General features: G+C 33.1%; 1 protein-coding gene and 1 long non-coding RNA gene across 2 annotated transcripts; one reads left to right on the top strand and one right to left on the bottom strand.

The window, feature by feature from the left end:
• Positions 1-12,396: 12,396 nt before the first annotated feature.
• LOC118194582 (uncharacterized) lies at positions 12,397-19,285 on the top strand. The gene is made up of 3 exons (XR_015041643.1): positions 12,397-12,933; positions 18,238-18,322; positions 19,038-19,285. It is a non-coding gene; the product is annotated as an uncharacterized LOC118194582 (long non-coding RNA).
• A 1,839-nt stretch (positions 19,286-21,124) lies between these two features.
• LOC118194581 (ephrin-B1-like) lies at positions 21,125-202,716 on the bottom strand. Its single transcript, XM_085818344.1, has 6 exons — positions 202,428-202,716; positions 35,529-35,670; positions 33,399-33,567; positions 32,855-32,959; positions 29,167-29,376; positions 21,125-23,247 (listed from the first exon to the last, which is right to left on the bottom strand). Exons 1-6 carry the CDS (start codon positions 202,535-202,537, stop codon positions 23,102-23,104), a joined length of 882 nt encoding a protein of 293 aa, XP_085674470.1. The 5' UTR covers positions 202,538-202,716; the 3' UTR covers positions 21,125-23,101.
• Positions 202,717-218,614: the final 15,898 nt, after the last annotated feature.

Genomic DNA, 218,614 nt, shown 5'->3' with positions numbered 1-218,614 from the left:
TTGAGAACATTTAAGCATTTTTGTTGTGATAATAATAAATTTTTGTTCATTTTTCATCGGACTTGTGCATTCATTTCATAACGAACCCGTACGCACGCAACAATTTTTGGTGTCAGGAGTGGGGTATTGAATGCCAATCACAAGAGCGATGGAAGAACAGTTAAAAAAATTCATGGCAGCCTTTGCTACATTTAAAGAAGAGATGAAAGACTCTGTTAAAGAAGAAATGAAGTTAGGCAGGAATCCGTTAAAGGAGAAATGAAATTGGGCCAGGAATCCCTTAAGGAAGAAATGAAAACGGCACAGGAACAGATGAAATTGGGCCAGGAATCCGTTAAGGAAGAAATGAAAGAAAAGACGGAAGCTAGTCAGAAAAAAATGGAAGAATCCGTTAAAAGAGAGATGAAATCTATTAAGGAGGAAATGAAAGTAGGTCAAGAGGAATTGAAGAGAGAAATTACTTGCATAATAGAAAACAAGTTCCAAGCTATGGAAGGAAGAATGGATACAGTTGAAGACAAAGTTGCAGATATTCAAGAAAGAGTTTCTGCGGTAGAGCAACAAATTGAAAAAAGAGTTTCTGCCGTCCAACAACAAATTGAGGAAAGGGTTTCTGCTGCTGTTGCCAAAGAAGTTCACGCTTTAAAGAAGAGCATAGCGATAGAAGGAAGCAATTCTGAGGGTTTTAAATTCTTGCCGATGTTTGCTCGTCCATCTCTGAAGTTATCCACGTATGATGCGAAGACATCCTGGCAAGTGTATAAAACACAATTTTCTATCGTTTCGGATGCGAATGGATGGGATTCCAAAACTAAGGTCTGTCATCTCGCCGCTTCTCTGAGAGCAGACGCAGCGGATATCCTGCAGACGCTTCCAGAAAACCAAAGACTTGACTTCGAAGCTCTAACCGGCGCATTGGAGCTGCGCTTTGGCGAGAAGTGTTTGAAAGACTACAGCAGGCTTCAATTAAAATCCCGTCAACAGAAGCCCACCGAATCACTCCAGGAACTCGCCACGGATGTTGAAAGGCTGTCCCACCTCGCCTTTACGGGGTGCCCGAGAGAAACGAGGGAAATCCTGTCGCTGCAATATTTCATCGATGGCATCCGGGATACTGAAATACAGAAAGCTCTGCGAATGGCAGATGTGAAGGACATAAAAAGCGCTCTGTTGTACGCCGTAAAAGTCGAGGCAGCCCAGCAAGCAACTCGTAGAGATCGCTACCCAGTCAGAGCTGTGCGAGTCCACGAGCCAGTGGATCAATTGATGGCTCATTTAGATGATTTATCCAGACAAGTCGATGCTTTGATACGGAGTAGCAGTGAGAACAAAGTGGCTGTAAGGTGTTGGTGATGTGGTTCTGAAGGTGACCTACGACGGCATTGCAGAACACCCCAGGGCACGGATAATAAAACGAATGAGTTGACAAGACCAGTGAATGCTTTAAGACGGAATAGTGGTGAAAAGAAACCGACCCTAAAGTGCTGGAATTGCGGTGTTGAAGGACACATACGAAGAAACTGCAGAACACCTCGAGGTACGGAAAATAAGACCATTTCCCAGCAACGACGCAGTAAACAAATTAGTGACCATATCGAGGAACGGAGGTTGCCAGATAATAAAAAAACCTTGTTTTAAAGCGCTTAAAATTTATACAGCGAGTGACAACAGTAACGGACTGTCCATTAATGGGAATATCGATGGAGTTCCTTGCAGTATGATCATTGACACAGGAGCTAATGTTACCATCATTAGGAAAGATTTAGCTGAACAGTTTAAAGATAAACTTATTTGGACGCAATCCTGTGTTACCCTTCAGACTGCGTCTGGTAACAAGATCGAGATAGCTGGGAAGTTAAACGTGAAAATCACATTTGGAAGTGCCGCCTACCATCACACGGCATATGTGGCGGATATTACAGATCCATGCATACTCGGATTGGACTTTTAAGGAAACACAATTTTTCCTTAGATTTCAAAAAGAATAAGCTGTTCTCAGCATCGGAAGACATGACGGTCCATCTTCAAAAGGAATCATCGTCTGGAAACGCCGACGTCTCATGTGAAAGACCCTATTCAGAAAGCTGCCGAAATCCTACTAGGGTCGGAGAGAAACACCAGACTACCGGGTATTCACCATCACAGATGCTCTCCGGTCGAGACCTTCGTCTGCCTTGTGACCGCCTGTTTGATCGCCATACGGATGCGCCTTCATCGCCTGAGGAACACATCCAAGATGTCCAGGCTCGTTTTGAAGTGATGCACCGTTCCGCACGAAAGCGAGTGAACTTGGCGACGGAGAAAGTGAAGTCCAGGTACGACACAAGAGCTACTGAACATCAATTCCACGAAGGAGATAAGGTGTGGTTGTGGAATCCGACTCGACGAAAAGGACTGTCCGAAATTACAGTCACCTTGGGATGGCCCGTACACAGTCCTAAACAGGCTAAATAACGTCGTGGTTCGGATTCGTAAGTCTTCGAACTCTAAACCTAAAGTCGTTCATTACGATAGGTTAGCTCATTACTATGGCCATAGTACGCAATGTAAATAATTGTAAATAGTATAAGACCATGGTCCTTTTTGTTTTTAAATGTGTATTTGATTTGATTTGTATTTAGTATTTGATTTGCATTTAGTATCTGATTTGTATTTGATAGCATTTGATTTGTTTTATTTATTGCATTTATTGTTCATGTTGTTTATTATTGTAATGTAATACTTATTAATGCATTTACTCCACAGTTGTAAGTTTAGCTTCCTGTCCAGGGATTGTACTGCCCGGGACGTGCAGTCCTTGGGAAGGGGGCAGTGTTACGAATTTGGTATTTAAAAAAAAGCTAATGTTAGTTCAATTATAAATTAAATGGGTTTATTTCTCGCGCAGTGCAGCGCGTGACGAATATTAAAAGAAAGCTAAGCCGGAAAATTGAAAATACAAGAGCGCGTGCATTAAATAAATAAATATCTCTTTTTGATTTCCAGAAAGTACTAGAAAATTCTAGCGCGTGATTTTAAAATCTCATAAAAGGAGGAAAACATCTCAGTTTGTAGTAGTTGCTTAGTTTGTTGTTGTTTAGAAAACTGCTCTTGTTGATTGTAGCGAATTCGCGGATTAGCGTTCTTTAGCTGTTTTGAATTACGTTCTATTGGACATTTGAGTAGTTAAAAGATAACTACTGTGAGCTATTGTAATACTACATGATAATTTGAGAAAATTTAAGCATTTTTGTTGTGATAATAATAAATTTTTGTTCATTTTTCATCGGACTTGTGCATTCATTTCATAACGAACCCGTACGCACGCAACAATATGTATCAATGGGTTTTGCAGACACAACGCAATCTTAGTTGACGATTTAGAATTTTGATATTTTACCTTTAACGCCTTATCTCGTTCATTTGCGCTTTTGCAGCTGACAATGGTGGTTCGGTAAAACCATCGAAACTAATCCTGTGAAAATTTGAAAATATAACGCGGATTTTTGTTGTTTGACTTCTGAATTAGCAAGTTATTTTTTACTTAAGATAGCAGAACCAAGAAGAAGGTACGCAGAGGGGAAAAAAAAGATAAGCAATTTTGAACCATTTTATTTGAATCCGAATATCTGGGAATTATTTAAAAATAATAGAGCTTGCATGACATTAAATTAGATGAGGCTGTGTAGTAATAAAGGTGTTTAAATAGGGAATTATTATGCAACACGAATTTCATACTCTGTATAACAGAGACTCTGCAACAGCAATGTAACTCTGCGAACGTCAACGTACAATTTCTAATAGGAAAGCGTCCTTTTATTTTCTCTGAAGTAACCACTGGCTATTCATTTGCAGGTATGTTAGACAACTGTTAGTTAAACCTACTGAATACAAACTGTGGCACTCTACGAAATAAATGGAATCTTCCCCTCTTTTTCACAGGAATGTACCAGTGCTTTTCAGCTGCGTTCTTCCGCACTGTTGAATCGAACTTTTTGCGGATGGAGATAATGACATTCCTTCGTCTACTGGTGTGTAGGATCCTGCACCATGCGAAATGTTTTCTTTGCATGTCTGTTAAAGAAAATTTTTATGTACCACCATTGCCTACATCCATCGAAGAATTTTGTGAGCGGATGGTGCATGAATTTCAAACGATTTCAGAGGACATGACACGTTAAAAGTTTGCCATGAATTTGATTGCCGCCAGGTTGTGTGTGATGCGACAACATCACACACACATATTGAAGTTTAACATTTCAATAAGTTTCACATATTGAAAGATTGTAATCGACATGCGAAAAACATGGACAACGTCTTGGTAATGGTATACATTGTTCCTCTCTAAGGGGAGAATTAAGATTTTTATGAACTTTCGACAATGCACTATTCTTTTATGCATGCCTCTATAGAAAAGTAACGATTCCTTTTGCTTTTTTATCTTCCAATTCAGATTATTTCCTGTCTCTGAAAACTCGAAAAATAGTACTATAAAATAACTTACAGTAATCTTGATCAATGAGGAAAGATAGTTCCGTTAGTTAATAATTTAAAAACTTCTTCTAGATCTTTAATTTGTTGTTCAAATGTACTACTCGTTATAATTATATCATCTAGATAGATTAAAGTTGATTTTCCTAGGACAGGTTTTAGAACAATGTCCATAGCTCTCTGGAATGTTGATGGGGCCCACACAACCCAAAGGGCCTGCGTAAAAATGCATAAGTGCCCGATTTTGTTATAAACGCGGTTTTATGTATGTCTTCGGGTCTCATAGCTATTTGAAAGTAGCCAGACGTTAAGTCCAAAGTAGACATGTATCTTGTAGATTTGATCTTTCTAATAATTTCCTCTATAACCGGCAGAGGGTAAACTGGGAATTTAGTAATACTATTTAGTTTTCTGTAATCGATAGCAAACCTCCAAGCCCTTTTATCCGAAGGAGGAAACTCGTTCTTTTTCCTACATAGTACGACTGGACTCGCGTATTCACTATTTATGGGCGTTATTATTTTATTCTTTAACATCTCCTGAATATGTTCTTCGATGATTACGTCTTTTTGTTTGTCATAACGATATGGTTTAGTCCTACAAGGTTTTTCGGCAGTTAATTGTATCTGATGCGTAACTATTTGACAACTACCAGGCTTTTCTGAAAACAAGTTAGAAAATTACTCACCACTTGCTGGATGGCTTGACTTTCATGGTCATTCAGATGGCTAAGGTCAACTTGCGGTTGCTCCACAGGTTCCACCACCCTCTGGTCCATCTCCAGCACAACTGAACTGTCTTGAAAATTCAATTTGGACCTCGCGGCCCTTAAAAACTCCATACCTAAAATAAGAGGATTTTGCAGATTCTTCACTACAAAAATTAATACTTTGAGGCTTTCCTCTTTATTTACTTATTTTTATTTATTTATTTATTTATTTTATTTTTTTTGAATGTTTTTATGTATGAATAATATAATAATATTTAATCATATAATTAATTGATACTTAGTATTAACCTTTTGCATTTTAACTGTACACGCACCAGCATTATGTTTTAATAATCCTGTTTGATTATATACTGTATCATGTATATGTAGGATATTGTATTTTTTTTTTTTTTAAAGTTTCTTTTTTTTTTTTTTTTTATTTTATTTTTTTAAGGTTTTTATGCATGAATAATATAATATTATTTAGTCATATAATTTAAATCGATACTTAGTATTTTACATCTTAACTTTTGCATTTTAACTGTATACGCACCAGCATTATGCTTTAATAGTCCTGTTTGATTATATACTGTATCATGCATATGCAGGAAATTGTATGGTTTATTTATATTGTACGATATCGGAAGTACTGTAAAGTATGACCTGTAGTCCCACTAGTCTCTAGATAAGGGTGGACGTGGTGCTATTACCAATTAACCATAACGGTAAAGGGATGGTGCCCACGTCCTCCGTCACTAAACTAAACTAAACTACCTGTATGTTTAATGATAATTTCCCGATGCAATGACAGGTTTTTCCTTGCGCCGCTATAATTTCCGTATTTTTGGTTTTAAATAATCGTACCCTATAAAAATTCTTTTTGAAGAATGTTTCGCTCATAAAATTTCCTTCTGCTCCTGTATCGATGAGAGCTTTTACTGGTACATCGCCAACCAGGACTTGTATAATTGGTAGATGTGAGTTTTTTACGATGACCGTATTTAAATGTCTTTTTGAGGGTTTTTTAAAAACTTCCGGGGTCTGGACCCTCGCTTTCACGGGCCCCTCTACTCGTTTAAAGCTTTCCTTTCAAGTTCTGCCTTCTGGGTACGCGGATGTTTGTTTTCGAATTTTCTTTTTGGGCCTTGACCTTCGAGGTTCGATGAGTTAGCTTGATAGCTCTTTCCCCCATAAGAGCGGTTTGCATTTCTGGTTTGCTCATTTGAAGATTTCCTTCGAGTACTTTGAGAATACGATGCCCCTCTAGCTTTTTCCGCTATTCTGCGATTTTGAAACTTCACCGCCAATTCGAAGAGCTCCTGCAATGTGCTTGGGTTTCTAATTTCGAAGTAGTCTTGAACAGCAGGTAACAATCTTGGTAAGATTATTTCAATAATCTCTGCGTCGGGTTTCTTCCCATATAGCATATCCGTCAGCTTAATTTTTCGCAAAATAAAGTCCGTCAACTCTTCTATATCCCGTTGATAGAAACTATATAGTTCGGATTCTAGCTTTGCTCGATCTTTCACTATGGGAGGGCCTTTACTAACGATTTTTTGAAATTTTCAAATGTATATGTCTGGCTTCCGAATTCCCCTAATAAAAATTTGCCTATATTCTTCCACCATAGCGCGGCCTGTCCTCTTAGTGCAGATGTGGCGATGGCAACTTTTTGTCTTTCAGGCCCAGGGTAGAGCTGAAAGTGATTTTCTAGGCCTTCTAGAAATATCGCCACCGAATTTTTTCCGTCGAAATTGACGTTTGGCTTGATTGACGCTCTCAAAGTCTGGACCAGGTATCCAAATCCTTCCAATTGGCTTGCCATTTCTTGGTGTTGTCCCGCGGCTTCCATCCGATTTTCGGCCATTTCAGTTCGATAAGTGTTCGGGCGCCAATGTAGAGTTGCGCGCCTCCAACTTGCACGCAACCAAGAGGTGACTGTTGAAACTGGAAAATAGACAGAGTCTTGCTAAGGGTTTAAGTCCCTTTTTATTCAACTTAAGAAATTACAACTGCGTGCTCTTGACGCTCACAAACTACGCCGACCCGGCAGTAAAATAAAAATAAGAACCTGAAAAGAAATAATAACAAGACTCTAACTACGGGGCTCTCTAAAAGTAACTAACCTTACCGCGTTTTACAATACCGCTGCTAATTCAGCAAACTTTGGATATCACGTTGAACGATTAACAATTCTCCGAGGCAAGCACACAGGCCGAAACGCGGGGTTCTTCAATTTCTGGCTAACTACCTCCGCGTTCGTGAAGTAAGAACAGCACATCTCGAACTCGTTTCCTTTCTATTTAACTCAGAATACTTCCGCTGATAATTTGAATCCTTGTGCGTTCTACTAAAATTTACATACTCTGGCATTGGCAGTTCCAGGGGAAAGTAAGGCTTGACAGGAAAGATAGTTTAAACTTAAAATAAATGTTAGTTAAAATAAATATAAACCCTAGAAGGTAAAGCAAAACAGGAGGCAAGGTGAGAAATGTAAAAATTCTCTCCAGAGTCGCACAACGGACAAAAAGGATCCGGAACCAAGTTAATTGTATGAACAAACTTTAAATTAACCTGAACAAAAAAATTTTGAGCAATATTGTTTATAAGGTGGCTTGGCAAATGCGGTCAAGAGCAGGAGACGACGTTAATTACGGAAGGGGAAGTAAACGGCTGTGCCAGGGATCATAAGGGGAGATATATTTAAAAACAAAAGTGTTTTTAGGTCTCATTCAGTATCAGTAGATCAGGAATAAAATCTTGAATGGAGCTCTCCTCTGTTTTTCACTGTAAGTCAGTAACGCGTACAAGGATGCACACGGTACCGGAATGGAGACAAATTACATAGGATATGAAAAGTTTTGAAGTGCTCTTTTATGTATTTATTAAACAGCTTAATAATATTAGTATGCACTTTTTTGGTTTATTAATAAATAAATAATTAATATTATTAAATTATAATAAATTTATTAATACATTAATAAATACGTTTTTAATAAAATAGTACATAAACATATCAGTAATAAAGTATTTACAACTATTTTAGTAATAGTAATAATTAGTAAATATCCATATCATTAATGTAATTAATGAAAGGCATTTGAAAGCAAAATAGGATTTGCATTAATAAATTATAGTTAAGAATAGTGGCCCCCATTGTTCTGATTATTATTGGAATAATTTAAAGATAAATCCGATAGTAGTTTAAGATGGTTTTGCAGTTGGAAAAACAAGAATATAGTTCATTTTGCTTCAGCTTTCTTTTCTTTATGATTGACGAATATCCGTTTGCCATACACGTGATCAAATAGGGAGTAAGTGTTTAATCCATAAGATAATAAGTATTGATTAACATTTCCTATAACTACTTCTAATTAAGGCTTCTTAAGAGCAACCCCCTTAATTTTGACTCGCAGCTTTTAATTGTAGACTAGGATATGAGCATAGGATCTACCTTTAAACAATGGGATTTTTTTTAAACACTGTGCAATGACAATGCCTAGTAATAATAGTTTTAGAGTCACTAAGAATCATTTTCTGGATTCCCATGCTGATTTTTTTTCCAAGAGATATTAAAAGTTGCAATTGACGAGTATGAGCAATACATAATACATACATATATAACGTAAGAATACCATAAAGAAAAATGAACCCCAACAAAAGCTGATCGACTGTTATTGAACTCTAAAGAGGGGTTTATCAGAGGGAAAATGGTAATTAAAATTCCATTTAATTGATTTTAATTATTTATTTACTATATCGCTTTATTACTAATTGTAATGGATTGGAGTATTTGAATATGAATTAGCTGAATATTTAAGAAAAATATTATGACTGCGAGAATAGAAAAAACATTTTTTAAATATCTGCTTTCTTATAGAATGCAGATGAATTCATTTTTACTCAACGAAAATCAAAATTTAGTAGCTGATTAATCTGTCCTGTATCGAGTTAGATCCGTATTAATGTGCCTTTTTTTAAAAAAAATTAAATGCTTCAAGAATAATTAGAAAAGGACATAATTCTCTTCTTACCCTTAAATTCTTCAATAAAAAAACTGCATTTTCACCTATAACCAGGTGAAATAATTCTCTAAATATAATTCAAAGCATAAAAGATAAGGTACATAAACGGCTTGGAAATGGAACTAGCACTTATGGTGAAGCTTACAAAAAGTCTACGAAGTGAAGTAATTCCTTAGAATATTTTCTAACTCTTTATGATTAAATTGCATTCAATTATACTTAATAAACGACATGTAAATATAATTTAATGTATATGTGTGGATGTGCGTGTGAGGCTTACTAGCGGCTGAGCGGTAAAGTCGTTGAACTCTGGCAGGTCGATCCTGGGTTCGAATCCCGGTGAACGGGATGGCTGTATTGGCGTTTTCGTGGTTTTCCCCACGTGTAACGTGTGTAAGAGTCAGTTTTGCTTAGAAATTTCTCCGCGAGGCACCCTTACCCTTAGGCAAATAGCCGTCGAATGCTTTGCTATAATGAAACAAACCAGACCAAGCAATAGATATATAAATAAGTAGCTTAAAAAACTGCTATATTTTATGTATACTTATAAAGTAGTATTTAAATATATATAATGATTAAAAGAAAGGAAAAGTCGGATATTAACTGATTGCATATAATGTAATCCCTATAAATGCCCTAACAATTCTTTCTCACTTAAAGTCGTAACCCAAAAAAAGAACAAGTAAAATTAAACTTCAGATATGTATAACACAAAAAATACAAAATATAAAAATAAATTATATGTTTACGAAACCTAACTACCCATTTATATTGATATTACGTAAACATACGTATGGTAATGAACATTGTATAATAAAGATATTTTTCTTTGATATTTTATACCTTGTTCTATATTTTGTTCCGTTTATATATACCTATACGTAGATATATATATAATTTAAGGATTCCATATTAACTACTACATATAAAACCTAAAAGTGCACCAATAATGTATTTTTAGGTATTATTTATCTTCATTCTGAAGAATTTTTTGAAGTCTAGTTTGCGTTATTTTATTCATAAGTCTCAAATAAAAAAAAAATTATTGTTTATATGTCATTAGAAAACTAACTAAAAACCAGCGACCACAATGTAATTGAAAAACAGTCCTTTAGACGTGAAAAAATTGAAGGCCATTTGAATGAAGACTATTTTTTCAGATACTCAGCTACTTCGCATACATGTAACATAGCATTCGAAATGAAAAACTCAATATTTACTACAAATTCATTCGTGTAACAAACATCTGTCTTTCTACTCCTATGGCTTAAAAAAAAGATGTTATTTGCCTTACAGTTTATCGTTCAATAATAAATTTTCAATGTACAAAATTCCATTCATTAGAAAAATTCAATTTGTATTTTCCTCTGTATAAAACTGAATGTAGAGAAGTAACATGTTTAAACGGCCCCCCACATTTTCTCAAGACCCCGAGCAAGATTATCCCCTCCTCGTCAGCTCTCCCCCTGAAAAAAGGGATGGTAAATTTACGACCTGACCGCATATGAGGTGATTTCGTTTATAATGCTAGGGGTTATCTTCTTTCAAATAGCAACTATTTTTTTCTTTTGGTATTGTTGTCATTAGATTTGTTCTTATGTATGATTTTCCGGGAAATAATAATATTTTTAAAAAGTTATAAACGCTTAAAAACAAAACTCTTCATAACTTTGTTGAATGCCTCTAAGTTTTCACTGACGGTTTAATTGAAGAAATCTGAAGATCTCGTGTATTAAATTATTAACGAACTTCACATGAAATTGTATGATAATGCAGTTGTAACTGATGAGGTTAATTACTGTGAAAACTTTGTGAATTTTTGAATGTCGATTATTCCCTTAGGCCATTGATATTCAAACTTTCGGAGCTAGATGGCTTCTTCGATTTTTCTTGTTAATATTTGGATTTCATAAATATTTATATAGATTTGCTATGATTGCTAGATTTGCAGATTTTATACACTTCGCATCTTAATTTCTATCTACGATTTGGACTTATCTCATTCTCTTGGGCAATCAAATGTCATAAAGCGGTAACTATCTCCCTATTTTTCTCTCTCACCCTTCTTTCAGTTTGGCAACATTGTGATGTAGTATTAAGGTTATTGGACATAAACTTTATGTCCAGAGTCACCATAGGATTTGCATCTAATACTTAGCACTTGTGTATTAAAACTTTATATTTGACTGGAACCTGCAACAGCAAGCAGTATTGATTTAAAAACGTATGATTGTGGGCTATTGCTCGAATAAACAGTACTGATGTGCAGTGGCTGTTTTCTACATATATTAGAATCAGCTGTTGGACGTGCCGTTAGAAAACGGAAGGCTTGTGGTATCACTAGAATACAATCTGTCGTTTGCATAGATTATAGGATCGCGGCAACATATGTTTACCAGTGAAGCTAGGCTAAGGCTGGATAACCATTAAGCTGTATAAGCACGTGCCTGGGGCAAAGAAAGGAGGCCCCACAAAAAGATCCTTAGGTAATCAGGAAAGACGGCACTAAAATTTTTCCACTGTCGGTTTTATCATGAAATGCATATTGCAGCAACCCAGAACTGAAAGAGAGAAAGAATGAAGAGAAACCTAGCGTAAACGAATGTGGGCATCCAAATCTTTTAAGTGCTTAGGGTTTCTAAAGGCCCTGGTCATGGCTTCAGAATTAATGCAGTTCGTACAGTTCATCGGGAAGTATATGACATCAAGTATCATAACACACTGACTGCACACAAAACCTTACTCCGTTATATTTTATTTAATATTTAAAAATGAGTTGTAGTCATAAGGAAACAACGAATAGCCGTAAGGAAATAATGAATATTACCCCTCCCAAAAAAAAAAAACTGGTGAACTCCAGACGTTTGAAAACTGTCATAAATGCTGCATGATATCCTACATAATACTGACAGAAATACTGCAATATTTACTAAAGTGCATAGATTTTTTTAAAGTGTACGGAGTAAATACTTTTTTATGAGGTAATTTTTCTATTACTTTTTTATTATTGGTTTTCCTAAAAGAAGTTTTATTATTTTCATGAAGTAATTTATGGTAAAAGAAATTTCTAGACATTATAAAAAAATTCTCACTCTCAAACATTAATTTGTATTAACGAACAAAGCAATATTTCACCGAAATTGTAGGTAAGTGTACGAACACTTTTGGGAGCCACTGTATATAATTCTAATTTTTAAACTGAAGCATCAACTATAAAAAATTAAATTGTTACGTATATACGCAATGATATCAGTAGAAGTGACCAAATGCGTCAGATTCTGGCAACTATGTGCATCTTTAATTTTAACAAGCAACGCAACCATTCGTATGTGTTTTTTGTTGTATTGTAACTTTCAGCGGTTCTTATGGATAAATGTCATATTTTTGTTTTAAACTCAATTTTAGAGAAAGTGCATGCAAGGACAAAATGGAAGCAAAATTTCTGCAGGATCACAATACTTGCAAAGCTTTGATTCTATTCTCAAAGTGATCGCTACAAAATTCCCACTAGAAAAAACCAAAGTTAGAATAGAAGGAAGCAAGGTTCAACTCAAACCGTGGATAATATTGACGGCCATGTTAGTGCTTTCGCTGTAACTTGTGCAAGGAAGTCAGTGATTGCAACATTTTTTCTTTTTTTGTTTTTTCTTTTTGAAGCAAGTCATCTTGTATTGCATCTGGATGCACAAATCCATTATCAAAAAAGATTCCTGGGATTACTTTTCAAGCGTAAGTATTGATTTTTTTTATGAAATTTGATAAATATGTTGATTTCTTTCCAGATGTGAGAAAAAGGACTTAATAATAATCAACATATGTTAAACACATTTTAATGTTTCTGTTTATAGCTAGTATCTTCCTTCCTTAACATAGAATGATATATGTTGGGATTTAACCTGTATAATTTGAACGTTTTGGGTAATTTGTTTTATAATTTTCATGAAAAGTAAAACATCAATTGTTACTATTTTTATGATTTTTTTGTTCATGCGTTTAAATTGTTTACATAAACTTACAAATTTCTGAGCAGTATAGCGATAAAAGTAAATAAAATATTTACACAATTGGAACATGTGGAAAGACGTGTCCAAAAATTTACATACGTATATTTCTGTAATTAAGCTTAATTCAAGGCAATTTCTTTGAAATTTATAAATTTGAAACATGCATAAATTGAAATCATAAAATTCACATAAATCTGTTTTATTTTATTAATTTCTTGTTGTTATAAGGTTGTTGGTTCTGAAAAGAATCTATTTAAAAAAAAATTCAACCTTTGACCATTTCTTTAAATAATTATCAGCTAAATATGTTAATTTCTATTTTAGTGTATTACAACTTAAAGCTGAAGTTTTTAAGTGTACTAAAATAAAATAACTTTCTTTCCAATCTCTTAAACTTTGTATATGAAATGATTCTTTAATAAATTATGATAATATTCTTAATAAATCAGAAATATCACTTCTTAAAGGAAAAATTGGAAAGTACACCCAACAGGTTGCTAATAAAACCTAAACAAATCCTTGAAATATGCAGAAACATAGGCAGTTTTCAATGTTATAAACATGAATTTAAATTTCGAACTATTTCTTAATAATTTTCTGTATATAATAAATTATGGATATCATCTTTACTACTTTAAAACAAAAAATTAACAATAGCGAAACATTTCGTTATAAATTTAACATATTTTTACTGGAGAATACATGCACGGAACAGCTTAGAAACACCTACGTTTCACTGCGGTAATGCAACGTATTGACAGAACAAACGTGGACGCCGCTTGTTAGGTAAGGTTTCATTCCCGATAGTGGAGGAAACTGCGAGCCCTCCCTCCTTCTATTCTAACCTCCTTGGAAAAAACAGGAAAGGGGACCGTTTGAAAGTACATATAACGAACTGATTTTGGGGGGAAATACATAGCTAAAACAAAATATATATGTAATAATAAATATCCTTATGAATGCACTTTAATGCTCTAAAAGATTCATCCCGCTCAAATCAAATGAAATTATTTGAAGCAACATGACTGCTTTGTATGTGGATGCTCTGCACTAGGCTGTGAGTAGTAGAAACAATAGGAATTGTGCAGTTTCACAAAAAGGTTTTTCACTTACATAGCTTAGAAGATAAACTGTTCATAATATACTTTATACACTTCGAATTTCAAAATTAGACAAAGAGAGGGAAAAAATACTGTGAAAACAACTTTTATTTGTTCGAAGAAATACAAACGTACAATTCTTCCACACTTTCAGTAAATCACAAATATGGCAGAAAATAATAGACAATTTCAATTGTCATTGCTTAAGTTATAGAAACAAATTGAAAATATGTACAACTAAAAATATACACATATGGACGAAACTTGCCTAGCTCTGAAACTTCATAATAATCCCTTTTCTGTACAGAAATAGTGACTGAGCTTATACATTTCTTCCACCAATGTAAACAAACAGAAAATTTTAAGCATCATTTTACTCTTGCAATTTTAAAGTAATTTAAGAAAAAAACGTGACCTGTATAAAACTAAATTGTATTACCTATTTAATGAGTAAATTAGATTCATTTGGAAATTGAGTATTTTAATAAATAATTATTCAGAGAAACGATTTGATTCCTTTCATAAGGGCAATGTTTCATATACTTACATTAAAAATTTTAATGTTCAAAAATGGATAAAATTTGGAATACTTCATCTTACAACTTATCTTATCTTTTACAACAGAAGAGAATTTGATTTAATATTAAAAAAGTGTATAGTTTTCATAAAATGTTCATATTACACACTGTGATCTAAATATATTCCTTGTTTAAAATAATACAAAGAATAAATGGGGTTTATAATTATGACTGAAATTACATATTTAAATATAAAATACCATTACACAATAAACAACAAGAGTTCTTGTACTAGTCTATTTCCTACTGATACTTAACTATAAAAAATGGGAGTTAAATACAATAAATTAAATTGAGAAATTGCAATTGAAATAAGTATGATTCAAATTGTAATAAAAAATACTTGCTGATAAAATATGGTATTTTAAAATTGGTATTTCTTCAAATTATGAAAACTGGTTATCTCAAAAAGCTATCTATACAGCTGTGATTTAAATTACAAATGTAAAATAAATGCTCTTTTCAAACATTTGCATATTAAAGAAAACTGTCTAAGAACTAAAATGTTTAGCAAAATAAAAATTTTCTAACTATTTAATTGATAATACAGTAATGTTTCCGTATACACAAACATTCTTAACACGTTTCAAGATTTAGGGATAGGAAGATAAAGAAAGAAGAAGAAAAAAAAAAAAACTAATACCTAAATAATTACTTTTAAATACTTTCTAAAGTCATAATTTAGCAGTAAGATTTTTAGAAAGACTGCTTTGGAAAGTCATATTCATGATTGTTTCTTTATTTGAAAAAGAACTTCTGTTTAATAATGCATCCATTTCTGAATATTCTAATCATGAAACATAACTACTGTATATAAGAGTCAATGATGTCAGTATTCTTGATACATTGTTAATATCCATAAGAAATTTTGGTAAAAGTTTACGTTTGGGTGCCCCTTGTTTTTTGGCGATTCTTTTTGACGCCAAGAAGGCACAATTTCAGTATGACTGCTACACAAAACAAAAATAAGAAGTCAAAGAACTGTACAAACTCTGTGTCCATGTATGCATCGATCTGTTTTCACTTAAAAAAACATCCTAGAATTGCACAAACTAGGCATTGCGCACTGCCTTAAATTTGTCCATGTACACATCAATCTATTTTCATTTCAATAAAATCAGGAAACCAAAACAAAGTTAAAACTATCATGGTAACCAAAAGTGAGGTTTCACTGCCAAAATAATAAAAAAAAAAAAAGATAATAATAATTGTCACTAATTGAAGGGGCACCCAATTCTACACAAGAGCCGAAATTTTGATACAGTATGAAGAATTATCAGAAATGAAAACTATAATGAAATTACAGAAAGTCTGCATTGTTATTAGACAAAAAGGGTTATTAGTCTCAAAACACAATAAACGGGGTTTGTGTTGTTTCATTTTCTTTGGCGACCATTGCCATTTGGCAAAATGTAAGAAATTCACCTTTCAAAATTTAATCTGTCTGTTACTGCTTCAACAAACTATTAAAAATCAATAGATGCAGTTAAAGAAATTTTTCACTAATAATAATATTTTTCATAATATAATAATTTCATAATATAATATTTTTCACTAATAAGAATATTTTTTCACTTGTAATCTGATTGATTTAAATAAAAATGCATTTAGTTCATGATATATCTAATTAAAAACATTCACTATTTTATACAATGATGTTATATATATATATTTTTACTTTTCAAATATACAGAAGTTACAGTGTTCCCATGTTAGTCTAAATGTAGTCTAGAATACTATAAATGTTTTACGAGTCCACCTGGTCCATCTGTATTGATAATCTCTACTAATAAACCATATTAAACTTTAAAAGAACTCCTTTGGCAGCCATTAAATTTTGAGTTTTAATATTTTGTTGTTGTTGTTTACTCTTAGTTTTTCTATCTAATAAAATAATAGCAACTTCTAAATGAGTATCTTTAGCTTAGTCTTCTATCAGAGATCAGGCAAATTTGATCATTAAATATGATAAGCTAATAATAGTCAATAAAAATATTCACAAGAAAAGGAAGGAAAAGAAGTATTTTGAGAATATGTTTATACAAAATACAATTAGGGTTAATTCCACTCAACCTTTGGCAGTTTAACTGTCATACAATTGTACATACTTTCCTATCTAAAATGTCTTTCTTCTTTTGTTTAAAATAAATATATATGTCAAAACTACATAGCAAAATGATACAATTGACTTTGTGAAACATCATACCCTGCATATCATAGAAATAGCCTAAAATCATGGCAAATTTATCCATATTTCATTTCACATCTAAAGGACTATCAGCAAGATCTTAAGCAAAATTACTCATATGCATATTTTCAATAACTTTCAGTTACACATTTAACACTAGGAATACTTTTAACTTTTAGTCTGCTTTTATTCAAAGATACAGATTTTTCAAAAATTCTTAAAACATGCATTTTGTAACATACACAGATACATTTCAGAAAAATTGAGTTTTCAAAAACTAATAAAGAAAATTCTTATATTAATTCAGACTTTCGAGAGAAACATCTTATAAATTTTTAAATATCCATATATGCATGCAAGTTCAGGCATTAGTATATTTTATGACGCATTATATTTTTTAAAATGAGTCCACAACCTGCTATGTGGATAATACCACAGTTGTTTGGTCAAACTCAAATTCTGGTACTTAACAGGTTATCTATTAAGTATTATATAAAACCAAGTATGACCAAAGATGCAACATGAATAAGTGAAAGTTCTCTGTGAATATGCACTTCTAAACACATAGCCATGATGTATTTCACTATAAATTTATTTCCACCTGAATATCGAATAATTATAGAAAATCATAGATTACTGCTTTAAATCTCTTTGTGTAAATTACTAGGAAATTATTTATATTTAGTTTGAACTAGTTTATTCTCTAATTTTCCTCCTCCTTCAATATTTGCTGCCATATTTAATTTATTCATCAACAAATAACAAATACACCATTTACATAATTTTTCACAAACAAAACAGCTATTTTCCTCATTATTTTGTAGTATTTATTTTTTAATTATTGCTTCACGCTGTTTATAATTATCTCATATCTGTCTACAAAAAACATCAGATTTTCATTTTGTGTTTTTTAAAAGCTATCCTTTCCTTATGAAGCCATATATTCTTATAAAGCAGTGCTTTTGGCAATTTCTAAATAGCAACTACACATTTTCAAACATAAAGTCATATATTAAAGGACCTTCACAGTCCATTAAAATCAAGTACGATACAAAGTTTAAGATCCAAAATTCCTAGGACAGCTTCAGATTTTAGATCATCAGTTTAAATCTAGTAAGATGACATATCGAGCTGGCATCATTGGGGTTTCACTTTTTGTTTAGGTCAGACAGGAAAATGCTGAAACTCCTCCACAACTTAAGGACCAAAAGTGTGATCCTGGCCAACATCAATATTTCCTTTTGTTGAGTATGTATTTACATTCTTTATTCCTAGACTTTGTAAGGAAGGGGGTATATTATTTTATTTATATATTTATTTTGTTGCTGGTGGTCTGGAAATTAGATCATTCCATATATTCTATATATATGGATATTCAGACTTTGAACTTCATACTGTATTGATATGATAATCAGTAACAAAAAAATCAAAACTTTAGTACACTTGGTGGGAACCACCATGAAATTACATCCAGAAGTATAGAAATCGGAAATTTATTACTTTAAAAAAATGGAACTTCATTGTTCCATGTGTAAAATAAAATCTCACAGAAACTGAAAAATATAAAAAAGAAATTAATTTACTTGTGTAAAAATACATTTAAAAAATCAATAAATTACTTGCTTATATTACTTCAAGGGATATAAAACTGTTTATTTATGTAAAAGAATATGTTGCCAAATAAAAATAGATTAAGTAGCAATTTATCATTTCTGCTAATTTTAATATTTCCTTTCTAAAACATTACTTGGGTTGGGACATTTCCAGTGCATTAGAGGGCTGAACTGACTACATTTATATTATTGACCACCAATTGTTACTTTACGTTGAAATATGAAATGTATCCAGATGATCATTTCATTTAATAAACAGATAAAAACTGTTTCCTTTATTAAAGGCATATTTTGAAAATTACTTTTTAATGATTTCATTAGTTTGATCCATTATTTTTTAATGATTTCAGTGCCCAAATGGATAAAGCCGGACAATACCAGTAGTTCATCCACTGTTTGAATTTGACTCCTACGTTTCCCTTCCTCTTGGTAGTAAAGAACAGATTTATAGATTTGAATTACAAAGGATATATTATTTATATGAAAACCCATTTTTGTTTAATTTCTATTAATTCTTCTTTATTCTATCCTAAATATGTCACAGCAAAAAATAAGTATTAGAAAATTTACGACAACTGTCATAAATCAAAATGCTACCTTACAATTGTTGTCTCAAATTTTTTACTTTAATTACTATGAACATTAGAATGTAAGAATATTTAATAACCAAGATATTTATTATAGGCATAAGGATTCTTGAATATTTATTATGGGCATAATTGAAGAAATTTAAGAAAAAGCACAGTGAAAATTTGCTTGGAAACAGATATAATAGTTAAATGATTGTTAAATATAACACAAATATGGATCATTAAAAAGTAAATCAAATATATATCAGGGGATTTAATTTCATTAATAAACTCAAAAATACTTCATTAATAAAGTTATAATTAGTAAAAATGTGTGAAAATATTTATATAGAGATCACATTTGATTAGATTAAATAGGAGCAAGCTATTAAATCTCTGCTGCTTTTCAGCATTCGTTAGGAGCAAATATAAAAAATTTGTTCATGGTGTTAAAATTTATACACAGTAGTTATGCTTTCATCAATCATTATAATAAAATAAAAGCAAAATATAAATATGCCCATCAATTCTGTATGTGATTCTCGCTTTACCGTATTTAAATCATGCCTTTACCACACTTAGATGTTTAAAAAAAATCTGTGACTTTTAAATTGGATTTTAGAATTAGGATATATTAAAACTTCAACTACCTTGACTACTTTTTTCATCAAAATTGAATGATATTTTTAAAAAGTCCAGAATCACAGAATGTAGGCGGAACACAATTTTTAAGTGAGCAGACTCTTAAATTGTATTTCCTAAGAATAAGAACATGAACATTTACGAAAAATGGGTATAAGGACATATATGGTATAATTATAAATAATTGATTTAAAAAGGATCATTCATTGCATTTAAATACATTTAATCGAAGCAAAAAATAAGCTTAATCTCCTTGTGTAATTAACCAAATTTAGTTCTTTCTGCTGTGCTGAAAGCTGAAGTGGAAATTTTTCACTTCCATTTATGACAATTAAATACACTTTGCTCAGGGATAAATACAATATACTTTGTTCAATCACTTCCACACTTAAATATGACAAGTTTTGAACTTGGTTTCATACATATTAACAACAGCTTTGACAACAACCACACTGATGGTTCTACATCTATAAATCTTCTTAATACACACTATACATTTATTTTCTCATAAGATAGAACAGGCAAGAATCATAGTAAGTAGGAACAATGTTTATAAAAGACAATTTTTAACATTGGATCTTCTTTCTTCTTCCCATATAAATTTATTAACCTAACAAACATCATGTCTATGAAAATCATTATGCAACTTTTATTTTGACAGCCACTAGGTCATAAACATATGTTTTCACTCACAAAAATGCTTTAAGTAGGGAAAATATTCATGTTGTAGTAGTCAATTTTGAAGAAATAATTAAATTTAATTTTCTATACAATCCTCCAGTCACACTTCTTAAAAATTCATTCTTTTTCTAAATAAAGCAGTAAAAAATAATTGACTCCCATAGAACAAAAATAATTTTAAAGTATGAGATACTGAAAAGCAATATATTTGCAGACTGAAGTATATGTTCATGATCAATGATTGCAAAAATAAAAAGTTGCATAAGAACTTTAATGGGCATAATGCATAATTAGTATAATTTGGACAAAAGGAAATTTGGTTTAGTGTACACCAAAGGCTGTTAAAATGATTATATCATAATTGTTTTCAGTCTGAGATAAAAAAAAAATGTAGCCTTACACTTTCAGCTTCTAATCTGGTTATTAACTTTCTGCTTTTTGCAGCAAATGTAAATATAAATAATTGCCACAGATACCATAAAAATGTATCATGTACTTTTAAATAAATGCATAATATTGAAGAAGAAAACATGATCTGACAACTATTAACAAAGCATCAGACTTATTTTATTTGCTTTATACAATTATGTACAAAATTCACTTCCAAAACAAAGAATATGCACAATATGAAATATAGCATCAACATAAGTATGCATTGGACACAAAGTAACAACCTCAAAAGATTTTACAAAAAATTTGTTTGAAAATCATACTTTTTTTTTTACATACATTGAGCTAGAGTACTGAAAAAGACTTGAGTTATATATTAAGAAGCATTAATCTTCGCAGCTATTAAATCTCGCAAAAGCGCTGATACCGGAAAGAGAAAATTTGGCACTTATAAACCATGTAATTCCTACACTGTATTATTAAAAAATGTAAGCCTAAATGCTTAACAACATCTATAAATTGTTTAGAGAACAACAAAATGAATTAAAAGTATAAAAGCTAAAATATATTTATTAATTTTTCCCCCCAAGGATCTTTTTTTTTTTAAAGAGTTTCTAAAGTTTCTTCTTCCGGATGATACTATTAAGAAAAGTAAGGCACTTTCCAAATGCAAGACGGCAAAAAAATTTGGCACGCTTATTTTCCCTGCAACTCTAAAGAGCTACTGAAATATCTTGAAGTTATTCACTCAGAATATTAAGTAGATAATGCAAAAGGCAAAACTGCTTAAGCATTGGAAATGTATGTATTACGAGTAATTTATTGGAAAATCGAGTCATGAGGAAGACTCAAGTTCTAATAACTACACTATTAAACAAGACCTATTATCACTGTTTGTCCATCATTCATAAAAACTTCCTCATTTACTGGAACATTTTACACAAAATGTAGGTTTCTCAAAATGTCTTAGCATTTGAAAAGAATCATCATTTGCTATGTTTGATAGGTAATAGTGAAATTATAAAAACAAATATTACTTGCATGTTGTTGTTGTTGTTTTCCAACTGCAAAACTAAGCATAAAAATTCATACAGATAACTAAGGGAAAAGAACACCAAACAATACAATTTTTCTAAAAAGTAAAATTAACAGCATCAATATTTTGTTTTAAATATGTACATTAAAATCTGAATGAATGGTATGTTTAAAAAATTAACACATTAGTTAAATTCCTTTGTTTACAAAAAAATTTTCTGTCACATACATAAAATATGAAGTTGTCATATTCCAATAAAATATCAAAATACATTAAAATACTTTACACACTATTAAGTAAATTAAAAGGAATCTTGAATATCTCTACACATTACAGTTATAAACAAAATCCACAAGACATTCTAGAATACTTACAAACAGATCACAGTAATGCCAAACATCTTAAATCCTCCATAACTTCAGTAGTCAATATAAAGCAAAATTCCAACAGATGCTACTGCTTTACACTGAAGCATCATGTTCAATGAGTCCATCTACATATAAATGAACTTACAGACTTGAAATGTTCATTGATTGCAGTGACAAATAATCTGTGCATCAGTATTATAAATCCTATCTTTCCAGGTTTAATGACTTAGCACAAATGAAGCAGTGCCTCTTCCATAAAAATTAATTAATTTTTTCAAAAATTAGATTATGAACATTGGAATAACTTTATACATTGGTCATTTACAAAATAAATAAAAGTACAATCAAAGGAAAATATGCTGATCATTCGCCTTTCAATTCCACAGATTTTAATCACAAAATAAAAGCACACAAGAAAACAAATACCTAAAAAGATTTTTTGTTTGTTTTGTTCCAGAAGAATACAAATATAGCACTATAGGGAATAGATTCTTCTTCACTGAATTTTTAAAAGTTTTCTTTAATGACGTATTTAACTTCCCATAAGTGAATAAAAGTACCAAGATAACCAAGTTCATGACCAGATGATGATTTCACATTTAATTTTTCCTAAGATTGCTTCCTGCAGCTATCACAGCCAAGGAAAATGTGGACTCCTTTTTTTTTTTTAATCTTTTTTTTACACAATGTTACAAATTATTCTATACAGTTGATAATTCAGGTAATGTTCACCTTGCAAGAAACTGGTACAAGGTTAGCAGTAGCAATGACATTGTTGTGATACAGTTCTGCTGTGCTTTAAAAGTTACGGCAGCATTATTCACAAGTTCTTCATTTTTAGCTCTTGTTTCATTTGGCAATTTATCTCTGTCTTCTGAAAAAGAAACAGTAATAAATTAGACACTTTCCTTATTCCTAAGTTTCATTTATTTGTAAATGAAATCAATTCAATAGGTAATATTTATATTTAAATATAGGAAGTAGTATGCATATAACAGTTTTAAATCAAGTACAGTCAAATACCGAAAATCTGCCCACCTGAAATCCGCCAACTCCTGAAATCCGCGTTGCTTCTCAGAATATAAACATTCAGTTTATAGTTTCCAGAAACCTCAACATTGAGCACGAAATATCAAAGAAAAAATACTTACCGAATAATAATGAGTCAAAACAGAAATACCAAATTATTGATATAAAAAAGTTAAAAATATAAGATAAGTTTTTTTTTCCTCTAATCTGCATCGAGGTAAAAAAGCAGACTATTCGCTCAACTATTTGTTCAAGTTCACGATTCACGTTGTTGTATTTTCTGAGCTTTGTTATTTCATTTCACGAGATTGTTTAGTGCTGCCTTTTTTTTATCCGAATATTTTATGAATAAATTAAGAATATTTTTAATTTCAGCCCCTTTTAATACAATGACTGATAAGAAAGCACTTGTGATTTTACGGCTTGCAATGTTGAAAAATGTAAAGACGTTGCATTGATGGTAACGCAAAAAGTGCAAATTCTGCAAAAGATGGAAGCAGGTGCTACCTCAATTTATAGCAGAATGATATGGAATTGTGACATGATCGTGTATGATATACGAAAAAATAAAGAAAACTGTTGAAATTTTACAACAGTGATTCTAACACTGGAATCCGAAACCGGAAATCTTTGCATGAGGTGAAATCGGCAAACCTCGATGGTGTGTACATATAATACAATGAATAATATAATCAATTTATATATGTAATAATAATTTAATGCATATAATAAATTATTGCAATAATGTATATAATAATTTAATTAAGTGTATCTAATATGCCTTATTCATTTTGCACTTTTAGTCCGAATATTATGCTTTATCTTTTCTGTCCTGAAATCCTAAAATCCACACAACCTCTGGTCCCAAGCTTTGCATATTTCTGGAATTCTACTGTACTATCATGCAGTGATAACTAAAATAATCCTTAAATCACATACTCTTCATAAATTCAGAAAGTTCCAGAAAAATTTTCAGAAATAAGTCTAATATGTTTAAAAAAACATTTAACAAAGAATTAATGAAAGTTACTAAATAATCAAAAGTTGAATTAATGAAAGTTACTAATAATGCATTGGTGTCCAAGTTTAAAACACTGAATAACAGCCCTTGCACATGCTAAGCAGAACTTTATGGTTAGTTAGTTTTTATACACTTAAGTATTAACCCATCAGAGAAACTGTTCAGTTGATCTCCATGCCCAATGAGATTAAGTTTATCTTTCTTGATGCACTTTCGGGAGCCAAAACTCACTGATAATTGGTCAAGATACTAAGTTTTAATGTTGCTATTCTGATAACACTGACCATCGTTATGATTACTTTTACCATTATTAAAGGATAAAGATTGAAACATAGCTGAGCACTGAGATGGTGATCATGTAATCGGAACGGAAACTACAGACAGCATCAGAGCTATAATAGAAGGTTTAAACTTATCAAGATCTTGGTTTAAGATGCATTTGTTGGTTTTGCATGAAGGTCCACAAGCCTATGTACACTGCGAAAAAAAAGGGGGACATCTATACCTCATGTTCTACTGGGCCAATTGACAAATTTCAAATTGTGTTGTCCTTTTTCATTGTTAGATGGTTATAACTAGCTACAATGTATTAAATCGATTTGTAGATTTGTTTGATCTGATAACTGCGTTTCTAAAAGAAAAGGAAATAACCTATTCAGAATTAGATGAAGACGAGTGGTTACAAGAAATGTAATGTTTAATGTTTTTGACTGATGTCATGGAACATTTGCAAATTCCGAATTTACAATTGCAGGAGAAAGATAAAATAATGTCTGACCTCTTGCAGTATATATTTAATTTTTAAACTAAATTACAACTTTTTCAAAAGAACATTAAATCAAAACATTTTGTCATTTTCCTCGAATTAAAAAAATTTGTTCCAATATTAAACGAATAAATAAAAAAGCTAGAAAGAATATTGATGGAATTCCAAAATAGATTTCAAGACTTGAAATATTTTAAAGTGTCTCTTGATTTTTTTCTGAATCCATTTGAAATTAATATAATTCAAGGTGAGTTTTCCATTTCCAAAACACATCTGGAGAGTTAGAATTAATAGAGATGCAAGAAGATCGAGCTCTACAATTAAAATATAAGTCGACGCCGATTACTGAATTTTGAAATTTTGTACCAGAATTGAAGTAACCTGAATTAAAAAAGGCTGCTTGTCGATCAATTTCAATATTCGAAATAACATACTTATGTGAATCATTTTATTCCACTTTAAAATTTGTGAAATCCAAACACCGTCCAATATTCACTAACCAGCATCTCAAAGAATTACTGAGAGGTGATTCACCAATAATTCACCAAATTTTAAAGAATTATCAAGGGAAGTAAAATAAATGTGTTTAATTTTTAATAGTTAAATTCAATACACATACTTTGTACTTTTATTTATATGTTTTCAATAAATATAATTTCTGTAAAAAAAATTTAATACCTTTTTTGCATACCTTTTAAATGCATATTTAATTGCAGCTCGCGAAAAATTTCAAATTTTGAAAAATGGCTCGGACTATCAAGGAGCTTGGCAACCCCTGCAATATAGGAAAGCTCTGAATTTAACTACTCTACAGAGCCCTGCAATGCTAATGCTGAAGAGGGAAATTCGAACAAGAATACATTTACTGACACCAGATCACAAAAGGAGGGTGGAAGTTGAAAAAGGAACCTACGAGTTTGCAGACTGAGGATTTAGAGTAGGAGATACAGTGGCAGTAAGAAATTATCGCCAAGGTGATAGACGATGGAGATTTGGAACCGTCCAATCCAAGGATGGGCAGTTCATTACACCATAGATGTAGATGGTCAGCTTAGTCACATCGTTTCTACTTCCAAACAATTTTAGCAAAGTGTCTAAACCACATTTGATGTGTTTTATATAACAAACAAATATGCCAAATTTTAAAACGCGCCAATATATAGATTAATGTATATCTTCGGAAATTTTGAATAAGAAACCGTAATTTTTTGCAGGTATGCTGAGAAATACTTCTTTAAGATGATGGTAAAATTTTATAGATTATAATTCAAAAATTTTTTTGAAAAAATTATTTAAAAATACAAATTTTAAAAATAAATCATAAAAAATGGGTAGATTTTATTTGGAACGAATCTAAATTTTGAAATGTGAAAGGAAGAATCAATTAAGTTTAATTAAAAAAAAGAGAGATTAATAAATATATGCCAAACTCAATTAACATTGAGGAGCTAATATTTTGAGAGCTAATTTTTTAAAAACTAACTGTGCGGTTTTTAGAAAACTTGGTAGTTTGACGTAATTTAAGTCGTAGAATCGAAATATGGAAAAAAATGGTATGTTATATCAGAAAAAGTCCGATTTTGTGTCAAAAAAACCTATATTAGAATAATGCTATGTATAAAGACCTAGTGTGCTTTGCCATAATTAAATACACCACCACCACCATCACTTACAAAGAACACTTTCAAAAAACAAAGCAAAATGTCTTGGAGAAAGGAACTACACTTCCAGAAGCAGAAAGGTTTGATTTAAGTTTATGTTGATATTAGTAATGAATGATTGTTGAATGTGCTATCATAAATTTTTAGATAAAGAAAATTATAAACCATGAAAGATAGTTGGGTGTTTTGGTACAGATTCATCATTAGCATAGCAATCAAAAACACACTAATTATTTGATAATAATACAAGATCTTATCAGTGTGCAGTAATAAGAGGGCTGAATTGAAGATATCATCAGTCATCAGATTCAATCATCTTAGTCTCTGGATTAAAGTCTGTAGGAAAATGTATGGTTGTTTCCATCAACTTGACAGCAATTAGTAACATTACCTCAAAACCAGCATATCCTTAGAATTTCCGATACACAGTTCCGCGTGCTGAAGATAAAAAGGTCCCCCCGTACAGAGTTGCCATTGCTCGCTTTTAAATCATTGAGTTTGTTAATCAAAAATTCGTTAAAGTTTTACAAAATATGAAATCGATAATAAAACAAATTCCAGATTCCAATTTGGGCTTTTAGATGCCCATATTCGCAGTAGGATTATGTCATTCAAAACTGAATGGCTCTAGTATCGTTGTTTTATCACAATGTAAGAAACATACATACATTTATACAGATTCTTCATTATTTAATTTCTTCAAATATAATACATGGCAATAGTATTTGGTGGCGACGATTTGAAAAGTAATACCGCCTTTTAAAGTTTTCAGTGCAAAATCGCAAAATGAAAACTTTCAGGGTTAGTAAAATAGTCCTTCAAGGACAAAGCCCCTTTGGATTAATAACTGCCAGTTAAAAATTGCTGTGTCACGAAAGTGATGCGTTGGTGCTCAGATTACCTTGAATTATAAGGCTAAAATTAAAATCGTTTAATTACCTATTCCAGATATTTATAAAAGTTTGAAAATTGTTCTGACAATGTGATATTTCACATGCTAAAAATCTCATCAAATATTCAAAAAAATTCAAACACTTAACTTTTTAGACAGACTTTCCAGACAGATGAATGGTATAGATTATTAAATAAAAAGCATAACAATAGAATTAAATCTGAAATAATTTAATTATCTATTACACAGAAAATATTTTCAAAATATGTACTATAAAATCTCAAGAATAGTAATGCAAGTTTACATATAACACTTTTAAAGTTTTTATGAATATTTTTTTTCCCTAAATATTAAACAAAAGCCGAGAAATGTAAGGTTTATCATTAATTCCAATACATTGTCTTAATAAGGCTGATTAATTATTCCAGTATACACTGTCTTAATTATGAATTTACTTGCTTTTTAAGTTTTATGATGAAAATAATCACAAACATGTCCTTTTAAATGCAAAATGATTTTAGTATACATATAATAAAATTATAAATCGCATTTACGAAATTGTGACCAACTCTTGATGCAGTACTAAGGTAAGTCCTAAGTTCCTAAGAAGATATATAAACCCTTCTTATAAACTTAGGAAGCAAAATAAAATTTCTGAGAGTTCATTATTCTAATGTATACTTTGTGAACAAAGAAAATTTTTATTTTGGGGCTCATAGAAAGCTGTTGATGAAGTAAATAAAAGGAGTAAGTACAATATGATATTTGGAGGGAGCTGTTTTACTTGTTCAACTGACAAGAGAAATATCTGTCAAACTTACTACATGCAGTAATAATTCCAAATTAAAAAAAAAAAAAAAAAAAAAAAAAAAAATGCACCTTTTTTTTCTCCGTCCCCCAAAACTGATGAGAAAATAGTGGCAGTAAGATGGAAAGCCACAATTATTAATATGAATAATTTGAGACCTAATAGTAGAAAAATTCACATGTCACAGGTGCAAGAAATTTCTGCATGCAAGTTCCCTTTCTTGCTTTTTATAACTCGCCCACTTTTGCCAATCAACAAGTATTTTAATACATTAAGCATACTCTTATTTACTTCAGAATTTTCTTCACAATATGATCCTGCATTTATAAGCTAAAAGGACTATGAATATATATAAATAGTTTTTATGTAAACACTTCCAAATTAATACATCTAATTCACCAATTAAAAATTATCAGCTAAATATGAATTTTCCCTAACTGTAACTTCTGAAACAGATGCCAAAGAAATTTTCTGTTTCACCAGAGAAAACTAGGACTTTTTTACTGTAATTATTTTTTTTTAATCAAAATGTATGCTAATATCTGAAGTACATAATTTTCAGCTATGCCAATTTTATACTGTAACTTTTAAAAATGACTTTTTCCAATATATTTACCTGTTTTCTTAGAAGACACTTTCCCACGCTCTTCCTCTCGTGGAAAATCATATTTTGTAGGAGGAAGTTTGCTAGTATAGATACTTGGCGGAAGACGGAAAGGTGGCATTGTTGGCCGGCTGAAGCGATACATTGTTGTGGAAGCTATTGTAGATGATGACGTAGTTGAAGAAACTGTAGTACTTGAACTACTAGATGATTCTGTAGATGCTATATAAAAATAAAAGGTATTAAAAATTGCAATTTTTTAAGACTTCTATTAGTTAAAACTTTATTATTCAATTTAAGTAAGAGGATTAACAGGGAATGTACTGTCTGAACTAAGAAAAATGCAAGTTTGATTCAACCATTTTGTGCATTATAAATCTTATGTTAAAATATTAATTCAAGACATGGTTAATAATAATTAGAATTTGGAACAATAACTGGAATACTGTTAATGTTGCCTAAATCCACTCACTTTTTCTTCGTGATACTTAAAATGCCAAGCACAAAAATCCTCTAAAATGAAAAGCATGCATCCTGGCTCTTAATAAAATTAAATGTATTAAATCATCAGGGAAGGATATATATTTCTACAGAGTAAGGAATAACATAATTAAAAAGACACAAATTTACTCTGCCTATCAAAATTCCTTAATTCATTAAGCAATGAGTACACACATATATATATATATATACATATACAATTTTGGGAAATACATTCTTTTTGCCTCCAATTCTTTCAAGGCAATCTGAAAGAATGCTGTTGTCCATACACATGGATTAACATATTAACAGGTGCAGAAGGATTTCCTCTGCAAATTCAGAAAACAAGCCCCAACCAGAGCAGCTATTAAAACTTTGGTAAACAAATTCAAGTAAACTAGTAGAGTTAAAGATGAAGACCATTCTGAGAGACCTTCGATAACACCACAAGTTGAGCAAAGTGCACAAGAAACGATTATGCATAGCCCCCAGGCATCTACACAAGAACTCAGCAGAGAACTTAATATTTTGCATACTACCGTTTGGAAAACTCTATGCTGTCATTTAAACAAGAATGCCTATGACATTCAAACTGTGTATAAGTTTGAAGCCGACAACTATGCAGTTCGGCAAGCCATGTGTTATGATTTGTCAGAAGCTGTGGAAAATGAGAACTTAATGGAAAATGTTCTCTTTCGCGACGAAGCAGTCACGCATCCCAGTCCCACCTCTGCAGTCATGTTAATAGCCGTAATTGCCAAATGAGGGCTGATGAACAACCAAACGTGTTATATGAATCTCAGAAAGACACATGTAAAGTTAATGTATGGATTGGAATAACTAAGTTCTGTAGACCTTTCATGTTTGCAGAAAGGACCATCACCAGAGAAATTTATTTTGATATGTTGCAACAATACCTTGAACCACAGCTAGTATCAGATGGCATTATTAACACTGTTGTCTATTAAAAGGATGGGCCACCTCTTCATTCTGCCATTATTGTGCATAATTATCTTAATGAAACATTTCCTGATATCTGGATTGGTTGTGGCTCTCAACGGCTTTGGACTCCACAGTCACCAGACTCTTCTAGACGATTTCATATGGGGTTTTGTCGAGTCCAAAGTATTCCGAGTGAGGACTGGCAGCATTGAACAATTAAAACAGTGAATTATGGCTGCAGCAGCTGACATTACACCAATAGCTTTAGGTAAGGTGTTCGTAAGTGTAGTGGAATGGTGGCAATTGTGCCTAGACACTCAGGGGGGCCACACTGATTTGTACTAATTTAGTGTTCTATTATGTTGCATTTTCATGTAAATAACTTATATTTCAGAATAAAACCTGTTTAAGCAAAAATGTATAGAGACTTTATAAACACCCTGTATATTTAAACACCTTAAAGAGGTTAAGATAAAATAACACTCCAAACAAGTATTAATTTAGAAGTCAAACAACAAAAATCAGCGTTATATTTGCAAATTTTCACAGGACTAGTTTTGATGGTTTTACTGAACCATCATACTTAGCTGCAAAAGCGCAAATGAATGAGATAAGATATAGAGATTAGATAAGATAAGATAAGAATGGCTGGACAGGAGTTAAGTTACTGGCACTATCTATTGATGAACTAAGAACTAAAACATAATTTCCTTAAAGGCTGAAGGCAAAGACAAATTGGAATTAGAGTCATTAACTAGAACAGAAAGATTTTTTGAATGTAAAATGCCCCTAGAAAATCTATTCACCAATGGGAGTTTTTCAAAAAAAAAAAAAAAAAAATTTGGCTGCAGAAAAATTGAAAGTATGGTTTTTGGACCAACAATGCTGGGCAACAGAGGAATTCTGTGTTTCCTTTTTTCTAACATATGCTTCATGTTTCTTAATGCAAAATTTTAAGGCTCTTTTAGTTTGACCAATGTAAATTAAACCACACTGCCAAGGAATCCTGTTAATACCCCAGGAATTCATATCAGGAATAGGTTTCTTGAATATGGAACTCAGAATTTTATGGATAGGAGAATAAACAACCTGAAAGTTAAATTTCTGTAAAATATGTGTAATTTTATAGCTAATTGATGGAAAGAAAGGAATAATAACAGAATTCTTATAATCTCCTAAAACAAGAGTGTGCTTTTTGGTGTGCTGAGATGAGAATTTTTTAACTGCTTGATTAATAATGTTGGGTGAAAAGCCCCTGTCCGATTTTTAAATAATTTAGTTCTCGATCAAGAGCCAATTTGGAGGAGCAAACTTGAAATGAATGGAAAACGTAGGAATAAAAATGAAGAACTTTTGTTTAGTCAGATAACATGATTTGAAGTGTAGTGGAAGGCAAACCAATGAAGGTTTATGGTAAACTGTAGTACTGAAGTTGGATGTGTTATGTGAAACCAAAATGTTGAGGAACGGAAGAGAATTACAGGTCTCAAGTTCAGAAATGAACTGAATAGCAGGATCACTGAAATTCATTGTTGAAAGAACTTTATTTAAATCATCTTTATTACCATCAAGCAGGGTAAAAGTATTGCCTACATAGTGAAACCATACCGGGAAGTTTAAAGTTTCAAATATTTTTGATTCATAATAATGCATGTAGATATCAGCCAGGATGGGGCTGAGGAGGCTTCTCATGGCTAATCCCTCAGTTTGCTTGTAATACTTATTTTGGAAAACAAAATGTGTTTCTTTCAAACAGAGATGAGCGAGGGAAATTAGCTTATCAATTTCGATGCAAGGGAAATGAAATTAATGAAGTCTGATTTCTAGACATCTTAATGCACCCTCCACTGGAACATTAGCGAATAATAATTTTACATCGAAAGAAACCATATGTAAATTTCTAGGAGAAATGTTTTAAACTTTTTTTACAAACTTTATTGAATTTTTTATGGTGTAAATAAGGCCATACAAACAAAACTACATATTTGCTTTCGAATAACTTTCTTGCATAAATAACACAATGAAAAACTAAGAAATCAATTTCCTGAAGAAAGTACTTTCAGACTTGAAAAGTATGGGGCAGTAAAACAGCTGCAAAAAAAAAAAAAAAAAAAAAAAAAAAAAAAAAAAAAAAAAAAAACTGCATAATGAATGCCAAACTGTGATAAGAAAATTAAGAGACATCAAAATTTTCTTGATAGCCTTGTATATGTTATGTATTAAAAAATTTGAAATGTTAATTATTTAAAAAGATTAGGAAATTAAATAATACACTTACATTTTGTAGGCTCACAGCAAACTTTAAAAATAACTTTCATGTTATGTGTTGCACATCTTCCTCCTATTTTTTGGTGCAGTGATTCAGATCTGTTGCCAGACGTTGCTGAAAAAAAGTATGAAAAGAAAATAAATACACTAACAGAGAAATAAATAAACAAATAAAATTATAAGACTGCTGATAAAATGAAACATATCAAAGTTCTTTTGAATCCAGACCAAACATAACAAAAAAAAAAAAAAAAAAAAAAAACTTAAAATCTTCTAAAATAAAAAAATCACTAAAACCTATCAGTTTCAAGCTGAATGATATTTTGTGTATATTGTTGCATCATTTATAAAAATGCTTACATGTCACTTTTATACAGAAAAAAATTAACTGCCTTGAACAAATCTTATGAGGAGCTAACAAATTAAGACTCTAACTGAAAACAGTCCATGATTCAAAATTCTGTTATTTTTATAAATAGTTTCATTATATATAGTGATTACAATATTGTGAAGTTATTTCTTTGAAGACTCATGTCATGTTAAAATAAACTTACATATGAAATAGTAATCCTGGCCAGGCTTAAACTCTAAACCTCCTGGCTGTGGCGTAAATGATCGAAAAGTGATGGTGAAGTACATAAGTTGATGAGGCTTATCACAGAGAGCAATGATACGGGAACTGGGATTTGTTATGCGGCATGAATCATATTCTTCTTTTGACACCTATAAAAACATACAGTTGTATATTTTAACAAACAGAAAAATAAGATGTCCCAAAAAGTGCAGTTTCCATTAAAAAGTAATACCTTCACATAAATTGCAAAAAACATCATTAGTGAAGAATTAAAATATTGATATCATATGTAACAGTTGCTTGGTGCTAGTCTCTTGCAGAAGCATAGCTATAGCAGCTTAAATTGTTGGCCTTTATTTTTCACCTGCCACGTGTGAAGTTAGACCTGTGATAAATTTCTGAATGTAATGAAATGGTAACATGTATCAAAAGTCAGCATCAGCTATGTAAGTCTATGGGCCTGATGCAAAGCAGGATTAAGACTTCATAGGGCCTAAACACTTAAAAGATATTGGCACTCCCATATATATTTGCATGTTTTTTATCCCATTCCTTCTCTCTGTCTTGGTGCAGCTGCACCACGTATTCTATGCTAAAACAGGTAATTGAAAATTTCAAGGTGTCCCCTTTCCTTAATTTCTGTCACTGCAGAGGGTGCCAAATAACTTCAGCAATAAAATAAATAAACTTCTTCAATTAAAATATGCTATAAATATAGTATATTTTCTTTAAAAATCTTATTTCTGTATACATACAAGTTGCGCTGATTTTTCGGAAAACTGAAAATTTGTATTTAAATGTGAATTACAGATATTTGTGGATCAATTTAAATTTAAATGTGAATTACAGATATTTGTGGATCAATTTAAATTTAAATGTGAATTACGTGTATTTGTGGATTAAATAGGATTAAGTAGGAGTAAATTATTGGAATTCTACTGTAATTTGCAACAGAAAAAGAAAAATGTCACTCCTGCATGCACAAAGTGACAAACAAAATCTTATCAACAGTTAATAAACATCAATAAACTTGGTAAGAGATGTACTGATAAAAATAGAGGGAGGGGAACAAATAAATGGGAAAAGAAAAAAAACAGGGGAAAATCTGAAAGCTTTCAAATTTTACATTACACCCAAAGGGACATTTTTTTTTAAATGTTTTATTTGCTAACTTTATTAAACATCATGTTCTTTGCAATTAAACCACATAAAATTCAATTCAACAGCAACATCACAAAATATTTAAAAACAGCACATCTTTAGAATTTCTCACATCCTTACATAGAGATTTTTTCCTTGTTTTGAAATCATCGAGTTTGTTAATCAAAAAATAACCATGTAATCAATGCATGCTTTTTCTTTCTTTTGGGGGATGGCGGGCTAAACCTTTATCTTTTGGCAAAAATAGCATATAATGAACATATTTGCTAAAATATAAATATTATACTATCAGTATTAAATTTTAGCATGGTGGGGGGAGGGGGAATTACATTTATAGTATTGCTGAGAAATAATTGGATCTCCATGAGATGTGAAATATGAATAATATGAAAATCAAAAAACTAAATGCCAGTTAAATATGTACTACAATATTATAGCACATAATGAAAGTATTTTTAAAAGTTTCAATCAATAAAGTGTTCAAACTGAACAGAACAATTTGATATTAATAACCACAGGCTACAGTGATCTGTTATTAATTCCCAGTATCCTACTTTGAAAATCTCTTCAAAATATTTAATAATTTTTGCAAATCATAATATACTCATTCATCCTTTTATGTGACTCCATTTCTGCATAACTCATAACTTTCTGCATAACTCCATTTCTGCATAACTCTTCTTTCTTTAAACTCCTTTTGTAATTTTCATGTACATATTCTTAAGAATTATTTTTTACAAAAAAAATCAATGTTTAAAAAAGAAGAAGAAGATGGTAGTTATTTGAATAAACTTTTAATTGGGAAAAAATCTAAATTACCATACAGTTTAAGAACAAAATATATATCTTAAGATAGTGATATTAGACACAGTTAATAGAACATTAGAAACTGAATTTTTATTTCAAAATTACAAAAATAAATAAATAAATAAATAAAAATTATACTTACATTATAAATAATATACCTCTCAACATCTTCATCTTTAGTGCCAGGAGAATAGACAGGGCAAATGATATTGACTTGGTCATACTCAAAAGGAATGTTACCTTTATTAACATCAATTATATGATCTGTGTTGTCAATACGAAACCTGTAGAAAGGGACACAGAATATAATAACAATACAAACTCTTACAAGCAGATATTTTAGTTCATTTCAAATACAGTGCAAACATACAAAGGATAGAGCATCAGTTTCGGAAATACAAAATATGATAAACATGCTAATATGACTTTCATAAATGCAGAAATGGAGTTAAGCTTTTTGTCACCAGATAGATGCCTTTCTATATTCTAAGAATTTTGCTAGTCATAAACTATGCTGGTGCAGTGGCATTGTACAGGGCTGGGTTCACACTTGATAAGGCCTTAAGCTATTTGACATATGGTGCCCTTTATAAGTCTGTTATACTATATTTTAATTTTGCGGGAGCCTCCAACAAAGTGGGGACCCTAAGCTATAGCTTGTGCAGCTTACACATAAATCCTGCACTGGCTCTGTATGTATGCAAATTTCAATACACTTTACGAATTTTCAGACTGTAGTGAAAAACTTTAAATCTTTACCTAATTACAAATCTAAAAATCTTTTGGCAATAAATATTGTAATGTGATTTGTTTTTATATATGAATGTAAATACTGTTATTTCTAGTTAAAAGTGTAGACGGGATGCAGGCTTGATGTTGTTTAACAACACAGCAATTCTTGCTTCATCTAATACATTATATAAGCATATAGCAGCCCCTACGAAACGGAATTCAACTCACGTAATGAGAAAATAAGACACATTTTATTGAGCACATATTTTACGTTGCACTGATCTCAAAGGAAACCTAGGGGTTCAGATTTACTACCACCAGAGATAAGCTGGATTGTGATAGTTCTAGAATGAACCTGCATTTCATTTTGGACAACATCTCTACAATATATAACTCGGTATACAAAGCATTGCCTATAAATTAGATTTTGCAATCATCTTCGTTTGAAATGCTTCTCGGTCTTCTAAATTCATTAAAAAGTACGCAAGTAAATGTCAAAGAAAGCTAATTGCATTTTCAGTTTATGATAATTATAGCACTCGCACTTCAAGTGCAAGAAAAGGCTTGAAAAGTTATAGAAACAAGCTAGATTGATTATAGTTAGATTAAACAACTACAACTCGAAAAAATCATGAGCATTCGAGTCCAGCTTTCAACCTATAGATGGCGCCACATTACAAATATGAAACTTGTCATACTAAAACTTTTTACATTCATCACGCATGCGTTGATACTAAGTTTCGAGTTGAATGAAAAGAGCCAGGGAGAAGATATAAACAATTGGGTAGAAAGGAGAGAAAGAGGCGGAGTTTACACAAGTTCCGAAGGCGGTATCGAAAGTGGCTTAGCAAATGACACTGTCTGAAGGAGCCGCACTCCGCCCAAGAAAGCCATCGAACATAAAATTCTTTTTGTTTTCCAGCCAGCATTGGGGCGTGGAAACTATAATAAATGTAGCCAGTTTGAAAGTGACATTGACAGTCGAGGCGTGAAATTTTTGAGGCCACAAAACCCGATGACTCATAATTCAAAGACTAAGGAATTTCACTGCAGAATAGAAGAGGCGTGGGATAATCGCGACGCCTTGCTAACACCCGCTTATGCGTCACTATGAATCCCTGGAAAATATGACAAAAAGATTACGCAAAAAATATACCGGCTAATTTTCATACCACGTTATAACCTACTTCGCAAATTTACCACACAGAAGAAATAAATCTAAGAATTTTATTTAATATGAGTATGCTCCAAAAATAATATCAGGTACTCTTCTGTTATCGGGGGACTGGATTCAGAAATGTAGTATACGTTACGTCTTTATACATGGATATATGTGTTCATGTATGTGTGTGTATACACATACTCATATACGCACATACATACACATGTGCATAAATAAATACACTTTTTAATTCAGTCTCGATAACTAAAGCGTGGGCCGAACTTCGAGGGGAAACATATTACAATTTCAGTTATGTTTCTAAATTAAAATAAAATCTTCAATGCACTGAATAAAAGGGAAATTCTGCAACAACTATTACTTTTAAAACCATGATCTTATTATGCGAGTTAAAATTCATTAATTAACGTCTTGTTATTTACGAAGAAAACAAAAACATTGAACAGAAATCAACTTCATATTAAAGAAAATATGAATTTAAGATAGCAATTCTTTGTTTATAGGAGGTAATCATTTTTTAAAATCTTTATAACTATTTCATTTGACTAGAAAATGGACCATATGGTTGCATTTGTGAAAGCATCAAATTTAAGACTTTTAATAATGCAAAACATAACAATTGCCCAACTTTGGGGGGGGGGTCATACTTTGCAATGGAATTCTATTAATTATCTACTATACATAATCCAAATCTCACACTAAATAACGCGACATGCTAACGAATTTTTGAGAGAGCCAGTTGCTAAAATGTTACTGCATCTGACGCAGCCAGGCAGAAAATTTCAATTATAAGCAGTTGAAACAGTGATAAAAGATGGCTTTAAAGTAATTCCATCCGTAAATAATTAATATAAAAATAAATTAACCTATCTAATATACTTAATTTTCAAATACACTATTCAAAGCATTCATGGTCTAAAAAATAAGATAATTATTTAATTGAAGAATCTCAGAATACTTGATGTATTCTAAAAGACAAAGTTATTTCCGCAAATAACAATAGAAAATAAAACATTTCTGTGATAAAATAATGACATAAATTTTAGGTGGGGGGGGAGAAAGGAAACTGAAATAAATGTATTTTAAAATTCTTATAATTCATGTCAAATATAAAGCTGTAAATATAAGAAAAATGACTAAAATTCAATCTAGAGATTGTAAAACAGCCTGAACAGAATTATAATTTTATATAGAATGTTATTTTTTTTTTTTTAAGTTCTTTGAGTATAAAGCACGCAACGAGAAATTATTATTTTTATTTTATACTGTCAAAAAGCAATCTTAATTACAAAAGAGAAGACATCCGAAAAATTACAAATAAAGTACTTACAAATCATTCATTTATAACACGCTTATTAAAAATCTAAATTTATGAATTAGTTTTTGTATGCATCTGAGATGAATTTATTAATAGAAAATTTATGTATTGTTTTAATGTTTATAATAACATTAAAAAAAGGAAGAAATGAAATAATTACAGGAAAAAATAATCGGGCCATGCAATAAACAAAAAGAATTTCGCATAAAAATTTAAAACTAAACATGCGTATATTGCTTTAAATTGAACACAACTTAAATAAACCGATAAATACTAAGTGAAATTAATGTGGTGCATTTTATAGTATAATGTAATAGCATAAGAAATTAAATAAAAATTAAATTCTATAAAAATAGATCGAAACATTTAAATAGCATTTACTAACTTTATACTAGTATTAGGTAGCTATCTGGCAAAGGTATCTAGGTAGTAACTAAAGGTAGCTATCTGGGTATATAAACTTTATAAAGTATATCTCTGGGTATAATTCGTAAAATCTAACATGGTCAGATGAATATTTCTGTATTGAATTTTCGAATTTATATCATTACAGTTTTCATTCAAACAAGTTTTTTAAGAAAACAAGGGGGAAAATGTTCTTTGCATATTCGTTCAAAACCAATATTAAAGTTTTTCATTTATTGACAAAAATTCGAATGCAGCGATTTAGAATCAGGCGAATTTCAACGATCGTAAGAATGACCCACACAATGAAGATAAAATTAATGCATTTAAGTCTGTATGTTTATCCTACATTGGAATCTCGTACAAAAATCTATTCCAATACTGAAAGTATCACATACAAATGTATAAGATTTTCATTTAGGATATCCTAAAATGGATAACTCAAATCAAACAGAGGTCTCAAATATTTTCGGAAGTTCAGAGGTCTCAGTAATCTCGCACAAATTATAAAAAAGACAATGCTTTTAATCATACTTTCCTATCATTTAACAGAATCCCCGTGTGAAAAGCTACAGTATTAAACGCAGAATAATATTTTTTTAACATTTTGTTAATTGCAGCCATATTTTTTTTTATTATTTTTTTATTTTTAAGTTTTCTTTTTTATTTGAATATTCATTCGATTCATTTATTAAGTTCAACACTGACACCCAAGAGTTTAGGTAGTTATTAAACAACGTAAACTTTTTGATGCATTTATTACCGTGCAGAAGAACGTCTATTAGGTCCTTAAATAAATGGGCAATAAAGGCCTGATTGCGCATCAAATTATTAACAAATTATGTATCAGAAAAAGTGGTTCAGTCAAGACCTTGATGAGAATCAGCAAGACTCTATAGCTTGCCACCCATTTATAACATTTATCTTCCCACCTGATGACCCTTCGATGAAAACGATTGGCAGTTATCAAGTACCTTGTAAAAGGAGATAAATTTGTTGCCAGAAGGAAACTCTGGCCGGTAGTCGTTGCCAATGCAGCACCTTTGATACCACCCCCTACGTATGTTACCACCGAGGCTCTAATTAAACTAAGGCGGGCTGCGGTAGGGGGTAAGTAACTATGGGCGTTTTCCGGAATTTTTCTAGAGGCCACCAACAGAGAGTGGTGAAGAGAGCAATTCCTCTTGGAAGTCCTATGGGTGAGAAGATTTACTTAGATGGAGCACGGTTACCCCCTAACTTCACTAACTAACCTCTATTGTGGTGGAAACAAAAATATTGTGGAGCTATATTCCTAAACAATTCGCAAAAGTGAGTTAGTTACCCTTAGGCAGAAAGCTCTAGTGTTCTTCGCCACAATCAGATAATCCAGTCCAAAAGTTTTCTGTTACTATCATTTCGATTACTTGTTTCATTTTTATTTTCCAAGTTCCTTCTAAAAATCTTTGATGTTGCAGTTCTTTGACAGCATCAACATTTACTCGATTCTTTATGTCTTATTTCTGCTTAACAAGGATAATTACATTCACATTAAATATATCACATTTAAATATTCAAGTAGTAATACCTAGTTGGTGCTTTGTACTTCTAGGATTCTACTTCCCTTCTACCAACAAGAAACTTTGTACCCGTCTATTAAATTGATCTCAAAAGAAACTATGTCAAAAGAAACCATACTGTGGGTAAAAAAAGTATTTGCACACCTACATTTATGTTTGCAATTCATAAAAAGAAGCATTAATAAATAAAAAAATGGGTATTGAGAAATCAGAATAAGTTTAATCATCGAAAAAAAACAGAAAAATTACAATAATATAAATAACAATGCTTTTTTGTAACAAAATTAAAATATCTTGTATCAAAAAAGTATTTGCACACCTGCACGAATACAAAAGCAAATTTCAAATAACTAATATTTAGTATGCATTCCTTTAGCATCTATTACTGCTTGTAATCTTGTTGGCATTGATTTAATTAAATTTTTTGTAACAGTAGGGTCAGTATTCGACCACTATTCAATAAGGGCTTGTTTGCTTGAAATCTTCCTTATTTTTAAATCCAAAGAATTTAAGTCTGGTGATTGTGGTGGAGTGGCAAGTTTTCTGGGTACATTATAAAGCAACCACATATGTGTTATACCGGCAGTGTGCTTAGGATCATTGTCTTGCTGAATATAGTACGAATTACTGATACCCAATTTTATTGCACTTTGTGGCAAGTTATCTCGCAACACATCAGTATAAGTTTGAGCTGTCATATTACCATCAATGAAACACAAATTACCAACTCCTTTGCTAGCCATGCACCCCCAAATCATAACATGTTTAACTGTAGGTAACACATTTTTGGCATGAAAAGCAGTACATGGTATTCTCCAAACTAATTTCCTGCCATCTGATTTAAAGATATTGAACTTACTCTCGTCGGAGAATATGACATTTTTCCAGAAATCAATTGCCTTATTGATATATTCCTTGGCGAATTCAAGTCTCTTCAGTCTATTTCGTTCAGTTATGAGAGGTTTTTTTTTTCTTTGGAGATCTCCCATAAATGTGTGCATCGTGCAGGACATTTCGAACACTTTGGGCACAGATTTGAACTCCATCGACATAATTGGCTAAAGTAATTGCATTAAAAAATGGATTTCTTTATGCTTCTCTTATGATTTTTCGCTTCATTCGCAGTGAAAGTTTCTTTGGGCGTCCAGAGCGCAAGTTATTTTATGTAGATCGTCTTTCTTTATGACGTTTTATAACATACCGAACAGTAGAGAAGCAAACATTTACTTTTTTTACCTATTTCTCGATAACTTAGGCCATTATCACGTAGAGAAAAAATTTGTTCTCGCAACGAAATCGACAATTCAGATTTCTTAGGTGCCATTACAATTTGAAATCGACAATCAACTGATAACGTTTCGACAACACCTCCTTTTATAGTCGTCTTACGTATATTATTTACTGCTGGATTGACTGTCAAATAATAGCATAAAAATGCAAATTTGCTAAAGTTGAGTTGAGTGTGCAAATACTTTTTTGACTTAAGATATTTTAATATTGTTGCAAAAATTGTTTTTTATTAATATTATTGTATTTTTTGTAATTAATTTAAATGAATAAGCTTATTCTATTTTTTAAATGCCAATTTTTGTATTTCTTAATGCATTTTCTTATAAATTGTGAACAAAAATGTATGTGTGCAAATACTTTTTGTACCCACTGTAAATTACCGTGACTGAACTAGAAATATAATAGGAAATTCGCACAATAAACTAAGAAAGCAAAATTTTACATGTTGTATTATTTTGCAACTCAAGTACAGTGACTGCGTCGGAATGACAGATGAAAATTAAAAATGCGAAAAAGTAGCAACTGAGTTTTGAAACCGTATGTTTAATAATAATAACAATAAGAAGACGAAAGAAAGAAAATGGGGGTGAAAGGGGAAAAGACTGAAGAACGTGCGAAATCTGAATTTTAAAAATTTGGAATTTGTGGTAATTTTAGTTGAAATAAATAGTGTATCCGCAAAAGTCTCTTTGCAAATCTATCATTGAATATGACAAATATTTCGAATAATCGCTGACATCAAACTGAATAAAGAGTGAATATATTTCCTTTCTCTGCTAGCTTATAAATCATGTTTATAAAAGCAACTGAAATCTATATATGTATTACATATGCACGCAAATGCTTTATACGATATGACACTAATATTTAAAAGGATATATGTAAAATACTAAAAAATAATTTTCAAAATCACGCCAATTTTCAATGCCGCTTGAAAAAGTTTGTAAAGTTTGAAACACTGGCGAAACAAGTGATCGCCAACAATAATAAGTTGCAGCTGGCAAGCATAACTGATTGGCGAGAAACATTTTCAAGTCTAGCAATCCTGTTCACGGGCAGACTAGAAAGGCAGACCTTAGAATACCTATTAACCTCCAGGCCAGGTGACTGCATGTAATTTGTAATCATTTTTCACACCTCTGCTTTTTTGGCCACAAGCCAAGAAGAAAAACTTCGGCCAAATACAATTTTCTTTTTGCCCCCTCCCCATTTTTTCCCCTAAAGAAGTATTATTTTCTTCGTATAAATTCCTATTATTTTAGATAATCGTTGCGCCAGTCCAATCTCGCTTGCCCGAAGTACCAAGATTTCCATAAAAATCTTCCAAGATGAATGTATATTTTCAAAAATAAGTAAGCAGTCACTGCAGTTTCACTGTATAGCAAACTCACGTGGTCACGTTAATTTAGTAAAAATAGTGCATCTGCAAAAATCTCGAGCAAAGAATTCTTATACAATTTACCTTCAGCAAGTCTGCTTCCCTCACATTTCACAGTTTAAAACTCTTAAGATGAGTAAAACTTTTTATTCACTTTTGACTTTGACGATGCATTGGATAAACATTTATTCATAATTCAAGGCGAATAATAATACATCAATATCAATGATGTTATTTTAGGCTGGCAATGTATTTTTCAGAATTTTCAGGTACCTGCGGTGATTATATGAACTACTTCGAAATCGCGTTTATTGAGGATTAGTTAATGAAAGCAGATAAGATACATGGAAAGGAATGCACCAACGAAGTTTTTAAATGCAATCTCTCACACTATAAAATTACTCTGATCACTAATGATAAATATCGTAAATACGAAATTTCCTTGTACATTTATTTGACAAGCATAAAGACCTTAAAAATTAATTTAAATTACATATATTCAAATATTACCAAAATTGTTTATTAATTAATTATTTATTAACTAAAATTACTTATTCCAATGCTATTTTGTCATTTTAGAACAAAGGAAAATTATTATGCAAATGAAAGCGTTAATATTTACAAATATGATATAGAACTGTACTTTTGAGTATATATTGGAATCTCTTAAATTATTACTGATTCTCAATGTGTGTAACGAGAATATCCAATATTTTCAGTGCACTCTTTGTCATAATCAGTTAAATAAATAAATAAACAGCCAGTGAAGAAATTTTTAAGGATAACCATAGAATATATTTTAAGGATCCATCACTGAATAAATTTTTATGCCTATAATATATATTTTACGTTATAATTTAAGCAAAAAAAATTTAATGATTTATGAAATGAAATAATTACAATAAAATTGAATATGAGTAGTGCAATTAAATAGTGAAATGTTTAAAAAAAGTTATTTGAAGTTATGGTGAATGGATGCTATGTAATGCATAATTGTAGGAAATATTGGCTCAGAATTAGAGGGCTATTTTTACCTCTGAAGAGCACAGCCCTTTCATATAAAGAAAACCTGAAGGCTATTCTTTTTGACTGAGTGCAATATTTTTTTATAGAATTATTATGTTTAATTCTGAAGAACTGTGGAGAATTCACTTTGTAAATTAATGAACTGGAAGTGAAATATAATAGCAATGTAACCGTTATTTTGAGAGTACGACAACATTTATGTTATTAAATTAGAAGTTGTAATTCCGAAACTTAAGATGTTAGAAGTTTTTTAGATATGTTATAATGTATCAAGATAAGTAATGGGCGTATAAAATTTTTATATTTATGATATTCTGTGAAAAGTTTTGAAAATACTTCCCTGAAGAATTATAAATAAAAAAATCCGCATTGGCCTCGCCGGGATTCGTACTCCAGATCTTTACGCATAGTGAGTACTTTCAGTTACATCAAGAAAGCATGTAGAAAGAATAGAAGAAAATACCTCATATAAATATCTCGAGGATTAGGGGATCCAACTGCCCAATCCGGGGTGGCGATTTATTGTCTACCACCTTTTAGTTCGGAAGCCACTCATAGAGTCATTAGGTTATATCGATGCAACAGTAGCAGTGTTCTCGCCGGGATTCGAACTATTCGAACTACGCGTATTCGGAACTCCCGAATACGCGTTGGGCGTACTTCCAGTTACACCAAAAAGGTGTATGGAAAGGAGGGAGAAAATATCGTATAAAAATTATTAAGTTCATAATTTTATTATTTATGTTTTCCATATTATTTTTTCTTTACTTTTATTGTTCTAACGCTTTTTCTCAAAAAAAAAAAAAAAAAAAAAAAAAAAAAAAGATTTCTGTCGCCATGCTTACCTCTTTGATGGGAGGAGGGGGAATATATAGAATTAAAATATGTAAATCAAAATTTTCAATTCTATTTATTTATTTATTTTTGCAATAGTCTCTTAACTGTATATTTTAACATGAATATTTCCTTTCTTTCCTTCCTAAAAATGATAATTATTTATAATAAACCTCTTCAAACTTCGTCATTTCAAATGAATAACCATCATATGATCCTAACCTCAATTGACTTGCATGATGCAAATGACCCCTGACTTACATAAGGCAAATGACGCAGGCTCTGATTTCAGATTTCGAAATCAACATTTTTAACACCAGTACTGAAGCCATTTGTTAATCAATGGAAACACTGCAAACCATAATTTAATTAACACATCCACGTACTTTCTGTTTCTGCAAATGCAAAAAGTTATAGAACAGGTGTCCTTTGTCAAATATTTGTCAACGAGAATATAAAAAATTATACATAAATTCCCAAAAGGATTAAAAGCCTTTTCTTTATCCATATCCATATCCGTATTAACATTAAAAAATTTTATTACATAATATAATGTTGTATGATCTTAAATTCACTTAGTTCGAAAACAAGTTTTTCTAATACTTGCGGAATAGCTGCAAAGTAAGATAATAAGATAATAATAATTTATTTACTAAAGAAATATTGATTATAATATCTCCTAATATAAATTTAATAGAAGTATCAAAAAAGAAATATTGATTTTATTATCTCCTAATACAAATTTAGTAGAGTATCAAAAAAGAGCGAACCTATATGTAGGAAGTTTAATTCCGAAAATTGTGTTTTAAAGTAACTTGAATGTAAATTATTAAAAATGTTTTACGGGGACTTGAATTAAATCGTGAAAAAAAAATTTCAAACTTTGAAAAAGAAATTAAAATAAAAGCAAGTAATTATCGCTACTGATCGGAAATTAGTTGACTTTCCAAGGAGAACAAACCAACTCCCGTTCAATGAACAATAATTAATAAATGCGAAGTGTTTCGTCTTTTACTCAAGTAAGATGAGAATCACTTTTTAACGTCTCTCGCTTTAAACACGAAAATCAATAACGTGCATGCAAATAACGTAAAACATGCCACAAGAGAAACGGCACAGACACTTTTTTTATATCACATTTCATGCTTCTACCCCCGTACCCCAATTCGCTATCTTTTCGAGCATGTCACGTAAAAGCGATTGAAATTTATCAGCGTACGGAACTTAAATAACGATACTGCAGTTGAAACAAAGAAAATGTCTCTAAGTTGTATACTGAAGGTGAAGCTCCGTGTTGCGAGAAAAGAAAAATTTTAAGTGCTCCTTCATTTGGTTGCTTGGCAGATGGTTCGTTTGGTAAAATTCTTTTGGAAATGATGAAACAGCTTTCTTCGCTGATTCCCCTCTCCGTTGGGACTGTGGTCTAATTATAACCTATGGTACCTCCTTGCAGTTTTATAATTATTATCATCACTATCTTTCCTCTGCTTGGTAGGATGGCCTGAGTGATGAAAAATCTCGTTATTTTAAAAATGGTAATAATAATAATACTAATAATTTAAACAAAAAAACAAAACAAAAAAAAACTGCTCGTAGTCAAATAAATAGAAAGTTAACTACATAAGCAATTATCCAAACCGTTAACATCTAAAAACAGATCTGAGTTATTTTAGCTGAGACACGTAATTCAGCAAGGGAATACGTCTATCAAGAATTATCTCCCAATAATTTATTAAAGATTTATGGCCGAAAACTCTCCCTCGATTGGTTAATTCCTGTTCTTAAACCAAGAGACACTTTTAATCTAAGACACAAAAAGAAGCTGAAACTGACGGCATTGAATATTTTGAACAATCGCTCTCAAGTGAATTAATATTAAAGGTAGAAAAAGTTTGTTTGCTAAAGTATAAAATTTCAGGGAAAAAGAACTTTATATCTAAGCGTAATATATTCGCTTACAAAATAAGATTTAAAAACAGTTTAAAAAGGAGGAATGTTTTTTGATATAAATATTAATCGCATTTCAGTAAACCGATGAACAAATTCGAAACAGTCACCGGATTTCTTGAGTGTATGAAGACCTTTAAGAACTGAAATTTAGCATTACAGAAGGTTTAAAAAAAATGAGGTCAAAAATCACAGAAATTCAGCATCATAGAACGTTCAAAGAAACTGAAGTAAAAATCATGGAAGTAAGATATTGAACTGATATTGAGAATTACAGGTTGATTAAATTCCAGACATAAATTAAACGTCTTACATTTTGCCGAATGGCAACACTTTGAGATTTGGTTATGCTCAAAACATGAGAAAGATAAAAATCCCTTAAAGTGATTAATTGGAAACTTATGCCAACTATTTTGTTTTACTCTCAAAAGTAACACATACACTGATTCATTTAATACGCAATGAGACACTAAAAAGCCATTCATATACCAAAAGTTTCACTACGAGTTAACAAAAATGGAAACGTTTTCCTCCTCCGCCGCCTAGATGGTATAGTAGTTAGGGAAGCCTACTACCATACAAAAGGGACCGGGTTCAAATCCCGGTCGATGTAAATTGCCTGTCCCTTCATAACAGGTACTAACATAACAGTAATGGTGGCCACCTATTAGGTGCCTCCATAATAAAATGACCACGGCTTCCGGCCTTGGTAGTGGAGAAAACCAAAAACGCCCGTCGTAAGGTAAAACTTTTCTCGCTCTCTTTTTTTAAACTATAAAATTTAGTTAAAAACAAACCCCTACTTAACTGTTCTTCTATAATAAATAAACTTTTACATCATTTTTCAGATTTCAATATTAAAATAATAATAATAATAATTAAAATCTCAATAAAACGAATAATAATTAGTATACAAAGAAATAACTAGCTACAGTAAATATGATTTTACTACATAGCCAATCCTGTAACAACGTGATCTGTTTCCAATGTAAATTCAAAAAAATTTTCGAAGGGAGACGCCCAAAGTTGGCAGGGTAAAATACAGTTAAAAATCGCGTACATTTTCCTTTTAATTTTGCTTACCAACATATAAGAATAAAAAAAATGAGCTCAATGAGCCTAGTAACAGAGAGGGTATGTATATATATGGTGCGGCCGATCGCCACCAAAAAGGGAGGTGCACAACTTCATGCTTTAGCATTACCATATACAAAATTTCAACGTTCTGAGGCTACTCGTTTTTGAAATATGCAAGATACATACATACACACGTACATACGTACGTACAGACGCCACGAAAAAGTGTCTTCTGAATCTATTTTAAATTAGTTGTATAATTCGTTTGGGGGAAAAGGTCCTTTATTCTGTACTTACGTACAAATGTCACGCAAAAACATCGTTAAACTGCATTCGACAGCGGTCAAAATGGATATTTTCTTTGAAATATGGTACCCGGAATTTTTCCTGATTACAATACTTCCTTTATTTAGTACAAGGAAGTAAAAACCTAAAGCACTTTTAAATCTTATTCATGAAATCTATGTTGAATCGGGAATCAGAAAAAATGACACGTTATATTTAAAAGACGAATGTAATTTTCAAATGTCACTGTGAAGCAACAAGAACAAGTCTGGATTGCCTTCTCTGTTTGTAAGTGGGCGAAATTTCTGGTTTTATCATATTTATGAAAATTTTTAGCATAACTTTAATAACTTTACTGTACAGTATATCAGGCTTGAAACGTAATTTATACATCGCAATTGTACTAATCGGGGAGGGGTACAAGAGTTCAACGAAATTCCTAGTAGCAAAGCAGCAATAATCAATTTCTAGCAGCAAGCAATAAAGAAATGATTATTTTACTCACTCACTCATATCTAAAAGCGATTATTCGGACTTTAATTGTCTTGGTACAGTTGAGTTATTTACAGTATGTGAGAGGTGTTACTGTGCTAGTCATAATTGTAGAATCCATGATGTCTCTATACATCTAAGACAATTATGGCCGCTGTTTTTTAATAAAAGTTCTTAATATGTATCATTCAATGCTGGATTTTAGTGCTAGCATGGCGAGCTGAAGCTAGGAATGCTAAAAATACTCATTAATTACAAATAATTATCTAAAATAAACGGCTCGTTTTCTTTTCAGAGGCTGCTTCTCTTAAAGAACATTATACAAAGACATTTCACCATTTCTTTTATGACAGCTAGTGCTGTTACATATGATTTAGCTCAATTAAACATGACAACATTTTTTTTTCTCTAATTGTCCAAGCCAAATTCTGTTTCTGGTTACGATGACACCTTCGAAAAATGCATACCAGCGAGGTTTTTTATTTTTATTTTTATTTATTTATTTATTTATTTTTTAAACCTATTTATACATACAGAGAACGGACGCAACGGTATTAACCTCTTTTCTGTCCTGAAATGATTCAAGATCTTTCCAATAATAAGCTGATAAGCTCTCAACCAAGTTTTTAACCTAACGAAAAGAAAAGGCATGAAGTTATTATGTATATATTGCCCAGCCAAATTCATTATGCTATTTCCATGCAACTCATGAATGTCGCAACTTTCTTTTACAATCTTCCAAACTTTGGTTTTTCTTTCGCATGAAATCACTTCGTTGGTGTCTTTTTTCGTTCCGGTCTAAAATCGAAGAATCGCGTGCCCACTTTCTTAGTCTGGAAGGCCTCAAAATCGTGGGGAGGAAAAATTCTAGAACGACCCTAACACCTGCATCCTATTCAGTAAGTGCGTATTAAAGAGGACAAAGTGCACATCTTTCCTAAGGAGATTTAGGCTTCTTCAAGGAAAGTGATGTTATCAGAAACAGAATTAATAAATAGAACAACAAAAGCAGATATGCAGAAATTTAACGAATATTTATATAATATGAATGTAATGAATATTTTCAAAGGATAGTGTTCGCCGATTTCCTTCAGAAAAAAAAAATAATGTAAGTTTAATAATATTTAAAAAATGTATCTGTCTAATGTTAGGAAATTCAATTTTACGTGTATGTGACTTTACGTGTAGTTCACCGTCTGAAGAAGCTAGAAGTCATGCAATTAATTCAGCTCTTCAACAAGTTAGAAAAAATAAAATCAATTAACTTCATTCTGCAATAACATGTCTTGATTTAAAATCAGCTTTTGATTCTTTACGGTGGCCAACAGCTTTACAATCTCTGTGTTCCTTTAAGTACCTTCAAAATTTATTTCTAATTATTTAAGATTATTTCAGAAACAGGAAAAGTATGATTCTTTACAACACTGAAATTGTGCGTAATCAAGTCGGAGGGTGTCTCCCATGGGTCTTGTATAAGTGCAGATCTCAGAAATTTCAGTTCCAACAACATCATTGCCTATCTAGGGAAAACACTACAAAATTCTCGCTTTTTGCAGACGATACTGCTTTTATAACAAGCGGTCGTACCAGAGACATTTTACAGGATAATTGCAATGAAACACTTCAGATATTCAATCAATTTTGCATAATTTAAAAACTGCAAATCTCCCAAAGTAAGTCTCGAGTCTTCATAATTCATAAGCCAGGGCAAAACATAACTAAAGCCTTAGCTCTAAAAACTGAAAATCAAAAGATCAAGGTCTGTGAAAACACTCTCCCCCGATTTAATTCGTCAAATGGCCAACGACTGCCAAATACATTTGGCGCATCTTCTATGCGCTTATAGAAGAAATCGGACATGCGTGAGTGACAAATGCGTAAGATAAAGTAGGTGGAAGAGATGTAATTCTGTCGTTGTTATATTGATGCGAAGTATGCTTGGTGGGGAGCGTATTGAGAGCAATACTGGCAAATTAATGTCCGATTCATTAGTTGGATCGCATGCAGGGCCCGTCATGATCCTGTGTTCACCGTCTGCGATTTATTAAAAGTAAAATATATGAAATTTACCACATAAAAGGCTACTGTAGATTAAAATTAAAAAAAAAAAAAAAGAAGAAGAAGAAGAAGAAAAAAAAAAACTTCTGGAAAGGAGGTGTTTTCTTTTTCCTCCCCCTCTTCCATCGCGTCTTGGCAAACAAAAAGATCATTACATAAGCACCTTGACTCTGCTCTCTTGATGCACTAAAAAAATACATATATATACATATATATATATATATAGCCCTGCCTCAGGTCTAGGGAGACTGACAGTGTTTTCAGTCGATTATGGCAAAGCACATCAAGGCAATAGGTGTCTATTTAGGCAAAGGGAATGCCTTCGTAAAGAAATTTCTAAATAAGGGTGGTTGGTTGTTCACAAAAGGAATAGGTGGCCCTTAACTCAAATGCCGCTCTTCTGCATTCGTTTACGTATTTTATCCTATTTGCAATACAAATTATGAAAGTATACTCGGTTTATTGTTTGAATGCTATAGGTACTACTTGTAACATGCTTTCTTTAGGGTTTATTGATGACTATGTTACTTATGTCCTTGTATTCTTGAAGGCTTTGTATGCCACTGTAAACTTATTTTGCTTAGTGATAATAAATAGCTTCTGGAGGCAGGGGCTTTAATCCGTGTAAGGCTAATCATGTCAGCTAGGTAATGGAGCCCCTGTTCTCTGGTTAACAGTTCCTTTCGCGAATGCATAAATAAGACATAATTACAAAAAATAATAATAATAATTTTCTACAGCAAAATTTTACAATTTTGAATATTCTTCATATGGACACACAGCACTTACTTATGTTCGAGCGATAGCATATAAAAGATAACATAACATGCTTATGTATTAACTGAATTTAAATGAAACAGATATTCCAGATTTGAATGATAAAGTTCATTGGCAATTCCCTAACTAACACCACTACACTTATTTGTCGTTTAACTAGAAATGACTAAAATGTGTTCTTCTATCCCTGGTGTTTCATCTAATCCCTGATCTGCCAGAATCTAGCAAAGAAAGGGGTTATCTATTGCAAGCTATTTGTCACCTCGAATTTCGATAGCTCTTAGAAAACGATGCGAAAACTTTGATCAATTTCTTCGAAAATCAAAATATTTCCTTCCGGAAAAATATGCATTGAAGAAAACAGAACTCAATCGATTGGCTGATAGAAAAGAAGGGCTCAAAACGGAAGCTATTTTTGGAAATGTCAGCGACATGACACAGCAACAAATCCTCCGAGTAGATCTCCAGTAAAATATCCGCCGAGTTATTACTTTTCTGAACAGCAATACGACCCACCCTAACAATAGTTTCCTTCTCCCCCCCTTCATATCGTTTCACCACCGAATACGAGGATACTTTGATTTCTTTCCCCTTGTGACGCAACAATTCCCTGCTCCCCCTTGGGGTGCAACTCTCTTTTCTTTCCTTCTGATGTGCTTTTGATAGATGGGGTCGACCAAAAAAAATTCCGTTTCTTTCAAGAAGCACGCAATTCGAGCATTTGCAAGGCTACTCGAATTTATTTGGATAACACGATCGTTCAGAGAGCAGATAAGCGCTTTTGCGCAAGGAAGACAAACGTGTTATTTAATTTTGGAAGCTCTGCAAGAAGAATAAGAATGATCTTGCGGGAGTTTTGTTATTCTTTCCAAGATATGCATTTCTATCACTGGAATTAAATAATAAAGAACTTAACTGAAAAAAAAAAAAAAAAGCGATAAGCTATGTATACAAGATGTCACATAAGAATATGTTACTGCTTTTGAACGTGTTGAAAATGGCATGTAATTGATAAAAATTTTAGCTCTTACATTTACATACATAAATGCAAGTTACAATCAAATCTGAAAACCTAGTGCAAGAGCTAGAGTTCTATAACATTATGCGCAAATATAGAATCAAGAAAAAGTAAATACTCTCCTCCAGATTTTACGAACTGAAAGCTGGATTTCATCGATGTTATTAAACGAAAAATAAATAAATGAATAAATAATTTTAATAAAATAAAAAATAAATAAAAATAAAATTCTTTATCACCTCAGAATATGAGATACTTTTCACTTCTTTGATTTTGCTCGAAAAGAAATCTTTTCCAGACCTTTCAACTAATTTCTACATTTTCTTAGAACTAAAGGCATGGTGATGCAATATATATAAACACACAGTACCCCCTACATACAGCTAATCAGCAGCTGCGGTCAGAGTATTGAAAATAGTCTTTTAAGTTTTAAACATATCTAGTTGAGATATTAACTATTAATGAATAGTAATTAGAAATCAATATTTCAACGTAATAAGTGGCGCTGATTTTATTAACCAGATAATTTAATACGCGGGCGGTTACTGTATATGTATATATATATATATATAAACGTGTAAGATATAAAACATGAAAGAAAACTAATAACTTTAATTTAATTTTAATTAATTAATAATAACAAGTCTTTTGTATTCCTCATTTTAATTTTTGACAGAAATACTTACCAATACCTTTAAAATTGTTTTTTCTAACCGCAACAAAATTATCAAAAGTAATATTATCTGAAGCGTAAAATAAACTGTAATAAATTCTGTAAACAGCTTGATGATTCTTTCCTGCGCATAGACAGAATGACGACTCATTGCATTAACCCGGCAAGAACTGGCAGCGTCACAGATGCATAACGGAGAAGTAAAAATTTGGAGAAGTGGTCGCACACATTTATTTCTGCACACTTAATCTTTGCGATACATTTTCTCAATAACACATCATTTTGTGTGCGATAGGCACCCTACAACGTTGCATAGCTATTCACATCTTTAGACAACAGACGAAACACAGCGGCAAATGACACATGCGAGCCGAGCAGGAAAAAGTGTGCATTTAGCAGCAGCAATATTTATAGAATCGGTCTTTTGCTGAAATTTTTATCTGTGATTGGATAAAAAATGGCAATTCTACGTATTACATAAGATGGCATAAATTAATTTTCAGATAACGCACTTTAGATTCATTAGGGGAAGTAGCCAAATTAAAAAGATTTTTGCCAAATTGTTAGTTTTCTTTCATATTTTATATCTTAAACACACACACACATACTCGAAACATACATACAAGAAGAAGAACGGGAGGGCAACCTGCAGGATCAATACACTAATGCTCCAAATTTTTAAACTTTTGTCAATCCAACTCCGGCTCCAGTATTTTCACGTACAGAGAAAGAGCATTAAATGCGAATCTTTGAAATACTCAATCACCACTCGAATTATCAGATCCATAAAACAATCCTAAACGAAGTGACTGAAATTTAATCCTTTCGCTTATTTACCTTTAATTTAATGAACTGAATATAAAACGAAATTTGAAAAATTAATAAACAAAAATTTCCTTGAGAACAACAGCAAATATAAATCAATAAACAAGTAACAAAAATACTCATAAAAATATTAAGATTATTTCTTCAAAATTCATCTAAGAACTAAAAATCGAACAGCGGCTTTTTAGGAAAAGAACAGATACTGCTAGATCGACAGATTAAAGACCATAAATAAAAATTGAAGAATGAGAAACTAATAATCAAAGATAAAAAATACTCCGATTCAGATTTCGCAATTTTTTTTAATGCGAAAGATTAATATTCTCTTTCTGCAAACGAATGGTTCACCAGCAAATGAGTGGCTAAGAGCAATGACCTCTGGTAATTCGGTTCGGTTCGATTGGTTTGGTTTATTTAATTATGGCAAAGCAAACTAGGGCTATCTACCTAAGGGGAGGGATGCCTTCGTGGAGGACGTTCTATGGGAAACTGGCTCGTATACACGTTACACATGGGGAAAACCACGAAAACGCCGATGCAGCCAGCCTGTTCGCGGGATTCGAACCTCGGACCAAACTACCAGTGTTCAGCGACTTTACCGCTCAGCCGCTGGTCGGCTCCTCGGTTCGGTTTGAACTCCGGCGAACTCTCTGCATGAGTGTTTCCATGATTCTGCGAGTATGGCACAGATACAAACCATTTCCTAAGAATATCGTCCACGAACGTATCCGTTCTCTTAGATAGTGATCATGTTTTGTACTATTCACACAAGCAAATTATTTGCAAACGGAAACGGTTTGTGCATCTTTACATTGATGAGTTATGATCTTTAACTAATTTGACTGGCTCATTAATTAAGGCAAAGTACTCAAGCGGTATCTGCCTAGACAAACAAAGCATTAGAGCAAGTGGAGAATTTCGTAAAAGAAATAATCGAAATTTACCTTATTTACGTGGAAACAGACCGAGCCGAGTTTAAGATGGATATATATTGTTTCACGATTTCACCTATATTTAACATTTATAAATTCGAAAGAAATTTATACAAATTCAAAATTCAGAGAACCAAGAAAAACTTAAACAAGATTAAACTTTAGATCGGCGTTGATTTTTTTAAGGATTTAGGAATTTGAGCAGTTAACTAGCGCGAATCTCTCGTTTTTGTAAAAAGGTTTCGTACTTTTGAAACGCAGGACTGTTTTGTTTAAAACAATACTAAACTGTGATCAAATTACGTCTAATTTTATAAAGGAGACTGCAAATTTAAAATACCAGAGGCTTGCATAAAATTGAATACAAAATAAGACAACAATAAAAATAATACAGTTCGGTTCTTGCACACACGGAAAAAAAAAAAAAAAAAAAAAAAAATGCTGTACAGTTTTACAGCTGGGAACTATTCATATTGTAAAATTGAGCATTTATACTTCTATCAGTGGAAAACCAAACTTTTGCTATATTGAGTTATTCCATTAAAAAAAAAAAAAAAAAAAAAAAAAACCTTTTACACTTTTTTTTTAAATTTTCAAAATTACGATAAATTAAGTCCTTTTTTTAAATCTAAAATATACTCTTCTTTATCCTCATCAAATTCTTAATAGTTACGAGAGTATTTTGCTCCATCAAATTTTGTAGGACATTCTCTTTCAGTTTTACAGATTTTCCAGAAAAGTTATAGTTTTTAGCTCGTAATATCTGGAGCCACTGTTGTCACAGGCTTAGGCTTAATGTTCGATCCCCCATACACTACATTGATAATTACTATTGATTACATCCTATGGATAATTACTTAACTGGACTCACAAAGCAAAGCATGCCTGTACTTCTTTGTCACTTCATTATAACTTCGAAAACATAATTACTAAAATCAAATTACGCTCTTTAATCCTTGTACTAATTAGAACGAAGTAAAATAACTACTTGCTTTTACAACAAGGTTGATGCGGGCAGTTTATCCCGTCCCACCCTCCGAATTTTAGTTTATGCAACGAAACAATCCGCATAATTTATGGGATAACCGAACAGTATAAAGTCAAGATTTGGAGTGATATAAAACAAGAAAATGGTGTTATAACATTTACACTGTATGTAAACAAATTTTTAAGCAAAACTTATATCTATTAATCAAGTATTATGGCCTTAAACTAGTGTACAGCTTCAGGTTAACATACAGAACAGATGTAAAAATGACAAATCCCAATTCATTGACAATAAAATACATATGACTTCGTAGATATCATAAACGAAATTTTACATAATTAATATAGAATTTCCTCTAATATAGATGCAGAATACGACGAGATAAAAAATAACCTTACAAAGAAATATATATTTCAAAAGTAGGGACGAAATACAGAAGAAATTTTCTCACAAGATGGCCAAAGGATTCGTGAAATATCAACAACAGGAACAGAATATTGTCCATCAAATATGTCCTAGAAGCTCCCATTCAACAGATACGAGGAAGGTTTGGGACAATAAAAAACAGCAAAAAGATCATGACAAGATACCGAGTGCGAAAAAACGTATTGGTTTTCTGTCATCTGTCTTTCTGCGGTGATATTTATCATACACGATTTCTTTGCCATGCTACAATCCCTGTACTTACGTGCCACAAAATAGTTTCTTTCTGAAAAATGAAAATGGAAATGCATTTTATTTTTCCCTGCCTTTTTCCCGTTTCTTAAAAAGAAATTCAAGTAGTCGAGACTATCTATTTGATTCTGAAATTGCGTTTATCGTCATTCTGAGCAAAGAAAAAAATTCTACTTCAAAAATATTTAAAAACTTTCTATAGACATCAGAAGTTAAAATAAATGAGCAAATTTTCTGCCATTAATTGATATTCCCATGAGAAATAAAAGATTAAAGTCGTCCTTATAAGCCCTCAAACAAATCTTCTGGATCTTTTAAAGCGTACGTCGAATTCACTTTTAATCGGATCTAACTTCTACCGTGCCTACATAGCTCATGGAGACAATACGCTCGAGATCCTCCATTCCCACGTAATTTAAGGCTCAAGAGAATTCTTTCCTAAGCATGCATTTAAGCAAAAGGGGCCGTTAATATATTAATAAGTTAATATTTGCTAATTTAATACGCTTTTTTTATCAAACTTTTTGCTAGATGCAGGCACTGAAAGTATTTGATTAGTACTTTGTACTGTACGGACATGCAACAAACTATTAATATTATACCCAATCCAGAGTTCCTCAGTAAGCCTGATTTTCGATAGAATGTAAATTTTATTTTGAGGCAATGCCCATAGTTAAACAACTCATTCGTTTGTATCATACGATACCCAAAAACCCAGTTGCTTGCAAATGCATCTGGTTACCAGAATTCTCTTTATTCCAAGTCTCAATAACTCGGAATCCTGATAAACAGAATCTGAATCAGATTGTTCAAGTCATCAAGTATCCCTGCAAAATTAAATCTTTGATCGTGTAGCATAAAGGTATTCCATTCATACAGTCAGAGGAGATAAAAAAATTGCAGCAAAATTATTTCGCAGACTAAATCTACAATTTCGAAAACAGAAGACTAGAACAAAAAGTTGAATAACCATCAATAATCTACATGAAGGGAGAAAACGAAGATCAATGGCTGCAGCAAAGCAAATAGAATGCAGAGCTAAAAATTTCATAAAGGCCTAGTAGAGAAGATATAAACAAGGATGGTTCATTTTGTTTTGAAAAATAGTTCTCTACGCCTCCTTAAACTCTTAAATAAACCTTTTCATTCCTTGAAAGTTATTAAGAATTAATTGCATAACTAAATTATTAATTAGATTCTTTAAGTTAATGATACTTTGATACATAAATCATAACATATTCTTTAACTCTGTAATTATTTAGATCAACCAGTTATAATGGTTTGGATCTTTACTATGACGTCTCTTTTACGTTTTCCTCACCAGAATGTAAATGGGATAGCTAGTGCTTAACTGTACTTAAAGTGAGATTTTCGAATTTGAAGGCAGAGCCTGCGCGTGCACGCTTTTTACGTTTGGTTCTTGCCATCTCGAATAATTGTAATTATTTCGCTGCCGACAGATTGATTTTGACGCGAATAAATTACTGAGCCAGCTTAGAGTAAGATTTAAATTGTGTAGTCTGTAACACGTGTCCTATTTAGCTGCATCCCCTCGAGCTGTGACTGATATTGTTAGCACAAGAAAGTGCTTTTATGTTCTAGATTCTGTTTAAATAAAAAGGTTATTTAATCTTTTCATGGCGTGTATGTTACTTCAGACATACCGATAATCGGCTTCATGTCTGACGGGGTTATTAGTTGCAGATCATGTAAAACTTCATAATCTTTCCACTACCTATTTATATTTACCTTTTTTGTTTGTTTGCATGTGTACTGTACAATGTTCAAGTTCATCTATAATTAATTTAATGCATTGGTAGTAAGAGTAGCTCTTCAGGGGTAAAGTATTTTCGAATGTTTTATACATATATGTAAGCTAACCATGAATTTAATGGGATATATATGACCCACTAATAGTGACATGGTTAAAAAGAGCTCTTCAGTATAACTAGGTGGTTCATATTCCTTTCAAATATTAAAGCCAAAAATACTACAAGAAATTCCAAATTCTTAATAAATCATAATATGAATTAATCTCTTACTTAATTCATTAATTTCCTAAATTTACTAAATTAATTTCCTAAATTTAATAATATAATATAATATTTTAAAAACTAGAAACATATTGAAAAGATATTAAATTAATTTTATATCTTCAGCAATGCCATGCTTCCAGTAAGGCGTCTGTAGAAGCTCTTGAAGACAAATAATAAATCTTCATCCAATATATTCCCGCATACGCATAAATTCAAAAGAACGACAAGGTCATAAATTTAACATACCGAAGTGCATACAGATTCAATAATTAATTATTGAAATAAACCGAAACACGTAACATTCCACTTACAGATCTAAAGATTCACCTAAGGATTTCTGCTCACCCTCAGGATGTAGTTTGCCTACAGCAGGTGACTGCCCACTTTTCGTGCTATAATTAAACAAATTCTACAGGCATCCCCTCCATTTTTTAATACAAAAAGAGAACACGTACAGTTCATTAAACTCCTTTGTAATTGCAATGGTTCCACGTAGGGATTTGCAACCCACTACCGGCTGTCCCATGAAAAGCCACCCGTCGCCGCCAGAGACGGCCCCTCTCGTCACGATAATAACCACCCATCAGAAGCACGCTATTTTAACGAAAAATATGTATAATCTGTAATCGGAGTGGCCCGAATTTCGTGTTTCAGGGGATTAACATCGAAGAAAATCGAAAAGAACTTTTAAGGCGAAGTTCTGCGGACCCACTGAGAAGTTCGTCAGCGTGTATGTAATAAGACGCTATTTCTAAAAGGTTCTGTTCTCAATTGAGGATTCACTTCAGAAAAGTGCTCAGAGTAATTATTTTCCAGCGATGACTTCCTGTTTTCACTCTGTTTCTTTATTTTCCTCATGCAATGCAAGGAGAATTTTTACCCAAAAAATAATTATTCTGTCTTTTATACGCGTTATTAACTGAGGAGAAAAAGAAAACACTAGAAATATATTTAATATTTCTATGCACACACCTTCATCCACCAGTAAATTCAAGCAAGTGTTCGTGAAAGCCCTTATAAATACATAACAGATAGATTCGTTCAAGGCCTTCCAGCATAACAGTCGCAACATATTACTACATTCATTAATTGGAAAAGCATGTTATTTTGAAAAATATTAAATCGGGAATTTCCGAAGATTAGATCGAGCATTAAACGTTTCCCAGTATCGGTTATTATAGTAAAGTAAAGGGTTTTCATATTCAGTATTATTTCACGCACATGTCAGTAAATAAAAATACTTCATATCATTCCAAAAAAGGAAAGCAATTAGCATGATATTAAGCAAATTAGAGCAGAAATATTTTAATATATGACATAAAGATGTAACATAAAATTTTAATTCTTAAAATTAGTTGAGCAACTTCCTTAATTGAGTGACTATGCTTTTACTTGATCCTAAAACTGTTGCACGCGCATGACGTCCCGTTTGAGCCTTTCCCATTTTGGCTGAAAAGAAAAACAGTCAGATCTCAACCGAAAATGCTCCACACACAAAGATAGCGAAAAGGAATAGATATAAGTTAATAGCCCCTCCTCTTCTTCAACCAAGGAACCCACCAGCGGCCGAGCGGTAAAATCGCTGACACTGGTAGTTCGACTGAATTGGATTCCAGGCGAACGGGCTGGCTGCATGGACGCTTTCGTAGTTTCCAAGTGTAACGTGGATACGACCCAGTTTCCCTCCCAAAAAATCTTCTACGAAGAAATCCCTTCCCTTAAGCAGACACCCCTCCCGTGTTTTGCCATAACCAAATAAACCAAACCAATCTTCGGCCAGGACCCACCAGTGGCCAAGCGGTAAAGTCACTGAATACTTGTACTTTGGTCCGAGGTTCGAATCCCGCGAACGGGTTGGCTGCATGGGCGTTTTCGTTGTTTTCCTCATGCATAACGTGTATACCAGTCAGTTTCCTTTAGAAAGTTCTCCACGAAGGTATTCCTCCCCTTGGAAGATAGCCCTCGAGGCTTTGCGAGGCATACCCACCCTCCCTCCAAATAAGACAATCTTCAGCCAAGATTCGTCAGTTTCTTTTCAAAGAATCCAAAAGATATGTTTATTATATCTATTTATACATTACACGTCGTTATGTATATATGCTGGCTTCGTGAAAAATGTCTCGCAACTGCACAACGAAATGGTGTAATTTTCATTACAAGCTTTAGAAGCTCAGTCTAATAACTGGTCAGTTCTTATACCATAACAGTGAAGTTCGATTTATGAAAGTTGCGATGGTAAAGCTTTCGTCGCTCCCTTACCTACTATGAGGTCATGTTTGTTAGTGTACTGCTTCGATAAACACATATTATCCTAAAACCGCGACGAGCGTATAATGGAAAAATCCTCACACAAATGTGCAATGGTGGATCAATAATTGGAAAATAATGCAGCAAGAGATATTTCGAATTGCTGTTATGAAAGGCGAAGAATTACTGATGACCTAGACGAAAGGCATAGTAAATGATTTACTACTATCCCTGATTTTACTACATTGATTATTAAGGTATTAAAAAAACTGCATCCGAACATCTTGAAACATATATTAAAGAAAGAAGCGCAATATTACAACATATTAAGGAATTAAATATTCCTCAGAGGAAAAGACTAAAAACTATATGTAAAATTAGATAAAACTACAGTGAAAAATTTTGTTGTAGGAAATCACCCATTCGTATATGTTTATTCAAATTATGTTATGCGGCGTATTTGTGGAAATGTAAATATTTTGAAATTTAGTTATTTAATTATTTATTATGTAAATCTTTATAAAATATATATTTATGTGGTACCATTACCTTATAATGTGATAAGTATAAAATGTAAACAAACAAAAGATAAATTAAAAAAATTGAGAACTTAACAGACTATCTCCGGATGATATCCCAAAAATTTACTGCTGTTTACAAAATATTCCATCTCAAGCATCATTTTCACAGCATTTTCCAACCATGCGACGAAATGGTGGTCAGTATCTCTTCATGGCTGCCTAGTTTCAACTTCCACACAATAAACACGTCTTGAATTACCACTTTCATAAATATCATCCGATAATTATCTAACTATCAGCTCTGGAGGCAGACGTCTTCAGATTCCTTTTCTATATGCGAAAAGGTGCCGGAAAGGCTTCCTGCGGTTTCGGCTTGAAAAATACAGAAAGAAAAGCATAAAATTCCTGCAACGAACTCTATAAAAATAATTTCTAACCGCCTCCTGGACTCCCAAGAGCGCTAATAACTTACTCCTGGGCGGTCTCCGGCACCCCAAGGGACATACATTTCATAGTCATTTAAGTGACTATACGTTAAGAAAACGACAGCCATCTAAAAACCGGTAGCAAAGCATGGGTCTCTATTAGCGATTATAATGCTAACTAACTAAATTCATCTCATGCTCAATCCACTACGCAGTACAGAGGGAATGTAGATCATAACGATGCGAATTCGGTGCATTTATAAAAATGAATACTTTTCCTTGCATTCTTATAACAGCCAAGTTACAGAGTAACAAAATAATAACAGCAAAAATAACGCTTCTATACTCACATTACGCATTTTTTAATTAATTATATTACAAATATTAACGGTCAATAAATAAAAGGGCAAAAGTAGCTATAAGCATGAGAAAAACAGCACCACAGCGCTGTTCTAAGTATTTTGTTTTAGTTAAAGAAGTAAGATTTTAAAAACTAAATTCACATAATTTGCTACAACCAGCACAAATTTCATAATCTTCTGATACTATTCACAGAGAATACAAACTCATTCATTGCTAGCATTTCCATTTTGCTTGGATCTATCTTTGAGCCAAATCAGTATGAACTGAGTAATAAATTTTTTAATTTAATATAAACTGAATAATAATTAAAAGTACTATTAAAAATGAGACAAAAATCTGTTTAGAAATCCTCATATTTTTGTCTTGTAAACAAGTTATTATAGTGATGTTTCCATATCCTCCTGTTTTAAAACAATACGCTAATAATAAAGTTAGCATACTGTATTCTTTCTCATTCTAATGAAACAAAAATTTCCACACATTAACAGTTAATGAAAGAAATGTGTTACTTCATTACAAAAGACTTAAGCGTGTCAAACAATTAAACAAACATATCCATAATGCATAACACAAACGTCCACGACACGTAATTAAAAAGCAATTACACCCATTGGCGTCCATGCGGAACACAGTGTTAAACATAAAGTAATGATCTATAAATTGGCGAGGATTATTCATTTATTCCAGTGAGGAAGAAGTAGATATTCACATAATTGATGAATTAGCATACATCAATAAAGATTACATAAGTATTATGAATATTTACTTCTTGCAACGCCACCACCTGCATTAGAAGGCGAATTACTACTATAATCATTACTTACCAGTTACGTGGGCTGTAAGAGGATATATTAAAATAAAGTTAACGAAATTATGAAGAGTTATGGCAGTAAAAATTCGGCTGGAGATGAGCTTGAAAGTGACTGGCATTTCTTAGACTATGAATAAAATGCTATAAACTCTAAAGGCGTTTGAAGCTCATTTTAGGAATGTTCAGTTTTTTTTAGTCTGTTGTTGCCAGAAACAGAACGATAAAAGAATATTTATCAGATGATTTCATACATTTTCTCTAATATATCATGTTAACAGAACGTCGTCTACTGATGTTTCATTCCTTTATATATCACATGAATAAGAACACAGCGATTCTACGTTATCATTTTGTTTATTCGTAGAAGAATTCTTCCCCTTTCCTGGATATTGTTTCACATTATCAGTATTACAAACTGGCTTAAAATTGCAGTACTAATGCCTATAAAATGTCAAATAAAAATACACACATGTTGATTGAATTCTAAAACTAAAGTTATGCCAAAAGCAACAAATTAAATTACCGAATCCAGATTCTAAACTTGCGTTTTATGTCTCCAGCATATTTCAGTTGTTACGATCTTCGTTTACTTTTGAATTTACAATACATTCACCTCACGTTCTAGCCACTTTTTTCATTCGAAGCATTTTCATTCGAAGCGTTTTTGATTGCATTAAAAGATATGTGAAGAATAATGATTAAAAATATTCACTGCATATGTGCCGAAGGAATTGAAAATCAAATTTTAACTTTGTTGAATTCGGTTTAGCAATTCCACACCTTTGTTGGCAATATCATAAACAAGAATTTCAAATTTTATTCTTTACGTCTTCACACCTGGCAACTACAGAAGGAAATGAATAAAAATTCTCACTTCTGTTACGTGTAAGAGTATTACTGCTTTCGTGGATTTGACAAAATGAATAATTTAAGTCTTCGAGCTGAAAGATAAGTAAGTATACACGAACTGATCTTCTCCAAACGACCTCGGCTTCAGCGTATTTGGCACAGAATCATCTTTTTCGTTACGCATGGAGAAATTATTTTTGTTTTATACTTTCAAGGTCCTTTTTCTCCCAAAGCTTTCAATTTCCATTTTTATGTCACTTTTGAATACACAACGTCAGTAATTGATTTTTTCTGCGATAAATTATAATGTTTGCCATTTATTATGTGACGCAGTATTTTATTTTTAATCGAAGAAGCAGAATGAAAAACTAGCTGATACGCGCAATGAACTAACCCAATAAACAAATGAGTTACTTTACGTAAAAAATCAACAGTAACACAATCAGTACGTTGATACAAAAATATAGTACCCGGACTTACATATAAGAAGTCTCTTAGTATTGCAATGCATCCATTTACATTAATATTACTCTTATAAAATATAATCATTCATTTCGCATAAATTTAGTTATCAAATTTACAAAATGTATAACACGAAAACCCGGAACTTCAATTTCAGGTCAAGATTTAGAATTTTCAAATGTAGAAACATTTCCTTATTATATAGTTCAAGTATTAATACGATAAAATCAATTTAAATAGTAATACTAAGTACTTCGGAGAAAGGACATTTCATACATAAAAATTTTTTGTTTCATATGATATGCAAATTAAATATGATTGGGAATATAGAACGCTCTAAGGAAGGAACTTTGCTAAGATGCAAACTAGTAAATTCTTTTAATCTGTTTTTAAATAAATAAAAATAAATTTTAAATAAAAGCAATATCAATGACGTTCTTCAATTAAAACCAACTTTTTACATTGATTCAGGTCAACATTCTGTTAGCAAATAACGATAAAATAACACCAGGAAAACCACTGTTCTAATAGTAAACATCATATTAATTAATAAGTTGACTGCCAATCAAAAATATCTAAATATTACTCCTGAATATATATGCAATAAATATTTAATAGCTCACTTCGCTACAATGTTAAAAAATCTGATGTGTACACCACATGACATCCTTGTACGGAATATTAAATTGACCGCATTTTTTCTTGCATTTCATTTAAACTTATTGGATTGAAATAAATCTACTTCGTCGATAGTGCATAAACCACAACAGAATAAATGCACTCTTTAAAATACACTATATTTGTTTACCATAGCGATACTCTGGCGCTAGGTTCACCTAACAGCGTTATATTTAGTTCATATTATAACTCAGAATACACTCAATTTATATCATTTGAAAAATTATTTAATCCACGTGTTCTATTCAAATTACATCTAGAACGATGTATAACAGAAATTAAGCAAATAAAACATAAAAGAAACAGTTTTTCACAGACGATTCAGTATTTCTCATTCAGTTAATTCCGTTCTCATTTCGCGACAAGGCAAAAATACATAAAAACTTAAAATATCTATATTAAAAATTACGAAGTAAATCTTAACCACTTATTTCCTCAAATAAATTCCAGAATGGATTAAGCATGATTTAATTCGCAATAATAAAAGAAGGCGTTTTCTTTGTTGCTGCGAAGCTTAGTTTCTCTAATTTGGCAACAAATCCGTTATTTTGCCAAGTTTCAAATGTAAATAAACATGGCCGCCATCGCAAAAATAATTAGGCTTAGCCGCACTTAAACAAGACTCAATAACAATATTAATTCAGAAATGAAACCGCAAATGAAAGAAAAAAAAAAATTATTTGCAGTTTTGCAGCTGAGGATGGTGGTTCGGTAAAACCATCGAAACTAGTCCTGTGAAAATATTGAAAATATAACGCTGATTTTTGTTGTTTGACTTCTGAATTAGTAACTTTTAAATTGTTGATAACTCAAAAAATATTGCATGAAGATTTACTAAAGGCATAAAAACCTTAATCGGAAGATAAGAACAACACAATTCAACCATTTTTAAAGCAAAAAGTGCACAATTTACAAACATATAAGAGTAAAGAAACTGAGAACACTGAGCCGGGTAACAGAATGGATATATAAATATATTTATTATGCGGCCGACTGCAACCAAAATACGAGGTGCACATCTACATGTTATAGCAGTCCTATATACAAAATTTCAACGTTCTGAGGATACTCGTTTTTGAATTATGCGAGATACATTACGTACGTACAGACGCCACGAAAAATTCTCTTCAGAATTAATTTTAAAGCAGTTTTATAATTTTTTTGGAGGAAAAGAGTCTTTTATTCTGTCCTTACGTACAGATGTTACGCAAAGACATAGTTAAATTGCATTCGATAGCGGTCAAAATGGATATTTTCGTTGAAATATGCTGTCTGAAACTTTTCGCGATTACAATACTTCCTTTTTACTTCGTACAAGGAAGTACGAGTAAAAAGCGCTTGCTTTAAAATGCAAGCTAATCTAAGACTGTCGCTTAGTTTTTAAGTAATGTACCCTTATAACTTATATAAAGCTATATTAAATTTGAGATAATTAATAGACGTAAAACAAAATTAATGAAACGACATTTTTTAAAAAAACCTTTGTTAATTTTCATGCATATGTATGAATTTAATTTACATAAAAAAATGTCCTAAGAATATTGTGCTACACTACTCAGAATATTAAATTAAAATACTAGATTGTTGAAAAACTGACATCCGCATTCCTTTAATACAAAACGGTTCAGTAGATGACTGCGAATATGCAGCCTATAATTAAATTTAATTATTAAAAGAAAAATTATTAAAAATGCACTTGACTGTCTTACAATATAAAAAGAGTTACTACTTCAGCAACGCAACCAAAAACAAAAGCACAGTCCATTTCGTCATTAACTGGAACCGCATTAGAAAAATATTCTAAAATAATAACCTTCATTAGCTTAATGCGGGATTAATTAGTAGAGAATTTCCATTATTGTCGTTTTGAACAGACAACCGTATGCAAAACTGTTGTTTGTTTGCATCTGGGTGCGGGGAGGTAGAGAGAAATAATTGTTCAAAATAAAGAACCAGAAGCGCGCAATAAAGAACAGATAAACAAAATGATAAAAAGATTATTTCTTTCTCTCCCCTTTCATTCTTTCACTCCACCATTGGAGTGAACTAGTGTTCGCGTGCTGTCATTGTGTTGCCAATATAAATCACAGAAATGCCATGTACTTCAAAAGAAGGCCGGAAACATCACGCAGAGGGAGAGGGGGGACTTGTCTCTGTAAAGTTGAACGACATACCCCCCTTACTTATTCGATGAAAACCGAATATTTCTTACCGTTAAAACACGTGTTCCATTAAAAGCATTAAAAAAGTGTCATTCGATGTCAACTTTTTTAAGCTTTTGGTATGAATCATAATTTCAACTGCCTTCTTTGTCGCGATTTTTTTTCCTTCGGTGAAGAGGTGAGATATCAACAAAAATTAAAAATCTTTTTTCTCTCCTTTTTTTTCTTACCACCTGTCGAAGACAGTGCTAAAGTTCTGTCCGAAATGATTATTTGTAGACTGGCAGATGTTCTTGAAAAGGAAGTTATTGCAGAGGATAGAAGAAGATAATTTGTTTCTCAAATTTATAAATTTCATTATCGAATTTCGAATGAGGATCTAAAAAATAAATAGGTAAATAAATACAAATATGAAAAAAGACAAGCATTTTAGCGTAATCTAAAAATTTCTTCAATTATTGCTTTGGTTTAGCTACACAAAATGAGTTCTAATTCATAGATTTTTTAGATACTCCTCACAATTCTACTCTCTCTTAAAAGCCACTGTTAAATGCATTTTAAAATTTCTTCCACCCTCTCATACACAACCTTCTCTCTCTCTCTCTCTCTCTTTTTTTTTTTTTTTTTCCCGTATATAAATTTAAAATAAATTTAATGTTTTTAGTGGCATGATAAAACTTCTGTACAAATCTCACGAAGATTCAAGTTACAATTTTAGTTAGTTTACATATTTTAGTTAGTTAATTTAGTTACTCCTCCTGACAAAGTAGTACTGAGGTTCATTGAATTCCTCTTCTATTATGTTCTTTTTTCTTTAAATTTCATTGATTTTTGAATTGGGGTGTTGCTTGTTTGAAGAGTTTTGGTTTTAACATTTATTAAATTCTTTATTGAATTTATAGGATTATTTGAAATTTATGACTTACGAATTTCAATGTTTGGTCTTTGTGAAAAATTAGTTCTAAGTTTCTTACTTTATGTCTTTGCTGATAATTTTTCAGCAGCTTAATGCGCGAAAATTCTAGACATGATTATATTTTGTTTTTTAAAAAATTGTCTTGTAATTATATATATATATATATGGGCCAAATACTTAAAGCATACACATAAAAATAAACTGAAAATAAATATTAACAATAGCATTTTTGTTTGAATACAAAATTGCAGCAACAAACATGCATTTATATCTGCAAGACAATTTCAAAGAGACATTGTTAAGTTTGGCAACGCCGATCCATAATTTCTTGACAGACATTTAGCAACACTAATATCATCCTCTCAGTTCACTCTCAGAAAGGGAAAATAAACTAAATTAAAATGGGAAATAAAAAACACTATTACCTAATTAATAATTTTGAGTAACATATTTTAAAACTTACCCATAATATTACATTAAATCTAATTCTATTTTTAGAATATTTTCCTTTGATATTTTATACATTACGTTTTTGTTCGATACATATATATATATATATAGTATCACAAATTTTTCTTTTAAAACAAACGTATCCCAATGTTATTTCCGCGCAATATGCTGCTGAAAATCAATTATAAAGAAAAGGTTGGTTTGTTTATTTACATACTTATAGGGAATTTATTGGATTTGAATTTCATTTCCTTTTGGTCTTTGTGGATTTGGTTCTTTTGTCTATACACACACATATATATAAATAATAATTTACCACACATAAATAATTTGTTTAATAATAAAACATGTGACTAATATGCATTTAAGAAGAAACTGTACCAATAATTCTGGTGACCTAGTTTGTGTAATTTTATTCATAAGTCCTGATGAAAAAAATTTTATTCATAAGTCTTGATGAAAAAATTAAGTGTTTAAATGGCAATACAAAATTAAGCACAAAGTAGCGGAAGTGTTTGTAATTTGAAAAACTGAAACACAAATAATTAGATGTTTAATCGGCCCCGAAATAATTTTATTGAACCAGGTTGAAGGTGGACCTCTCAACTTTGACACCAACTGAGAAAGAGAAAGTTGACTACATGTAATATGACACCCTCTAAACAGGTGATAATCTAGTAACACGTGAGAAGTAAACTATTCCATTTTCGATTACTTTTAAAAATTTTATGTCCATTTAATCTAAGTTCAATTTTCAATTTAAGTTCTGTTCCATTAAATTACTCTGCTAGAATTTAAGTAACTGTAATTGATCAAAATCTTACAAGTTTAAAATTTATATCGCTAACACTTTTACTGAATCCCAACTTAATAAAACCAGACTTCGCTGCAAATTAATTTTTTACGATGCCAAATTCAGAGTAGCAGAAGACATGACGTGGTAAAAAGGAAAGTAAGTGGCAATAGATAGGGACTGTAGGAAACGACTGGAGTGATCCCTCTCACATTTTACCCATGCCATGACGATGAATGTCCCCCACGGCGCCATTTTTTTTTTTTTTTTTTTTTCTTCTCCATAAATGATTATGTTATGATGGATTTTTTTAAAGTAATCTCGTTCCACACCGAGAAGACACGAAACGCATCGATAATAAATACTTAAAGATCATACATTTGCCTCTTCCTCCTCGGGGAACAGACCCCTCCCTCCACAGAAAGAGAGGGCAAAGGCTGCAAGTCCACCCTAAGATGGAGGGAAAAAAATAAAGAAGTATAAATCATGTTTATGCCCACACAAGGAACAAAGCTCCCCAGACAGCGGTCATGCGTGAACCCGGCCATTTGCATCACATGGAAGTTCCTGTAATAGTTGTTATTATGGCAAGGGAAAATATCGCCAAAGAAAGTAATCGCGAAAACAAAATTCTCTGGGTATGAACCTGAGACGATCTGGTTACATTGCACGAAGGGGGACATTTTGCGGAAAGAAAAATATTAAACTCTGTTACGTACAATGTTGGGTAGTCTCCAATGCTCTCGATTCATTGCCATTCCAATGACAAAAATCTTCACTCTAACCACAAAAGATGCTACATATTAACTTACTAATTCACCACAACAGAGGAAACAAGCAATTTCTACCTTAGGACGCTTCGCATACAGCTTTTTAAAGGAAATTATAGTTTATTATCCCGTCGGAAATAAAGAGAGATACTTTCAGATACCGAATCAAAAGCTGCTAAAATTCAATCTTTGACACCTAGAATGCAATTTGAAAATAAATAAATAAAATAAAATAAGAGAAAGGAATGGTATTTTAAGAGGCATGAGATTTAGGTGAATATCGCAAAATGCGTAAGAACTATCTACCTACAAGGATGGATACTTTCGTGGAAAATGTTCTAAAGGAAACTGGCTGGTATGAATGTTACACATGGAAAAAAACCGCACGAAAATGTCCATGTAACTTATCCGTTCACCAAAATTTGAACCCGCGGCTAACTACCAATGTTCAACGGTCTTACCCACTCGGCCATTCCTGTGTAAGACACGAAGGAAGCAGTTGTTCGCCTCAAAAATTTTCAAAATCAAAAACTTTCTGCTGAAAATAAAATAAAAAGCAGAAAGGAAATTTATGAGATGGGTGCTCGATATTTCGTGAAAACAAAAGCAAAATTTAAATTGGAAAAAAGAAAATTAAAATCACAATTTTGATAACTACGATCAAATTACGACATACTTTTAACAGATTTTTATTAAAAAATTGAAGATTAGTTCTGATAATCTACAACTGCAGCACATGAATCACGTAACTTGCTCTTGCAGATATAAAAATTGTGTCCTTTCTTTCTCAAAGGATGTCACTTTTTTTAACTGAAATCCACACAAAACGAAAGCGAAATTTGATTAAGTACTTGTACGTTGAAGACAACGTGTAAATTAATGAAAGATTTTTGACGCCAACGATTTTTATGAAAAAGAAGATTCATTTTTATGTTGCACCATTAAAAAACACAAACGGAAAAGGAAATAAAAAAACGTGCAACTAGTTTCGGCAAATATTTCTTCGGAAAATGAATTAAGTTCACAAGAAGCATAAACAAAATCAGCTGTAAAGAACATAGATAGAAATGATGCACGCGAACTTCAATAGTCAATAGAAGTCAATAGATGACAATTTCAAAGAATTCAATGAATTTTGGAAGAACAAAAGATATGAGCCTGAAGGCAACTTCGTGCTGCAGATGAATATCGTTCTTACCCCCTTTTTTCAACGATAATTATTTTGACCTCTCTCCAGGTATCTTCATTGTTCAAACATCCAGTGAAGTACATTAGATATCTTTTATATTGACAACAGAAACATCGAGTTTATAAAAATATTTATTTCAGAATTATTTGGTTGTATTACTTCGACCATTACAATCATGACAGCACTTGAAGATGGTGGTTTAGTGGTTTTAGAACGTAATAACACTCATAGTGCGTGAAGATGCATGAATGCAATAAAGATAGGGATTGGAGGATAAGAAATAGATGTAGACGAAGAAATAGATTAACTTGAATTAAGTTATTAGTTAATAAAATCTTAAATTCTTAATTGATTATATTAAATTACAATAATTAAGTAAATAGAATTTTAAAATTGTTAGAAAGGACTGGATCGGAATTAAAGTCATTAACTAAACAAGATAAATCTTTGTGAATGGGAAAAGCTTCAAGAAAATCCAATTCGCCAATGGAAGAAGCTTTTTTGAATAATTTTTACAGCCCAAACTCAAAACTGTGATTAAATTTCAAATTATGATTGGCTACCGAAGACTTGTTAATTTGACCAATATGAAAACATCCTTCTTCGAATTAGAAGTTTTTTTCCCTTATAATCCGTTTTAGCCGCAAAATACACAAGACTTTGTTAATTCCATTAGGTATCTTTACTTTCCCTTCAAAATCATGGCGCCAGTTATTGAAACAGATCTATTTAGTCCAAAGCCAAAGAACTCAAGCAATATTTCTGGCAAAGCATTCCCAGATCCGTCTTTGCTAATAAATAGGGTGATCTCAATACATTTCTCGTAATGCCACAAACAAGGCGCCATCCCAAGATGCTTGAACGGTAGTTAGAAGTATTATTACTATTATACTTAGTTGCGGAACGAACAAAGAAATAACAGAAATAATAGGGGAGCCCTAAAACACAAAGCACGCAAGAAAGTGATACGTCATGTTACTCTGAGCTCAAAATGACTGAAAAGCGTGCAATTAGTTTCCCCTTTAAGTGATTCTGAAATGAATTCTGCATGTTTTAACATCTTCCGGTTTTTGTAATTGTTATAGCGTCAGAGAAAATGAAGTGAAATACTCTGTGATTGATTCTACTTAAAGTGAAACTGATAACTGTTTTCGGAAAACGATACTAAACACTATATGTATATCTTCTTTTGGGGGTGCACTTTTTTTTGGGGGGAATGCTTTGATCATATAACAGTAACAATGACAAAAATATATCAATAATATGTGGGAAAAAAGCAATTATGTAAAGCATCTAAAAAAATTTTTTCATCAAAGCAAGCTTGCATCGAAATCATGAAATTACATCATTTGAGCTATACGAATAAAAATGATTAGTTTTTAAACATAAAATAAACATTTGTACATTTGTACCATCTGCGACTTAATTCAGCTTTTAGATTGGGTTCATCACTGTACGATCAGAATTTGCGACCGCGGACTTACCGCAAAATGCGGCATTCAAAACTTTAAAAAATAAATAAAAATTAGATCAAGTAAAATAATACAAGAACTCATGACCTGCATAGAGAAATCAAAAACTAATCCTTCTACATTTAATTACATCAACTTTTGAATTGATTAACAATAATGCATATCACAACACGCTACTGTTAATTTATTATATGAAACATTAATTTTAGAAATTTGAGCGCTGTCAATAAATAACTTTCCCATATTCCTTTAAAAGTAAATAAATTACGCAGTTTTCTTACATGAATCGTGTGATAATTGTGTGATGTTTAAACTAAATTTCTCTTGAACTTTTTAATTTTTGAAATTACATCATAGACAGTTTTCAGAGAGTGAAAGTAAAGAAGAAAGTGCTTAGTTTCCCTTTATAATATGCTGCAAGTGTAGCATATTCTATTAATATTCAGTTAGTTTAATACCAACACCATATATCATAATACCTCGCAGTGTATGCATTCTAAAAAAAAAAACAGCTATAATATATAACAAACATTATGCAATAATAACAAAAGCAAATCTTAATTGGTGTGAATATTCTTAATTGTTAATCTTAACCCGACATTTCTAAATAAATCTGTGTTACATGATTCTTATATAATGCTCATTATGTAGGTACTTAGATATAAAATATCTTTCAGCCAATAATTAGATTAAATATCGCAAACTAAAACCTTAATTACCAAATATGGAACTATAACGTCACTTGCATCCATATTACATTATGCCCTTCATTCATTTCACAAATGTGCATTCATTTCAGAAATGTGTGCTGCTAAAAAATGCCGTCCGCTGCTTCGCTTCTAACGCTCTATATATAATGCTATAAATACGTTTTAAAACATGTGTCTGTAGTGCTACAGTGAAATTTAGCTTTAATAATTAATTTATTTAATTAAAATTTAGCTTCAATAATCAATAAAGCTAACCTGTGAAAGCTACAATCTACATCATTATCATCTTCAACCAATTCAAAATACTTAATTGCATATAAAAATCGATGTGCATGATGAACATCATGTATTACTTAACTCCTGCAATTAAACACAGGATATTTTTTCAGGACAGCACACGAGCACATTTCAGTGCAATTTCTATTTAATTTTTCTTTTCTCTACGATTCAGAAAGCATATAAATTATTTAAAAAAAAAACCCGTTAATTTATTATCGAAAGACGGCAGTTTTTCTTTACGTCTACCATTAAACTGGTTAAAATTAGATGGTACTGAAACATCAAAATTTTTCATCTTCATCTAACATCGCTTAAATTTCGGTATATGAATAATAAATTATTTTATTCTAATACAAGACTAAGTTACACTTTGTCTTTCAGTCGTATTATGTACTACATTAAAATTTCGTTTCTTGTCGACAGTTCTAAGAACTGCACTTCAGTTTTATCCGGCCTTATTAAATGATTAATTAGTGATGCAGAACAGAAGGGAAAAAATGAAATACGACTTCCTTTTCTGGTAAATGCAATTCTCACAACCCTTTTATCTTAGTATGTTTTCCTTCATTTAATCACTGCCAGTGCCAGCATGAGAAGTGACATCGAATTAATGGGACACACGCGTCGAGCAAACGAGTCAGCCCCCTAGCAGGAAATATCACCTTCTGCACGGCGGAAGACTCACCAGAGGTGGGGAGAGAAGCACTTCCGAAAACTTTACAAGTGCAGGAAAATTATGAGGTCTTTTTTCTGAATCACTTCTGTTCTTTAACAAACAGAGCGAGAAAGATTCAAAAAAGAAACCGAAGATTACAAAAAAAGTTATCGAAAAAATAAAAGGCTCGGGAACGATGTTTCTTGTTTGTTATTATTGCTACAAATTAATTATCAAGCAAAATTTTCCAGCGTGCTGCATTTTTACAACTCAAATGCTTCAAAAGCGGGGGGGGATGAAAACTATGAGGAGAGAGAATGTAAACGTTTATTTTTTTTTTTTTTTTAATGCAGAAAAATTATTCCAACAACACTGCATATGATTACTAATTAACTATATAGGAAACAATCCTCGTTAGCACTATGCGAAAAGACTGAAAACAATCCAATCAGCAACCCTAGATCAACACCTTCTAAGGTCTAGGTAGTGTTGACTCAATAAGGCAGACAGAAATGCGTGTTCAAGAGTTCCACGAGATCTCCCTTATTAACTGGTATAGTACTAAATATGACAAAACATAAGGAGGGCTATCTGTTTAAGGGGACGGATGACTTCGCGGATGGCTTTCTAAGGAAAACTGTCTCGCATTCAAATTCCACACGACGAAACCGAGCTATGAAGCCATCCCGCTTGCCAGGGATCAAACTCGGGTCGAATTCCCAGTATTAAGCGATCTTAACACTCGACCACTGGTGAGGAAAGTAATAAGACTTGCAAAATTTCGTTATTTTCCTAATAATTAAAACACTTATTTTCCGCTTCATGAAAACTATATTAAACAAAGAGAGAGAACATATAAATATCTGTACAGTCTTTTAAAAGTAATGTTACTAATTTTAAGAGAGAAACACTGGAACAAACCATTCGCTTCAGAGAATGCCAGGTGACACGTTAAGTCTTGTGAGTGCAGAACTCTTCATAACATAAAGGCAGAACAGGAAGAAATCAGTGGGCCAAGAGAACTTTACACCAGTGGTTCTTTACACCAGGTATAGACCCGCAGCACAATCTGTTCAGTTCCGTTCCAATCTTCATGGAGAACATAACGAAGAAGGGATCAACGTCGCTAATTACTATGCCAGATCAGGACGGAACAGCGCAAAAGCAGATGCTCGATGTCTTTCTTCACCTTATTTGTATACCGATTCATTCTAAATGACTAACGGTGGGAGAACGATTTAGCCACGAATATTGCATATCCAACTCTCAACGAAAATAAGGTCATTGAAGACATATAACGTAATTACACCTGGAGCTAAGAGTCCTTCTGAAGGGGATGCGCGGGAAGAAAGTAGCGAGATGATTGTCTCTTAGCCAAAAGTTATGAGGATGTAATGGGAAGAAAAGCAAGTCGATATTAAATTTAAAATTATGCGAAAAAGAAATCTCATATTTTGAAACCTGTTAAAAAGGTAATCTGACGTTAAGTCTCGCTGCTTTAAGAGCAAAATTTAAAATTACTTGAACGGTTTATGAAAATTATAGGGTCAAAATGAATTAAATACATCGAACATTAAAGTTTACAGTAGAGAAGCAAAATCATGTCCCACTGGTTAAACACATACAAAATACACGAAAAAAATAAGAAATTAAATACAAAAAGAATACTAATGGTGTATGCCAAAACCACGGCTATCATACGCACACAATGAAAGCGTCCTCCTTCCTACATTTGCATTGCAAAAGCCTTTGTAAGGGGAAAAAACGCTATTTCCAGCACCCAAACGATTAATCTGGAATCATGTTTTTTATCGAAAAGTGTCTCAGTGTATTATGTCACCTCTTAACGTTTGTTTCATTTATTTTGAAATACTCTGTATAAAAACGTTGCTAAATTAGCCGAATCATCCTAGAGTGTATACAGTTTCATAGAGCATATGCTTAAGTGCTTATGGTAATTGCTATCAGAAGGGTAACTACTGAAACTATAAGATAAAGAATAAATTGTTTGAAGCTAGTAAAATTCACATTAGTTTTCTATTTCATTGGGGACTTTCCTTTTTTTCCCCCCCATTTCATGTTACTCCCACAACATATCAGCAGTATTAATAGAGTAAGAATGTTCTTACAAAATAATAATGCCCGCATCAGCATAAAAATATATTCATTATGAAAACAATAAAACACTAATTAATTAATGTAATACAGATTAAAACTGTATGGATAAATCGGGCAATAACTAAAATCCGCCAGCAATATCGAGTCAAGAACTGTGTATAAAAGTATTTCGCTAACTTAGTATGATGCAGTATCATTTTACAGTAATCCTCTCTTCGCACTTTAGTGAAATTAACATTATATAAAAACACCAAAAAACAGTCCCTTGCATTTCCACTTCTTATAGTATACCGTATAGTACTCAGGGTTTTGAAAAAGAATTTAATAAAGCTGGTTTAATTAAATAAAGCTGGTTTTCAAAGTACGGCAGTTTGATCAAGTGACACATTTTAGGTCAAAAGTACACGAAATTAAAATTTTTTGAATTACCTGCCCTTTGAATGACCTTAACAAGTCCGTCCAAAAACTGCAAATAAAAGATCTGTCATTTCATGCAATGCAAAATTCAGAGATCAGCAACATTAAACGGATCTATACAATTCCTACATGAAAGAAACTAAACCATCTTTTTAAGTCCGTTAACTAGGCACCTTTGAATCAAAATTAGCTTCTATTCACTAGCATACTGCACTGCAGGAGGTATACTTCTTTTTACCCTTCAGATATACCTAATCTTTGCAAGGGGTCTACTCACACTGTGATGATATACAAAGCACCCTACAGGGTGGCCCCTGAGGAGAGGATCATCGCGCGCCACCCTACTAACGAGATTTGAGTTGCGGGAGACTTAAATGAATTCCCTATTCTTCGAAAAGTTGAAGTTTCCAATGTACAAAGACTGTCCCCATAGAACAATCATCGCTAAGGTTGAATAACAGTTTAATGTAGCTACAGCATTACGTTGAAAGTTTATAGTATATTATTTGAAAAATTAGCTACAATATGTTACGTACATTTGCTTGAGATCTCAATCGAAGAAACATACCGTGGCTTGCTGTAAAGACACTTTTAACTGTTACTCATGAAAGGCTTTTCCATTTCTTTTTAACTACCGTTAGGCTTAGTGGAATACAGTGTTTTTGATAATTTTTTCCATTCTTGCGACTATCTTTTAATTTTAACATATTGTTAAAATTCGTTGCTGACTTTAAAAAACGGTTGCATTTGTTGATGTCTTCTTCCTATGGTATGCCAGCAAGTTTCGTTGTTTAAAACAGAGGCTTGTGAAATTCCAAAAAAACTTTACTTTTTCTCTTAGAAAGTTGGAAACCATGAAAATAAACCGAGCACAGCCTAAAGACTCTACAGCTTGACAAGATTTATTTAAATAATAATAAAAAACACCTCACCAGTTTCAAACAAAAGTACTTGTGCAACTCTACGGCAGAGGACAATCAGTAGTTACCATATCAAACTACTAAAAACATTGAACACAGGGCAATGCAAATGGCACGGTGATTTCTCAAGTGAACTCAACTGAAAACTGATCCTGTCTCCGGTCTTATATAGTTTCCGCCCGTCGTTCAGAAATTTACCTCAGTGTTAAATGGGACTTATCCCTGTAACCCTCTTTACGGTTCATTTAGTATTTACACGGTTGATACATCATGATGCGGAACTTTATCGAAAAAGAAGCCCAGAAATAAGAATAAGCCAGCTTTACAATAAATTTACATGTAATATACATGTACAGTACTTTGTGGCAAATGTAAACTTCAAACCAAAAAATTCGCGTTTGCTTTAACTAAAGAGTAATAATCAACTGGGCTGCAATCAGTGGTAAGCAATGAGCACTCACTTTACCAAAAGCATGGGTAATCCCACGCGGACAAGTAAAAATTTGTCCATCTTTTCACGTTGCGGAAGGAAACGAAAGCAAAGGGTTAGCCAATTAATATATTTTACAAAACCTCGTAAAATATATTAAATGGTAAACCTTTTGCGGTAAAATGACGAGTATGGCTTTTAATCAGGTTTTTGGGCCGTACTGTATAATGACGGACCACACTCATCATGAGACTAAAATTACGGTTAAATATGCCTTTCATTTTGAAATTGAAATAGAATTTTTCCTCTCTTTTGTTTTTACTTTAGCAAACTGCTTCGTTCCAGGTCGACTTTTCTTTTATCTGAAGCCTTTCTACTCTTATAACAGATAGTAATTCAAATTGTTCTTTTTATTAGCACTCTTTTACATAAACTCAGACTATTTTATCTACATTTTTCTTTACTGTTTTTCGAGACACTCCTTTAAGTGTTCTACAGGACTGTCTCTTTAAGTTCTTTAACAGAGACTAATTTGAATTTTTCTGTTTTTGTTTTTTTGCACTGTAAACAATTTTCTATTTACTCGTATATAATTTGTAACATGGTTTTTGTATGTGTTATAGTATGCAAGTTAAATATTTCTTTTTTTGTGTAAGAAAGCTAAGACAAATAGGGCAAAGAGACAATTTGATGAGTTTTCTTTTTCTTCTAATTATTTGACAAATAAATTAAGTTTGCGTTAACAAGTCTCATTAAATTTCAGAACGAAATTTGTCTTGGCTCTTTTTTTAATCGACCAGGTATGGAACTTCAAAACACTTTTCCCTTGACAAATTCTGTTATGAAGTTCCAGAAAAGGAAGATTAAATTTTTTTTTTACATAATTGTTTTTTTACACCATTACTTCCCTTATTTACTTTCTTGTTCCATAGTTGTTTTTATATAGTTCATATATTAATTGGTAAAAATCGGGTCTTATTACTGATAGTTGGATGTTTTTATGCTTTTAAACGCTTAAATAATAAGAGATACAGTATTCCTCGAAACGAAAAATTAAAAATGATGTACGTCAGAAACTTCAATTCGAAGATTATGACAACTCCTTATTATTATCATATTCGACAGTAACTTTAGTCATATGATAAGCAGCCGATGATAAGCCAAAACCCGATGGCATGAAACCCCGATGACAAGCTATACTGGTCATGTAACTTAAGTTACTGTTGAATATGATAATTATGATAGGGACTTACCATATTCATCGAAACGAAACTTTCGAGACGAAGTTTTCAATAAAAATTAAAAAGGTTATTTCATGCAAAATGTTTCATTATTAAATCGTACCGAAAAGGGCTGACAATGTCGGTATCTGGACAGCATGCAGGGCAGAACCACAGCAGACACGAAAGCCCGCAATTAGATGGTTCTTTCCTTTCTTACTTTCTTCTTCTTCTTCTTCTTTTTTTTTTTTTTTTTTTTTTTTTTTTTTTTTTTTTAATTTCCTAATATAAACAAAATTAATGATTCAACGAAAAGCTACATATTTAAAGTAATTAATAAGGATTTTATTATACTATTGAGTTAAAAAATAATACTCCTTTTTTCACAATTCCAAATTTATAAACATGTATCAAGAAGATGCCCCTGCTAACAATAATCAGCCTAAGGCCAGCAAATCTGTAGGACTATAGTTTCGAAGGTTAATTAGACCTTCCCGAAGTTTTTGTCTATTGTTTCGCTGTTAAGCACATGTTTGCCTGTAGTAATTTTCACTTCCGTAGTTGAAGAGGAAGGTTCTCATTAACCTTCAATAATATAATCCTGCAAATTTACTCATGCTACGTTGATTTTCGTTGCTCAGTATTGGTTTTTTAACAAAAAAGTAATTTACTACTTCTGTACAATTGAATTATTCAATATCGTCGTCAGATTCAGAAAAAATATTTTAACTGTAGCAGTAAATTAGGCGGTGAAAAACTGAAAATTTCCTGTTAGCAGAATTAAAGGAATTTACATATTTAAAAATATTTTTTTAAATAATATAATATTTAAAAAAATCAAAACATAAGACAAAGTTCATTTCGATTTATTTAACCTTCTAAGCGGTCCTGAAAATCTAAATAAGATCTAAGAGTTTCTTGGTTATAATTCCAGAACAATCCTTCAATTTTATACATTGGCTTCGGTCAAAGAGAAAGAGATGGGATAACCTGAGAATAGCTGCAATGGTGTCGGTGTATTTAATTATGGCAAAGCACACTAGGGCTATCTGCCTAAGGGGAGGGATGCCTTCGTGGAGAACTTTCTAAGGGAAACTGGCTCGTATACACGTTACACATGGGGAAAACTACGAAAACACCCATGCAGCCAGCCCGTTCGCGAGATTCGAACCTCGGACCGAACTACCAGTGTTCAGCGACTTTACCGCTCGGCCGCTGGTGGGCCTGAATAGCTGCAATGTCTCTTTACGTTGTAATAGCTTTGAGAGGCTCTAGTGCGTGGTTACGTGAGATGCATAACGAAGAAAAACTAGAACTCGTGGCGAAAGATAACAAAACACAATTTATTTTTTGATTACTATTTTTTAAAACACATACTCTTCTTTACACATCAAAATTATGGATGCGCTATGCACCCGACAATACTGTATAGCTTACATTTCGAGAACAATGGAAATGTCGCTAGACAATGAACAATGTCGCTAGCAGTGGCTAAGCGACATTGCTACGCAGCAGTAGAAAAGAGGATACGAATCAGCAAAGCGCAAGATATATAGTACAATATTTCTTTAATCCACCTGGCTGAAAACTTACCACATTGCAGCAGAATTACATGAAACGGATTAATTTTGAAAGACGCGGTCCAGTAAAATTATTATGAACAATATTATAAACATTTTCTATTGTTAGGACACAGAGGAGGATAACCAAGTTAAAATGGGAAATAAAAGGGACTATTGCCAAATTAAAATTAATAATTTTGAGTCATAATTTCACCTTCCTTGCTTCGCCGAAGCAAATTTCACCAACTGCCTTCCGTTCTGATAGCATCTCAACAAAAGCGCTTACATCTTCCAGTAAATGCTATTATTTGCTTAAATTAATGCAACTCTTTCCTATCCCTACGTATGGAAACTTGGCATTACTGTTGTTTTCCCGAAGCCTCATCAAAATTCTACGTTTATACAGAATTATCGGCCTATTAGTCTTCTCAACCAATTTCCGCAGATTGCAGAAAGAAAAATTATTATTTACTATCTCAATCAGATTATACCTCAAAGTTCTTATACTCTTGAAGAATAATTAGGATTTAAGCATCTTCACAGTACTAATCATCAGCTAATCATCAGCTGCTATGTGTCATTAACTTCATCATAATGAGTTCGAGTATGAATTCCCAACCGGAGCCGTTTCCTTCATAATGCGAAAGCTTTTCATAAGGTATGGTATTTATAAGCTCATCTCGCTCAATTTCTCGGATCACTGTATAAAATTAATTGCCTCTTACTTCAACAACAGAAACTTTACTGATAAAGTAGGGAGCATAGTTTCTTCTATAAGATTCTTGTTTAGTTATACTAACAGTTATTTTAATTTTTGAACCTTTACTAAATTCTTTCATTTCCCCTCGCAATTTCTCGTCAGGCTGCAAATCAAGTAGATGAACCAGAGTATTTATTCGGTTGGAAACGAAAAGGTTACACAGAGCGTGATTTTTCTAGTGAATAGCATGTTTGCTGTTCTGTCCTCCAGCTGTTAATCTTAGTAGCGGCTAGACGTTCTGGCTTTCTAATTAGTATATCGCCGGTGTAGGTTGTTGAGTCAGCCTGTTAGGTTTAAACTTGAACTGTGTAGTCTAACACTACTCTTACCTTTAAATTTATTGTTTAATTACCTTTAAGTTCTCGCCGCAAGTACTCGGTGCTGCTGTAAGCAAAGTCCGTTCCTTTCTGTTAAAAGAGTTTCGATTAATAAAAGGGTCTTTTACACCCTTTCCCTGTTGTGTTCATCTTCATGCCTGTGCAAGAATTCGCAAAGGTTTGACACCCAGTCGCATTGTATGATAGCCAAGAAGATTAAATCTTATACTTCTACCCGAAATATCTCTGCTAGTGTGCCCCAGGAATCAGTATTTTAGCCTTATTTATACAACATCTATACATTTGACATACCTAAAGACCCACAAATCACTATAGCTCTTTTTGCTGACTACAGGGCAATTATGACCAAGTACCCAAAATTTCAATATTTCGACTACTTCTACAGTATTATCTTACTCTTCTGGAAAACTGGCTCCCACTTTGAAGGATCGCTGTCAACACTGATAAGTTCAAAACAATAATTTTCTGTAAAAAGGAACTCGAATATCATTCCAACAAGACCCATACTATTTAATCATGACATAAACTGAATTGACGAAGCTAAATATCTAGGAGTTATGCTCGATAAAATATTAATACTTCGCAAGCATCAGTACACAAACAGTACCAAAAATAAACATCACTCTTGCACCAACGAGATCTATCCTTGGCAGACGGAGTAACATGAATATTACGAACAAGTTAATTTTATATAAATCTATTCTTCGATCTGCTCTACTTTATGCTAGCCCAATTTGGGGCCACGTTAAACAAATCTAAGTTATGCAGAACAAAGCATTGAGAGACATCATCAATGCATCATGGTTTATTCCCAGTTCTTAAGAGGTTTTAATATCGTAACTATACAGAATTACATTCAGAAACTCGCGATACACTTTTTCTACTGTGTACTTACAAACAAATGTCCATTTCTACTGTGTACTTACAAACAAATGCCATTTCTACTGTGTCAAAACAAATGCATCAATTCGTTTCACTGTACACCTTCGCTGAAAAGCTAAAATACCCCTCCGACATTCTAAATTCATAGCATCGTTGACTCATATTTGCCTTTTCTTCTTCACTGACATTAACCTTTTACCAGAATTCAGTCTTTCCTTTTTGGCCTTTTTCCTCATTTCGTCGGCTGATTCTTCTTAGATCCACTCATGCTTTTATTATTTTTTCTCTTATATGGCTGGTTAACCGACGCACAGTAAAAGAGTGCTTTTCCTCCCTACAGCTGTAAAATTAACATGTGATCTTCGTCTGAACACTCTACAAACGATATGAAACATGAATATTCAGGCATATATTGAAAATAAAATTAAGGAGAGTTATTCAACTCATTCTGTAGAACTGGCGGCTATTCCCAGAACTCAATGTTGCCTCCTTACATTTTTAAAGTTAAAACTGCATTGAAAAATGTAATTACGAAAACGCCATATTTGTTATAAATGTAAATTCTAGGACATTTTCCTTATAGAAGAATATATCCTTAGAAACAAAAATCACATGAAGACGCTATTTAAATCGCGTTACGCAAAATCACATGATACGAGCGCTATTTAAATCGCGTTAGATCAAAATAAATCGTACATAAACAGAATTTTATTTCTCTCTCTCCCGAAACGTATTAAATCAAAAAGGAATCAATAAAATGAGCATAAAAAGAGAAATACTGAGTACTCTTAGAGGTGAATTCAATTATCACACTCTAAAGTATAGTACCTACGCATGTGCGTAACATATCAATCGAATCCTTCAGAGGAAAAAAAATAAATAAGTTTCTTTATAGGGTTAGCAAGTACCTCTCCCAGAATCTCATATTCCAGAGAAAAGTAGACCTGTTTGAGAATAATGGGAGTAGACTCGAATACCAGTTGTTGGAAAAGAATGTCGAAAATGGAACAAACATTACCTCACCACTACTTAATGCTTGTCCAGACAGGCGATTAGATACTGAATTAGCTTAGGAACCATTCCAGGGTTTCTAATTCCGTAGTGGCATCGCGTGCATTGCTTACAAGGTATCTCACCGTGCGAAACAAATCCCATCTTTATCTCTGCATCAGGAATCTGTAGAAGTGACAGCAGCAGTAAAATGAGCCCTGCTCTCTTCTCGAGTTCCTCTTCGTTTCGGGGAAGTATCCTCTCCCTTCTTGCGCGACACCGAATTTATCCATAAACCAAATGGCGGGGGAAAAAGTATTCAGCGTGAAAAATAAAAAGATATCAGGGAAAAGTAAGTAGTAAACTTGAAAATATAAAAGGTGGGAAAATACGCGAGATTCTGGAAAGGAATTATTTAAAGAAATCAAATGATTCTACGCAACACTTACTATCTCTATTGATAAATAATGGAGAATTTGTATATATATGAAACGTATGCATGTTCCTCGCATTGCCCAAAGAAAGCGGCACATAGAGCCACCAAACTAAGAACACACAGAGACCTCCTCCCGAATATCTGCACCTCGAAGACGAAATTTTAAATTTCGAATTTGTTTATTTATTGGGGTTTTATCTGAATTTGATGAGCCTTTATTGAGTTGTGTTGCCTTTTGGCAAAATATTTATATTTCGAATTTAATCAAAAAAGACGGCGAAATAAAAGTGTTTTGCCGCTTAGCAAAATGCCTCTCGAATTTAATTAACAAACTCAGCGATTTAAAAGAAATGTGTTGCCACTAGCCGAATTAAAATAATTTTATTTCCATGCGGCATCAACGAAGTATAAAGATACTTCATTATTCTTTCAAATTTCTTCTATTATTAATTAATTAACTAAGCGATTTTAAAGCAATAAACAATTATTTCTATTATTAATTACTAGCTCGAAATTACATTAGCTGGTTTCATTAAAATCATTATATATATATATATATATATATATATATATTCTTTTTTATAATAACTATTTTAGGTGGTTAACCGCACAAGCGGCTAATATACTGCATAATGTCTTTTTCTCTCAACAGAAAATTAGTACCTAAATGATGAGTTTTTCATCCAAAGTGTATCTAAAAATTACATGCAGTAGCAGCTAATTAACAGTAAGGCTAAATTTATAATTTTAATTGGACTACAGATCACGGCAAGGCACTCGAGGGTTAAATTTAGATTCGGGCTTGAGGATATGGACTGACAACCGACAAGAGAGCTGTATTAAGTTGAGCAGGCGTATTTTATCTTTGAAAATATTTTAGGGCTGATTACCCTAGATCAAAAATTAAAATATTAATAATAAATATAATAACAAAATAATTATAGTTTGAGTAAAAATATTTATGAATAATTTTGTTAGAAATAAATGTTTTACTAGTATAATTTTCAGTAGAATAATTAGTAATTTGATAATATAATAGTCAGAAATATCTATAACAGACTTTATTTTTTGCTCCCTACTTTTGAAAGAATTTCTGGGGAACATGTTTGAAATTCTTCTGTGCTTCGAGCAATAAAACCGCATTTTCTCATTTTCACTTAATTGATTTGAACGAATTTTAGTGAAAGCCAAAGGGCAACAAACGTAGAATTTGCCAAACAGCTTTGTCTAGATATGAAATAATTATATTGTAAACTATTTTTCAGTAATTTTAAAAGAATCTCAGCACTTCAAACAATCGAAAAATGTTATGAAAACATATCTTCACAGTACATTAAAGGCTTTTAATTACACTAAGGTGTACAATTTGCTAATATATTCAAGAATCGCTATTGTACAAGATAATTTACAAAAATCCATGAGTTGAATTTTTATTCCAATGCTTTCATAAAGATTTTTCTACGGAAAACTTGACTCGTATTTATATTATACATGGGAAAGGGAAAAAAAAAAAAAAGGGGGGGGGGACATATAGTTCTGCTTTAGTAGTCTTTTCTTCCAAACAACGTTTCGCTCAATTCCCCACCCTTGTCTCATCCCCAGTTCCACCTACTATCCTACTACAAATTGAAGAGATAGATATATCCACCTAATTCTCATTCAGTTATGATTAAAAGTAATTTGCTGAACTTAAGAAAATTCTTTCTTACATATGCGTACTTCTGTCTCTAGTGTATTTTGGAAAAACTGTACAATTAAGAATTTATGTTAAGTCTCGCGCAAACGGTTATTCTGTCACATGGTATAAAAGAAAAACGCCGTCTGACAATACAGAATGTCAGACGGTAATTTCCAGGTATTCGAATTCGGGTCGAATTATCTGTGCGTCGCTGTCTCACCTACTCTGTCATAAAATGACTCCATAATCTCAAGTACAGAAATACAGCTCTAAATTTAGACAATGTCTTCAACATACAGTTATTCAAGAGTACAAGAAGGATTTCAACAGATGCTTAATATCAGATCATCCTATAATGTTCTCTAAGGACTATAAGTAAAACATCTAAATGATACTTTAAAGTTTGTGAAAATACAAGTTCCGGTCTTATTTTTGATTTAATAGATAGCATAAACAGTTACATCGTAACGATAAATACAACTTTAAATTCTAAACACGTAAGGGACATTTGTCATTATCGCGTATAAACAAGGTATGTATGGTATGTTACATTAAATGTTCCAAAAAGATTTCTCGTTATAACAGCTAAGATAGAGAAGCAGTTTTAAGACACCTTCGATTATACTGGAAAACCTACTCTCAAAGATACTCACATAATAATTTTTGTTATTCAATTCTTTCCAATAATTGATTCAGATACAGCACAGCCAAAATAAATTTCAGCTTACATTTTGAATCAAAAATTTTATTCTAGCTAAATTCACTTTTAAAGTTTTAATAAAAATATACAGATATCTAGATTCCGATTCATAAGTGTATTAAACTGAAATAACATATCAAAAATAAGACGGAAAAGATCTGTAGATTGGCAAGGATGCATGTAGCAGGCAAATAGATAGGAACATATCTCAGCGTTTGAAATGACAATCTGTCTCACATCTCATCCTCTCCTGCTGTGCCTAAGAAAAAACACCGCTAAACCGCAATTCCGAAAGACACCAAACCACCAACAACGGTGGCATGTCCTTTCCTGGATCCGCCCACAGAGGATTGATAGAATTCCAGAAAAGGGAGGTTAAAAATCCCTTTTACAGGCGAAAGCATCGCTTCTTCGGAAGTTTTCTCCTGTCCAGCCTAATTACTGGAATCTACTAGAAAGGATAATCGAGTTTTGGGCCGCCAGCTTCCCACGATTACTCGCCGCTGAGACCGAAGCAAACCCTGTAATCAAAGAAGAACGCTCTCTCTGTCGCCTTCCACAGGACGATCTTACAATAAAGAACCAGTTGCAGGAGAAATTAAACCGATAATTGAAAGAAGCACGGTATCACTCCACAGAAAACTAAGCCGGATATATTCCATTTCATTAGCAACCAAGGCTATAAAGGCGATTTTAGTAGATAGTGGAAAGATGTAGCAGTTTCAGAATAAATCCATAATAAAGCATCTGAGATAAATGTTTCAAACTGCGTGGTTCTCGATAAGCATCTACACTAGCCCGTTCTGAGATACTAATTCAATTTGTCCTCGAATACCATCGTCCTGATTTTATTAACAATGTCGGGTCGGATTGGTATAGTTTATTTGATTAAGAGAAAACCCGTGAGAGCTACCTGCCTAGGAGGAAGGATGCCTTCGTGAAGGACTCGCTAAATGTACGGTTGGAAATTCTTCAATCAATGCGTCTACGTGAAACATTTGCCGCTATTTAGGGGAAGATGTATAGAAAAGATTAAATGATTTAAATTAGCTTTTGGGAGATGACGTTAAATTTTCTTTCAGTCTTTAGCATAATGAACCAAATTCTAAAGACGCGCAGAAAACGTATCTCTCACAAAATTGTTCTTTTAGCAGAAATTTTTGATATTTTACGGCTAAGAGACGCTTAAAAGCTGATGATCAAATAAATAAATAGTCAACTACACATCACTTAAATTTTAAGATTTCTACATTATATATATTTTTATATTACGAGGAAAGAACATCATCAACAGTATTTCGGTGCTGCAGAACCTCCAGCGCACTTCTTTTATAGTCTCTGTTTCCGAGACAGTTTAAAGCAGTCTTTCAAACTTTTCGTTTCATGGCCCAGAAATACATAATTCAGATTCGTTACGCTACAATAACATATAATTGCTTTGGGGGGGATCTGAAAGCCTTCGGATTTTATATTACTTTTTAACGTTTTTTGTGCTACCCTATTAAATAGCATGTTTTTCGCACTTAAACCACATACAATTCAATTCAACAAGTAACATCATAAGATATTTAAAAACAGCAAAACAGCATATCTTTAGAATTTTCGATACGCAATCTTGCGCACTGGAGATAATCCTCCCTTTACAGTGTTGTCATTGCTCGCTTTAAAATCGTTGAGTTTGTTAATCAAAAATTCGTTAAAGTTTTACAAAATTTGAAATAGATGATAAAACAAATTCAAAATTCGGGCTTCCTAGAGCCCATGTTCGGTTGGAGGATTACGTTATTCAAAATTTGATGGCTCTAGGTACCATTGATTTTCATACTGCGAGAAACACTCATGCATTCATGCAGATTCTTCATTATTTAGTTTCTCTAATACATGGCGATAATATTTGGTGGCAACAGTTTGAAAAGTGAATCAATGTAGAAAGTGAAACGACGCAAAATGCCGTTTTGAGACTAATAGTCATTTTGGTCTAAAGCCTATTTGGGCTAAAGAGAGAGAGAGAGAAATGATATTTTGAGGATAAAATAAGTAATGAAGTAATAATAAATCAGCATGCATATCTACTAACAATTAATTGATAATTATAAACTACACACATGTCCATAAATTAAGGATAATGCAAGATCAGGCAAAGGAAGAGTTAGAAGCAAAACAAATTTGACTTATTTGTAAAGCTTATTTATTAAACAAAAGGTAAAGAGCAAAAAAAGATGCTATATGTTTGATATTATTAAAAAAATTAGCGATTTTTTCTCCCTGGAGCAAATTACAAAAAAAAAAAAAAAAAAAAAAAAACTATTTACAAAAAAACCTATATTACATGGTTGGTATGATTGTTAATACATTGTATGTCTCCCAGACGATGCAATACAGTCCGTAAACGCCTAAGCATGCTGAGTATCAAATTATCGATCTGATCTTGGAGGATATTACACCACTCAAAACGCAATGCTCTCCGAAGTTCTGGTAGACATGTAGGAAGAGGTTGACGGGCTGCAACTCATCGGCCAAGCATATCCCACACGTGCTCTACTGGATTCAAGTCCGGTGAGAATGCTGGCCAGTCCATACGGGTGATATCCTCCGATTGAAGGCATTCGCTTACGATGTTTGCACGGTGAGGACGGGCGTTGTCATCCATAAACACAAATCGTGCGCCCATGGCGCCCCGAAACAAACATACATGTTGTTCCAGAATGACGTCCCGATAGATTTGGCTTGTCATGGTTCCAATTTGAACATGCAGGTCAGTTCTGGAACCCAGAAAAATTCCACACCAAACGAGCACTCCTGCACCACCGTAACATTGTCGTTCAGTGGTGTTTTCTTGGTGGTAACGGGCACCTGGAGCTCTCTATATGAAAGTCCGGCGAGAATCAGACTGCAAGCTAAACCTGGACTCGTCGGAAACCATCACACAAGCCCACTGTTGCGGTGTCCACAATGCATGCTCTCTACGCCAGGCTAACCGCAGGCGACAGTGAGTTGCAGTAAGTGGAACGCATCTGACAGGTCTACGAGCATATAGACCAATCTGCCCTAAGCGTCTGTACACGGTCTGCCTTGAAATTTGTCGTACCAGTGGCTGACGAGACAGGTTTGATGCTGTGCTCCGCCTGTTTCTTTTGCAGTAACTGCCAAATACCGGGCCTCATTCGGCGTTGCAACTCTGGGGCGACCTGTGCTGTAACGTCTACTCGCATTACCATCATCTTGGAATCGTTGCCAAAGCCTGGAGATGACACTCTGGGCAATTCCAAGTTCGTCTGATACTTCCAGTTGGGTACGCCCACATTCCAGACGGCCGATAAATTCTACCACGTAAAAAATCATCCAAATGCGTCCTTTATGTCATGACTATTCGGTTATTGCACTGAAATGCTTATAAAGCGCCTGCGAACAATTTTACTTCTTTGCCTGTATTCCTTATATATCACTCTCTTACACTCTCGTCATTGTGACGTACCATCGATGTCATCTGGTTACTTCCTGAAATTTGCATATGATTCTTGAAGATGTGTGTAGTGATTTTACAGGTGATATATTTATTTTAGAGTTCGATTTCCGCGTGACTCCGAATTATCCTAAATTATGGACATGAGTGTACTTTCTATTTGAAAATAACCATATAAATTGTGCAGTGTAAAAAGATCATCATCTTAAATCTTTTTAAAAGCCACCTAAAACTGCCTACCGACCCAAAGGTAGTACTTTGGGAGCAATGATTTAAAAAACAAAATGGCATATGAGGCAAATTAAGCTTTCTATAACTTCAGAATATTCATGTCTATTATAAGAAACTAATGTCTTAATGACTATAAACTAACAATACTCCTAAAATTTCTTGTTTAATTTATAAAAGTATATACTAGGAAGACAGTATATACAGGAAGTATATATACTACGAAGACAGTATATACAGAAAGTATATACTACATTAATCAGGCTAATTATGATTGGTATCGTAAGCGGCCCGTTCATCTGCTTTTTATCGATTTGGAGTTCTTAATGAGACTATGCGTTAAATACACTGTGGTTAACACATTACACTTTATTAATGATGAGTTATCTTTCTCATAATATTTTGAGATGTCTAAAGCAAAAATTTTTTGCCTTGAAAACTATATATATATCAAAATAATATGATTCAAAAGCCACTCATATCAAATTTATCTATGCCTGGAAATGATACTGGCACTATTTTAAAGCCTTTTTAAGAAATTCTGAGGTACTTTTAAAAAACACATTTCGCTAATAAAAATAACTGCAGAGCCTTGTCGTCACACCGTATCAGTTACAAAACTCCTCGAATTGCCCAGAAGTTTAATTTTCAGTCCCTTTTCTCATCTAACAAGAAAATTCGCTTCTCGTTCTTGAAACTCCATCAATGGTTTTAATTCTTGGGCATATTTTGTCACTATAGCATAGCATTGTTACGAAAACATTGTCAAAATTTTGCGTCAAGGATTACGAATCTTATGTTCCAAAAGGAGAAATAAGCATTTCCTCGATAGCTGATCATATATGAATATTTAACCACATTTTTTTTTTTTTTTTTTTTTTTTTTTTTTTTTTTTTTTTTTTTTTTTTTACTTCGGTTAAGCAAGAAGTACCAATAAAGCTTCTTCAACTGGTGAACTGGATTTTCTCGAAGCTTTTCAGGTTTACAAAAATTTACCTCCTCTGATCCAATCCAGTAGCTTAATGCTCCAGGTCTTAATGATTTCAGATTTCTAATATCTTAGTTTTCCAATGTTTTATTACTATTTTTCACGACAGGTGGCAGTATGTTGGTTTTTGCTCTTTGCAAATAATCTTTTGCTCCTAAGGAAGAGCAAATGATTTGAATCCTCCTCCTCAATATTTGTAGATGTACACCTATTCAAAATCTATGATAAGGTGTTTTTTTTTTTTTTTTTTTTTCTTCTTCTTCTTCTTCTTCCAAGATACATTCACAGTTCATATACATACTCTAATTTCTTTCCTTTCATCGTTAGATAAGTTTTCGACAAATATTTCGAGTGGCGTAAGAAATAAAACTGCTAGAGCTCGAACCACAGATAATTGGCTTCATTATAGAAGAATGCACTAACTTCCGGCTGCAGCGATTTTCTCTCACTCTGCAAGCAATATCACCGATGCCGTCAAAATAGCAGTTAAGAGTGCTATTTCATTACTGGAAGATAGGGTGTTATCATTATAGTTTGGTATTTTGGCGTGTGACCGCAACAAGCTTTCTTGTACGTGGTGGGTGTTCCTTCCATGACTTATTTTACGATTTCAAACTGTTCTGTCATAAGATTTGCGAAACGCTTATTTATGCGGTTATATATAATGAAGAACAATGCGAAAGAAAAACGTTTAGAATACATGAAATGTAAATACTAAACGTACTTTTTTAATTGCCGATCATGATGATCAGCAATTTAAGATGACATATTTCACTGGTCCAAGAATCTCCCAAGTGTGTTAAATCGTAGATAATTTCAAACTGGAAACAGTTTTATGGCACTAAAAAAGAACTCTTTATCTCTGAATCCCAGATAAAAAACATTTCCTTATACATGCCAGGCAAGCTATAATAGGTGGCAGTGAAGCTGCGAATCAAACTCCTAAACATGTTAGAACAAAATCAAGTACGAGTACTAATATTGATCTCACATTATTTATTACGACAGTATAGATTAAATTTAAATATAAAATATCCGGAAAATTATAGCGCCCATGGGGAAAAAAAGTCGGAATCGGCAATTTCTATTATTTCCAAAATTCATTTAATTCATTTATTTCCAAAATTTCTGAGAAGTAAATCTACAGTAATATAGTAGAGACATTAGTTTTTTTTTTTTTTTTTTTTTTTTTTTTTCGAAGCCAGAGAGGTGAAAAATGAACAAACGCCTTTGCAGGGAATCGAACCGCGGATTTCTGAAATACCGGCTCAGCGTGCGGAACCACTACACCAAGAAGGCACGTTAGGAAAGCGGGAGATATACCTTATGTACTTCCCTTTTTAAAAGACGACTGGGGTTTTTAAGATAACCCAATCGCCAAATCCTGGGTGTGGAGAGTCATCATCCACAACCCTTTTAGTTCGGGCGCTACTGTAGAGGTATTAGGATTTTTTTCCCGAAGGCAGAGAGATGAAAAATGAGCGAACGCCTTCGTCCGGAATCAAACCGCGGACGTCTGGAATACCGGCCCAGCGTGCAGAACCTACACCATGAAGGCAAACTAGGAAAGCGGGAGATATACCTTAAAATATTTAAAGGCTGCATCAGAATTATAAGTTTGATAGCATCACGTGGTGACAGTATAGTAAAACATCCGTTAATAGGGCTACATTAGTATTCGCTTTGTTTCGCCCATCGCTTTCGATATAATTACGGTTGTCACTTCCTCGCATCTTGCAATCTCCCTCCTCTCCTGAAGAAAAGGAACTTGTGTCTGATCACATTGGAAATCGATTGAGTCTGATTCAAAATCTGGACAATTAAGGTTACTATTTAAACTAATTTTTAATCGAAGAAGACCATTTTTTAAAATGAACCTATATTTATTAAGAAGCTATAAATGATCTGCATAATTAAAGCTCCTGAAATAGCAAAGTTAATTTTCTCAACGTAAAATATTGTTCTAAATTTTTTCAATTTTTCTAAGCCTTTTTAAATTAAAGCAAGGGGGGCATTGATCAGGAATAAACACAAACACTACTTATGAAACTCCAAATTCTGTCTAAATGCGGTGTTCAAGGCTGTCATGTGTTATTGGTGATCCAAGCACTACTAAAATAACAACCGCGATCTTTTTTTTTTTTTTTTTAAATGAACGTTTCTAAGTAAATAGCAGATTTCTAAAGCTTTAAGTTAAAATGCTTAACGGCTTTTTGTTATTGGGATTCGAGAGATTTAAATGCAGAAAAAATGGCGAAGATTCCAGGTTTCGAATCCTTTCCCAATATTAGAAGCATTCAAAGATAGGAATGTAACATTCCTAATTTTGTGTTTTGATACTGCTTATGTTTCACATTTTGCATTTTGAATACTGCAAACAGAGGGGAACACGTGAAGAGATTCGAATTTCTTTTCATGAAAGAAACGCATCCTGAAAACGTTTCCGCATCCAAACATAAATTTGACAGTAAATCCAATTTTTTGTTTCGATGTTTCATGAGAGACCATCAGTAACAGTTTTTAGATCCAGTGGATAATTTTCGGTCCATCCGAGTTTGTTGTTTTTTAAAAAAAGATAATGCTACGCAGACGACGATATTTATGACACAGCTCAGTTAAAATTTTTAAAAGGTTGTTTCAATTAACATTTTTGATAAAGAATTTCCCTAACATAAATCAAAATGCTTAAATATACATGTTATGCATATCTTTTCTGAATGCACATTTAATTCCCTATTTTTTTGTCATTCTAAAACTTTTTTAAAACTTTAAAATGCAACTAGTTTCCATGCGGTGGGGAAAAGGAAAAAAATGTCCATGCACATGATTCAAATCGTGTGAACAAATCAAAAAGCAATATATTCTTCTCACGAAATACTATGAAGGCTTCCGTAGAAAAAACGATGGAATTGGAATCAGCATGTTTGAGCACTAGAAAGGAATTGCTCGAAAATCTTCGCCTCTGGTACATCCGTTCGAAATCAAATAGAGGAAACGTGCTCGACCAAGCGTCCAAACTGACACATTCGCCGACTGGTGCTGAGGCGAGGCAAAGTATACGCCATCCGCGAATACATAAATAATCATAATAATTACAACAGTGGAGAAGAAATAAGACTGCGTCTAATGCACTGGTGACTGCATCAAAAAGGGCAGTGGGATGAAATGCTAAAGAAAAGGAAAAGAGGGATCGGTAGTTATCCCAGAATCTTTCAACCTTCAAACAAGGACAGGAATAAAAGAAAACCCTTACAATGAGTCTCGGGAAAACGCATTTATGTCCTTAATGGAAAGTGTTGAAAACTTATGTCAAAATTCTGCTACAAAATGACATAACCACAACTGCAAGCTTAAACTATTGCTAGATGGATAAAATAATGTTACATGAGAACCTAGAGTTAAGATGAAGGACATCGCGTTTTCTCCTATCGCTGAAAAAGGCGATACAAAAATTTAACCCACAATATACCTAAAGTATGGGTCTTCGCAATGAAGAAATAAAATCGAATATTTGATGATAATAACAAAAGTGATATACAAAAATTCGACAGCGTGAACTAGAAATTACGTCGGACCGAACGTTAGGTAATAAAAAGTGATAAAAGCTTGCATTTAATGAGTTCGTAGCTTTTATTTCCCTACTGTAATCCATAAATCTGCCTATTTGTATTCTCGTATTAGTCTATTACACTGTGCAAAATCGATAGCAGCAGATACAAGCATATACTTAATGTTATGAGCAGAATGAATTTTTAAATGCACGTTTAATGTTAAGTTACTGGTCGAAGGAGTCAACCGAATAGAAATAAAGAAAACAAGAAAAAATTCAGACTAATGCACGAGGGTCAAAGAAACGAAATGTTAAGCTAACTGTTGATAATATCACCGCTGTTACGTAATTCTCAATCCTAAAAAGAGTCATCGATCTCCAAAAGAAGGTTCTTTCCTCTTGTTTGCTTAAATTTTTATTCTTAACTTTCAACTGCACTTGAAAACAATTTCTCCACCTCTCCAAATAGTACCTGCATTCGGGAAGTGCCTGTAAATCTATTCTCCGATTCCGGTTAGAACTTTAAAATGACTGTCGTGACACTGGCCCTGGAATCAATGGACTCGAAACGGAAACTCGGCTTCGGAGAAACCAGGAAGCGATGCAGAGTGGCACATCGTTAAAGTGCTCCATAAATGCGAAAAAGACTTCGTGTGTGAAGAGAAATTTCGGTTTCGAAGGCCTACAATGGTCAATGCACGACTAATCGCACTTTGTAAACATTTTTATGGTAATTTTTATTTTAACGATTTATTCTGAATCAGAAAGTTAGATTGTACACGTATATGATATTAATTATTTCTCTCCAGAATATTTTTTAAATTAAAACTAGAAAACTAGAATGAAGATGGCATCTCAGTTCTTTTGTGCAGTCTTTAGTCGGCATCCAATCTATCGTGTAACAACTGACAACTTATTCATATGACTCAAAATCAAGTTACTCAGTTCCCTTAAAATGAAAGAAAAAATTCATTCATTCATTTGACTCAAAATGAAGCATCGACTAATAGGATGTCGAAAGACGGAAACTGGAAGGAATATATATGTCGAAAGAAAAACTGCGAACCGAAAATTTCAGGTAATGATCCAGTATGTCAAAAGTTTAACATTATTATTTTTTTTTTTTTTAAATTTTAAAAGCGCTTTGGAAATATTTGACAGATGAATAATATAATTATCGAAAACATAGTTTTAGTAGGCTACATATGTTAAATAATTCATCCAAATTTCATCCTTTCATTCATCCGTATTATAACGATCTATTGAAGCCTGGAGAAGCGAATAAACAGGAGACCAGACCTTTTTAATAAAGGATTCTCTTCCTTGGGTTTTATTCCCGCTATCTCATTGATCAATCTTCATTCAACAATAAGAAACATTAATAATTAAAATTCCAATTTAAATCTGGAATCCTCCTGCATTTTCCATCCAGCAAATTATTGTAATCCTAGTCTAAAAAACCGTCAAGGGTTTCAACGCAAATGTTCGCAAAGAACAGTTTTGTAGGTGTCCAAGAAGAGCGTTTACTGAAAACGGACGCAATTGTTACGATATCAGTAGATTTGGAACACAGACATCCATCACTTCGGACGGCTTTGAACACTACACGCAATTTCTATGCGAAACCAACATTCTAAGTTTAGTGTTGATCTAAACTTATCTTCAAAAACAACCCTCTCCTTCCCAAATTCTCTTCCAAAATGTAAAAAATTTGATCTATGGACTCAAATATTTTTTATTCAAAATCATTTTGAGAAAATTAATCTCACAACTAAAAATCATTAATTATGTACTTTAAAAATTTTAATTACTTAATTCCATTTATATCATCTTAATAAAGGCAGATGCATGTTTAAAAAAATTTAGTTTTAAATTTGATATTCATCAAACGCAGATTCCAAATTTTAATTTAAAAAATTTTAAATCACATAAAAGTCCCCCCGCCCCATTTTTCATTTATCTTATTTTAAAAAGGATTCAAGATCTTCCAGTTCAGAAATATTCCAGAATTTCCATGATTCGAAATTCCAGAAAATTTAAGATTTACCTCACTTCCAATCATTATATTATTTTTATCTGAATTTAAAATTTAAGTTATATTAAAATGAACTTATTTGTCGAAAAAATACACGATTAATAATGGGTTGAATTATGGCAGAGCACACGAGGGCTATCTGCCTAAAGGGAGGGATGCCTTCGTGGAGGACTTCCTAAGGGAAACTGGCTCGTATACACGTTACACATGGGGAAAACCACGAAAACGCCCATGCAGCCAGCCCGTTCGCAGGATTCGAACCTCGGACCGAACTACCAGTGTTCAACGTCTTTACCTCTCGACCGCTGGTGGGCCGATTAATAATGAGCTAGCTAGTTTAATAATTAATATTTGCATTAAATAAACATATAAATTCTTTTTTAATTCTTCTTAATAACACTTTTGTACAACTAAGACTTTTAAACACTTTAAACAATTTTCAGTTTCCTAGCGTTGCTAAATTTTAAAATTAATAAATAATTTATTTATAAAAGACTAGTAATTTTTGTTACTGAATAACTGCATATTAAGAAGCCAACATTATTTTCGAAATGATCACACACGTATTAAAAACATTAACGCGTAATCTCTCGGTTTTTTTTAAGTATGTTGGAGGCCTTTTGATTTTTTTTTTTTTTTAGTCCCCTCCCTTAAATCCAACAACCTCTGCCCAAAGACCTTACCCAACATACACCATTACAGCTCATACGGTGTTAAGAAATCCTTGTGCACAAGAATCCCGCATCTCCAAAGAATAAGCTTTCGGTGGTTTTGATAGTTGAGAGATAGTCGTAACGCTGTTCTATTCAGAGCAGTAATGACGAATTCGCGTCTCCCGATAAGCTGATGATGATGATGGCAATGCATAGAAAGTGACTCCTCAAGTGCAAACTTGGGGCTACTTTAATGGTATCAAATGAATGGTTACAGGACATGTGTGCACTCATTCGACGTACCAGCGTCCACAAAACGCGGGAAGGCTTTTGTATGAAAAGTTGGAAGGTGGGGATGGGAGAAAGGAAGAATCAAAGTTCTTGCTCACGCGATGACGGATTTGATAGTTTGGGAATTTGGAAAAGAATTTTCCAAATGGCGCAAATGACATCGCTTTTGCTATCATACGCTGGGATTCAAGTCTCTAACGCTGAAAGAATCATATCCCCCCATCGGAATACAAGGAAGTGAAGTCCTGTTCAAAAGGATTTCCCTGAAACTTTAAATCATGAGTCTGATGATAAAAAAAGTAGATTATATCAATATATGTAATACTTTATTCAATTAATCACTTTTCCAGGAAGTTAACCTTAACAGCATTTAACTGCTTCTAAATTTATTTTTGATCTATTTGTTTTCTCCCTTTTCTTAGGCAAATGTGATTGTTTCAAACAAGAGTACAGGGATCTTAGAAAACCTAATTCAGAATGAATTATCAGAAATAAATTTTTAACCTAAGTTAACCTGAACGTATAGATCAATCGTTTTTGCAATATCCTTCATGCGCATGCGTTTGTGTGCTTACGAATATGATGCGTGTACATGTTGTAGTATCTGAATAAATATTGCAACTAACATTGGCCAGTGGTAGATGGAGACCCACCGGCGGCAGTGCGGCAACGTCACTGAACACTGGTCGTTCGACTTGGGATCGGACCGTGGCCTTCGAGAAACAAGGCCCTACAGCTCAGTGACGTTGAGCGTGTGACGTCATTCCAGAGAGTGCATCCCATCTTGGGGTGAAGAGTGCACCCCTTCGTGGGGTGAGGGCAACGCTGGGTCAAAGGTTGTCAGTCGCCATTGCTTCGAAAGAAGAGGTTGAACTGAAATTCTTGACCTAAAATCTTGAGATATTAACTGCATTCCTGATTTTCCTGCAGCTGGATATATTAAATTTGAGGTTTTTGGCAATTTGTGAGTGCTTCCAGAAACAATATAATGCCTTACATGTGCTCAGTGCCGCGATTTAACGGCAATTACAAATCTGGACCTAAAGTGCACATTTTCGCTTTTAATAATGATGCCGATCTGAAAGAAAAGTGGATCCGTGCAATAAAGCGAAAGGACTTCATTCCAACTAAAAATAGCAGGGTGAGCTTTTATTCTTATGATTTCATTGATATTCAAAGAAAAATTAAATATTTAATATGTTTAATATGTCTGTTTTTAAAGCCAAAATCATTTCCAATGAAAAACTAGTGTTAAATATAATAGTAAACAATAACTAGTGTAAAATATAAAAGTATATAATAAATCATTGCCAATGTAAATAAGCAGTATAATAAGCTTTTGTTTCCTGCAATTTGTCTTAAAGTGAATTCTATAATTTTTTTAATAAATGCATGTTGCTTCATAAATTGCATGTGAATATTTTAATGGGTAATTAAGTTCATAATACTATAGTATTATTTAATGTATAATAAATTTTACTTCATATACTGCAGATTAAATATTCAGTAGAAAATTCAGTGCTTAATATAAAGCAATAATCGGGAAAATATACAAAATCTGGAACTTAAAATAGCATTTGTAATATCTAATTTAACTCGACTTTTATTTTAAAACCACTTGTCATTAAGTTTTAGAGATATGAAAGTAATAATGTTTTTCATTTAAAAATTCAAATTCGTGTGCTTATAATATTTTAAGGAAACACATTACCCTTTCAACTCTTTTTTGTCACATTTTCAAGTTTATTCTGAAAATTGTAATCAACATTATATCTAAAAAAAATTATTAAAAAAACTTGGAAAAAAATATTGTTAAACCAGTTGTTTATAAAACATAGAACTATTTTTTTAAAAATTTCATTTTTATAAATTTGTTATTACGTTTTTTATATTAATATTTTTGCTTTAAATAGCGTTTTTTTGTGTATTCCTTGAAAATCTAAACAAAACTGTGCTTGGAATACTGTATGCTTCTGTTACAAGATTTAATGAAACATTTTGCTGTCATGATTAGAAAAAAATATCCTCATCCTGTTGATAACGCCAAATATTTGAGATTGAAAATAAAATTCGACTTATGTCTTTGATGAAAATAAAGTTAAAAAGTAAAAAAGTTGGAATTGTAGAAATTGATGATTTAAGTCTTGCAGAAAACATTATAGAACACGAAAAAAATGATAACGAAATGTCTTTAAATATATTTATATCTGATGAAGACATAGCAGCATCTGAAAGTTATTTGCCTGTGTTCGTATATTTAGCAGGATACTGTGTTAGGAGTGTTCTTAAAAAATTACAATGCTCATTTTGTGAAGACTACCTTTCTTTAAAAAAAGAATTAGCATTTGATGAAAGTTTCAGTTTTTTCAAAATGTTAGACCGTGGTAAACTCTTTTATCCGTCAAAGTATGTAGTAAATTTTGTTTTCTATAATTATATCATAATTCAAAAACTGTGTTCAGATTTCGAAAAAGAATTTTGGAAAGTTCAAGATCAACAGAAAGCAGCATTTAATGTAACATCAGAATATCTAATGAAGGAACAGTTTTTAGAAAAACAAGATTGTTGTGAAAATGGGCATATGTTTGAAAAAGCTCTAAAAATGATAATTTGATCATCAACAAATGCAATGCTCAATAACTATTGTAAGAAAAGAAATGATTTATTGCAACAACAGTCCGTTAAAAAAAAGATGACAAAAATTCAAGATAACGAGCCACTAACAAAAAAAAGAAAACTTCACACATTAGCGCAATGATAAATTTTGGAAGAGCTATAAAATATATGATGTTTCAATTAGATGCAACAGAATAAATACTTAAAAAGATAAAATATACTGGGGGGATGAAGTGCTTGTGCAAGGGACGTCCGGTATCCTATACTGTCATTGCACTTTCCCTGATATGATATAGGCTCTACCACGTGCACTTCGGTAACGAGATGTGGGAACCTCGGCTAACTACCTTGCAAACTTAAAATGTAATTTATAATTCTGTAGTGTGTCCGTTTCAAAAAGTTATATCAAAACTCGCACATAGTTACAGGCACAACTTTCAATCTAGAGAGCCAAAAAATTAATTATTATTTTCATAAATTTTAATGTGGATATATCAAGATTTTGCTAAAGAGTAATTCAGATAATAGTAAGAATTCATATCTTAATCAAAATATTATTTAATAAAGACAGCCGACAAAACTAAAGTAATTTTCTGTGAAAGTTTAAAATAGATTTTTGGTTTTGATTCTATAAGAATTCAATTTGATTCTAATTTGATTCTATTCTATAAGAATATTGCTCACTGTAAGTTTAATAATTATTTTTATGAACAGGATTTTTTCAGTAACACCATTTAAAAATAATGTTGGCATTAAAAATTATCATAAAAAATTACATTCTAAATTATTTATACCAATAAATAAATGATGAACTATGCCTTTTTTAATATTTAGTTTATTGTAAAAGACCTTTTTTACACTAGATTTTGTTTTTAAAAAATAAATGTAATAACCGAAAATGCTCGTTCTTTTATCTTATCGCCATACTGACAAAATTATGTACTTCTTAGAAAAGGCTGTAAAGAAAAATCGGGTTCTTTTAAAATGCTCTTTTTATTCATAGTTTTCATTTTCATCTATAAATGAAAAATAATGTGCAGTATTTTCAGTTCGAAAGCATAACATTTTTGCATTATAGCGTTTAAGTGTTGAAAAGTTTATCCAAACTATAGAAAGTAAAATGGGATTGAAATAAATAATTATTGATCACCCAGGTGAAAATTTTTATCAAGCGTTAAGAAAAATAAGCTCAGATACCTGAAGTCTTAAAGCATGATATTTAATTAAATGCTAAGATAGTATCACTTATTTAATAATTTCCTGTTTACTTTACATCGGAATAACATAAAATTAGCTTTTACTAATAAATAAACGCGTTGTGGAATCGCTCGCTTTCAGTGGAGAAGAAAGGTTTCTTCGCACTCCATACGGTGACGTCACGAGAGAGCTGGACGGCCTTGTTTCTCGAAGGCCACGATCGGACCCCGATGAACAGGCTGGCTGCATAGTTGGTTTTCTGCATGTTTCACATGGAAACGAGCCAGTTTCCCTTAAAAAATCCTCCACCACAGGCTGATAGCCCTCGAGTTGCTTTACTTTAATCAATTAACCTAACCTAACCAGAGATAGATGGTGAAATTAGTATTTCTTTATCTAACAATACTGCTTCAGACTAAATGATAGTTTGCACTGTACGTACATTTATTAAAAACAGTACTATATGGAAAAAAAAAAAAAAAAAAAAAAAAAAAAAAAAACTACAGCTTGAAAAATAGACTTATATATATCTTGAAACAACAACACTTCTTGATAGGTTAAGAACATTGCTTGTAAAACATTACTTAGCTAGCTTTTAATAAAGCGACATAGTTTCATAGAGTTTTGTGAAATTTTAATTTAGATATAAGTACAATTAACTTCTCATTTGCCGATAGTGAAATAAATGCAGGCTGTTTGAAAATAAAGTTTGTTTATAGCTGAAAAGATGGAACTTCACGAGATAAGATCATCCAATTTTTTTTTTTTTTTTTTTTTTTTTTTTTTTAACAAAAAATTCTTATCAACTTCTTTAAGAGAGTTTGAAATCAGTGACGCTGTTCGAGTTCTCTTGCAAAAAAAAAAAAATTTAATGTCATTTATAAATCGCTTCATTCATAAATTGATTCATTTATAATGATGCTCATTTCCCATTTTTTATAATGTGTTCCTTTAATTTTGAATACTGTACAAGCAGAGGAATAATATTATTGAGATTAAACTGCTTGAAAATACAGGTAAATTAGCAATACTGTTTGTCTGCTAATTATAATATGAGTTATTTCTCTTCCTTGTGTTTTCTTAACAGTCCTCGGATTACTGTGTTTAGCAGTCGATACTGAACTCCATTCTTAGTCTTAAGACCCATCAACAAGAGAATGCTTGCGACACAGTTGCCGCTATTTCATTCCATATTTCTTAAATGTTATTTATTTATTTTCCCACCGGCGTAAATTCGCATTACGCACAGTACGTAAACCTGAATTCTTTCATGGTCAGCATCTTCGATAGCGACACGAGTGTGTATTGAGAATACGGCAAAGCACACTAGGGCTATCTGCCTAAGGGGAGGGATGCCTTTCGTGGAGGACTTTCTAAGGGAAACTGGCTCGTATACACGTTACACATGGGGAAAACCACGAAAACGCCCATGCAGCCAGCCCGTTCGCGGGATTCGAACCTCGGACCGAACTACCAGTGTTCAGCGACTTTACCGCTCGGCCGCTGGTGGGTCGATAGCGACACGAACGAACAGCCGACTGAGTTAGTATCACTTGACATAAATAATATGAAAGAACTTCTTGTTTACACATTTCAATATGACGTTCGAACCACATACGATGAGTTTTTATGCTCAAAGATCGTAACTGACCACATCAATAAAATCACCACATTCCGTTTTTCGAAGCCAAATGGTAACCAAAGTACTTAACAAAAAAAAAAAAAAAAAAAAAAAAAAAAGTATTTCCATAAAAAGGATATTTGCTTTTTTTACATAAAAATTACTTCATTTCCGTCTTTTGCTGTGAGCATATTTTTTCTGAAATCCATTAAATTTAAATTTGTAATAAATAAATTTTATTAGTTAAAGTTTTATCTTCTAATTTATGTAATAATATTTAGAGAATGATCAAATTGCAAGATTTTATTTACTACGCAGATTCCTTTACACGTACATACTCCCACACTACACATGAACAAAGCAACTAAGGGGAGGGCAAAGAACGCGTAGAGTCATTAGAATTTGTTATGTTGTGGACATGAAAGATGTGCAATGCCCTCGCCGAAACTCGAACCCTGGACCTTTCGAGTATGCTTCCAATTACACCAAGAAAAGCATGCGGAAAGGAGAGAGAAAATACCTTACATACTCCCCCATTTAAAGGGAGACTGGGAATTAGAAGACCCATTTGCCAAATCTTGGTGAAGAATTATTGTCTCCCACCTTTTAGTTCGGCAGCCACTTTAGAGTCATTAGGTGAAAAATGTGCAGTGGCATTGCCGGAACTCGACACCTGGACTTCTCGAATATGCTTCCAATTATACCACGAAGGAATGCGGAAGGGAGAAAATACCTTATAAATTGCTACAAAATGAAATTTTTATTATACAGCTGATGCTCTTTTAAGTCATTCAATTCTCATATACTCGTACATTTGAAAACGCTTTTATAAATGTTATTTTGCATTAAAATTTATTTGTGCATATAAAAACAGTTTGAGCTTAATATGCTATCTTATTAAAATTATTAAATAAACACAATTTCATAATAAAACGAAACGAGTTGACACTTTTCCGAGGTCGCAAGCGTAGTCGTGTGGACTCACCTTCTTAAGGCCCGTCCACACGAGTACGCTCGAAACGCAGCTGACGAACGCGCTTTTACGTTACCAGCGTAAAAGCGTCCAAACGAGTACGCTTGCGAAGAGTGCGTTTAACCAATAGAATTATTTTGCGCAAAAATCACGTGACGCTGTAATATAGCGTCAACAGAGCTGTATCTTATTACTTCGCTGTTCTGTATGTTTGCGGCAAGTTGTCCGAATCAGATGATTTTTTTATAGCTGAAACTTTACTATTATGTGCAATTATTAAGCAGAGGCAAAACCGCAAAAAATGGCAAGAATGGGTCCGAAAAATTTATTTAGAGCGACCTGTTCAAAAAGATTTTTTTTTTTTTTTTTTTTTTTTTTTTTTTTTTTTTTTACTGCCTTGTTTGCGAAAGGAATATCTGGAATTATTAAATTCCTACTATTAGCTCACACTCTCCCTATATCTTGTTCAAATTTTCAGTACATAAAATGCTTTTTATTCATCCACTCAAGTTCAAATACAATTTTTTAAACTTGCAGTGAATGACACTTGATGTTAATACAGCTTTTTCACATATTATTTTTTAATTAAAAAAATTATGTTTGTATTTTTATTTATTTATTTATTTATTTTTGCATTTTTAAACTTTTCTTTGTGGACCTAAGTAGGAATTGAATTATACCGTCTACGGGTGAGATGCGAACTTGCCACCTTTCCATACCGCCGCTACCAAAGCAGCGCGCTGACCACTCAGCTATCTGTGATAAATAATGTAACAAGTAGAAGTCGCTGCAAAGGTAATTTAATTAAACTTCAATAAATGACTGCTGTACGACACAAGTTGTAACTTTCCTCCAAAATTTCGTAATTGTATTTTATTGAATACTCTTTCACAGTCAACTGCTTTATTTTAGAAGTTATTATATTGCTGAAGTTAGTTTTTGGTGTATTTAATATTGGGATATTTATAGAGCTTTTTATTACACATGATATAGCCAATATTTATAATAATTAAGGAGAATTTTGTAAGGCAAAAACTTTGATTTCGTAGAAACTGTAATTTATTTAGGTTCCTATTACTTACGGTGTTATAAATAGGTGAAGCATATAGATACACTGGTCGGATCATTGCTTTATAAGTATACAGTTTTCCCTTTAATGAGAATTTTAACTGTATACTAATGTACGGTTTGAGAAATCTGAAAATGGCGTGAACAATGCTGATTATTTTATTGCTGTATACAGTTATATTTCTAAGCAAAAACTCATCTCTGTGTGGCTCTGACGCCATATTGAAACGGGTAAGCAAGAAGGTTTTCTGATTATGACACGTGATAAGAACTCGATCGGCTATTGGCTATACGCGCGCGTCGCGGGCGAAAAAGCTGAACAGGAGCGTACTCAGGTTTACGTCTTCTGCGTCCTGCGAATTTACGCCGGCGTCAAAAAAGTTACGTCAACTACGTCGGGAGCGTCCTCGTGTGGACGGGCCTTATTAGGCGCCACCCAGGGTCCGAGCTAACACAGATAGTTCGACCCGACTTCGAATCTCGCAGAACGGACTGACGGCATGTGTCCAGTGCTACGTTCCTTTATGTATAACGTGGATACCTGTCACTTTCCATTAAAAAGACAAGAATGCATCCACAGACAGATAGCCCTCGAATTGCTTTGCTTCAATCAATTAACCTAACCTTAGTCTCAGGAAGCCAAGCCGTAAAATTGCTAAACATTGATGGTTCAATCCAGATTAAATTCCCCGCAATTATGCCGACTGCATGGAAGTTTTCGTATTTTTTCCTAAGCGTAAACGCCAATACGAGCCAGTTTCTCTTGAATGGCCCTCCAAGAAAGCATTCCTACTTTATGTATGCAGCAGACTACAGTGCTTTGTTGTAATCTAAATAATTTTAATCCTAGCCTAGAAAAAAAAAGCTGTCTATCTAACCTAAGAAGCTAAAAATTGTAACTCGCCAAAGCTAGCAGAAATATCTGAAAAGAATTTCGTTACTCTAATACAAACAATCAGTTTAACCACACACCTCTTCAGAATTTTTCATAACGACTCAGTATTTATACTACAGAAAAGAAAATATTCAGTAAAAAACATTACTCAAGACATTTATTTATATTTATGGGGTTCACACCTCTTGGGAATACCGAGCACAGCATAATTTTAAAATGTAACAAATTCTTTCAGCAAAAGCAGTGAAACTTCTTTCAGAAGCTCTTCTACCATAGTAACGATGTAAGGGGTGCAATTGCTTATTTTCTTAGCAATAATTCTACCCGAGATACCTTTCCACCTGTGCAAAAGCTTATTCCATTACGAAATAGGATGGCGGGAACTTCCTTTATTAGCAGAGCCATCCGGAACATTAACTCGAACTCTTGTTATTTCACGTGCAACATGTTCCGAAATTATCCTCGTTTGTCGTTCACGGGCACGGGATGGAACCGTAAACCCACTTCCGAACTCCCGTGAAAAGACTGACGAGAAGAGCTTCGGATGGGGAGAGGGTCGTTTTTTGAGAAGATGCCAACCAAACTGAAATACTTTGAAAACAGAAAATAATAAAACGAAAAGACTTCTCCTAGTTCTAAGAAACTCCCCAGAAAGCGTGGTGCCACACTCAGAGATATGAAATCAAAACTGCAAGTTTTTTTTTCCTCTTCCTTTAAAAGAAATTAAAAAAGAATAAATTATTAAAGTCTCATTGAGACAGAAATATATCCAGTGTCATTTCTTTCATTCAACTTGATGTAACTAAACAGAGAGAATTCTTTTTTCCCCCTTTGGTATCAACATCACAGTTTTTCATTTCTGACAGTAGGAAAAACATTCCTGTTTCTAAATTTATAATATAAGGCTTAAAGGGGTAAAATTACCTGTTTTTTCTAAAGGTAATAAATCCAAAGGACTATGAAATTCCAAATTTAATATACACTTTCAGTTAGAAGTAAACATGCTACAATGTTTTGAATATCATTAAAATATCTAGCTTAAAATATTCTGAATGAAGAATTAGCGGATATTTTCCCATTTTCAAAGAAAAAAATCAAGAGTTATAATTTACTAACTTAATCTATTCTGTACTGGAATATCATACAAGAGAAAGCTACTTCATCATTATTAATATGTAAAATGATGATAATAAATGCAAAAACAAGAGATAATCTTGGTTAAAATACTGAAGAAAGCATAAAAAGTAAAATTTTTCAATACCAACAATTAAAGAAAAGAACTGCGTTTATGCTACATGGAATCAAATCTGATACAGTCTGGTATATAGACATCACAGATCAAAAGATACAAAGCTCCGTACGTTACTGAGATAGCCTTGTATTCCAAAACCATATAAACACTCAGTGGCATTAGTAAGTTCTATTTCACTTTTTTCCCAACAGTAATAGCATAAGCGCAATCATAAAACTGCGAATCAGAATATCATATACGTTAAATAAGTAAAATGATAATGTGACACTTGCGCATATGACAGTTCAGCAAAGCGCACACATCCCTGTGGGAGCAGAAGAAATTCTCTAACAGTTGTAACCAGTTACGCGTAACAAGTGACATTTCCACACAGCCTGTCAGAAACAATCAATCAGCTTTAACCTGTAACTACTGTCGGTATCGGCAGTTTTGTGTGTATGCTAGTTAGTCCCAGTTAGTCAAACGTGGAGATTTATTAAAAGCAAAACTGAAAGATGCAAATGAGGGCGCAAAATGAAGTAGTTTTAAAAGTTACAGAACATATCTGTAAGTTTAACGTGACCGAAGCAAAAATTAAAAATTCAATAGCCAAATGCATGTAAGCGAGCAAGAGAAGAAGATGGCTCGACACAAAAATTTTTAAAGATGCTCGTAAACCACTCATAAAGATGTTGAGCTTTAAAATCTGGGATCTTTTGGGGATACTGTGACATTTTAAAGGTACCCGATTCCTTAAGATATTTATCATTCTTATGAACTAACGCATACCTAATATAAATATTTTGTTAAAATTTATATTTGTGTAGTCCAGTAGCTTAAATTTTTGTAAAACAATTAATAATCCAAGTAGCTATTCCAGATTTCAATTTATCGAAAGTTAATTAAGAAGATGTAGTTTTGTGCAGAACTGCCACTAAATTAACTATACAAACTACTATTAACCATTGAGCAATTAATGTTTCTTGTGCGCAAGTGTCCCCTGCTTTTCGATACGTGCGCAAGTGCCAGTAAAATATAGAACAGTTCTCCCCTCGACACAAATTCTGCTCAAGTAAAATAGAACGGTATGGCTTTAACGCGATAAAATGTACAAAAATTCATTGTGATTCTATTTAAAAATTAGCCTATAAATTTCAAACACCGAATTTTTCCAAACATTTGCAAAATTAATATTCTAAGAAAATATCATATTTACATCACAATGCTCTCGTGGTATTATGTGATTAGCCAGCACCCCCTGGATTCAGTGGTTAGTTCTAGGGGGGGGTGTTGGATTAGCACGTCCACTTAGCAAGAAGATAAGCAGCCCGAATCCCGGCTTGCTGATTTCCCATGTTTCTCGCTCAGAAAAGCCCAATAGTCTCAATAATACAACGGCCAATTCACATTGAAAAAATATTAGCTTATTTTTTTTAAATTATAACATAACTATTAATAATTCAACATAATTACTGATTACAATTAATTACAGTTAGGTACTATACAATTACTGATTACAGTTAGGTAGCCTAGACTAACAATTAGCTAAGACTTACTCAGCCAAAAATTAGCACAATGAACACCTTCAGATTTTGTTTTACATCACCCACTACTAATTCAGAATAATCAGAAGGTGTTGCATCTCCAGTAGATATACTCCCTTATTATGGTTTAAGTACATGTTTTAAATGGGAAAAAGCAAATCACAATTAACATTGTGATAAAGCTTCTGGTATAACAGAAACCAAAGCCATACGTGAGTGTGTTCAAGTGCAAATGAACCATCTGAATCGGTGGAAGAATGGTCGAACAAAAGAATAATTTGTAAGGGATCATTTTCTTTTCACCGCTGAAATGAATGACATCTAAAATTGGAGACAGGAAAAACTTTTTGTTTTGTTATGTCATCAACCAAACCATTTCCTCATCTCACGAAAACTTTTCAACATTGTCTTTAAATTCTCGCGTTCATTGTTTAAGAATTGTTCCAAACTGTTTCTTGATTTGTCTAGAATAGTGTTGCAAAGATCTGCGTTTACAATGTCATTAACATGTCACACATTCAAAAAACGTTTAAAATGTCCAACATTCCGAGTAAATGAAATGCAAAAATTAATAGCTAGATGCTTCAAATATAATATTTGTATAAAATTTAATACCTTGGTAAGTAAATGACTGGTTAATGGTTCCCTACAATAAAAAGCTTTACAAACATCTCCATTAATCGTCTTATATCCATAACTTTATATCAAAACTACGTTTCTGAAGCTTGCTCTTCTATGCATACAATATAACGTGGCCTAGTTCTGTTAAGAGGCTAAAGGTTTCGACCTATACAGCAAATCCTTTAATGCCTTATTTCAAACGGCCTTGAGAACAACGTAAATAAAAGTTTTAAGCAGCGTTTGACTCTTTTTATACGAATGCTTTCAACACTGTCATTGCAATGTACCCCCTACCTTTGCTTTTACCTCGAAAACGTTGCTGATAGGGCGCGGCCAAGCTTTAGGTACTTATCACAGCAAGCGCCAAGGGTTTGGTGCAATATTTTTTTTAATCCATTCAAGAATGGGAGAAAAGGTGTTACTATTCTGTGTTCACTGGCAAATAATCAGATAGCCCGATAACACAGCCACTTTATACATCGCCTTTTATAATCTTTATAACTTCTCCACATGAAGTAAGTAAGCTTTTTTACAACTGAAATAGCCTCTCATGTAATTACCTTTATTGTACCTAAATAACTTTGCAAGTAAATATGCCATTTTGTAAAACTAATGTATTTTAATATACTGTTGTTTTTATTTTTTCTTAAATTGTAGCTGGGATTCAACGAAAAAGATCTAGATCCATGCCGAAAAAAGAAAGCATATAATTTAGTTAGTGCTCTCTTTTCTGCGAAATAAAGCCAATAATAAAAATGTTTATTTTCAGTTTAAAACAAAACTAAGTTATAATTACGAAGGTATACTGTTTCAATGTTAGCATTTGGGAAAGGAATTTAAACAGCTCTGTTTGGGTTGCACTGAGTTTGACTGAAAGATTAGTACAGTTAGCCATACTTTCACTGTCAAGCTATCATAAACGAGGGCTATTTAGTAAAGTAAATTGGCATAATTCACTTATCGTACAGTTCAAGATACAAAGTTAATGCTATTCCAATTATCATAGAGTTCAAGTAATGAAGTTGGCGTTACCCAAATCTCATACAGTTCAAATCGTCTTGCTCCTGGGTGTGTTTATTTTATTGTAAGGTATAGCTCTCATTTTGAAAATATGCATTGTTCTGCTAAAATGCTCTTTTAATCTGAGGAAAACACTGACTATTATAGATACGCAAGGGGAGGGAAAAAAGCAAAAGAGTTCTTTTTTCCCTCCTCGCCTGCCAAATTTTGAAACAGATTATTCTTCCGCGATCCATAACATACGAACAAAACCGTCAATATTAATCTACCATTCCCGAACAATGACATTGTTACAATATTATTGCAGGCTATTTGTATTAACTGTTTACAATATTTAAAGACTTCCTATATGTAAGGATCGATAAATTATTTTTTAAATCCAACTCTTGAACGCGCTTTAACAATTTAATGCCAGCATGCACCCAAATGTATTTCAGATACGAATGAGAAATATTGAAGAAACGAACAAGCAACATCTGGAAATAACTTACACGATCCACAAATATCTGCTGACTAATGCGGACATCATCATCATCTAATTGCAGCAACGCTTCTTTCAATTATGTGATACCATATCGTCACCTGGACAAGACTGATGGGGGGACACTAGCTGTGATCTGCAGCTGCAGCTCTCTTGAACAAAGCCCAGAGCGTAGTAGTTCACGTCTTTTTAAAAAGTAGCTTCCACTGCGTATGTCATTCTTAGGTTGAGAGGTTCAGTAGGGAACAACCGTACCCCCCTTTTTTATTTCTTCCTGAACACCTCCTCGAGTGGACCAGGTAAATGGACCATAACATGTACCACAAAAGAAGGTTCTATTAAAGCATACACTCCCGCAATGCCAAGATACCCCAACTGGGTTCGTGCTTCATCGGATGCTGCGAATTTCATTCATTAGAGCTTCCTACCCCTGGACACTTTTCATTTTTAGCTTCTGAAAAGGTGAGACTGCCTATTCTCTGCGGGGAATAATGGTAAGAAAGGAAGTATTTTCCGTAAGCGATTCAGAGCGGGTGAAGTTCCATTCAACTGATCAGATCCCCCTCCCTAAACCAGGCATTCTTGAAGAAGGGCAGCTAAGACCTGCTGACAAATCTGTCGTGTAAGCATAATGGACCTTTATTATCTGAATTTAAAAAAGAAGTACACAAAAGTTATATATGAAGGTAAGAAACTTCTAATTCGTACACTCGTTATGACTTATATTTTGGGATAGTTTTGTACATCTTTCAGTCTGAATTCAAAGACGAGATGCGGTAACCATACCTACGTGAAAAGCGAATTTGTTTCATTGATATAACTTAAGAGTTTTCTTTGACATCTAACGTACATACTACAAAAATTTAAAATATATCAATGACAGTTGCTAATTATATAAAGACAACGTAATGTATTTTACTTCAAATTAGGAAAAATTAGGAAATGATTGATACCAAATACTACAAAAGATAAATCGAACTAATAAAGTGCATTTTTAAATAAAAATCAAACAAAAAAAAAATAAATAAAGTAATTATCATGTAAAGACATGGTTTAATTTAAATGAGAGGAGAACATAGATAAAAACTAGATTCATGTAGAAAGGCGAAACAGAAAACGGATACGTGGCGCTGTACTTTTGGCTCCCTCGTACGGAAAACAGGCATCGCTTTACGAAATATGAGTTTTTTTTTTTTTTTTTTTTGGTTTATTTGATTATGGCAAAGCATTCGATGGCTATCTACCTATACTCGTTACACACTGGAAACAATTAAAGCACTCATGCAACCAACCGGGATTCGAACCCTGGAACGAACTACCAGCAACTTGACCGCTCGGCCGCTGGTGGACCGAAAAACTTAGAAGACATGCAACCTAATGGTATAAGATGAGCCGCTGCTGATAATTGCAAAATTTCAAGTATCTTCGAAAATGTTCGCAAATCTATGAGATATACATCACCGCAAATGGTTGGAGCTTTAAACGCTTTGTATGAAACCGTATTCTATGCCTATCGGCAGTTTTGTTACGTTCCAGCTAATAAAGCGCTTTACGCTGCTTTCTGTAGTAGTTCTTGCAGTGTTTCTTGCGAGTGTTATGTTATATGGGTTCATAACAGTGTTCTTATCCTTCCTACAGAGGTCATGGAATTCTAAAACACCCAGGATATATAGTTACGGAGGAGGGAATTATTTCGCACGGCTGATTACAGTTTCAATTTATATAAATAACATAAATTAATTTACATAGAGCAAAATGTTATTAAATCACATTAATTAAAATGCTAGGAAACCAGCAGAATTCTTTAGGTATTTCTTCTTTCTCTGTTTAATTTTTCCTTACTTGTGACAAGAATGAAAAACATACGAACCAAACAGATCAGAGAGAGAATGAAACGCTGTTTGAAAAATATTCAGTACTCACCTGCAAAAAAAAAAGAAAAGTTCATTAACATAAAAGTCTAACACTGAGAACAAACATACAAAAATTCAGTACAATGGAAATTATGTTGACGAATAACGCATCCTTTAAAAAGATAAAATATAGTTTAAGCATACAATACATGCTTATAAATATTATTCGTAAATATATTTAACTATTTCTCCTAATTACTAAATTAAATAACTTTTTAAAATAATCGAAAGTTACGTATGATGGCACCCACAGATAGTTTTCTAGGATTACTATTACAGTATTATGCACATCTTAAAGACAGTATATGTTATCCGTAAATTTCACACAAATCTGAAAACTTTACAACAGTTAATATTTTTTAATAATACCCCAACTTCAGGCGTTTCAACAGTTAATATTTTTTAATAATACCTCAACTTCAGGCGCTTCAAACGTCGAAGCCCCACCGTGGCCGAGTGGTTAAGACAGCTGAATACTGGTCGTTCGACCTAGTTTGGGTTCGAATCCAGGCGAACAGGTTGGCTGCACGGTTGGTTTTCCCCATGTGTAACGTGAATATCAAACAGTTCTCAGGAAGCCACCCTCCACGAAGGCATCCGTCATTCTACACCACAAAGGCATTCCCCCGAGGGCAAACAGTCCTTGCTACTTTGCCGCAGTCAAATAACTTACCTTAACCTAACCTAACCTTCAAATGCGCATTTTGTCGAAAAATGCGCATTTTGTTAAAAAGTAATAATAAATATCACTACCTAGCTGGAAACAGCGTTTCAAACAGCAATTATTTATTACTATCCTCGTTGTCATTCAAAAATATCAAGACGTTTTAAAAATACACTCTGTTAATAAATAGCTTAGTTTATGCTGAAAAACCAATTCCTATTATAATTTGGCAGGTACGATGAAGCGGATTTGCTTCGAGAATTTAAATTAAAATCATAAATATTTTGCATCAATATAAATGTTCAGTTCAAATAAACAAAAATTTCGAATCCTGTAGAATTTTTTCTTTTTTTCTCCCCCCCCCCCCCTTTTAAGTTTACGTGAAAAAAGCAACTTTATATGCACAATCTATAGCTGGCTTTCAACACTGCCTTTCACTTCATTTCTGTCTTAGAATAGTAAGCTAACTCCGCTGGGTGTTACAACTCACACAGTACACGAGGGACTGCAGAAATTCAGAGAAAAGTAACAATAATGACCCACTAACGTTGAGATTCTCGTAACTCAAGACAATGATGAACGGAAGCCCGGAAATTATAAAAACACCATCACTATAAGCACGTCATCGCCTTCATTTCTCACGTCCACTTCTTACTTCGTTTCTTCACCTACTTCCCTCATTTAAGTGACAGTGATACCTCTGGGACGTCATCGGGACATCCATTCGGTTAGAATGAGGAATTCGCTTGTCAGCAAGTTTCCACTCCTCGGCCTCCTTTCTTTGCACTAAACGAATTACGCTGCATATGTTAAGTGTTGGGGGTCCAACGAGTTCAACTAATAAACATAAAAACTCACTTTTTATTATTTATTTTTGTTGTATTCTAGTACAACACAGTACTGCCAACTTTTACGGAATCAAGCTAAATGTATATATTTTCAGTCACTTGTACTTTTGAAGGTATTTGTACTTACTGATAGCTTACTTGTATGTTTGTACTTTTGAAGAATGTTATCGTACAATTTCTGATTAATGGTAGTTTCCGGAAGTTCTAGGACACAGTTTTGTAAATTCAATTAAGTTCTGAATTAAAAGAAAACTGATAACCTTAACTGAAAATCGAATAACGTGCCATCACATTTGTAAATTCTGAGTAACCAGAATGCATAAACGACGAACTAATTTCGTATAGTGGAATTTTCACAGTCCCCCGCCCCTACCCACCCACACAAAATTAGAAGACAGCTTAATTATGGTTACACATAAAGCAAAAGACAACAAGAGAGACTGATGGAAATAACTGCCAATTTTCCTTATAAAGTCCTCCGCAAAGGCCATATAGACAAATAGTGTCAGTGTGTTATCTTACAAAGAAACCGACCCAAGTAACACATTTTTTTTTTAAAAAATTGTTGTTGTTACTGTAAAAAACGCCACGAAAGGCTAAACGTGGAATATGCAAGATTATGATTATTTAAAGCTTGTAACAAAGCATTCGAGGGCTACCTGCCTACGGGAAGAATTTTTCAAAGAAGACTGGCTCGTATTTATGTTACACATGGTGAAAACCCATGAAGATCAGTCAGCTCGTTCGCCGGGGTTTGAACCAAGGAGGTTAGAATATTCTAACCTCCTTGGTTTGAACATGGTCCGAGCTGCAACAGCGGTTTTACCGCCTCAGCGTTGGTGAACTGGTCGATTACATAGATTCCGGTTATAAATAAAGAACGTCAAAAAGAAGTGACCATCGAAGAGCAGCGGGAAAAAGTTTGGATTCTTAATTTTTGCGCGAGTTCCGAATTTTATTTAAGAGTTAAAAATGTGAATATTTAGTTATTCAGTTTTGTCTTATATTGTGCTTATTCTTCCGCTGTTGTAACCTACCGATCTTGAGTTTCCCATTAAAAAGGCTTAGGTAAGATCGACCTTAACTGCTTTCACCTGACACATATACATCAATCATTTTCATTCGACAGTTTATTTTGCAAATTTCTTTTTAATGTACATGATCTATCTACCTTCGAATATTAGCTGTGGATGACCACGTTCGGTTTTAGTAAAATTACGATTCGATAAACATGTGTGAAAACATCAAGCGGCAAATTTAGAATAACTGCAAGAGATTAAAAAACAAATTTGCGTTTTACGCTTCTGCACCGTTCTAAAAATCCTCACAGCGATTAGCGTATCGATTAAATTCTTAACTTTAACAAGGCAAGGCGCATTTATCACGTAATGTTCCATATCTCAAGAAATGACTGCATCAAGAATGGTTTTCGAAAAGAGGATAAAAAGGGAAAAATTTCATTAGTAGGAAATGCTGATAAGGATATGGGTTACGGTATTGGATAAATCGGTACGATTTTGGCACAAAATGAAACGCTAAACGACAAATCGAGAAAACCCCAATTTGTAAACGAAAAACACCAATTCCATTTATCACTCATGAATGAAATGTAACTGATCAGAATGATATTTAAAGAACAATTTCTCAGGATTCTTAAACACACTTTAGAATATTCATAAATAATAGATATCGAGGAAACGGCCTCCATAAATCCAAACAAGAGTTAATACTTTCACGCTACCAGGAATTCAGTAGCAGCTTCTTCATTAATGACCAGTCTTTTCCAGAAGACATCCGAAGCGCTGATTACTACAGATTTACACATCCTTCCCAGACACAGATACACGAAACCCGGAAGTAGTCGGTTATTTGAAGTAATGTCTCCTCGATAATCGTTATATCGTCAAAAAATCTTTTTTTTTTTTTTTTTTTTTTTTTGCTACATGCTGTAGAATTGAAAGACAGGACGATAGCGATCTTCCGCCATGCTACTGTAAAATAAAATTGTTTTCGAACGTGTCAAAATAGCTGTTTTGTTAGATATTAGTAATTTTCTGTAAAGCTTTAGAAGATAAATGAGCTCTTGTAAGAAAGTCGCTTAATAGAGGTCAGATCTATGCAGCGATAACAAGAGAGTAATAGCTGCTAAGCCTAATTTTAGAAGCCCAATGCTTCAAAGAATAAAACTACAATCAACAACTGAAGAGAATCCTATAATTTGAAGGCTTGTTACTCGATCACCTGGGGGCACTCGCACAAATCCACCTGTGAATAATTAAATTACAATCAAGGTAGAGAAAAGAAATGATTAAAATTTTCTCGGGTTAAGTAAGTATAGGTTTTGAAAGTTGCCAACACGAAAACGGAGTTAAAAAGCCAGAAGAAAGAAAATAAGAAAATGTATGGAATCGCTTTATTTTCTTTCCCCTTGGTCCCAATTTTGCGGAAAAGAAGTCCCCCGCTGAGGTGGAAAAACCTCTTTAATTTATTCAAATTGAACGTGACAAAGAGCTTACAAAATATATACAGCATTGCATCACACCTTCAATGAATAGGAGAAGGAGAAATGCATCCAAACCAGAAGTAGGTTAAACCCGAATCATTTGCATTTTCAGTTCAATGAAGTGAGAAAAAACGGCGAAAATCTTAAAGAAATGCAGATGAAAACTCGGACTGTTGAGAAAAACTGAAATTTCAATTTTCTACTTCCAGGGGAATCAAAAGTTGAAGTGTAGTACTATTATTTTTAAAACAATATCAGATAACTCTGCGTCAGTTATTGGAAAATATTTTGCAATTTGTGTATCTTCTAAAACATTTACTTTCACAGACAATACAAAAAAATGATCGCGAGATCCCAAATTTATATACACATACAGCTCTCGCCTGCTTCATGAGTATTCACTTTACGAAATTTCATCATTACGAATGACCTAAATTACCCCCCCCCCCCCCGCTAAAGAAAGAAAAACAGAATTTCACTTATATAAAGATGAAATGCAAAATGATGCTTATACGTTTCTTTTATCTAACGATTGCAGGAAAGTATGACTAATTATGTTACAGAGGATGGTTTTAAGGTAGATACTGCCAAGATGCTTTGGCATCGAAGAGTAGTCCATATTCAAGGCGACATGGATAAAGCAACGGAAACTCCTATGCAGCCAACAAAATCGTCGAAGTATAATAGAGTCAAACTACCAGTGTTCAGCTACTCCTATGTGCCAGTTAATCAGTTCAGTATTTACATTCAATGACAACATAGCAAAAGCCAAAATTTTATGAAACGTTAAATGAATGTACGTTTATGAAACGTAAAAATAAATGCATATCACTTCCGCTCGCGTACAAATTTCTTTAAAATGTTATATGTGTAGAGAAAAACATTAGGACTTTTTTTTTTTTTTTTTTTTTTTTTTAATTAAAGCAGGAGACTTGCAGACCACCACACCTTGAAGGCATGCTAGGAAGGCGGAAGAAATATCTTATATACTCCCCCTTTTAAAGGGCGACTGTTGTTTTTAGGAGACCCAATCGCCAAATCCTGGGTGTGAAGAATCATCATACAGCACAGGAGACTTGAAAAATGAGCAACGCCTTCGCCGGGAATCGAACCGCGGACCTCTGGAATACGCACCCAGACCACCACACCACGATGGCATGCTAAGAAGGCGAGAGAAACACCTTATACATGTATTTTATTAAATCGGGAGGAGTTATGCATAAATTTTAAGAAGTGTTGCAACAAAACGTAAGTAAATATAAACAAATAAAAAAGGGTATACAATTCAGTTTCGAGTTTAGCTGAAATTCCTGAGAGTATTCATATTTTAACGATCACTCAAAGTGCTTGTTTTAAGTTTAATATGGTTTATCAGTAGAGATTGTGAATAGAGATGGCCCAGGTAGAATAGCGAAACATTTTGAGGATATTAGATCAATATGCATTTAGGGCATATCAGATGAATATGATGAACCATATCAGAACAACAATTCACAGACTGTATAAAATATTAGTTTTAAATATGTAAACATTTTCAGAATTTGACGATAAAACTATCGAATTAGCAAGTCAATTTATCATTGCATATACGGGGAAAATCCCTAGCTGCCATAGAAAAAAATCAAAATTCTTAAATTCAACCCTATTAAAATAAATTTACGTTAATTTTTGCTACGCTTTTCAGTTACAAATTTTAAAAAAAATCATGAGTAAATAAACACAACGCTTTTTCCCTTCGGTTAGAAAAGTCTTAATTTTCCCACAGTTCTGCTGCGTTCTATACCGACACAGCTGACGACAGACTATGACGAAACGAATTCGGAAACGGATTCTGGCAACTCGTGTCACGGATCAAGCGCTTCGGCGACGGGGGGTGAGGAACGAATCCGAGGGAACAAAATAAAGAACGAAGCCAAGAGCGAAAGTAAGGGGAGACCACTGAGACACGCCAGATACAAATCTGCTATTTTTATTTAACGCCGCAATAGTGAAAAAGAGAGGGGCTTTTTTTTTCCTTTTATTCCCTTTACTTTTTTAGCTCACTACTTTCACGGTTGTCGTGGGTTGTTAGAATTCGTTTTAATTAGCAGACGATTCGTTCATACCCTCCTCCTCCATCGGGTAGAACTAAAATTAAATCCACTTATCTCGCGTGATTAACGCCACATTCTCTTAACTTCTGACAAAGTAAAGTAGATAAAACGAATCACGAGCGGTAATTCAATGAGAAATGTATTTCTTCGAGTTTGTTCGCATTTGCGCTGCCAAAATTTGCTTCCGTTATTTAGTGCATTTTGATTATTTAGACTATAGCAGTTATAACTTAGCATTTCCACTCCTTTCGTGTTACATTAAGCTGAAGGCATTTATCGGCCACGCAGCATAAGATTTTTCATTTTCCATTCACGTGGTCTAGTTTTTAACAGTTGTTATCATTCAGTGTTTCACAAGACTTTAAATTTAGCTTTCAGATGAAAGCAGTCCATTGCTTACGGTGGAATTTAAAAGATATTTCTGCAAGTTAATAATTTAAAGTTTTATTTTTAATAACCTCTGTTAGGTGTTACTTATAATAAATCTAATTCATGTAGACTAGAAGAGAAACACGCTAATGTGACAATCAAAATCGTAAAAACAACCTTGTATTTAGCGTACGATTGACTAATTCATGTAATTTAAAAGATACATAATGCCAATTTTTAAAATTAGAAGTGGGGGAACCCTAAACTGTCAGGAAAGGCAAAAAAATTAAATAAATAAAATAATATTTAAAAAAATCAACAAATTAAATTAATAAAAAATAGTTAAATATTATTTATCTAATATTTTAACGTGATTTAGGGGCCGACTGAATTTAAAGCTTTGATCTAATGGATAATTAAAAAACATTTGCACCATAGATTTTTCGCATGATCTACACTATTATTGTAATTTATAAAAGATATTTCTAAATCCATATGTTAATAAAAAATAATCACTTTTGTTTTTAAGATCCGCTGAAACTTGATACTGGGGAGTTTAAAACATGGGTTACAAATGTTTCTAATAATAACATTTGAACGCCTCACGTCTTGAAATGGTTCTACTGGACGTTGCCAGATCACAAAATCTGGCATTTTACAGTCTTTTATTTAGAAATGAAAGAAGATGGGAAACGAGAAACAATCTACGAGCACTTTCTGAAGAATAGCAGTGCCCAAATTTACAAGCGTTTTATTATAAACATCATACCCTAACTTAACAAATCCCAGAAGTTTTCTCAAAATAGTCTCCATGGGTTAAAGGAGGAAGGTGCAGACTCAACAGAAAATGAGAAACGACACGTGAAACTAGCAGGATTGTTCATCTTTTCCCCCTTTTTTTCGTTTCACAGTGTTGATAGAGGAGGGAGAAATTCGCCAACAGCAGCATCGAAATGTTTATCCCCTAACGATAAGGCCGAGGAAAGACGATCTCTGATGGCTACTGGTTTTTTCACCGTCAATGTCTAAGCAAGCGGCAGCAAGAGGTCGCGACAAACACTTGACCTTACTCAGTGTCAAACACTTATCGTATCAAGGAGTAATGAGATAATACTCTGATAACAAAATATAAGCAAGAGTGGAGTAATATCCCCAAGAAAAATTAATCTAATAATTACAAACTCTGATTTCTTAAGATTATTCTGATCCTGAAAGCTGTCGAAAAAATAGACTGAAACAAAATCTCGATATGCACCTACTGTAATAAGAACTCTGTTTTAATAATATAAGCCCTGTTCCATTTATTAAATACGCCATATCGTGCGACAACATTAACAATATGGTAACATTAGTCATACCGCAGGCATGATAAATGCCTTGGTAGAGTACGTACGAACGTCACGTAAGTAATGTTTGAGATTTCATGGCTTGTGGAATGTCATGTCATGCTATGCAAATTGTCATGCTATGCAAATGATAAATGCCCTGGCGAATTGCACGAAATATTCGTATCAAGAAAATTATAAATATTCGGTTACCGACGTTTCTAATACCAAAAATCAATGAAAATTTTATAACAATAGAAATTATTATTTTCTGACAGTTAAAAATTTGAACTTTAGTTGGAAAAAGTTCTGAATTTTTCTTTGCGCAAATAATGCTTTTTGTTTAATTCTGAAACTTTAAAAATTTTTTAAAAAGATTATAAAGGTTTTAATGACTACGCTTAAAAAGGTCTTCGCCCAAAATATGAGTTGCGTACATTTTTTTTTCCATTATGATTATTTAATGGAATCAAAAATATTTTGGCATTGTTAAGTGCATAAATCTTTCTTGAATTAAGAATAAGTGGAGAAAAAAAAAGAATTCTGATCAGCATGGCAGTTATGGTAAATACCAAATTTGTCCTGCAGAAAAGAAAGGCTTAAACGATTTTTTTTTATTTCGTTCGGTTATGGTTAAGCCGCATATCTGAAGTTTTATGGGAACGTAAAAACACCAAAAGTACAAAAGCATATAACCGAAGTTTAAGAAGGAATGTGGAATTCATTCACAAGAGAAACATTCATAAATTTCCGGTATGATTCAAAACACCTTTACGATTTCTGCGGTTTAAAACACGGCGTATTTTATTTTAGGGCATCTAATTTCATTCGCTGCCTACTGATGATAATTTTTACACGCTTTTTTATTCAAAGTAAATGGCAGCACTAATTATTCACGCGATTCCATGTTCTTTCCCTATCGCAGGAAGCTCAAAAAGTAGCTTTTGATGATGAAAAAATTTCCTGTTATGCAAAAGAATCCAAGAAAATGTCTGATAGCAGTGGCCATTAACACAAGCTACAAATAATAATAATAATAATAATTAGAAGAAGAAGATTGCCTACTGCCGCTGTGGATTCCGAAAGTTACACGCTGAAATGACTGTAACCTTTCACTAGAATGGCTTCGGCACATTAAACCGCAATCAACTCTACGAAATGCGGAGCGAATTTTCCTTAATTTAGAAAAGCTTTTTGTCAGCTCCTTTAGAACGCAGAACACAAGAAATAATTTTCAAGTCACGAAGAACCCAGCATATAAAATGTTACAGCTAATGCTATACTTTAGCATAAGTGTAATTCAGTGATAACATGGCTATTAAAGTGTAATCGAACAACAATTACCAACGCTGTCTTAAATACAAAGTAATGACTTGTGGATTGGTTATTTTCGCCAAAACTCCATTACTATATATTTTCTCGTTTTCGGAAATGAATTTTAGAACTGTTAAATATCATTTACTAACAGTAATTCATACGCCCGTTGCTCTATTCCATATGGTGGCTAACGGTGCTTGCTGTTACTAACTGGTAATAACTGGTGATAACTAATTGATAGGTGATGTTCAAATGCGTCCTTGCCCACCAATAGCCGAGTATTTAAGACCATTTTATACTCGTAGTGTGATCCGAGTTCGAGTTCCGCCGAACTTATTAACTTATTAGTTTTTTTTAGTGACTCAGTTTCCTTTAAAAGACATCCATAAGATATCCCTCATCTTAAGCAGATACTTCTCGTGCGCTTTTATATTATTCAAACCACCTACTTTTGATATTCTGCAATAAACACGTATTCATCTTAAAATCATTACACATGAACTTACTTTTTTATAAATTTTAAAACTTCAGATAAACATAACAAATTTCTGTTCAAAAAATAACACAGACTTAAACGGGATTTTTTTATTTAAATAAAGTTTATACGCATATGACATTAAATTATTTAATAACAATAATAATAAAGTTTATAGACCGACTGCAGTTTATACGGATATGACATTAAATTATTTAATAACAATAATAATAAATAGTAGTTACATATATTTTACATTACAGTTAATTGCATATTCTCTTTTTAATTATGTATTATTTCTTTTGCCCATAAAGCGATGAAAAAAGGACAAAATATTTTTGCTCCGTGGAAAAGAAACCATCTCATTCTTTCCGAACACCCTTCCCTAAAATCTATGATTAAATTTTGGCATTGAAACACTTGCGTACATGGCATTTACGCAATAGTGACATTTGCGCACATGGCATTTACGTAATAGAGACATTTGCGCATCACACCATCCCTGCGGGAACATGAAATTTTCTAGCATGTGTAACCACTTATGAACAACAAGTGACATTTTCGCACAGCCTATAAGAAAAATCAATCAACCAGCCTTAGGATTTATTGCCATGACTTTTCTTAAGTACCGTCCATTCTTGCTGTGACGATGAATTTCTGATAACAATAATTTCCTTGTTTGCGTCACGATTTCTCTAAAATCATTGATCAGAACTTCAAAAAAATTTAACCAGCTTTTTAAACCTTAACAACTGCACCTCTCGCCTAAAAATTTTAGAAATTATCTTTAATTATGTTAAAAAATAACTGATTTTGGAAGTATGAAAATACAATAATTAAGTAAATAAAATTGTATTGTTTAAAGAAATATAGTTCTATTGTTGTTAACATGGACATTTTAATTGTAAATAATTTTTCTACTCTTGGGATACTGATTTGTTTATGTAATGCTGTGCGCCGTACATATAATATTAAGTGGATGACAAACAAAACAGATATCTTATTTAACAAATTTTAATATTTGGGATATAAAATAAAATAGCAAATACATTATTATTAAGGGCATCGAGATAAGTATAAAAAAATTTCATAAACCTATAGGGTGTAGTTAAATTGAGTGTTCATAGCGTAACGACTATTCGATGGTCTTTTGACACTACCAAAAAAAAAAAAAATTTTTTTAAAGAAGGGTTAAATTACCCTTTTATTTTAACTTGAGAATATTTACAGACGGCCCCTCTCGGGCTGACAGGACAGCCTCCACTTGGGCTTTAACTTAAAGATATAAAATAAGAAACTATATTAATCCTAACTAATTAAAGCTTAGCCAAAGCTGTACAGAAATAACTAACCAAGTTAGCCCTTATTTAAACCTCACCAGCAAATACTAACAGGCACGTAATGATACGCCTGAACGTAGTAAGATTTGGCTTAAAGCAACGATGTGCCGGAGGTAGAACACGCTCTTGAGCTCTTCTACGGAAGTGACGAAACTTCTCATTAAATACTGGTTCTACCTCATTTACATAAAACGCGATACTGAAAATTCTTTCTGGCAGGGAATTATAGGTGAGAACAAGAAAATATAGGAAAGTTGTTTTAAAATTAAAAATAACTATTAGAAAATTAAAATAATCTCCCTACAAACCAAATAGTTATAAACATATAAAATTGTGCTATATTTTGGGGATATTCTTTTCATTTTTAGGTACCTTAAGGTACTTATTATTTTTTATACATTAATATATTGCATAATACAAAGATTTTGTTAAAAATCTGTTTGAACAGTCAAGTAACTTTTCTAAAGCAAATTAGTATTCTAAATCTACTGTTTCAAGTTATTGAAAAATGATTATGACGTGTTTTTTTGTGGAAATGTCCCTAAACTATAGCAACTACTATTACGCATCTACTAATTAATGTTTATCTAGCGCAAGTGTCCTAACTTTTCTATTTATGAGCAAGTGCCATTAAACATTAAATTTTCGCTAATTTTAAAATTTAAATTAATATGCTTATCTTACATGTTTAACTTTTATACATTCTTTTCGTTACCGCCTTCCGGTCTTGTCTGACAAAGACATGTAGGGCGTCCACGAAGTTCATGAATAACTCTACCTTCTTATTGTGAGTATACTGTAAGAGGTAGTGCTGCATAATTTTGTGGTGCTTTTACGCGTACATCAAAGTTTGTTGTACCCCCAACAGTTTGTTGGGGTCGAAATAACATTCGAGTGCATTGTCATATTCATATAACCCCCCAAAAGTAATAATAATGTTCTTGAAAAATTTACATACACATAATGTATGGATCCATATTACATACATATAATGTACAAATGCATACACATAAGGTATGGATTTGGGGATCTGAAAATCCTTATGTCGCTTGGGAATTGAAGCGGGACACCCCGAGCATGAATGTTGGGCACAGGATTCTGCATTATAAGACTTTAGGATTCATTTTCCTTCAATGAACAAGCAATAACAGCCGAGATTTACCTCGCTATAATGATTAATACCAAGTGAATACAGTCTGAAGACCAAGTGAATAAATACAGCATCAATCATATCATTAATTTTGTCTCATGTCGAGATTGTGTAGCTTGCCACAAAAACTTTAAACCTCGTTTGTGAATGTGTGACCAGTAGCAAAAATATAGCCATTTCATTCCCAAACAACAAGTTGTTAAAAATGTGCAAGGACTTTGTGGACACTCTGTATAAAAAGTCTAATGAGCGAACTGAAAAAGAAGATTTTTAATATCCATTCCTTTCTAGAAAGAATTCTCACTTCGTTTATTCCAGGCATTGGTATCCTGTAATTTCCCAAATTTTATGCAAGAAAGTTCCAGTCTTCATCGCAACACAGAACGCTCTTTAGCCAGATAAGCCAATAACAAAATCAAATGACTGTCACAGTTCCAGAATCTCGCTTCCCAAAATTTCCCCCTGTTGGGGTTTTAGGTGCCAAAGAAACCGGTCAATAATTGGTATCACATACTTAAAAAGAAAACGTGTTTCGGGGAGGAGAAGGTCCCCCAGATAAAGAACACTAAAAACCCGTCAAATCGGTATGATAATAAATAAGAGGGCCGATACATGCATGCATTGGACTCGACCACTGCGAAAACGGGCGAGGGGGGAACAGAAAGATTACGGGGTCGAGCCGGGGTCAGATCGTGATATTAACCGACCTAGTTCCCCCATACGATAGACAAAAGAGGGAACCTTAATTGGCGAGAAATTGCCTTCGTTGCGCTTCACTGTCGACAAAGCAACTGTCTCGAAGGGAAAGTTTTATCTACTGGAACGCACACAAGAATGTACTCTATGATTTAAATAAGCTAAGTAACTTTATTACGATAATCACTGGAGGGAAAAAAACAATCATACTAAAATTTTTCAAGAATATTATTATTACTTTTGGGGGGTTATATGAATATGACAATGCACTCGAATGTTATTTACCAAGCGGTGGATACCTTAACGGAAGACTTTCTAAGGGAAACTGGCTCATATTCATGTTAAATACGGGAGAAAAAAAAAAAAAAAAAACCAACCAGCCAGCTAACCGTTTTCCTGGATTCCAATGCAGGTATTCAGTGGTTTTAATAACTCGGTTTCTAGCGAGGCCGTATATTAACATGATTATTTTGTAAGATTTATATTTAGAAGATTAAATAGATTTGCCTTTATTTTCCAAATAAGTAACTGATTATGACATTTTCGTAAAAATATAACTGATCTTGCTTAGTAAAGAATGAAACTATACTGCAGTTGCATGCTAATTAATTATGAAGTCCTCAAGAGGAGATTAAGATCATTCAATATAAGGGGGGGGGGAATTAACTTAAATTGACTTTAAAATTAATTTACTGAACTGACTCAGAAGTTAACTTGGCTAATTCAAAAATTAATTTAATTGATACAAAATTACTAAATGATTAAAAAATTAAATTAAACTGACTTAAATCTAAAAAATTCACAGCTGTTTTTAGAACGATTAGTAGCACAAGCTATTACGTCCGATTAGAGTATTCGAAAAAGAAACTTTAAATTAATACTTGCCGCTATGATCGGTATAATGGTTAGCGATACTGGCTGCCGTGATTTCGAAGGCAGTGAAGGCTTGGAAGTTGAGAAGTGTATAGTGTCTCTGCGACATCGTGATACACAAACTACAAGTATAAGTTAATCCGAAAGTCCTCGCGTTTAGTTTGGTGGTGGGAGAAGAGTGGTGGTAGACCCTCGGATCCGTTCCCCGAGAAATTCTGCTTCAAAATTGCGAGGAAAAAGCTAGACAATGTCATATTATACGCTGCTCAAAGTCATCAACAACGACAAAATCCTGTACTCCTTGTCACGATAAAATCCGTGGACTAGTTCCACGAATTTATGAATAGTCATATAATTAAATACTAGTCAACGCTGTCAAATCATTTAAAAAACTTAGAATGGGAGGAAGAGGAAAAGGATTTCACTAATCGAAATTCGCCCTCATTTGCCCCCATATATCTCCAGTAAATTTACCAATCATTTAATTAATTAATGTATGACTATTCTCAATTGATCCTGTTTCTATCGATTAGTTGAGCGAAGTAATGAAATAAAAAAGAGGGAAAAACTCATTAATGCAAAAACAGAATAAGGCGTTCGCAGATGAACATGACGTTAAAAGACGTGCTGTAGAATTTAGCATTCACGGTGCCTAGCCATGCTTTGGCGCAAGTTTTGGCGACTTAGCAACGGCAACCCTGCAGCAGAACATGCGAGGCAATTAAGTTAAATGGCCACTTCTCGATTTCTCAAGGTGTCAGAGGCGTCAACCTCGGCACCAGTTTTTGCGGATTGCGAAGTATGTGTTCGTATGTTTACGTTCATAATTAAAAATATCCTTTTTGTTATGAATAAGAAAATGTACCACTTCCGTAATAAAGATGGATGGAAGTGTTTTCCTCTTTAAACCAGCATCAAAAACATTCTTAATTTTATTTAATAATAAAATGCCTCAGAGACCTGTCAAATATTTCAAGATTAATAATTAAATACAGGAATAAATTTTGTAAAGTAAAATTAGTCTATAATTAATAATAAACTCAGCTTATCTTACGTATAGTAAGATTATTTTTATGAATGGCCTTGAAAATGCGCAGAAAGAAAATATGAAACGCAGAGAGGTACGGTTAGACAGGATTCTTGCAAGAAACCACAAGACTATTTGCCTATGATCGTGCTGCCCAGCTGGTTATAGTAGTTAGTGACGATGACTGCCGTATATTGATGGGCCGGGTTCGAATCCTAGAGAAGTTATGGATGTTTATAACAGCATAATGTCAGTGCGACAAGGGGACACTCAAAATATACAATGAACAGAAAGTCCTCTAACAAGACGTCCTGCAAGATTATTCCCACATTTACGATTGCAGCATGTATCTTCATATTCATCTATGAAGCAAGTCGAAATACCCTGAAGTGCCTTCAACACAGTAACAGACACTACAAAGGTATTTTTCGTTTTCTTCTTTAATTCCCTATGGCAGAACACAAAGACAGATATGCCTTCATAGGACCTGAAAACCTCATCAAACATGTACTATAAACAACCGGATCCGAGAACAATTACAGGATTTAAAGGTTATTGTTCTCTCTGTCATTGGAAGGTATAGGGAAGGGAAAATTAATTTTTATCTATTAAATCAGACATAAAAAATATTATAGTTAAAAGAGGCTCCTATTAGGTACATACAAATACTTGCTATGAATGAATTCACTAAATGCACAACCCACCAACGACTGAGTGGACAAGATCGCTGAGCACCTGATAGTTTGACCCGGGTTTGTATCCCCACGAACCGACTGACTGCATGACAGTTTTCATTGTTTGTAAGGTATATATGAGCCAATTTTCCTCGGAAAATCGTCCAAGATCTCTCTTCCTTCAGGCAGGTAACTTTTAGCTCTCGTATGCTTTGTCTTAATTAATTAACCTAACAAGAGCATCTACAACTATGTACAACTTAGAGGAGTATTTTTGAAAGGACATATAAGAAACACACATAAGAATGTTCTGATATTTCTAATACTTACATTTAAAAGCACCCGTAAAATACATATTTATTATATTTTACGAAAAAACGTTATTTCATACCACTCAGCAATAATTTTATGATTATTATTACGCAGACTGTTATAAGAAGTTATACAGATATAAAGAACAGGTAAAGAGAGAGAGAAAATTTATTATTCTGAAGATGCCATTATGTTATGACATGGTAATCAGCATAGCCTCTTGCAAAAAATTATCTGTTTATAACATATATTTTAAAACAGCAGAAGAAATTTACTTAAATTTAGACCCCTTCCCTCTCATATTTAGAAAACAAAACCGCTGCTTTATTAGCGATCGAAGTGAAATACGAAAATTTGAATCTTTGCGATTTTTATACTTCAGCATTAGTTTATTTTTGAAATCATTAACATTCCACATAAAATTAATTTTGAATAATGATATTTAAGTGAAGAAGATCGAGAGATGCAGCTTATTATAGTAAAATACACACGTACATGTGTTTAACAATCCGTTTTATTGCCGCTGACTTTGGTATACTTTATTTAGTACTTAAAGTAAAACACTATTTACGAAGAAAGTATATCATCATCCTCCCTTCAAAAAAATATTACATCTATATAGGGGCGTAACAATTTAGTCGTAGTTAGTTAATTACTTCGTGAAAGAAAGCAAGGAAACAAACATACCACGACATAGACATCTTTTGTACAGAGAAAACATGCAGGGAGAAAAAAAATTTTTTTTCTACTGAGGCTCGTTTTACCAGTGCTCACATGTAACGAACAAGAACTTACATAATTTTTGAATTTGCGGTCAGAAGTAACAGCGAAAGAGAGCTATAGGAATCAATCAGAATTCTAAGCAATTCTAAAATTTTTACGCTTTAAAGGCCACACATCGTTTTCATGTTATTCTGATAACGATAATATCAGTATATGGGTTGGATGAGAGTTTACTTCCTGGCAAGATCTGAAAACCTACAAAGCAAAGATCTGGAAATCTACAAAGCACGGGTGAATGTCTTTCCGATTTTAGAGGAACTTAAAGTCATCCTATAATTCCTCAGTTATATATCATCTCCTTCATAAATCGTGGCAAATGCACATTGAAAGGCCCTAAAAGAGCATTAGGTATAGAACCCAAACTGTCGCAATACCATGAGATAAATCACATTCCTAGCAAGTTTTTTCAACTATCTGTTCCTTGGAGTTCACACATAAACTATGCAAGAATGCAATTAAACAATATGCATGTTAAAATATTCAATGAGAGTGGGAAGTTTTACGGGTGGCATGTAAACATTTGGTTCAGGATTTATGGAAGGATTCATTAGAAAAAGCTATGACGTTTATCTAGTCTTAGACTTGAACAATTAACACTATTAACGTTTAGATATACATAAAAAAACCACGCCTCTTTGAGACCATCTGCCATGAAACGAAACTCTTGTTCCATTCCAATGAACACAATAACTCTACTGTAAACAATAACCTAACGAATATTTTGAAAGCGGAGATCATCTGGTACAAAAAGGAAAAATATCCTAATTGGACGAGAGAGTTACGCACGAACACGCTGTGAAAAGAAGGCGGGGTTTATTCGTAATGATTGCTAGACACAAAATGGCATCGAAGAATAAAGAATTCCAACTTGTTGAAGAGTGTACTGAATCTTTAGGTGCAATTAACAATAAAGCGAGCGTTAAAAAAACCCGAAATCGAAAGTACAGACAGGTAGTTAGAATAGAAGATTAATGACCAGAAGCTGTTTAAAATCACGGTTACAAATAATTTCAGCCATTGTTCATAAAGAAGGTAGAACGGATTATAACAAACAGCCAAACGGCTGGAATCGAATTCGTGACGTCTTACGCATGGTCGCGATTCGCTAACCCCGCACAAACACCTGCGGAATTTTTAACTCGTTAAGTCGCGCAAAGCATGAAATGTTTGAATGTTAATAAAAAAAACTTTTTTACGCTATTTCTATTGCATTATTTTTGGATCTTTTGTCCTAGCAGTTATATGAGATTCTAATAAATAAAACCACAGCAGCTAATCAACATTCATGGACGTGATTGAAGATTTATATAAACGAAAAGAATTATTAGAAAATAAAAGATCTCGTGACCGGTTACGGTTGCAGTTAGAGAAAACCTTAATAAAAAAAATGCAACAGAATAAAGTGAGCAATTTTTTATAGCCTTTCTATTTCAGTTGCATGTGCAAAGGAGCAAATTTTTTATTTCTATTTTTCCCTTCTTTTTAATCAGCAAAAGCAATGACTATAATAAAACAATAAAGGAAGAGTCTGAGAGGAAAAAAAGCAAGGCATTAAATTAAAAAAAAAGACGAAGAAAAATCAGTTTCATTTATTACGCTGAGAGACTGGTTTTCTTCTTGGCCTTTTGTCCTTCTTCCTGAGTCGATTCAGCAGATGGAATATTTCGTTCATAATATTGCAAGCCGAAAGCATATTACAATTAGGCAAACGCAAAATGGAAGCGGTAACATCAAAGGCGGTGGAAGACAATTCTCCCACAGCACGCCAAACATGGAACGAAAATATTTGTCCCCGCATTATAAAGCGCGCGCGGGGGGAAAGCGAAACTGATAAAACCGGCAATTAAAGAAATTCAAAACACGAAAGGAAAATGGAAAAAACATACCGTATCAGGACAGTAGATGACCTTCTAACCGAAGCTTTTATTTAGTTAATTACTTTAGGACACATTTACATTATGAAGTTTAAAAGTCTAATAACAAAGGAATATTAGATATGCTTTTATTATTACAGCAAAGATTTGGTAATTGTTTATAACTTAATTTGAAGAAGTCAATTACAGAAACATTAGTACGAAACTAACGTCGAAAACAACAACAACATCAGCTCTGCTGCGAATTCCAACCAAAATTTCATAATAGTGCAGTTTATTGTTATTCCAGATCAAATCAGGTCTATAAATTGGAAGTGAGGTATTACTAATTCATTTCACTAGCGATTCGGAGCATAGGTATGAATATCTACCAACTGCATTTGGTAACACTGCATGGATATATTTTCTCGATTTTTTTTGCCAAGCGACCGCATGATAAATCTCCAATGCATCCAGCTCTAGCACGCATTTATAATGATTATCATAAGGCATTTTCTTGCAGTTGTATTTTACTGCCATATGTACATAGTACTCAATATGCCGTAGATAATCAACAGGGTGTATTTTTTAATGATTGTTTCAAGAGTATTCTCAGTTCTATTGATACATTAACAGGGTGAAGGAGAAACTAACTATCTAATTCAAAAAGTAGCCATGGTTTAGACATCTAAAGGATAAATAAACACTACATTGAAACTTAAAATTCTTCTTGGGGGGGGGAGAGAAGTCTTAAGGATTAAAATAAGAATTACATTAAATACATTATATATATACATACTACATAATATATGGTTTATTTGATTACGAAAATGCAGTCGAAAGTTATGTGCCTAAGGGAACAGATGCCTTTGTAGAGGACTCTAAGGGGAACTGGCTCGTATACACAGTTACAGTTACACCGTCAGAGATGGCTACTCTGACCCAGCTAGACTGCCAGGCTCGTATACAAATTATACATGGGGAAAACGCCCATGCAGCCAGCCCGTTCGCCGCGATTCGAACCCCGGATCGAACTACAAGTGTTCAGCGACTTTACTGCTCGGCCGCTAATGCGTCCATCACCGGAAAAAATAATGAAATAAGCAAAAAGAATCCAGAAGAATTCCCCCTATAAAATCTTCATCAAACTATGCAGTTTTCCTGAATTGTTTGGGTTCCTAATATGAAATTAATGTTTTTACCAAAAAATTTTTATTAAATCATTATTACATAAATTGTTAAGTGCTTAAGCTGTAAATTTAAAACAGTATTATTTTGCCATGACAAACATTTGAAAGGAATGAAATTTTAAAAAAGGCGGAGGTTTTAAAAGAAAAAGTAATGTTTTTTGCACTTTTATTCAATTTTAAAGCGATCTATCTCTTCGGCACTCCAGTAATAATAACCTTTTCCATTAGTGTGATAATGTTTGGAATGCCTATAAACGGTCTTCATCCGAGTGATAAATTACGTCAAGGATGAATACAAGAACAAAGAACTTGCGTGACCTTGAAATGTAACTAAAAGAAGAAAAAAAATTTTAATAGCATTAAAGCAAAAGATGAAATATGCAGGGGGTGGAATTTTAACGCGTAAGCGCGTGATAATTTGCTTTAATGATGAAATCGCAACATTAACGCAGGCTTTTACAAATTTGGCTATATCAGCAGTTCCGGAAATTTGCGATTCAGAAACACAGTTTTGCCGACTTTTCAAAATTTGGAAACTTTAATAGGATAAAAAGGGAAATAAAATTAAGGTCCGATACTGAATCAGCCGAAATGATGAATTTTATGCTTTTTTTGAAGGATCCTAAAACAAATGATTGAAAACCCGTAGCATCTATGCAATACAATAATTTGAAACTAAAGCATGAAGAATAACGATATTTCTTTTATTTTTTATTTTTAATATAGGCAACAAGGATCCGATCCGATTAAATAATAGAAAGTCAAATCTCAACCAGGAGAAAATACCTCCTTGGTGGGGGATTTCATAGTGTCAGGGTGTGTGTGGTCAGCCTGATTCCACATGTTTTACAATAAAAAAATAAATAAATGAATAAATAAATAAATAAATAAATAAATAAACGTATATGTATTTTTCGAGTTTCGGAATGAGGCGAGGGCAATGATTTTCTAGTAACGGTGAAGGCGCGTATTTGGGCAAAACAGATTGACAAACATTGTACTAAAAAATAAAATGCGATACATTTGTCAACAAACACATTGCAATTTCTTCTCCATTAACAGACTTAACTGATATCCTTTGTTGTCGCTATAATTTAATAAATTACCAAATTATTTATTTGAAAAATCTCCATTTACTCAGTTTAATTAAAAAAAAAAAGTACTGAAAGGTTTCAGTTTTAACTATCAGCTAAAAGAACTTGCTTAAGTTTTTTACGCTCTCGCTGAGGGCCCAGCCTACCATCTATTGTTGCACTCACTTCTGCTAACAAATTTCTTTTTGTCCTTTTAGCTTTATTATTAAGTATAATTTTTTTTACCCTCACGCCATTTGGTGGCAACAGTTTGGAAATGATCCGCCGTTTATAGTGAATCTGAGCAAAATCCCATTTCAAGACTAGTATCTCCTTTTGGGCTAATAACTGGGTCGCTAGCAAATTTAAAAATATTATCTACCATTTCTGATTTTAAAACTTTGTGTTGCATACTTAACACAGTTCCGCATTATCTTGTTTAATTTGGAGAATTTTCCTTTTTGATCCTTCATATGTGAATAACAATAACAAAAATAGGGACAATCGTTGCGAAACTGTGATCTTTCCTGTCTCTATAGACAAATCCTTTAGACTACAGCGTAAACACTCATACAATTTCTATTAACCTTATAAGCTGCGTAGACAATGATTTTTAATGTTAGTGGCAGGGCTCGTGCATATCTTGCCCAAGCTTCTATCAAATTTCTTTATGGTTCAATTTTAAAATATTAACGTTACCGGCATAAAACTTTCTTTTCGAAACGTTTAATGACAAAAATAATGAGAGTGTTCAAATGAAAACAGCAATATGTTATTAATTTCAGGTCGGACAATCAAAAACGAATAGCTCTGACATCCCGATATTTTCTGTCGAACTGTGGCCGGAAAAGACCTCTGAACACTGATTTGAAACCGGAAGACAGGTGGCTAACGTTTTCATGATTTCTCTCATCATAACGAATACCAGCCACTTTATCTCAGACAGACATTCTACGAAAGTACCTGTTCCTTTACGTAGATAGTTCTCTTGTATTTTGCCATAATCACTTTAAAAAAAAAAAACTCACCTATCTTTTAACACCCGTTTTCTGAAACCTTAACTGATCCTTCCTCTAATTAAATTAAAAAATCTAAAAGTGGAGTCGATGGTTTTGTTTCACAGAATCTACATTTGTACTTGGACCAAATGTTTAAAGGTATTAACGAATTCCGTGGAATATTTTCGGAGGCTATGCAAACACACACACAAAAACAACCCCCCCCCCAAAAAAAGTGATCAGCTGTACTTCAGTACCGAATCTGAAACGTATTGTACACTAACGCTGGCACAATCTGGGTTGCAATTTTACTGCATCAGTTAAAAAATAAAAACAATACACACGCAGTCAGCTGATGAAGACTGAATTCTGTTATCTATGTTTTTTAATTTCAAAATGTTTGTTAATAAAGTTTTCAGTGAATTTTTTTCGTTAGAATTCCAAGAACGATACTTACTGTGTAAGGTTGCGCAGAAAGCGCAACGTTGTTTGTCAGCTTAAACACTCAAAAGCATATAAAATGTAACAAAATTTTTTTATTTTTTCGCAGGAATTGAAAGCTGCCGAAAAATGCAACAATTTATTAGTTGGGAAACGCAGGTCCTTTGAATATAAAAGTTAGCCACAAGCAAAATCTTTCTAAAATTGATATATCAACAAACGTTAAGGACCGGATGTGAATTCGAGATGAAGGGGAAAAAAAAAAAAAAAAAAAAAAAAAAAAACTGGAACATTTTTACTCTTATTGCCTGTGGTAAGGAGAAAATGGCGGAACGGTAGCTCTAACGACCTACCGTTGAAATACAGGAAAAATGGCCTAAGTTCACGCATAGAGAAAATACAAGTTAGATTTGTTGGGAAAGCTCTATGGTCGCAACCAATAGAAACCTTTCCAAATCATATCCCTGCTCGAAATGAAGATTTGCAACAAAAATCTAAAATGGGCCATTATCTTAAACATACATATCGTCTTCATTGCTAAAAAATTTGAATAGCTTCTTTTAACTACATCAACGGGACCTAATAACATTCCTTCAAAGCTATGCGTGAGCCTGATTTCTGAGAATAGCGAACAGGCTCTTCCTTCGCGAAGCACCGCAAGACGTCAACATACGAATTATTTATCATGACTTAATAATACACCGCGCAGATGTAAGACTAATTTAAAATAACATTTTAATTAATAACTAGCAAAATTTAGCCTTCGTCTAGCATCCGTTTTGAAAAAGAGAAGCTTAATACATTTTGATAGACAAAGGTTGATATTCCTTTTCTAAGAAATTAGTAGGAGGATGAGGAATCAGCGGGTTCTGTGACAAGAGGCACAGTATTGCAGCGGCTCGCATGCGCGGAGGACAAATAAGCGAAAGATAGTTAGAGATAAATAGCAAAATGAAAGCATACTGGTTATAACATCGGATATTGCTACATGGTGTCCTTAGATTAATTTTAGCCTTTAAAGAATGCAGTCTATAATAACATATATTGAAAATAAGTGATAAAAACTAGTCTCTTTTAAATATTTCCAATATGGCATCACGCTGCGAGGCTTGTATGGCTGTAAGAGGGAACCTTATACCCTATTAACCGATTTCTTTTGTGTCTTCTGCAACCACTGTTTCAAACCTTCAGACTCCCATGAGTGTGTTACAGACGAACATGTGTGTCTATTATAACTGTTGAATGTTTATTTTGTTTGTATTATATGAACCTATGTTCACATCAAATTATTAAAATCTGTCCAGTAGTTCTGGAGATAGTAGATCAAATACGAAAATTCTCTTAATTTCTTACACCAGTGTAGAAAAACCTGATATTCAAGATTCCGCCGCCCGGACGATATAGTGGTTAGGGAAGCCGACTGCGATACCAAAGGGCCTGGGTTCGAATTCCGAAGAAGGCATTGCAAGCGTCCCCTCATAGGAGGCAATGGTAGCCATAGGCCTCATAGGAGGCAATGGTAGGTCAACGCATGTGGACAGTTTGGGTTGGCCATTGGGGGAGGAATATTCACGATTCCTTAACTTATATTTTTCATCATAAACAAGTATTTAATTCAAGAAAAAGTTTCTAAACATTTTTAGCTTTCTTTCTAGCGCGTCAGTATAAATCAAATTGCTTGGATATGAATGAAAGGACATAAAATACAGCGGTTAATGAATGTAGCAAATACTGTTTTAATTTCAAATTTATAAAAATGCATACCTTAAATACCTTACCTACATACCTTAAATAATAACAGTTAGTAAACAGAGAATATGTGGTGATTTAGCTTAAAACGGCTCCCAGAATTTATCGCGTTTATGGTAGGAAAAGCTTTGCAAAGACTCCCAATATGATGATGGTAGAAGACCAAAGAAACGAAGCAACTAAGAGAATATTTTTACGTTACTTTCTGGAATAAAATTATTTAGATTTGAAAAAGATTCCTGCGATGGAGCAAGTTAAAAGCGAAAGAAGAGTATACAGAATGTAGATTACACATGCTTACAGGTGCGTGCTGTTCAGAACAGGTTATCTCAGCAAGGCCTTCGCAGAATTGCAAACTGGATTCCTGCACTATTCTCTGGAAAGCATTCTAATCAGCAAGAAGAGGCGGGCATCCACAAAGTGTTTAGGATCGCAAATCAACTTCCGCTTTATTGGGACAGGCGTTAAGATAGCAGTGCATCGGCTCCCAAGACAAGGAGTGACTGGTGACCTCAATTTATGAGAAAATGTGATACACAACACCGACTTCCAAATATATTACCTCGACTTCCAGAGCGGGCGGAACACCAGACCGCATGATCCACCTCAACCACACATATCATCCCGGAGGGAGAATTCTAGCGATCGTGATGGAAAGAGGCGTTTCGGTTAACTCATCAAAAAAGAATCAACGACGCCAAGAAGCACGGCCACTTATTCTTTTTTGAAGAAAACAAAAAGCGAGAGCAAGTCCGTGCGCATGCGTACCGGTGTTTATGTGTATGTGTGTGTGAATGCACGACTGCAAATTATTTTTCTCTTTCTCCGCAAAGATTTTGTTTTTGTTTTCGTCTGTTCTTATCCGCCGGGGGACAAGGTTATATGCATTTAATGGAAGTAAAGAAGACCTCTGGAAGAGTGAAGATGATTTTTCTGTCGTTAAACGTGTGGCGCATCGGAACTTGAAGTGGCTCCTCAGCATTGAAGAATGAAACTACATTCCGCTAGAATGTTTGCTAAAAGAATTTTTTGCTTTACAAGATGTAAACATCTTGACGAAGATCACCGTTGATATTATCAATATAAGCAGAAATTATCCAGCCATTTGCTTCTGCATATTAACATAAAATGAAGGAATGACATACAACCTCTTAATGCAAGATTCGGAATGCAAACATAAACAAAATTTGAAGTAGTTTTATACAATAATATAGCTCCACAGCCTTTTATTCTTTTAACAAGGTTTTTCAAACTTTTCATTTCGTGGGGATTTTCAGCCGGATGAAATTTTTCGACCCTTTATTCCATCTCTGCAATCCTTATCTTGAATAAAGATGCAGCTCTCCATAACGGGAAAGAACATGACAAAGAATTTGATAATTATAATTATATGTCTAAGAGAAGGGAAGCCATATTGCAGAACTATCTACGGAAAACTATCTCGTATCCACGCTGCGCATGGAGAAATCATGCATGTGTGAATGAGAGAAAAATAATACAGACAATCCGTTAGTGGGGATTCGAGCCCAGATTCAGCTAACCAATGTTCAGGTTTTATTCATTTGGCACAAGCAACCACCACAATTTTCAGAAATTGTAACATATTTATAAAACATGGGATTTTTTTAAAATAAATTAGTTATACATAACATTTTTTTTTTTTTTTTCCAATGGCAGACTGTGAACAATTACAAATGTAACCCAGTCCATTAATCTAAACAAGGCCGGATGTGGTGGCCTCTTTATTATGGAGGCACCTAATAGATTGGTCACCATCGCCTTTCCTATGAAGGGATGGACAGTTACAACTATGCCTTCTCCGGGATTCGAACCCAGGCCCTTTGGCATCGCAGTCAGCTTCCCTGACCACTATACCGACTGGGCAGCAGTTATACATAACAATTGCATTGTTGATATTTTATATTATGCACAGTCGATATTAGTCGAGAAGAGAACACACATGCACTAATATCGACTCGACTAATAATATAATCTCGACTAATATCGACTGTGCATGTGTCTAGAACACACATGCACAGTCGATATTAGTCGAGAAGAGGGTAATAATTTAACTATTTTCAGCCATTTTTAAATTTTAAGTAACGACTATGATAAAATCCTTAAAAATCAGGAAGAGCTCTCTACCAATAATATAATTTGTCATAGATGACTCACACCAAAAAAAGGATCTGAAAGTCTGATCATACTCGTTCGCTAATGATGCTCAAGTCCAGAATCTTTGCAAGCAATCATTCGTGCAGGAAATAAATCGATTACCTCCTTTGTTTGCTCCGCTTTAGGATACTACTCAACGACAGACAGAAAATACTGGGCTGAACCCTCAAGATGAAGCCATTTTTAGAGATAGAATGTGATTCAATATTTTCCTGACTATCAGATCTCAATGCAACTGAATGCACCATTTTTGTAAAGTAAAATTTTCAACCTTCTCTGCCACCTTTTATGTCACACACGCATACAAAAAAAATTGGAGCTTCTTTTCGAAAAAATTACATTTCGTATTTTGCTATAGATTGTACAGATGGCATCCATCTCGCTAAACCCCGCAACACAAGCGCTCCATGGCTGTATTTTCTGTACAACATTCCTTGGTTTCTTGCCTAATATTTGACGACAAGTCATTAGACAAACTGCCTTATATAGACTTCAGACATAAAAGGGCAATGGCCTAGAAGATACTTGCAAACAATACACCGGATTGGTATCTGCGAATAGACAAACCATGAGGTCATTCTTCTGAAGCAACTGCCAACATTAAATTGCAATATACGGAAACTGAAGCATATAACCGCAATATATTGATATCCTCTTATTATGAGATAAGTTAACCTCAGGTTCGGAGTATGTTTTTGACATTCAGTCGTTCCGCTGAGCATGTCCTAGTCATTTTAGAGATGCTTTTCAAGAAAACGTCCCAAGTAATTCTTTATCTATACTTGCTGTCAGAATATCTACCTGTATTATTTACTTAGCATCTGCTCAGATGTGGCGTCAAGTGCAAACACTGCTGACGAAAAAATGCAGAGCATAGATTACCTGCAGTTCTAGCACGTCTGCGATGTGCGAAAGAGCTTCAAAAGTAGCATACAACAGAAGACAATTTTTCTACTGGAGTCCCAATTTTGCAAAATGCTTCTGACGGTACACCATAATTTTATTAGGTATTGTTGCAAAGAAGTACTAAATCGCTTACTAGAGAGAGAAAAAAGGGGGGACAGATATCATTTCCAGTTATGCTTGGATGAATATCATTCATCCGAATCTTTTCATCCATACAATGACCATCTTCTCGATGTCCAGCAGGGCGAAAAGGGCAAATGTCATTCTTTCCTCCCACCCCTTTCTTTGCTCTAGTTCTTTAGACTTTAGAATTTAAATATTCATAACACCCTGAGTCCGAAGAGGAAATCTAGATCGAAAATGATTGTATATGCATGAATTTCTGGCATCACTTGAGAAAAGGGTACGAATCATACCACGCGTGATATATTTAAAAAATACAGTTGAAAATTCGATTTTTAAAAAATAGAATGTGGTTTATCTAAAAAAATTTTAAACACGAGGAAAAATACGTATTTGATATAATATAAATCCGTTTAAAATAAAGCAAACACATAATACAGTGCACTTTCCATTTTATGAACTCGTAGGTAATAAAGTTCCAAATATCTAAAAAAATCTATTTTTTAGGATCAATTCCCACAGCTTGTGAAAAACTGTAGCTCGTTAACATACGGAAATGCGAGTCTACAACGTAGTTTGATCATCATCGCATATCACATGAAAGTCTTGGAAATCTCTGCATTATTAAAATGTAAATCGATTAAATACTATTGTTTCTTATGTTCATAAGATTAGCTAAAACATGCTGTATATCATATAACTTTAGCTGAACCCTGCATGATGAGATAGTTCGTATATATTGCATTCAGAGCTTCATGATCAAAGCTCATTTCTGTTCAATTAAAAAGCAATATAACAAACTTTTTTAAAAAATGATAATGATATTACATATGTAGGAGAAGTTTTGCCTTAACGTCGCCCTATTAAAGGTATAGGTGGCAATTACGAAGCCGGCTGTCGTATCGCGGTGCTCAGTTTCTAATCTTAGAGAAAACACCGGAAAAAAATATTTCTATGAACATTCTTTAAATTCAAAACTAAGACCTTTCCTTTTATTATTTCCTTTTCGTGTTTGCCGTACGACAACCCACTCCCCAAAAACATTTCTTAATCTTCGCGTCACAGCATTTTTAATACATTTTAGATAAGAATAAATATTAAAAATTAGTTAGAAAAGTAACCTTAGTTGTCAATCCTCCTCTCTCCTCAAGAAGATGGACTTATGTCTGATCGTCTTCGAAATCGATAGTTTTATTCATTACCTGTGCCAAAATAGAATTGCTATTTTTTTTATCCAATTTTAAATTTTATATTGACGTATTTCTCTTTCATTTGAAGAATAAATATTTTAGTTATTAACTGAAAAAGGGGTTTTCTAAAAAGTAACATAGTTCGGAAATTTATACTATTTATGTGTACTCTAAATCAGCTTTCTAAACCAACTCTAAATATGCTGCTATTACGAACGAAAGTATCTTGCTTCTTAATGAAAAAATATATGACTTATTGTATCTTTTCAAAGAAAAGGTTGTCCATCTAATAAAAATAACCTTCTTTACGCGGTTTCACTTGTTAATTATAATATGCAGGGGGTGGGGAGAGAGTTTTCTGTTAAGGTAATCGATATGAAAATATACGAAAAGTTCCCAACTCACTGGTGCTATTTTAAAACTAAACAAAGAAGTAAATTCAAATTGTCTCTTATAATAAATACTCTTAATAAAAGCTCTACGGCACAGTGATGATAAATGTTCTAGCGGAAAAAAGAAACTGTGTCTAAAGTTGTATATTCAGTGCGGATTTTAAACTTCTAAGACAGAAGCAACACTTTTATTTTGCAAGTTCATTTTTCATTTCATAACAATCGAATTTTAGGGAGACTCTCCCTTCGACTAGAAAACAAACACAAAACAACTAAATCGGCAACAAGACGAAAGCTAGCTTTCGGCGTGGGCACGATGACCGCAGAGGTTTGTAGAAAGGAATCTGCATGTAAATGAATACTAATAACAACAAAAAAATCCAGGAACTTTGCGAGGCCGGTCACGATTTCCGACAGAATGCGAAAATGAAGCCATCAGACTCCGACGGGAGAGCTGTCCGTCCGTTCGGGAATGAACAAACTAGTCAAACTGCAGTTAAAGCGGACTGAAATAAATAAATGAGCCCATCTAATGCGCATTTATTACAGGCACTCTATATGCAGACCTTGCCACCTACTTAATATCCCTCACTGAAGAGGCAAAAGTACTTCTCGTTGGAAAGCAGGGCCGATAACATGACAGCAAAAAACCACTTAATTTAAAACTAATAAACTTCATTCTCGATGCAAATTTCGATATTTAGAACGCGTACGCGATGCAATCAGAACACGATGGATAACTTAGCCTAACAACGCATCTTCATACAGAAACCATCACAAGGAAAATGAGCGCCGACAAAGTCCGACTGTATTCTTGGACAGGGTACTTAACCAAAGAGGCAGAGACAGTGGACTCAGAATCAAATAACTGAAGTACCCAAAAACTACCAACTGCCCTTTTTTTTTCTTGTGGCTACAGTGTCAAATCCCACACAGTAAATAGGAGCTCTTACTTCATCCACAGCAAACCGTATTTTTGATCACATATTCACAATTGCGCATAATCTGCTTCACAGATGGCACTAAATATATTTTAAATGAACCAATGCAAGTATGGAAAATACCAAACTTCTGAAGAAGGCAAGCAGGAATGCTTTATTTTCTGAAAATTCATCACGCCTTTTTTATTCATTATCAAAATCAAAAGTTAAATTTTACCAGTTAGCTAGGCGTACATTATGATGCAATCCTCGCAAATTTGTAATTCAGAGAAACATTTTAGAATTCATATTTATTTGAAAATAAAGGCCCTTAACCTAAAGTATTGCAATAGCATATTTTAAAACATGACTGCAATTAAAATGAATTCATTTCCAAATGTTACGTAATCCTAATATTCAGAAGTAATCATACCGTTGCGTCCATACGGATTCGTATAGACTGAATGTGCACAGGTTTAATGATAGGTTGATATAATTTCTTTTATCAAAAGAAACACTTCAGTATAGAGTACAATTAGTAATGACGCTTCAAACTGTTAAGAACATTAAACACAACGCAATGCAGAGCGCAGCTAAAGAGCGAAACTAAACCGGAGATAGTACTCGGAACTCATACTTGAGCTTACAGCTAACGACAACTGAGAGCAGATACTCTCTCCGGCCTTACAGAGTTTACACCAGGCCGCCGAGATATTTCTAGTACTTTCTGATTCTCGAAATTACTGGAAGGCAATATGAGGCCCGAATACATTACAGCTACATAGTGATACTAGTACATACTATTACAGCTAATATAGTGATCAATTATATTTATTAAATTACAGTACTTATTACGCTGATACAGGGACCAGACCAAAATACCGCCAAATTGTTGTCAAGTTTGGTGACTTTTGGCAGTTTCTCGACAAATCTGACGGTAAATACTAGTTGTCAAATCCCTTGGCGATATCTCGCCAAATTACCGATATACCCACTTACTCAATGTTAAATAGACGTGCCCCTGTATTTTTATTTTTCCGGCACAGCTCGTCTCTAGATTTTCATGTTACGTTATGTACGAAAGTACAACAATTTCACACGCAATTCCACTAAAATCATCTACGTACAAAATTCGCAACAATATTTTATAAATGTGAGTACGATTCAGACATTTCCTGATATATCCATATAGGAGAGATGATTTATGTTCATAGAATATAAGCTCCAAATTGTTTTATTTAAAATTATTTACACATGTATACTTGACTTATAACCTACATGATCATGAAATTTTTAAAAACATATTCATGTTTCTTTAATAACTTTTATGAATTCATTTTGTTTAATATTTTAACAGCGTGATGTCAAAAGTTAACTTATTGTGCAGTACAAATACTGTACTTTAGATTACAGAACACAGTTTTTATGAAAAAATCAGTTCCTGTGATTTTCACTTTAAAATAGTATTCATGCCTGCGAATGGCCGAGTGGTTGTTCCTTATACAAAATCTTAGAATACTTTGCGATGACTTAATCAGGCAGCCAATCAGCTTGGAATAACCACGCTGACTGCATTTGCTTCGATGAATTGATTCATCAGCAGCCGAGTGGTAATAATGTTAAACGGAATTTGGGCCTGGGATTCGAACCCAGGCGAATAGGCTGGTTGCATGAGAAGACAGACTTCTTGTTCTTTTCTGACGCAAAACTAACAGCTTCACAAATGTGTACAAAATAGCGGTTTGTTTAAAACTAATGATAACAGCATCGTATTCTAGAATACTGCAGATTTTATTCCTTATATAACTAAGAGCTTTGACAAGTGGCAAGGAGTAAAATCGGAAATTGCGAAAAATATTATGAAATAAATAAAATATATTTTTCTTCAGATTTACATATCCATATATAGATATCAATCATGAACTTTACGAAACAAAATGAGCACATTTAAAAGCCTTTTTTAAAAAATGAAGGGTTTAACATTTTTAACTGAACGACTTAAAATTTTTACGTCGGACACAAAAGTACATTTTGTAAGAAGCTTTATTTTTTGTTTTGGAGTTTTGTCAAGGTAAGAGGGGAGGACCAAATTATGCATATCTTCTTAAATTAAAAATGCTAAATAAGAAAACTATAAAATTCAATAACAAAATTCGAAATAAGTAGACCCCACACAGTGACGATTTTCAGAGCAATATCAAAGTAATTTTGAAGATTGCTTAAAAGCGGATGAAGTACTACCACTTCAGGAAATAAGAAAGCATTCATGTAACCACTGTGGTATTAAGAAAAACTATTATTAACTTGGAAATGGTCGATCATTTCCAAAATTAAATTTTCAATTTCCCGAAACATTATGGAGGCGCAAAACTCTTATGAAATTTAAATTGAAGGGGAAAAACTCATTATCAAATCGGTGATGCAATAAAATTAAAAAATAATGATAATAATAATAATAATAATAATAATAATAATAATAATAAAAGACCGAGGCAACAAAAGAAAAGAGTCATGTCTTGACAGCATTCCGTAGAAAATCGAATCTCAAAACTATTTTTCAACAATGGGACAAAGAAAATAAAAATATTCCATTTATTTCTCAAATAATGAACTTAATTACGACATAATTTACACAGTCATTAAAGGTCGGGGTTTTTCGTTTTAGGAAACCGCTTACAGACAAAAGTGGAGAAATAGCTTCCGGTGCAGTCCCCTCTTCAGTGACAATGGCATATTTCAATCAATGAAAAGGACAGATATTGCAATAAAAAAAGGAAAACTCTAATTTCTTTGATTCTTAAGAGGAAAGCTTCCCCCCCCCATAAATTTCAATTAACGTATTGGACAAGTGATTGTACAAAAAGTGTATACGAAAGAAAAATAAAAGTCATCAAGCAGAATTTTATTGAATATACTCAATACCGTGAAAGAATGAAGCACAACGGAGACTGAAATGTTGCCAATGAAACATAAAACAATTGACCAATGAAAATTAAGTTTTATAAATAGTTAATTCCCACGCATACGAAGTTTCATTAAGATGGAAAAGAATATTCAGCTATTCGCAAAGTAAAACTGAGTTTTACCTGAACATGAGATTCAGTTAAAAGAAGTGCTGTTAAATGCAATGCTTGAAAATGGCAGATAGTAAATAGCAATAAGATTATTCTCAGGGTTTTGGTATGGTGCTTAAGAGATGTTATTTTTTAACATTTATATTTACTTGATGATCAAAATCATTTATGACATAAATGACTAGAATCATCATTACGAAATAAATGAGAGTACTGAAACCAACAACTCTATACCTCGCAGAAAAAAACATAGATTATGTTCAGCACATAGACAACTGCCTTATGTCCGTCGATTTATATAATCTTAATATTTTCGAACGTAAAAATAAAAAAAAAAAACTCATGTTCTCATTCAGCATCAAGATAAAGTTACGTATCTGATCGTTGTCCAATGTGTAGTTCAATTCGACCACTATAGTGGAACATTTGACAATAAGTTTTGCAACTTCTTCAATGTTTATAACTCGTTCAAAAGGTTTAACGACTTGTAACTCCTTCATAGGATCTCTTAAGTTAGTCGAATCTAAAGCTGGGGGGAAATTCAATATAAATAGAATAGAGATTTAAAAGACCGCATCTATCAGTTTTACCGATATCATGCAAGACGATTTTGTTTTCATTAAATTTAATAACTTAAACGCGCTAATAAAATAATTCATTAAAACAAAGCCCTCCAGCTATTCTCATTTTAACACAAATGGCTTCATAGCGGATTGATTTTCTGCGAGATGCTCTCGTTCTTACTCGCATTTTACTTCGTTGAAAAGTTGCATTAATCCGTTTAGACATCCGTAGAAGAAATTACAGATAAATTTCCAGCATTTCGTGGTTTCACCGACACGGTCGCTCTTTCACAAGAAAATTCTAGACACTTTATTTTACTACACAAAATATAAAATAACGATTAAACGATTTCAGCTGTAGTAACAGTTACTATATAAACTGGCAAAGCTGGAGTTTGAGTTTTAAAGACAAAACTTTTAACTCCAAACTACTCCTCAGTGCAATCATTCTGGTACGTAAGTAACCATTTTTAAATGCCATCGACTATACTTCAGCCATAATGAAAGAAGAAAGAAAAAACATTACTTTGTTTTAAATGAAAACCTATTAAATGTTGGTCAGCTGTGGATATATCTCCCCAAGCATCACAAACGCAGACGACATCCCCCCCAAAATGAAACCTTGACACAAATATCTGCATAATCGTCGCTGGTGAAGTGCTTTATTTTAACTAGTTAAAATACGAGAAGGTGGTAAGGACTGTTGACTCTGAAATCATGCAAAAGTAATTTATAAAATGACCTCGGAGAAGTTATTACGAGCGCAATTTTTTCAACATCCTTGTGTATCGCACAAAAGTAATAGCCCAAGCAAGACCTGGGTGTCTCCGAGATCGTGGCTAACGTAAAATGCAAAAATCGGTAGCAGTGTGCTCGGTAGCATCGATTCGAACTTGTCTTACTTCGACAAGTTCGAGTCGATGGTAGCATAAACGGAAGTTTTTTCACAACAATCTTAAGGAATGATAAAACAAAATGGTTAATTCAACATCATCTTTATCAAGCTGTGAACTAACCAATACAGTGAAGACTGCTGTAATTTATAGAGGTGCAAAAGCACCTGCAAGCTGAAGCACTTTAAACCGATTATCATTTATTATTATTTAAACCTAAATGCTTGTACATATTTTTCAGGCAATTTATAAATCGTAAGTAAATTTTCTAATAAATTACGATACTCACCAAAGAAATTTAGCAAGAGACGAATAAATTTTCTGTACCGCTTTACACATAATAATTTCTAAGCAAATTTAGCTATAAATTTGAAATTATCTAAACGTTTTTTTACCGCATTTTTAAAAAGATTACACATAAAATAACAACGAATACCTGAAGCTCAAAAACTGCGCATACTACAAATGTTTTTATCTATACGCGTGCTTTTGGCATAGGGGATATGTATAAAAACACAGAACTTAATGTATCCCTGAAGAAAGGAGGCATACGGCGTTAGATCAGAAGGCCTGGGACTCTATGCTAAAAAGTTATAGTCTGAACTCGACTATCATTAGGATGCATGTTGTATGAAAAACGGATATACATAAAACATATATGCGTCAGTAAAAATTTTAACTTTCCGATTCTTTTTAAATATCAGTTATTATTGCATGGGCACAGTTCTACAAATGCAATGCTTGGAAATCATTTAAAGTAGTCCTTAAAGTATAATGCTAAAAATGATACATGCAAAAAGAAAATGTATAGCTCCAAAAACAGGACTGAATAATTATCCTTCATACATCAAGAATACGGATTACTACCGTCAAGGGTTACTGCGGATATTATTTCGAAAGTTTTAAACGTCCATCAAACCCAAATTTCTGAAACTTTCCACGAAAACAAACCTAAATTCATTTCATATTGTTCCTGAGTTTTGAAACATCTCATTAAACCTATAAGAAAATATTTCATAATAATACTGTTGCCGAGGAAGCAATTTCATTCACCGAAAGTTATCTTCAGGAAAAGAAATTTTGATCCGGCAACAGGCTATGTAATGTTTTCTCTCCAATAAACAGCAAATCGCCTAACTAAGAACAACTAAATCTTCCAAATTGCCTCCTTAAAAGTAAAAGATGCTGCCGCTCTCAAACTCAAACTAAGCACTCAGTGGTACAAAAAGAATGCTTAAAGAGAAGATAATAGCCTTGTTTTTCCTTAAATCTATTTTCAACCAAACAAGCCTCCCGATCATCGACAACAATGGAGGGGGGATATAGACCATCGGGTACGCCCACCTTTACCAATTTCAGGACCGACGTCGAAAGGAAAACTCTCTTAAACACCACACACATATTTAAGAAAATATCATGCCCCCACATAAAAAGTTCACAAACAATTGCGTTCATAATTGCATGGAACGGAAAAATCAGCTGAAATGGCCTTTAAAAATTTCCAACTATCTCCACTCGGTTTCCCCCCCCCCCATCTTTTAAAAGAACGTGTTAAAAAAAAAAAAAAAAAAAAAAAAAAAAAAAGACAAAAGGAGCGCGCGGAAGAAAATGACCATTGTTTACGACCCTGACATCTTTAGCCCAAATAAATGTTGACCAGTTCGAGGAGAGGCCGCGTTTAATTAAGTGGAGTTGTTTTTCTCTTCCTACTCCAACTTGAAAAGTGAGAACTACCGGGGTGGAGTTCAACAAGCGCGATTTCATAAGCAAGGAAGGTTTTAAAACTTTTAACTAGTTTAACAAAATAGCATGAATGCCTAGAAAGAACTAGAGAACTGAATTTTAAAATCCAAAGGGACAAATGGGCGATCCAATGCACAGTAAATCTTCGCATAAACAGGAGCGTTGTCAAAAAAATATTTCAGTCTCATATTAATATACAAATTAATACCAAAACAATTTTTTAAAAGAAACAGAATCATGATGATAAAATTTATTTTAAAAAGAGGATGCAATATTTAGTTCACAAAGTGCAAATCTTCAGTTAATCACAAAAATGAGATTTGAAAATACTATAACAATGTTTGCTGAGAAAGCTTTCCACTGGTGGAATTACATGTAATTGAAATAATGTACAACATATGGAAGGTTAGATTAGGTTATAGATTACCGGAATATGGTAAAGCAAATGCTGGCTATCTGTGTAAGGGAGGAATGCCTTCGTGACGGGTTTTCAAAAGAAAACCGGTTTGTATTCATGGTACATATAGAAAAAAACCACAATAACTAACCATGCATCCAGCCTATTCGCCTGGGATCGAATCCAAGTCAAACTTCCCATATACAGCAGTCTTCCACCATTCTTCTACCCATTGGTGGGGCCCTAGAGTGTATACATAATAATTGCCATATATTCAAGCCGCATTTACGAGTGTGCGTTATATACGCTACGAATAACGCGAAAAGTTCGTCATATTCATCTTCCGCCATATCTTCAGGCACATTAGAGAATTCAATTTCACTTTCGTCATAGATGTTTACTCTAATACATAAATAATCCTCTTCCATTCCATCTAAATTGTTAAATATACTTTGAAATTATGTCGGAATTAATTTCATTCCATGCTTTTATTATCCCCTTACACGCTTATTTCTAGATTGGCATGATGGATGATGTATTTGGTTTCCTTTTGTAAATGTTTTTTCACCTTCTAGCATTCACGTATTCAACTGTCGCTTTAAATTTTTTTGAATGACTTATAGATACACACATAAAAAGGCTGAACTAATGGCGTTAATCCGCCTGAATTAATTGCCATGACTATATTACACGCTTTCAGCAATTTGCATTCCGTTAGATAGGAACATGTTCCAAACTAAGCCTTTCTGAGTTCTTTACGCCAACAAGAAGCTTTTGCCATACTTATTTTATCCACAATTTCATAACCCCCCTTTCTTTTAAATCACAGGCGCGCATTATACACCAGAATATACGGTACACTTTTAAGAACAAAAGTTACAATATAAAGGGAATTACGACTCGCAGAGTGAGTCTAAAGCACCCTGTACATAATATATATATATTATTTTCTAATATGCAATTTCTATGTACTTCTCGAACAAGAACGCTATCTTTTAGATCATGAAGGCGCAAGTGTTGGTTACAGCCCAATTAGTCTACTGCCCTAGGCAAAGGGTTTTTTTCAGACATCAGTGTCCATTTTACATAAGTTTAAGAGACAAAGAAAAAATAAATAAAGAACAATTAACGACGGTTCTGGAGCCCTTTTAATCTAAGGTCTAAAGTTCTACATTAAAAAGGCTCCCAAATCGTAGAATTCCAGATCGTTTCAGTTTTTCATCAAAGGCTCTAAAAGGCTGATTAGTTGTATTGCAATTTCTGGCGCAAAACCTGGGAGGTTATCGGCCAAAGCAATGGCTGAATAGAAGGAATTAAAATCGACAATTGTAAGAATACAGCTATCCAAAAAGTAATGGAGAATTAAGTACTAAATGGTTAAAAAAAAATCTATATAGCGACATATAAAAATGAAACGGTGTGAAAAAAGAAACCACTGCTACTGCAATAGCCACGTATTTTTTATATCACAGATCAGAAAAATAAACAACTTGAGATTGTAACAGTGACAGAATTGTGGAAAACAGGAAACACCAAAAACAGGGTAAAATAATAAAATGTAAAAATTAAATAAATAAATTAAATAAAATAAATAATAAGGAAACGTCCACATTAAAATACTGCTACAATGCTGTTTAATCGCGATAAAACTGACAATAAACCAGATTATAATTTATCGTAAAATCCAATACCTTTTAAAAACTTAAACAGTTTTAACTCTTTTCCTAAAATATGTCCTAATAATATTGTCTTCCTATTAAGTTTTCCAGATCCAGATTTGAACACTTAAAATGTTTTAGGGCAAAATAACTGGAAGATTAAGATTCAAGTAAAATATAGTGGATTGTCATAATACCATCACAATTCACACAAAACAGGTCTTTCTCGCTTTTCGTAAGATGTTCGTCAGTCGACAGGGCTCAGTTCCCAAACAAGTTATTAATAGGACTTTCTACCTTCTGTTTAGCATAGACGGCCAGCACTCTATAGTGGGTTTAACACATCGTTCATTGCTAACTTAAATCATCCCGATGCCTCTGCCACTTACCAAGAGTGTTACGTTTGATTACCGCCCTGATAAATCAGTCAACGAAAAGTTAGCCAGGAAAAAAAGGGGGGATAGAAGATTTTTTTCCTCACCAATTTTATATGTTTTTTTGGTGGGGGGGGGGGGGGCTACAGAATAAGAAATGTGATTTGCATTTGAAATATTTCAGTAATTTAAATTGAACGTCGATAAGCCGAAACTGAAAGGACCAGAAAAAAAATTCGAGTAAGCAAGAATTCCATTTAGCGAGAAAAAATACTAATTTTGCATTTTACATTTCGACTTGTCCACTATGTACTTACTGATGCTTCCTTTCATTATCGTAAAGGAAAACAAAGGAATGATGTCCGATATTGAAATATGCAGAAAACAATACTAATAAATAATAAAAAAAAATTTTTTTAATCTGAAAGGTTTCAGATTTTAAATTACGTCCAAAGAGGCTTTTTTTAACGTTTTGTGTCACCTTTATTTATTAAATATCATGTTCTTTGCACTGGAGATAATTTTTTTTTTTTTTTTTTTTTTCTCCCGTAGTGTTGCCATTGCTCGCTTTGAAATCCTTGAGTTTGTTGATAAAAAATTCGTTAAAGTTTTACAAAATATGAAATCGATAATAAAACAAATTCCAAATTTCAAATTTGGTCTTCCACATGCCCATATTCGTAGGAGGATTACGTCATTCAAAATTCGATGGCTCCATGTACCGTTGTATTATCCCAATGCGAGAAATATACATACACTTATGCAGATTTTTCATTATTTAATTTCTTCAAATATAATGCAGGACTCTAACATTTGGTAGCAACAGTTTGAAAAGTGAAACGGACATTTATAGTGATTCAACGCCAAATCGCAAAACGAAAACAATAGTCCTTCAGGGACAAAGTCCCTTTGGACTAATAAATAACTCACAATACAACATTAGAAACCGAAGTAATCGATAAGAACTATTAAAAAATTATATATGCTTATTATTGCCGAATATAATACATTACATATATACGAATATAATACATGTGCAACAATCTAATTAAGATCCAAAATAATCTTTTTTATAGCCATAATTTATTGAGATGCATTTTCTAACGACTTTATAACTAGTAAGCAGAACCCTACCGTGACGTTTAGACACGCAGATTAAAGAAACCTAGCCATACATGAACTAGTATATAATACATTAAGTTAATATATTAAATATATTTATGATTTAATACCATATGACCTGTTCTCTGCTACACAATGCACCGAACCGAAGTTACGAGAGTTGACGTTCCTACCTTCTGGAAAACTAATCGCTTCTTGAAAGCATTTTATTATTGCCAAAAAGCCATCACCAGAAACATTAAATTTCTGGTTTGGTCAAATGGCAATTAATGAGAACTCGCACACAAAAAATGAGCAATGGTTTATGCTGCCTTTGCAGGGTAAGTATTTTATTGTTATTATTTTGTTTGTCTTCCCTAATTTTTCCCCCTACATGCGGGTAAAGTGATTTGTTAGAAAAGTTATCCGTTTTGCATTTTTCTCTCTCTCAGAGAATCAACTGGGCTCATTAATTTGAAACATAGCCTTGTGATACAAAATCAAATCTTTCCCATAAAGGAAAAATGATATACAGAAGAGCGAGCTTTTATTTCCTCCAGTACTGTAGAAGAAACTATTTAAATCAATACCATGCAGTGAGTGAATCACGCCTGCGCAAGGTCCTACATATCAAGCTCATGCATGTGAAGCTGTTTTATATGGAACCCCTCCAATCCCATTTCTTTTTTCTCGTATAAAGCCAAGTTAAAAAATTCAAGAGCCAATACTATATCAGATTAACAAAAGAATTAACGAATCAAACTAGCTTAAACATTTCATAGCATTTTCGTAACATTCAAAAACCATTGTTTTCTATGGTAAACGTTTAAGAACATTCATGTAAATTTTTAGGACAGTTGAATCGATACCACAATACAAGTTGCTTTACAACTGACAAATTCTAGTTTATGTAAGTATGAATTACCAGTTTAACTTTCATAAAGGTATGAATAATTGGGAAAATGCCAGTGAGCAAAATGTGTATGGAAATATCGCAAAATTTTATGACTAAATACAAAACTTCAAACTTCTATTTTGTACTGCAGTGAAACTAAATGCAGTATTAAAAGAAAATAATAATAAGCTATAGCACTGATTTGGCAAATAAAATCTTAATACTTACATCTTTCGAAACTCTTATCTATTAATGCATCGCTAGTACAAGGATACTGTAAAACTTCCCAAGTCAGACAGCAACAATGTCCAGGTAGAGGCTAGACACCATTATGTAACCTCATAATTATTCAGAAATATAAATAGTATAGACTTGACAAGCGAGACAAAACGGCACCATCCTATCCACCAGAGATGTTGCACTCTTGTTTACGATCTGTATTTACGGGTCTCTCGAAAACACTCCATAAATAAATTCCGTTTGAGAGGTTGGGGGTCCTTGTGCGGGTAGGGCTATAACTTTTGTTGTTGTCGTTACTAGTGAGGGGGAGTGCTCCTTCCCTCCGAACGTTCTGTTCCTCCACTTTCTGGAGTGGGACTCCTTTGTCCCGTTTTCGCGCTTGACGTGCTGTAACTGGAGTCTTTCCCTGCTTTGAATATCACGTTTTTGTGTCCCTAGCCGCTTGCAGGAAATCTTTTGTTCGGTATTCTTGGTTGCTATCAGGGCGAGGGGTGCAACTAATATTTCAAATCGTTAACGTAAAAAATACGCTTTTCAACTGCATTTTTAAAAGCTCGATTCTTCGCGATAAAAGGTAACTTTTTCTTGTTGTGAAGAAATATAGTTTATGGTTATTATATCAACTTTGCGAGAAGTTAAACATATATTGTTTGCTAACTTTTGTAGTAACTTGAATTTATTGCGAAAGCAAATATTTTCTTTAGGTGCAAGAAGTAAATTTTAGCTTCATAATGATAATACCAGATGACAAGTTTAAACAGATAAATCCAAAGAATGATAGAGGATTAAGACATTATTAACTCCAAGTTCAAATTCCCCTGATATTTTATTATGACTACTCTTGAATCCCAAGTCAGTAATTTATTAGGGGCAGGGCTACTTAATTAAAAATAAAAATCGTAATACTTCTTATTATCACTGCAGCAGCATTAAAAAGTGAACGATATTTCATTCATATTTTAGTGATATCGTTTTATTTCTGATACACGATTAAATTTTTTCATTTATTCTTGTGGCAATAATGAAACAACGCTACTTGCGATTTGATGTTATAACTTCCTGGTCTTTTCTAGATTTACCATCCCTTTAGCTCTTATCGGATTAGTACTATTTTTTTTTACCTCTAATACTAATGATTTTTTGTATCTTTCCTGTTATAAAAATACGCGCCAAGCATTTTTATTTAGAAAGATATATGCGCTACCTTGATATTTTAAGCAAGAAAACATTTTCTTCATCAAATAATTTTGAATGAGTTTGAAGTTTTCAAAACCTAAGGACTATATCTTTCAGATTAGTTATTTCAATAAACAAAGTGCTAAACGACATATATAAAAACTTTTATCCGCTATACTTACTTTTAAAACAAGGATATTATTACTCAATGTCGTAATTAGGGTTTTTACAATTTTTTAATTAATTTCATCTGAAAATAATGCAGATTCATTTTCGCTTCAAAAGTTGCGAGAAGCCGCAAATTCTTGTTGACAGCAAGAAAGGAAGAGATCTTATCGTCAAATAAAAATCAATTACATTAGAATTTTATTTTAGCCCTTCTCATACTTTTAATAACTATTAATATATGCTTAAGCTTATCTAAACACTAAAAATCGCTGCTTGATTCAAAATATCTTAGGCATTAATTTCGACATTTTTCTGTTTTAATTCTTCCAAATTTATGTTGCGTATGATATCTTATCCCCATGATGCTTTTAAATGCTTTGAATTGTACCAATTATAAAATTTTTTATCGCACCAGCATACATATATGTTAATAAAATAAAAATGCACTTACATGGGTTAATATTTTAAAATTATTTAAATCTTACATTAGAATATTATTATAATTATAATAAATAAAATCACCAACCCGTTGAAAAACCTTTTTCAAAGATATACGTGCAGTGTTCGGTCATATATATATCCTTCCACTGCTGTTAAAACAATGACAGATGACGAGGCAATAAGCGATTATTTTGGATCTTTTAATACTACTCGTGCCTAAAATTTCACTTTTAACGTATTAATCAAAGTTGCTCATTCCCAATACGAAACTCAATACTTATCTCTACAACATAAGTGTCGCCAAGCTCTCTCCTTTCCCAACATATTGTACCGCAAATCCCCGGATTTAGCGGATTACCTTTCTGGAAGTGCCTCATATTTGGAGGACTGTACCTTTGTCCCATTCGCGAATCTCCCCTCTCCCATAATGGTCTTCGATTTTTTTTTGGGGGGGGGAAATGCTGGGTTTACGGCTAACAGATGTTTATAGTCCATTAAGAAATTTTCTATGGCATGGTAGCACTCGAACAAAAATCCATAATCTGTTTTGCCACCTGTCTATGCTATACATTACGTGTCTGCCAGCACCCACACTCCAAAAACTATATCGTGGATATGGAAATTGAAAAAAAAAATGGTGTTCTTTTAAAGGATATATTACTACATGACATCTGGAAAATCTTACTGTTGAAAGAGCACATATTTAATGCACTTGCCTATTATTATATTGTTCAAGCAATGGAAAATCCTCATGATACACTATTGTTAAATGATATTAGTAACGGAAATCTGCTGCTGTAAATTTACTGCGATCGCCAAAAAATAAAGTCGGCATATCAGCTTCTGTCAGCGATCACAGGTGTGATAACAGTTTCACCTTAATGCAACATCGCACATGGCATAGAATCTGTATCCAGTAACAACTGATTGGTATTGGCGTTACTCCTTTATTAATGGCATACGTTTCATAAAATTATAGATATTGAGATGCCAGGCTGAAACTTAAGAACCACTAAACGTAGTGGTTCTTTAGTTTCAGCTTGGAAGTCGAAAAAGCGAAAGATGACACCGTATTGATCATGCCATTCTCATTCTATTCAGTTCCAAGTCTTTTAAGGACTGTAATGAAATTTTCACGCACACAATTATATACGGAAAGTCGAATTTTGTATACTCTGTACAGACTTTTTTTGTACCGGCCAATGTAATGGAATAGTCGCATATAACGAGTAGTCATTAAACTAAGTCGACTACATTAATCAATTTAGGTTTCCCATTTTCACACTAATGATTTTATAGGCAAATTTTTAAGAATTATTCGCCAAATACTATTTCACACAAGATTTAGCAACCGATGGGACACTGACGAATGAATAACTAATATTCATAATTACCTTCAGGAAGTTCAAAGTTAAGTTGACAATATCATTTATTCAAGTAAAATGGAAATGCGTTTCTTACCAAATGCAGAACAAAATAACAAATACTAGAAATTAAAAAATATTTTTTTTAAATCGCTGAAGATGCGAGGCAGAACATAAAACACAGCAAATAAATTACCGTCGGAGAACATCGAAGATTTCCGCTTCCGCAACACAACTAATGGTGGCAACAAAAAAAGTATTCTTCCCACAGTCATTAGTACCCATAATTACATATTCATTTTTTCCTGCTGTTCAGAGAATGGTAATTACGACAAAATCTAATTACACAGATTCACTTCTAGCTAATAATAGCTGATTTTTCCACAATCCTTCCTCACAATCTTCAGTGAATGAAATGAACCGAACTACCTCATTTTTAATCTTACACAGCATTACTGCAGCCCACAAGAAAAGATTACATAACAGAATTGTCTTTTAGATATCCTATCCTTTTTATCAAGGACTGGGAGTCATCTCTTAAAGAAGCAATTGAGCTTTTACCCTCTTTTACAATGCTATTCTCCAAGGTGGTGTGGAATTTTAAGAGGTGACTTTTTGGGAACGGCCCATCACAGAGTTGGTCAGGGGTTAAATAAATGACCTTTTCCATTTCACCCATCTCAGAGGCCCTCACAAAGTGTCAGGCAAGGGGAGGCAGCAAACTTAATACTAGTAATTAACTTCAATAACGTACAGTTCGTTGTTCTGCATAACTTTTTTCTCTTTCTTTACTAAGGGAACATATGCGGTAAAGTGAAATAACAAGACACAAAGCGGTTCTTAAACGTTTTGCAATAAATCCACGTTTCAGAAGTTTGCTTTTTTGCCTTGCACAACGTAATATAATTGATTTTATTAATTTTGCTTTATTACGATCGGTCAAGTTAAATTACAGAGTCATAACAAATATTCCTTCTGCTTTCGTTTACAGCTTAAACTGCATCTAAAGCTTTCTAATAATAAATATATACATAGAAGAGTAAAAATTACGATGGAGTATTTTAGTCAGAAGACGAATCTCGCATCATTTTGAACTTTATTCTTTAGCATTTATTAGGATGCAAGTCTCCGTAAGATACGGGCGTGCACAGCGCAAACACGAACTGAATGTTAAGGATATAAATTCATCTGGATGTTCTAAACATCGAGAATTCTAGATGGTATAACAAGCTGTTATTGTGACATAATAGCTCGCAACATTAGTTAGAATTCCCGAAATTAGGAAAAGTTTTCTTACAACATAGTAAATAATTTAAGCTTTTCCTGAATTTTTTAAATATTGTTTCATAATAAATTCAAAACTGAATTACGCGTATTATTTTTCTAAAGCTCAGACATTGTAAAGAATTTCTTTCTTAAGCAGTTTTCATTTTCATGCCTTGCTCATTTTTGAAGAAACTGATAAATTTTTCATCTATTCTCCATATATGCACTCTTTGAACATTAATTCATTTAGACTTCTAAACATAAAAAGTTTTTAAAAAGTGTCCTAGCATAAAGGTGTAGGCACTTTAATGAAAATTTGTTTTTAATTTTAGAAATGGGGAAAAGCAATCTTTATAATGTTTCCAGGCCACCTCACACGAGTTGAATTTTTGATTGGCTACTTGATTAATAAGGCAAATGAAAATTTTATTTGCATAAGGATGGTGGAACCTTTTTGATGGAACATCCTAATCAAAAACTTTACTAGAGTGCACCGACATAAAGGTGGCGGCATCTTCATGTCGGATAACCTTAATGAAGATTTCTCTTGACGAATATTGGCTAGTCTAGAAAAAACTTTATACAGCAGTCCTGTTTCACGGAACACTGGATTGAAACTCGTTTGCAAAGTACAACAAAATATACAACACAAGAGGGAAATATAAAATTTACGAAACTTATATGCACACATGTAGAAATAATTACCTTTTCGGAGTGGAAAAATCAACTAAGGAGTCACTGGGAATCGAACTACGGATCGTCTTCCAGTTATTATCTGGATGTGTACCACATGGACATGGTGCGTTACTACACAAAATAATCAGTAACAAGTGAAACTATACTGCTTCTCTTTCACAGAAACTTATTGATAAAAACGGATGGCTAATGACTTCCTGTTACTCTAAATAAGTAACTTATTTCTTGTATAATATTTGTAAATAGTGTGCTAGTAAACAAATATACAATAAGTAAACAGATATCGTCGTTCCACTTGTGATATGGGCATTGCGTTCATTAACAAAAGGGTTTGAATACTACGTAGTTTATAGGCTACTAAAACAATAATATTGATTAGTTAGTTACCACTAATATTCAATTCAAGATACATTCATTACACTCCCCAAATTTCAAAGAACCCTATAATATATTATCAGTCGATCAATATTTTACAACATGACAAACTCAATACTATCCAGTCTAAAGCTCTATAAGATGACTTATAAAATATCCATCTGAGGTATGGAAAGATTACGAGAGAAAGCTACGGCAGCTTTGCAACCAGATATCAACTATCCTACACGTTAAATATTTAAAAAAGCTGGTTCTCAAATGGATTCTTTAGGCACTTTAATCATGACCCCAGTATAAAAGAAACTAACGTCAAACTCCTGCAGCTATGATACAATGTTATGCTGCCTTTCAACTGCACCCATGAAAACTACTCCCTGACAGATCAGGGCCATAAAGTGGGTGGTCGGACATGGACGCCGAAAGAGTTACTCATACAGAATTTAAGTAATGTGCAAACATTTCATTTGTTGTTATAAAGAACTAGATTCCAAGATTGTTTTCGTTCTTAAATATTTTACCATGCTTCAGGCGGTGAACAACAGGAGTAAACACAGTTGCTATAGTACAATTCTGGAAGTGCTAATAAGTCTTGTTTCTTTTCACAACTTGAAACAAGCAACATAGTTTCCTCAACTTGAAATTTAAAAAAATCCTGTAATAGTTAGTAAAATAGAAAGATGTCAACAAACAACGATGCGTAGTTTCTTGGATCATTTAGATTTTGGCAAAACAATCGAGAATATTTGCCGAAGGAGAGAGATGCCTTCGTGGAAGATGACACTTATTCACTTTACACATTAGGGAAAAACATTCTCCGTGCAGCCAGCTCATTCGCCGAGTTCCAAAATTCCGTTTGTAAACCGGGTCAAACTAACAGTGTTTGGCGGTTTTGTTTGTCAGTCATTGGTGGACCTGGTCATTAATTTTTCTTCCATATAATAAAAGTGTGTTTGCTCATTAAGGTAGCAAATAAGACCATAAATATACATTGCACTTGTAAGTGTAATTTAAAGGGTAAAAACAACGCCACATGATATGTGCTCCGATTACATATGCACAAAATCGTTCCCAACAAAAATAAAATCTTCCGGTAATGATAAGTGTGTAGTAACATCTAGCCTGCAGAAACTATCCCACAAGCCGTTCAGAAGTTATTCGCTATAAAGAAGATGATGTATCTCATCAACAGAGCACATTTTTTATACCGGTCGTTGTAAGGAATGAAGCTTTCGGTATAACGGATAGTTTTCATAGCAAGCGTCGATTTTTTTAAAAAAAATTCAATTCGTATTTTTCATAATACTACTTTGACATATTGAGCCACTTTACGTTTACAAAAAAGAAAGTACAGAAACAAACACCCTAACTTCCACACCCTTCCACTTTGAAAAGTGGAATGCATTTTGAGCTGAGTTTTAATTTAAGTTGAGTTTTCTTTTTATAATAAAAAGACAGGCGTTAATTTCATTTAAGAACAGTAACAAAATATTTTCATATTCGGTTCATCGACTTCCTAATCTGTGAAATTTTTGTATAGTCTTGTATCACAGGCATTCATGTGTAAACGTTATTTCTCATTGCAAAAATATTTCACTTAAGTTTTTTTCGATTTATATATCAGACGGTTACAAAAAAAAATCTCTTACTAAAATAGTATATTTTTTTTTAGTTGCCTCGCAGGTTTCTCACTGCAAACCTACAAGTTTAAATTAGCTTTCAATGTTAAGCTGGCCAGTAGTAGCCGATTAAAAGGGGTTTTTTTTTTTTTTTTTTTTTTTTTTTTTTTTTTTTCCCTATTGTTACTGCTATTTTAAATTTTCCTTCTCACTCTGCAACACAAAGGAAATATAATTACAATAAAGGATAATACGCAACGCCAGTTTTTCTACCATGGTGAAATTTGGCACATGAAAGCGCTATCTAGTAACAAAATTCTACATATAAAAGTAATCTGTAATGTAAAGGATTTCGTATTATTTTATTTATTTATGCCATTAAGTAAAAGCACATAAATGCTGAATTCTAAACACCTCTACGCCAGATAAGAAAATTATTTGGGTTAAAACATAATCAGCCCTTTTAGTTGTCAGATCAATAAACAGATTGCGAGATGATCAGATATTCTATCCTTATTATTTAAGCGATCCTGGTTATATAAGTGAGGGGGAATCACTTAAAAAAGGCAACAGATTTCTTCATTATGTCAAATCTATTAACATGGTCAGCTTTCTAAAAAATAATTTTGCGGATTTTCTTAGTAATTATATTGAATTCACATAAGGGTGCCTGCACATTTTTACAAATCGGCTACATTTGTAAAAGAGAAAAATCTTCACAAGAGTTACCACCACCCTTATGCAGACCTGTATCCTTACGCAGGTAAGGTGGCCATACTCTTATGCAGATCAATTTTTAACTTGTACTGTGGAAGGGGTTCTTCATAAATACGCTGGCATCGTCATGAAAAATCTTACTTGTGTAGCATAAAATTGCCAATATCTTTATACGGGTTGCTTTTAACGCGTTAGAAACCGAAGTGTCGGCACCTTTCCGCCGGGATCACACACCTGAAGAATTTCGTCTTTTTAAACTGTGACCGACTTGCATACAGATACTGGCACCCTTTTGACGGTACACTATTATAAAGGGTACCTACCAGTCACACTTTTTTGTGGCGAAAGGTACAGATAAGAATAAATTACTAAATTTTTAAATATTTCATCAGCCATGTGTTTTTGAGGATGATGGAAAATATAAACCAGACTTTGTTCGTTAAAGATTTCCGGGAATTTGTTATCCGAGGCGAGGGGGGCTGGATGTATTAGACCTAACAAAACATTAGAAATAGTATTACTTAAGCTGCTTATAAGAAAATCTTTGCTTTTAAGTCAAATTAAATGCTAACATTTATTAATGGATTATTGCATCTACGTATAATGACGACGTCAATGTTACCAACCAATAGCAAAAGCAATTTTTCCCCCACAGATAATATAACGGAAAATTATTTAAAAAGCCTACGAAGTGGGTTGCCAAACCACCTACAGAGAGGAAAGCAAGCATATGCCCTGAATGGAAAATCCTATTTTATTCAAGAATTCAATTTTAAGAAAATATATGAATCTGTAAGAAACGGAAAGTATTAAAGATGTAATAGACCTCGAAAACGAAGATTGCGTTCAAAACATGCTGAATATCTTCTCTATTTTCCTAGTAGAAACCAAGCGTTTTACAATGAGTAAAATGAAGAAACACGCTTATACAAGTGACCTGTGAAATACGTACCTAGCTTGGGTAACTGGTCCCTAAAAAATCTCCAGTCCAGTGCAATATTCCTCCCTGAATCAAAAAGATAAGGCTAAAGTAAGATACTAAGAAGATTGAAGAGCCCGGTTCCACGCCTCATCTGCACGCCTCCCCTCCTCTCTGCCATCGTTCTTCGGCTTCCACTCAAAAGATTGGCTCATTTTTTCCTTATTATTTAATTTAATCAAGCAGATAATTTCTTTTCATTTTTTATCGTCTCTTCATTTGTAATAGCTAAGATGAAATGATCCTTTCCGTCTGCAGACAAACGCGCTAATCAGTTAAAGTGGCACAAGCCCCACGAGGTCTTTTTGTGTGAAAAAAATGTACACATATATATTATGCGCGGATAGCTTGAAGAGAGAAATGCCATTCATGTCATATTACTTAAATTGCCAGCATTATTGTGTTTCAAAAATAAAGAAATAAGAAACACAGAAAAACAAGTTAGTTTTCAAAAGCGACAATGATATTTAAATCAGGAAAATAGTCTCAAGCGGGCTTCCATGGATTCTTAGTAATGGATAAATTCTCTTCTCACTTACCACTGACAGTTACTCAGCTAAAGATACAGTATTGCACAGATTCCGTAACCCCAGAAGATATTTTCCAATGATTCCTCCAAAGCAAAAATCTAGTGAAAGGCCCAATTTAGATATACAAGAAACTTATTGCTTCATTTTAGGCAAACACAAAATATGATTGTGGCGATCAAAAAGGTACAGAAAGTGAGAAAAGCTTCTCTAAGAATAATATTGGTTCCTGTCATTCATAGCTCCTAAGTGTGAGTCTGGAAAGTCTCAGTAAGCCCATCTTGAATACAGACAGATATTTCAATCACCGAATAGTGTGTCCTTGCAGAATGAAAGATTCAGAGATAGAATATAGCTTAATACAGTTATATACATTATAATCGTGATTTTTCCAATTGATATTTGAAAACAAAATTTATAATTTCTGCATCATTTTTTCAATAATCTTGCACAGATAGATTTTCTCGAGATCTTTATTATTTTGCTTGCAGTCAAAACAAATGACTGCAAGCATAGTCCATTTATTCTAAATATGCATTCGAAAAATGTTACCTGTACATTTTCAAACATAATTGTCCAGCGAATTAAGAAAAAAAGCATTCAGGAGAAAATGAAAGAAAAAAAAAGGTCCGATGCGCATATGCACAACAAATCAAAGAAAACTCTTAGCATTCACGTCACTTCAACGTATTTGTTTTATCTTTGAATCAACTTAGAGAGGAGGGAAATGAAAAGAACTATGAAACTATGAAAAGAAATTTCACGTTAATGTTTTCCGCAAAAGTCTCAGCGTTGACTTACAAATTAGGGTGATTATACAAAGCATATATTTATAACTGCTACACAGGCACTTGAGAGCACATTTGTCAAATGAATAACATTAAAAGCAACATACCAATGATAATGAATTTTCTGCACATGAATTTACTTATTAGCTTACTACATCAAATATTCAGTAAATGAATAAAACTATCGAATTTTCCCTCGAAACAGATAGCGTTATTCAAAATCTACAAACTTAGGTTGCATTTTTTGTCTACTTTTAAATTTTACATTGTAGTGTTTATCTTCCGAGTTTTATTCAGTAATTGCATTAGATTTTAGATTATGACAAAGTATACCAGAGCTATACGCTTAAGCGGAAGAATGCCTTCATGGCAAACTTTCTAAGGGAAGATGGCTGGCATTCCGTTACACATGATGGATAACAGGAATGCCCGTAACCCTTGTCGGTGTGTGACCCAGTGAGGTCAACACACCGACAAGGCCCAATGCCCGAGTTCATCGACGTCGATTCACTTAAACAGAAGTGGGAGAAACAAAAACAGAATAGCGTTTGGTTCCTCAAGACAGTAGTTACACTTTAAAACATACTATGATTCAGTGACGTCACACATTCAAACATTTCTGATCGGGATGAGCAAGCCTTGTAAGTACAACGGTTCTGAAGAAAAGGATACAAGTGCCCATGCAGCCTGCCAGACTACCCCTGGATTTTGAACCAGGTCGTGCTGCGAGAGTTCAGCGGTCTTATCGTCTCGCCTGCTAATGGGCGAATATTCAAGTATTATAACGAGTGGATAGCATGTATTTATAATTATGATGAACTTGAAGGTTTTACTACCTATTAAATGTAGAAAGCGATACAAGTTAACCACCTGCGACGAGGGAAAAAAATTCAGGGTAGGCCTTTGTGGGACAACCTTACGCTAATACTATGAAAAACTGATTTAACTGCAATAACTTATGTTGTATGAAATAACTTAACCTTACCACCGAACGGCTAACCACAGAAGAAATTAAAATGCATGGCGCATTATCTCCTCTGATTCACAAGTCTGGAAGTCTTGCAGATTTCTTTGCTCCTGACGAAGAGGAACCTGTATCTGTTTGCGTTCAAAATCGATTAGGATCTTGACTAAATCTACGCCAAACAAGGTTGTTGCTTTGCTAAACTTACAAATACCTGGGTCGGATATGATGTAGTTAACTAAACAACTTAGCAAGCAAAACCGATTAGGATCTTGACTAAAATCGATTAGGATCTTGACTAAATCTACGCCAAACAAGGTTGTTGCTTTGCTAAACTTACAAATACCTGGGTCGGATATGATGTAGTTAACTAAACAACTTAGCAAGCAAAACCGATTAGGATCTTGACTAAAATCGATTAGGATCTTGACTAAATCTACGCCAAACAAGGTTGTTGCTTTGCTAAACTTACAAATACCTGGGTCGGATATGATGTAGTTAACTAAACAACTTAGCAAGCAAAACCAGTAACTCGCAGTATCTGCTTCACATTAGGCAAGGGACTTACTCAGACAAGATGGCAGCGATACGGTGACAGCTTCAATAGGCCTATAGTTTATATTATCATCCTACTTTTAAATTCAGCTGATTGCCATTAAAACTGCATAAAATTTCAAATCTGAACAGGTATCACGACAAGCCAAAAAGATTAGGAAAGAACTGAACTGAAAGTGAAACTTAGAAATAACTGCCACAAATTGAACAGACAAATTCTTAACAATCTCAGAAACTGAACAAGAATTGGAACCTCAGAACAGCTTGAAATATTGAATACAAATTGTGAAGTTCTTGACGTTTTCAAAAGCCATTCTGGACACTCATCTGACAACTTTTTTTTAATATGAGACCTCTCCCCAACTACAACAGGAATATACTCACTGCCCCTATGAGTTTGCTGCCAGTCACCACTTGGTATTCGCACGGCGTCGAGATCTTGATTCTGAACGTTTCATGGCTGCGATTACGCTTCTTTTCCGACAGTTTCCGTGGAGGGAAAAGCTCCAAGTGGAAGAACCACGTGAGATAATAATACATCTATGAATCAAAATACTTGGCAGGTCCAAGATTCTCTTCAAAAGCAAAGAAGTGGGCGTCGTCGTCGAGTTTTTTGACTACGTTTGCTCGCTCTTGCATCCACGCGACGACCTTATCGTCTGTGGCAAGGGAGGGAGCACAGGGCTCTGCCTTCGCCTTGGGCCACTTTCGCTCCCAAGCGATGGGATTTCGCGTCACTGTTATCGCAAAACCTCGAGTAAGTGCACTTGACATTAAAACTTATGTTGTGACCCCTGCCTTGTTATCTCTCGGTAATTGATAATAATTATAAAGGATGAAGGGGGAAAGAAAAAGCTTTCTTTCGACGGACGCTTTTTTCTGCCCCTTTTTAAAAAAGATGCAGAAATCTCATTCGTGGGAAAATGTTTAATAGATTGCGCTTTATTGTTTAAGCGAGTGTTCCTCATCCCTCCCTCGCTCCTTTTTTCTCTCGTTTAACTACCGGGGTTTATCAGTCTTTTGCGTAATATTCCAGCACTTCCATTCTTTTGGGCGAAGGAGTTTTATGGGAAATGGAACGAGGATGATGTGGGGAAAAATGCAGAGTAATCAGCACTGCATTCATTCCTGAAAAATGCGCCACAGTGTATAAAATAATTTACTGATTTGTACAGTATTTCATAACGAAAGAATAAGTAATCTTGAAACATTGAGAACAGTTATTCCGTAAAAATTAATTTCTAAAAAAATGTTTGATTAAATGTCTTGATAATTCCATATATCTGCTTATTTATATGAATTGAATTCTACCATAAAGGGTAGCTAATCAACGATTCGGCACTAAATTTTATGCTCTGCAAACGAAGATTTAAGTACGGACCGGATTATTCAGTTTATGGAAAGAACTCGAGGACTATCTGCGTTGGGGAAGATATTCCTTCACAAAGGACGTTTTGAGGGAAACTGACTTAAATTGATATTTAATATGGGAAAAATTGCAAAAACTCTCAAAGCTAGTCCATTCGCCGGGATTTGGAAACGGGTCGAACGAACTAATTAGTGTTCAGCACTTTTACCGCCTGCCCTCTCCTGAGACATTTAAATATTTGTCTTTTAACTCTTCTAGAACATATTTATTGTTAAACTTCTATTTTAAGCATATCGGCAAAGTGGGGAGGAAAAATGACTTCAGTAATTTCAGCAATGAATTAATTTACGTTCCTAGAGCTATCCCGATGCATTTTCGTTGAAACCTTTACTATCACAAATTTTCGATTCCCGTGCGTCAGTAGTAATGAATAAGCAGAAGTATCTCAATCCCTTTTCTCGCGAAAATCCTGGGAAGTCCCCAAAACAGCAGCCTGAGGACTTGCTTGTTTTGTGAGCCATTGGTTTTACCAAAATAGCGGTTTTTTTTTTTTTTTTTTTAACTAAACCATCCAAAACCTGCAATAAAGAGAATTTTATATGACCTTTAGCCTTAAATACAATGATAGACATAAAATCGAAGAACAGCTATACTTTTTTGGTCTCTCTTTTTTCATAAAGATCAACACTAAGAATCCAGAAATTTCACGTTCTGAAAGTCGACTCTTCATTTGTCAAGTGTGAGACTTGTGGTAGATACAAAAAGAAGATATTTCTATCGCACGGCAGCAGTGATAAAGCAGAATCAGAGAAAGGTTATAAAAACCAGACAAATGAAAGTAGTAGAGGAACCTGTTAACACAGTACATACCATTTTAAAGTCCTTAAAAACATCAATCCTGAATTACTCGCCTCAATTACTGTTTTAGAGAAAGCTATCCAATCAGGAAAAGACTTCAACAGAAAACAGGTTTTATTAAAAGATTTTTTTCGCTAAGTATGTTACTTATGCTTTTATCATACATTTGATACATTCTTTTTTAAACTTTCATAAAAGCATGTATCTTTAGTTTAAAAGTTTAAAATTAAAATAAATCTGATATTGTTATTTAAGTGCGATGTATGCTGTTAACTGTTTACTTTTGGCACTGTTCCGCCAAAATTTATCAAAAATTAAAATCTCACCATCTCGAATTTATCGATTTCCAAAAGATTTAAGATACTGTAAATGTTACGGCAAAAATCCCAAATTTAGTAAAACATGACATATAGCACAATGAAGAGATAAAAATCAGAGAAATGTTAATAAAAGCATCCATTTGAATTTTTCCCACATCTTTTCCGTGAAATTTTACAGCATCTATAAGCATCAGTTGGCAAAAATCAGTTTTGTTTGACTGTGATTGCTGCCCTCTAATTTTCTAATTTTTAATTTTGAAAGTGTTAGGCATTAAAATGACCAGTCATTTACCTTGCACATTTTATGAAATTCAATTTTTATTAGATATCTGTTATATTGGGTTAGCATTTTAAATTATCATTTATTTAAAAACTGTAAATGGAATGAAAAATAAAAAGAACATGCTATTATGAAAAGAAATTCTGTACTTTTCATTATTTAGCTAAAAGATTATAGTAATTGCATTTGTGTTTCGAATTGAGTTTGAAATGAAAACCTTTAGGAGCACTTCTCCCCCCTGCCCAACCACTATGGTAAATGTTAGAATTTACCCGCAAAAACCTAGGATTTATGAGTTTTCGAGCTTTTACAAAGTATTGTTAATAAACACAGGCATCTTTCGAAAAGCCTAAGTATTTATAAGCATTTTTCGGGTTTTTACAAACTTCTGTAGTAACATATATTATACACGCTTATGATAGTATATAATATTTTAAATCAACATTTTAAAGTTAAGATTATGAACTACATTAACTAGAATAATGAATAATTAAAGTTCCCTTTTAAGCAGCATGCGAAGATTTCTGCGAATGTATGAAGGGCATTTTAATTCCCATACAGTCAGAATAAAAAAAAAAAAAATAAAAAAAAAAAAAAAAAAATTCAAACGACCGATCAATTGCTTAGCAAGCATTCGTCGAAGCAGTATCATCACCGAGAAACGTTTCCCAATTATATACATTTCTCTCTGAAATTCGAACAAGGTCCAGCACTCCTAACCACAGTACAGAATAGAACTCCAAGTTAGTATTTTACATAATTATTCAGTAGCAAAATGATATATCCAGTTTCATTCATCTGTCTTTATGGGATCACGTCTCTAATTCTTGTGAAATACAAAATTACAGACATATACATAGACATACGTTTTTAAGTTTTAAATTTCCTGATTAGAATAAAATTTTTATTTTCTTTATCAAGTTTTAAACAAATTAATATGCAATTCAGGTTGACCAATCTAAGAATAGAAAACTTTTCAAAAAGACATGCTGCATAATCACTTATGTTATACCTACATAATAACGTGAGATAAAAAGTATCTAAAGCAAAATTCTAATTTGCAATAGTCTTATTATTCTGTGCTTTCCCTTTCTCTCTTAAAAATAGCAGCTGTTTATAATACAGATGCACGATATAATAAATCGCTTTAATTTGCGGCATTTGAAAATTAATCCATGCCATATAATTCTTGCATAATACTAATGACGAAGGTAATTACATAAAGGCTTCCACCAATCATAATTTTAAAAATTTATCAATTAATCATTCAAAATAAAGAGAAACCAAAATTAAGTCATTCTGAGGGAAGATTTCATCCTGAATTCGTCGCATACTTTTTTTCGCTTCGCAACTGCTATCTTGCTAACAGCTATTGCTTCGCTTATCTTCCAATATATTTCAAAAATCTAAAAGGTACCGATGTAGGTATTCAAGAACAGGCGCGATTATTGCGCCACTTTATCTGTGTTGACTGAAAGTTTTTGTCAACCAGGTTAAAGAAAAATTTTAATTAGCTCTTACTCTTTTATGCATCGTATCTCATCGTTAACAACTACGCCGTCAACTAACAAATTAATCCAATTTAGTCGACACAATTCGAAATCTACATTTATTTAATACTAGGTGTACCCGCCCGGCGTTGCCCGTGCATTTAGAAAATGCAGATAAGTGAATAGCGCAGGAATAGTAGTGTAGGACATGTAGACTGTCTCTCTCTCTTCCCCCCCCACAAGCTACAAAAAAGAAATGAATTGTAATTAATCGATTTAATGTATCGTCAAAACAGCAAACTAACGCTAGAATAAAGAAATCAATTGTTACAATCGAACGTTATTTGAAAACAAATAATAATATCAGTGAGTCAAAAAAACCGTGATTAATTAATTATAAATAATTTTTTTAAAATTTTTCTAATTCAAAAATCGAAAATCGGGCTTCGAGGTCTGGTGGCCAGCCCCTTTGTGCTTCCGTATAAAAAATTCCAGGTCCCTGCGTGCGATAGATTTGGCTGGAGAGCTCGGTCAGACAGACAGACAGACACATTACACTTGCTTTTATTATTATAGATCCACTGCTGCAAACGCTAATGTACGAGCTGCAAATGCTCGTAGATAATAAACCTATCACTAGTAAAAATCTTCCAATTTTCAACAGCATTTAAAAAATAATTCAAAACACAAAACAGAAATCTAACGCTTAACGGAACACTACACCTTATTCTTTTGTTCATTCAAATCCTAACGACACGTTTTCCTGTTTTTAATCGATCATTAAAACAAAAGACTGCTCTCGGCTGTTACCTTCGCATGAAAGAGTTTTTGAAAATATTAGCACCGAAGAGATACATGGAATACTCCGAGGATAAACATGTCTGCTTTTATTTTTCTGTTAATCTTGTTGTGCGAGTGCATGAGACCGTTACCTTTATTTCCTAAAGCTGATTCAATTCCGCATTTTAAATCACCAGCAGCCTACAAACCCCTCGGCCTTGGATTACCTTGTTGTAATTTTATTCCAACTGAGTATTCTTTGTTTTGGAACTCAATCCTTTTTTGTTCACTTTAAACCTCGCAAATATATTGCAGTTCCGAGTTTTTAACTGCTTTAAAAAGAACAGTAAATGAGGTTCCATCCTTTAAGTATCGGAAGTTAGAAAAAATAACCTATTTCTTCGCCCCACTGTCATGTATTGAATCTTAATTTAAGTCATAGAAAAAGAAATAATACAAAATAACAAACAAACAAAAAAAAAAAAAAAAAAAAAAATAAGAACACAGAAAGAGAAACTTTCTTTATCGATGCGAAAATCGGTGGCCCCAAGTCCCAAATTGTCCGTAACGCCCTCTTTCATTCAAAGCCTATTGTTTCGTTGACGACGTCCTGGTTCATCGGGTTTGGAAAAGTGACGAACTTCCCGTCCGGTCACCAGTTCTTCTTACCTGTCTCCTCGTGTAAGTCCATTCCTGCCGTAAACTCCTAACTAAACAAAGGATATTTTAGTTTTTAATAGTTGCTGTCGATCACTCTTAAGGTACCACACGGTAACTTAGCATATAAAAATAGGCATTCAATTTACAATACTAGCAGAAGTATCATGTTACGTGTCTGGGGCTCTCATAATGGTTTCTTACGTGTTTGCCGATCTTTGTAATTACCATTCATACATCTGCCAACTCTTCTTGCACTTTCTCACGTATTTTCTAACTTTATGTTGAATGTCAGAGCGTGTCTGTCCTCATAATCACTACCTGACAAGATACCTAACAATTCTATACGTGTCTCCATTTACTCTGAATATTTAGTAGCTTGATCTTTTCCCTAAATTTAAGCTTGTCTTATTCTTTTGGTGACCTGCGTTCTTTTCACTTCAAGCTCTTTTTTTTTTCTCTCTTTGTCTTTCCGGATACCAAGTGAGAATCTCATTATGTCTACCAACTGTTCTATAAAATAATACACTCTGAATTCCCCTTTCTAGCGGATCGTTTCGGAATACAAAATTCTGGAAAGAACCACAAGAAAGAATTTAAAGAATTTTTCATACAGTTTAAGTACTATTTCAAAATACTTTAAAAACAACCAATTTCATATTTTAAAATTAAAAGCTTCTTTATAAATTAAAGTGAAAAATAAATTTGAAAATTAAAAATTAAAAATACAATAAAAATTTTTTTAATTAAAAAGTTAAACATATCTGAACCCATACGGCATTTTTCGAAAATTCGGAATTCAAAACGCCAAGAATATTTATATACTAAGAAATTACGCGAAAAATTATATACTAAGAATATAAGATCTAATTCTGAAAGATAAACAATCTCTCATCGAGACTTTTCCATTGTGCAGCAGTTTTAAAACTGTTGTGAATAATATAAAATATAGACATTTTTTATTACACATAATACTAACATAAATACTTCTATTTTTCTCTTGTAGCTCTTATCCCTCCATCAAATATTAATCTTACTTCTCTGATAGCTCTTACCCCCCAAAAAGGGCAAACATCTGAGAAAATTTAAGTAATCCCCCCGTAACTAAATGTTATTTCTGTTCATGGATTTAAATGCAAAAATGAAGAGGAAATATTTTTCTCACAATTTTCATGATTTCGTCATCCGATGAGCCGCCAGATAAAGACAGTGTACTTTATCATTCCAGTGACGGAACAATGAAGAATCGGCTACTGAAAATACATCATACAGGAAATAATTGCTTCAAAATGAAATTAAAAATATCCTAGCAACGTAATCAGTTACTCGATCAAGATAAGCGATATTATAGTTCTTCACCGGAAATTGTCTATTAATTAACCCTTATCTTTCTTAATCGATGATTAAATGGTTTATCAATTTTCATTTCCAACGCTTAAGTTATTATCAAGGATGTGGGCATTTTTAGATTATTGACTATGTTCTGAAATCCTTAACTTTAGTTCTGTAATGGGACTCTGGCCAGGCATAACGTTTCAGGAGGAGGGATTACGTGTCCCATGTGTCTGAAACATTATCATATCCTCGTGAAGAAGGACCAATAGTAGATAAAGCGGCTAATAAAAAAGTATGCTTAATTTTTCACATCAAATAAGTTTTCGTAACGTAACTGAAAACAAAATCAGGATTTCTGATTTCCAAGTTATATAATGTTTTACAGTAAAAGCTTTTTCGGAGAACCTACGAATTTAAGCTTCGAACAGGTAAGAACACATTTATAAATATTTAAGTTTATAGCAGTTGACGGACTATCTCTAACTACTAGCTACTTTAACTTCCATTCGTCAATGCAGATATTTTATGAGGTATTTTCTCCCTTCTTTCCGCAAGCCTTCGTGGTGTAATTGGAAGCATATTCGATAGGTTTATGGTTCGAGTCCCAGCGAATGCACTACAGATTTTTTACGTCTGCCGCTTTAAAAAAACCTGCAAGTGGGGCCCGAAGTAAAAGGTGGTGGACGATAATTCGTCACACCCCCAGGATTTAGCCAGAAGGTTCCCTATCTCCAGTCGCTCTTTAAAAGGGGGAGTATATGAGGCATTTTCTCCCACCTTTCAGCATGCTTTCCTGGTGTAATTGGAAGCATACTCGGCGCGTATTCGAGAGGTTCAGGATTTTTCATGTCTCCTGCTTCAAAAAACCTAATGACGCTACAATTTATTTATTGAGAAACCGGGAGAGAATTACGAGCGAAAATTAAAACATTCTTGGACGAATCAGCAGTTTAATTGTATGTTTACCAAAAAACCTTTCCTTAAAGTTTCTCGTTTACATATTTTAATAATCTCCTTAATTACTAAAAAGGACATTTCGTAATTTTTTAATCTGTTTTATGATTACATATTTCTTTCAATTTTCCTGAAATTGAAATTTGCATTGTGTCAATGTGTACTAAAAATATAAGCATTTGTTCATGTGTCAAATTTTCTGGATAAGCGTATTTAGATAGTGGAATGGTATATTTAGATATTAAGATATTTCATTTCATATTTTTCTCTGCTTCTATTATTAACCGCTCAAACACTTTTAAAGCGACCGAACACACGTAAATAAACAACCAGCAATTTCTTCGAGGGAAGAAATATACCCTCTTTTATATGCAATACATATTTTCGTGGATTCAAGCAATTTGCAAGTGACAGACATTAATATTATGCAAGAACACTATATTAAGTTTAAAAATTTTTGCTTAGTGAATTCAGGATTCAGTTACGGAAATTTTTAACTCCATGTTCTGGAAGTATATACGTTATTTGCACAACATTCAGCAAATCTTGCTCATCAATGAAGGTACGATTGCTCGTACTTTTTTAAGAACTTGATAACATCTAGCGTTAAATAACAGTACTTCAAATAAGGTTTCTGCAATAAAATACTTTACACGATTAACTGCATCAAACAACTATACGCCATCTGTTTCTTTTCAGGCATTTAACATGAAACTTCTAACATTTCAGACGCGAAGGGGAGAAAAATCCTCACCATGAAGCAACAATACCTCCATTTTGCTGTGGTTGAGTGCGGCGCTCAACTATAATCATAGCCATCGACCAAATGCCTCTTAACCGTTGAATTTCTAGCGATACTAAATACTTTCCTAGTTAGAATATGGAGATACAAACTTCGATGCTACTGTTCTTTACAAAATTTTATGCCCTCATTTCTGACGTCATGTAATAAAATCCTACGCGCTTGTGGAGACATAAAATTGGCCATATTCATAGGAATGATTATCAGAGTGCTACCTTTTTATTTGTATTTTTTCCTTAATGGGTTCCTTCCACCCATTGTTTTTATTTTGTTTTACCCATTTCAACTTGATAGCTAGGAAATATGCACAATGAAAGCTTTGTAGTAACCCAGTTCTGCAAGATTCACGCGAGGTTTTATATCTTGCCTTGTTATAGCAAGAAGATTTTTGAAGCATGCTATCATTCCAATATTACAATATCTTCCTGGGTCGTAACAAGATATTCGGACACCAGTCTTTTGTTCCTTTCATTCACCTTGCCAACTTATTACAATTCTGCGACACAGAATTATTCTAGAGCAGAATCAGCTTAATAGATTTACCGTGGAATTAAAACTTAAATTAGAATTTCGACGTGTTATGCAAAACGAAATCCTTCACTTCAAAATTTTCATAAATAAAGAAATGGTCAAAAAAAATGAGAAAAGCCTTTCAATGGAGTTGTCTCCAAAACTTCAGCTTTATTACAAGATTAGATTTCGGGTTATTTTTTAAACTGATACAGCGTTAATAAAGTTTTCTTACTAGGTGTCTGATATTATAAAAAAGCATTTTGCATGTTGGATCAGATCAGCTACGTGGGGTGGCAAAGAATGTTCCAGAATGCCAGATACCAAATATTTTTCAATTTCCTTTGCACAGGACAACACTTTGTATCCTCGCACGGTTAATATTTTTACTAACAAAGCTTCCAGAAACATAACTTAATACAAGCTTTCATGATTTTTATGACCCTTTTAAAAACTTCTTTTATTCCAAACTGTATTTAAGGAAGTGGTAAAATTTTCAGTTGGAAATACACCACAGCTCGGAAGAGAGCTAATTCTTGCGACGACCCGTCCAATAACTGAACGAGAAAAACTTGTTTTATATTAATTTAAAATAGTTTTAAAGTGTCTTAATTTTCTTTTTACTTGTAGATTAAAAGTATTCCACTAACCTTACTTAATTTTCCTAAATTTGATTAAATTACAAAGTTCTAGTTCATTCTTTGCCTATTTAATTTTTAATTTAACTTAATTAACTAATTATTTTATATCAATCAACAGGATAGTGCAAGATATTGTTTTGAAAGTCCTATTTATATCATTTTTACTTCCCTGTATAAACTGTGATAATGGAAAATTTCAGGGGACTTCAACGGAAATGTCAATTTTGACCGTTCCCTAATCTATCTGGACGATTTTTTTGCGTGATGTCTGTATGTACGGCCAGAATAAAGACCTTTTTTCCCTCCAAAACGGATTGTAAAATGGATTCAAAAGGGATATTTCGCGACGTACGTACGTATACATGCATTCATCTCGTACAACTTTAAAGTGATTGGCCATAGAACGTTAAAATTTTGTACATGGGACTGCAATAACATCTAGCTGAACATCTGCTTTTTTATTGCTATCGGCAGTACCAAACACATATATAAAATACTAATGTTTTGGGAATGTCGAATTTAAAAGAAAAAAAAATGATAAATAACGAAATCTTACTAAATACATAATAATAACAGTTTATATATTTAGTTAGTCTAACAATATTTAATATCAGTTTATTGTCGTACTAAAGAATATTTAATAGGCCATACAAAGAAGTCAAGTAGTGTCTACATCAGATTATTTTATATTAATTATACATAAAAATATAACCCATGTGACATTCGTGTATGATACATAATTATTGTAATTAATTATTTAAATGAGATTTATTTTTGAATATGTCACTATACTCTTTAGAAAAATACCTTCTGTGAAATAATTTTATAATGAATAAATAACATTATAAATGAAACAGCAAGCATTAAATAAAAGTTTTAAAAAAATGATATTATTTTTTGCAAACTGCTGCTTCACCTAATTTCATAATTACTGTATTGCAGAGGATGCGTTTAGTAAAAAAAAAAAAAAAAAAAAAATCAAGCAATAAAAGTTTATGGCTGTAAACTGAAAAGGCAAGTAAGTATGCAAGAAATATATCAATTTTTCTGAGTTCGTTAAACAAAGGGTACTTATAAAAGAATTTAAACAGCAACATCATAGTCAAGATATTTTTAATGAAAATAAATATATTTTGAATTCTTATGACGCCAGTAAAATAAATTCTAGTTTAATAATAAAGCTTTTTTATTATTATTATTATTTTAAGAAATATTTAGACAAAAATAAAAAATGTGAAGCATGGAACTAAAAATGCAATTTTTTGCATAGAAAAAATCCCTACCACGTCTTTGAAATAGCGCGATATTTATTAAAATATGCTTAATGATCCTTAGCGAGAACGAAATATCAAATTTCGAATAACGAAGAACGTATGCAATAACAATCCATCTTTGTTTGGTATCGGCAATATGCAAAATTCTAAAATCTAGTGAAGAAGAAAATGTAATGTGCTTGCCAAACCTGGCAATGATATCCAAATTAGAAATAGGTTTTAACAATTCGATTTAAAGCATAAGAGAATAAAATAACAATAATCTCTATTTTGGATAAACAACTCTGCCCCCTTTCCAAATTCGCGCAGAAATTGAATAGTACCGAGAACGGAAAGTATTTCGAATTCTCATAGTGAATTCCTTATTTCTAGGCCAATTGTGATAACATCCTTCGTTTTTATCGTTCTCGACAGACTAGTATTGCGTAAATAATAATTCATGAAGATGAATTCGTAAACTTATTGTATTATTTAGCTCTTGGGAATCAAATAGAATTCTTTTATATAAAAAATATAATTTCATTGAGAGGCTGAAATAAATTTTTAATACGTCGCAAATAGAAAGCTTTTTTTTAAAAAAATAAATATTAAGATTTTGTGCGTTACCCGAAAACTAAATTTAGATGATTAATTATTAAATCACTTTTCTCACGTCTTAAGTTACGCTGTGAGAATATCCAGCCCGCGAAAGAATTAGAGAAAATTAAAACTGTAGATAGAAAAAAAAAAAAAAAGTTAAAGTAAAAGAATATTTGGTGTTTCGGCAATCTAAGGCCTGAGTTTGTTGCGCTTCCGTATTCGCTGAATCAGTGTCCGCGGTTTCAGTTATTCGTTCTTCAGAACGAAAGGAAAAAAAAATTCAATTAAATTGTAAATTTGGAAATACAAGAAGTGATAACAATCCACAATATACTTAGAATACAGAAGTTCAGATATACATTCAATAGTAACTTCCCACGCATTTGCACGCTCGTTTCGGTCCGAAATAATTAAATGTGGACAAGGGAAACGGTTATTGGGGAAGCTTACATGCATTCTCAAGTTGCTGGAAACACATCAAACTCTGAGCTTACAGCCCAATCTGATGATCTGGTACAGATCTGATATCTTGGTACAGAATCTGCTATCTTGATCCATCTTTCTCCCTGTTTATTTTTCTTTACATTTCTTTTTTAAATGCGCTTACAAATCTTTCTTAGCAATCGTCCTATTCTTATTAGTAAGGTACTGTAGCAGCTGTCATTCTTGTTATTCATGTTCTTATTGTAATTTTTAATAACCCCATGAACAACCCTCAAACAATGTGTTTAGATCTATAATGTATTAGTGGTAGAAACCTGAATGATTCTTATGAAATATCCTGGAAATACACTAAGCCTGAAAACTAGCCATCTTCAATTTCTTTTAAACTAAATTTTTGCCGTTCTGTTCGTTCTTCAGCTATAAATACATACTTTATAATGAAAATAAGAAATCTTAACAGGTGAAATAGTGAATTGTAAAATCAATTAGTGTTTGTTCAGTTATTTATAGATTGAATATCGATTATCGTCAATTTCGTAGCGCGGATAACAGGATTGATATGTAATAGAGCTGTTTTCCCCAATAATGTATACCATTGGTATTGAAACTTTTTGGCAGTTCAAACGTGGGACATCAAGGTTATATGTCGAACCAAACGTAGTTTTCACGAGAGTATGTCAATTCAATTTAAACTCATTTACAATTTTTTCATCCACCTTGCGACCCCAACGTAATCTTTCGCTAGCATATTTAGAGTCGCGACCCATAGCTTGAATACCACTGATTACATACCAGTTATGCGCGGTCAATAATGATGTTGCATTTTCATTGTAGTTTATAGTAAAAGTAGAGATGAAAAGGATTGTTAGAATGGAAAATTTTGCCACAGTATAAGCTCTATGTTATTTCTTATTGTCTAACAAGGAAAGAATTTTCGAAGTTTCATGACTTGTTACTTAGATCGTAAAGACCCTCCTCTCTTTTGCGATCGTTTCGTGTATCTTTAAATCACTGTATAAAAGGTATTAGAGGATTTTAGGAAATTAGACTCGATCATCTTCAGCAGTAATCATTAACATAGTTACGAGGAAAATCAGAAGGCGTAATGCTCTTAAAGTGTCTGTTTTATTTTAAATAACAGTAAATTCTTCACAAATAAGATGATATCCCATAATTACAGATCTTTTCTTAAAGGACATTTGTTTTCTGTACAGTTTTACTTCACAGATACAAGTAGAAGCTAGGCCGGTACCTCTGTAGTACCACAGGCAATTGAGGTATTTCTGAGCCTAGCTAACTGTTAAGCTTCCACCCCAATTTTGAAGAACACCCCGGAGATGGTCCGAAGGTCTCACATCCCTCATCCTCAACCATCAACCTCTCGAAAAAACAGTTTTACTTAACATTACAGTACTGTATTCTTTAAAATATTACTTTTGCCTTTTATTCTACATATGAAAATAAAAAAATGCGAATTATGTTATTTTATGGCTTGCCTTTATTTAGCTTTTTTTTTTTTTTTTTGACGAAAGATTTTGCCCATCAGATTGTCTTAAGGGCTAATGAATAATATAGATGGACAGTTAAAAACTGAAGGATATTGAGTTTCTACAGTTCTTCATACGTTTATCTTAGTTCAGAAAGATGCAGTCCACTGTAATAAATAATGATATATGCAGAGATTACAGTACAGAAAGCAAATTTTTGTTGAAGAAACACCGCAATTATTCAGTGAAATGTGCTTTCAACACCAAAGCAAATTAATTTTACATGAAAAATATCGCTACTGTAAACTTGAAACTTAGCAGCACTTCAGCAGACCATCTTTGAAAGGTGGAACAATGATCATGTCAGCCAGCTAGCTCGTTTTCCAGCGCCTCCCCCTTGAGCCTGGAGGTTCTTGCTGGAAACACTTCAATTCTGCGAGCGCACGCAAGATGCTATCCTGCTTGAGTTTTATTAAATAAGGAGAGCGACCTGCCCATTCGATGCATTCAAAATACGCTAGATATTCGGAGGATCTCCTATTGATCAAGATATTAAAGCCGCTGGCAACACAGAATTCTGTACTTGAGATAGAGCACACTATTTAGCTAAAAAAAAAAAAAAAAAAAAAAAAAAAAAAAAAATCAGTCGGTGTAAGTTAGATTGTAAAATGAAAAGGGGGAGTGAGAAATTGAAAACAGCAAAACCACATGATATAATCAGAATCTGAGATTATCTTTAGCTGTTGGTAATAAAAGCAGTTGCATATATAGTATATAAGAACATATTCCCATTATTTATTTAAGTTATTTTCTTTAAGTAAAAAACATATTATTCCAATTCCTATTTCAGTAGAGCGATAAATCCATTTAAACTCTGCTATTATCCAAAAATAAACTAATGTATGGCATTAAATCTCTTAAGATGTAAACAAGATAGTTATTAATAACATACTGCAACATTTGCACAAAACATATCCATTGGAGATAATTTTAGAGTATGTCAGGCATTTCTTCGTCTAATACTTTTTTTTAATGACCGCACGCTTTATTTAAAAACTATTAGCCTTGCGCCACTACAAGTGACCGGAAGTGGTGGCCATTTCATTACGAAGCACCTATTCCATTCCATTTTCCACTGAATACTGGATTTAGCCTGCGTGGAATTGCAGGCTTTTTGACAGTTGTCAACATCTAAGATAATCCTAGAAAAGATAAGAATAGAAAGATAAGGATAATCCTAGAAAGGATAATCCTAGAAAATAAAAAAAATCCTAGAATAGAATTTTTTGAAGAAATCCAGGAGTCAGGATATAAAATGTAAAAACAGTGACTAAATTGTCACTGTGAGGATAAGCCATTGTGGGGTGGAGAAAAATATATTACATATGCATAAGATAAAATGGTAAAAAGGAAAATTCTGGATAAAACATAAACTATTTACATATATACATGAAAGTAAATACTGTGCCAAAATACAACAAACTTAAAAGCACCTAATAGGTGGTCACCTCCTATGAAGGGACGGACAGTTACACCCTTGCTTTCTCCGGGATTCGAGCCCGGGCCCGTGGCTACGGCAGACTGAGTCTCTATTCACTATACCAGCTGGGCGGCTTTTTGTCTATTACTATAATAGCAAAAACTGAAAATGATTTTTGTGTTATCGAGATACGTGCTCACCCACCCCCACACACACAGAAATATATACACCTATTTACTCGAAAATAAGAAACCATTTATACTTTACGATAAATTTTAAGAAATAGAAACGTAGAATAATAATATTTGATGAGAGCCATGGTTCATGCCTGCAACTAAAATTCATTTAAATTTAAAATTCAGTATTTTATAATAGTATACGAAAAAAATAATATAATTATTACATGATTTGCAGGCACTCCAGTAACCAAAATAGTGAATGCAGGCATGAATTGAAATCATTAAATTAGAAGTGGCTATTAAAATTAGAGATAGTTATGCAATTTATATACACATTAAACACTTAAGTAGTTTATTTAATAGTTAACTAATGTAATTACTCTATATGGTATGATAATTAAACTCCTTCATCTCATTTTATAATTTCATTGATTAAAATATTTACACTTCCAAATTTTAAATTAAAAATTTAATATAAAAAGAGGGTCTTATTTTCGAGTAAATATGATATGTATGTGTCTATGTAAATGATTCATAAGCTTTTGGGAAACTACATATTTTACACTCGAATCTCTTTCTCTCTCTTTTAGTTGCTGTGAGCACAGCAAAACATTTAAAAAAATAATAGCAGTTTAAGGCGATAAAATAAACAGAAAGAAAGGAGAAGCAATCGCGTTCAGTCAAAAAAATTTTATTATTCCAATACAGTTTGATTCTATAAGAATTTGAAATAATTCATATTCATTTGTGGATAATAAAATTATCAAGACACACTATTAAGATATATTAAGATCATGACGAATTCCTGCTTTACCGTAGAAATGAGATAATCACGGAAAATGATTATCTTAGAGTTCTTAATATTCCATGAAAATACTTTTATTAACAAAAAATAAATTATTGCCAACTCCTTTAAAGATATTAACATATTTAAACATTTTACTATGAAATAAATCTTCAAACCCACGCAACAACTGCATTTATCACTTAAATGCACTTCTAAGTTGGCTTTCAATATATTTGCAGCATCGAAATATGTAAATACGAATGCTTTTGAGATCGATATAACACTAGAATTATAATGTAAGGATTATAACTCGATTTGTCTCAAAACGAATATCCAGAGTTTCTTCTCCCCCTCATCCCCTCCCAGAACGACGATTTTACTGATAGGTGGTTTGGGCATAGTGTCGACATATGTCCTCCATCATCTCATTTTATAATTTTAGAAACTCTAGGTTAAAACTAGTTTATTTAAACTCTAGTTTTCTTAAGAAAAAAATTGATTTAATTTCACTCTAAAATGAAAAGCAAATAAAAACTAGGGTCTCCAATAAAAGAAAATGCTGAAACTTTCGAAGATTTAATCGTATTTTTTTATGCAAAATCTCGATTTTATTTCCGAAATCAGAATTCGCATTTATACTGCTGCATGTACAACTGATAATTAGGAATGAGAATTATTCCTTGAAATACACCTCTCATTGTAAAAGCTTTAACATGGTTATAGTTCTGTAGTTTTACACATTTTGCAAAAATAATCATTATAATATGGTATTTTTCATTCTTACTTGACAGAAAGAATTTAAATTAGAGTCAATCTGAAAAATTCTTTTCATTGTCTTAAAATTATAAAGAAAATACAAATAAAAAAAAGGCTAAAAAAATGTTATCAAATTTGCATTTCAAGTTTCACATCCTATGGACTTGCTTTTCTGACTAAAAAGCAGCCGTATCAGTTTTTAAAAGAAATTAAAATGTACGCTTGTAACAATTCGTTGCATATATATCAGCTAAGTGAAAAACAGGAAAGGGATAAATCCAAATGCATAAAGAGCCTAACATCCTCACAAAAGACAAATATAATATCGAAATTTCAATGCATAATTTGGACTAATCCTACACGACAGGCTTTTAGAATCATTGGTTGAAACAACAATCCCTTTCCATACACTAAATTTTCTTACCATTAGACAAGAGCGCTGCTATTTCCAGAACAACATATTAAATTACTGATGCATTGTGGAGGAGGCGATCCTTCGGTTAATGCAACTGAAAGTCCTCTTCGGCGACACTCCAAAATCGAGAAATTTTATTTGCGGGAAATGGGCTATTTTTATATTCAGCTTGAAAGTAAGCGGATGCATAATCCAATATTTTTTTTTTCCATAAAGGCCTTAATTGAGTTCCTAGCAGTATAGATTCAAGACAGCTGCCACACAGCTTAAAGTAAAAAAGCCCTCGTCATAGCCTGCAGAAATTTCGAATATTATATCTAAAACCTTTATCTGCTTATAATAAAAAAATATAAAAAAAGTTAGATTTTTATTCTTGGGTTGAGGCTAAATGTCAAGATCTCCTATTTAAAGTTAGCCAGCTTCGAATGTAAAAAATGATTCTCTATTGGAATAAAATATTCTAACAATACCATGAATCTCTGTATTTCTCATAATTTGTCTAAGAGAGGAACATTATCAGTAGTAAAAATTGTAAAAGATTTTATTATTAAACAAAAACACTGTGCTTTGTTAGGCATTGAATCACAAATTTTCCAACGGCCAGCTAGTAAACTGGCACAGGCAACTTATTAAAGGTCGAAAGGACTTAAAATTATAATTTTTATACTCTCCTCTCCTTTATGATTAGTTTCGTTCACATCCTTTCCTTTCATACTATTCAAAAAGGGGTAATTTATTAGAATTTAATACTTCGCACAGACTTTTCCACTTGCTACGAACAAACTATTCTATTATATACTTCAAATACTTCTCGAAGGTCGGCTTCACCAACAATCTATTTGAACCGCAAGCTTTCCAGAGAAAAATAGGATAGATGGCAGCGTAAAGCCCCCTTCCTTCTAGCACAAAAGAGGGGAAACACTAATCCACGTTCTCGATATCTGGACCACCGAATAGCGCGTACCAAATAGGATTAGGAGTCTTAAAAGTTCACTCCGTCTCTTTCATCGCAAGAAATTGGCAACAGGTAGTAAGGAAAATAGATCTCCTAGGAAAAGAAAGTATATCCCCTTTCCGCAACCGCTATGATCATTTTTTTAATTCTTAAAAAAAAGGGGGAGAGAGAGACAGGAATACTCAAAATGATCTTTTCGAAGAGTTATAAAATGATGGGCTTCAAGAAGATTAAAGCTAGGCAGAGTTGCTCTCATAGCGGAAAGCTTTAAGAAGAGTGAAAGCGAATACTTTGTTACGTCAAAGCGACCAAAAGACATAAATGTCTTTTCAAAAATAGAACTTCCTTTATGGTATGATCAATTAAAGAGTAGTAAATTTTTTAGCAAAAAGCAGGTTTTTGAGCTAAGCGGATCTTATAGTGAAGAAGCACTTAACAAAACTGAAGTTTGTTGGATACTTAACAGGAAGGTTGAAAACATAATAGCCCTGGGAAAGATGGTTTTTTTTTTTTTTTTTTTTTTTCACTTCACGCAACTTAAGACCAATTTTCAAAATAACGAGCACGATTTGATACTTGTATTAAACTAGTCTCTAAAAGAAACACTGAAAGAAATACTTCCTCGTGAATATTACCAGATTAATAAAAATAATGAAAATAATATATAATCAGAAAGAGGTAACGGGGATAAATTTCTCATGATAAGTACTATCTATTGTTAGCATTCTTTTAAAATATTCCTATGTGAATAGCATTTCCTTAATGATATAACGAATTTTCATCCAAAAATGCTTCCCAGCAACAGTTCTATAAACATTAAAGCGTATTCCTTGGAGGACGTGTATGACTCAAAAGTATATTTTACGCACGAAAGTATCCTCTTAATTCCAATGATGTAACACTTTGATTCAATAAACAATAGCACAGCTGGTTAACTGTAAAATATTAAAAGTCAGGAGGTTTGGGATCTGAACTCCGAAACAACTTCAAAGGAACTCCGAAAGGACAAATTTGACAAGTAACTTTATATTGCATGATTCCGATTATTATTATAACAATTATAGCACGATTTTTACGAAGCAAAATAAACGAGCTTTATTTAATTCATTATCCTATATTCTAAATTACATTTTTGGCTGATTTATAACTTCTTAAAATTATTTATCTGTTTGGCTGTTTCGTAATACTTTTTTTCTTAAAACTGTATACTGATGAAATTCTGAAAAGACACCTGGCTGGTATAGAATCGCTTTTGTTTACTAAAGTACTTTTAAGCATAATGAAATTAAAATAAATAATTCATATGCATATAATTATATGAACAAAAAGTAATATATCATTCATAAATTTAAAGCAAAATCAAATACAAATATTTTCATCTTAAATGTTAATTTAATTTCTATAGAAAGGCTTTAAGAAATCTTTGCAATGGATAAAGCATTTTAGATCGACGGAAATTTAATCAGAAAAACAATAGGGCGGAAGATGGAATCTGAAAAATTAAAATTTTCTTAGGAGATGACAATATCGATACGTTCGCTTTTTTCAAAAACTTTGTCATCAAATTCTTCTTTAAATTCTTCAAGACTTCGGGAATCAATAAAAATTTCTACAGACGCAATTTGAAAGAGGTAATCAAAATGCATGTTAATTAAAAATCAGACATGTGATGAAATCATGCTAACTAGCGTATCAGCAATTAAGCGATCAAAGTCACAGAAGACTGGTAGTTCGTCTCACGTTGTTTCCAACTTTTCAATCAGCATCGCACTTTTCTGCGTGTGTAACGTATTGTTATGAAATGTACAGGCGCGATAAGATGGCTTTCCCGCAAAGCAGTTTTAGGGTTGCCATAAAATGGCATGGGTAGACAGGGTTGCCACATTTTGCGAGAATTCGCCCATTTGGCGACAAAATTGGAAATATGCCATGGACGGATGGAGAACCTTCTAGAACGAATTCTTACCGGTTTAGCACAAAATGTTCTCGAACACAAGCCGAAAGATATATAACCCTGTTGGTCCACAGTCAGTTAGCGTACCTCGTCGAGAGGGCGAGAGTGTGTGCCTCGCATAGACAGCGAGTTAGTCAGTATCGAGTCGGTATATCGTCTAGCGAGTCAATTCCAGCGGAGTCGATCCCGAGTTGACAGCTGTGCAGCGAGTGCCGAGTAGGTAGTCGAGTTCACCTAAGGAGTCTCTCAGTGTATCGCGGTTAGTGCATCGTCGAGAGAGCGTGTTGAGCTCCGGGAACGACTGAACCGAAGAGTCGGGAGCCGTGCTCTGTGTGTCGTCGAGTGCATCGCGAGTTGTAGCGTGGAGAGTCTCTAGAGTACGTGGAGTTCCAAGAACGACCAAGCAGAGTCGGGAGCTGTACTCTGGTGCTTTGCAGTGAAGCTGTCTCCACCATGATAGCTTGATAACCTGAAAGCTGTGTCGCTGATCGTGTCAGCGTGTTTATAGTAGTTCATCGACGACTGCAAAACGTGTCTTGGAACTGTCCTGACAATACTGGCCAATAAAGTGTGTTTCGATACTTCATCAAGTAGTGTCGTCGTTATTCACTCCATATCCACACGAACCCCGTGAAGGAAGAAAATAACGTAACAACTGGTGTCAGATAAGAAAAACGCAACAGTATATATGAGCCAGGTTTCAATTCTTTTAGACAAGCAGGCCTCAAATGCTTTAACATCAATAATTAACAATCAGCATACGCAAACTTAAACTTATGAAAATGATTGCAAGAGTAGGCCCGTTTTGTAAAACAAGAGTTAAATGTTTCTCATGTGAAACCTATGATGGTGGTAATAGAAACTAAGAATGACAATCAAAATTAATAATAAAATCTGCAAAGTGGCATCTCACTCTAAATGTATACTTTTAAACCATTGAAAAAAGGGAAAAAAAGAGGAGGAGGAGAGAGAAGAAGTGAGAAAAATATAAGACAACACCCTGACGTGTTAAAATAGTCTTATAATTTTTATTCTGGCACAAAAAAGCATAAATAAAAATATGTTAATTAATTAATGTTATCCTATCATTGCAAAGCGAACGAGTTTGGAATGGAAACGGAAAAGAAGAGCAACAATCATACCTCATTGATATCAATATTTGAATGGAGCTCGAATGTTATTTCAAAACATATAAGAGCAGAAAATAAAACTGCGCTACGATTTTTAATGGCATAGAGTAAAAAAAAAAAAAAAAAAAAAAAAAAATAAGTAAGATTTATTGAAAAACACATACAATCACTCAACCAGTGGTAGTAGCAGTGCTATTACAGGGCTATTAACAAAAGAGAATGATTAGTATCACGGCATTTGGAGTTCACTTTTTAAAAAATATATTTACGTTTCTGGTTACTGAACAGCAAAGATGCATGAGAGAAAGAAAAAGTGGCAGCTGAGGTTAACGCGCGGCGCAATCTTCATTTCAATTTCCATCTTTCTTAAATAACAACGTAAATCAAATCCAACAAAGCAAAATATTCTGTATTCAGTTATTAATCTAACATACAAATGTTGAAGCCTTTCAGATATTTTAGAGAAAAGACGTTAAAAAGGTAAATAGTCGTTAACAGAGATTAAAAAATCAAAACTTCACCAATCAGTCACTTCAATTCCTATCGCATTAGTCAAGTTTAAAACAAATTTGAAGTATTCCAAACATTTAAATTCCTCACAGAGGTATATTCATACATGAATCATTCTCCTCCAATTTATAACAGAAGAAATATTAAGGATCACATGTTAGAAACCCAAAGCTACAGGGTTAATATTTGAAATTAAAGTAATTGTAAACAAAGCAGTTTGAAACCAGGCAAAATCTACTTTAAAATTGCATTGATTTTAACGAAAGGTTTGATTTGGTTATTTCAATACGGCAAAGCCCACAAAGACTAACTGCTTAAGAAGAAGGATGCCTTCGTAGATTTAAATTTGAAGAATATTATTTTTTTTAAAATCTGATCACTGAAAAGTGCTTAATTTTGACTTTCATAACACTGGATTTTATCTAACAGCTTGATTATGGAACAGCTGGCGTTACACAATATGCAATTAGCAAAAACTAATGATAGTTTTAAAACGCATAGTAGAAGTACACAATGAAATGTTCTTGCTATGAGTAAAGTGGAAGACATAAATTACACTTAAAAATTATCTAAAAGATAGACTTGCGATGAATCTGAGTAACTAAATTCAATAGCAAATTAGCTACAGTTAATGTCATAGTTAGTTGTGAAAAAGCTAGAGAAATTATCAGTAATGCAAATAAGTAATTTTATCGTTGGTGCGTTTCTTTCTACCCATAAGCAATTCGCTTTTAGGCAGACGTAAATCAAGCAATTCCCAATCCTTATTTGATTTGCTTGGAGTGGTCATTTTAATTCCTGCCACTTTCGTGTTCTGAATCTTATAAAATTTTATGTACGAGTTCCGATTCTATTCCATTATTTATCTGATTTTCGAGCGATAAGTTTGTGACCTTTATCCAATCTTAACAACAGCATCTCAAGAAAGAGTTCGTTTTCGTCCATGACTATGTAAAATAATACATATTTCATTAATCTCTAACCATATCATTTACTCTGCCAACTTCTCATCCGATGATGGAAAATTGATCCGTCTGCTGCGCAAAAATTGCTTTGCGCCCATTTAGGTTTCATCTTCTAATCCAAATGCTTTTTAAAGGATCAGAAGGGCGGAATGTTCCGTCGGAAGAGTAATCCTTTGAAGGTGGGTGTCGGGATGGGCGAGGCATGACCCCCCACAAGGTACTGCCCCCGCCTCTCGTGTTCGGATATTAATGATGCATCGCATCCGTGACGATGCAATAAAGGCAAAAGAGATAAAAATGGAGTATAGAACTATCATGCTGAGATGTTTCTAATATTCAGAAAGAGAATATTAAGAAGCTTAGACAAGCAAGTAGACATATCTGCAAAGGAGTAATCGAAAATAAATTTAAGAGAGCACGCAGGTCAAAGGAGAGAAAAATATGTCAGCATCACAAGTTCAAGATCGCGTGACAATTTTAGTATAACTAAAACCCACTGTAATTTCTTACGATTTCCATACGCAAAAGTCATACAGTCTATGGTACTGGTACAATCTAGCAAGTTGCTAGTACATGCTAACAAATAAGCAAATATCAAACAAAAAAGTAACCTTTTTTGAATAAAAATATCAATTTCGAAGACGATTCGACGCAGGGTCCCATTTCATGAGCAAAAAACTTTTTGCTATTTACTCAGTCTCTGCACCAATCTAAAGTAATTGTTTTGCTTCATTTTAAATTTTGCATTGGCGTGTTTTGTCTTCTAATTAAACAAATACCAAATACTAATTACAGATTTATTTGAACATCGATTACAAACATTAGTTCAACAAGAGTTGCCATTGACAATAAAGTAAAATTCATGCATTAAATGCTTTACAGATGAAGATTATTTTAACCAAAGCGTAATCCTTAATTCTTAGTGTTTTGTTGTCTAGTCAAGTCAACTACCTCCATTTAGCTTTCTTTACCTGCTAAAAACTTGTATAAAAGTTCACAATAAACCGTTCAGAACTTTTTTCTATACATTTGCACAAGGTACAAAGCTAGAAATAAAATGGCACGCAGTTACAGCACGGAATACTTTCAATTTTATTTCTACATCATACCTTTACACTAACGTATTAAATAAAGCAGATACTTAGATAGAAGCAGATACATCTGCCAGCTTCATAAATAGTTATTCTACTTTCCTAAAGCCCACAGATTCGAATTTTCAGTAGGAAGATACCTTAGACATAATTATCAAGATTTTAAGAAAAACTGACATAAAAATTACTTTGACTACAGCTCGTAGTAATTTCTTTTAACCGCAGATTTATAAATCCAAAGCTAATCGTTCCAAATTCTTTTGATTAAAGAATGATTTTCTATTGAGTCATTTATTTATTTATCTATTCATTTATTGTAAGTTTCTTTCTTTTATAATATAATGCCACCAATGTAATTCAATCTCAAATTTTATTTTCATTCAATTCCTTTACAATTTTATCCAATTACATAAAAAAATTTATAGGTTTATATCACGCTGAATTGTTATAAAAAAATTTACGTAATTTTATACCGAGCGAGAAAGTAATTATAAATGTTAATCTTTAATCAAATCTATCATAAACTTTTAAAACAATACAAATTTAGAAAGTTTATTAATTAACCAACGTATTAATTTCATGTAAAGTTTCTATTATTCATTCATTGAAAACAAACTAAAACTACTTTTGTAATATTAGCCTCAATAGAATTATTTTTTCCCATCGGTCTACTTCTCTTAGAATAGGGCGCAATTAAGACTGCGGGTAATAGATACAGCGCTGTTTTTAGGCATCCAAAAGTGCTCATTTACTTTACTTTTGTGAAAGAAAAACACATGAGAAATAAAAGGATTATGTGGAATCCTCTGAAACTTAAAGGTTCTGCTCCAGGACCTTCTACACGCTTAGAAAAAAGGATTCCCAACCTTTTTCGTTCCATGCACCCCTTCCAGCATTGCTAGACGATATTCCTTCTCTCCTTTCCAAAATTCGAAAAATACGTATACATTTATTTAAATTTAGACCATTTTTAATATGTTTTATAAGTTAAACAATAAAAAGTATAGAAAATGTTGATAAATACCTTGAATATATTCGAACTTGAAACTTGAATATATTCGTACATCAAAAATAATACTTAACAGGTAAATAAAAGGCTAACCGAATTCTCCCTGAAACTATGAAATTCCTCTTAGGTGGGAATTCTCCCCTAGTTGATAACCCCTGATCATAATGTGGAACCCCAAATGGCGTCTTGTAGAATTCAGTGGAATCTGAGAATGAAAGACGAATGAAATGCTAATTCAGTAATACACATCAGTAATAAATCAGCTTACAGGACACAATGAATTACTTCATAGCTACAGTGATGATTCATATACCCAAATGAAAACTGTATTTTTGTCCCGGGTATGATTCTACGCTGCCAGCTTTATGAAATTTATAAAACAAGGAATCCAGAGTTCACAACTGTAAGCTATTTTAAGCAGGAGTAGAAGATATTAACTTTAAACCACTCACACTCGCCACATTTTAAGGGAACTTTTATCATTATTACCTTTGACGATACGGCTGGGATGGAAGAAAGGAGATAAAATTCCTTTAAGATTACCCAGGAATTCCTTGTTCTTTAATCAGACAGATCTCGACAAAGAAATTTCGTTTTAGTTCGACTATTCCCGAAGTCCACATGTTAAAACGGAGCATACAAAAAAGTTTTCTATCTAATGAGTAATGGTCGTGAGCAAAAACTTGCACTAAATGATCTCATGACAGGTCAGAGAAGGATCAGTTCTTTGGTACCTAAGAACAGGCTAGACGAAAAAATGGTCGAACATGTCCTTTAACAAACAAGATTGATGATTTGGCTCGCCGAGAATGATTCTATTAGCCTCTGCTTTCCACCCCTCTTTCTGTGGTGGATTGAGGGGGGAAAAGCAATGACATGAACAAAGTGCTCATGTCTTCGACTCTTGTTGTCGCTTCTACTCTAGTCCTCACTCTTCACATTAAGCCTTCCAACCCAGCTCCATCCTCTTTTTTATTTTATCTCTTGCCTATGATGACCAACAGTGGGAGGGGGAAAGGATTGAAAAAAGGGATGCTTTCATCTGGTGCCGTCCAAACTACGGTTCATTAGGGCCGATTAAAAAAATAGTGATGCCCTATTCTTCTTTTATGCTTTGGGTTCATGGCCAGAAAATAGGGTATTTCCGAAAGGTGACTTATCCCAGGGCAATTCCTTTTTTCAAGTCCGGATACAATCAATAATATGTACTTGCCAAAAACTACTGGAGAAGAGTCTATTTAATCCATGTCACTCTAAAACTTTTCCATACCATTATTTCATCAACATATTCTCCCTTTAAAAATAGACACTTATGACAAACTGAAATTACCCCAGCCATTTAACCGAAACTGCTGAGCTACATTTCATTAACATTATTCATAAGAAGAAATTTCATATTAAAATCTTGGACGCTAATGCACAGGAAAAAAAATCCCAAAACAACACTACGATTAATAAATTCGTTAAAATATTCAACTTGGCACCTAAGGCTTAAGCACACATTTTTTATTTCAATACATATTTTGCTACCCAAATAACTTAGTACTCTAATCGTGCGCTTGTTTTCAAAATATCTCATTTTGATTTTGTTGCCATTGGAAGAAAACAGCTCGGCAGCGTCATAGTAGAAGCAAAGTGCATAATTATATTCAAGAATCTCACCTGGTGGTGTGAAAGATGTTCCTAGAACTAGCAACAGCAATGATAAATTCACACTGTGAACAACAAGGAATGGGATAATTAACTGTGTATTGACTCATAGAAGAATTTTAAACTTTACGGTTGCAAATAAAAGTCAAAAAAAATTTAGGTTGCAGGATATTGTTTAGCAGGCGTTAGTGAAACCATTTTTTCTCTAAGTTTTATAATTACTTTGATGTCAAAGCAATACGCACGAGGGATGCAGAATGAGATAAACAAGAAGAATCGGATTATAAGAGTCGGATAATTCTTTATCAGTAAATGGTTGGTTTTTCTGAGAAATTTCCTATGGTAAAGCAGGGCTAAGGTAAGGTAGGTTTTCTATGGTAAGGTAAGGCTATCTGCCTAAGGGGATGAGGAAAAAAAACAACTATGCAGCCAGTTCGTTCGCCGAGATTTAAACCTGGGTCAAACTACCAATGTTCAGCGACTTTATCGCTTGGCCACTAGTGAGCCCTTTCTTAGACCACATGCCCCCCCTTAGGGATTTTGTTTTAAATTTCGTGTTCATCTGTGGTTAGGCAACAGTCATGTCTCAATGTAGATGGATTTAAGACTTACATTCTCAGTCGAATTTAGGTAAAATGCGAAACTCCATCTCTTCTAATTATAAAACTCAAACATCAATTAATTATTTTAACATTTTTATTTTTATTTACTAAAAACTTAAACCATTTCCTGACATCATTATAATCTATCAATAAACATTTCATATATCGCTGGGTAAGATACACTGACTAATAGTTAAGAAGTTTCCCAATTAGATTTACATCTTAGAGATGTATGAGTTATGGTTCGTTTGAAAGCTGCAAACGGTTTAATTTCAAGATCTTTAAAAATTTAATCGTTGCAATGAATTTTCAGTTATCTCATAAATGTTTTCTATCTTTAATATTAATATAAAAAATTCTGGCGTCCAGCCGATTGGTTAGTGAACCTGAATGCCATAGCGATGGACCTGGGTTCCAATCTCGTAGAAGGCATGGTTGTAACTGTCCCTCTCTTCATAGTAGGCAATGGTAATCACCTATTAGGTGCTTCCATAATGGAATGGCTACCATTTCCGGCCAGTTGTAAGGCTAATGGAGCAAGGCTAATGGCCATTAAATATACATCTAAATTCTTGTCAAAATATCAAAAATCCTGTATCAAAAAGAAAACCCAGTTAATCGATTCAAAAAGTGAAGCAGGTATTTATATAACTTGTATATTTATATAACTTTCGATATTTTAAAAATGTTTGGTTTAGAGCAACGGTTCTCAACCTTTTGACTAACGCATCTAAACAAAAATTCAAATCCTTTAGTACCATCATTACAAAGTACTAATACCACCACCACGCTTGAACAAAGCTCATATAGCATAAATTTACGAGTGTTAGAGAAAAAACTACTACGTAAATCAGGATGTTAGGATTTTAATTTTTGAATTTTGCTTCTTTGCCTACCACCTATTTTTCTCTTGCGTACTACCAGTGGTACGCGTACCCACTGGTTGAGAACCCCTGATTACGGGATCTTCAGAATTCTTCTTTAGGTACCACGTATATAAGAAAATATATTTCTCATTTAAAAAAATTTTTTTCGTTTTTCGATACATTTTCAGATTTCATGCAGCAAAGATACTATAGCCTGTTACTTAAAACAGGCCCTTCAAGATTGTAATGACCGATTAATATTTACGAACCGAAATAATTATTTACGATCTAATGCGTGTTTTATCACAACAAGGGACGGGATTAGACAATTTTAGTAAATAAATTAGAGGACGCAATCGTATACCGCAGCAGTCGTCGCTATGGTTACAAGGCAAGACGGCAGAGTAAAACGATCTTGAAGTGCCTCAACTAAAGTAACAGACTATAGTTTATGGAAACCTTCGATTTTCAAGCAAGAATCTGAACTGTCAATAGCAATACAGTTACATGCAGTTACAGTTTGACAGCATTTAGTTTCTAGAAAAATAAAACCGTCATCATTCCAAAGTTAAAAATTACAAAATAGTGTTATCTTATTCTTAAAAGCAAGTTGTTAAGATTTTGAAACACTGAATCAGCATTGTGACGTGCATGCAGAGAAATGTGGCAGGCGAATCTTAAATGATATTCTGTATCTAAAAGACCTCAAACAAAGTACATCATCGCAAGCTATAAAAATCCGTGGCACCAGCGATAACAGTAAGTCCATTAGCGGAAGAAAGCACATTTCATTTCTTTTACCAAGTGAGCTGGAATTAACTTTTCGATTACGTAGCATTTCGCTTGAGTCACTAATTCTTTTAACTCAAATTCGATGCATTCATTGCCATTAAGTACAAAACTCTGAAGTTCAAGTCTTACATTTTTTACAGGATGACCTCCCTAAAAAAAAAAAAAAAAAAAAAAAAATCAGGGTTACAAATTTCGTTGGTTGAAAGGGACATTTTGCGCCGATTCATCTAAGATGAGTGAAATTTTAGTATTTTCATTTTTGCTTTTTCCATACGGTAATTTAAGTTAAAGCTGATTACATCGCAGCACTTCACAGATTGATTGCTATCTTAGAAAAGTAGCTTTAGACTTTCGAAACGGAAGCTGGCTCGTTTTTAAGCAGCACTGGGTAAAATTCATCATATTGTCATGCAACAAGCTGTTTCAGCAAGGACGAAGCCCAGATGAAGAATGTTTAGTAGCTTTATAAATTATTCCAAATGTGGGCATTTTTCAGTTAAGATTATTCAAATGATATATCTGAAAAATAATATAAGGTAAAGAAGCACGCCAGTTCTAAATTAGAAACTAGAAAAATTCAATTTTATAGAAAAACGACGGGCATTTCAAAGGAGGCTGACAGAAGCTCTTGAAGTATCAAAATCTTTTCATGTGTGCGCAGAATCCCCCCCCCATGAACCAACGCCCATCTCTGGTTTAATTATTCCTAATTTTAAAGGTTTTAAGCAGCTTTTTACCATATACACTTTTACGTCCCATAACATTGGATATTGGGCCTACCACAGATTGAGTGGATAAGACCGCCGAATGCTAGCAATTCAAACCAGAGTTCGAATAAAAGTGAAACCGTCGTCGGCTACATGGCCGTTTTCCTCAATTTTCCCATGTGTAGTATGAATACGAGCCAGCTTCTGTTAGAAATTCCTTTTCGCCTTACGCAGATTGCTTTCGAGTATTTTGCAATTATCAACTAACACATATCGGATACTATAAATTAATTACGTTGTTATTCGTTACATTATACTAATCATGACTTACTAACATTAAAATTATTATGAATTAATGATACACTTTTCATCGTGTATCATTATGAATAAATGATACACTACGAAATCTGCTCACTTCGTTTCATTAATTTATAAAATTCCGTTTATCACTAAAAACACTTTCCTTGAAAAAGCGGAAAATTTAAAACCAGGATACTCGTTATCTACCGGTAGCTGTGAAAAAAAACCGAGTACTTAGTAAAATCGGGAGGAAAATTGGCAGCTATATTACACTCTTCGCATTTTAGTCTTTCCCCGTTTCGCATTTCTGGAGCTAGATCGAACTACAAAGTGTTTCTATCTTTTATCCATTTGGCCATTGGTGGGCCGGACACTAGAAAATACTACTGGTGATTAGAAAAGAATTTAAAATGGATTGGAAAAGTGGTGCTCTTCTTATGCTTTAAGTTAGATTAGGTTATTCGGATACGGCAAAACACGCAAGGGCTATCTGCCTACAGTGAGGTAGGCCATCATGTAAGACATTCTAGGAGAATGGTTCATATTACAGGTAGGTAAGATTTGCTCCTGCGTGATGTCACTGATTTTACTCAAACACAACTTCTTCCCTACTCCCTTTACATCTCTGCGTCTCTCCCACTTGTATTAGCAATTGATGTCACGCTAAGCCTAGCCTAAACTTGTTTGTCTATTGACCTTGGGGAAAACCATGCAGCAAGCCGTGTCTGCCAGGGATCGAGCCCAGGTCGAACTCCCAATAATCAGCCGGACTAACCATTCGGCCATTGCTTACGCTTAAGGATATGAGACGTATAAAATCGCCGCTTTAATTATTATCGGCGTTTTCACACGGGGATGTTATATTACCCAATGGCATTATAAATCATAACAAAACTAGGGCAAAGCTTCAGAAACTTAAAAAAGCTCTGAGTATCGTCCAAAGAGAAAAAAATTGTCTGAAACAAAGAATGGACGATACTGACTACATTGTTAACAGAATTCTTCTGTCTCGCATTTCTTACATTTTTAGTCAGATAAAGGAATAACAAACAACCGAAATCAACTTTTCCCAATTAAACGGACTTGGGTCCAAAATACGAATGACTGGCGCCGGTCCAAGGAGGCGCCAGACAGCTTAACAAACTGTGGCCCCTTTTCATCACACCCACTCGTGGTTAATCACAAAGCCAGCCGACAAAATATCAAACAAGGGAATGAGGGATCGCTCCTGCAGTATCAAACAATACTACACTCCAACCCCTTCTGCGAATTGTTTGCTCACTGTGGCCGCACAATGCAAAATAATGAGATAATCGGATGGCTGAAGAGAGACGGGGCATCGTTATCTGACGAAAGCTGAGTCAATAATAGAAATGGACAGATTTATTTCCTGCTTTAAAATGTTCGAATGGAAGAATACACTGGAGCCGGAACTAAATAATGAGAAAATTCTTTCCTTATATGTATCTATAAAAGATATTTTCTATTACGCGTGCATATCCATGCGGAAAGAATAGGACGGCTTATTTGATGAATTCTGTTCATGGAACTTACTTCATCATTTTATGTCAAATAATACTTTAATACAATAGTTTTAGAGCTATTTTAATGCAGTACCAGCTTTTCCCCAAGATTAGAATTATTTAGATTAGTCAAAACTCGCGAGGGCTTTCTAACCTTAGGATGCCTTTGCGAAGGAGAACTGGAACTTTATGGAAACTGGTTCGATTAGTATTACACACGACAAAAAACAATGAAAACTCCCATGCAGCCAGCCCGTTCATCGGAAATTGAACTCTGATCGTACTACTAATATTCAGGGATTTTACCGTTCTGCTACAAGGAAGCTCTTTTTTCAAGGAAAGGATACCATTAGAGAAAAAAGATTAACCTCAACAGCTGAATACCACTTTAAAGAATTATTTACTTCTATAATTTACAAAAGCTTTCTGCTTTGATCGGAAGCCGAGATGTTCTCTGTTAGTCAACATAAAAGTACTCCATTACACTTACGAATCGAGGTCTTCTGGATTATGTTACCTCAATATGGCACACACAGAGGATGCTTTCGTGGAGGACTTTTTAGGGAAACAGATTGGTTTTCCTAGGGAAAACTACAAAAACCAACTATGCAACGTTTGGCCTAGGTTCGAACTACCAGTATTCAGCTGTCTTTATTTGGTCATGAAGCCGTATAGTGAATATGCTATCCTAATCATTTTAATTCGTAAAAATCATGTTGATTAGGTTTCTTTCACAAATGGCAGTACTTTGTTTTTTGGTGTGTGTATGTGAATGAATACTAGCATAATGAGTTATTAAGTTCCTTTACAATATTTATAAATTCCCAATTTTAATCTAATTATTAATGTTACAAAAAAAAAAAAAAAAACTACAACTGAAATGGGAAAACAGAATGAAAAACATTAATGTCTTTGACACCTATCGCATTCTCCTTTAAACCCACGGTCAAAGGGGGGGGAAATAACTCCCACACCTAACCTTAAAAAAAAACTCGCACGCGCAGTGACTTACAAATACTTATCAGAATTCTTTTTTAAAAACAAAAGGCCCACTAGCGGCCGAGTGGTAAAGCCGCTCAGCACTGGTAGATCGGTCCGGGGTTCTAAACCCGGTGAACAGGCTGGATGCATGATTGTTCTTGTGGTTTTCCCCAAGTGTGCGTCAGTTTCCCTCAGAAAGTGCCTCCATCTCTTCCCTTAGGCAGATAACCCTCGGATGCTTTATCATAATTCAAATAAACGAAAATCAGACTTTTTAAAAAGCAACTTCGCAAATTCAACAAACTAAACTAACGAATCATTTCGAAATATTCCAGTAAGAAAGACTACCAACAAATAAAGATGAAAGAACTACTTGGTGTAAATTTGAAATTTAATTCTCAGAAAGAAAAAATTTTCCCGCGAAACATGAAATCTATTTTTTTAGCAATAAGCCTAAGAACGGACAACAAAGCGTCCGTTTGAGATAACTCTAAAAGAATTTAATTTTTATTCTTGATGGTTACATCAAAAATTTAGAAACCAGTAATCATAAAAAAAAAATCATTTTGTAATATTATATTTAAGAATGCCTATAAAAAATGGAAAAACATTAAATTATTGATTATCGCTCAGGTATAACTTCAAAAAGCCAAAATAAAGTATAACGACGCTATCTATGATTGGCGTATTTTAATTGAGTATTTATTATACACACAGTAAACCCTTGCGAATACGGATTTGCGGAACGCGATTTTGCGCATACGCATTTTCTTAATTGTGTCCATTTAATTTATTCAGAATTTCAATTATACGCGATACAGTAAAGAGTTTCGGCCGCACTGCGATAAGTCTTCTTTAAAGACTGGTTTGAAAATTCTTTCATTAAAGAAGTCGACTATTACTTAGAAAAGTAAAACATGAGCTTTAAAGTTTTAATTTTTGAAGGTCTCTGCTCCAGGACACATTACTGAAGCCTTCACAACATCGCATCCAAATGTGCAGATTTTATTCCTTTCACTGAACACCACTTCCTTAATCCAGCCAATGATCAAGAAAAAATAAATAAATAAATAAAATAAAAAATTTCAAACCTATTATTCCAGGTATGTTTGTATCTCTGGAAATTAAAGCACTAGACAAAGGATAACAAGACATATTAATAAGATTTTGGAAGCAATTCAATATAAGACAGTACGTGGAAGTGATTAAACTAATACGGAAGCAAGTGAATTTATCAACAATGAATGCTTGCTGCCATCTGCGCTGGTCAGAAGTTTTAATTTTAAAGAAATAATTTTAAAGGATCTTCTTCGACTGAAATGAAGCCAAGGAAATCGTACAAATTACAGAAGCAATAAGCAGCAAAAGATATTCAGGTATGGAAGAACAAGAAATTAAAGAATTAATAGAGAATGACGATAATGAAATGACAAATGAAGAGCTAGTTGATTTTATAATACCAGCCGACGGTGAAGGCAACGATAGTGAAGAAGATAAAGAGCCTTTAACGTTCAAGAAACTAAACGAATTGTTAAAAATGGCATAGGAGTTGTCTGACTTTGTAACGGTGACTGACCCGAATGAAGAAAGAATAGGACACTTTATGACAGATACTAAAAACCTATGCACTCCTTGCAACAAAACTTTTAAGGACAGGCAGACAGCCATTGTTCCATACAAAAATCACCAGCTTTTTAAAAAAACAGTTGTATCATGTACCTACTTTTTAAGCAGCAACAGAAATCTTTTCAATTCATATTTGTTTCATTTTCCACTTTTAATTACAGTAATATTTATATTTGTACAAATTTACATACTTTTTTAATTTGAACTACACCTAACCTGTTTTTACCGCAGAAAGTTAACTTTACAGAACGCGATTTTGCCGTTCGCGTCGTGTGTTATGACGCAACTCCCGCGTTCGGCAAAGGTTTGCCGCCTATTATTATTATTCACAGTAACAGGCGCGCACAGGATAAAAATCTATTTCACAACGTAAGCAAATAATAAGGGAAGCTATAGGTAATGATACTTGGCCGTTATTTGCAGTCAAGCGTTTAAAAAAAAAATTGCTTTCTAAATACTACCAAAATATCAAATTATCCTTAATTTAACATTCGATATTTGTTCGCACTTTTACCGTAGTGTAAAAACAAAAAGAAATAAAACCACAAAAAGTTTAAAATACTTCTATATCTATAAAAGATATTTTAAAACATGCAGTTTGAAAATGCGTATTGTTTGAAAAATATTACATATACCACCCATTCTGAATGTACAAATTAAGTGCCAATTTAGGGATTAATATGGATTAAAGCCCTTTTTCCTTGGAGATGCTGTTACAAAGGATATTAAACAAATTCCATGCCTCATTGCTTTCTTTTTATCCATAATACAGTGCACTTAAAGGCTTATGAGAATGCAGCCAGGCTAATATAATATACTGTATGGAGCATTTCAGTGCCGTGCCGGAAAAGCAAATAAAGAAATTTGTTGTTTTTTACAATCAATGACCTTCTCAAAAGTTTAAAAATTAAACTCTGTTTTTTTTTTTGCTTTACACAAGGAAAACAAAAAGCAGAGAGTAGAGTCTAAAAAATAAATTTTCATTGCTAAATTATTTTTAAAAAATTCATTTATTCAGCTTAATTAAAAAGTATTTTATTACATTTTTAGTATTTATTGCAATTTATTTTAGTATCAATGCAATTTATATATGACATTTTACTGTATTATGCTTTACTTATATCCCTAGCAAACACAACTCTGCTCATAATGAAGGCATTAAAATAGCCTGCATCATGTTCAGACCCAGATTACAACTAAAGTATGGGGGTCTCAGTCTTTAGAAGGTCCCAAAAACATTCTGCTCTTGTTTTTCTTTCTTTTCTCCCCCCTTCCTTCCTTTTTTTTTTTTTTTTTTTTTAATAAATGGAAAAAGTTCAGGCAACTGCTCTTATTGCTGGACAAACCTGTGCAAAGAGTTTCATGTTATTTCAATTTGTCTTACTATAATTTTATTACCATAAATAAAATTACTTGCTCACCAAATAAATACCAAAAATTCATACAAGTGTATTATAACATGATATACTGATATTCCCATTGAAAAGCCTAGTTCAAAAGTTTAATTAAAAATAAATACAAATTTATTTACTTAAGCTGCAGTTAAATAAAAATTACAATTTCTCATTTAACAAAAAATATTTGCTTATGAAGCAAAAAGCCAGTTTCTTGCATGTTATGATAATTAGTAGCAAATATGGATGTTATGATAACACATATAGCCAAATACTGTATTCATGAAATTGTATCCTGATATTAACTTTCCTAAAATAAACCAACAGTGTTTCTCATAAAACAAAGCCACAGATATGTGTATGATTAGGCATCATTCATTCTTAATAACACACACCTGATTTTTTAAATCAAAGCACTGTTACCCTTAACTCTTTTCAAAAGAAAACAGAAAATAATGTGGCTCATTTTAAATTAGAATTAATCAATAAGTATTTAAAGTGCAAGTTGAAATACTTAATGTTGTTAACCAATTAATTCAAGACTTAAGAAAACACAGATGAAGCATTACATAAGGTAATTGATTAACATCCTTAATTAAGACATAATTAAAAACATGAAGGTTCAAAAAAAGAAAGCAAAATATTTTTTTATTTTTTACAATGCACGTAAGTCAGAGGTGAATATGGTAATAAATTACTCTCAAAACTGTATATTATTTATCAGAAAAAAAAAAATTACTTAAAACTACCTGATATTGAAAAGCTGAGGAAAAGAAAATAAAACGGGTGTTTGACAGGTGCACATTTGACGCAATGTGCCATCAGAGCACTGCATACGATTCGTACGGTTTCATCGAAACACGATTAACAATGCAAACAAATAGCAATGTAAATAAAGATCCAATGTAAATAAAAATCATAAGATACATAATACACGAAGGGTCATACGAACTATGTATGTAAAAGATGATAAACTTTTCCTAAATAAAGGAAACGTGGATGGAAGGGCATATTAAATAAATTAGGCGACCTTCCTCACCTGCACATTTTTTCATCTTAAGATAAGGAGTGAATTAGGAGCTTTTCAAAAAATTATTGGGAGCCTTTTGCGACTGTGACTCCATAAATCTATCTCTACATATATGAGGCATATGTATACCACTCTTAAGTGTCAAAACGTTATTTTTCTTTTCATAAAATTCATAATCTCATGGCGATATTTAGATGGACTACATACAGTGGACCGCACTGCTAAATTAAATCCAACAACAGTGTGCTTGTTTACAAGACGAACAAATCGGCTAACTAAAACTTTTGATACGAACATCAGTTAAAGGTGGATATTTATGTAAAAGTCGCGTGTCACACACAATGCTTGACATCACTACGACAAGCTAACAATTAATTCTTTCCGCAATTCTTCTTCGTGCGATGAATGGGGAAAGTAAGAAAAAGTGGACTTACATAGGATTCGATGAGTTCCAGTAGATGTCCGCGAGTCTGGCTGCGGAGACAGCCGCTGGCATGGTCTCTAGGACAGCCAGTAGACAAGCCGTGAGTATAATCCATTGCATTTTGACCGTCCAGGGAATGACAAATAAATTAGCTACCGTATCTCAGACGTTTTACACCACATCCCGGCACTCAGTGTTGCCTTGCTTTCCAAAATGACCGAAATATAAAAATTTCGGCCGCTGTACGAAACTGATCAAAAAGACCACGAGTCCGACACGTCTACTTTCGAAACGAGTTTCGTTTGGACTGAGATCGGAGGGGTTGTCAGGTTTGCCGGAACTTGAAGCCGAGCATCTGACATGACGCCAAGTTGCCAAATTCCCGCCAACTAACACAGCGCTGTCATTGAACGCAACAAGTGGATGGAGTAGAAAAGTTTGGAACTCCTCGAAAAGGAAAAAAAAAGCAACAGAGGGTAGAATAACTTTATTTTATACATAATCACCTAACTGAATTTTATTATTGAGAAGCTTTTAAGCTACATGAAAAGTTTAATTTACGTTAAACATAATTAATGGAATAAATTGTTAAGAAGATTTATGAATGAGTATGTAGAAAAATAGGATCGTGCATGTTGACTACTCAGCAAAAATATTTTGTACCAACTTATACACTAAAAAAATCAGTACTTTTTTAAAAACCTTTTTTAAGAATAATATTAATTTGTTTTTGTTTATCCTTTGTTTATGTTATACGAGGTACCAAGCCCTTCATAAAGGCATTCCTCCTAAAATAAACAACTCTCGTAAAAGTCTAACCAACGAAATGCTTTTGTAAAGAAAAGTATCAGGTGTTAATAATCTTTTCCTATCAATTTGCTTGATAGGAAACGATTATTTTAAATTCATTCATATCAAGAATTCATATCAGTTAAGTTGATATGAAAAATCTAAACTTTTCAATAGTAAACCACAGTAAATTTTCTTTATTATATAATTTACTCTACATAAGCAATTATTCCTGCTATTTTTAAGCTTTATTTTTATTTACTAGCAAAGATGGGTAGCAGTTCGAAATTAGGAAAGATTCATTACCTCTAATCATTTATTTACATGATGCTAGTTAAGAAATGAGAATTTGGGGTTCTTACAATGCAAGCAATTTAAAAACTTGATTTCCCGATGTCAATATATGAAAATCTACCCAACAAAGAACATGAAAGATTAATTATTTTCAACTCCTTTTTAGTTCCTTGTAAAGGAAGCAGGTCTTAATTTCTGAAATTAAGAAGTACCGGAGCCCTATGAAAGACCGTCAGCAAAGAGGAACAAAACTAAATAAATAAATAAAATGAATATTAAAATCATTAATAATTTTAAAATTAAATAGTTAATTATCATCAAAGTAATTATTAATTATTTAATCAATATTAATATTTATCGATTATTATTTAAGTAAATAAAAATTAATTAATTATTATTTATTTAAATAATTAAAGATTTAAGTAATTAAATAATTAAAATCAAATAATATGTAAAGAGATAAGCAAAATTTAATAAGCGATTTTTAATATAATTTTATCGCAAAAAATAAAATTTTCGAGACCAAATTTCTACTCAAATTGTTGTTCAATTACATAAAAGATGTGCCGGAGCCTTCTTATTTAGGGCACCGGTGCGCTCCGCCTACAATTATGCTTTATCCCAAAAATTAAGAAGTACCGGAGCCGGGCTCCGGCACTATTTAAGCTCTGAAAGGAAGTATAGCAATCGAAAAAACTTTCGGGTATCATATTTCAACGAAAATATCCATTTTGACCTCTCTCGAATTCATTTGAACGATGTTTTTGCAAGTACCACATAATAGAAAACTCTTGTTCGCAAAACAGATTGTAAAATAGATTCAAAAAGGAGTTTTTCGTATACGTACGTACAAAAGTCACGAAACGTACGTACTTACGTATGTAGGTATCTCGCATAACTCAAAAACGAATGGCCTCATATATATATATATATATATATATATATTTAACTAAAGAAATATTGATTATATTATCTCCTAAAAAATTTAGTAGAAGTATCAAAAAAGAGGGATTCCATACCTAGGAGGTTTAATTCCGAAAATTGATTGTTTGTTTTGGGGTAGAAAATCTAATTTAAATTGTAAAATTGTTGTTTTTAAGTGTTTTAACTGTATTTGGAGTTTTATATTTTTCTGTATTTTACAATGTTTAATGAAGATGCTTTGAGTTTTTATGTGTTTTTGCCTTGCCGCGAAGTGAGAACTGAATTAATTGAATCAGAAATATATCTCTAATGAAATTCGAGGAAATAATTTTAAATGCAGCAATGCATTAAAAAATGCAAAAATGAAGCAAAAGAAATGCAGCAAATATTTGTATAATTTAACAGGCCGTAAATGGAAGTCATGTGGTGTCCATATCAGAATTTTTTTTATTGGTACCTCTTAAAGAACAAAATAGATACACTTTATAGCACGCGTTACAAGCATGTTTTATGAACTAAAATAATGCTACATATGTTCGTAAGAAATTACAGGCGTACAAGATGAATTTAAAATCCTGCCAATTATTTAGATTATTAAAAAATAAAATAAGTTTTATATTATTAAGAAATTCTAAAACAACTCATAACACACCGAAACGTTTGTAGAGTCATTAGGTTATATCGATGTGATGAAAGTGAAGAAATGTCTCTCTGTGCTCACCCGGATTCGCACTCGGATCTTCCAAATACGTGTCTAGTGTGCTTCCAGTTACACAACAAATTCATGAGAAAAGGATCTAGAATCTTATCTATGCTTCTGGCATCAGATTCTAAGAGTTCTAACCAGTAGTTAAATATTATACCTTAGGTTATTAAACTATAAATAAAAGGAAAGATAAAATACCTTATATATTCCACCTTTTAAAGGGTGACTTGGGAAGAGGAGACCAAATCACCAAATCCTGGTGGTGACGAATTATCATTCATCACCTTTTAGTTCTGGCCCCACTTTCTGAGTTGTTTTAGAATTTTGTTTTAGAAGTCAGAAAATATAAGAAATCCGCAATGAACTAGCCAGGATTCGAACTCCGAATCTCCGGAATACGAGTCGAGTATGCTTTCAATTGCTTCACAAAGGCACGCGGAAAGAAGAGAGAAAATACCTTACATGTTTGTTACTTTTAAAGCGCTAAATTTATTCAGCAGGTACAGATAAATTAAATATAAGTTAAAGATCTTACTTTTTTGTCGAATGGCTACTTTTTAAGATAGATGATGTACGCATAGTGGCGCAAAGTGAAGTAAAAAATGTAAGAATTTTAAATTTTTGGAAAGAAAAGACGTTTCTAACATCAATGTAATTACTATAAAAGTATTTTTCTATATAATTCTTTTATTACTATCGACATTTTCTATTTACGAAACCGTTTCATCTAGTTTTCACTTATTTTTTTCCTAAATATTTACATCTCTCATAATATATATGAACTCTAAAGTGCCATTTAATAATTTACCATAACTATTGTTTACACATTCATAAATTTAAAAGAATCAAACGAGCTGTTTATAATAAATGATGAATAGCTTTAACAATCACACAAATAATATAACTAATTAGAATAAATCAGTAACTGTTCAAAATATGAGAAAATAATTAATTTAAATATTTTTATAACTGGGAACAAGAAACGCAACTTATTAAAATAAAAAATTCCTACAAATTTTTCTAAAATTAAAGAAAGAAAAAGTGAAGGTGGGAGGAAAATATTCCTAATAAATTTGCGCACGAGCCATAAGTCGCCAAATAAGATGTCCTCACACTGAGAAGACTGGGTGGCAGAGCGGCTGCAGCCAGCGCCCTCGGGGTACTCCAACTCTTAACCAATGAGAAACCGACGCTCTTTTTCACAGTTTCGTTGACCGCCAGCAAACTTAAAGATGCGACTCACACGTCCGAGTTTTAAAACTCCTTGGTGTAACACTTGGAGACCGCGGCGCCTTTCATACCTGAATTACAAAAGCGGCCGATTACTTTCACAGAAACAAATCGCATGCACGTAAATTAAATGACATTTTCTTTATATGGTGAAACAGATTTTTATTTTAAAACTTCAGGCAATATTGCAAGTTAGGGGCAGGGTGTGGAGATGTGTTATTTTCGCTTTGTAGAGAAAAGAAAACAAACAAACAAAAAAAAACACGGCTGGCCATCGCCATAAAATTGCCTATCATCACGTGTAAGGTACTAATCCAATAATATGTGTAACACTGAAAGTACCAGAATAAAATTTAATTTTCCGATCTCTTTAGGACTTTTTTTTTTTTTTTTTTTTTTTTTTTTTTTTTTTTTTAACTTGAAAGGCAAGACGTCAGAAAACTTTTAGAAAAGTTTCAGACCAAGCCAAGTTTGGTTTTAGAAAAGTTTTAGAAAACAAATTCTTACGTCATAAATCGGCATTTCCAATTTGGGTAATATTTTATTTTCTTATCATATTATTTTGATTTAAATATATATATATATATTGTTCAGACTCCTTTTTAAGTTCTCACAACCAGCGTGTTTCAAGATATCGTTTAAAATAGGAATTCTCAAGGTAGGGGGAGCCGATCAATTTAATATTAAATTTTTTTGAGAAATTAGACAACTGGAGTTTTTGTTTATACATACAAACAATACTGTCCCCTTTTTGTCGAGTGTACATAATGCGAAACTTCCAAGGTTGTTTACAATTTTTACGCATAAATAATTTAGTTTAGAGTTATAAGGTATTTCTCCCACCTTCTTGGCATACCTTCGTGGTGTAGTGGTCAGTACGCTCGACGCGAACCTTGAGGGGTCCGTGGTTCGAGTTGCGGCGAGGGCATTACCCATTTTTTCATATCTCCAGCTTTAAGAAGTACCTAATGTCTCTACAGAGTGATGTTTATTTTATTTATTTATTTTTAAGAAATTCCTTCGATCTCATTTTAAATACCTTGAAATTTTCGAAAATTGCAACACCCGCATCTGGCCGAATAGATAGTTGTTGAAAAGTGGTTATTGGATTCGGGTTTGAATCCAAGCGAAGAGCTGCCTGCATTTGTATTTTCAATAAGTAAACCGTTTTTGCTCAGAAAATTGTCCGCGAAGGGACTTTTATCTTAGGCAGACAGTAATGGACATGACATCATTCTTTCAGTCTATCTAAATTATCAGATAGATCTATAAGAAAACATTCCATTTAGATGAATTTCTCTTTGACAATTTTTATTTAAATATCCTTTACTGTTTTCAGCAATGATTGTTTAAAGTTCATTAGCATATTTTGGAAAAGTCGGTAAGTTGTAATAGAAATTCCGACAAAATTCTTTTCGGAAGATAATTTTCCGAGCATGAAAAGGTGAAATTCTGCAATTATTAATTTGATCGTCAAGAAAGGATATGCACGGGAAATCTTCAAACAATCACATCAGCATTAAATTTAAAAAAAAAAATTGTGCCTTTATCAAATTTTGAAGAGTCTTTCTGAAATACTCTGTTGTCATAACAAATACATACCTAACAAAACTGCTAGGAAATTCCTTTCGAAAAAAGTGATAAAAAATTGTTTTCAGCAGTATTCTTAGTATAGTAAAGTACTCAAAAGTACTGCATTTTTTTTTTTTTTTTAAATGTTTATAGCCCGCCTATGCTTCCGAGTATCATGTAGTATCTTTTAATAAAGTATACACGGAATTTAAATTTTCATTTGGGCCTCACTAAAAAGAAAATATCATTGAGTGAAATATTTTTCATATCTTAAGAAATCAAGCTTCAAAAAATCCTCACACGATCAAAAATATCTGAGATATCCTTAATTAAATGCTTTACGGATCGTCCATAGACTACTGTTAAAAAGGCTGTGTATAAAATTTTCGAACGCAAGTTTTTGAAGCATAGCTTAAGTATATTAGTATGCAAGTTAGTTAAATATATATTTCAAGTTAGAAATGCTTAAACTCGAAATTTTTCCTCGCAAAATCACATTTTATATGAGACCTAAAAGTGAAAATTACACGCCTCGTGAAAATTTCATATAATTTTGTCAATATGAACAGACGATGTTTTCGGTTTGTGATAAAATCCTTTGTGTCACAAATTTTGTTATGGAACTTTCCGTTTAATTTAAACTGCCATTTTAAATAAGAGCAAAATGGGTCCTCAAACCAGAATTAAAAAATCTGATGACTGATCACATGACTTTCTTATACGGAATATTAAATTATACGCATTTTTTCTTGCATTTCGTTTAAACTTGTTGGATTGAATTAAATCTACTTCGTCGACAGCGCATAAACAATACAATAAATGCATTCTTTAAAATTCACTCTATTTGTTTACCATAGAGATACTCTGGCGCCAGGTTCACTTAACAGTATTATATTTCGTTCATATTATAACTCAGAATGCACAAAATGAATATCATTTAAATAATTATCTAATCGTTACAAATGTTCTGTTCAAATATTTTAATAAAGCTAGAACGATGTATAAAAGAAATTAAACAAACAAAACAAAAAAGAAACAGTTTTCCACAGACGATTGAGTATTTCTCATTCAATTAATTCAGTTCTCACTTCGTGACAATGCAAAAATACATAAAAACTCTGTATTAAAAGTTACGAAGTAAATCTTAAACACTTATTTCCTCGAAAGAATTCCAGAAAGGATTAAGCATGATTTAATTCGCAATAATAAATGAAGGCGTTATCTTTGTTGTTGCGAAGCTACGTTTCTCTAGATTGGCAACAAATCCACTACTCTGCTGTTTCAAATGTAAACAAGCAATGGCCGCCATCAAAAAAAATTATTAGGCTTAGCCGCACTTAAACAACTTTAAAATTGTTGATAATTCTAAAAATATTGCCTACAGATTTACTAAAGGCAAAGAAACCTTAACCGGAAGGTAAGAACAACATAAGTCAATCTTTTTTAAAGCAAAAAATGTACAATTTACAAACATATAAGAGTAAAGAAACTGAGATCACTGAGCCGGGTAACAGAGTGGATATATATATATAAATATATTTATATATGTTTGGCGCGGCCGATTGCAACCAAAATACGAGGTGCACATCTACATGTTATAGTAGTCCTATACACAAAATTTCAACGTTCTGAGGCTACTCCTTTTTGAGTTATGCGAGATACGTATATACGTCTGTACAGACGCCACGAAAAACTCCCTTTAGAATTCATTTTAAAGCAGTTTTATAATATTTTGGAGGAAAAGCGTTTTTATTCTGTACGTACAGATATCACGCAAAAGCATCGTTAACTTGCATTCGAAAGCGGTCAAAATGAATATTTTCGTTGGAATATGCTGCCTGAACCTTTTCGCGATTACAATACTTTCTTTTTATTTCGTACAAGGAAGTAAAAATAAACTGGCGAACAACATTTAACGCAATTCCAATAGCACTTTTTAAAAATGTTACTTGAATTTAATTCTGAAATACTTTAAAGCGTTCCTAGAATTCACAGAGATATGATTTTTTTTAATTAAAATTTTTTAAATATAGCGTATGAAAGACCTTTTTGGAGGGTTTCCTGTTAAGCTGCAATTTCGTAAACGGAGGAGCCCAAAAGCAATTCAGTCAGCGAACAATCTGGAAGAAAAAATATCACCGAATGGAAGAAATGAAGAAAAATTTTATTTTGACTATCTGATACTTTGACTTTACCTGATAACGAACTGCTCGACGAGAGATGTCTTGCTGCGGAATGTTGAGATATTTAAAAGTATCTGTTACAAATAAAAATTTTCTGCAGGAATCCTAGAATAAAAGCAAAACAGGAGCGAAATAAATGAAATTTCATCATAATTTCAGAGCAATCGTGTTATACTAACACTGGAAAGGTGTTATTGTTTTCAACATGTGAATTTTCTGTGAACTGCCAAAATAAAAATTTCCGCCATTTCATGTGTGAGAAATAGACGTTGCATGCCCCGTGAGCAAGCAATCCAATAATAATAATAATAATAATAATAATAATAAAAAAAAAAAAAAATGCAGTTACATCTAAAATAAAGCACAGAACTAGTAGGTTTAGCTCAAAATGCTTCTGATGTTAAACTAGAGTCCGAATACAAAGATCACAATATTTTTTTAATTTGTAAAATTAATAATAAATAAGATTTGCGTATTATTAACAAGAATAAACACAGGAGTGAAAAATATATTTTATATGATAAATAATAAGCTGCTTCCCTAGGAAAAAAAACTAACATTTCCTAATCTAATGGTACTAGTTAATAATCGTCAAATGTTGTACTGCTGAATTATGCGTGCTTTTAATCAATTCATTCACAAAAACAGGGGATTCTTTACAAAAATAAAGTGCACGAAAGTAGTCGTGAAATATCCGGGAAAATCTTTTAAAATGTAATGTGAATACTTAATATACAAACTATAAGAATAATTTAATTGACTGAACTAAACCATAATGCTATCCAAGACGTTTCTTTTCTTTTTTCTTAAATCTTCAAATCGTTTGCAATGCATTCAGCCTGGATTCCACAAAAAAAAAAAAAAAAAAAAAAAAAAAAAAAAAAAATTAGCCATCATATTTATGCATCACAACTGTTGACCATGTTATTCTGCTTCAGAAGTTCCAGGGGATCTCGCTAAGTATACCCCAAGAGTAATCAGTATACCCCAAGAGTTATTTGCGACAAATCACGGAATTCTCAGCAATCCAATTTATTTCGCAATCAACTGAAGGGCAACAATCTGCCATGCATGATGCCGCATATTCTTCCTGCCAAACCATTACCATATTTATATACCTCTTCTGTAGATGGTGAAACAGGAGAACCCTCTGAACACCGCGCTTGACGCCCACTTGGGAACCCCTAATTAGAGAGAGGTGAAAGATTAGAAGATATCTGCGAGTTCCCCATCTGTCGCCTAATAATGACCACTGGCCGAAAGAACAAAGAGCCAGACCTCCCGTTCCTCCTCTCAGAAATAGATGTCTTGACTCACCCGCCGTTCAAGGGTGAGAATTTGTTTCCCACCGTGAAGTAATTTGTTTGCAAATAGATAAAACACTGGTAATCTGGGAAAGTTTCTTTTCCCACTCTCTTGTTTTTTTAACTCTGAAATGGAAAAAAGCTTAAAATCTTTCTACATACGAATATGCGTGTCGTATGTCGAGAAAGTACTAGACAATGGATTTTGGCAGCATGCACAGAATATACGTGCATCGTTTAGAAAAGGGATAAAACTTGCAGAGAACAAAAATTAAGTGTAATTTTTGTACCCCATGGGATTCTTTAAATGAAATAATTTGCGAGATATATTATAAGATTTTATTCTAATTTTTTTGCATATGAAAGTTTCGGAAAAAAATTAAGAAGAAGCGAATGGTAGTTCTTTTTAGTACACGGGAAAAAAGTAACCAGGAAAAAAAGGAAATGGAAAGAAGGGCAGCGGAAAATAAAGAACAGAAAAGACCCGTATAAAAATACTAACGTTCCCCCCCTTTTTTTTAGGAATTAATAAAACTTGATAACTCTGAAATTAGAATGAAACCTTATTTATTTCACCCCATTTTTGCTTTTATTTTAGGATCACTTCTAAAAATATTTCTTTACAATTTCTTTTACACATCTTGTCGTTCAACAATGAGACAACTTTTGATGAACAGTTGGTTATCATATATACTCAAAATATCAGATTCTTCAGCTTGAATTATAACTCATTTTTAGTATATATACGTAATAAATAATGCAATAAACGAAAGAAAAGTTCAAAACCAAAACCCAAATATGCACTGTTAGCTGCAACAAATAGTGGGAATATTTATAAGGCATAAGGTGTAACAATTATCATACAGAGAAAATTTTATATATTCTTGATGTATATTACAATCAATTCAACTGCACATTTATTATTAGAAAATGTTTGTAAATAACAAGATTTGAAACCGTCACTTGATACTTTTCACCTTTAGGCTAAAGTATCCTTGATTTTGGATACAAAAATAAGTCGTTCTGAGTGAAAAGAGCTCTCCTCCCTCCTCTCCAAACGAGCATGTAATAAGAATCTTTAGGCCTTAGAATCTCTTTAGAGTGAAGAGAAAAGTGTAGGTGAAGCAGGTGTCTAACTATGACCCTATACGATCATTAGTGACGCCCCCCAGTAAAAGTTTATTGCTGTTCTTCAGTTTGTTTTATGGTCGGTCGTTTTTTTGGTGAATGGACACATTTTGTAATGCCTTTGGTGCTGGCGCAACAAGACAACGAGTGCCTTCCTTGAATCCTTCCCTAGCCGCTTAAGAATCAGGCCTATTGCTTGATTGATGGAAAACGATTTTTAAGCCCCTCTTTCTTCTTGTCTTTACAGTTCACCTGTCTCAATGAGGAATAGCGGGGAAGGACAGAACAGTTCTTACCTAAATTCGAGACGACAGTAGGTTAATGTTTCAAAGTATAATATTTTGATCTCGCTAGGCCTCACCAGTGGCTGAATATTGAGAGTTCTACCTGGTTTCCGTCCCAGGCGAACGGGTCGGCTTTCGTGGTTTTCTCAATGTGTAACGTGAATATGAGCCAGTTTCCCGTAGAAAAGCCTCCACGAAGTCATTCCTCCCCTTAGACAGATAGATTTCGTGTGGATTGCTATATTTAAATAACCTAACTTAACTTCTCCTGCTAAAATTCAGGAATTTGAAGCTGTAAATATGTCAGAAAACGAAGTGAAGTATTCTTTATTTATAATCATGAATAGATGAATTGTTATTTTTCTTTGAGATATGCAAATAAGACGAGGATAATAGATCAGATAAATTAAGTCTTAGAAATAGGAATGCCAGAAAAAACATCCCGTTTTTTTTTTTTTTTTCACCCACCATGTTACATGTTTATACACAAATCTACTATTACGAAATTTCTCACTCGCCAACTGACATTATTGCTTGCGGTTGCCTCTCTTAACAGAAAACATTTGTGATCCCACTATGTGTTGGTGGAAATATGTTTGCTAAGGTGATGTTCAAAATAAATAAATACAGTTAGTTTAAGAAGGATACATATTGTTCTCGCCGTTAAAACTGATAATACTGTGCATAAAACTGTAATAATAATAATGTTATTAACATTTAGATGAACCTACAAGATAAGGAGGCGAAAAACTGAATATAATTATATTTTGTCAATTTGGCCAGTTCCTTATATTCTACCTTTGTTTATTACGAAATCAGACGTATTTAAAATAAATAGAATACAATTATATTCATTCTAAATCTGTCTTTCAGAATTCATCTTTCCAAAGCATCTTATATCCATTCAGGTACAAAAGCATATAAACAGCAATATATTTTTCAGGGCTACCTTGATCAGATATCTGTTCTCTGGAGATATTAGTTCCAAGGATTTAAATATCCTCAATTTGATTAGATATAATAGTAATGGAGCCTGAAGCTGCTGTTGAATAGTTCTGATATTTTTACGAAGTACCAAGAAGTACACCTACAAGACAAATCCAATGCAATGAGGATAAAAATTGCTCACTTTTATGAAACTACATAGATACATTTAATTCCCTGCCGTACCGTATATGTAGAGAATGGTGTTTGGAAAAAAAGGAGACGACATGAACACATTCATGATGATCAAAATAATGTACCTCGAAGCTACCTGCAGTTACAGCTATACCGAAACAAATGGAAAGGAAATTGCAAGTAATTAATCAATATTTTTCTAGTAAACGGTTGCAGGAAAAAATGTCACCCGGAAAAAAGGGAAACGGAAAGAATGTCTCCGGAAAATAAGGAACGGAAAAAATGTCACCCTTCGTTTGTAATGGGAAATATAAGGTATGTTTAGAAAGATCGCCAAGCTGGGTGATAAAAGTTTTATCTCAACAACCGTAACGACGAAGGGTGACATTTTTTCCGTTTCCCTTTTTTCCGGGTGACATTTTTTCCGCACATCCTAGTAAACAGTGGTTCATATTAGCTTTCAGACCCGCGTTTTTCAGTTTTATTTGTAGTATTATAACAGTTTTAGGCGCAGTATTATCAGTTTAATTGCAGTTATTACAGTTTTCATTTAATAGATATTAGCGAAATGACTTTGTTTTAATTTTACATATACTACGATTCATATTTTTTCCAAACCCGTTTGTTTTCGAAAATCTTATTCAAAATGTGTTTGGTATAAAAAACAATTTATTCAAAAATCTCCGAAAATGAACTCAAATTAAACAGTCAGACTCTTTGAACACGCAGTTTATCTCTAATGAAAACATAAAAATAAACGAACAACCAATATTTTGTTAGTTGTTCTTTAGCAAAAATAACACTTTTGGGCTTGGATTTAAGTAAGTTTTTTGAGTAAAAATGTTTCATCCTTCGTAAGAATCGCTTTTAATAAAGCTTTCAAAGGAATGTCATGTTTGCTTATTTTTTTCTGCAACTCATTCCATACATGTTTGAAAGGATTTAAGTCCTTTGAATAAGGAGGATATTGATAACTTCAGGGAAGTTACATAATAACCACAAACGAATATTTAGGGCTTTATGTTTAGGATCATTATCCTGATAGAACTTGAATGTATTTTGCATTTAAAGATTTCTTGCAGATGCTTTCAGGTTTTCATTAAGAATATTTATACTATACTTATACTGATCCATATTGTTTTCTTTAAGAAGTACATGTCCATGCCCAGAGGCACCAACAGATTTTTCGATTCAATTCTTCATTTGGCCTCAGAGCATTTCGTCCATCGGTCTCAAATTGTAACTCGTCTGTGAATATAACATTACTTCAGTATGATAAATCTTTGTTTACCATAGATTTTGCGAACGTCAGTCGAATTTGCATTGTTTTCTTTTTGCCGGTCGCCCATTAAATCAATATTCTGTAATAACTCTTCTAACAGATTCAGGGTTAACTTATATTGCAACCCGTTCTTCTAAACCTGTTGCAAATTTTACAGCACCAATTTTTAAGTTTTATTTAATTTTTCATAGAATAAATCTTCTATTCTTTCATGTTAGCTTTGAATTTTGTCCAAACTTCATTGCATTTTGAATATCTCTAAGCAGTTTCCATCATTTAACGTATCAAAGTTGGTTGAAAACTTCGTATTGAGGATTTTTGAATAATCTGAATATTTTTATCTTCTTCAAAATCATGAATACTAAATTTTGAATAGAACATGTCGATAATTTGTAGCATCTTGCCAAGTTAACTTCAGATATGGAACTACTAATATATTTTGCTAAAGAAGTAATAATCGACAATTACTGTGATGTATTTTTATTAAAAAAAAAAGCATGACAAAAAACATCGTCTTCCAAAGCATCTCAACGGAACTTTCGAGTATCCGAATTATTATGTGAGTTACTTATTAACATTTTTGAAATAAATTATTTTATTGCAAATAATATTTTCATGATATATTTATTTTGTAATAAGCAAGTCTTAAAGTGAGAAAAACTAATATATTAGGCAAAAGGTTTGAGTCTATATTTCAATACTTAGAACAAGATCTACGCAAATAACTTAAAAAATTATTAGTATCCTAAAACAAATGTGAACCACTCTGTTTCTCAAGCTGACTTCGAAATTTGACAGGATTGTTTATTTTCATGCACTTTACTGCTGTTTTAGCTTAAGTTCTGAGAAGGAATATTAGGAAATACGTAAGAATACGTTACCGCATACGTAAGAATATCAGCGGATAAAATTCAGCAAATCATACTGCGGAAGTGAAAAAATATACCTAAGAAATGGCGCCCGATATAAACGTTTTTATTAAGTATCTTATAAGGATTGATTTAGTTTATTATGTGAACTAAATCAGTCCTTATAAGATACTTAATAAGAGCGTTAATCATCAGTAAAGATAATCAACAGTATTAATATCAGTAAAGATAATTAATATAAAGTGACTGAATTGAACCAGTTATTTTATGTTTATTATCTTTACCATCTTTCTCGCTTTCCGCTTTTCTGCCAGAATGATAATTTCTGGTTCCCTTGTATTCAAATGAGGTACAAAGAGATAGCATTTAAAGGAAGTTTTTAAATTGTAGAATCAGAGCGTGTTCCGCCTGCTGAAGGCAGCATTAGCAGTCGAATCTCTCGAGAGCAGTATATCTACGGCGCTGCATTATTCTCGCCATTAGGTCTGCCACGCTAAATATTAGGCTTGAGCCAACTTCGCGCATTCTTTCTATGAAGCCGTTGGGTTAACTTACAATTTACTTAGTTCATTTCAATTCATTGTTTTTGATTTAGCCATAAATGCTGGTTGGTTCTGTAAGTACAACCTGTACCTTCTTTTAAATTCATCTCTGATTTAATAAACTGGTCTTTTACTTCCTTTTCCAAGTTTGTGTTTTAAATTCCAAGACATAGGGATAATTCGCTTAAGTCTTTCAGAGTTTTCGCTTAATTTATGTTAACAAAGAGGGTGAGACACTATAATCTTCGTTTTAAATCCAGTTAAAAATTTTGCGAAGTTTTCAAGAGCATTATTCTTTACGTTTTCGTTCAAGATTGTAAAACTAGTCTTTACGTGTTATGTTTTAGACGGAGTTATTATATTTTTCTTGATAGTTTATTTTGTCTCATATTTGTGAATTCGATGTTTATTTGAAATTATATGAAAAACAGACACATTTACACAATAAATATAAGTTTATATTAACACGAATAATTTACTTTACATCAACCAACAAGAAGTGAAATTGAAGTAACTGTTATATCTTTAGAATTCTCATCTCTCGTTGTTCCCAATTTCAAAAAGGTATTCTCGAAAACATATACAGTATTGTAGTCTATTAGCGCATGATTAATAAATTGTTTTATTTTTCTCATATATTTTACCCTTTAATTCTCCTACCCCCCTCCCAGTTATCCCAGTATTTAAAGTTCCGTTATGATTTCGAAACTAATAAATTTGATAGACTTTTATACAAACTTTAGTGTTAAAATAAAATTGCAAATACGGAATAAAAGCTTCATTTAAAACCTTTACACTGTAAAGTTTACACAGAAAGTACTAGGTCGCTGTAAAGTTTACAGCTACGTAGTGCTTTCTGGAAAAGACACATAAGAAAAAGATAGTAAGATATGCATTTCAGATGAGAACCCAGGTATTGGACATAAATGAGCAAGCAAGAAGCAAGAAAATGAATCACTAATGTTTCAATTCTAAGTACTGCATTAAAGATCTTGAGAAAACCAGAAATAATCTGGAATAAAACTTCTGAAAACCTGAGTTAGAAGAAAAAACCAGAAGTTAAAATCTGAAAGAAACTAGACATGCACATTGTATCATATAGGGACAAGACAATCATTCTATTTATATCCAGCGATGAAATCCTCCAAAACCAGCGAGAAGAAGAGGATAAGCTGCTGTCGCCTTCTGAGTCCAAACAGAAGATAACACATGCTCACTTATCACAACAGGCTAGTTCGCAAAGTGAGGGGACCTTTTGGATCACATGACTCACGTCAGCGAGGCACCCTGAGAACCCCCTAAAAAAGGCACAGAACCCCGGATGCACTAGCGAGAAGCCATTTGACCCACGGGATAAACAAGTCAAGGTCAAATAGCCTTCTTCTGATGGAGGCCCTGAAGCTCATATAATTTTATGACCGGGGCTGTTGGGATTGTTCGCATCTCGCTCTCTTTTAACGAGATACGGCAATAGACAAACTTTTTTATCTTTTTGTTTTATTGTTGTATGCCGTAGGGTGGTAGCGGAGGGGATCGCCCATTTGCAAGCAATGAGCTGATGGGGGGAGGGTGAAAAAAATTAAAGGAGAGAGGAAAGACTAGGCTGTTCAGGGGTTTCCTTCAGAAATTGGGAGTATTCCTTTGTGCATTGCATTTCCCTTCCTTTTGTGCCATTCCTTTTCTGCAAAAAGCTTGTTGGGCAAACAGGTGAAGTGATACCGCCGAGGCTTTAAAATGAGTAAATGCGAGATATTGTGTTACAGAAACAGATTTTATTTGAGATCTCCGGCCCATTAGGTGGCTGTTGTAGGTTATATCTCAGGTATGTTGCCAGTTAGCAAGGGAAAGTATGAAAGGCAAGAATTGCTCAGTTTTTGTTTGGTTTGCGTTAGACAAAAGAATGTAGCTCTTTCGTCATAGATATTATAACTAGATTTTTAAAATTCATCTGCTGCAGTTTGAATTTGAAAG

Source organism: Stegodyphus dumicola, chromosome 6 (assembly GCF_044657685.1).
Source record: "Stegodyphus dumicola isolate Sdum_Otavi_A_Nest chromosome 6, ASM4465768v1".
NCBI classification, from domain to species: Eukaryota; Metazoa; Arthropoda; class Arachnida; order Araneae; family Eresidae; genus Stegodyphus; species Stegodyphus dumicola.
The sequence above is the reverse complement of the archived record's forward strand: the minus strand, read 5'-3'. Positions and strand labels throughout refer to the sequence as shown.

What these genes read in the sequence shown, in the direction of transcription:
- LOC118194581 (XM_085818344.1), bottom strand. Translation starts at nt 202,537, where the DNA reads ATGCAATGGATTATACTCACGGCTTGTCTACTGGCTGTCCTAGAGACC. An exon ending in AGAGGTATATTATTTATAAT is followed by an intron (nt 33,568 to 35,528) that starts GTAAGTATAATT and finishes ATGTTTTTATAG; the next exon opens with GTGTCAAAAGAAGAATATGA. An exon ending in CCAGGATTACTATTTCATAT is followed by an intron (nt 32,960 to 33,398) that starts GTAAGTTTATTT and finishes ACTTTTTTTCAG; the next exon opens with CAACGTCTGGCAACAGATCT.